We start from the raw sequence: 288,358 nt of genomic DNA on the forward strand, positions 1-288,358 counted from the left end.
ATATGAATAGTTTTAATAGTGATCTCATCAGCTTGGACTGGGAAAGTGTAAATAAGATGACAACCTTAGACGCAAGAGTTAACCGATTTAACGAACTAATTAACACTTTATTTGATGTTCATGCTCCAATGCGAAAGATATGTATCAATAGCAATAAGCCACATCCATGGATTACCGATAACATTAAGATCATGATGAGGTAGGCTTATTTCACATTTTACATTAATAATAATAAAAACAAACCCAAACAAATGTGGCATCATCTGAAACAAATATGTACTACAAATAATGTAGACCAGTCATTGATACCAGATCATCTTATGAACCCCGACGCTGTTAACAATTTTTTTCTTGATGTTCCCATTGATCCACAAAGTAACAGAGTGAATAACAAACCCATATCAAGGAAAATGGTGAGCAATGAATTTGATATCACATCGTGTGACGAGGAGAAAATAATTAAAATAATCAATGCAGTCGATACTAAAGCTTGCGGCCACGATGGAATAACTATAGAAATGCTGAGAATGACACTCAATGTTACCCTTCCTATTATTACAAAATTAATTAACGATTCAATCTCATCCAATTATTTTCCCCAAGAATGGTCAATTGCTAAAATTAAACCAATTCCAAAAGGATCAGAAGTTAATGATCTTAAAGATCTGCGGCCTATTAGTCTTCTCCCGATCCTGTCCAAAGTAATAGAAAGGGTGGTTTATGAGCAGCTCGCAGATTATCTTGAAAGCGAAAATCTGCTACCAAAATTGCAATCGGGATTCAGAAGTAATCATGGGACGGCATCTGCCCTCTCCAAAGTCACTGATGACATACTAAAGTCATCTGATGATGGAAAGGCAAGTATGCTGGTTCTTTTAGACTTCTCACGTGCCTTCGATTGTATAAATCACGAACTTCTTTTGATGAAAATGTCATATAATGGCGTGTCGTCTGCGGCATGTAGATGGTTTGCTTCGTTTTTGGAGCATCGACGCCAATACGTGGAGATGCGGACAGATCAGGGTGTTATAACTAAATCTCAAATAAAAGCTGTTAATAGAGGAACGCCGCAGGGCTCCATACTGAGCCCTTTATTATTTTTGATATATACATCTGATCTTCCTGCTAACATTAGAAATTGCCAGCTACATCTTTACGCGGATGATACCCAACTTTACTACTCTTTCGAACCTGAAAATTTAAGACAGGCGGAAATAAATATAAATAATGATTTGAATTCGCTTCTCAAATGGTGTCACTGTAATGCTCTTGTACTAAACCCTACGAAGTCCAAGTTTTTGGTATTGGGTAATAAAATGCAGTGTAAGAAAACTAAACGCCAATGTCCTCAGATTCTTGTCAATAACCAGCCAATAGAAAGAGTTGAAACTGTAAAAAATCTTGGACTTTTATTTGATGAGGAATTACGCTTCATAGAACATGTAAATACAAAGATAAGATTAGCATTTTATAAACTTAAAACACTTTATCATGTGAGGAAATATTTGAGCATACCAGTTCGTGTAACTCTAGTGGAGTCTCTAGTATTGTCCCTTTTCAACTATTGCGACACAGTATATGGCCCTAGATTGCTAGAGCGAACTCGAGGATCTATTCAGCGAGTACAAAATGCCTGCATACGTTTTTGCTATAACATCACTAAACGAGAACATATTACACCATATTACAACAAAAATGATATATTGAATATGGCTTCACGAAGAGAGCTTCATTTCTCTTGTTTTGTTCAGAAGATCGTTCATAGTGGACGGCCAGAATATTTGTACGAGAAACTGGACTGGGTTAGAAATAGACATCATAGAGGACTTCGAGAGTGCAGATTAAATATATTAAAAATTCCACCACACAGATCTGCAAATTATAGAGGAGGTTTTAAATTTACAGCCGCAAAAATTTGGAACGACCTGCCTCCACCCTTACACCAACCATTAACGCCATTACATTTTAAAAACCTAATGAAGAAAAGGATTTTACTTATGCGGAAGCAACCCTCGGATCGTGGAGCTGGCTCTCGTCATCGAATGTAGTGCATCGAAAATTGTATATCACTTTTAAGGATTTTTTTTTTTTTTTCTTGTCACTAATTTGGTATATTGGATTCTTGTTCTGTTATATTTTATTTTTTTTTTCCTTTTACTCATTGTTTTTATACTTGTTTATTTTAGTTTTTGTATTGTTTTCTTTTACTTTTTATGTAATATCTGCATCAATATATATATTTGATAATGAAACGGTGCCCCGTGTAGGTGCAAACTGAAAATCAGCGCTGAACGAACATCAGTCCAGCAAAAGCTGAGTTTGTACCTATTGCCAGGCGCATACGATTAATGGACAATATATTGATAAATTAATTATAATTTGTGAAGAATGGCAATAAATTTTATTATTATTAAAAAAAAAATATTATACAACTATATAAAACAAAAAACAATTTATAATGTTTAAATAATATTAAAAATTTATTTATTATTTAAAATTGTTTTGTACACTATTAAAATATTTTTATAGCATATCAGTGTAGAACTAACTTTTCAATATGAATAATTTGTACACAACTATTTGTTTGCAATTCTATCGATGCTCGCTCGTATAAACAAAAAAACTCCTATTCAATTGCAATACTTAGAGACAAACAGTCTTATATTGTTATACAGACAAATATTTGTGAAAATTCTATTCTATTTGAAGAGTTAAACACATTTTTATTATTTGTTCTATTATTACGTGGAAAATGAGAAATTCTCTCGTTGTTTTAGTTTCCTTGTGTATTGGACTTGCTTCCGGATTTATTGTCCCCTTGGGTCTCGCAAAGGTGAGTAGCAAAACGCGAGGTCATTACGATGTAATAAAGTCCCACTTTGTATGTTTATTAGTGTAAAATTTATTAACACGAGAACTGTAAATTTTGTAAATTATTGAAATAAGGATTAATTATTGATTTAAAATTGTATATTGGATATGCAGTAATAATTGTTATTGTCTAGCAAATGTATGTATTAAAATTTTAAATAGTAATTCTGGTATGATAAAACTAAGGAACACGATATATAAAACAGTTTTTTATATAAAGATGTTGTTTATATATTCTTTATGGATTTGTAGTAAATTTGAGGAGGATAGGAAACTCGCCAAAATTTCCTCTTTGATAGTCGAGTTAAATCTAATTATCTATACAGAGAATTCACTGGTAAATGACAGTGTAGTAAATAATTTTTTTGTATAGTCTAACTGCATTTTGTAGATAGAATATTCTTACATGTAATATTTTACTTTTTATAGAATGCTCAAAAAACTACTACAGACAGAAATATATCTAGAACAAAAGAACATAGCACTCCTCAAGGAATTGCGTCATCTTGCAGTATTAAAGTATATTCATTAAATCTAGAAAATATGAAAAATTCTTTAAATGAAAACGCTATATACGAACAAGCTACTGAAAAGCAAAATAATATAAGAGAAAAATCGTTCATATACAATAAACAAAAATTTAGAACTCCTATTCAAGTACATTATAATACTCAAGATTTAAAAAATAAAAAGCTTAAATCTGATACAGATATAGATTTTAATAAAGTATTTCAAAGATTTTTTGTTTATAGTGACCAGTTAACTAAAAAAGCTCGTTTCAATTCAAATATGAAAGGGAAATCACGTTTCCTTCCATTACCTCAATATTCCAAGTATGACAGAAAAGCGAAAAACTTAAATGAAGTTATAAATAAATATAACAATAAAACAAAAATACTTTTAAATAAGCACAGAGAAGAATATTTGGAACTTCTCAAAGTACCTATTGTTCGACCTAATACCAAAAGCAATATTGAAATGACGTCTCGTGTATTACCTGGAAAATTATTCCCACAATATTTCAGTATTAGTAGTAATATACCATTGCAGAAAGATTCATCAATTTATAATGAAAAATTTGATGTCGAAAATAATTATAGTATACTGGAGAAACATAGAAATTATCAAGCTGTGACTTATAAAGGATACGGACTAAATGATAAGATCGACAATGAAGTCATAACAGAGAGTAATATAAAGTATTCTAATTATTTCGAATAAGACGATCTATTATATACATATCTCAAAGAAACAAAATAATAATATTTTATTCATAAAAAATATAGATTCTAAAATATTTCTGTGTTATGAATTATAATACAAATCCGAAGGGTAATATGTGAAAAAAATGTGGTGAAACTTTATTCATACAGTACAGATATTTGAAGAGGTATAGATAATATTGAGTGATTCGGAATTTGTTAAATTAATTAAATAATTTAAATTTGGGTCAGACGAATTCCTATGAAAGTAAACAATGCTGTTATTTTATATGTTCTTATTCCCTTTTTCAGCTTTTGTTAGATCACAAGCGATATGTGCTAATATAAAATGTATAATACTAACATAAAAGTATGAATATGCCGATAAATTGTTTTGATAGATGTTTATTCTTAGATGTTTATATAAAAATGTTACATGTTTATGATCTGAATAGAAAGTTGAGCTAAAATGTTTATTTTTATTTTGAATGCTGTTTTCATGTTGAAATTTTTAATAAGTGCCTATCTTTTAGGGGGACGAAATTACGGGTTATACTCAACGATTATAATAAATTCTGTTACTGGTATATAATGACTGGTATATACAATGAGGGATGATAAGTTAGAATGACACTAAGTTAGTTAACTTATCAATCACCAAGAATTAATCACGAAGGTTTCCAGGTGAGTGAATATGAAGGTTGATCTGACAAGACACGTTGCTAGCAATGGAGATGCTAACTTCCAACTCGGACCCTTCTCTGTAATAACATGTTAATAATCATATTATGAAAATGAAATATAAGTAGGTAGCCTGCATGTGAGTAGACAGCTCTGTGCACGCGGTGTGGGTAGATCATGAATTCATGATAACAACCGCTCAAAGTTATCACGATTAAGATCGCTGCGCGCGCACTCGCCTCTCACTACAGCGTTTGTTGCTTCGAGAAATGAAAAGCAAACACTGCAGAACGCCAACAGATGTCCAGATAGCCAATACCATCATCGAAGAATTAGTTCGCATGGAAATGTCTATATACCAGACAACCGAAGGATATTTTGGACTTACGTTTTAATAAACTTAAAACTGTTAAACAACACATATTGAAGAAAGCTTATTTTACACACTAAACGATTGAATGACAAAGGTACATGGTGTTAGTTGAACATGCACGAGCTATATATATAGTTGATGAATAGATGATTTGAATTGAATTTGAACTTTGGTGTTTTATTATTAACTAACTTTTATTTTGCCCTACATGCATACTGAAAATCTTAGATAAGTATTTGTAACATAAGAACCAATGTGTTGTATGTATTCCGCTCAAGTAATGGATTGAATTGACAAATATGATTGAATTACTATTTTTTTAATTTTATTCACTTGATCGAGGTTTGGGGCTTAGTTCTGGATAACAATATAATTTTTTTGTATTAATTAAAGTTTTTTACTACGAGTAATATAGCGGTAATATAGTATATATAAGTAGTTGGACAACGTTTAATTGCAGTAATAGTCTAGTGCAAGTAAAGATGGCTAATAAAATAAATTTCTTTGAATTTTTTTTATCTAAACCATTCGAAGTCATTTAAAAATAAGAGAGAAAGAATATTGCATGTTATACTATAAAAATACGTAATAATTTTATTTTTATTGCATGTGTTTTTTTTTAAGTGTCAATAATCATACCAGTAGGAGGAACCAGGTAAATAATATTTGTGGGCCAAACAAATAATACATATACTCGTATTTGATCACTTTATGTACAAATTATTATAATAAAAAAAGTTGTGCTAAAGTTGTTAACTTAGTATACTTCACAGTATTCTTACAGTGACACTGCGTTTACTTTTATTCTCAAGTAATATAAAATACCTATGTCACATTTAGATTCTTTATATCTTACACAAGTTTTGCTGTATTTGTTGAGGGAGATGACTTCGCTCGGACCACTGACTGTTCAAAAATATTTGTGCTTCTGAGTTGACGATTTGACACACTCGAACACAGTGAATGTTTGTGTACATATGGGCATTTGTTGAAATAACAAAAAATGACATTTGTCGTAGTAGGTTTGTAAGTAGGTACGGTTACGTAGAATAATAAATAAACATTTTACAACCGTGTCCCAGATGATATTACCGATTTTTTATGTCAGCTTATAAAAACACATCACATATTATTCATTTATTAATCGATTAATATTTGACAATTTTACATTTATAATTACAAAATGTTGTCCAGTCTAGTTTTAAAGCAGATCAGACAAATATTTTTTCTTTTATATTGAATTAAAAGACAATGTATCTTTATATTATATGTTTATAATTTTATAATGTGTCTGCATTTTTTTAGGAATATAATGTCCTATTATATATATTTATTATATTATTATATATTAAAAATCCTTTTTGTGGAGTAGTGGTAAGCACATGGATTTGTATACTCAAATAAGGTAGGATTTATTCTCGGTCGGGGTATTCTGATTCAAATCTTTTAATAAATTTAATAACCCTTGTACATTCTACAGTTTTCTTTCAGCTTCTTAAAGGTTGAAAGAGATCCCTTTATGGGATAAGTCCGCTTTTGTATATTAAATCATTTATCAGTGTTCAATCTGAATTATGTACAATAAAGATTTTACAATACAACACAATAATGAGACATTAAAACCGAACTGAATGTTTTTTAAATTTTCATTTTTTTCCAATGACAAGGTAATTTGGATAGCTAAACGAGTAACAAGTATAAAAATATTTTCCTTTTATTTGTTACATAATTCTTTTTATAAATTGAGTCTGATTCCCAGAGCAGACGTTCTTAGGAGAATACTAAAATCGAAACGCTGCATAGTTCAGTTCCACTTAGATACGTATGTAACGTTAAAGAAGATACGTCATAGTATACGTTGTGTATAAGTAAATATATATAATCTGTGAGTACGGTAATGTGATTAAAATTAAATGTGCAATGCACACAAACTAATACGACTAAGTTTTAATACACCCGTTTTGGATGCAAGCGAAACGAAGATAAGAAGTTGTCAGCACTTCTAATTTTGCTCACTTAAATTTCCATGTAGTTTCAAGTCTTCAACAGGTCTCAAGTTTGAAACTCTCTTGGAATCGAGAAGCGTTATAGCTGAGAGATCTAGAGATGTGCATATTTTATTTTCCATTTTACGCCTCGCTCCGTATTTCTTGAGGTACCAGATTTGGACCTTCTCACGGTTTTAGGGTTGTGTTTTAAAAGTTTTAATTAATAAAATAAAATAAATGATTAAAAAGGTAGTCTATAATCAGATTATAGTAGTTAAAAATCAATTATTTAAATACCTCAATCATAACGTTAAAATTATAAAGAATATGTCTACTTTATTAATTTATAGACAATTAACTGTGCCCGTGATATTTTCGCATAAACGAGATAAAAAATACTTCACATCTTACTCCATAGGTAAATAAAACATTTACATGATTTAGATGCTAGGTCTAGTTTATCTATTGCTTCCATGTACAACTATACTTGCTAATAGGTCCGGCTAAAATTAGAAGCTTACCAACCCTATTTCGGGTATCCTATTTAATTATGTAGATGCGGATGATCGTTGCCATTTTCTTGCTTTATGAGGGTAGAAATGACCCTCTTGAGTTCATTAATCAATGTTATCTTATTTGTTAAGGCTAGGTAAGTTTTTATGTGTTTTCACATACATAATCTACAGAATCTTATATGTATATGTAGGTATATCTTTTGATGACACATGATATAGAAATTGTTTGTAGCCTTTTAAGGGATTGTTTTATTAGTGAAATTGAATATTTTTGTCAAACAAGTATGGATTGTAAATTGACAAAAAAATATAGCAGCACATTTAACTGTCAAGTTAAAAGAGACTTAAGTGGAGTATTAGGTTTTTAACACCAGTTTTGAAATGACCAATGTATGATATTCTAATTATGAAATAAGTTTACTGTCGAACTTATTCCTAAAGATTGTCCTTTCTTAGTAAAATTGCGAAAATGTCTCTTCGGTTTCTACATTTCTAGTGTCTTAATCAGTTATGCACTTGGCAGATTGGTTGTAGGTTTTATAAGAATAATACTGGATCATCAATGTAGTTTTTCTTGGAAATTGAGGTCTTATTTCCGTATTTTGGCGAAACGAAAATATGGACTGCTCTATGATCGTTCTAATGAGATTGTGAATGTAGTGTTTAGATGGACGATCATCAACGGTTATTTATAGAAGTTTCATTATCAAGTACAAAAATATAGATGGGAATTTGTCATATAAAAACATCTGTTTCTTTTTTTATAAATTTGTTTTATGATAAGGGACCTTAGAAAAAGGTGGCATTTACAGATGTGGGTTGCGATGACCTACGAATGGTATCGCGGATCATACCCGGGCTTGCGGCGACTTGAATATATATATATATATATATATATATAAATTCTTTATATAGATTCCTTAGTAACGTAGATAGGTAGATAGTAGTATTAGTTATTAAAATATAATACTATATATCGTTAGGTAGATTTTGTGAAACTTCGTCAAGTTTTCTCGATTACAAAGTCTAAAAACATAAGTCTATTAGCAGAGCGTCTTAACTGTAATGACAAATGGTTACGGAACGTAGAAACTAATGATACGACCAGTTCACCAATTTAAAGTCGCTCAGTGAGCGACGGACAGGACTATGTTAGGAATTTTTCTGAGGAATTAAATTCGAAACATAGTACCTACCTACAAACAAAGCACTAAAAAAGTTGTAGTAGATTTGTTCTGAAGTGGAAACCGCGAATTGGCAAGCTTTTTGTAGAACGATCATTGTCTAGGTCAATAGTTATAACTGAAAGATATATGATGCCTCTTATTGTATATGCTTTTTCTAGTTGTTCTTCGTTGTGTATACCAATATTTCCACTAATAGCATAAGCACTGGTTTCAACGTGATTGTTTGATACATTCATACAAATTGGCATTATCAAATATTTTCTTAGGTACGAGTATATTACTTAGCCCACATTTAGTTTATCATTAAATCCTAAAATAGCAAGGGGCGATTCCTTCAATGGGATCGATTCTGAGATGCAATATCTCTAAATTTAATGTTTCGATTTGACATAACAGCAAAATTTTTATTCTAAGGACCAATAAGAATTAAGTTTTTAATAGATTTAAGTCAAAATTAGTATAAACTTAAATTGGGATAATTTCGCGAAATTCACAAACATTATTTATGCTGATATATATTTAATAGATGTCGATGTTGTAATAAATACAAATTAAAATAATAGAATAAGAGATAGTTTAGAGACATTGCGTTTCAGAATTGGGCACAAAAAGTTTATTTGCGGATTATTGAAATTTCATGTCTTAGTCAAAATAACAATGATCACAATGTATGTAAGTTGTATCCTTTCACGACTGATTATAATTTCACGAGATGGAAAGTCATCATGAGGTTGATGGCGACGCTAGTGTCATGGTTTCATTGATAATATGAATTGTAATGTTATTGTATGTATAATTGTAGTATTAATAAAAAATGAATAAAATTAGGCGTCCTGAAGGATACATAAGTACGTATTTTATCGCCTCTGTTTAGCGCGAGATTCGTGTACAGGGTAGATACGTAGGGAGGCAGTAAATCAGTAGCAGTCGTGACGTATCAGCACGGCATCGCACGCTGTCACCTGTTCGACTTGCGTCGTCTTGTCTCATTTGCGGATAAGGAATTATAAAAGACGACAATATTCTTTAAAATATATCGCAATTATTCATAATTGTATAGTTCTTCTTCATTTGGTTTTTTGGTAGTTGTTGTGGTTGACGGTGAGCTATTCATATTGATATTCGCTATGTCAACATATTATTGAGGATATTTGAATCCAATGTAGCAAATAAGAGGCTATTGCCGTCTTTCAGATAAATACGAAGATTTTATTAAAAAAATCTGCCGATTTTAAAGTCGTAATGTTGTTGATGGCGTTCATTGAAAATCAACCGTTGGTATGAGGTGAGAGGTGTGTTGTTGGCATCACGATTCTTCAGATGGAAAAAAAAAGTCAATTGATAGGATAGGTAATTTTGTAATATTTCTAAATTCAAAAATATCGAGATCATAGATCGATGCATAAATTTAAACCATTCGGTGACCTTGAAAGAGCTGGGGCATTTCTTATGTAACATATCAGCTTAGGTAATATAGTAATGTAGGTAAGGTAGTAATGTCGACTGTATTTTAGGATTACAACAAAATGAACTTAATTTACTAGATTTATTTTCAATTGACTTCGGAAATGGGACAGGTTCTCAATTCGGTCGTATTTCCATTTTTATGTTTGTTACCTCATCATTCACTTATAAATCGATTTATATTTTTTTAACTGAAGGTACCTTCAGATTGGCGCCATAGAAATTTTATCAAAATCGGTTCTGTAGTTTAGTTTTTAAACAAAAATATCTGATTTCGTCACAATTGTGATGACACATGATTTATGTGCTTAATTATTATAATAACTAATTGGTATCATATGGCATGCTAATAAATATAAATAAAATAAATTGAGGTGGTTTTTTTTTTGTGGAATATAATTTTAAATTTTTTACTTAATTTAAAGCACCTGTTTGTATAAATACCTGGTATTTATCAACGGCTTCGTTGCGTGACTGGGATATATTGATTAACCGGGATACAAACGATGATATTAAGCCGTTAAAGCGACAAGAAGTAACGAATAAACAAACTCTCATTCACATTATACTTATTATAATATGAAAGAGAGTTTGTTTAGGGTTACAAAAATAAATATTTATTAGGAGTTTTAAAACAATTATACCAACTTTTAAACAAAACGCGCACATTCGCGCACAACACAAGCTGATTCAGTCTAATCTTACGATCCGCAGTTCAAACCACGCCCGTTTACATTTAGTTGGTTAACTAGAAATTAGCAGAACGTTAACTCCAGCCACGTCGTCTACGGTGCTCGTACTTCGCCAGTTGAATGCCAAGCGTTCATCGACTTGATAAATGTTGATCTATACTAGTATTCGGGGTTGTACACTCGATATAGGTTTTTGTATGGATACTATCCTACTACGGATGTGAATCCTAATCCATCCTATCCTGTTACCATCTTTACTTATATTATAAATGTGCAAGAGAGTTTGATTATTACTATACAGCGCCTTAACTGTTCAACGAATGCCAATGAAATTTTGTATACATATATGAAAGGGAAAAGGATATGGATTACCCAGTAAATCAATAATTTCAGTTACGAGGACCAAGTCACGGGTAAAAGATAGTTAGGTATAAATGCGAAAGTTTGTGAGAATGTACTGGTATAGAAAGACGTACTAAAAGTACTGATCAGATTTGAATGATATTTGGTAGCTATACCGTAATTTTTTATATACGATATTTTATATATTGATTGCCGCGGGCAAAGGTTGCAAGAAAGAGCTAGTTTACAATAAAATACGTTTATACAATCAGAAATAAAGGTTAAATATACGTAAAGGATAAATATACATAGATTTACAGATTCTTTAAACATCATTTGCATACAAAAGCCGCTGAACCGAGATCCAAGTCATTCTGATAGATAGATAGATAGATAGATACTCTTTATTGTTTCCTCCAAAAGATTACTAGTACCCTTGGGCGTGCGCCACGATACTTCGGTAATAGTCGACTCTTTGTCGCTCCCCTCTCACGGGCTTGGAGTATCATCTGCTTTCGCCCCTGCATGCGTTCAGTGAAGCTGTAAAGGCCATCTGCTGTCAAGAGCATTATCAGTTCGAAAAAAGGAGATTAGGATCAAAATTTATTAGACATAGAACAATATCAAAATCAGTTGAATATACAATATGTATGTAACGTATTATGTATGGCCATTCCATACATAATACGTGTTAGGATTTTGAAAATTTTAATAAGTTCATCGGCTTTTATTGTTGGCCGATGATACATAATTAGCTATATATAGTTATATTATACCAGAGGGAGACTTTGTACAAAAGTCGATTGCTTGGGTACCTCTGTCCCATTCGTGTTTTAACCGTGAAGCAGTTGTGTTTGCATGGCTGTGTTTCGATTTGAAGGGTGGGATATGGCGTGAATTTACTGGGTACAGATCAATAACACCTGAGTCCTCAGGAATGGCAACGCATGGGGGGTATAATGGGCGAAACAGTATACTCTGTTATGTCCATGATACTGCTCATGTCTATAGGCGACGGTTACCACTTTCCATCAGGTGGGCCTTCAGCTTGTTTGCCATTCTAAGTTGTATAAAAAAAAATTATTAAAAGAGGAATCATTTTATTTTTTGTATGTATGTTTGTTTGTATTGGATTAAATACTACATATTATTATTAAATATGAAGTACATTACATACGTATGTAGTTACTGTTTATTGCATTATACGTTTAATTTTAACTAAGTATTATTGAGTTTATTTTTAGCTGTACGGTTTTTACCCTTGAACATTCTATAGTTTTCTTTCATCTTTTCAAAGGTCGACTGTAAGAGATCCTTTTATGGGATAGATCCGCCATTGTATATTAAATTTTTGAATGTGTCTATCTAATGTAAATAATGTAGAATAAAGATTTTACAATAATAGCATTAACTACCCCAAAATCGAGTTTAAAAATTATTTTACATATAAAATTTATATTACATTATCTGCGTATAATATTATACGCAGATAATGTAATATAAATATTATATATATATTATTATATTAATATTATCGAAATAATATATAACCTATATAGGTTATATATTATTTCGACTAAAATTGGATAATTCTACGAAAATTACAATAACGCTGTATCAAGTAAAATATTAAAAATTTGATAATTAAAGCTAATATAAAATACCAACTTATCTTTCTATCTATCTATCCGTGCGAAACCGGGGTGGATCGCTAGTCGTATAATATATAAATAGGCCTATACAAACTACTCAGTGGCATTTAGTCTTAAATGAATCCCGGCATAGAATAGGCTACCCCTTTCTTTCCCGTGAGTGTCGACTAAAGGAACTTAAAGATACAGGGATGGGCAGCAGCGTCCCTCTCAACTGCGGTTGCTAACCCGCTTGCCAAGAGTGGCATCTATTGGCAAAACTCCCCTTATGGGAAGACTTATTTTCAGCAGTGTACAGTTAACGGCAGAAATGATGAAACAAAATTTATGTTTGTGTGAGAAGGCACGCGTGTTTAACAATGTAATGTTATTGTTAATTTTAAATTGAATTTGAAATAAATAAATTAATAATGATGATTAGTAGTAGTAGACTTAGTCTGCGTGACCAGGATTTGTTCACTAACTGTGAGAAAAAGTAGCTTATAATCTACTCTACTCCTATAGTAGGCATGTGCATATCAAATTTCATAGTGATTGGTAACAAACAAACTCATTTTTTAAACTTTTATATCTTATTTTACTAATATAATAATATTATAACTAGACCATGGATATTTGATAGGAGATTATGGATATATATATATATATATATATATATATATATATATATATATATATATATATATATATATATACACACATACTTTCAAATTTTACGCACATGAAATCACAGGAAAAATATAGATTATAATATTACTAAGGATAAGTATTTCATAAGGTGTTAATGTATCGTTCAATAATCAGGCATACATATTTCTCAGAAAAAAATTCGGTAAGGCACATTTATGGCGAATATTCGTAATCGCTAAAAATATCGTATGAGTATAACGTATTTGACAGTTCAAAAGCAATATTATGTAGTGGCGCTAATATTGATTGGTAGGTAACAAAATATATAAATAGCTCTCAAGTATTGACTTCGTATTTCTATCTTCAGAACGGTCAGTGCACATTCAATTGCTGCTAAATATACTAGAAGACCTTTATTAATAAATTGACTTCACACACAGTGTCTTGTTCGTATTCATTTTTTTTTTAATTCTCGATTCATCTTATTTTTACAGAAAGGTCCGCAAAAGAAATGTAAAATTTTTAGTTATTTAGTTCGTGTGTATAGGTCTTCTTTTCACCATAATTTCTAAAGCAATAACATTTGGATGTATGAGGTATCGTTAGAATTCTTACCTCATCTTGAATGGCCCTGTCAATAATTTTTTTAATTACATACCCTTTTTTGAAAGTATTTTGCAATTGTCAGAATTTACACTCGCGTTGGTCTCGTTTAATTTTAAATTCAATATTAAATAAATTGTCTTTTAAATTGATGATCAAAGAAATTAATGCGGCCGATTTACGGAGTAAAAAGAGCAAAAGAACTGGGAGTTAACCAAAAGGAAATTCCTAATTTTCGGACTCAATTTCATGTTTTTGTTCATACCGAAATCGACCCGTTAAATGGAGCTTAATATTTCGTTCGTCATAAATCCTACCATAAAAGTCTAAAAGGACGATATTTTAGTATTTTTAATATTTTTAAACGATATGTATTATGTAATTTTAACATCAAATTTATGTTTTGTTCGGATCTAAAATTTCGGAAAACATTTCGTGGTAAGCCCTCTGCTTGTCCTGAAGAAAAATTTACTTGTACTTACACGATTCCGCATTCTAAGTTCAAACATATTCAGTCAAATTCAAATGTGTTTACGAACTATCTTGTCGTGCATCCGCGTGTATGTGTTTACGATTAAAGTAGGTTTTTTAAACATAAAAAAAGAGATTTTCAATTCGGCCCTAATTTTTTTTATATTGTACACTTCAGAATTTCGCCATTTTTAATCGATTTAGAAAATATTTTTTTTTTGTCCAAAAAAATTTAGATTCATTTCATAGAAATTTTATCAAAATCATTTAGTTTTTAAATGAAATAACTTAGTTTTCCACGAGTAAGGTCGGTATTTTGTTTTCGTGGAATACAATTTAATAATCCTCTTATTCATAAATACTAAAAGCCTCTTCAAAGCTATTTTAACTCTTAGAAAGTTTTGTCACTGTGTGAAAAAGGCAAAACACTTCAAAAACTAAAATAGTTTTATAAGATGTTTAACATTTTTAAGAATACAGGGGTTAATATGAAAATATTTGTTTATTACTTCTTAGCATCTTAACGGCTGAATTACTTACTATGAAATTTGGTATAAACGATGGGCATGGTGAAGGATATAGGCTACTTTTTGTCCCGGTCAATGAACATAATAATATCTCAACCATACGGAGTCCACATTGGGTACGTAGTCGCGGGTAAAAGCTAGTACTTATATGTGAAGTACATACAATGGAATAGCATATGTTGTCTAAGTACGGGTGCGTCGTTAAACTCTTTATCGCTTAAATACCACGAGGTAATCAAATGGACACTGGTTCGTAGTCACTACTTGCTTCTACGTCCGCCATAAAATGTTTTTATGAGGCGTGACATGTGTACCATTAGGCTATTCACGTTACGCCCTAATCCCTGTTTAGTCAAGAAACTTTAGTATACCTATTTTTTTTTAGAAAACCGTTTCTCTTTTGTCGCATTGCGTAATACGAGTATGACATATTCGCGTCTAGATTAAAATTTATGTTGCAGATTACAATTATATTAATAACTGGCTCTAATACTAGATTTTGTTAGAAATGAATGACCAATCTGAACAGTTTTCTGTAAAGAATATAGATCGAAATATAAATTAATCTTTACAGCGCTCATGTTCAGAAAATGACTGTACTTACTTTCATTTCCAAAACAAGAGTTGTTTTTAAAATGTAGAAGGCACTTCATACGTAAATTACTTAAAATGTTTTTATTTTGGAAAATTTCGTAATTCCTATTAAAAAGCGCAATTTATTCTAAGTGTACTAATAGTCAATCTGTAAATATAATATTTATTTCACCATAATATAAATATAAAGCCTTTTATTAAGTCATCAAGCGAGCCGTATCTTCAATCGCGGGATTGAATCTGTACTCGTGAGACATGAGACGGAATTAGGCGGTCGTATTTGCCTAATGCAATTTCTCAGTGCGCGTTCTCGTTGCACCGAAATAAATAGCCGTAAAATAAAGTGCAACCGAGATATACAGAATAGGCGAGAGCAGTAGGGCAACTTCATGAAACATTCAAACATAGATCGCATCTTGAATTTGTTACTTATTGATACTTCTAGAATATAACTTGGGTATTGTATGCATATGTATCTTAGCACTTATTACCCTAAAAATTTTGTTCTACAAAACACGGCTGTTTCAACTGTGATAAAATGAATGTGGGTCAACATGGGAAAAATTATCAAAATTGATTTAGAATTTGTGAACATATCGTGTAACATGCGTATTAGTGCAGGTGTATTAGGTAATTTAATTTAACGTAATATAATTTTAAGTACTTATTTATTGTAGTATTTATTACCTGTAATGTTTACACATGATAAATTTCAACACATTAAAGATAGATATAGTTTACACATTTCTAAACAATTTCACGATTTCTAAAATATAACACAATTGTTTTGAACTTAAATGGTTCTAGTTCTGTCTTTATCGTTTCGAAAACGACTAACTAGGTTTTTCTTTTAAAATTTTTCTATTTGTATTTACTGATAATTATCATTTATTTATTTTTTGATTATTATTATCTCTTACACCGACAAAAGGAAATTCTTAAATAAAAAAAAAAAAAACTACAGATAGAGAAATAAGTTATTTACTTGCATGTATAGGACACATATAAATTAAAAAAATGCAATATTTAGCTACTGGTTGTTAAGTATCCTGTGGCGGTGATGCGCTCTGCTCTTGTTACTCTGCCACTGTGCTAACTAGATTTGCATCCGTATCCGAACACTGATTTATGCAGACATGAAATGGTAAATTGTTATTATCTTCCATATACTAATCTATAATTAATATTTAGATATTTTTAAATTTATTATCACGCTTCACAATTTTGCCATTAAATTGCTTTCTTTTTTGTTTATATATATATTCTTTTTTACACTTGTAAATTACATTGTTAATACATTTATAAATTGTATTTTATGCGACTTTAAAAGAAGAAATTTCTCAGTATCTTTAGAAGCGTATGTTATATATACGTCTATTGTTTTTTATCCGCCTTTTTGATCAGATTTTTTTAAGTTACCCTTGTCTTAGTTTCATTTTTATTTTTTAATGATTGCATTCTCTGTTTTTTTAAAGAAATAACATTTTATAAAATTTATTTTTGGAATATTGGGAACTTAAAAATTATCACATATTTTGTTAAGGATATAATTATGTGACACGAATATTTGAAATTAGTGTAGTCTAAGCTACATGTAATATATCTTCGGAGATTTTGATTCCTGTCACTTGTTAGTACAATATGATGGCATGTACTCAAGTTTATTTGCAATTGATAAAGATATTGATGACTGAACTGAAGTTGTAATAAAGAACTAAAGTCTTCAGCCATAATAATGAAGTCTTAAGAAAAATTTCTAGGGTAAATAAAAATTGGCCATTCTATAATTATCTGCGAACTTGCAACCTAAATATTGCGGTATTTTAATTTATATTTGGAACCTATTGTATTTTAGGGAAAGTATTTTATATAGATTATTATTTAGGAAATTTGAATGGCTAAATACAAGTAAATAATTAGTAAACGTTCCTTTTTCCACAATTGCAAAATGTAAAGCCGCATGCAGCTTCTAACGTATCACAGTTTTGTTTAATCTCTAGAATTATAGTTTATGTCCCACGAGCGTTTGTCATGTGGATTAACCGGCTCGATTTCTCTCCTGCCTTTCCTGCTATTGGTAGTTTTATTAGAAAAGTTTATATTATAAAAGTACAATACGAGGACATCGTATTCGAAATGTGCATTTTATTGTTTCACGTGACTGTGAGCCGACACACTGAGAATATAACCCGACACATTTACTTGGAATGAAATACGTGTTTTCAAAGTTTACCTCGGTATAAACGAAGTGACTATGTTGTTTGGTATACTGTTCTACTAGTAAATTTTTTTTTCTAAAGAAATATGGGTTAGAAAAAGAAAGAATTTTGTGCCATCCATTCTCCTTATGAGATTTTAAAAATTTTTCAACCGACTTCAAAAATAAGGAGGTTCTCAGTTGTATTGTTTTAACAAACAGTTACATCGTAACTCTGTCAACTGCAAACCGATTACGAAAATTCTATTTTTATCTAAACGGATATATTTACAGATTGGTCGTATAGAAATTTAATGAAAATTAGTTTAGTACTTTTGTACAAGTGATGTAAGTTTTTTTATGGAGCACAATTTAATTATTTGTTTCTTTTTCAATGCATGTTTGTTTGTTCAATTTCTAAATAATTGGCTTTCGCTAGTGTAGCAAAGTCCAATTACTAATCTAAGGTTGAACCTTTTTACTTATGGAACTATTCTTTAAGAGGATATACTCGTAAATGATTTCGATTTTCGTACAGATTTTATTCTTTAGTCACTATGGATTGTAACAAAATTGTGTACAGTACCGTTTTTTAAATCTGTTATGTGTAATGAATTTAGACGGTCCATCATTTTCTCGCACTGTATAACTAAATGTTAAATGCTGTGAATACCTATAATAGGCATGTGCATTAATATTGCATATAGGTATAACAAACATTATATTTAATGTTTGTTATACCTATATATATATATATATATATATATATATATATATATATATATACACATACATATATATATAAATTTTTTTTTGATGGGTGCAAATGGTATGGTAACTCCGCCTGCGCTAACGGTATACGCTGGCGGAGCACCAGTGAAGAGTGATAGATGAGAATGAAAACAGGGCAGTTAGTCCATCATGATGAATTCATTAGGAATTAAGCATGATAGTTTCCAGGGAGAACCGCGAGGAGGACGACCTGGTTGGGTATATTGCTAGCAATGGGATTTTCAGTCTCCATTAGTAACAATCCCTTTCCTCCCATATACCTATATGTTATAATGCAATATGCTGTTGGTGTTCCTTAAATAAATAAATAAATAAAGTTGTAATCGACATCTATAAGTAAGATCCAGTTGGGCTTCATGTAAAAGACTCAGTGGAACCCATAGGACATTTTTCTTACGTTGCTATTCTACTAAGGCCTAAGGTGTTATGCTTCCATATTTAAATTTTTGATTTGTCAGAAACACAACTATAGCTAGCTAGATAGCTTACACATGAAAGATGCATACAAGTGAATTTGGTATAGTCTTTCTCTGGTAAACAGCTAATTTTTTTTTATCCATAAGTAACTCTTATTGTAAATCGAATAAAAGATCTTACGTTTTTACTTACCAACTTATAGCAACAGTTTTAAAATAGTTACATTAGAAAAGTTACAAACTAAAATCATAATATCCAGTTTCTAACCTAAATGTTAAAATGCTGACTAAAATAAGTGTTGTAAACTTTTAATATACAAGAGTACCTTTAATACAGAAAAACTATGAGAGCCATTATAGATTATTATAAATTTAAAGTATCTGTACTAAAGGTAAATTGAAAACTCTGTATTTCTTAAAATTTACCTAGAGACCAACATTTTATTTTGTCGAAACAATGGTTATATTTATATAGTTATTTGTTAGATTTACTACATTTTTAAAAGTTTGCTTGCGTTGGTTTATTACGTATATTTTGTTGTTCAAGAACATTTCTTTGTTTGTCCATTACAACAATGTAAATTTAATTTATATTTCAATTAATACATCAAGAATAATTTTGTAAGGCTCACGGTTCGTTTAGTTTTCTTAATTAGCTACCCTTTTATAATATAATATGGGGAATTTAAAAAAAAAGATACTTAGAAACATTTAAAAGACTGGCAACGCACAAGCAATTCCTCTCGTGTTGTAGGTGTTCATGGGTGACGGTAGCCGCTTTCCATTAGGTGAACCGTCCGCTGATTTGCTTCCTAAATAAAAACAGATTAACAATAAAATAATAATAAAAATAAAGTTTTCTATTTTTTGCTTGTTTTTTTGTAGACTTGAGGTTAGTCTTGTTGGATTATAATTCTATTTTAGTTCTGGTATATCAAGTGTTAATTGCACCACAAGGATGTTCTAATAAAGGTAACTTTATATGTTTCTTATATTTCTATAAATGTTTCAGACTACATCATCATGGATTATAGTCGTGAGCATATTTTTTATTTATAAATCTTTTTTACACATCAATCGGTACAACATTCCACTGCGCGTTTTCGCAATATCGTAGTCGCATATGAAAATAGTTGAACCTCTCGACTGAAACATTGTATGATTGAGTAATATTGCTGTCGGATAAGTAAAGCATCCGAAGCGCATTTCAAATGTCTTTTGAACTCGACTCTCGCTGTAATCCGAGTATTCTCCTTGAAACAGGAAGCATTCGTACATTAACCCTTGTTACTTTGACACCGACCCTTCTCAGACGGCGCGCGATCTGAAACGGTCCCGATGCAAATACAATTTACCAATACCTCGGAGACTTTTTGTACCGCACCTATTCGTTCAGAAAATATATTCCTAGGATTTAAGAATGTTGTATTTTGTAATATTTAAGTTAGCGTTACGCTGTCGTTATATGTTTTTGTCAAAAAGAGAATTCTTCTTAGAACATCTGGACCTGAACTTTTTTACCTCGATACTAGTATGCCTATAATAATTTGGGTCTATCGGAATATACTTGAAAGCAGACCGTATAGTCTCAATAACTTGATGGGTTTTGACAACATTTTATGTTATTCTAGTTAGGGTTGTTTTCATTGCAATTTTAATTTTAAATTATGATCGTAGTTTAAAATAAGTAAAACGGAATAACTCTCAAATATTTTTTTCCGACCGTCAGGTTCAAGTACAGAACATTAATTCCATTTTCTAAAACTGAGTTCCTGTTCTAACATTTACTAAATGTAATTGTTGAACAGTCTAACAGCGTACTAACAAAAGTTTCGAGCTTGAGCTAGTTGAGTTTCACAGCAGTATATAATAGTGAGGGCGCGACTTTATCTCAGTTTCCGCCCGAGCTGCGTCGCTGGCGATAGTCTGAAAATAGTGGCACAATAAAACAGGGCACACACTATCGGACCAGAGGCCGAGAGCCCAGTCCTTATCGGAAAGCAGTTACCGTGATTCATTGCCGAACTCTATTTACTTACCGCGTTCTCGCGATGCAATGTGCACCTGAATCGATTTTGGTATTTAAAAGATGGGAATTATTGTACCTCATCAAAGAAAAACTTTTGCAAAAGTTGTTTGCTTGCGTATCTCGATCTCACTCATGTGTCGTGAAGTTAACCAAAAAATAGCTTATTTATTAATTATGTGGTCAAAATTGCCAGCACAGCAAATACTTAGGCACAAACTTTTAGTTCATAAGTACATCAGATTATAAGGATTTATATATAATTAGGCAACGAGTATTTAAAGGACTTACTATATCGTCATTTTCGATTACAGTTTCGACTTCATTCGGGGATCTTCTTCACAGTGAATATGGGCTTTTTTAATGGGTGATGATGGAATTGCATCCCGAACTACGCTATCAGTATACGCTGGTGGATCACCACTGATATGAAAGCAGGTTAGTTAGCCATTGATGACGAATTCAACAATTAATCACGATGGTTTCCAAGGGGAGGATCTGCGTGGAGGTCGACCTGGTAGGAAATATTGCTAGCAATGGGTTTGTTAGTCTTCGTTCATTAACAATCTTCTTTACTTCAGTGAATATGGGTCAGAGTAATTATTTACACTGCAGCATTTTGCCTCGTACTGTGGGCCGCAGCTTGAAAGACAAATGTAGGCAGTAAAGATGTTAAAATAATTTACATGTCTGGCTATTTGCTATTAGAAAAGTTATATTTTTTACATGACAATCAGGTAGACAGTTCGCTTAGTGGCCTATATACCTATCTGTAATACTTTATGCTAATGTTGGCGATTGTGAAGTTGCTTAAAGCTCTTTTTAAAGAATCCTGTAGTCTTTTTTCAATATCTCAATATAAGTAGAGAGCTGATTACGTAACGAAATATAATTTGTTTACATCATTTATTACTACTGTAAACAAGGGCCATATGATGAATCGGTGGTACGGATGGAGTTTTACAGTGATATTGTATATTATTATCAAATTAATTAACAAAGTATATAGACTTTGGACATAATGAATACATTACCGGTACTGACCTTTTACCGGCAAAGTCCATATATATATGTACCTATGAAAATATTGCCCCAAAATGATTAATAAATATTATCATACTGCATTAGGATTCATACTTGGTTCGTATTTTATGTTTTTGCAATGACTGTGGAAATGATCATACCTAATATTTTTATTTACATATACAAATATTTATTTATTTATTTAATTCTTTATTACACCTATAACATGCAATATATTACAGAATTAATATAACATAAGTAATATATAATAAGTTTGCCCTAATAAAATTTTGATAAAAGTCATCATCATATCATATGTATATATATATATAATACTATAATACTTTTATCAAATTCGGCCGTGTGGTCCCGGTATAGAATGGGCTACCCCTTTCTTTCCAGTAGGTGTCGTAAGAACCGATTAAGGAGGGCGAGGAATGGGCAGCTGCATTCCTCTTAAAACATCTCTAAAAGCCTAACTGCGGTTGTCAAGCCGCCTGCGAAGTGTAGCCACTACTGGCAAAATAGTTACCGGCTGAGATAATAATAGCGTAGAAAAATATTTATTTATTAATTTATTAAACTTTAATATGCCTAGAATGTGTAAATGGTGGACTTAACACCATTACGACGTTATTTATCAGTCGACCGTAGACAGGAATAGCAGAAAATGTAGTTGACGCTACCACATATCGTAAATTATCTGTATAAAATCAATTTAGTATTTTATCCTGGTATTTTTCCGGGAAAATTATATGTCGTTACAAGACTATACGTCATTCAGTAATTCAATAATTTAATAAGTACCTTTAGTTAGTTATCAAAGTTTGACTTATTGCTGTGTTTGGACGTAAAAGTAAGATAAATAAATATACTTTTGCATTTATCTCCAGTAAACTGAACTATGTCGTAGTTAACAGTAAATCTGTACATAATTGACTGAAAATATTTCGTATAAAGTATGTTTCACTGAAAATTGCACCACAGAGTATAATGCAGTCCTGAAATTATGGCTTACAACTTTTAAGTTATTAATAATAAGTGCACATAAAAACAAGCTTCCACATGGTTATTTTATTATTTATATATATTATTTTAATTGGATTTTAAAGCATTGCCATTTATTTTAGTTAAAGAATTAAGAGATTGAGTTTTTTTTATAAAATTTACATATATCAGATTATATTATATTATATGATTTTGACTAATAATCATTTTTGAGAAACAATTGGTTTTACAAGCAGATTTTTGCTCCGCAAATATAAATAGAACCTTCTATAATTATAAAGCTTATATATAACAAATATTGAAATAAATAATATGTATATAGTAATATATATTATTACAAGTACTTAGACATACTTATTGCGCCTTATAACTACCCCCTTTTCTTCCGCTACCGCTTTTTTCTCCTCTACCCAAATGTTGCCTGGAAGGGATTAACAATAAGAGAATATATATAGATATATGTTTGTATTATTCTTTTATGTAATAAATCTGTTATGTAATAAAGAGGAAATAAATAAATAAATAAACTTAATCGATTGTTAAAAAATATTTAAATTGTGAAACTTAAAATTTTTGAAGTCGTCTGAATAAGATAAAAGTATATTTGGCGGACTTAATATTACTTAGCATTTTCCATTAATATTGAGAATAGTAACTACCTACCTTCTTAGCTGATTTATTAATAAAGTCACTATCACTTAGTGATATTAAATATTAGATATAACGTCCTTGTCAGACTAGTTACTAAAATAATTTAATATGCTTGAGTCGAGTCATGAAAGTGGATGAAGTAAGAGAATATAGGTATGTAAGGATAAAGCCTTTGGCCTTTGGTATTATATTATTATTACAAATACCTACGCGAAAATAATGGCTCCAATATATAAAGCAGACATTTTGAATTTCAATTGTATTATGTACTTTTAAGAATTTTTTGCTTACTACAGTTGATCAGATTGTCTACCACTTTTGACAACATACTCATATATAAAAATATTATAATGTAAAACTTTAAGTAATATAAAGGCAAATAAATTTAAGTTATTTGATACTCGATAGAAATAATACCTTACTTTATCAATAATTAAAAGCAAGTAACTGTAATCGTGGCTAAATTTTGAGATGAGATTGGAGTAAATCCCGTCTAATGGAAAAAAAAATCTAAGTTGGTAATTACATATATGACATTTTTAAATGTTTTTAATTTTTATATGCATAGTCAGGAATTAGTTTTGGCGTTTATATAAATGAAATTTCAAAACATGCTAATAAATTGGCTGGGAATGACTAAAAGCCTAATGTATTGGAATTGGAGTCAATATCGAAATTGCAAATTGATCTCTGTATTGGATGTTATGAACTCGAATGTGGTCCAATAAATGATGACAATTTCCAAATATCGAATCCACAACAAACAATAATAAAACTTGAAAATAACACCGTTAATGAAATTGAGTCGGTTTACTGGTGCGTATTTCAAAAAGAATAAGCAACACGGCGCCGAAAAGGCAATAATGTCTACAGTTTTATTATTAGTACAAAATTATTGTACCTTTAATAATGTAATTTAAAAAATGAGCTCAATTTAGTTGGACGTAAATCAAGTGCGTCCCGGGGGCGCCCCAACAATTGTAGCCGGTTATTGAGCGCGAACGCATTCAAGCGCGCTCATCTCGTTTGGTGGACTAGAACTAAATGAACTCGCTATGAAATATTCAATTTTATGTCCCCAGACGACGGAGTACGTCTTTTGCCTACATTTTACTTATTTAATCTCTTACTTTTCAGATTCGATATTATAAAGTTTTTATACAAGTATTTTATTTATTGATTTAAAACTATTGGTACCTATCTAATTTAGATTTACAGCAACTGCATACACGTATATATTTATTCTTTTCTTATATTACATAAAAGTAAGTTTATTTATTTATCATCTCTTGATTTAACCAAGAAATTTACATAGAGAAGGACTTGGGCTATGTTTTAGTCTGATCCATTGGATTATTCTAGTCGTGTAGACGAAGTGAGTAAATTATAAATTGACTATAATTTTCCAATGTTTTACAATGCTTAAATTAAGCATATTAAATTAGCATATAAGCATTGCGTGATTTCTCAATTATAATTCGTTTTACACACAATTTTAACATAAAAATATTGAGCTGATTTGCATTGTAGGTATATAAATGTATCTATCATAATCCTTATTATATATAATGTAAAAGTATGTTTGTTTATTTACTGCCTTGTAGCGCCTTAACGGCTTTTTACTCCGGTCAGTAAATATACTCTGGACACACGGACGATGTTGGAGGTAAAAGCTAGTAAACAACTACTGAAATGATTTAAATTCCCAATTGCAACGTATTAGCAGAAGTAGAGACGGTAACACGGCTGGTGAACCGCAACCGCAGACTGTTTGCTGATCGTTTTCCATTGTTACAATCAAATTTAATGATTGAACAGTACTCTAAATACATATCCATTGTATAATTTAGACTTGCTTAGAATGAAAATGCTGCAGAAAAATAAAAATAAAAACTGTTTTAAGATATTTAACTTTTGTATATAATGAAGGCAGCTTCGAAGTTCTTAATATCTGTGGATGATACTCTAGTACGAGTAGTAATTATAATTATATGAATAAATAGCCTAGTTTTTATTTGTATGATATTAAATTAGTTATTAGTGTTAATCCATCGTTGTTTTTATAAATTTAAGTAGGTAATTCATTATAATATTATACTTTCGAACACATATATATATATATATATATATATATATATATATATATATATATATATATATATATATATATATATATATATATATATATATATATAACAATAACATTTATATAGATATCATAAATATTGGATCTCTTTTATTATCACAGAACGTCCAGCTGGCAAGTTTGTATAGGAGTCTCAAATTTTTTGTAGTTTTTTGACCCGTGAAAGGGTAGCTAACGGTTTCTATACCACTCTATATATTGTACTTACAAATTCGCGTTTTGTGAAATTTCACGTTTCATATCAACAAAGGGAAAGTATTCAGCGACCTGGAAGCTCATGTCAATTTGAAGCGTGCTCACGAGCCAGGCAGACACTATTGTGTTAAAAATATTACATGTTTGATATCCTTTCTAAAAATCTGAAAATGTATTGTAATCCTATTAATACGATTGATATATGAAAGCTTGTTAGGAAATTTGGATATTTATTATTTAACTACGTTTAAAGCCTTTCAATGAATTGTATTAAAATTTGGTACAATGATAGATAATATCTTAGATTAAAATGTAGGTCTATTCGGTTTTTTAAAAGGAAGACTAAAGAAATAATTTTCCGCAGCTTTGCTCGTCTGAGAAAACCTATTATAAAAAGTAGCCTATTTGTTATTTCAGGATTATGGTTGTGGTTCAAGCGATTACGCTTGACTCCATTTATTACTTATTGACTTTAGTAGCAAACATCCAAAAATCTTTACATATACTCATATTTATAATATAAGAAAAATTTATAATTAACATATTTTGTGTATAAATATCTACTACTTGTAATTAGGTTATAACTTACCTTAAACTAACTATAACTTACCTACCTACATTATTTAATCGTTCTGGAAACAAAGTAAGGGAACATTACAAAAATCTCATATGCTGTGAGTTAATGTAAAAAAATTAAAGTGAACACTTCAAAAAGTCGTATTGGATGGATAATAAAAAGGACGTTACGTTTTGATGCTGCAACACAAAGTTTGTCGTGTCACGTATGAAGAAAAATAAAAGCACATAAAAAAACTCATTCGCACTTGCGAATTACTAAAAATCTGAGTACATTGTTGTGTAAGGTTGCTGTTGGAATTCCGTGGAGCCTTTGTTACGTCGCGTAATAAAATATTTCATTACGTGTGAAACATCCAGCCCGCCGGCGGCGCTGGGTTGAGAATTTTCTTTTTTCGTGTGACATGCTTGCATTCCTGTACTGAATATCAGAATATCGGTAGGTAATGGGCAGCTGGACAATGAATAAGTGTTAAATTGAAAATTTAAAAATCCTCCGGTCTAATTAACAGATTTTGATTAAATATATCTGAGCTTTATCCTGATTATCTCAGCCGTCAAATGAAGCAATTTGTACTGAAATTGGTTCAACCGTTTGGGAGCTTTTATAATTTACCGCAGCATGCATGATATCGTTTGATTTTATGGTCGCGATAATTACAGGTATATCGAGATTATAAAATCTGTTAAAAGGAGCAAATTATGGGGTGACGTTTTTCTACAATTTCGTTCTGGACTTAGATAGTGTGACAATATTGTGTGTATGAGATTACAAGAGCGTCCAAAGGAATCGAAGCCAACAATCTATTGCCAAGAGAATATTCAATAAATTCCATACTAATGCGTAACATCTGATTTTCAAATTTATATCATCTTCATATCGTCCGTTAACTGTCTGTAAAGGCCTTCCCTGTGGGGGTTTTGCCTTTAGTTGCTACGCTTAGTAGGCGGATTGGCGACCGTAGTTAGGCTTCGGTGATGTTTTAAGAGGGACGCTGTTGTCCATCTCTTGATCATTAAGTTCCCTTAGTCGCCTCTTACGACCCCCACGGGAAAGGAATGACTCATTTTCCGTCGGAGCTACACGGCGAAATTAATATAGTAAGCTCAAATTTCTTTGTAGATTTTCAGTTTATGTTTATCTTTGTGGAAAATGTTCCGTTTAAACGATGGAATGCTCCCAATCTCCAATTATGCTGTTTTTGCAAGTAGTATTTCAGTTACACGGATAAAGTCGTGATCGCATCCTGTTAATATAATAATAGCAACTACCTAATACGCAGACAGTACCACAGCGTTCACACAGTCAGATTGCGTATGACATCTACATTTAATCGAGATAATTCCCTTTGTACGGGCAAGTTGTAAACGGCCAGCTATGAATAGGGTCTGACATGTTACCGTTCCGTTATGTAGTATTTAAGGGTTTCCTCAATTAATCGTAACTTTGGGTGCCGTCAGACTGAAGCTAGTACAGAGCGTGGCGATGATAATAGAAGTCGGTTCATATGATATTGGGCGTTGGCTTTTTGTTACCTACCTACTATATTGATAAAAAAAAATCGTTACAATGTTAAGTAAATGTATTAAAATATATGTTAAAATAAAATAATAAGTAAAAATATGAATTAATATTAATATTAATTTATATTTGTTAAATTTACAGACTACAGAGGAATAACACCTGAGTCCTTAGGAATAGCAACGCATGGGGGGTATCATGGGGTACAGTATTTTCTGTTATGACCATGGTATTGCTTATGTCTATAGGCAACGGTTACTACTTTCCATCAGGCGGGCCGTCAGCTTGCTTGCCATTCTACATTATATAAAAAAATCTTTGGTGGATTTACGCAAGATTTTTTATGTTACTTACCTGATGGAAAGTGGTAACCGTTGCGTATATACATGAACAGTACCATGGCTATTACAGAATACATTATCATGCTCATGGTATCTTATATTATTATATCAGACGTTACCTGTCCACTGCTGAACATAGGTCTCTCCCTATTGAGGGATTTTGTTTGTAGTTGCCACGCTTGGCAGACGGGTTGGCAACTGTAGTTAGGGCTTTGGAGATGTTTTAAGAGAGACGCTGTCCATCCTTCGACCATTAAGTTCTCTTAGTTACCTTCTACGACACCCACGGAAAAGGAAGGGGTGGCCCATTCTGTGCCGGGCTCACACGGTAAAAGCAGAAAATATCACGTTATTTTGGTATCAGTTAAATTATATTACAAATCAGCTACTATTATTATTATACTGTATATATTGTAATATGCAGTATACATAGAGAGTCGTTTAAAAAATGCATTACTGCGACCGTATTCGAGCAAATGGATATGCAAACATGCATGCGGGGTGGTATGCTCTTATTCGTCGGGCTGTGCATCTAAGATGAAACGATCTGAGCGGACGCTTTGTCATGGAATCGCGTTGGATATCTCCCATTTTATAAGTACTGCAGCTAAAGTGCAAAGGGTGTATGACTGTGTATACAGATTGTGAAGCTTAGGTGACCATTTGCATGAAATGCTGGTACAGAAAGTTATTTGCATAATATATTAAAAGACGGAGGAAGTTAAAGATTTTGCATAATACTTTCACAAATAATTCGAATATCCTCGATATTTAACCAGTTACAAAAAGCGAGAAATTCTTAATTCACATTACTTTCAATATTTTTAACGTGTAAATGTGAGTGTGTATTTGGGAATTTTAAATTAAGTTAAAAAAATGGTTTCCGATCGTTTCTGCTAGAAAGCAATTGGAAATATACTTGGTTGGTTGAAAATGGAATAGTTAAAAATGGAATAATAAGTCCATCTGCGTTATATAAAAAGCGAGTAATTCTTAATTCACATTTTTTAAATATTTTTAACGTGTAACGTAGTATTTGGGAATTTTAAATTATTATACGTTGCGAAATAGTTGCCGATAGTTTCTGCTAGATAACAATTAGAAGCATACTTGGTTGGTTGAAAATGGAATAGTTGAAAATGGAATAGTTGAAAATAGAATAATAAGTCCATCTGCGTTATATAAAAAGCGAGTAATTCTTAATTCACATTTTTTAAATATTTTTAACGTGTAACGTAGTATTTGGGAATTTTAAATTATTATACGTTGCAAAATAGTTGCCGATAGTTTCTGCTAGATAGCAAGTAGAAGCATACTGGGTTGGTTGAAAATGGAATGAAAACACCATCTGTGTTGTCGGTATATGCTGACGGGATTCTATACATATTACATACTATAGAACACTGCATAGAACAAAGAAAAAAGTTATAGCTTAACTAAACAAATGTCACTTAAAGCCACTGTTTGTATAAGCAGATAAAAGACTCATTCTGTACATTTATAGATATTTTTGATAAAACTATTTGGACTGTCATAATTAATATCCACTTGGTTACTGCAGCTGTATACAATTTTACAAAACCTTGCAACTGGATAGTTACTATGCAGGATAGTTATTCTGAATGTAGGTATTATTGGAGTAAATTTTATTGCAATAATTATTTAAACTAACACATCTATCGTTTAAAAGTATGATGCACGACTTTAAAATACTAAATTTGACGGGAAGAAGACTTGATAGCAACCCTTCCGGGTCTCTGGACAGATAACAAATGATACTGTATCCAAGCCCGTTGATCCTACGACACGCATCAAAAGTAGGCAGCATGACCGGCATCACATTGTCTTTCCCACGAGCTTTCTTGATTGCCGAAATAAAGAAAAAATTTAACCGGCTTTAAAAAGGAATAAATCTTTCTATTCGACTATTAAACTGTGAATGAATTTTGAAGATTATTTTCTTAATCGAAACGATTTTTTAAGTCGGTTAATGTTATTTGGTAATTTTTTATTTTATAATTTTTTACTAATTTATAAATATTGCAATCTTGACAAAAAGACGTTTGGAAGCAACACGAAAGCAACTTTATCGATAAAAAAATCTATTAATCAGTTCACATTTAGCAAATCATATACATCGCGTGACGTAATATACATAGAAAAATAACATTATCTTAAATATGATACGAGAACTATTCTCTACTATCTATATACTCTCTCTAGGTCTATTAAAAAAATCTGAAATAATTTACATTATAGCCAATTGATTGCGGTGAAAATCTTCTAAATTCAACTTCATTTATTCCGCAGAACATTAATGTTGATCGTCAAGCGACCTAGAAATACAGAGGGGGTTAAATTAAATGGTAACGAGCGGTGACCGACAAATTAACCGTCGCGAGGGAACGGTGCTTAATGCAATTTCGGATCCGCCAGACCGGACCCCAGAGGCGGCACTCAATTTTTTGCTCGTCAGTCTTTTTTGCAAGTGGAATATTTTTTACAATTTTTGGCATAATGTGTAAGGGATTTTATTTAGTGTATTTCACATTTATATAATATTACTTTATTAAATTTTACCCGTGACATCCTCCACGTGACAGATATATGTTCATTGACATGAAAAGTAGCCTATTTTCTTTGCTTCCATATTGTATATGTATACAAAATTTCATAATGATGAGTTACGCTATTAACAAACAAGTTATTATTTTTAGTAGGGAATATGCACACCTGTAGGACTCAATGTAAGACGACTTCCTATTTAAGCCTTGGGAGACGATGGACATTTTGTTCGCAGACATAATAATCCCTTTGTGTAAGCCGCTAGAGTCGCTAGACTATTTCTTTTGTTAGTTTTATAGAGTAGCCTTATGTTTAGCAGTATACAGTTGATATTTAATATGTTGATGAGAGATTTGTATAACCCAATAAATATTTTAACATTATATATATAGAAAATATACATACAATATTATTATTTATATTTTTTGCGGTGTAGCCCCAGTATAGAAAAGGTCACCCCTTCCTTTGCTGTGGGTGTTCTAAGAGTGACTAAGGAGGGCGAGGTATAGACAGTAGCGTTCCTCTTAAAACAACTCCAAAGCTTGTGGTTGTCAATCCGCTTGCCAACTACTGGCAAAACCCCCAATTTTATTATTATTTACTGTTTTAATTCTTATAATTCTACATTTTGTATAAGTACTGTTTTTCTATTAACTCCAGATGTTTCTGTTTAGCATATTGCACTGTACATTTAAGATTTTAGAAGTACCCACTTAAATCTGATTGTTTTTATTTTATTAATAAGTCTGAAGGTAGGGGGGAAAGGGATTGTTAGTAATGGAGACTAAGAATCTCATCGCTAGCAATATATCCAACCAGGTCGACTTCCTCGCGGTCCCCCTGGAAACTATCATGGTGGATTCATCATGATGGGCTAACTGACCTGTTTTCATTCTCATCTATCACCCTTCACTGGTGCTCTGCCAGCGTATCCCGATAGCGCAGGTGGGGTTATCATTCCATTTTCATCCAACAAAAAAAAAAGTCTGAAGATGAAGTTACGAAAGCGGTCGCGTGTAAAAATAATAAAAACATTCTAATAAAGACTCTGGGACAAAGCATAAACAAATGGTATAATATTATAGGCCTATATGGTCTAAATAATGAAGGTCCATAAAAGAGTCACAACACTAATATATATATTTATTTTATAAATTATCTGTGTATGTATACGTTTATTTTTAATCTAATTTTTATAATATTTTTTACTTTATAAAACATATGCGAAGATAATATAAGGAGGTAAGCTTTAAAAAATTTCAAGAAATATATTTTTTAAATATATTTTTATTTAAATTCCAATGAATTTTGTTGCTTTTACAGTACAGTTTAAAATCTTGCCCGTTGTCTAATTATCCGATACAGTAATATGGAATCTTTATATAATTTTTATGTTCTTGCGTCTTTATTACTGGTACATTAACCTAATGATAATGATCTTAAAAGTTTTAAAGTATAAAGTCGTAGAGATATTTTTATTAAGCTTTCTAATATCAGGAACATGTTAGGACCATTATGCTGGATTAGTATATAAAGTACATTTTTATTCCAATTCTCGTGAACAAAATCATGGCATATAACTACTATGAAGTAAATGTTTGTTATTAGATAGATTAGATTAAAGCGTAACATAAAGTAACATCAGGGGTGTTCTTCTCTAGAAATCTGTCCGATTCTAGAATAAGGGCATACGGGTATGCGACCATGGCCTCCCAAGCCGCTGCAGTGTCCCAGTCCTTTCCGCAACTGCAGTGTCCCTCCCCTTGCCTTTCCCACATAAGTCCCTTATTCCTCTCATTCACCAATTTCCTTTACCCATTTCTAACGTTCCCTTCCTTTTTTTCTTAATCCTTTCCTCCATACCGTAGGTGGCGGAAACCACCAACAAATGCATTCCCAAAGAGGGTTAAGGTCAGGCAGGTGGCCGATCGTAAAACTAAAAACCAAATCTTTTTGTAATATGGATAAAATCATATTACATCGACCCCAAATGATTGGGATAAGGGTAGGAAGATGATGATGATAAAGTAACATCATCATTTACATATCAGCATCTAACTATCCACTGCTGAACATAAGTTTCCACGGGAGGTTATACCAATAGTTACCACGCTTTGCAAGTGGATTGGCAACCGCAGTTTGGCTTTGGAGATGTTTTAAGAGGGACGCTGCTGCCCATCTCTCACCATCTCTTAATCGCCTCTTACGACACCCACGGGAAAGGAAGGAGTGGTCTATTGTATGCCGGGACCATAGAATAGGCCTAGATTAATATATTACTGGTTATTATTATCCTAATGCTTGTATATAAATTCGTGTAAGACATAGCTATGTCATTATGAGTTTGTTTTTATATGAATTTACGGTATAGGAAGTAGGTATAGAACCGTCCTTCGCAGTTGCATTTGTCCGTCTTTCTTTGTCTTAGCTCTTATTTGTTTTACGAGTTAATTAATTTTTTTTGTTGCTTTCCATTGTAAAATTTTTATTTTATTTTTGTAATAATTTTTTCAACGTGCTTATTAAAGTGAAATCAAAAAGATGTTTATTTAAGACAGTATATAGAATAAGAAATGTTTATTTTATAGCTGTGTCGTTTGTTGTGTAAAATCAAATAATGTTTTTATGTTAAAAGTATTTAGTTTATATGTAATTTTCACAAAACTTTAATATATTTAATATATTTTGTATAGATAAAAAGCATAACATTATTTTGTAAGGCATTTAAAATTGGCACTGTCCTTGGAAGAACATTTTGGATGCTGTTAGCAAAACATCTATACAAATCGATCAATGAATGATCAGTATGTCTTTGTACCTACTATACACATATGTTTGCAAATAAATCTACTTTTATGTAGATATTACTGTTTAATTTTTGCATTTTTTTTATTTTAAACAATAATTTTGTTTATTAAGTAGGTTCAAAATGAATTAAGGCTCAGTGGTAGACAGTATTCACAGTATTTATCGTTAAATTAGTTTAATTTTATGTTATATGGAACTAAAACTAAAAAAAAACTAAATTACTAAAACTAATGTAACTAGATAAGCTAGTACATAAATCAGACAAATTGTGAATGTGATCAAAGCAAGAGATGCTTAGTGGTAAATAACGTTGGTATTTAGTTATATTTACCTACCTTACAGGAAATTTGGCGTGAAAGTAAATAATTACAAGTAATATATTTAATAAGATAAAAAATTTCATTATAAACCGTGCATAAAACATAAAACATGAAACGTGCCTATAAGCATTTAAAATACCGGAAACACAAGTTCTCTTGTGTTGTAGGTGTTTATGGGCGACGTTAGCTGTTTTTCATGAGATAGACCGCCTACGCATTTGTCTTCTTAACAGTAAAAAAAAAAATATCATATAAGTAAAAAAAATAACCTCTCGTCGTCTAAATTCGAATCTTATGGGACCCAACTGACGAGAGGTTATCTCGTCAGTTGGGTCCCATAAGATTCGAATTTGTATCTCTAATTATATATATTTGATGACAGAGACTTCATCGAATCGAGTTAGAAGGTTTATTTTTTAAACCCAATATATATACTGGGTTGAAATATATTCTCCAATGCAGGGTTACCCTTGAAAATTATATATGTATATAAAGATCTCGTAATTCGTAAAATATGTCAAATATTATAAAAGAATGTGAATTTTATCCAATATAATATGCATGAGTTTAACCGGAGAGCATGGTAAAAGCGGGATACCGCTTTGTTGCAGGGCTGCAGTGGTTGATGCAGTCACTTGAGCAAATTTGCTCAGTATGATCTACTATATTTACAGGGGTTTACGGGACGCAGCATAAATGCAAACAAATTTTTAGAAAACGGTATGTGATGTGAAGTTAAATTTTATGAAAAATAATATAGTATTATGGTGCAGATATTACTACTATCAGAACAACAAATTAGGTGTACCTGAAATGATGACGATTTATCAAAAATATGTAACAACTGTTAATTTTGTGTATTTTTACAGTGTGTTTTATGATATCCATGATACTGTTTATGTTTATAGACGACGGTTAACACTTTCTATTAGGTGGGCTATCAGCTTGTTTGCTACTGCTATATTACTGTAACATTTATTTTGGAATAAATTTATTATTAATATAGTATATAACTTGTATTATTATAGTGTTCTATCATTATTATCATCATCATATTAGTCATTAACTCTCCACTACTGAACATCGACCTCCTCCTTGAGGGGTTCTGCTAGTAGTCGCCATGCTTATCAGACGGGTTGGCAACTATAGTTAGGCTTTGGTGATGTTTTAAAAGGGATGGTACTGTTCATGTCTCGACCATTAAGTTCCCTTAGTCCCTTAAGACATCTATGAGAAAGGAACGGGTGGCTCATTCTATGCCGGGACAAACAGTACTTCTATGTTGCATAAAAAACAAAAGTTTGTTATAAAATTATAGTATGAATGAACTTTTAATTAGCCATAAAAATATTTTTTAAATCTTTAAAAAAAAAACCATTGAGGTATATGTACAATTTGTGTAAGTCATATTACGCGAGGACAGTTACTCTGCTTTTTTTTTTTAATATAACCTATTAATGCAAGTAGTTGGGCAGTTATATCTCACTTCGTAACCGGTACTGTAGTATGAGGATGTAAGCCGAGTTCCAATCGCCTTGACCGGCTTTATAAGCCTTTCCATCTGGTTGGAAGGCTCACTGAACTCGTTCCTTGGAATATGCTCGGTAAAACGGCAAAGGTAGCGATGTAAAGATGCCGCTTGTTACTGTTGGCTCCTATTTATAAACGTAAAGACAGGAAGGAAATAATATAGCTTAAGGGAATTAAGCTTTAATAAGATAAAGGAAATGCTGCAGTATTGTATAGAGCTTAGGCCCTATCAATGTTGTTGTATGAGACGTGTAATTGATTTGCTTTAATGCAGATTCAAACTAATTAAAATTATCAGCGTTATCATTATGTCGTTAACTGTCTGCTACTGTTTATAGGTCTTCCCTCCTTCATAAGGTGGGGTTTTGTCACTGGTTGCCACGCTTGACTGTCGGGTTAGCAACCGCAGTTAGGCTTTTAAATTTTTTTTTACAACACAGGTGGCAAACGAGCATGCGGTTCACCTGATGGAAAGTGACTACCGCCGTCCATGATCACCCACAACACCAGCGGCATTGCAGGTGTACTGCCGGCCTTTTAAAAAGGAATATACTCTTTTCTTGAAGGTTATGTTGTCGTATCGGTTCGGAAAACTGCTGCTGGAAGTTGATTCCAAAGAATGGTTGTGCGTGGAGGAAAGTGCCTTGAAAAACGGACGGTGGAAGAACGCCATTCGTCCAGATGATTGGGATGAAATTTTAGTTTGTGGCGGGTTGTACCGGTGGTGAAAATCAGCAGCAGGTATCAATCCGAACAATTCCTCAGAACGTGTTTAATAGGGACGCTGGTGTCTGTCCTTGGTCCATTAATTCTCTTAGTTGCCTCTTACGACACCCACGAGAAAGGAAGAGGTGCCCATTCTATGCCGGGACCATACGGCACAAATTATCATACGAAAGTATATTTTTTTATATCAAAAAATAATGTAAATGTATCAAAATAGACGAACGTTGATTGATTGTATTGATATGCAATTATGTGCAAATATAATTAATTATAATAGAATGTTAGTTAATGTCAAAAAAAAAAAATATATTAAACATGTTTTCTATACAGTTTTAAATAAGACATTATGACGGTGCAGTGGCCATATACTTACAGGGGAAGAATTCAATGTAGAATACAAACTCTTGGTACGTACTGTGGAGCGCTAAGTAGATACATGTATCTACTAAGGCTCTTACCACTGGCTTTACCCACCTTTAAATTTCCATTCACTAACATAATCAGATTTGCTCGGTCTATTTTGAAAGTATCTCTGGAAAACGAGACAATTTTGTGGACCGTAACTCGTTTAGATGCTTACTTTTTTTATAGAATGTTTTCTTTTTATCAATGTATCCACTACAGGAGTAGGAAGTTGGAGTTTTATATAGGCAGGTACTTTATTTTCTTTTACACGTAAAAATGGTAAATTAATTCAATATATGTTTATTATATATTTTGCTTTTTATAATTAGCCTTGTTATTTATTATTAATATATTAATATTATACATACGAAGGTGAGTTTGTTTGTTTATTACCTTTTGATGCATTAACGGCTTAACCAATCACTATAAAATATACAGTACATTTATTATATGGAATAGGGAATTAGATAACCTACTATTTGTCTTGATCATTCCACGTATCCTAATCATACGGATGAAGTTGCGGGTAAAAGTTAGTCTTAAAATATAATTTATGCAAATTTAAAGAAGTATTGTCTTTTATTCTATTGTTTGATATATTTAATGACAAAATAGATATATTTTTAAAATGTTGTTCAAAATTTTTAAGTTTTTAAAATAAACCTATGGCACGTTTTGAGATACTAGTGTGGTGGGTAATTTATAAATAAATAAATATCTCAATATAGCTTTAAGACGTCTATTAACGTTAAGACGTATTCTTCATATTTATGGGATATACCATGTATGCAACTGAGAAAGAGATTAAATAATCTTTAAAATGGTTTTAAAATCGATTCTCTTCAAGATCAACAGATTAAAAAATTTCGACTAACTTCTAATATATTATCATTAGAGAATCAGTCAAGACAATAATATAAATAACAACTTCTTTACTTTGGATTACTTAATGTTTATTGGTTCATACGAGTATACCATATAATATAGTATGTATATAATTTATTAGTACATTGTTCAGCTGCACTAGACAGTGCATAATGTTTCGGTTTTATTTTATTCTATGTCTATATAAAAATGGAAAATTAATGAACTCACTGTATTTTTGTCGTTTCCGACAATGGTTTCAACTTCATCCTGAAGCCTTCTTCAGGGGGTGTTTAGTGACAAAAACGAAAAGAGTGCATTAATTTCTCCTATATATATAGACATCGATTTGATAGTCTGGTTTCTCTGCATTTATCTTCAAGATGTTTTAAATACTGTTGCGGATTCTACGCTATGAGTATGCAGTTCTTTTTCACATTATAGTTTGAAAACCATCCGTAAATATTTTTGAATACATCCTTGAAGCACTACAGAACAATGAAACATTTTAAATGATAAACACAATTGTACGTTCTCTAAGCAAATCTAATCAGTTTGAGAAATAGCAATAGACCCGCCCTTGCCTCGTTGGGTGCAAGTGGGCAAGTCAAGTGTTGTCACAGTTGCCACAGTCAACAGACGTGAATTAAATAGATTTCGAATTTGTGTGACAATTTTTGGCCATACACTTTGCGCGTTGTAGCATTGTGTAGACGACAGGTTAAAAAACCATAGAAAAATAAATACTAAAAAGTAATTTACAGTTTCAACAAACCATTTGATCGTGAAGAATGTCAATTACAATTATTAGATTGACTTCGACTCAAAAAATCTCATTCAATACGGTTCCTTTATGGTAAAAACTGTTAAAATGTCAGCTGTCACTCACATCATGCTACAACGCGCAAATTGTAAGTAAACACAAAAGAGCCCAATTGGATTCCAGTTAAATTTCGATTCGGAATTCCTATTATGTAATTTATATTGAAAAATTGTAAAGGATAAAAACAGCTTTCAGATGATATTTTCGAAATAAATATGTCTTTGTCAAATTCCTACAACTAGTTTAAAAAGCAAGCTCAAATTTCTTATAGATTAAAGCACTTACGTCATCTTTCAACATCTATGTCTCTGGTTACAAACCGAACATATTACTTACTATTATTACTATTTACCGTCTTTTTATGATTATATTGTGAATCGCGAAAGTTAAACCACAAAATAAAAAATCTAGATTTGCAGCAGTGTCAACAGATTTATTCTCATAGTACTATATAACTGTATGGAATATATTTGTAATGATTGCGTGACTCGCCTTCTCAAACTGCCTCAGATATTTTGTATTTCAGACATATTGGTATTCGGTACTAGATTTGACGCGTCTGAGATTTGAGAAGTGCACGCGCGTTCTTAATATACACAACAACCTGGAAACAAATATTCACTTTATACCTTTAGTCATAAGATACATTTTATGTTTTTATCTGTTTCGATGACAGAAAATGGGAGTTTGTCGCTGCAAGATAAGTGAGCAATAAAGACGTCAATCCTTAACGACGGTTGCAGCTATTATCCAGTAGATGCACTGAGTGCTTTACGGTGTAAACTTGACTAGAATGAAGATGTATATAAAACCTAACCTGTACAAATGGATCTTTGAAAAGAGATGCTTTAAAAGAAAAAGTGACATTTATTTTTTTCATACCATCTAATTTTGAGTCGAATTCAAAAAGAGAAAACTTTCAGTTGAAATGTGTGTTTTATGTATAGGTACATATAAGTACTATGCGGTAATGCTCGGTTATATATTCTCAGTGGACTGGATAGTAGGGTTAAAAAAATTGACGTACATAAGCGATAAAAAATATACAATGTGAATGATTTTTTCGAAAGCAATCATTAAGAGAAATTAATTATTTTGATTTTTATTGATTTCAATAATTCCTTTACGTAACGGTATTCTTTCTTTTCTTGTAATGGCGGGAAATAATTGATTCATACACTAATTTATTAACACTAATGTTACAAAACATAATAATGGATATAAGAATCACAGCAGATCAAAGGACAGGTATAAAATATAAATGTACTAGTGGCTTCGCATAACATTTGTATGCTCGTAGAACCATAAATAGAAACACTTCAAAACAAGTATATTAGGCAACATGTGAAGATGTTTTCTTTGTTGACAGTTGATTGTGAAACTACGCAACTTAATTGCCAAAGTGTCAGGAGTGTAATAATAATATATGATTTTAAATACTTGTTATCCATCTTTCAATTTTGCGCTATTCCCCATCTCTGGTTTTCGTTGAAATCGCTATAGTAGTTTAGACCTAAGAAATAGATTTCTTTGCAATAAAATAGTGATTTTAATGTGACAAAATGAATGTAATAAATAAATATATGGAATATATCCCTGCTTTTGAAGTAAATTAAGAATATTATATAACTAAGTATTCGATATAATTATGCCTCTTTATCCAAGTTCTATTGGTTATACAATGGGGAATATTCCAAGGAATTATATGACCTGATATCTTCGTCACCCTTTTACCATCGTACCTCTGGCCATAGAGCTGAAGTTTATCTTAATTTCTCGGGTGCGTGGCATACTACTATTGTCCGCGCATCTCGTTCATTTCTACCATACATCTAGGTCGTGGAATGAGCTCCCCTTTTGCAGTTTTCCCCTTACAATATAATATGTGGCATTTCAAAAAACGTACCTATAAACATTTAAAAGCCCGGCAACGCGCAAGCACCTCCTCTCCTGTTGCGGGTGTTTATGGATGACGGTAGCCGCTTTCCATCAGGTGAACTGTCTGCTCGTTTGACACCCTAACAAAATAAAACATAAGTAGAATCTAAAAACCTTGACTTTGAGAACAAACAAATTAGTTCATGAGGATTTTCTTGTACTTGTTTATAGTCTTGTAACGAATAATAAAATCAAAAGGTTTACATTGAGGTTTCCATCTCTGAAACAAAACAGTTTAAGTGTAACCGCTGTTAATTCGTTTAGTTCAACAAAACAAAGCCAAGGTTGACTTAGCACCGCTTCGCCCATTTGTGGATCCCCTCACATCCTGTTTGCAAATGTATTTACTAACATTCCTAGCTCGCGGAATCCTTACAACTTGTGTGATGTGCAACATAATATACTCGTAGTGCAACATTTCACTTTAAAACTGTTTGTAGACATCTTTTGTTTTGTTTATGGGTATAGTGTTTATTGTTGAGGATCAGTTTATATTAAGACTAACAAGATTAAGACTGATGTAGGTTATTTAATTATATTATGAGGATTCATCCTATAACGTAGTATATATATATATATATATATATATATATATATATATATATATATATATAATATTTTTTATACAACTTAGAATGGCAAACAAGCTGACGGCCCACCTGATGGAAAGTGGTAACCGTCGCCTATAGACATGAGCAGTAGCATGGACATAACAGAGTATACTGTTTCACCCATGATACCCCCCCATGCGTTGCCATTCCTGAGGACTCAGGTGTTATTCCTCTGTACCCAGTAAATTCACGCCATATCCCACCCTTCAAACCGAAACACAGCCATGCAAACACAGCTGCTTCACGGTTGAAACACGAATGGGACAGAGGTACCCAAGCAAACGACTTTTGTACAAAGTCTCCCTCTGGTAATATATATATATATATATATATATATATATATATATATATATATATATATATATATATATATATATATATATATATATATTCAATTTTTCTACTCAATTTTGTCTCCAAATCTAGTGACATCGTGTTCAAAGAAGTGCTGCTTCAACCTTTCATTCGGAATTATTTAATTAATTAATTAATTATGTTAGAAAATTGTTGATTCTTTATTACAATAAATGTTTCATATTGTATATTTAAGAAAAAAGTTTATTCAAATTAAATGAGCGATTTTTATCATAATGTATAAGCAGCTAATACCTATATACCTAAATTACTAAATATTTTACACCTAAATATATATTAAAGCAAAATTTAAATATTGCTAAAAAGGCTACCTCCGTGGTGCTATGGTGAGCACTTTGTTTTGCATAAATTAGGTTCCGAGTTCGATTCCAAATCGGGAAAATTTAAGAAACGTATAAACTTACCTCTTACCTTGCGGTCCCGACATAGAGTAGGCTACCACTTCCTTTCTAGTGGGTGTTGTAAGAGGCCACTAAGGGAACTCCTCGGTTGAGGGCAGCGTCCCTCTTAAAATATCACCAAAGGCTAACTGCTGTTGCCAACCGTGGCAACTTCTGGCAAAACCCCCCTTATGAGAGAGGCCTATATTCAGCAGTGGACAGTTAATGGCTGACATAATGAAGAAGATGTAGTATTTATTCATAAGTGAATAAATTATTTACAGCTAATATATAGAGCCGAGCATATATAGAGTACATTGTCAGAGTCAAGTATGCGGGGGTCAAGACAACGTGCTGCGAATTAACGTTCCTCTCGAAAATGCCCCATTATAGAGCGGCACGGACGGCCGTAAAAGAAAGCCATTACGTTAGTACTAACATGACTTTAACGTTAAATATAGCTGACACACCCTTTACTTCCTTTTATTTAATTGTTTAAATGAAAATGGTTAATGTAATGGGTTATATATTGAATATATCATACATTCTTACATTCATTAAAAATATACAAAAATAGAATACAATTTAAACTACTTATTGGTTATTCAGCTTCATTATTCGAAATTACAGATACATTTGCGCTCTTTGGCTGAAATTTAACAACATATTGTCAAAGTAATTTAAGTTATTCGAGTCACACAAAATTTTATTATCATCAAGTTATTTTAATTATTATTTTAAAATTAATTTAAGGCTAAGGTTAATTAAAGGCAGAGCAGTAGAAGAATTTTAGACTTTACACAGTTTATGCGATCACTAGCTGTATCTTGCGGCTTTGCCTCCGTGCATTAGTATATAAAATATCCTATGTGCTAAATTAAAATATAGTCTACCCGTTTACTAAATTTCGTTTAAATTTGTTTAGTACTTTTTGTGTGAAAAAGTAACAAATATTCATTCATCCTTATAAACTTTCACATGTATTATATTAAAAGAATTATTTATCGTTATTCTGGATATTATTAAATTTAACATTAATGTATAATTAAACTTTATGTATTAATTAGTCATAAGTCTTCATCTTATATAAATAATAAATGGCTTATAATACAAATAAGCGAAAGCGAATTTAGCAAAATTATATTTTAACTGAACGTGCTGATGCTACGACGTCTGTATACGTTAATTGAAACTAGATACATAGGTAGTTGTATTAGTACAGAGGTGCTGTTTGCAGGCAGTTCTGATTAAACCAAATGACTGACTCAAAGTGAATTTGCCTGTTATGGATCGTAATGAAAATTGCAGAGAAGTGAAATAAATTAGACACGATTGTACTACTATGTACTACTGCATTAGGTAGACAGTGTATAACGTACAAAGAGTAAGTGAATATAATATAAGCATGTTACTGACATCCTTACCAGTTTGCTACTTGATAGATTATAGATTGTAATTTATCGCTTTACAGGTTCTAAGTTGGCGCCATGCTAGTTCTACGAAGGTGCTACGCTAGTTCTACGTTGGCGTTACGCTAGCTCTATTTTGGCGCTACACTGGTTCTATGTTGGCGCTACACTGGTTCTACGTTGGCTCCGCCTTGGCGCTATGTCTACGTTGGCGCTGCGTTGATTCTAACTTATTCTGCGTTGGTACTGCGCTGCTTCTACGTTGGCTCTACACTAGTTTCGCCCCGGCGCTATGTCTACGTCGATGCTCTGTTGGTTTTATATTGGCTCTGTGATAGTTTCGCGTTAACGGTACGCTATCTCTATGTTGGTACTACGCTGGTTTAATGTTGGTTCCATGCTAGCTTTGCGTAGGTGCCTCACTATCTCTATTTTGGCGCTACGTAGGATTTACGTTAGTTCTACGCGGGCTTAAGAATATTACTACGCGTAGTTGAATAAATCGCTATACGCGTTTTTGACTAGTTATATAAAATAATTTGTACAAATACATACAACGAGATAAATCCAAATACAAATGGAACATATCAGTATTACGGATGGTTGGTTACGGTTTATCAGCCCATTGTGAACATCGTCGAAATCTTGCCCGTAACATGGGTATATGCCAAATTGTTTATAAGGCGAAAATGCTTCTGAACATTGTTATATACTCAAGATGAGATTAAGGTAAAACTCCGTATTTATCTGCAATAATTTATATAAAAAAATATATTATTAAGTATTTTAAAAACAGTGAACTAATGATATGTACATATTTATGGTTTAACTACAAAAAATATTTAAAACTCTGTTTGTCTAAAGAATGTTTAAGAGAACTCTATATAAGCGTTAAAATATTGTTTAGTTAGTAAAACCTTTACTCGTGATTTTATATGCCAAAGTCTATAATAATAATATTTCTTTCCTTATTATTATTATATTAAACAATTTATATTTTTAATAAAGTAGACTTTCTTTTATTTAGATTAAACCTTTTGTAGGAAAACGTCGAAACTTGATTGTTGATCGCAAGTTTAAATTCTTCTGGTAAGACGGATAAATATGTCGAGTGGAGAGAATTGCTATATAAACAAAATGAATAGCGTTTATGTTCAAATAAATTAAGTATCGAATAGTCGTAAAAGATAACCGAGTAGTTGTTAAAACAGAAATATAATTTTGCATCCACTCGACAATCGAAATAACATTCATTAATTGGCAGCCACGCGGTTCCGTCTCATAAAATTCGATTACCATTTTAAAATCAACGGACCGCATTATTGATTCGATCAATCAAGACGACGGACGGCGAGTTGATCCGTTCCTTAATCCTTGGCTTTCGGGCGTAAAACCGACGTCAACAACTTATTATTAATAAGAAGCAAGTTCATTACGGCCCGCTGTCTCCGCCTACTATGATTTATTGGGCATTTAACTTTTATGGTGGTGTTAAGTGGCCGGCGAGTTTCATAAGGCAACTAAGGAACCTCATCTTGGGTAATGTTGGCTGAAAAGTTAAATAAATTGTCCTTCATTATCTTTGTGTGCTGGCGAATTCCCCATATGCTGTGAGTTAACTGTAGTTGTTATAATCTAATCCCAACAATAATGGTTTAATTTATATAATAAATGTAATTTTTCTGTTTGCTTTTAATTAAATCATTATTTTTATCATATCAGTCGTTTATTGTTCACTGCTGAACATAGGCCTTTCCATAAGTATATGTTTTAAGAAGGACGCTACTGCCCATCTCTCAACTCTCACGGGAAAAGAATGAGTGGCTCATTCTATTCCGGAACCACACGGATATGCCGGAACCACTTGGTAATTAAATCACTAGTAATTATTTATAATTATTGATTATGTTAGTTAAAATCGTGAGTGTATTGATTTACTGTTTGTTTTAATTTTTTGTTAAATAATAATTTATAATAAGTATATATGTAGTATATAAGCCGAAACGTAAAATATTATAAAGTTAAATATTTTTATTAGTACAAAGTTGATAAGTAATTTAATATTTATTATTATTAATAAATAATAATACTTATTCAATTGATGAAGGTTGTTTTTAATTTGCGATATATATTAATACTAAATTTAGTATCAAAATTATGCTGTTGACTTTTTTGCCAATCTTATTAAATATTTTTTTATCACTTCACAATTTTTAGTATAATTAACATATTAGAACTTGTAGATGATAAAAACGTTATGCAGTTATATTTAAAATTTTAATTATAGTAATAAACTATTTTTTTTATACTACTGAGGTGCTAAACAAGCATACGGCCCACATGATGGTAAGCGGTTACCGTAGCCTATGAACGCCTGCAATACTAGAGGTAGGTATAGCGCGCGCGTTGCCGATCCTGAAGAAACCTCTAAACCCCCCTGAAACGAAGAATTAAATGCAATTATCAAAGAAAATTCATTTCTAATTTCTCTGTTCAATTAATCGATATTGACACCTTTTAAATTATGAAACGATATGTCGTGAATGTTCTACGAGTGGGGATTAAAAAATAAACTACGATAGAATATATGCATTAATTATTATGCAAACATAATTATATAATTACAAAATTAAATCAACGCTGAAATAATACTAACAACTTGTGCAATACACGATGCAGTAGCAAAAACATGTTTTAATTAGTAAATATCTCGTCGCGAGCGGTAATTCAATCAACTGCTCACGGCGCAGAGCTTAAAATAAGCTCTCCCAGGCTCACGTACATGAAATATTATAGTGAAACTAGTTGATATATCAAGAAATTATTACTAAAAAAATGTAGGGAAAACATAAATTTTACGATTAATAATTTGAATTTACGATAATGTAAAATATTTTAAATTTAATTCTATACACAAAGTGTAATACATAATACATGGCGGCCGAAGGATATGATTTTATATTATGTATCATCACCATATCAGCCGTTATTTGTCCACTGCAAAACAAGGGTGGGATATGGCGTGAATTTACAGGGTACAGAGGAATAACACCTGAGTCTTCAGGAATGGCAACGCATGGGGGGTATCATGGACGAAACAGTATACTCTGTTATGCTCATGGTACTTCTCATATCTATAGGCGACGGTTGCCACTTTCTATTAGGTGGGCCATCAGCTTGTTTGCCATTCTAAGTTGCATAAAAAAAAACATAGGCCTTTCCATAGTTAAGGAACGAGGCCGTTCCTTATGGCAGTTTACATTGAGGCATTTTGTCAGTAGTTGCCACTCTTGGTAGGCGAGTTGGCAACCGCAGTTTGGCTTTTGGTGATGTTTTAAGAGATATGCTCTTGGTCATCTCTAAATTATTCGATTAGTCGCCTCTTATTTATTAATCGTAAATAATTACATGATGATTAAATTATATTGCAATTATGTTATATCTATTTGATTATGTTATATGGAAAAATCGACTTTAATATTTGCAAAACTTGTTATTACGATTGCAAAACTAAGTATTGAACTGATTTCAATAAACTTTCTCTGGGAGAAATCTGTAAGCATATTTTTTCAGTTAAAAAGAATTTTCTTAACAAGTTTATTAATTGACCGAGTTATGAGATAAAAAACATAAAAATATACAACAGAATTGAGAACCTCCTATTTGAAGTCGGTTGAAAATTTATTTGGATTAAACGAAAGCAAATTTTGGTTAGGTTAGATTATTACATAATACAAATCGAAATTAAGTTAAATTCAGTAAAAGCTATTTACAGAATTAAAAATATTACATGAAAAAAGTATCGCGTAAATTAGTAGTTTTAAAAATATGTAATTAATCAAATACTTGGGAATACAATTTAAGAGCGCTCATAAAATTTGCTTATTGAAGTGTGCCAATACAGCAATTGACTGTTAATATTAAAAAAAAAAAATAACAATTTTATGTTTTTAATGGATTGGATGTAACTCATATTTTGCTTTTGAATTTTTCAAATACACTTTTGCCATCAAAATCCAAATTTTCGTTGATAGCTTAATAACAATATAATTGCATTATTAATGTTTTAGTAGCTAGCTGTTTTATATATTTTAAATAATCAATTTGAAATATTGAAAAATGTTTTTGAAAATTAGCAGATAATAGCGATAATACTTGGTTATGAATGCTTTTAAATTGTAACATATTCTGTGGGTGGAAAATATCGATACTCAATTATACAGTATTATGTTATTTATGGACTCATAATTAGAGTATTTTTAATAATTTCAGATTTAAGAACTTTAATTGTGACGAAATTAGCATTCTCAACGCAATAAGAAAGTAATCCCTGTAGATTTCAAGAAGAATCATCTAAATCGGAGCATATTGGTGAATACACAAAATATCGTCGATTTGAGAAGTAAGAGGTAAATTGATTTATTTACTTGTTACTCCATTATTTATTTATCTATTAGTTATAGTGAATGATATAGTCAGAAGGATATGCAAGTTGAAGTGGCAATGGGCTAGTTATATAGCTCGAAGAACCGACACCCGATAGGGAAGAAAAGGTTTTGAGGCTACCTCTTACTGGAAAACTCAGTATAGCATCCCCCTACTAGAAGGCGACCTCAAATGTATTGCCATTGGAAGCCAGTGGATGCATGTGGCTTAGGACCGCTCCTTATGGCAGTTTATGAAGGACGTCTATGTCCACCAGTGAATAGATAATGGCCACGATAATGGCTAGCTGTTCCCGTTACATTCTTTGCATTACTGGGAAATAAGTAGTCAATGTTTCATCACGATTACTTAAGCAATTAAATCACCAAGATTATAATAAACGAACTCACTTTTATATTTATGATATTTTTATATTAATACAAGAACAATACTTATAAATATACATACTCCTATAAACAATTCAAAATATACAATATAAATATATAAAAAAGAGAGAATGTAACTTTAATAAAATAAAACAATGTGATTATTTTATTTCGGATTTCTGAATCATTTATATATTATAATATAAATAAGGCCCTTCAAATTATATTAATGATTATTATGTTCCGCTTGTAAAAATAAAGGATTTTTTTTAAATAGAAAAAAATAAATTAATGAGGGAAGGGCGTAGCGGACGCTCATTGTTTTAGTCTCTCCCATGTTGACGATGTTGAAATATAAACCATTATATTTTTGTACTTAATGGAGCAAAATTACCTCAATTAAAGCAGCTTTTAAAGGATATTATTTTACTTATTTTACCTTGGTTCTGCTGTTGGAATAAAAGAGTATTGTAATTTAATAAAATACAGTTATATGACTCTCGTGATTTTGTTCAAATGGGTTAATGATGAATTAATTGATTGTTGTACAATTATAAAGCATAGCATTAAAAATACTATACATAGTAAGTAAGAACATTTACATCTGATATTTTTAATAATTTCCTATATTAGCTATAGCTTTTGTTGTCTTTTGTTTTGGTTATATAAACTTTTAATGAAGTAACTAGAATGAAGATGAGAAAGTAGCGTGCAAACATTGAAGTCCTGTGCTTAGTTATAAACTTTCATCTCGAAGTTTTTAACACTTCAGATATTTATATGAGATGGAATAATAGTTTATTTCAATTTAAATACTACAATTATTAGATTGACAACATAATTAGGTATAGTGAAAATTTTCTATCGGTTTTAAGAGTTATGATTCAGAAGCAAAAAATTTTATTAAATAATTTTTCGACGTTAGTAGAAAAAAAAGTTTATTTTATTCAGTTATTATAACGATGTTCAATATACGTTATTATAAAATACTGCGACAGCATAGCATCTATATTTCGATTTGTCTACGTATTTATTTATGTCTATAAATGACGATTAAGTACATATATCCATTACATTATAGAAGTGTAACATATTTATTTCAAACTAAATTATTATTTTTTTATGGAGATGCTATCAAACAATAGTTTCACTCTTTTACGAATAAAATCTTAGAATGTGTTAATATTAATAGTTTCATGTAGTAAAACTCATGTCTAAATGTATTTAAAAAAAAAATGTCGCTCGTAAAGCGCAAGGTGTTATCTTAATCTGGCTTCAAGTTACTCGTTCCGTGTCTATTGTATGGAGTCTTCCACTTCGCTGACGTATGCAGGAACAATCATAGAATGGTGATATTTCTGCCCCTTTGAGCGAACCTCTCGTCTAAGTGGGGGCCTACGTTCCATCTCTATGCCCCTTACGCTTCGTTGACCCGCTCTGATGTCGACTGATTGTTGGTGCTTCAATTAGAAGTAGTGTATTTCACAGAAATACCTACAATTGTAGCGTTTGTTAACTATCACGTAATTAGTGTAGTGTTCTCTCTCCAAATTGCGATGCCACGGTAAAGCAATTTAGGTTCCCTTTTAGCGGTTACTGTGACTGATAATTTGTAAATAGGAGACGATATTGACATTATTTTAGTTTGTCATCATGGTCGCTTTTGTTGTTTAATTTGTTAATGGTCTATAAGTTAACGAACAAGGTTTTTTCCGAGTTTAATTTATATCATGTTATATTATTAAATATATACCTACTAGTTTTTATTCGTGACTTCGTTTTTGTGATTGGGATATGTTTATTAAACAAGATAAAGAGTAGCCGATGTACTTCTCTATCTTAAATAGTAAGAACATAATATACTAATACATAATAACTAAATATCATAAAGATTGGTTAAGTCGTTAAGAGATAACAAACAAATTCACTTTTACATTTATAATATTAGTAAGATTGCAAAGAGTTTCTAGTTTTTTAAGAAGACAATAGATGTAATGTAATGTAATTATATATCTATGTAATTATATCTAAATATATCTATTCTATCTATGTAATTATAGCGAAAGAGGTTTGTTTGAATCGAAGCATTTGGCGTTCCATTGTTTCTGCCTACCCTAATGGGAGACAGGCGTGATAGATATGTATGTATGTATGTAATTATATCTTTAGTAATCGTATTTAAAAGTTTTACTTGATAGATGGCCAGAGAGAGGCCGTTTTGTATTTATTGTAATAAACAAACGTGCATGACACTGAATCATTCATCTTTCAATAAATACATAATATTACCAACTCGTTTATACAATATTTTAAGTATTTTATTAATTTTTCTTCTTTTTTTAATAAAAAATAAACTACTAATAATAATAAAAACTATTACCAATAAGAATTACAATTAAAAAGTGAATGTATGAAAATATATTTGGTCTACTAAAATACACTAGGTCATCATCATCATCATCATATCATCCATTAACTGCCCCCTGCTGAACATAAGCCTTTCCCCATAAGAGGATTTTTCCCAGTTTTTTTCTAATAGGTGATAATGGAATGGTAACCCCACCAGCGCCATCGGTATACACCGGCGGGGCACCAGTGAAGGATGATAGGTGAGGATGAAGCAGGTCAGTTAGCTCATCGGGACGAATTCAACAAGAATTGTTCCCTATGGTTTCCAGAGGGAAACACGTGGAGGTCGATCTAATCAGGCATATTGCTAGCAATGGGGCTGTCAAACTCCATTGCTAACAATCCCTTCCCCCCGATTTTTCCTAGTAGTTGTCACGCTTGGCAGACGGGTTGAAAATACACTAGATACTTTAGTTTAATATTCTTTAGACATATGAAACGTAGATTGGATTAAGCATTTCAAATTAGAAGTACTAATAATGATATTGCTCATCGTATAAATTCAGAACACTGATATTTGTTAAACAAAAGTGAAGTATAAAGTAAACAGTGCTGTCTGTAGTGTAGTTCGCAAACTAGTACTGCACCCGTCGGGACCCGAGTTGAAAAGGTAAATGAGATGCAGCGGGCCGAGCTAGGACATTGTTTCAAGTCAAACCTATTCTGTTGTTCGTTGTAACTTCACTTTTAATTTTGGCGCGAGTGTTTAGTGGCAGTTCACATGACGTTTAATAATTGTACGTTAAATAGATTCGTTTTGACTAATTATTCAATGCAAAATCATGAAGAGATGTTTAGACATTTGTAAGATGATCACGCTACAGATTTGAATGACATTTGATATACAGAAGGGCTATTATTATAACAGTCCACTGCTGAACATAAGCTTTCCCTTTGGGGGGATTTGCTAGTAGTTGCCACGCTTGACAGGCGGATTAGCAATCACAATCAGGCTTTAGAGATGTTTTAAAAGGGGCACTGCTGCCTATCGCTCGCTGTTCCATAGTCGTCTTTCAGAATACCCACTGGAAAATAAGGGTGGCCTATTCTATGCTGGGACCACACGGCCAAGAAGGAAGGAAGACCATGTTTTGGATTAATAAATAGCATAATTTTATTCTACTCCATATACTCGTGTAAAATAGGACATCGATTAACTGGCTATATGTTAACTTACAGAATTTAGAATTTTGTATTTTTTTGATAGGTTTTTTTATATAGCGTAAGTGATAAGAATATAATAAAGAAATATAATATAACATAACAAGAAAGAAATATTGGAAAGTCAACTCCTAAGGTGTAAAACAGGGAGTGAAAGTTTGCATGGAATTTTGTCAAATTCAAGCTCTTGGCTCAAAACAAAAATTAATACTACTGATTATTTGATTAGAATTATTTTGTTAAATATCGCTACTATATGTGTTACAAATATGTTTGCAACCAGTACCATAAGCAATTACAATGGCGGTTAATTTTCGAGTGTTAGTAGTCGCACACATATTAATGGTAGCGGAAATTAACAAATTATTTTAATCATATAGCCAGTGGTATGGAATTTAGCAAAACAACACTTAGTTGAGCGAAATAAAGAGATAATGTGTTTATTGGCTTTTCATAAAATCTCTCTTAAAGGGGTGAAACAGGGGATGAAATTTAAGAGCAAGTAAAGCCGCGGGCAAAAACTTGAGTCTAAATAAGAATATCCTGGGACACGACTATGATAGAGTATTATAAATATGAAGGTGAGATTGTTCTTGGTGCTCTTCACTAATCAGTTTAAATCATCATTAATAAGTTATCATGAAATTTAGGTATACTTATACATTGTATAATGGCCTAGTGTTGGTATAGTGGCCTAATGGCCTAATGGTGTAGTGGTATGGTTTCTACACCATAAACCTACTAGTTATCTAGACTGAAATGACAAATTTTGAGTTTTTAAATACACAACCGGGATTTAACGCGATGAATAAGCCATTACAGGTAAATAATAACGGAAAGAAGCAGGTATGTAGGTACTATTTATTAATTACCCGATTGTGTATTTAAAATATGTGTAAACAACGCAAAAGTTTAAAAGTTAATTATTTTTGAGTAATTAAGTCAGGAAACTTAACAAAATTTAAAATGTTGTGACTTTGAATCTAGGTGACGCCAATGTTCTCAATAATGGTAAATATTGACAAATGCGTCTGTTACTTCTCACGTCGTATCATTGTGAGTATTGTTTTATATTAGTAATAGTTTATTTTGACCTTTTCATGTTGACATAAAATAAAATTACCATAAAAGGAAATATTGTTGTCGACATGTAAACTGTTGTTCATTTGCAAACTATGACACCTATCTAGGAAATGACCCAGCAGTTGTTTTGAATGCGAATGCATTGTCCACTCACTCACAGACTTACACCTTCACAGATATTTTGTACTCGCAGCTCATTTTATTACGAAAGCTTGTTCGTTACTTTGATACTTTTGAATACCGTTGTATGTTGATTAATCTTTTATATTTTAATTAAAATAAATTCAATAAAAGAACAAAAAGATCACTGTGGATGAACCTCAGTGGATTATTACTACATACATTATGGATTTTATATCGAAATTTAAAATAATGTAATTGTATTTTTTTAAATTTATTAATAAATTGAAATGGAAATGTGCAGGGCAATTGACAGTCGATGGACCTAGAAGACCATTAACGGGTGTCCAAAATATATAAAACGAATAGTAGGACGTCCGAGAACACATTGGCGAGATGAACTGGAAAAATCTGAAACAGGATTACCAATACACGAGAATGGAATAAAATAGCGGAAATTGGGATTCTTTATAATAAGAATCTATTAAAGGAAAATATTCGTGTTTATCTATATATAAATTTAATGTATCATTTGGTTATAAATTGTATTATTTAACCACAAATTTCAAAATTTTATGCAAAATTTAATATTATTATTTGTTGTTGTAGCCGTTAATTGCCCACTGTTGAACATAGGAATCACCCATAAAAGGAGGTTTGCCAGTAGTTGCCACGTTTGGCAGGCAGGTTGGTAACTGTAGTTAGGCTTGTGAAGTTTTAAGAAGGACGCTGCTGCTTATCTCTCGGCTATTAAGTAAGCATATTTACTTTTATAAAATGAAGGATACGATTCTTGTTAACATTCGTATTATAGAGAGATTGAACTTGAATCTAGAACTTATTTATAAATAAATATAACAATGATAACAATCTTGAATTTAATAAGAAATGTAAACAATCCAAAAACAAAACAATTCATAATAAAATAATGGCAATTAGTATAAATATATTTATTTACCTGTTTTTCGTTAATAATTTCAGTAAAAATCTACATAGTGCTCTAGTAAGCTGTTTAAAAATGATGCTATAAAATTTTTAGATCCAGAAGTTTTGCATATGGTAAGAGTTTATGTATGTAAATAGAGATATATTATTATACTGCACGCTGTTCGTACTAGGAAATTAGCATAAAGAGTATCATCTAAATAAATCCAGACTATTTTGATTCATTTACATTCATTACCTAACACTATTATTCGATTAATAACGATTATCTTTACAAACCTTCACATTTATAATATTAAATAAGTAGTTTAACCGAGTAGCATTCCGATATATTGTGATATTAGTATCCATATTCTAAAATTTAATTTATTTTAGAATAATGTAGTAAAAAAATTCGAAATTTAAAAATTTACAGTATGATATTTATTTTAGCTACCGCAAATGGAAAAGTTACTATTCTTAATCGAATTATTAATATATGTTAGCTACAAACAGGCTAGGGTTCTAACGGATTTTGTACAAATTAAAGTCTTTACCAACGTAGATTAACAACAAAACATTTTAATTTGTTACAGTAATTTCTTTTGGTGTCATAAAATTTTGCACTGCCGAGGCCAACAAAAGAATGAGTAATGACTTTATAAAACAAAGTTGGAATTTTCCTGAAACTTCCGTGGCGCACTACAAGGGAGCCCGTTATCTCGTGATTTGTGATTTCGCTTCCTGGTTCCTGCTACTTTGTATCGAGTGATATTATTATTATATTCTTTTGATAAATACAATAAAGCATTTTTTAATAAAACTTGCAATGACTCTTTGACCTTTGACCTTTAATAAGCTTCTTGTAAAAAAGGTAGGCCTGGAATGTGAATATGAAAGCGGTAAAACATTTTTTATTTATTATATTATCAAAAGAATATAATAATGATAAAGTAACTTGGAATGGCAAACAAACTGACAACTTGCCTTGGTAACCACCGCCTATAGAAATGAACAGCACTTGGGAGTTTACTATATGTTATGATTTCCATGGTAACTCTCATGCATTAACATTCCTGAAAACTAAGTAAAAATTAAGTCTGTAATTTTATTGCTAAACCAAAACACTACGATCAGATGGAAACTAAATAATAGTCATAGAATAATTAATACACAAAGTGTTGTAAAAACTCGATGGAAAGAGAAAACTTCATACGCTATTTTTCCCTAAATATTTTAAATATTTGGTTTCTTCAATCTGAACCTAAATAATAAATTTTTGTACATCTTTGTAAATTATTGATGCCCATTAATTCCCCGCTCCGAGAATAGGCAAAGTATTGTAGATAAAATCTTATCTGAGAAAACAGTTTAGGATACAATAGGGCTGATATATCTAAAGAAGGTAAAAGCCCTTAAAAATTTTAAAAACTATTAAACCTTTTAAAGAACTAATACACCGTGACTACAATGGTATCCCTCATGTGTTGCTATTCCTGAGGACTTAGATGTTATATTTCTGTTTTTAGTAATTTTACCCTTTAAATTGAAAATTCAAGCATATCTGCTTGACGGCAGAAGAGCGAGTAGGACAAAAGTAGCTATGCAGTTGACTTTATAAATTCTTTCTATGGTAAATATTGTGATAAAATATTATTTTGATATATAATAAACTGTATCTGTGACGGTTTCATTCGCCATTTTTCAAGTGTTATATGGTGATCTTCCTCAAAATGAATCAGTTACTAAATGCAAAAAGATTTTTTTTTATGAAACGCCTGACTTTGTTCAAAAGTCGTTTGTTTGGGCACCTCTGTCCCGTTCGTGTTTCTACCGTGAAGCAGTTATGTCTGCATGGCTATATTTCGGTTTGAAGTTTGAATTATGGCAGTGAATTTATAGGGTATAGAGAAATAACCTGAGTCCTCAGGAATGGCAACGCATGGGGGTATCATGGGTGAAACAGTATACACTTATGCTCATGGTGCCGCTTATGTCTAAGTCTAGCATATTAGGCAACGGCTAATTTTCCATCAGGTGGGCCGTCAGCTTGTTTGGTATTCTAAGTAGCATAAAATATAGGCAATTTCTGTGATTAGCATGTTCAAACAAACAAACTGGTTTGTTTTATTATATTAGTGTAGATTGTGTAAAATCTACAAATCTGTTACGAGTGTAAGACCTGTCGTCCTGTATAGATCTGAATGTTGGCTCATAAAGATAATGGATGAAAGACGAAGGCACGTGGCAGAGGCGTAAATGTTGAGATGGATGTATGGGGTGACAACGAATGACAGAATAAGAAATGAGTATATACGGGAAATTCTAAAAGTTGCACCAGTAATGGAGAAGTTGCGAAGCAACAGAATGTCTTAGTATGGTCATGAAAATGTTTTAAAAAAAGTATTAAGTATGCCACTGGATGGATGTAAAGGAAGAGGACAGCCAAAGAAAAGGCGAATGGACGGTGTGAAAGATGATACGCATAAAAGAGGAGAGAGCCTGGATATGACAGTTGATAGGGATTTGTGGCAAAAGAAGACTATCGTTGACTGTGTTGTGTTGTGTGACCCCAAACAGATGAGAAAAGGCAAGGCAATGTAATATGTGACAATTTTTTTATACAACTTAGAATGACAACTTGCTGATCGCCTACCTGATGGAAAATGGTAACCGGTATTAATATTTTTCATATCTTTAGAGATACCAATATAGAACAGAGTATAGTGTGTTTATGTGTGAGTTTGTTTGTTACCAATTAGCCCTTTAATGTTTCAACCAATCATTATAAAATTAGACATATAGTCTATATGAAATAGAGAAGTGTACAAGGTTACATTTTTATCGAATAATCAACAGTTACGTAAACGAAGTTGAGAGTAAAAGCTAGTGAAAATTATAATTTTGCTCTTGTCAAGCTTTTTACACTTACACTTTGACTTGAATGTAAGGTTGAATTAAGGTACCGAAATAAAAATAAGCAATTAAATTTGTAATTACATATTAAATTGCTTCGTTGAAGGAAGGTGTAATGATAAAATAATAATTTCTTGAAACATTTCAAAGTTGGGAATACGTCGTGAGCGGCGGAGAAAATTGAAAGATCCATAAAAATAACACTTTCAGTGCCATTGCTTGATAGATGGTAAAATTGATGTTCGAAAATATATTAGAACATGTTTTAATTGAGTGTCTTATTACAGCAGGGCTGACTCAAAAAGTTTGTAATACAATAAAAGGAATCCGTAGGAGGTGAAGAGTTATCAGGGGATTATTAACCTCGCCTACGGCGTTGGTATACGCTAGCGGGATACCAGTGAGAGATGAAGTCAAGTCAGCTAACCCATTGCTCGAATTAGACACGATATTTTCCAGGGGGGACAGTGAGGAGGTCGATTTGATAGGGTCTACTATTAGCAATTGACATTTTAGTTCGATTAACTAATAATTTTTTCTCCCCTAGAGACTTGGTTTCTTGTGGTAGTTCATAGCAAAGGCCTAGTACAGTACTATATAGCAGATAATATATAATAAGCTGAAATAAAGTTATAATCATGGCATAACTCATGCAGTCTTTGAGGTGCTACATTACTATTCAGGAATGGCAAGGTATTTTAGATGTGTTGTTACAACAAGGTAAAAACTCATTTGTCAATTCAATCAATTATTCGTTTCTTTAAATTTTCATTATGTTCTGTCAAAACAAACTATACAATGCACAGATATATATTATACGTATATAACTATAAAGCAGGTATAACATCCTCATTGTCTGTGAGTTTGCAGTGCTCTCAACACTCGCCCCCTGCCTGTGATTGGTGAAGCTATAAAGTCTATCTGCGGTCAATTATGTACTCGTAACTTTAAAAAAATGGCGAGATGTTAATGTAATGCTAAATTTATTTATAAAATTGTAGTATTATGTGCCTCTTAACGTACTTAATGATATTTATCTTATTTTCTGTAGTACCTACGAGCATATAGAGTAAATGCTATTAACGAGTTAGACCTAAAGAAAATAAATTGTTGCAATATATCAGTCAACCACGTTTTCTTCTACATTATTTCAACAAAATTCAAGTTTAAATTATTTAAAAATAAGATTAATTATTGTTTTGTTTAATGGATAATAATGGAATGGTAACCCCGCCTATATTATCGTTTTACACTGGCGAGATGACAGGTGAAGATGAAGCAGGCCAATTACCCCATCTTGGCAAATTCACCAATGAATCAATCACGATGGTTTCCAAGGGGAACCGCGATGAGGTTAAGGTTAACCTACTAGCAATATACCTGATCAGGTGATCAGGTATATTGCTAGTAATAGGGTTGCTAATCCCCATTACTAATAATCCTTTTTTCCCCCTCAATTATTGGTTTCAAAGGGTATTGACAACTGTTGACTTATTAGCCACGTTGGAGGCTTTTGGGAATAATGAGATTGGTCTTGAAACGCTTGGCGCTAGAGGTCGCCATCATTATAAGAGTGATAGTAATAATATAATCAGAGGAATAACAGTTCCATCTATTTGAATTAAAACAGTAATGTACCTAGACAGGTGTACTACGGCCATTATTCTTTTTGAAACAATGACCCACAGATATAAAGGCATGACTAATGAAGGCAGATTAACAGAGGGGTCTCTTTCAAGAGGCTTTATCATACTTTCTGGGGATTCCGAACAACGGGATTTCCAGTGGACACTCCATCCATTAAACACCGTTTTTTTGTACGAACACTGAGAATTTTTACGTTGATGCTATATGTATTTTGATAGCGTTTTGGTCAATTTGTGATATTTTTGGAAGAGTTTTTATATTTTTAAGTGATTTCAAAATGAAAGTAGTTCAACGATATTTTTTCCATATGTTGCGGTATATTTTCTCTACTAGTAAAAGTAGATATTGATATAATTATTCTAGCAGTATTATGTGATTTTGTTTCAGTGAATTCTATCAAGATTGGTCTGTTTTTGTTCATGAGTGCGTGCGTGCGTGCTTGCGTGGATGCGCGCGTGCATTGAACCACTAAGAAGTAACAAACTCATGTTTACATTTATAATATTATTAAGAAGGCTTAAGGAATACCTGCTGGGGGCCTCTGAGGGTCAATTATGACTTGCAAGGGACAAGAAAGATAAAACATTGAGAGTGTACGGCATGTATGTTTTATATTTATACATTTCACAAAATTACATTTTAGATAGATTATGTGTTTTTGAAACTTCTTAAATAGCATATTAAATGAACCGAATTTAATATTTATAATTTTATTTAGAAATACAATAATTACCATAATTATCGGCTAAATTTAAAATTTTATTCGATTCCCACATAATACAAATGCTTATATTTATGAGTAGATATACCTTTGTCTCAGTTGTCTGTGTATAATTATATCTTTTTGAATTTATAAACTAAATCCATACTATGTACCTATTGTGGAACTAATTCTACTCAGTTTGAAACTAGATGGCGGTATGTAATATGTTCAGTTGTATTTATCTTTACCAAGTACTGACAAAGAAAAATCTAGCTAGAACAAAGTTGATAATTAGATTGTGGTCGCAGAGGATCTACTTAGCTTGTCTCTGTGTGGCAAAGAAGTTTAGGAACCTGATTTAGAGAATTGTTCAGTTAAGAGAGTAAATAATAATGCTGACTTCATTCTCCTCTATAATCATTGACCTTGCCAATATATACTGATAGCGCAAACGGGGCTATCTGTTTAAGTCTAAACAAAACTAATTAAATTGTCATTGAAAAAAAAGGTGTTTAAAGCATTAAATTTCATTATAATAATCTGTAGATCATGACAAAATATTACAAATGAACATTACTACACTGATTAAACAATGTTTAATCGCTTAGACAGAGTTTTATTAAACACTGTTTACATAAGCAGTGTTTAAAATATTTTTTGTAATAAGTTTACATAGATTATGGATAATACTGCTGTTTTAATATAAACTTTATACGTAAGGTAAATACTTGTAGGAAATCTTACAGCTTAGCTATACCTATTTATAACGAGTTTTAAACTCCTGAAAAGTTAAATAGTCTGAGTCAAGTTTATTTAATACTTACTTAATATCATTACAATAGAAATTGGATTCGAGTAGCAGACGAGTGTCAATGCAAAAGTTAAGGGGGCGAAATTTAATTTTACCAGCAGGTACTACGGTTCGTAAACAAAAGGGAACTCTTCCCTTTGCCGTTTTTTATTACGTTAGATTACAACGCTGCTTAATTTATTCTGGAAATTTGTCTCATCGTGAAAAATTTGCAGTCGCGATCGCCAACAAAAGAATGAGTAATGGCTCCAAGAAACAAAGTTACGGACGTTGGATAAGTTTAAAAGCTTTCAAGGGTGTGAATTATTATCTAGGAGTTTCCTTTTTTTCTCGTGATTAGGCTAGTAGATCATTTTTATAGTATTACCTATTTGTTATTTTTATAAATTGAAAATTCTCAGTAAAGAAAAATTAGTTGCTAAAAGTTGAGAAAGCGGCTAAATATTTTTAAAATAATTAAAAAAGGTGTTCTTTTTTATCAGTTATTCGGTTATATCAGGCGAAGTTGGTGTGTAGGCTAATTTGTTTTTCATACAATAAAGTATTACATTTAACAAACAGACAGAGTAGGTACGCATACGGTAAAATTTAGTAAAACGATGGCCGTTATTAAGTTATCAAGATTTTATAATTTTTATTTCACAAATAACCAAATAACATTGTTTCATTTATTACTTATATTAAATAAACAATTATGTCTATATATATGTATAACGGGAATTTTATGAACTTACTATGTTTGTTTTTTCCAACAATTGTTTAAACTTCAAACGGCGTTCAACGTTTTGCAGCACATCGTTTCGTCGCGTACAAATGTCGGAAACGGCAAACATAGTAATTATATTGGCTGTGATAGTAAGTTATAAAATTCCCGTTATACATACATATAGATATCGTCAAAAAATGTAATTAATTAAAAAAATTACACTTATGTAATGGTAATTTCGAAATATAGAAAACCGAGCTTGGTGTACCCGCTACTTTACCACTAGCATATAGTGGCAAATAATGGCAGCGCACTAGTGGAATACCCAGCGCAGCAAATACATAGTTTATAAGAGAGATTTCGTAAGTACGCGCTTTTTAGATGTTGATATTGGATGCTAATCCGAATTATAAAACCTTTTTTCTCAACCTACTTTCATTAGTTCTACCAGACATTATTTTATTTATATTTTAACATTACCTTCGTGTATTTAATATTAATTGCAAATGTTTTTATTAAGTACCTAACTAATTTCATAATAAAATACTATCTACTTATTTTTATGATGTATTTAAACGTTTTAGAATTCTTGGGTCTTCAAACAAATATCCTTATTAAAAAAGTTTTTTTTAATCGTAAAAAGAATAGTGTTTTTATTTGGTTTTTAGAATTCTTAAGTCTCGAATTCTCGGAAATGGTAAAATATATTATGGTTTTTTCAGGGTCGGCAATGCGCACGTGACTACCCTCGTTTTGCAGGCATCTATAGACTACAGTGTCTGTTTAACAGACGGCCTGTATGTTTGTTTAGAATATATATACATATGTAGGTAATTATAAAGACGATTTCTTGCAAATTGGTGCTATTATAAAATAATTTTGATATTTTTTTTTTAAATATGCATAGAAATACAACTCTTGTAACATTAAGCATTTATTGCTTACTTAATATAAATACAGACACATACATAGTTTACAAATATTCGAATATATTGTGGGTGAAAGTAGCAAGTCACTATTTAGAGAAATGTGAACAAATTGTGAATCTAACTTAGGGGATAAGCCTATGTCAATTACGTATTGAGAAGGGTCTCCCTCGGTTGCGACAAATTGAATGGCCTAAGAAGCTTCAGAGCAACTGACTGGCAATTTTTACCACTACGAGACACGGATTACTAGCTTATGTGACGGTATATTTTGTTATTCGTCTAAGCGAAGTAAATATATTATATGCTATTGTATTATATAACGGTATTTTAAAAAAAAATTGTTTGTTTCAATTGAATTTAAGTAAGTAGTAACCAATTTTTGTAAACATATCATAGAAAGAGATGTTGATGGAAATGTATTTAAATTAATTTATTATTATAAAAAGTATTTGTAGATTATTTTAATTAAACTTATGAAATAACAAGAAACCAAGGTGAAATTATTCATCACATCATTTCAGCCTGTATCTATCCATTGCAGGATATAGGCCGTCCTTCTTCTGCCGTCCTGCCTTCCACTATGTATGATCCTCCACTTTTCACAACCATCCATTTCCAGACTTCTTAGTAATATTGGCTCACCTAAAAGGAGGGCGCTCCACATTCCTTCGTTCTGTATACGACCTTCATTCCAAGACTTTTCTTTCCCATGAAATTAATTACAAATCGGGACATTTAATCGATTAATGGATTCTTTATCTATACTATTATTGGATATCAGCAGGCTGGTCTTATGTTCCGGCCAATTATTGTCTTGTTTATATTTTCATTTAATTCCATTGAAACTAACTATAAACGGTTTACGAGTGGTGTTTAAAATGAAATGAATTTATTTCTATTTAAATAACGAGATAGACTACTATATATAACCATGTGGACTTATTTTTGGCAACTCTTTAATTGCCTTACAGTAAAGTGGGTGTGCAAATAGGAATTAAAAAAAATAATAAACCTGAGTTAGTTTTATATAATAGTTTTCAACAATTTATTAGGATTTTATCTGAAAGTCTTTTTCAGGGTGAGCGAGTACGGTGCATATGTCACAACATAGTTATTGTCAGAAGTAACAAATTCATTAAATTCTTGTTAAGTTACTTTATGTACTTAAATTTAACTGTGATGAAATTAAATTTATTATTACATAATTGTAATTTTAACGAATTTACAATAATACGAAAATGAAGTGGAGGAAAAGGATGGGTAGCTGAATGAGAGGCTTTTAGGGGGGTTTCTGATAATAGGAAGAGACAAAGTAAATACACGGTGAAAAATATAATGTAATCTCAAAAAATTATTACCAAAAAAAAAAAAGTAAAAGAATTTAGCAAGGAGTTCGCAAAATTTTATTATTATAAATTTTATTTTACGAATTAGGCTCTTAAATATTAAAAATACATATTTTAATGTATGCAAAGAATAAATAAATAATAAATTATATATTCTCTTACTATCTTGGTATCGTGACGATTGTATTAGTTTCTAATATCACATTTCATAAAGCCACAACAATTAAATGTTGTTACAATACATGTTTATGTACTGTTCAACATCACATAGATGTAAATTGGACTCTTATTCCGCACTAAGACTCTCATTTGGGCCGTTGTACGTGTGATACTGTTCAACTCATATTTATATATCTTGTGGCACTGGCGAGAAATTGAGAACTGAGCAGGTGGGTGCGTATAAGGGCAGTAATTAAATTACGAAAGTCGACAGCTACCTTTCCCTTATTAGCGACGAAGGATTTACAAATAGAAAGCGGACATCTTAATACTGTTTATTGATACTTGGCATATTTACTAAACAATCTTGGCATTTTTAACGGAATAAGGATGCATTAAATATTCGATTGATAATAAAATAAAAAGTTTTTACACTAAGTGATTATACGTTAAATAATTATGATCAATTAGGTAACAAAAATATATGTTAACGCATGTGATCAGTCATTATAGTTGAGTTGTTTGAAAGCATTGCTTTTAGCGATAAGGATATTTTAAAATTGCACATTCTGCATTAATCCTAATATTATAAATGTGACAGAATTAAGAAAATTATAAGAACTTTGGAAATCATAAAAAAACACTTACTATATAGGATGGAGAAGGATATAGAGATACTTTTTAATTTGATCACACAGAAGAAGTCCCGGGTGAAAGCTAGTATCTTAATAATTTTGTCATAACTAAAGTGGTAGTTTTTTTTAATTTTTTGTGAAATGTAATTTGATTTCGACGCACACAAAAAGTGTTCATTAAAGCCTCTGCTATGAAACCCTGTTGTTATAAATCGATAAATTCTTTAAAGCATTTTAAACACTGGTTTTGAATTTTCCCACCTGTAAAAAGTTATTCGATGTCCGAAAAAATTAAAACACTGAGTAGAATCTGGCGAGTATAATGGACGATAGACTCTCCATTCTATCTCCTATAATTTATGAATTTCATATTTGAAAAATATCCATATTTTTTATAATTTTTATAAATAGTAGATATTCTATCTAATATTGTAGATTAGCTTTTGTTTGTGACTCCGTACGCATAAATTTTTGAAGACAAACTAGTAAAGTAGACCAGACCAGATGGTGAACACGGTGAGCGAACTGTCAAATGAGCGAACTAAAAATAGTTATTCAGTGTTCTGAAATTTTCCAATTTTCTGAGAAATTTTCTTAATTTTTCTCTTCGCCAGAACCTTTTAAAAAAATGATGAATAGAATTGGTTGTTATTCTCAAGCCATGGCAAGACCAAGGGTAATGACAATTTATTTTTATATATATATATAGATCATTCTTAAGGTATCTCATAATTGCTCTCTCTCACTCTCTATGTATTCCTCTTAGATTATATAGATAGAGCAACGAGCCTCAAAAACGGGTCAACTTTTTGTTAGCTAATTATGAAATCAGCTGACTCCTTTTTATCAGTGTTCTATATACTTAGCCATACAATGTATCTTGACGTATTATTTAATAAAAAAAATGAGTGTTTACGCATTATAAAGATGAAAAAATTATAAGACAAAATAAATATAGAAGTCGTAAAGGAATTACTAATAACTATTTAACACACAAAATTGTATAAAAAAGATGATCCGTTTGTCTGAAAGCATTTCTATGGAGACACTATCTATATAATCTAAACATGGTTTGTTTGTCATCATAAAGATCACAATACATAAGGCAATGAATGTTTTGTGTAACTTATAAACAAAACTCGATGACGATAAATTTGCACTAAAAAATTGACGATAAATTTTTTGAACAATTTTTTTATATATAACTAATAAAGATTTGTGTTTTATGAAATATCGTTCGAAATTCAATTTTTATTGTTGTGGCCAGCCAGAAGTGCAAAACTTTTAACAATGTGCCTCATGTAAATCCTAAAATTTAATATTATTGAACTATTTTCCAGTTTCCATATAAGAAATTTTTATAAGGTTGCTCAACTCATTCATCTGTGTGTGATTAACCGCGCAACGTTGGTAGCAACTTTATCTTATTTCCAACCGAGTGGGGCCTTGTCGACCCGACGTGGTTTCGATTAGCTCTCACTATGAACCCACCTCCGGCACTTAAGAGCTAAATGTGACTAAACATGACCCTCCTTACATATCTATATACAAGTTTGATCGCTTGCAGCGTTAAGTAATACAAGTAATCTGTCAGCATTATTTTTTATCTCAATATTTTCGTAAATGAAAACAAAGGGCATTAGTATAAACAAAATAAATACCACTGCGTATATTATTATACACCAGTATTTATTAAAAAAATAATACGAATTTGTATAACGAATATTAGACAGATAGTAGTTTCAGAAATACTTTTTTTTTTAAACGTATCTTAGATTATATAGATAGAGCATAGAGTCTCAAAAATGGGTCAACTTTTGGTCAGATAATAGTCAAATTAGCTGATTCGTTTTTTTAATCAGTGTTCTATAATCTATTTTGACGTATCTAATTATTTAATAAATAAAAAGAGTTTTACACATTAAAAAGATGCAAAAATTATAAAACAAATTAAAAATAAAAGTTATAAAAGAAACACTAATAACTATCACGCAAAATTGTATGAAAAAGTTGACCTGCTTTTTTATAAACATTTGTATGAAGACACTCTATCTATATAATCTAAGACATATACCTGTTGCCTAGAAGAGATCTCTCTTAGCGATAAGATCGCCCATTGTTTTCTCATTGTGATTATATCTTGTAATTATTTATATTTATAATAAGTTTACTATTGTAATCTTTTGGAGGAAACAATAAAGAGTATCTATCTATTTATATACATATTATGTGTTGAAAAGATTCAGATTAATACAAACATATCTATGTATACAAATTTTTGTTTTTGTATATTGTGCAAAGATTGAAGTCGTAACCATTTGAAAGTGAGACAGTGTGTCAAATATGAGAGGAAATATTTAAAATCCAATACCAACCCGTCTGGACAGTATGATAATAGTAGGATATTATCTTTCTCTTACGGGGAGAGTCTCGTGTTCTGTAACAAAACGTAACGTGTTGTTATGGTATGGTATGGTAATTGGCACGTGGCGTGTCTAGAGTTAATTAACACGTGGCATCATATAATCCAGATAGTCGCTGCATTATCCGGGACTTCATTTTCTAAGATACATAAGTATCTTTACTATATCTATAATATTTTTTTACATTTATCTATTTTCTTTTAAAAGAAAGGTAAAGAGAAAGAAATATTATTATTTTTAAGGATAGGAATATCATTTTCGGTAAATTTATTTCCAGTTGCGCGGTGCATTAATTTCACTAATAAGTAGGTATATATTTTTTTATGATTTAAGTTTTTATTCCGCCTGCTCGTATTTAGTTGGATTCTTTGCGGTTTTTAGTCTGCTTTTGTTATAGTTAAGAAAACCACATTACCTTAATAAACTTTTATACATATTTGGTGTTAAGGGGGCACGGCGGTAGTCATTTACCATCAGGTGAGCCGCATGCTCGTTTGCCCCTGTGTTGTATAAAAAAAACTTTGCCTTTAAATATCTTTATAATTATAACATAGTTCAACTTTTTTTAAATTAACTTCAAAAAAGGAGGAGACTCTCGATTCGTCAGAATCTTTATTTTTATTTGTATGCTCCCCAATTATCCAAAGGTGCCTGGACCTTTGAATACTTTCATATTGGTTTCATAGAAATTTTATCAAAATCGATTTAGTACATTAGTTTTTAAATCAAAATAACTGGATTTTGTTAAATAAAATTATTTCTAATTTGTCACGATTGAAGTAGTTCTTTTTTATGGAAAACAATCTTAAATAATTTGTCTTTTAATGTTATCAGAATGCGTGCAAAAAAATTGTATTTATTTAATGCAGTGGACATTATACTACGTTTTTAGCTGAAGCTATGTTTTTCAATATCTCGTTAATATTTAAAACATAGTAGTTGGAGATGTGAAGTAGATTATAAATTAGAATGTTCAAATAATTTGCCGAGTTTGTAATTTCCAGTCTGGCCGCAGATATTCAGGCATTCTGATTCCTTGTAACACAGAATAGATATTCTAGTTTGAGTTCCAGGTGAATGATGTGATTATCCGGAACCAATTAATAACAATACAAACCAACATAGAACTTATTATCCATTTCAGTTGTTTGATTTAATAACAGGAGAGTAGAAGGGTGGAATATATTATATTACAAGTTGTAACTAACTAATTTGCTTTCATGAATTAGGACAAGATATGACTATGTGTTTAATACACTAGGTATCACGTTCTATAGGGAGGTCGAAGATATGACTCGGAATAGAGCTAGATGGAAGAGAATGTATGAATTAGAGTGAAGTGATAGATAGATACTCTTTATTGTCTCCTCCATAAGATTACAATTGTAAACTTATTATAAATACAAACAATTACAAGAAAATATTACACTAAGAAATTATAGACGGCCTTATCGCTAAAAATGATGTCTTTCAGGCAACCTTTGGATGAAGAACAGTAATTATAGTTATTAATTACGAATTAGTTGCACCAACAAGAGGAAACTCTTAAATGAAATAAAAATTATGTTCATATACTATTTTTTTTTAATTACTGTATTTTTTTTGTGTGAATAAGCATAAGCATCGATATATTTAAATGATAAAGGTGTTTATAGTCTATTTTTAAAAAGTTCCAAGTGTTGTCAAAATTATAATAGAAACGCTTTATTTCTAATTGAATTTAAAAATTCAATTAGTAATAAATTGAAACATCAACCAATTAATCGATTGTTAATTTTAAACTTTCGCATTATTTACACATATTTTAAATTCACAATCGGGACGTAACGCGACGCGGATACAGGTAAATAGTACTTACATACCCGATTACATACATATGTATTGTATGCATACATTACGTCGAATTAAGTTCCGATTGTGAATAAAAAAATAATCGATTATTGATTTCTATAGCATGCCTACTATTTTAAAATCGGATCAACTATTCGTTTGTAATACATATTTATGGTATACGATTAAGATTACTAGAGTGTATATTTATATAGGAAACTCTCTGATCGAAAGTGGGTGTTAAAAGTATTTAAAAAGCAATTCATCATCATCAATATCAACATCATGTGGATGATGAATTCATCATCATATCAGTCGGTAATTACTGCTGAATGTAAGCTTCCCCCATAAGGGGGGTTTTCCCAGTAGTTATCACGCTTGACAAATGGATCGGCAACCACAATTAGGCTTTTGTGATGCTTTCATAGGGACGCTGCTACTCATCCCTCGATCATAAGTTCCCTTAATCACCTCTTATGACACCCACAGGAAACGAGTGGCTTTTTCTATGCCGGGACCACATAGCATTTAAGTTTTAAAAAGCAACTGCAGAGATTAATTGTCTGCTGCGGAGGCAATAGAACGCCGCACTATTATGAGATAAATGCAACTGAAAATGGATGCAAGTATTTAATTTAAAGTAATATTGTCTATTAGTCTATAAATTAGGATTTTTATACAAATTAACAATGGACTGCATTGGGTTAATGCAATGCACAATGTAAACAAAAATTAATGCTTTGATCGTATTAATAAGACAACTTAAAATTGGTTGCTCTAAATTTAGCGCATTCACCCCAAGGTTGGAACCAGAAATAAGCCTTCTACATTATGACTATTACACGAGGCGGTTTAACTCGATCGAACTGCTGCATCGAGCTCTAGATAAAGCTTATTGTATGTAGGTATGGGGAATAGTACCTAGTACCTACTTATCTAGTAATTACGTCATATAATTCTTAAATTGTAGGTTTTATACTTAATAGGGCAGATAATTGACGACCTTGGTCGTTTAGTGACATAAAACGTGTACATCGCTGTGTCTTGCGATGGTCTCGAGTTCGATTCCCGCATAATACAAATATTTGTATTTATGAGTATGTTTGTTATTGTATGTTTGTATAAGTGTTATCTATGTATTATATGTTCTATTGTTACATACTAATTCTCAATAAAAAGTATGTATATATATCTTTCAGTTGTCTAGTAGGTAGCCAAAGTTCAAGTTTTTTTTTTATACAACTTAGAATGGCAAACAAGATGGGAAGTGGTAACTGTCGCCTATAGACATGAGCAGTACCATGGACATAACAGAGTATACTGTTTCGCCCATGATACCCCCCATGCGTTGCCATTCCTGAGGACTCAGGTGTTATTCCTCTGTACCCCGTAAATTCACGCCATATCCCACCCTTCAAACCGAAACACAGCCATGCAAACACAATTTGTAATTGTATGTGTAATTTGGGATTAGAAGACGCTACGTATTATAATAATAATAATATTTATTTAATTAGACTACATAAGGCCCATTTTGTTAGTTACAAATTGAATTAACCTATGTTAGTAAATGAGCGGTCATAACGCTCTTACATTGATAACCTGTCCCACCCAATATTTTAGGATGGAACAGTCCATTTTATCAGCAATTGTCTTCAGGACACTGTTTCAGCTAACACGCACCCTACTCAATAGCGAAACAATTCGTTTGCGTCGTATTGCGTAAAAATCATCTGTACGCTCCCGTGCAAACATGTGTGAGGCACTACAGTGACTAGGTAGCCCCAACAGTGCCCTGAAGGCATTATTATATTGGACTCGAAGAGCATTGTAAGTTTTTTGACTATAGTTGACCCACAAGCTACTTGTGTAGAACACCTGACAAAAAGCTTTAAACAGGGTTATTTTTACTTGTTTTGTACATCTAGTAAACCTGTAGGCCAACATGTTATGCCTAATGGCATTTATTTACAAGTATGTATAACAAAATTTTTGCTTACTACTTCGTACGCGTAGATTTCAGAAACAGGGAAACGAATGAATGGACTACTTTCAGATGACCTATCACGATAAAACATACACTAGATTTTAAATTAGACCTTTAGGGACACAACTGTGAAAACTGCATCCAATTTCGTGCAGTAGTTTTTACGTGATTTCGGAACAAACGTATATAAAGAGAGATTGACAGACAGACTAGCAAATTTACTAAAAGTTGTGGTTTTGGCTTCTATTGGCTTTGTATTAATTTTTATCAAATATCTCCCACGTACTTATGTTTTAGTTACAATTTTATTATATTAGTAAGATTTCTTTTATTTAGAGAAGATTCTATAATTACGTAAATTCATTGATAATGTTGACAATGTCAACATGATCACGGATATATTGTTAGTGTTATATCTGTAACTTGAATTTATCTGTACAATTATCTAAAATTATCTCTATATATTTCAACAAGATTGAGAAATACTTGGAAACTAATCCTAAGTGCACATACGGCTAACAAAAGTTCAACATCATCCGTTTAGTTAGAAACGGAACGTCCCTATATTCTAAAATGATGCCGTAATGGTCTTTATTTTGGGAACGGGTACATCCGGTACAATAATTTAAAATATGTAGTGAAAATATTTAATAACTTTCTTGCAGAATATAAGTAACCAGAGGGAGACTTTGTATAAAAGTCGATTGCTTGGGTACCTCTGTCCCATTCGTGTTTCAACCGTGAAGCAGTTGTGTTTGCATGGCTGTATTTCGGTTTGAAGGGTGGGATATAGCGTGAATTTACTGGGTACAGAGGAATAACACCTGAGTCCTCAGGAATGGCAACGCATGGGGGGTATCATGGGCGAAACAGTATACTCTGTTATATCCATGGTACTGCTCATGTCTATAGGCGACGGTTACCACTTTCCATCAGAAGGGCCGTCAGCTTGTTTGCCATTCTAAGTTGTATAAAAAAAAATGTAGAAATTAAAAATATTTTCAAAATCTTTTAATCGGTTTCTATTTTTGAATTATCTAATGATTTTGGTTACATAAACCTTCATTGTACGTTTAGGAAGCCGAAAGTACTCTAAACTTATAGAAAATATCATAGTAATAATGTCAGCTGTAATTTACGAGTATATAGTTCATAAAGATGTGTAGAACTTTTTTGTATATATGTATATGTAATTAAAAACTAGGATTACATATAATTTGAGAGTTTTAATTATCCTAAACTTATGGTTATATTTTTAGCAGGCGTAAATAGAGATGGAATAGACCAACACAATCTTTTTGCAATGTAACCTTGCATTTGTAAATTGTAGACGAAAATAAAAAATTAGACATGGGTAAAACTGATACTGTCGCGATATTGGTATATTAAGTTTTTTTAGATATTGATAACGGAAAAGATGGTCATCACCTATTTCGATATCGTCTATACCAGTTGGACATCTATATTAATTTCATTTGGGTTCTTTATTCCGATATTATATATATCGGATAACTAATATTCAATATATCTTTTATTGAACTAATATATAGATATTGTAACTATAAGTTTTGTAAATAGTATTGCTGAATTTAGAACCGTCATACTTTTTTGTTAAGCGATGTATAATTAGATGTGTCCACTTAACGACGTGCTTAATGAGCTTACTACAGAAATAGGTTTTCAACAAAAGCCTCATTAGTTCACTTTTTAGAGAGCAATCGTAGAAGCGATAAAAAGAAGCTATTAAACTCGCTATCCATGCAGTTACTATCGATTGTATCAGCTTACCCTCACTTGACCTCCCTGAATCATAAGTATTTAGTTAGTACTTATATCGTCTATCGATAAAATTTATAATCTAAGAATAGATGGATAGTCATGACTAACGCTATTACACTACCTGCCTAAATATAAGCAATAATTGTATATAATTAATTATTTCTTATTTCTATATATTTTGGATTTCGACCATAGACATAAGAATAGAAGCTCCCATACCTTATTGATCTTAAACATCCAACTATTGGGTATAAAAGAAGAATTATTGTAGTAACTTTTCTTGGTATCTATTTTTTTGTGTGAATTTTTCTCTTGCACTCTTACAGCTTTATGCTATTAATTGCCTCTTGTATATCATTGTATATAATATTATAGAGGTAGGAATATCTAGGATCCTAAGAGGTTTATATGACGAGTAGTATTTATTTTATACAATGAAGAAATACAATGATATATAATCTTATTGTAGTTTACTTAGATAGTGCATATATATATATATATATATATATATATATATATATATATATATATATATATATATATATATATATATATATATACGGGAAATTACGGTTTCCGCGTGGACAAACCCGCCGCTTCCCTCTAGTTGTCTGAAATGCGGACTAAAAGGCTGATTCTATTTTCAAACAATAAAAATAAAAGATCTTTGTTTAAAAATGAAACATAAACATGTTTGTACACTTTATTTCAATTCCCTCGTCCAAAGTTATAGCTAAAAGTGAAAAATTTTTAATGTCAAGTTTTCATTAGCAACAATTCAGATATGCGTAAACTTTAAGGAAGTAATACAATTTATCGCTCAGCTTGAGTCCAAACATCGTAAACACCAGTTTTAATACAGCTAACTTCCAGATTCTCTGGAGAATACGTTGGCGAGGTTAGCCACACATATAACAGTAAACTATAATTCTACATTACACACCGGTGATACTATCCCATACAAGCAATTCTCCCTTTACTCGACTGGAAAGACCGATAAACTTTAGACTATAGGACCCCATTTTGGGTTGTAGGTAAGTAGAATGAAGCGTACACTTACTTAACTTTTGGTTTACTATTTATGGTGTCATGGTTTTAGACTATACGGAAAGTTTGTTTTGTTGGTTACTGGTAGTTGAATATGATGCTGTAGGGAATTCTTCAGGATCTATATATTTTGTAGTGGCTTTATTTTGTGATTTTATATAGACAAAACAGTGTATGTTATGTAGAAAATTTGTGTACGAAATTTTATTAAAATCTGTTAAGGATATTAAACGTGATTGAGTAACGAATGTTCAAACATTTAAACATTCAAAGACAAAAATATTTATACGATTTTAAGTTTTTACGCAAAATCTTATAATATTTATTTTAAGTATTATATCAGCCATTTACGATGTGTTCAGATGTTAATTGTGCATGAAAAGTTCTTGTTATTATTCGACTTATATTTTAAAAAAAAATGATTAGTTTTTGGTTAAATAGTTTCATAAGAATGCTAATGATTTTGGTTCTAACAAGTATATTTTTCAATTTCTTACCTGTTCTATTTTTCTGGAAAAGAGCAATATAAAAAAAAAGCTCTATAGTGTGTAATTAGTAACTATTTATAATAAAGCGACGATTAAAAAATAAAAATGCTTCAATTATTCTCGACTTCCTTCGGATTAGCCAATTACCGTTGTTGGTGCACCCGCCGCTAAATTTACTTAATAATTTTATGTTTAAGAGCTTCAACGCCGCGGACTCAGCCAGATTAATCCTTAAAGACTCGAGCAATATTAAAATGATCGTTAATATTCTTATATTAATGTGCTCATGAAATTTCCTAATTTTTCCTCGGCTCATTTTCGTTCCTTTTTTTATCTACAATTACTCTTGTAATCTTTTAATAAATTGTCACGGTAATTTGTGGAAATAAATTCTACAACTATTAAATATCTTCAAGTGTTTTATCTGTACATGAAAAATACTACATTTTTATCTTTTTTTGCGTCAATATTTAGTTTCTATATGTATGGTTTCGTCTATTTTATTTTATTATTTGATTTTCTTATCTATCTCTGGAGATTTGTGTAGTCATCTTTTTTTGAGATACGAGTATTTCTATAACTACTTTCTGTAACAACATTGTGCTTCTTGTCTAAAGCGTTCTAAGGTTTCAGTTAATATAATAATATTAATTACTACTAATCGACGTACAGTTACAAATGAAATTATAGTTTAGATTGTGATATATTTGTAATTAAATTTGTCACGTGACGTATCCACATGTTGGTGCGATGTCGTGAATCTGAACAATATCTACACTAATTGGTTTGTGCCTAAGCAGTAAATTATATTGCATGTAGATACAATCAGATAATAAAATTTTGTGTAAATGCACAGTCGTAGAATTTTTTACTCACGTGACACGCCTGGTATTGCAGTTGTTTGTACACTATATTAATTGTTTACTATTACACGCGTTGATTGTCACTTCGTGGTATTTAAAAAAATAGATTTTTCACAATGGTTAAAATTATCCTCGTAGTTTATTTATACAAAGTATGTTGTATTTTAGCTTCAGATCTATCTGTGTACTAAATTTGATTAAAATTTATAAATCTGTTAAGACATGATTGAGTAACGAACATACAAACAAATTATTACATTTATAATATTAATAGGAAGTAGGATTTCGTAATACTCATTGAAGCTTAGAGGCATCTCACGATTATAGCGTACCTAATATTAAAGCACTAATAGAGTTTCATCGGCGGGTCTAGTACTTATAGTATTTGTGGTATTATTATGTTCTGCCTGGGTAAAATGAATTTTATTACTATTCATGTATAGTTGCTTTTTAACCACTTGTATGCTGAATACATTAATTAAACGTAATACATTAAGTAAGTACCTAGTTTTGTAATGAAGCTGAGTAAAATAGATGGAAAGGTAACCTTATCTTACTGTTAGGCTCATTAGTATTGTACTTAAAGTAATTTTGAATGACTCTATAGCGTATGTTTATTATTGTATTTATGATACAAAAATAAACATATATTCTGAACCGTTTTTATAATTCTATTTGCAATCGATAAAAACATCCTATCCCCCGTTTGTTACATAATGATTTCGTGACGATTGAATAATTGTCGCGGCCTTTTTTCATTACTGGCCGTTTTTAATTTAGTAGAAATTAGGACAACTTAATAAATGGACGCTCTTATAATTTGCTGTAACGTGGCACAATGTGGGAATTTTTCATTAATTTTACTTTCATATTATATCGTATCGATAAAATCATACCGTGCTGTGCCATGCTGTGATAAATAGAAAATAGAAGGTCAGTTTGTAAAGGTTCAATTGAGCGTTATAACATAGAAAGTTTCACGGATACAAAATTAAACCGACTGAGTGATTTTAGTATCGTTCTAGTTCTATGTAATTTATAATATACGTTAATACTACAGGAATGTATATTTTCACATTAGAATATTTTTGATATACCTCTTTATATAATAAAGACTTCTTGCTAAGAAATTGAAACGTATCTGAGAATGAATTTGTCATACATAAAACCATAGCTTGAGTGTTGCTTGATAATCGATTATCAATTAATCGTCTATGTTTACCATATAAATTTATAGAACTGTCGATTTAAGAATAAGAATATTTTTTATGAATTAAATTTAATTATAAGCATTATGAAGTAAATGAAACATTTTGTATGCTTATTTTCTCATGTTTTTACCAACAAGCAAGAAATTCAACTGTTGTTTACTTCCAAACAAAAGATTAATCGATTATGTAATTCTAGTACTTTTTAATGATACTATTAATTATATAATTTAATAGATAGTATCTTAGTTAATTATTCATTATTTATACATTATTATTAATTGATTGTACCGTATTACCGATCACATAAAAGATTATTCAAAGCCTTAGTCTCGATTAATAGTTGTTCCATTCGATTAGGTAACACCATGATAGTTAAATAAAGGCCGGCATTACCAATGCTACGGTAAAGGACTGACTATGAAATTGAATTATAAATGATTTGAAGAGGACAATGACTGGCTTCAATAAACATGCTATTAAAAATAAATCGATTCACGTTTATTTTCATTTTTTATTTCTACATCTAGATTTTAATTTGTGTGGATATCTTTACAATGTAATTTATACGATAAAATCAATAAAAAATACAGTCATTAAATTAGAAATTATTTTTATGTGATTTTTTTAAGAAATTGTTATTAATATGGATAAGACACAATGCACTCTGAAATCCACAGTAATATCCTCATTAACCAGAAACACAGGCATTCGATTAAGTGGAATATCTATCAGTAGATATATACATTTATAATTATATAAGAAACCCTATTTTGCGATAAAAAAGAATTACCTACCGACGGAACAATATTGGATATTATGATAAGTTTATTATTTCCTAGAGGATTGTTATAGCTCTTAATATGGGAGAATGTAACGTCTTTTAGTGATTATGTTCTAAGGATATGTAGGGAGTAATATGACTAAGCCAAATGAGTGTTTTTCCGCCTTGTTGACGCAGAAAGTCTCATTTGGAAGCATTTATTGTATTGTAATCAGCTATTACTTTGTTCTTATAAATGAGTATATACAATATTTAGTATTATCTATATTGGTATCAATATATAATCAATAATATGTAGGTACGTAATACATGTGCCTACTGCCATATGTGATACATGAAAAAGAATGAACGACAATATTTAGATGTTTTTACTTCGTTCGTTGAAGCATTGTGTAAGTGACATTTGATGCTTTGATAGTTTTATTGTAAAAGAAATGTACAAGTTGCGTGTATTTGTAGCATTATAAGTCAATTTTATAATCCTAACTAATACGTTTTCTTATTAAAGTATTTAAGTTTATTAGGTAATGATCCTCATATTTTCGTGTGGTCTTTGCATAGAAAAGATCACTCATTCCTTTTCCGTGGGTGTTGTAAGAAGCGACTAAGGAAATTTATTGGTTGAAGGATGGGCAGCAGCATCTCTCTTAAAATACCTTCAAGGTCTAACTGTGGTTACCAACTTGCATGCCAAACGTGACCATTACAAACAAAACCGCCCAAGGGAAAGGCCTTGCTTTCCATAGTACTGTTCATGTCTATAGGCGACGATTACCACTTACAATCAGGTGGGCCGTCAGCTTATTTACCATTCCAAGTTAAATAAAAAAAAACCTCGATAGAGAGAGAGATCGATATTTAGCAGTTCTTTTTTAATGGGTGATAATGGTATGGTAACCCTATCTGTGCTATTGGTATACACTGGCGGGGTACCAGTGAGGGATGACAGATGAAGATGAAAGTAGGTCAGTTAACCCATCCTGATGAATTCAACTAGAATTAGTCACGATGGTTTCCAGGTCCACGTGGAGGTCGACCTGACAAGGTATATTGCTAGTAATGGGGCTATTTAACCCCATTACTAACAATCCCTTTCCCCCCGATATTTAGCAGTGGACAATTAATGGCTAATATATATATCCTCATATTTATTATTGTATTATAGCTTATACCATTTTCTAAATAATACTATATTAAAATTAGACTGTATATTATACAAAAGATCTTATATACCCGAAAAATATTAACATCTTTATTTGGTAGATAAACAAACAAAAAAAAATACTACAGCATTATTCGTGCAGTTTCCTTGCAGAATACAACATAGATTATTACAAATGAAACACAATTTATAACTTAATACACCAATTGGAAGGTAAAAGCTGATTGGCTAAAGCGGGTATTAGTAGGATCTCAATTACAGCAGTAGGTACGTTCGTATCGATGTTTCAGACATTTTCATACAAATCCCCGGTCCCGCATGAAATTTAGTTTATCGATAACGGAAATGAAGGAGATTAGCTTCGGCACGAATTCCTCATAAACGTTTTAGGGGAGCAGCAAAAGTCTATTCACATAATAAAATTATGCGACTATTGGGCCTACTTACAAGTTACGATACTTTTTGCCGGAATGTTGTTTGAAAGAAGTGGACTATAACGTTACCTGAACAAATGTCAACTTGGGAAGTAAATATTGCGTCGGTTTTGAGTTTTGTCAGATGTTTATAATAATAATATGCAATATGAAAAAATACGGAGAGAGACAGAAAGAGAATAACTAAAGCTGTCGGTTCTGTATATTTTAATAATAAAATGAAATTATAAAAGCTTTAAATCAAATAAAAAATATTGCTTTTATTAATGAAATTTACCGATAATTTGTTTAATTAATCAGAGGGAGACTTTGTACAAAAGTCGTTTGCTTAGGTATCTATGTGCCATCCGTGTTTTTACCGTAAACAATTGTGTTTGCATGGCTGTGTTTCAGTTTCATGGGTGGGATATGGCAGTGAATTTACAGGGTACAGAGGAATAACACCTGACTCCTTAGGAATGGCAACGCATGGGAGATACAGTATATGTATAAAGAAATGAGAAACAGTATACTCTGTTATGTCCATGGTACTACTCACGTCTATAGGCGACGACTACCACTTTACATCAGGTGGGCCGTCAGCTTGTTTGCCATTCTAAGTTGTATAAAAGAATGTTTTAATTTCTTTATTATTTAATTATTCTACCATGAGAGGTTTGTATAAAATTCATCTGCTTGAACGTAAGCTGTGTTTATATTATTATGTTTCAGTTCAAAGGGAGGAATATAGCAATAAAATCCCACGTTCGTCTTCAGTAATGATAGCCTACACGACGTCGTATAAGGGGTTCTATGGTGGTCTAATGTTTATGGTTGTAAATGTATTATCCTGTGACGTCCACGTTGCCATTTATATCAGATTTTTTGTATGATTTTTATGCGTATTTTTTCTACAAACTGTGGCACCAGCTTACATCACGTTCTAAGTCACATAAAAAATACAGAAGATTTTCGTTTTGATATATTATTATTAAATGTCAGCTTTCTCTTATTCTGTAAATTTAAAATCCGTACTCAATCTTTTTTAAAGTTGGAGGCTTGTAACAGACAGAAAAATATCGTCGGCGCAACAATGGGGTTCATTTTGCATTCTATTTGGAATTTAAATAATGCTAAAAGAAATTAAGTAAGAGAAAACATTTATTAAGAACAAGAAGTACTCTTTATAAGTTATTCGATTTTTACGACGAAGCTGTATTTAATATAATTATAGTGGATAGTCGGTAGCTATCCGTGTAAATAATACTACTCATGTGAAGGTATTTAGATTCTTTTTTTATATTTTATGGCTTGGTTGTACATATATTTAAAATTTCTAGGCAATTTTTGTTGTACACAAGTGGAATACGATCTAGCGGTAAACACGTTTTCGTTACCGCTCAACATGAGGAAATACGACGATTCAATGAACGACGAAATATTTATTAGACATATTGGACTTATTTGAATTTAGAACGCAGAAATAATGTTAACAAGTAGATTTGGATTCCGATTTAACAGAATTGGCTCTGTGTAGAAAAATGGTTCATACTTACAGTCAATTATTATAAGATTGTAATTAACCAATAGGAAAGGAAGGAGTCTTATTAAATTCGAAATTATATGTTAAAATCGTTTGTTTGTTTCAAATATGAATGTACATCTTTAAAACAAATAGTAGGTAAAAAATGACAATGTATACAGGCAGACTTATTCCTTGAAGGGATTTCTTCCAGTCAACGTTATACTCGTTTTAGAATTTGCGAAGAGAGTGCTTCTTCTTTTAGTCGCTTAATAATCCCGTTTACCTACTTGCGTACATTTTTCAAGAATGTCAATAACAGTAATCCAACAAAAGGAATCTACGATGTGACATCGCGACATAATCCTTTAACTTGTAATATATTCCACATTGAAGTGGCATTAAGAATTTTAAAATTCGCTTAGACACACACATAAGAAGCCGACAACATAATGAACGAAGTTTCCAGCCTGACATCGAAACTGCTACAATGGATCGTCACATCCACATCACGAACTTTCCCTTTGATGTATATTGAGTCTTGATAAGTTTCAACCCTTTAGGTACACGTTTAAACAATATTTGTTTATAATTATTTTCTATTTTAATTATATGTCTACATAGTACTTAAATATAGCATATAGTTTTTTTTACCGATTTTAAAAAATAAAGAGGTTTAACTTCTGGAGTTACATTCTATATTTGTTTTATATATGCTCAGCGATATCTACGTAACAAATAAGTATAGAACAAAATTACTTCTTATTAATGTTATAAATGCGAAAGTTGGTAATGACAGATAGAGGTTTGTTATTCTTTCACGCAAAACATACTATTATATGGTTTTGACTGTAATTTGGTATATAATTAGGTTATATACCAACTTAGAATACAGGATATTTTACATACTGATTCAAGCGGGTGAAGTCTTAGTACACAGTTGTTAAATTGTTCAATCAAAATTAGGGAAGATCTTAAAAAAGTTATGCAATTATGTTGTACCAAAATAAATCCGCAAGTAAGTTTTTTTTTTATATTAAATAAACAATTCTATGTCAATGGATTTCTATTCAATTCATATTTCTTAGAATCACCAATATAGCGATTCGAATAGCCTTTTAAAATATTATTAAAGGTCTTGGAATTATTAAATGTTCATTGTATTGATGTCAGAATTGAGATTAGAGTCTGAAGTATTTTCTTTTCAGTTACATATTTTTTTTATTTAGAAAAGGTTAATGTAACTTAAGTAGGTATATACCAGAGGGAGATTTTGTACAAAGGTCGTCGGCTTGCACAACTTTGTTCCATTCGAGTTACAGTTGCAAGGTAAGTGTGATTGGCTGCGGCTCGGTTTGATGAGTAGGATATGACTGTGAAATTACAGGATATAGAGATACAATATATTAGTTCTCGGGATGGCAATCCATAATACCATAGTCTTCATAGCGCATTGAGATGAGATTAGATGAAAAAAGTTAATGCTTTGTATGAAAATATTCCCAAAATATGAAGTTATATGTATTGTAATAATTATTATTAATAATAATTGTTGATAAAAAAATTCAAATAATAATATGTTACCTATATAACAGTTGTATACATATATAGCATTCATGTATATAATAAGCTACACCCAGTAAGTGATATTTTTTTTTCGAGAATACTCCTTCAAAAATGAGTTATTGTGTATTGCATTTGACAATTTCACTTGAATTTACTCTTTTCTAAATGTATAAAGATTCCTTAGTAACGGTTGAGCCAATTTATATAAAATATTTCGGTGAAGGAGAGCTTCATGGCAAAATATAAGTTTTATTGACATTCGTGACAAGGGTTTTCAATACTTTCTCGCTCATACATAGATTGTTACAATATTTCGAAAAAAATATGTAGGTAATAATATTCTACCTGGCATTTTTTGATCGTTCACTATTAAGAATAATATTTTTTTGTTTTTTAAGTAACTTCCATGTGGAGGAATTTCCCAGTTCGTCTATAATTTTGGTATCTATGTTTAGCGATTACGTCGTATATTCCGAACCGATTTTAATAATTGTTCTTTAGCAATCTTCAAGGTATCCGGTATTAGTCTCATATTAATTTTGCGATTATAGTAGACGCTGTTTTTCTTTGTATTGCAAAAAGAGCTGATTGTTGTGAAGTATAATTTATTTGTATAAACATAATTCCATGCTCAAAATTATAGTTATTCTAAAAATAATAAGTCTACAGAACATGTAGTAGATGAGTTTTATTTATTTAAAGTAGTGGAGACATCCCTAATTTATATTATAAATTGTACACTGGTATTATATAATAAAATAAATAACATTGTAATATGTCATCCATATACATAAAATATTACGTCACAATTCTTGGTACAGGTCTCTATTTTTTTTTATAAATAGGAGACAAATGAGCATGCGGTTCGCTTGATGGTAAATGGTTACCACCATTCATGAGCATTCGCGATACGGAAGGAATTGTAAGCATTTTACTGGTCTTTTAAAAAGGAATACGCTTCTTTCTTGAAGGGAAGAAGAAAATTAGCGTACTACAGTTACATTGGCTAGCCGGTTTGGTATAGGGTTTAACAAAGTAATCTAATAATATTAATTAACGCTACCAGGAAAACGAATCAAAGCGAAATAACATCCCTTACAAAAAGTGAGAAATTACATTTTATTTTAGAAAGCGTTTTGACAAGGTTGAACGGGAACTTCGGTTCGGTCAATGCGCTAATTTGGTTCCCAGTAATTAATATGTACCTACGAGTGAGGCAGTTGAAATATTGACATAAAGTAGTAAGAAAGAGATGTGACGTTTTAAAATATATTTACACGTCAAGTATTTTATTGTTTCTGCTATTGATTGTTCACTGCTGACATTGACTTTCTCATGAGCTTCTATAAGGAATGATCATGAATTACCTGTAGCCACTCCTTGCAATATGTTGCGATAACCTAAGGTCATCGCTCTGTCTAGTGGGGAGTCGTTCAATATGGTTTGCGTGGCCTGTGCTTTTTTCTTATTGGTTATCAATTCTTTAATCTATATGGCCGGCCTGTTGTCACTTCGGAATGCTTATATTCGTGTTACGAGTATATTAGTCACTTTGGTTCTTCTATGGATATTTTCATTTTATATATTCAGATTTTATTATGTAGCGAAATTAAGAGCATAGCCCTTACCAAGCTCGCTGAGCGAATCGGAGTACTTAGAATAATTTTTTATTTATTTTTAACACGATAGTTCTACTACCTAGGTACTTTTCTCCAATCCTTCCACTTTTCTCTATTTTAATAGTTGACTATACTTAAGTTAATGATTCCGAACCTCTGCATTGGATTTTAGTCAGAAACATAACTATGCATCTATTGTTATTTCACGGGAAAATTTGTTGAGGGAGGTACCCGAAACTCACATATAAATCTATCACTAGTGACAGTACGTTTAAATACATACTTTCTAAGTGGAGGTCTGAGTTTTTAATCTTATATTTTACTTAACTACATAGGTGTTTCCTTGCGGAAGTTGATATCACTGATTTTACTTAAATCGCTGATCGGAGCCTAGTGTTAACCGTTCCTTCGTTATGCGCAGTTAGGTTCCTAAACCTAAAAACTTGCCTGAAAATGCCTCTTTTAGAAGCGTGTTGCAAAACGTGCGCGAACAAAATAGCAGTCGGAGATTGATGGCTAATATGGAAGGTTGTGGAACTTCTGATTGTAATAGTAGTTAACAATCTTCGAGTGTTAGCAGTCACATACATACTAATGGTAGCAGAAATAAAAAAATAATTCTAATCAAATAACCAGTTTTTAATATATTTTTTTTGATAAATTTATGACTTATATTTATGACCTTCGAAGTCTTTAATAATAGGTATTTACTTTTCTAAATTGACTCAGCTAATTGGTCTCGAAAAGTCAGGACAGTTTAGAAAAGTTGGTTTCTTAAATTGGGTTGACTTTTCGACACTTTCGGAGTTTGTCTTATTAAATTTCGGTCGTTGAGGTTTGAAGGTGGTCTTTTATCAATTAAAAACATTATAAAGTAATATGCGACGACCATTGTTCTAACAAATTTGATTTAGATTTCATCTAATCTGGAGTGGAAATAACCTGTTTAACACAGACACATACTCAATATATTACTATTTATAACTACTGTTAGAAATACTATATACCTACTATCAAGAATCAAAACTATTAATTACATGTTTGTTTTTAAATTATTTCCTAAACAGCATTTTTTTTTATAAGATATTTCATGTATATTTTTGGAGTTATGTTAAGCAACGTCATCATGGCATACGTCTTCGATTTTGAACTGGTTTTAATTATTCTTTTAGCAATCAATAGGTTTACTCGCATGTGATCTCGTATTGGTTTTGTGACCGCTGCAACTGCCGTTTTTCTTTTCCTTCTAAAGAACTATGTAGCAAAGTAAAAACTCATGTTTACAACAGGATTCCGTATTCAAGTTAAAATATTTTCAGTCTTCAGTGTTTACAAAACATCTTGTCGTTTCATTCATCAGTTTAATTTGTCAAGACTAAAGTCATTGACTTTTGGAAGTACTCGTAAAATATAATTTTTATTCATGTTTTTCTGTGATGGAGAATGAAAGTTCAATTTATGTAGAGCTTCTGACAAAAACAATAAAGATTTATTTATTCACACCTAATATGTAATTGCGGACTATTCACAATTACAACGTTTCCAAAATTGATATAAATAAATTTTATGACTAGGTATGCATTTGGAAAAAATATCGTGTCAAAATTAGCTTTAAGTATGGGTTTACTCAACACGCACGTACAGTCAGTAACAAAAATGAATACTTACAAATTAGGATTTTGAATTAGTTTGTGTATAAAACATTAAATAAAGTTACATTTTACCTCACTACCGACCAAAGGTGGTTTATTAAATTTTCAAATATTTCTTTGAAGCAATTTCTAGTAACTTATTTATTTATGGTTTTACTTAGTACCTGCTGGTAGAATGTTTGATGTTGATTTCAGATTGTAATACGTTACTTCAGTGTGTATACATAATGTATGTACTTCGAAAATATTTTTACGGTAGATAAATTTGCATGGTTAAATATGTAGTCTACAGTACTAAAGCCATATTGTTAGAAGTTTCTTAAAGTTAAATTAAAATACCTAAGTTAATATGGTTAGTTTTTCAGTTACAATAGAATTAAAGTTGTTCATTAAATCTAGTTTCTAATATTATTCTTTCTATCTATTAATTATACGATTACGGGGTTCCAATAATCTATTCTTAAGTGAGAATTTTAACCTCACGTTCAATATAGCAGTGCATGAATACTAATTTGATAGGTGAAAGGTCAAACACATTATAAGTATTACTGAGAACTTCCATTATGAATTACTTATTTTCTCATTAATTACCATTCTGGAAGATCAATTGCTTGTTTATTATATGGCTTCCTTTAATTCGCTGAAGTATTTCAAAATAGACACTCAATTTTTGCTATATAATTATAAAGTGTTATATGTAATAATTTGTTAAAATACACCAAAGTATCTATTTGTCTATTTCGAATCGATTTCAGTGTTTTTAATAGAGGTATGTAGTTTTATATAAAATAAGTATATTAATATGTCGGCTTCAAGGTGGTTTCAATTCATTCTCTTCTAATTATGTTTCACAATAACAGTTAACAAATGTTTATTACGACATAGTTGTGATGTTGAGGTTATGATATTATACTTTATCATCATAATGGAAGGCGTTTCGAAAGGGGAGAGTGTTTAAATCTGTGGTTAAACGTTTAAACTTAGTCGGCGGAATATTTTATAATGAGAAAAAAAATCAGCTACTTTGTTATTACAGTTATCATTGAAAGTTATGATTTTAAATAGAACACTAAAGCTATACTGTAGATCAGTGTTTTTCAACCTTTTTAATGACTCGATCCTCGTAGTTTGAAAAAAATATTTCGTGACACCCGACCCTTTTTTGTTATGTCTTTTATAATATTACAAAGATGTTGTAGGGACTGAATACTTCAATCCATACAACATCTCTATGCATTTGTATAATTAGATTTCGGATAAATACAGAATTAAATGCATATTTTTACATCAAATACGTCGCTAAATTGATAACGTGATTTATGCGCCATTTAAGACAAATCTGATGCCGATAAAAGACAAAAAATATTGATCCAAGAAAATAATTTTGAAGTTTCTTTATGCAAAAACAATGAAATTCTTCAAAATTACTCTCTTAGGTCAAGTGAATTTTTTTATCTGTGCATGGACGATGTTTTTTTTTTGTTAATATGTATTAACATACAAATGTTTTAATTATTCTTGATAATATTTATAACTGTATTTTTTACTGAGGTATTTTTGTGATCTGCCTATAGAGGTTTCGCGACCCCCCAGGGGGCGCGACCCACATATTGAAAAACATTGCTGTAGATTATAAAAATGAAAATAAACAAAAAATTTAACCTACTAGCTACTCGTCCTGGTTTTGGTACGGGTGCAAATTTTACATACAAACGTTCTGTTAAATATATCTTAATAACAATGAAAACTGATTCAAAATCTGTTGTGACACCGCACAAATGAAATGAAATAAGTAGAGAAACAAACAGATTTGTTTTACTTTGTTTTACTCTATTCAAAGATGGATACATAACTAAAATAAAATACAGTTCTTAATAAAAACTCAAAAGCTCTAATACATAAAAAAAAAACCTATTTTTAGTGTCTTAGTATTTCCTTTAAATCTGAATCATAGAACAAAGTGTACAACATCCAAAATAAGTTATGACGTTTGACATTTTTATGAATAAGGGGTTTAATCTTTTGATATCGACTGTAGTAGGTAAATAAAAATAACACGCAATACAAAACTACGCATACCTACGCTTACGACACGATCGCGTGAATTTCCCAGTACCTAACTAATGCGTGTGAAGAGCGTTTGACAGATGAATGAAAATTCTTTGGCTTTCCTTTGTGTTGTGTTTTAAGGCAACATGAATATTTAATGTGTATCCTTTTCATAGACACTTTCCTTCAAAGTGGCTATTACGCTATCATGTTGTTATATAAGCAAGCAAATATATCATCATGTTACACCACACACTACGAACACGTATCACTTTTCGTGGTCGCCTCCTGCTATACTTTCTTAAATCAATTATTAATTTATTATAAATCAATAAGATATTGTAATTATATTTACTAATTACATTTGTCGTTATAAAATTGACGTGAAATTTTTATTATAATTTAATTTGTTATTTTTCAATTATTAAGAAATTGTAAAAGTTTCAATAATAAAAATGCATTATAAGTTTAATAAATTTATTGTTGTTGGTAAAAGATATTCTTAGGTAATAAATAATATAATAATTCAGAAGGTAAAATCTGTATGTATCTAAAAGTTTTATTAAGTAGCTACCTGGGCTATATTAGAAGAAAAATCAATACTCCATGCAATAATAAAATGTATATCTATAATATAGCTTATTTAAACAAATACATGAATTCTTTTTTATAATACCATTTTGTATTTTTTAAAACAATAACTATAATATCATCATTGTGATCTAAATTAAAACATTCACTAATTTTAAAGTCTTCAATTTTAGATATAATTTTAATTGATAGATTTACATAGAAAAACATGATTAAAGGCTAGACTTTATTTTCTATCTCAGAGCTTAGGCAATGACCTACGAAATTTATTGCGAACTTAACCAATCAACGATTAATAAATCGACCTTGGTCGTTAACTTTTATACTTAAATTTAGCAGAGTTCATAAAATGTTATATTTTGTTTCGCTAGATAATTGTATATATATATATATATATATATATATATATATATATATATATATATATATATATACATACATATAACCTACATAACAAACAAACTTCTTCCCACATTTATAATATTAGTAAGTATTGTTTCCAGTCTTGTAACAGGTCTATTTTACAAACAAAGTGTAGCAAAAATATATAGATATGTGCTTTGAATACTGTAGAATGTGACCTGATATCTCTAGTTCACGTGAATAGCATAGTGACAGGAAAAATATATATTTTTATCCCGCGATAGTCATGAAAGTTTTGAGGTTACATTATTGGAGTACTATTTCATGTTATAAACATACAACTATAGGTGAAAGTTAGAATGTAATCATATATCTATATACATATAATCATTATAATTATACGATGTTTGTACATTGGAGATACTGAAGAAAATGTTATCAGACAATTTTATAAGAGCAATAGAAGCTAAGAAACAATAATATTTAGAATTATTATTTGGCTGTATATTAGTTTCGGTTTTACATAAATTGCTGTAAAAAATTGGGTGCAGTATATATAGTTGTGTTTTAATAGGACTCACTTAAAATTTTGTGAATCACCATCTAAAATCTATTTTATTGTTGTCTATGTCATTGGGTTAGAAATCCAATTCTAAACTTTACGCACATAGAGTTGCATAAGTTAGTTTAGAAGATTTTATTAATACAGTACTTTAGCGTTTATTATCACGGATATAACAATAAAAATCATTTGGTAACTGATTAAATAAAAATATTGTTTATTATAGTGAAAAATTTAATACAAGCAAGTTAATCTAATTACCTCGCTTCTTGCCATTTTCGTACAATACTACAAGAAAATGAACCCGGAAAACGCTGTATAAAGTTAATTAAAAGAAAAATAAGAGAAAAGCTGGCATAATGCAATAACGGCGTATCCAACATTTTCGTAATTCAAGTTTACAAACTCACCTGACGGAACAAGTCGAGGGCCGCCGAACCACTCCGAGCGCCAACAGAAAGGTGTACCTAACGGCGTCGACGCGAACGAACACAAATTCATGAAACCCAGTACTTCGCGCGACCTACGCTCGGTTACACGAGTGTGAACGCTCAACGAAAACACGTGTTCACAGGAAACGTCAAACTTTAAAATTTACACTTACAAAGTTTTGCATGATGCTTGTGTACGGATCGAGTGTCGGACTGTAGTGGTGAGCTGATTATCGTTAGAAAAGGGCTACGTATGAATATTAGTAAGTTTTTATGGTCATTTCTAATACATATATAAATAACAGTAAGAATAAAAAAAATAATGAGTTTTATTTTTAAATAACGAAATTAGTTTTAATTACCTAATAATAAAGAATTCAATTATCTAATATTTATCTAATAAACAATAATGTAATAATTATATATTGTTAGTTTAATAATTAATAATTCAATTACTCAATTACTACAATTAATTTGGAACATACATAGGTATAATATTAATATCACAATTATTCTTGAGAAACATTTTATAGAAAATTTGCATTCAATCTGATAGAAACATTCGAGTCGATAAAACAAGAATAATTCATAAAAATAAACTCATAATTGGATACTTACTTTAAATTCTATACACAAAATAAAATAAAGCCCATTTTTATTCCATGGAGACAACAGTGAAATCCCTTACAATTTGACTGTTTACATATTCAAAGTTGACTGGATTTTGTGCCTAAAACAGGATTAATGGCGGCGTAGCAAAAAGTTCTACGATATGTCATAAAAATAGGCCTGTATCAAAGTGATTCATAACAAACGGAGTTGCGTCTATTATATTTATTTGTAGTATATTTTGTTTCTAATTTTATTGTTTCACGACACAGTTATTAGAATATTACTGAGATACCTAGAATATAATAATAAAAATATAAAGTAGACTTGTAATTTTTTTTTGTTATTTATACATTACATCTTCGCTAATTAGCGAAGATGTAATGTATAAATAACAAAAACGAAATAGTTTTAATAATTATTTTTGTAATTGATAGGGTTTACTCATTTGTTGGTCTTATATTAATAATTATCTAATTTTGCTGTTTTATGTAATTTTTATTAAAAATTTAATATTTTATTCCACAAATAAAAACTATTTTTTTTATTGAAGTAGAATTATTTTGTTACTCAAAATGAAGATTTTAATAATAAGTTTTACTAATACTTTTTACTAATTATTTGTTTTATATGTTTTATAAGGATATTTTTTTTATCTTCTTCTATATAATTGTATATTTTTGTTTTCGGGTTCAATTGCCAGTCTAAACAATATATTTATTATATAGTTGATAATTGTACTTATTGTTTTGAGTCGTATTCTGAGACTTATTTGGATTTTGAAGTTGATATGATTGTAAATTATTTATATTTATACTATGTTTATTCGATACTCAATTGTATTTTTATATTTATATTGTATTTATAAATAAATAAGGATTAAACTAAAAACATTGTCATTCATCTAATAATTTGAATACCTAAATAAATTGCGTAATTAACTTTGCTGTTGTGCCCTTAGGTGTTCGCTGCGGTATTTCTTATTGTCCAAAGTGCTCAAGTTTTATAAGCAGAAAATTGGTGGAATTATGCCATTTAATTTTATTACATTATAATTTTTTTTAATGGCATAATTTTTTCTTTTATCAATCGACTTAAAAAAAAAGGAGGTTCTCAGTTCGGTTGTATTTTTTTTTGTTTGTTATTTCATGATTCCGTCAGTTATAAACTGTTGTAGATAATTTTTTTATCTGAAACGATATACTTTCACATTGGTTTTCATACAAATTTAGTTAAAATCAATTCAGTAGCTTTTAAAGTAAAACAATTGGATTTGGCACAATTAAAGTCAGTTTTTGTAAAATACAATCTTAATTATTATAAGTTACATCGAGGAAACATTGTTTAGTATTACTAATATTAAGAGTGAGTAGAACAATCTTATAACATTCATTAAGTAACTTAATACCTATTGTAGTACTTCGTTAACATTTATAACAATAAGAAGGAAAATAATAATCTTCTGATATCTATGTTATAACCCCATAATAACTATAATACAATATACAATACCTGTTACTAATACTTAATACTTTTATGATACTGATACCATAATTGTCTGTTACAATAGGTATATGGTCATTTATAATGATGAGAGAAAGAAGAGTAACACCACAGTTCTTAAGTATGGCAATGCATGATGGATATCATGGGCGTCATATTTGCTTTGTGATCTCTATGGTACTGTTTACGTCTGTACGCAACAATTACCATTTTCCATTAGGAAGGCCGTCAGCTTGTTTACCAAATAAGAAAAAAAAGAAGAACACTTTTATCATGTTGATTTAATAACTCAATACCCATTATATTGTAGCATGTATTTGCCGAGTGGTCCATAGTACTACATGTACCACAGTATTATAGTAAGTACTTGGTATTGTTACTACTTGGTTATAATTTGTAATGCAGTATTACCAGATTGGGTATTTTTTTCGCAAGATTGGGTAAAAATTATTCCATATCTGAATTTTCAGAGTAATGACATTCTTAGAGAAATTTGAGTAAATTTTTAGGCAGTTTTGAAAATAGAAGATAGGAAAAGACAAGGAAGCCAAAAGTAGAAACACATAGAAGCGGTTATTTTTTTTTCTTATCCTTTTTGATTAATGGGAAAACGTATTCAAAATTGACACAAATTTGAAATTGGGTGAAACTATAGGAAATCGTATCGATGCGGAAAAAACATACTCAATATTTGGGTAATAATTAAAAACTGCATTTGGAAACCCTATTGTAATGTTAAGAATGAAAAAAAATTAAGAAATATTGATTTATAAGCACCAAACTTATATATTTGTGCAAATTTTCCCACTTGATTAATTTATTAACTTAAGTACAAGCATTTAAGAAAGAGTACAGAGGATTAGTTAAAAAGTTTCCAGCACTTTAAATTGCACTTAAAACAATATAACAATCCAAACCAACTTGAGGTGTTTAAGTATCCCTTAAAGTTTGTAACGAAGTGCACGCCGTGCCCGGCGGCTTACAACTGTGCCCTCTACCACTTTTTCTAGTCAGTGAAACTGTTGAATCGAATTTCATGAGTCTTTCTCTGCTAATGTATGCATTTCTGGGGGATGATTGATGATTTATACAAATATGTCGTCTAAGTTACCTCTATTTTTATTGTTAAATAGCTTTACTTGTTTATGAAGGGTAAAATAGTATAGAATTATGGATAAAATACCCTTAATCTTCTGGTCAAAATAGATGTGATTGATCTTGATGTTTAATGTACCATTTCGGTAATGTCAATGGTATTTGATATTCATGTCTGTATCTGCGGTCCAATTATAGTAAATTGCGCTTTTGTTATTGTTTTTGTTGTATCATGATGGTTCATATATTTCTTATTCCGTTTAAGATCTTAATTAAGATGATTTTAAAAGCTTTTAATTTTTCCCTTGAGGGAAATGTACGTTTTGTTATTCAAATTATTGATTGTCACTGTTTCTTTTTACAACATAATAACAAATTGTATATTTTAGTTAAATGGAAAAAATGCAACTTGCTATATTCTAGTCAGGTGTTTTAATCAACAAAAAAACATCTCTAAATTAACAATTCACCCCAAAGCTTGACTGGTAGAGAATGCCACTAGCATTAAGCCTGACTTTTGTACCTTATTTTATTTTGATCAATAATGTTATTTAAAAAAATAAATATCTATTAATCGATTAACTATTATAAGAAATTATATTATGCATTATATTATTCACAAAGCAGATAACATGTAATATCTTATTGAATGATTTTCCATTTTACGGAAGTCCATATCGTCGGCGTAGTTGGGAAGCTAATTAATTCAATTTTTGTTGTTTCGTTAAGTTGTGATATCATTTTCTCCTTATGTTTTTATGATAATTAATAAATATGGGATAATTTTATTATAAAAATGTACTGTATGTCCAGAGAAATCGAAATAAAAATGCAAGGTTACAGTTACTAGTTTACTGGCCGGTTACAGACCAGATGACATTTTTTATTTAGTTACCTTCAATAGTGTAACTTGATATCCTCAAATACTACAAAAATATTTATAGTAATTTACACTAAACACTATCTTGATATGAATAAAAGAAATTCTATGACGATATTACTTTCATTCATTCAGATTTGAATGAATATAGGCCTCTTGCAAAAGGAGAGTTTTGCCAGTAATTGCGATGTTTAGCAGACGAATTAGCAATCATAGTTAAGCTTTGACGCTGCTGCCCACCCTTTGAGCATTAAGTTTCCTTAGTCGGATCTTACGATACCCACGGGATAAGAAGGGGTAGCCCATTCTATGCCGGGATTACACAGCAATGATGGTAATGTCATCATCTATTACAAGTAGCTAATATTATTTTGTAATAAAATAAAAAAAAAATATATATAAAAAAATATATAGAATCTTGTTACTTAATGGAAACACGCATAAAACTTAGAATTTATTACAGTAGGTATCAATGTATAAAACAGAAATGGGCCTTTATAGAAATGAAGTGTCATAGCATTCGTCTACATCGTGAGAGATATGTTGGATATGTGAAGTGACAACATGACAAATAATGTGTCGAGCAATGGATGCCCTTTTTTTTTTTAATTTACTTAAATATATGATAGTACAGGCTCTAAATCGTGACTTTGCAATCAAAAATTTCCATATTTATAATATTATAAGGATCAGGATAAAATATTATTAGACGAAATTACTACTTCAAAATAGGTGCCACGATCTTATAATTTTTCTATCTATTTTTATTTTTATTGTTGTAGTTTTCTAACACTTAAGTCCAATTTTCAAACCGAATTTTTATGTACTTTAATTTTTTATACTCTAAAATACTTATTGTATTTTATTGATCAGATTATAATTTTATACGAATAGATCGTAACTGCTCGTTGTTTTTCCAAAGGGAATTATTTGATAGTGTAATACTTGTAGCGCTAAGAAGGGATTTCCCAAAATCTCAACGGAACGAGAGATAACGGATTCGATTAAGCCAAGCTATGGGAAATAGCTTGTATAAACTTATGTCTATGTTTATACATAAGGCATCAAGTATTACTTTGTATCGTTGAGTTAAAGCTTAATTTAATGTCCCGCTTTCATGCCCTTTGGCTACGGAACCCTAACTAAGACAGTATGATACGAATTCCTAAACCTTCGCTACCATATTATACATATTCTCCCAAAATACTTTCAAAGAAAATATTTTACGATGATAGGATCCGCTTCGTGCTTTTTTCATTTTTCCTCTCTGTATAGACTTCTCATTGTAAAGCCGTTTTATTTCTTAAGTGAACGTTCATATGGCTAAAATATAAACAAGGCTTTTAGGGCAAATTTCTTAGAAGAGATCAAACAATTTTCCTTTATAAAGTAGAAATACAAAGCTCGAAAATGGAAAAAAAAGTTGTATCGCCAAAAGCGAAATCAATGAAATATTATTAGAGTACGTACACCTTATGTTTTATTTTGAATATGATATTCATGAAAGTTCCGTAGGTATATAGGTACATTTTATTTAAATTCATAATACAGACCGTTTCATGTGACTTTATTGCTGGCTAGTCAATAAAAGCAGTACTAATTGCCTAATATAATTTTTGTTATTTGTCGTTAGATAAGTAGTTGGTTTGTTTGTTATTTTTAATAGTAGGTATAAAAATTTATTTAAACATTTTTTATTTTTTTTTTCAAATAACCACAGATATATCTGTTTCCTATGGCTTTTTCTGCGTGTATTAGTATATAATGTATTAAATATATGTTAAATTATAACATAGCAGAATAAAATCCATTTATGTACCAAATTTCATTACAATCTATTGATCATGACTGACTGACAAACCCCTTCTAACATTTCAACCATTCAAACTTTCACATATATAATATTATATTATTGTAGCAGGATATATAAATTCTTTCGAATTTTTTATAGGTCATGAAGTTCTAGAAGTGATCGACTCAATCCTTACACTAATATTTATTCACGTCTTTAAATCAATATTATTTTAAAACCACATTTCACGTGAATTGTACATGACATGGATTATTACATATGCACATGTATTTTATAAAACACTTCATGCCATCGCATTTCATAGGTGGCGTTCCTCTAAAAGCTAGGAAATAGAGGCACGTTGTCTCAAACTATATTAGCGCTGAGCACTCGCTTCGGGTCGTTGAATCGCCTTTGATGAAGGATTTGCTCCTTGAAAGCTTTTGTTATATTTTTCTTAAAGCATCCCCTTTTTAAAATAGAAAAGTGTCTTAAGTACAGTGAATTGCAGCGAGATATTGCGGTTGGCTCGTTAGTACGTCTGTGAGGTAGAAGTTTTTGTATTTATATAAAAGTTTTTAACAAAAAAATACAAAAAGAATATTTTGTATGTACTTTTATGCTCTCGAATGTATCTTTATATGGATTAGTTTAAGAAATTATTATTTTAAATATAGAAAAATGCAGATATTTTTAATACGTATTTCTTTTTTAAATTCAAAATTCCGTTTATACCATCATATCTATGTTCTATGCCTCAAGTACGTCGTTGTATTTTCGTCTGTTATTAGCTAATGAAATTTTAGGTTTACCTGACATAACAGCTTAGTCTGTTGTCGACCATAGCTAAAGTGGCTATGGTTGACAACAAATAATAAGTCCAGTACGTGTTCTAATTTACTTGGGCTAACAAAATTGCAGGAACTTACTAGTCTGTTATATGTTGTACATGCAAGAGCTTCGTTATTATATTGTCGTGCAAAATGATATTAAGTATGCAAAATGTTGTCGAAACTGGGCACCTCGATGTATTTTGACGTGTAAAGGACAGTATAGTATCAAATATAATCCCTTCAACACTCGGGACTATACCGTAATTCATGCGGCGAGACTGATTATAAATTCCCCACCAATTTGTTCAACGACTTGTCTAAATATAGGTACTTGTGTTTGGACATTAATGAGGGAGTATGTACTTTGTTCCAGGTGGCTGTCCCGTCGCCAGGGCCGTACCGACGCGACGCTAAACACTCCTGAATTATTCATTGCGATATTTAACCGTGTCCAAAAAGCCAGCAGTATAGGATAGCGTATAAGACTCCCGATGTAATGTGAAAAAGAAATACTAAGATTATTCTATTTTAACTGCGAAATAACTAGATAAAAGACTAACAATAAAGGACAAGAATTAGATGGAAAACATGTTCTGACTACTAATAAACTTATGTCTAAATATAGAAATTTGTAGCTTCATTTATTAACAGTAAAAAAGTAAAATAATCAATTCAGTTACATTAATCGCGCAGTGACAAATCCAAAAGCATATGAAAGAATTCATCGAATCAAATTAAATGTCGACAATCGACAGTAGATACTGAAGGTAGCACAAGGGCGAACGAAATGGAACTTGTTTTGTTCAAAGTTGTGTTTTGTGACCTTAATTGAAATTAAAATGCTCGTAAAATCTTTCGGGACATTGGGGAACTTTAGTTAATTGTAGAACTTGTAATCGAACGAAATGTTGCCAAAGTAGAAAGAAGAAGAAAAAGTACTATAAGTAAGTGTGTAAATGTTAGAATGATGAGGTGTTTGCTGAAACAATGGCTCCTGACTACAATGTCAGCTGTGCTGGTGATGGGAACCGGTGAATGGACGGAGGACGCAGAAGATTTAGGTAAGTTTAATACTTGTATCTTTTACAGTTATTGTATTATTTATACCAACATTGTGGTTCCAGCATGGAATAATCCACCAATTCTTTTTCCATGTTGATCACAGGATGGGTAGCAGCGTTCCTTTTAAAATATCACTAAATGTAACTACTGTTGCAATCCAGCCAATCAAGCTTGGCAAATACTGGCAAACCCCCCCAAGGGGCAGGTCTATATTTAGTGGACAGTTAACGGCTGATGTCATTAACATTATTTAATTATAAATTATATTAATAAAGAGTATAAAAATGTAAAATGTACCAATAGCATATTATAAAATTAAACAGTTTTTCACATATTTATACATACTATTTGTATCTCGCGGTTGTGTCTGTCTTAATATCTTAATGAATATATAAAATACAACTCCTATGTTCTAAGTTAGGATATAACGTACACGTTTACCAATTTTCATTTAAATACGTTCTGTTGTTTTTGTGTGAAAGAGTAATTTCCATCATGGATGTGTTTGCATGGCTGTGTTTCGGTTTGAAGGGTGGGATATGGCAGCGAATTTACAGGGTACAGAGAAATAACACCTGAGTTTTCAGGAATGGCAACGCATGAAAGATATTATGGGCGAAACAGTATACTGTTACATAACAGAGTATACTCTGTTATGTCCATGGTCTTGCTCATGTCTACAGGTGACAGCTTGTTTGCTATTCCAAGTTGCTTAAAAAAAACCAAGAATATTTAATAATAATTGCATAAAAATAAGAATGGATGGACATACATCCATGATGAATATCCATCCATTCTTACAAACTTTCGCTTTTATATAAGGATTTATAATAGTATATAAAATACGTTTTATAGGATTTTGTTGTAGTAGGATATATAATACGTTTGTGAACAAAAAAATTATAATGATGTTTAATAACCTATAAACCGTGGTCGACACAATATTATGAAAAATATTTCGTTTAATGTGGTTTTTAAGAATTGTTTTATTTTATGAATAATAGGTTTCGGTATGCTTTCTTTACCCTTTTCCTTTTTAAGTATATAATTATAAATCATTTTATAATTACCTTATTATAAACCGAGTAGTCACGTGGTCTATTTAGTATTATGAGAGGTTGTTTCGATTCATGTCCCTGAGAGAAAGTTATTCAATTCCATGAATACTCGATTTGGGAATGTTTCTGTTACCCTTTTTGTTTCACCGCATATAGTAAAATTTATATATGTTTTAAAATTTATAAATACTATATGTTATCATTTGTAACATATCAAATAAATAACTTCATCCTAATGTAATTTTAACAATTATTGTTGTTATTTGCAGAGAATTAATTGTAGCTACAATACGGATAAACTCGGATAAAAATGTATTTAAATGTACAAAAGATTAAAATATTCTTATTTATTTATTCATTAGTACACATATGTGTACATGGCGGACTTAATGTTAAAAGCATTCTCTCCCAGTCAACCATAGGGAAGTGTCAGAATACTGATTATTATATATATATATATATATATAATTATTATAATTATTGATATACATACACACTAAAATTACATATATAAAAGAATAAATATATATGAATAACAAATATACTTACACATATACTACATTATACACGAAATTGAGAATAATATAAAGCACTTACTGCTCGGATAAAGTAAAAGAGTGAGCGTGAACGTTTTTTTTGAAAGACGGTTTAGTCAGTAGTCTCTTAATGGCATCAGAAAGCGCGTTCCAGAGTCGTGAAGAATGTAAGAGAAAAGAGTTTGAAGCGTAACCAGTACGGTGAGAGGGGAAAGATAGTTGGAGAGTATTATTGGAACGAAGATTACGATCGTGAGTTTCAAAAAGATACTGGAATTTACTGCTTAAGTTCTTCTTATTAATTTTAAAATAAAAAAAAATATAATCAGATTTTAGTACTATTTAATACTATTTATAATAGATTTTTATTTACTATAGGTATAGATGATTATTATCAGGTATATAAAACATGTTATGAAAAACAAATTAATAGTAAATACACATATTTTTATTATGCGGGGATCGAACTTACGGTTAATGAAAGATTCATGATTCCGTCAAACATACACGACCCATGTTGTAAAGGTAAATTAAATAGTATATTATATTAATTTCAACATAATTTGGTTTAAACTTGACAAATGTTCCCGTATTTATAAAGACGAGCCTACGTACTCTGAGATAAGAATGAAAATATTTTCTGTGGAAATAATCCTGCTACGACTGACCTACTTAGCGCTCGTGTAAGAGGCTTTAAATAAGCTTAATGATTCTTAAGATTACATTCAACAGACGGTTTGGAAATTATTGTGACATGAAAGAGTACAATGGAATGTGATTTTTATAAAATAAACCTAAAACTCATATTGATAAATCAGTCTCAAGAGTAAATTTATGTGAGCGTTAAAATGCTGTTTCGACTTATAAATTAAACTTGCATCAATGTTAGCGGTTCTGCCTTTCTGAGTAAAATACAAACGAATCTATTGATAGAATCGTTACTACTAGCGAGTCCATGAGATAGACCAGAGGGAGACTTTGTACAAAAGTCGATTGCTTGGCTACCTCTGTCCCATTTATGTTTCAACCGTGAAGCAACTGTGTTTGCATGGCTGTGTTTCGGTTTGAAGGGTGGGATATGGCGTGAATTTACTGGGTACAAAAGAATAACACCTGAGTCCTCAGGAATGGCAACGCATGGGGGATATCATGTGCGAAACAGTATACTCTGTTATGTCCATGGTACTGCTCATGTCTATAGGCGACGGTTGCCACTTTCCATCAGGTGGGCCCTCAGCTTGTTTGCCATTCTGTTTTATAAAAAAAAATAGAATGAGATGGCAACATACACTGTCTCGTTTTTCACATGGGAGCGATGACCGAAGCGATTCTAGCCATAGACTCGTTTGTATCGTGTCTAGGGGGGATGGTATCACTTGAGACGGTTCCTATAAGAAGTAGAATGTTGAATCTGGTCGTTCAATCATTCACTCAAAAGCGACTTCATTTGATTGAAGTTTGTAATCAAGTGTAATATGAATTGGTTTGCTCTTAACATTCATCTATTAATTAGTGATAAACTCGAAATGTCGATTACGAGGTACCATAAGTGCAACTCAGCTAATAAGCTCTCGAGGTAGATCTTGAACATTAATTATCACGTTATATTTAAAACATTCTTGCTTGCAAAAAAATTACGACTTCATTTCATGTAAAGTTGCTTGTCTAAACCACATATAATTTATAATACTGTCTAAAATAATATTATAAAGTGGATAGATTTTTTGTTTGTCAAAAAATACAGAATATTACATTATAAGCGTGTAACATGTATTTCGTTTATAATTAAACTATGCGAAGCCAGAAAAAAATTGTTAGTTACCGATATATGATTATTTCCTAATTTAAAGAACATAACGCCATTTTTTTAAGATTCTTCCTTTAGAAAACGTGATGTGAAGAAATCTATATTCACATTTTGTGGTAAAACTACAGCCGCTCGTCTTCTATATTTTAATAGAATCTTTTTTCAAATTTTATTTAAGATAGGTACAATATAATTTATTTATTGATTAATAATTATTTATTGAGTAATTAATTAATTTTATTTATTAGTTTCATGAATGTTTGATGAATACTACTTACAAAGATTTGCATGCTATTGAAAATGGCTAACATACGAAACATTAAACAATAAATTTTAACATCCTATTATGTAAGTAGGTTTTTGACAAATAAATTATTATTACTATTATCATAATAAATAAACGTATAATATTTTTTGCACCTGTTTAAATTATTATAATAAATTTGTTAAATGATCGAAATCTATATTAAATATGTTTTTAAGATTATTGATTTGTATATTTTTTTTTTGAGAAAAGCAATTATTCTTGGTTTTAGATGTCATAACTAAAATCAAATATTTTCATTTTCATTTCAATCTAACAGTAAAAACAAAATATTCTTGTGATGAGATGTGTATACTTATCTGTTTGCCACAGCATCTTATCTTTTGCAGTTTATGAAACATTACAGGAAGATTTAGGATAATAATCTCGATAGTTACAAAGAAATTATACAAAATAATATAGGAAATTTGTTTTGTTGAACCTTCTCTGTGCAGCAAATTTTTTGTTTCAATTTAACAAATAAAGTTTGTTTTTATAAAAATATTTAATAAGATAATATCGTATTAAATACAGTGGCAATTTATGCCAAAACATACAAAATCTACTAAATACAAACTGAATAAATCAAAAGTGAAAGAACTTAAAAAGAAAACCAATACGGTTTCATTCTTCAATGTTATAAGGAACAAATGTTTGTTTTGTCGTTTTAAAACACAACAATTTTTGATAGGTCTTGCCTACTATTTTCATAGAAAACATACAGGCCTAGTTTGTGCTAATATAACGCTAAAGTCCATGGTTTGTTACTGCAATACTTATGCTTCCGATACGTTCTTTGATTTGCTTTCATTGCATTAAACTGTTAGCAGATTATGACTTCTTAAAATAAAAGTATCGTTTTTTTAATTCTGATTTTGAAAAAAAATATTTAGGATACAACTTGAAACGTCAAACAAACATAGGCGTATATAAATCAGAGCTAGGAGGGTTGTGCTTAAAATTAAAATTAAGCCTTAAAATTATCTGGTGCCCACTACCGTATGCGAGGGGAGTTTTTAACTAGGCACAAAGACAAGTCTGAGAGGACATAATATGCTCTCTATAAGGGGTTAGCCTTGCCTGTAATAAATTGCCAATGCAAATAAATTGACGATTTACCACATGTATAATGATAAAGGCAAATAAGACCATAAATGATGTTTAAAACGTATACGACGTTCTCTTGTTGCTACTTTTGTTGCTTAAGATGTTACGACTCCGTATGCAGTAGTTTCACTGACATATCCTATAGTTCAAACCGCAATATCCATGAAAGTACAGCTTCTTAGTAGCAGAAATACGAGAAATAGAGGTAGAACCCATACCAACAACTTTTGTACAAAATTTCCCTCGGGCAATGTGCTCCAATGCCTTAGTTCTCAGGAGTTCTAAAGCTTGAAGGCCACCATGGGAGTCGTAATATAAAATGAGGTCTATAGTATTGTTCAGGTCTATCAAGAGTTATTATGATACGGGTACACCGGGTTTCATTGCTAGCTATTTTTAGAAGTATAATAAACATATTTGTAAGTTGAAGTTCAAATCAAAATAGTAAGATCAAAAATGAAATAAGATTTAAAGAAGATTACAATACCTCTGTCCCATTCGATTAACTGTTGGACGACGGTGAGCATTTCAACTATAAGGGTGTAATATGGTAGTGATGTTAAAGAGTATGAAGGCGTATATTTTAGTTCTCACGGCATGAGCAAGCAAGGCATGAGAGGTTCTAGGCTTTTTATGACTCTATACAACAGATATCACTTTTCATCAGGTTTGCCATTCTAAGTTGAATAGGGTCAATGATTTTTAAGGGATGATTGTATTGCAAATATTTTGGCAAAGAAAATTCCAGCGATATTCGGTGCCGCCAAGTTCTGTGTGTCAGGTACTAGAACCACGGCATTATTGGCGTGTCGCCAAACAATTTCTTTTGTCTTTGTCAAGTCGTTTCAAGTATCATCGATGTAGATATTTCCATTACAGTAAGAAGTTAAGACATTCTTCGTGTTTATTGTCTTGTTAGAATAGTGATAAAAACTAGGTGATTTATTTTCAAATAGTTATTATACCGTCTTCAGTTATATGATCGCGATACATCAATTGCTTTTAATAAAATATAGCCTTGTTCTAAGTATTCGTATCCGTGTTTTAAATTAAAATATTTCCAATGTAATTTCATCATCATCATCATGTCAGTCATTAACGGTCCACTACTGAATATAGGCTTCCCCTAAGAGGGGGGTTTTACCAGTAGATGCCACGCATGGCCCGCGGGTTGGCATGTTTTAATGGGAAGTTTTAAGAAGGTTGCAACTACCCACCCTTTGTCTATTAAGTTCCCTTAGTTGCTTCATATGACACTTACAGGCAAGGAAGGGATGACCCCAGGCCGGGACCGCAAAGCAATATGTATAGAATAAACTTGTTTATTGATGTAGCTTTATGTGTACAATTACGATTGCAGTCTTTTTTTTAAACGATTACTTTTTCATAATATAAACTATGTTTAGGCTATTTTTATGTCCGTTTGGATATAGGTACAACTTATTCTCCGATCCTTCGAGTCATACCAAGTAGCGCTCACAAATGGTTGGGCTTTCTGGATGTGACGTGAGGCCTTGTTGATTAGTGGTACGTCACGCCTACAACCTTGCAGAACAAAGGAATCACCCGCTATTAATATATAGAAATTAAAAACATAGAAACAAAGCTGTGGAATATAGCGTTATAACTCTGAAAGTTTGTAAAGTTGTTTGAATGCTTCTTATTAATTTGGTACCTTATGTATCCATCCAATTTATAAATACAATAGAGAATACCTATATTACTTTTTTTATTTTGGCGTTCTGAACTAGCCATTGGCGAATTTTAGATTATTTTTCACGAGGATTGGGCCCTTATGAAAGGAACATGTGTACTCTCCGTCATGTCTTTGTGAAGCCTAGTTTGGATCTTGGGGTGGGATAAGATAGTAAGAAAGAAAAAGGCATGACCTCGACCTTAAATACGTCTATTGAGTTAGCCTTAATTAACCTGGTACAGGATAAAATCAAAATTGTAATTTATGCAATAAATTTTTCTGAGTTGCCTCGGGCTATGTGTTCTAGTATTGTTAGGTTGTGTTCCCCTCGCCTCTCACCTGTTTCCGATAAAAGTTTTCTGGTTTCTCATAACTCAGGGTAGTATTAAGTTTATAGTAATATAGGTGGTATATTATCACTTTCCATTAAGTTAATAAGTTAAATCTTACACTGCAATATTTTGATTATTATATTTAACATTAACAAATTACTGATAACATCTATAAGTTAACGTTAGTAAGTAGAGACGTAGGGGTGAAACCAGTTCTGTACTTAATATTAACCTTGTTTGACTTTTGTAGTGATTAGAGGGGACGATAAAAATATCCACTTTTTTCAGTAACAGTCTATAAATAGCTGGATAATATCGAACTACGATTGTTCATGTAAATATGTATTTGAAAGGAACTATAAGTACTTATAATTACGTAATTCAAGGCATCTTTTGTATGCCATATGTATGTATAACTCCTATTATTTTTTAAGCTTTTTGACAATTGAAATCAGTTTTTTTTGTAGGACACAATCTTTAATTTTGTAGTCTCGTGTTGGTCTTACAAAAATTTGTCGGAGTCATTTTTTTTGCGGAGCAAGGAAATGCTTATTGAGAAGCAAAATCTACAAACAGAAACTTGTTTTCGAGTTCTATATTTAGATATTTACTATATAATGTGTACGAAATATCTGGTCACTTACCAATACCTAAAATACCTTTTTTAATTAACAAAATGTTTTTGATATCTCGGTCAATTAATAGACTTATGACCTTGGACAAAGTTATAGTTAAAGTTATATATAAAGTATATAGTATACTATATATAGTATATAGTACACGTCTAACGGGAATCTATACCACAAGCAACTTCATATTCACCCTTCATATACCGGAATCAAAGATTTTTAGTTCGAACTTAAAAGACATTTTAGGCCCATCAGTCGAAGAAACGTTCTTGACGGCCCAAAGTAATTGTTTGGCGAAGTGCCAACCGCCAACACTAGCAAGCGGTGTACCCGCACTGTGGACCCACCGTTATATGCGCCTGCCCGTGACAGCTTGAAACTCTTCCGCTCGTCTTTCGCTGGCTGGGGAATTTCATACAGTTTATATACCTACATACGTAGAGTTATTGATATCTATACAAATTCATGTTCAGGACTTAAGATGAAGCAGTTACAGGTAAATAGTAATAGTATATACATATATTACATAGTAATTGTATTTTCTACTAGCTAGGATTCCTTATTAAGTTATAATAAAAGTAACATAAGTGTCTGGCCGTGTAGTCCCGGTATAAAATAGGCCACCCTTTCCTTTCTTGTAGGTGTCGTAAGAGGCGACTAGGTAGGGCGAGGGATGGGCAGCAGTGTCCTTCTTAAAACATATCCAAAGCCTAACTGCAGTTTTGGCATATATATTTAAGCAAGTAACATGTTTGTAATAGGACCAATGAATTCACATTATGAACGAACTGAAAAAGAATACTTAAATAGATACAATTTTAAAAAGAATATTACTCATAAATAAAGAGAGTAAAATAAGAAACTTTTTTTTATAATGGAAGCATTCATGTACTTATAAGCTTTACTTGGGAGTTATTTCTTATGTACATACCTACTAATATAATACAATATTTCATTTCTCAATATTTTTATCATTTTTTTCATCACATTATTTTTCATTTTTACTTCAAAATCAGGCAGAACATTGTCGGCGGGTGAGGTATTAAGGAGATACTATGGATATTATATATATATATATATATATATATACGTTGAAAAATGATAATATTTGAGAGCATAGATTAGATGAAAAATATATATTTTGTAGAAGAAGGTGGGGGCGGTGAACATCGTTTTGAAATATTGTCTTGTCACGTTAATACGATGTCATAATTAAATGATGGAGCATGCATATTCCCAAAGCTAATCACTCACGATCTCCCTACCTAGAGTCTACTCTCTGGAGAGTAAAAACCAACAATGCGCGCATAGGGTACACGGAGTGATGCGTAGTTGTTCTCAGTAATGTCTTTTATATTTTTAAGTACTTAATATATTCTCTGTTATACTCAGAAATACAGTAGGTAATAATTTCAATTATTACAAATAATGTGAGCAAAGGTAAACTTATCTCTAAAAGAGATCTCTTTCAGTTAAAGGGACTACTCCCGTGTAGGATCAATATTAATTTTGTGGTGACAGAAATAATTTTTTTAATCGAAAATATTATCTTCTATAATAATATAAATAATATCTATAATATTAATCGACTTTAAAAGGAAGAAGAAGATTCTTTTTGTTTAAAAGAATATCATAGAAATTTTATCAAAATCGGTTCTATAGTTTAATTTTTAGACCAAAATAACTTGTTTTTTCATAATTGAAGTCGGTTTTTTTTTGTGGAACACAATATTTAATTGTTATATTAAATAATATTTTTTGAGGTAATAAATACCTATAATCCTTATTAATATTATGAATGCGAAAGTGAGTTTATTTGTTTGTTACCTTACAACACCTTTACAACTTAATCATTACTTTGAAATTTGGTATAGGCGTAACATATGGAATAGAGAACAAAATAGGTTACTTCTTATCTCGGTAAGTAAACATATCCCCGTATCGCGGATGATGTCGCGGGTATAAGCTAGTATTTTATATTTACTCACGATTGTTGTAAATTGTTAATAATTGTTATTTTTAAAAAAAGATTTCTGTTTTTATAGAAATTATTACTTGTATATTATCTTTTGGTAATGTTTGTACCTCTCTCACAAAGTCATAAGAATTTTTGAATTGGCTTGTTATACATACTTAACATAAAGCATTAGTCCTCAGGATAGGTATCTTGGGCGAATCTCTGTTATGTCAATGGTAATGTTTATGTATAATCTTGTTTTTATTTGTAAAAACTTGTAATTGACTTCTTACCTTTACTTTGATTTTATAATGAAATTTTTGTTGTTTTTTTTTGATAAAAAAATAAACTATTTATGTAGTAATTTTAGAAGGGGCAAGAAAAAATAACTTTATTACAAGGTGGTTAAGGATGAAAGAATTATTTGAAATATTATTGGAAGTTTATTAATTTCCCGTTAAATAATTATATTTAAATTAAAAAATAATAACCATAAATAAATATAAATTATATAAACAATTTTAAATAATATCTTGTAATATAATGGACTTTCATCATTAAGTCACAATACAAACTGTAATAAAAAAATAATATTGGTTAAGGAAGTCTACAAAAGAGGAGATAAAATACATTGTATTTCACTTATTCAAAGATTAGGTTAGTTTATATAAGAGCACCATGCCGGTCAATCAGTTGAGTCAATCTGTAACCTTTTGACGGAAAACTCGATAGAACCCTTTTCCGTACATTTAATAGACCTTTAGGAAACTTAAGTGCCCAACCTTTCGGACGCGCACTCTGGAAGGGTCAACACTTTTACATATTATGGCGTTTAAAAAAGTATTCCAAATACATCGGTCAGTAACGAAAACTAAATCCCTCTTTTAATACGATTTAAGTTTGTATTGTTACTTGTCCCACTTCTGTTTCTGCCGTTAAGTACAAACACAGGTATGAATAGCTGTTTTTTTCTGTTCCAAGTGTAGGATATCAGTGAAATTACCTAGGATTATCTGTATTCAGTAGGGGCATAGCATCTTAATCCTCAGGAATACAACGCATGAGGGCTTTCAATGAAATACATGACGTTTATATTCTTTCTGTTTATAGACGATGATTACGACCGATCTTCCATCAGATGGATTGTGAGTTCATTTGTTACATTACAAATGTTTCCGATATATACGAAGATTTGAATATATTACTTTATTATATATATGTGTTTTGTAACTGTAATTACATTAGTTAAATTACAAATTTAGGTTAAATATTTAAATATTGCTTGGATACCTCCAAATTTTTTTTCCCAAATATTGTCTTCAATGTTAAGTTATAAAATATTATTCTTGATAACCTTTTAAACTTTTAAAAGCTATATTATCTAACCCAGCAGCCATGACTAAGCTAGATTAGGCCCAGTACAAAGTTGCTTGCCACTAAATTTAAATTATCAGACATTTATTACGGACCCTAATTAATAACACCTCGGCTTTTTGTTGTGTTGATAAGTAAACTTGTAATGATCGACCGCGAAAAGTTGGGAATAAAGTTTTCGGATTGGAACGGTCTGTCGCCACGTATTTGTTGAAATGTAAGTTTAAAATGGTCGAATTAATTATATTGTTTACCTCGTTGTAATTATGTACTCTGTACAATTAGTGTGACCCAGTTTTTCGTAAATATCAAATAAAAATACTTCTTTCAATATTCACATTGAATTGATTGCCTCGCGTCTACGTAAATAAATATTGATAAATAAATAATTCACTATTGATAGTAGTTTTGTTTATTTTAATAAATCTTCTTTTATTGCTTTCTTCTTTAAAATTCCTATTGTGTTGTTTTGTTGTTTCTTTGTTGTGTTGCATTTTAGTTGTGAGTTCATTTGTAAATAGTGAAATTTAGAATAGATTTTATAAAAAAAATATTTTTTATTACCCACTTGGTCTATTATCATGTTAGTCATATATCCAATTTGTGATGATTAATATTGTGAATATTACTTGCGATTTTGCGTTTTAATTTCAAACAGTCGCTATACTTTTTTTTGCTAACTAAAACTTTTTTGGTCTCAAGTTATAATACTGTTCTATGGTCATAGTTTCAATTCAAATTCGTCTCTAGTTTACCATTGTACTCTTTATAACGTTTATTGCAACAAAATGCATAAAACATGCCAATATCATTAATCACATTCCAATTAGCATCAGTGTAGTTAAAAACCAACTAAGTTTAAAGCGTAATTTGCAAGTCGGTCGGGGAAAAGCCATCTCGTAAAACGCTCTTACTCTGTACTCTGTTGTAGCTACTATGTGATACTTTTAAAATATTCATTGTGTTAAGAATTTTGTTTCATGCTGTATAAATATAGTAATAATGTTCAGGGTCTGATGGTAAACAGTCATAAATGTGAATTAAATAAGTCTATCTGCAATATCACAAGGGTGACAATCTGTCCATTGCTCGCATAAAAATAAATAACAATTAGTTTTAAAATATATAAATGAAGCACTTTCATATGATACCCCATTTGGACTACAAAATTCATTTTGAACTTTTAAGTACTCTTTTTAGGACACCTAGAAATGACAATAAATATATTTTTTCTATTGTTTCGACTTCAAAATGTGTTAGCCAAAATTTCAAGCTGATAACATCAGTAGTTGACAGTAGCAGACGGACGGACAAAGTCGCACAATAAAGGATCCTTTGTATGTTTTTGGAACGGAACCTTAAAGTCAGGTTAATAACAGATTGTCATACTTGTGCCTCATTAAAACGTCACCAAAGCTTAACTGTGATTGCCAACCCGTCTGGCAAGCAAGGCAACTAATGGCAAAACCCCCCTTTATGGGGGAGGCAGTGACAGCTGATATGATGATGATGATACAAGTATCATCTGCTACAGTAAATGTTGTGTAAGTAAATGTTGGCAGTGTTGCTCAAGAGCAACACTGCCATTTACTGTAGCAGTTTTTATATAGATATATATACCTTTTCTTTTGTATTTTGGAATTTTTTTCATGGTTTTTTTTTAATTGAGAATAGCAAACACATTAACAGATCTCTTAAAGAAAAGTGGTATTCGTCTATAAACATTTACAGCAACATGACATTATAGAATAAAATATTACGTCCATGATACCCCACTTTTTATTTCTCAGAAATGGCAATACTTCATTATATTAATTGGCATTTATTGTTATAAATCTAACGCAGGTATTAGGTATTATGCCACTATGTTGCGTAGTTTTATATTTTTTTTTTCATCTCATTAAATATGATATGTGAAATATATATTTGCAGTCACAAAATATTATAGTTATATAATATTTTTTATGTATAATATACATTATTTGATCATCGAACCGTATCGCCAGTGGTCGGTCGAGAGTGAAGCGTGAAACAGGTCAAAAGTCATTATTTTTGTCGAATTTCCCACTACATTGTATACCTTTCCATACTTATTGTTGGGGTTACTAGTTAAAATGTTACCTTTGTTTGCTTTCACTTCAATATAACATTTGTTGTTTAGTTCAAACACTACCATAAATAATTGAACAATGCACGATAGCTATTGAACTGTACCAATAATAATAATTAATCAATCTTTGTGAGTGTGAAACACAGACACACATACAAACAACTTCCTGGTATAAATACATCCATACAACTAATATTTTTAGTCATTCGTATTACCTTTGACGAAAAATAATAAATATTAATTGTTTTCATTTTATATGTTGTTTAATATAACAACAAACTATAAATCTACTAAATTTAGCGCTGTCTTTGTTTCATCTACTACAATTAATTTGTATTTACTTAGTGAAAACCTGTTTATCTGTTAATCTTAAGCACTAAATTGTACGGTGTTAGTTTTACAGTAAAAGAGTAATGTATAAGTATATACAACAGTATAGTACAAATATGAGTATATACATTTTATATCACTACTTATATTTGTAATATCTGTACTGCTTCGATATCAGGTTCCTCTGGACTCTGATGGCAAAAGAGGTCATCACCTGTTTCAATATCATTCATACCAATCGGATATCTATATTCAAATGGATGTTATACATTGGATAATTGATATTTAACTTGTCCATTTTTGGATCAATATATAGATATTGTAATAACAATATACTCGTATGTATAGATTTTGCCATATACTACCCATCTTTAACATAGTCTCTTACTTCAATTTGTAAGCTCAGTTACATATATTCTGTGACTGCTTAAAATGCCATCTAAATATTTTTATATATATGTAATATAAAATTTAGAGGGGTTAAGCTTTGAAAATAAATATATCTTCCCTTTTAGGATAAATAAATAAATAACAATTCCATTGCTAACTCGTTATAGAAATAAACGAAAACAGAAAAGGGACAAACATCGTCTCACCCGAGTTACTCGAACGGGGTAAACGAACTCGTTTGACGTATGCAAATATTTGTCCCACCGAATACGCTGATCTAAAAATGTTAGGGCGATTGTACAGGCGATCTATCGCGTGAGCGTCTTGGCTTGCTCCTTTTATATTGGCAGTGGCACAGTATACGGGTAGCCATCGCGTGAGAGTAGACTCATAACGTTTTTACGGTTAAATAATAGACTTAAATTAAAAAAAAAATCGGATATTACCTCTCTGTAGTATGATCGGCAGATTGTAATTTTATTTATTTATTTTTTATTCCACCGATGTGGCAAACAAGCATACGGCCTACCTAATGGTAAGCAATTACCGTAATCTATAAACGCCTGCAATACCAGGGACATTAAGCGCGCGTTGCCGTCCCTGAAGAAACCTGTTTATCCCTTTTTAGAAGCACCCCATACTGTAATGTCTTAAAAAAACTTCGACAGGGACCTCGATTAATTTATTTATTCATCAACTTAATTTTAAATTCGCCTCTAAACTCGGTATAATAAAGTAACTAGATTTAAAGGCAATGTGTCGCTACAAATTGTAAAAAAAATGAATTTAGGTGTATTTTTATTACTGAACCTATTAGAAAAGATTAAGTTAAATTTTAGATTTTTTAATAAATATCAATTTCTTGAAAACGGATTACCTTGTTAAAAGTTGTATTATAAGGAAAACATTGTAAGTATTGATGTCGTTTTTCCCACTCTTTATTTTTTGTTATTTAAAATTTATTTTACCTTCATTATCTACATACATTATACGGTTTCTTAATTACTTTATGACAGAACAGAGTAATAATTATTATATAATATGAACAGAGTAATAAATTATGATTATAATCTATTTAACAGATAGCGTGACTGTCTCAGTTAAATATTCACCGTGTATGTGGCCGCCCTTGGAGTTAGGGGCATGTTGCACTATCAAATTTGATTGAAGGGATTTTAGAGGCCTGTAAATATAGATAGGTCCATATCTAGCTAGCATTACCAGTTTTCTCTAGTTTATTAAATTAGTTTAAATATATTTTGTACTTGTCATGACGATGATTGACTTACCTTATTACCAATATTAAATAAAATGATCCAAATATTATATATTAAAAAGGATTTAAGAAAGTTATGTTTCTATTATTGAATTATTCAAAATAATAATAATAATATATACTTATCAAATGTATAGATAAGTTCATCAATGTATAAAGTAATTAACCTACATTTAGTATTTGAGAAAAATTGTAAATGATCGTGTCTAATTATACTGTGCGTTCAGTGGACAGAAGCGCGCAGTCAGGCTCGTGTTTGTTCACAGTGGCTTATGACTAAAGACCACGAATTGATTGCAAAACTAGTCGAGACTTTCGATCTAATTAAACATAAGTTAAACCGGTAATTATTACATAATAATATGTCTAATTCTGCAATAATCCTATGATATTAATTTTCATTTCATCTTTCTATAGTATAAGTTAAAGATACATAGGTATTTTTACATACGATAGTGTAAAATACCCCTTAGTACTTCTTTTTGATGTCAAGTTTCTTAAAGCAAAAACATGTTTGCTGTTCGGCGCCGACATTGTGTGCCATCCGGGGACGCGGACGCCGCGACGGAAGTCAGGTTTTTTACATCGTCTCGTCACGTGTCACAATTCTTCCAAGAGAAAAAAATCATGAGGATGGTCACCTAGCTATGAAGAAATTTATTAAGAATATTATTTACCCGTATTTTAATATTTGTGCTAGTTTTTAATCGTGACTTCCACTTTATTAGGATAAAAAGTTGTGATGTGATCTTCTTCATCTCATATACCATATCATATCAGCCGTTTACTATCCACTGCTGAATATAGACCACCCCTTATTGGAGAGTTTTGCCAGTAGTCCTCACGCTTGGCAGGTGAGTTGGCAACCAAAGTAAGGCTTTGGTGGTGTTTTAAGAGTGACGCTGCTGCTGATTCCTTAATCAATAAATTTCCTTGGTCGCCTTAGTAGGAAAGGAAACCAGTTCTATGCCGGGACCACATATAGTACTTTGTTTTTTCATTTAAGAGTTTCTTCTTGTCGGTGCAATAATTCATGCATCTTCTTCCAGTCAGCTGTATCCCAGGCCATATCCTTGATCTCCCTATACGACATGACACCTAGTGTTTCTTTTATCTGTCCCATGTAGTTATTCCTTGGTCACATATAGTACTAGAGCATTAAATTTCATAAATATTGGTTAAGCTAATAAGTCCTAATAATAACAAATATAAATATATATAACAAACAAGCTTGTGTCATGACAAAATATTTTTCATGAACCACCAATATGTAGATTTCAATCTAGAATTCGTTGGGTATGAGTAGTACTATTTACTGGAAATTCTATGTTATTATCATTTATTATGTGGTATGAGACTAATATTACAAATATGGGACAAAAACACGTTACAAATATACAATTTTCAAAGTTATCAAGAATTAATGTAACACGTATGTTACACCCAATAACTGAAGATTGTGTTCCAAAAAAAAAACTGACTTCAATTGTGGCAAATTCAGTTACTCCAGTTTCAATAAAATTTGGGACTAATCTGTAAGTTTTTAGATAAAAAAAAACTTGCTCCTTTTAGATAAAAAAAAAGAATTGAAAAAAAGGTTTAGCACTGACGAAATTATGAGATAAAAAACATAAAAAAAACTACAAAGGAATTGAGAACCTTCTTCTTTTTGAAGTCGCTTGAAAAAATACTTTTGAATTTGGCATTTAATCGTTTTTTTTTTATACAACTTAGAATGGTAAACAAGCTCAAGGCCCACCTGATGGAAAGTGATAACCGTCGCCTATAGACATAAACAGTACCATGGACATAACAGAGTATACTGTTTCGCTCATGATACCCCGCCCGCGTTGCCATTCCTGAGGACTCAGATATTATTCCTCTGTACCCTGTAAACTCACGCCATATCTCACCCTTCAAACCGAAACACAGCCATGCAAACACAACTACTTCACGGTAGACACACGAATGGGACAGAGGTACCCAAGCAATCGACTTTTGTACAAAGTCTCTGTAAATACATAATAAATACATAATATTGAAATTGTATATAACTACAATAAATGCTTGACGGGATTTACAGAGAGGAGGTGACATAAGAAAAACGTTGCGGTCGCACGGAAGGTGACCGTGCTTTGTTACATGTAACCACTTGAACCCTTTCCCAATATTTTATTCTTTGAAAACAGGAATCTATCAATAAAATACAAAAAAAAAATCGTAATTAAAAGATATTTGTACTTAGAATGTATTTAACATAAATTGATATGAGGTGTCTTGACAAGAACATCAAAAGCCAAGATCATATTTTTAGAATTTTGTTTGTATTATGTTTATTCCAAAATTAATGCACCAAATTAAGTTGAAGTTAGATTCTAATGTATGTTAAGTTTTGATACGCAGTCTAGAAACAGGTTACTTCTATATGGCTCGCTATTGGTTTTCCTACTCTTAAAATCCTCGAATATGAAGTCGCGGGAAAAGCTAGTATATTTATGAATATTTGTTATCAATTTTATTGTGTTAATTATTTATATCGTCAACATATGATCAAATTGGTTTAATCTAATTAGGTATTTTCCCTTCGATAAATTTTCTAAATGAACACTTCAAAGTCGTGTAGGTGTTGTTATACCTTTAAAAGGTATTATGCTTTTAAATAGATAATTTGCCTTCTTTATTCATCATTTCTTGCTTTTTCTCATTTATTAGGGGTCAGTGCAGTATGTCTTCTTTTTTCACAAATTCCGTAAATTTGTCATTTCCGGGCTCACTCCTCTTTTATGCATATCATCTTTCACACAGTCAATTCCCCTTTTCTTTGGTCGTCCTCTTCCTTCACATCCGTTCACTTTTATACTTAACACTTACTTTAAAATGTGACTTACTTTTAATTTGCCTTCTTTATATATTTAATATAGATATGATAATATAATACAATATAAGTATTTATGGCCACAATTGCTTTGTAACTCAATTACGTTAATCTTTCGCCACAAGTGCTACCTGGTAGCAGAATCCTGTAACTTTTATTTCTCTTCCCTAGAGGAGTAGCAAAATACTTCGTCATCTGACTGTGAAGCAAAACAAGTTTCTACATATCGCTGCTCAGTTATTTAAAACTAATGCACGTTACGAGGATTAAACACTATTTGAGTAAACTCAAGTGAGATAACCTACTGGAAACCGATCTACACAACTGCACCTTTAAATATACATTTTTAGTATAATAGTTGCTTTCCCTGTCTGTCAATTATTTCGCTTACTTTTAAACCATACAACGAATTTTGATGAAGGTTTTATTGATATTTTGGATGTATTTATATGGAAGATTTATATGTCCTAATCAAACTTTATATAGACTACTCGAGTATTAGTATGACTCTGATATTTATTATTTAACAAATATATAATTATTTCATTATATTTTTATATAAATTTTATGAAATTTAGGGAATTTAGAAGGCATAAGCATTGACATAGGTAGGTCACAGCTAAATCAGTATAGAGCTATATCGGGTCATCTTTTGACCCCTTTCAGGGCCGGACGTACTTATTACAAGAGCGTACCACCCCAGTGTTGTATTTGTGTCTATTATGGATGTAGCTTATCTTCATTTCACTGGGTCGTTATAGACAAAGCTTTACTGTAGATCTATGTTGCGACGGAAACCTGTCTATCATACATCTTTAGCTAATGTGTAGAAAAAATTACTAGTGAAAAATGTAAAAAAAAAAACTAGGTGTACAATTAACGCCAGCCTGATAATGGCCCAGTTTAGTAGACCACGGATGCTTGTAACATTTTGGTATTTTCACGCATATGTGACAGTTCTGAGTGCAAGAACAAGCAGTTATTGATTCTGAAAGTATCTTTTCTATACCATGATTTACTAATATTTATGAGAAAATCTTGGCAGCATGCTCTTTTTCATACGATTTGAAGTAAACAAATTGATGGTCTACCTAATGTTAAGTGGTAATCAACATCATCACACCAGCCTTTAACTGTCCACTGCTGAACATAAGCCTCCCCTTTGCCAATAGTTACCACGCTTACAGATTGGCAACCGTAGTTAGGCTTTACATGATTTAAGTCTTAGTCGCTTCTTACGACACCCACAGGAAACGACAGGGTGGTATATTTTATGCCGGAACCACACGGCCTAGGTGGTAATCATCACTGTAGTACAATGGATATTGTACCTTTAATGTGTTGCCATTTACGAGGACTAGAGTGTTATGTCTTCATAACCATTAATTTTACTGCTATATCCTAAAAGTAAATGCCAACCATGCTAAGCGGGAGAAACAAGCGATGCTGAGGCACCTATGTAGAGGTATCACCAAAAAAATTTTGATAAAAATACTAATTAAATTCCCTTTTTCTTTCTCTTTATACTACTTACTAGTCTATAAAAGTAAGTTTGCCAGAAACCGTAGTGCTACTCGTCCTTGCAAATAAAAGTTAATTATATTCCGTGAAAAACCCTTCAACTACTAGAAACCAGTTATTTTGATTACAAACTAAACTACTTGAACGATTTTGATAAAATTTCTATGGAATCAATCTGTAAATATAAATCCTTTCAGATAAATAAAGAGTTATCCAAATCGATGTATAACTGACGAAGTTTTGCGGTAACAAATATAAAAAATGTATAACCGAATTTAGAACCTCTTTCTTTCAAAGTCGGTTGAAAATAACAATTCTTTTCAAACAATACACCTAAATTCTGTAAGCATTGTATTATATAAATGTACAATTTATGAGCCGTTTCCAAGATATTCCACATATGTTGAGAAGTGATATAGTGCAATACCTACGTTTAACATAAAATCGTTTCGGGTCGGTGCCACGAGGGGTCAGCGCAGTTACACGTAACCTCTTCGATACAACTCAGAAAATACTCGTAACTACGTTTATACAGAGTGAATTAGAAATATTTAGCTTCACGAAAAACCAAGAATGTACTCATGCTATAGAATATATCAATTTCATAATAGTAAGAATTTGTTCGTGCTTTACTTTAATTGCCTACTGGTGAATATAAGCCTGCCCCTTGGGGGTTTTTTCCAGTAGTTGCCATGCTTGGTAAGCGGATTACCAATCGCAGTTACGCTTTAGTGATGTTTAAAGAGAGACGTTGCTGCTCATCTTTGGTCCTCTCTTAGTCGCTTCTTAAACACCCACAAGAAGGGGTGAGTTTCCCACAGGAAAGGAAGAGATAGCTTTTCTTATGCCGGGACCACACGGCCAATTTTAATTTGAAAATTAATAATTTCGTGAATAAAAGATGTAAAGAAATTCAAAAAATCTCTTCTATACTAACCTAATAGCTGAACGTGCCGTGTAAGTATAAGTAAGGAGGCTTGGTTGGTTAGGTAAAAATGTTTTTTCTTTTAATAATTTGAGATTGTGTTTCACAATACAACAACTTTAATTATTGCACAACTATTTGTTTTGATGTAATATATAATATTACTAAAACGATTTTGATAAAATTTCATTGGGACCAATCGGAAAGTATGTCATCATCATCAACATCATCATCCTATTAGCTGTTAAGGAAGGGTCCTCATAAGGGAGGATTTTCTAATAGTTGCCACGTTTGGCAAACGCGTTGGTAACCGCAGTTAAGTTTTAATGATGTTTTAAGAGGAATTGATACTCTGTTATGTCCATGGTATTGCTCATGTCTATAGGTGACGGTTACCACTTTCCATTAGGTGGGCCGTCAGCTTGTTTGCCATTCTAAGTTGTATAAAAAAAATATTCTTTTAGACAAAAAAATAATAAGTAACAAACATAAAAAATACAACCGAATTAAGAATTTCCTACTTTTCTGAAATCGGTTGTAAAAATGCTAAGGATTTCTATTTCAACCTATATTATACTTAGCTTTTATACATAAAACATATTTACATATATTACTTAAGCTTTGTATGAACCAGATAATATGTATCTAAGCTTAAGTCTTTACTTTTAGGTTTCTCTATAAATGCGTTTTCTCATAGAACAAAAGGAATAGTAGATGTCTTTATGAGATACATATGTTTACCCTTATATTATTGTAATGTATCTGTTATTTCTATGTAGGTACTATCTACTGAATATATTATACTGGGAATGAATATAGTAATCATATAATAAGGCCACAACACGTTAATGTATATAGTCATATCGTGTAGTTATTCAACAAACTTTTATATTTATAATACTTTAAAAAAACTTACACACAGCTCGATTACATAGGTTTAAAATTGCGTTTACTATCAATTTAAAGCTTAGGTATGCTTTGTTAACTTACCATATTAACCATTAATTGTCCACTGCTGAACAGAGCCCTCCCTCATAAGGAGAGTTTTGCTAGTAGTTGCCACGCTTGGCAGGCATATTGACAATCGTAGTTATGCTTTGAAGATGTTTTAAGAAAGACGCTGCTGCCCATCCCTCGACCATAAACTGAGGTAGGCTATATTTGTAAGTCATTGTATTTTTTTTGCGAGTAAAAATACTAATTTGTTTTAAATACTTTTTGAAAGTTATCAAGCACGTATAACTAAAAATATGTGATCTATAATTAATCAGTTACATATTTTATTTTATTTTAATGCTATTTCTCTTAAGAGATAGACAGAAAGAAATTAATACGAACAATTTTGATTTTATAATGTAACAAGCTATATGCTTCGAAATAGAAAACATTTTATTTTCCAGTTGCTACCTCAAAACATATTTGTTAATAATAAAATCACTCGTAAGTTACCAGCCGTTACATATTTCGACGTATCTGTCAGTTTGCCATAATATAATTTTGGTAGCGTTCGTGAGTGAAAACTAATATTTCTATGTGGCACGCATTTGTTTAACCTAAAAATAAGAGCTAAAATTTTTGTTTAGCATAGACATTTTAATGTTTAAGTTAATGTTAGGATATCGTTAGAATAATATTCATCTATGTGTATTTATACATGATAACTAATTAATTTTGGTACTCTGTTTTTTAAGGATAGCGTAAGTACATATATTAAAAAATAATAATTTATAACATAAAAATTGCCGTGTGTTTCTGGCTTAGAATGGGCCACCCCTTTCTTACCCGGCAGTATCGTAAGAGGCGACCAACGCTATTTAATAGTCGAGGGATGGGCAACAGCGTCCCTGTGGTTATCAACTGTGATAGCCAACCCACCTGCTAAGCGTGACAACCACTAAGTACAAAACCTCCCAATAAGGAGAGGCCTATGACGAGTAGTGGAAAATTAACGTATGATATAGTATGGTATAATATAAAAAATATATTCATATTCAAATATCTGATGGAAAGTGGTAACCGTCGTCTACAGACATGAGCAGTACCATGGACATAACAGAGAATACTGTTTCGCCCATGATACCACCCATGCGTTGCCATTCCTGAGGACTCAGGTGTTATTCCTCCGTACCCAGTAAATTTACGCCATATCCCACCCTTCAAACCGAAACACAGCTATGCAATCATAACTGCTTTACGGTTGAAACACGAATGGGACAAAGGTACCCAAGCATCCGACTTTTGTACAAAGTCTCCTTCCCTATTTATATATCATCATCTAATGATGATAATGATCATCATCATCATATTATATTTATGTAATAATTGGTTGAAATCCTGCACATAAAATTTTTACATAAATACCTACATTTTTATACTATGAAAATAGCAAACAAGTATATAGTCCGTTTAATGGTAAACGTTCATTATAGCCTATAGACGTTTACAACACCAGAAATGTCACGTGTGCGTTGTTGACCTGAAGAAATCATAATACATTCTTTTTGAAGAACATACACATACATTTATATATACACGGTGAAATTTTCGTAGTAGTGGTGAAGCATCATTTTAAAGGAATGATCTACCACTAAAACTAAACCATTTCCTTGATGAACAGGGGTCGAAAAATGTCAAAAAATCTGAAACCTTCTATACCAATAAAGCACGTTTAAACTTACAAAGTTAACATGGGATTCTCTAATTTTATAATTAATTTAGGTTTTTTTTATCATATACTCATTTTTACATTGTATTTTTAAAAATTTTACTAAAGTAAATTACATTTATCCAGTATACTAAACAAAAGGATTAAGAATTTTGCAAAGGGGTATATCCGCATTGCGTATTTTAACCGCCCGGATTTTTTCCTCATACTTAATAATATAAATCTCACCTCGGAAGGAAAAGTCGAGACACTTCTATAAAGACATAAAATAGGATTATTAAAAGTTTAAAGTTGTCGCATCTGTCATGGTTGCTATTAAATTGCGAGTAATTAAAAAAAAAATTAATAACATTATAATGCATTTAAAACGCGACAATTTAAAACACGAATAATAATATAAAGGAACGGCAATACAAAATGATTTTAAAGGTAGGTGACTGTAACGTTTTATGTCCACGGGAGCACGGATGGACAGTCGGCATGCGGCCCAAGAGAAATGGACCATTCACCGTAATTATCCATTCGCGAGTACATTCCAGTCGGGTTGTGTACACAAAATTATACACTGCACACAGAGTGCCGCTCTCATGTACTTACGCGGTTATAAATTTTATCAGTACCATTGTGTACGCGCCTTTGGGGGTAAATTTTATTTAATCGCTCTTTTTATTTTGAACGACACGATTTAAAATCTGTGATATTTGGTGGAAATTGGAAAACAGTTTTATTAGTGCGTTCATAGCTTTTAACGAAATTTCAAAAGAAAAAGGTATTTGGTATACAATTATTCAGGCTTAACCTCCATACATTTCTTGGTTTTTGTGGAACCAAAATTAATATATATTGAATTAGCTGTTCGAAACCGATCTGGCCATTTTCCATTAAAAAAATTTGCACAACTGATGGGAAAGTCTTGGTCACCCCATTGTCAAATTTATGATACCATCGATGATGTGCAACATATATTGTTAGAGTGTTGTAAAAACAGGATGAAAAGACTTGCGACACTTTAATCTAAATAAATTAGATATTGGTCTTTTTCAATCTATATTAGCTGAACCGAAGTCAGAATTTTTTTAATATCTCTGTAAAATATTGATATCCATTAATTCCATTCTTTCTGTGAGTAGGCAATGAAGATAAAACTTAAATGAGAAGTCAGTTCAGGGTACGATAGGACCTAGGTACAATACCTGAAGAAGGTAAAAATCCTTAAAATAAAAAAACAAAAACTTTTTCTCCATGGCCTTACTACTACCATGTGTAAGTCAAATTGGATGAAAATTGTTGGGCCTTTTAAAGTGGCAAGAAGTGACAAACCAACTTTCAGCTTAATAATATTAATAAGAAAATAAGGATAAGGACTAACAAGGATTTATATGTTATATAAACAATATGAAAATGTTTCTTTATTATTATTTAAAAATAAATGTACTAATTAACAAGTAATTTTTTCACAAATATTATATAGATAATTTACTGTTGACTATACACGAGCATATTAGTATCAAATTTTTATTTTTTCGATCAATGTTTCTTTGACCTGAAGTTCTGGTTATTAGTCAATTATTAAATAGTAGGAAAGCTTTAGATTTCATTTTTTACATAAAAAAAAAAAATAGTAGAATTAAGAATTTTAATTTTTGAAGTTGGTTAAAAGTGTTTAAAATCAGTGTGAGATCATGTCCTCCGCAGCATCGGCCGGCAATGATCGATCGCACCTCTACCACTGGAATTAACTCGAATTAACGTCACGCCGTGATTAATGTGAATTAATGAACGTTCGTGTTACAACCAACTTAAACGTTGATGAAATTAAATTATAGAGGTACGGAATTATGGTCGCGCGTCACGGTATTTTTGTGCGACACTTTTTTGCTATAGTAGAAATTATTTCATCTAATATCAAATAGTATCAAATCAAATCATATTTATTCTCTTGTTACATGGTACAATAAGAAGTTACATATACAGGTATATAACATGCAGCACCCCGCAGAAATATGTAAATGTTAAACTGTATTTAGTCTACATTATATTACAATTATAAAGTCCAAACATTTTCCATATTACAATATTCTTTATGTCAAATTATCATATAAAATTATGGTTTATATTTTAAGTAATTTTTAATACATTACATCTTTTATTACATTTTTAATATATTACATCTTTTATCTATTACTTATAATATTCCAAGGGTTAGGTGTCAGCCGTTTCACAGACGCTTTATGAACATAAACGGTAATCAACAAATATTTTTTTAACGTAAAACTCATGCCCAATAGTAAGATCATTGGGCATGAGGTTCTTCCAGTAAGAGCAAAATCATTAGTCTGCTACTACCTCAAAAATGGTAAAAAAAATGAAATTTTATTTTTACTTCATCACCAAACTTAAAGATTATGTAATTGGATAGGGTCTGAGTAGGAACGTCGGGTCAGAAAGTTCCATTGAACTACTTAAAAAAAGCCCAAGAAAGTAAAAAAATATGACATACTCAGCTTCGTTGATGAGAAAAGTTAACTCTAGAAAGGGAGAGGGAGTAGAAGATACAAGTTAGAGTTGTAATAACAAAGTAACCTGGTGTCAATTATTAGCACTCGTTGGTATACTGAACATCTATAGTGTTATTATGTTTAGACTGGTTAATAGACATCTCATCATCATCTCATCGAGACAAATAGTGTCTCGATGAGTAATTAGTTATATGATTATGGAATATCACACGATGATGATTTTGTCAAAATTAGCTTGAGATTGGTTTGTTCTGTAACTTAGCAATTATGACTGAATGGACATACTTAACTTTATAACTTAAGGTTATTCTTTTACTATCTATATAAGTATTATATTTCTTTCAAATATTTCTTCATCAGTATCTCTTAGATGTTTTGCTATTTGTTCAACGAAAGTTTTGCTGGACAAATCTATATTAAATCGGTTGGAAAAGCTTTCGTTCACCTGAAGCCTAAAGATTGACAGTGTTTGTTTTTGTTTACGACAGCTTTGAGAAATGGGTTGATGTATCCGCAGAGTTTGTTTGTTTAGGTTTTAATATATCACATTTATTAAAAGTATATTAACAATTCCATATTAATATTATGATAAACAATTTATTATAAATCACTGCATGTCACGAAGGTAGTGAGAGGGTGGATAGGTGTGTAGTCGGTCGAGTTCTTAAACCTAAATAATCCATATGCCCTAGATACCTATAATACCTAGAAAACATATAATATTCTACAGTGTTACAAGTTGTGTCATTGATACTTCTCGTATGTAAATGATTATTTTTATTATTTTTTATTATTATTATTTCATCCGTTAACTGCCCACTACTGAATATGAGCCTTTCCCATGAGGGGAGGTTTGCCAGTAGTTGCCACGCTTGGCAGGCGGGTTGGCAACCGCAGTTACGCTCTTAGAGATATTTTAAGAGGGACACTGCTGGGGGATGGGCCCTCGACCATAAGTCTTTAGTCTCCTCTTACGACACCCACGGGAAAGGAAGGTCTATTCTTTGCCGGGACACACTCGGTAGTTAATTATAATTAATGAACATTAGGAATATAACTAACGATAAGCGTAACGATTATTATTATCCAACGATATCTTCGTATAGGTTCATTATTAAGTAGACAAAGAGAATAGAGTGATAAAAGAAACTTGTTTTATATTACATGTTTATATTATCACTCCGTTAACATGTTTTATTCATTTTCTTGTCATAAATCTTAAATGTAAAATAATTGGAACGTAATATATTGAAATAATTTAAAATTTTGTTCTCCAAAAAAGGTTACTAAACGTAACATGTTTAATTAACATATGGCCAATGTGAAAGTAAAAATATATATTGATTATAAGAATTATTAAAATCGGTACACAATTGATGAAGATTCACAACAACAAAAATTAGATACTAATTAAAGACTTTATTATGTATTTCGTTTAAAAAACTGCGTGGTAATAGCAAGCAAGGTACCGAAGACTGTTGAACAATCTCCACATCTTGTGCTTAAGTATGAATTATACAATTTTGATTCAGAATATTATTTTATAGATTACGTAATGTCAATTCAGAATACTATATTTTGAATTGACATCGCATGCCTATAAAGAAAGTGTATTTGAAGCTGATGGATATGAACTTGTGATGTTTTAATTTTCGGCCACTTCCGTTCTTAACACTATTAAAAGCTTTATTTATTCATCGCGTGTACAGAATAATAAAATGTTGAAAATATAGGTAACATATATGACTAGTTGTAGTCCATGACTATTCCCGTGTAACTGAGGATTAAAACTATATATATTAATCTAGTAATATGGTGAAAATAGTTGAATTCGTTCAACCACTTAAGCTTAATAAAGAGTAACAAACATCGAAATATCTATAATATTGACAAACGATTGCATTTTATAATATTGATATATACATTTATATTAATTGCATGTTATATAGCACGGAACAGTTATTCAATTATAAAAAAAAAGAAAAAGGTAAGACATAATAACATGATATCTCATGAGGGCACTGCAATTTCCATTAGAGAGAGTATAATTAAAAAAAATTAACGAATTGAATTTGATCGTTTATTCCTTTTTTTATTGATTTTATTTTCATTTCTGAAAACTGTATTGCTTTGTATTGTTTAGTTAAATTTAGTTTAAACGAGGATTACAATATGAATTTGTTTATATTTATTAAGATAACGATAATATTAGTATAATAATTTTATTTTGTTTAAAATCTACAAAGGTATACTATATATATATATATATATATATATAGATATATATATATATATATATATATATCTATATATATATATATATATATATATATATATACAAGCATATATGTATATATTTAATAAATAAAGGTAGTCTATGGACGCCTGCAAACTTAATGGATGCCACATAAATGTTGCAGTACCTGAAGAAATGTTAATATGCCCTTTTTTCCCCCATACTATAGGAAAAACATCTACGAGTAGCTCATTCCACGACCTTAGTAGGTACTCGACGGAGGAAGCATCAATAAAACTGTATTGTTGTACCAAACCGTTTGTTATAAGGTGTGAGGATGACAGATATAACAGAACTATTATAGTAACTTGTTTAACAACAGAACCCTAAAAAGAATGAATAGTAATTATAAAGAATCGTAGTACATAATTATTAGTATTCATAATAATACAACTGTATTCAATTATAGGCATGTCGATAGTAATTAAAAGTTACTAATAAAATAATAATACCTATTGCTTCTGAAGTCACAAACCTCTTTTCAATTATAAACTTCTATTGAGAAAGTTCTAATAGTTGGTTTGCGGTTTGAAAAAATAAGTCGGCGGTTAGCAGCTACGAGTAGCTGATATAATTTACCTTTAATAAAATATTTATTTTATAAAAATATAATAGGTATGCTTTTGTTTTTCTTACTACTGCCACTAATAAATTCAAAAGTAATACCTAAAAGTTATAACTAATATAATAAAATTGTTATTAGACGATTTCTGTATATAGAAGATTAATTTGATTTTATTTTCTGAAATTTTAAAATAGGACAGATTTTCAATCTGTTCTTATGAAATTGTCATACTCATAGTATTTAGAGATACAGAAAGTCATAGATTACTTTTTATCTCGGTTAAAGTCGCGCGTAAACCTTGTTCGAAGATTTTCTATTACCTTTTTCACAGATGTAGATTTAAATATGAGAATATACAGTAACTGTATGTATTTCACTTGCATTTTTGGTCTTAAACTATAATTAGCAAATTCTAATTGACTCCAGATATATTTTCAAAAAGTTTTGGTAATTGGCATTTGTTATGCTGTTTTTGAAATGCTTTTAGTACGAAAGAGAGTTTGCTAACAATAATAAGCAGTGTAACATGTGCGAAAGTAACTACATTAGGTATTTGAACGTTTAAATATTCGAAAGAAGCGTATAATTGTAATACGAGTATACTAGATTACATTCGGGTTTATATACAATTCGTTTGCTTATGTAACTCTTTCTCATTTGCATTTCTGTCGCTAAGTAGCCAAGTTTCAGTTTGAAAGATGGAATACAACAGTGAAATTATAGTGTAAAAAGGTACTTAATTTTCAGGAATGTCAACACATGAGTGGACATGGACATCACTATATTTACTTAATGGTGTTTCATTCGTATCTATAGATGTTCTATCAAGTGAAACGTCAGCTTGTTTGTAATTTTGTTTTATTTATCGTTAGAGAGACAAACGAGCAGTCGGTCCACCTGATGGAAAGTTGCCACCGTCGCCCATGAACACTTGCAACACGAGAGGAATGAAATCTAAATCTGTGTTGTATAAAAAATATTGTGAAAAATTGTGTACATTTTTAAATTAAATTTAATTCGGAACAGCGATGTTCGTCGTCGACCAGTCGACTCAGCTCATTAACTTCTTGAAACGCTAATTAAGTACACTCTGAAATATTCAGGAGGCGATTTCATCGCCAGCCTGTCTGCATCTCAATTATGCAATACAATTTCATTCTAATATGAAAGTTTATAACCAATTTTATCTTAAATTGGTATCAAAATGAATATTAATATCTATATTAATCATAGGTACTATACACGAAATTATGATTTTTTCTTGTTTTTATAATATATAGCTTATTCTCTTTTAATCGAGTTAAGGAAGTTAAATTTCAACTATTTTAATTTGATTTTGACTATCTCGTGCGATATTTGATTTTGATAAATATTTTTAAATCAAAGGGATTGCTCATATTTTGCTTGGATAATATATTTCTTCCCCTTTCTCATAGCTATTGACCCAGTTTAGTTGGGGTCTGTTCTTCTAGTAGTCCTTCAGCATACTGTACGATTATGGGTTGTCGTTTGTATTTACACGTTGCATGGCATATTTCAATCGACTTTAAAAAGAAAGGAATTTCCCAATTCGGTTGTATTTTTGTATGTTTGTTACCTCATAACTTCATCAATTGTAAACCAATTTTATTGTTTGTGACCAGGTCAGCCATATAATATATATCTACTTTTAATTAACAACTCAAATCCATATCATCGAAAAGTGTTTCGAAAAACATTTTTTAATTAATGCAGTTTTTGGCAAAGGTAAATTAGAATAGTATCCCATGTGCTTATTAGTATATTTATTTCATAAGTAAAAGTAAGGTAATAAGTAATGAAATGATAGTAAATGTATGTAAACAGAAATATTAAAATTAGGTCTATGTATATAAAAAAAATTATATTAATTTCAAATTTATAAGAACAACTTTCATTTATGTTTAGATTATTTTCCTAAATTTTTTTCTTTCATATTTGATCTAAACTTCAATTTACATAAGCTCAAGTAAAGGTCCCTATTTGTAATAATGAATTAACATTAAACTCATTTCGATAGATCTGAAAGAATGTTTATTGAATAGAACAAATGGCACAGTGAGTATATATTACCTAGACGTATATTTAGAAAATATTTAGAAACAGACAAATTACTTGTTAAATTTTCTACTACTTTAACAATATTTTAAATATTAGAGTTTTTGAAGATGTTTTTGTTTGGTAACCTAGAACGACGGAACATATTTAAAAGAAATGTAGTAACTGTAAAGGTAGGTCATGTATATAATTATCTATATAAGACATGTCTGTTCACTCGCTGAATATAGCGAGGAGGATGCCAATAAATAATTGAAAAAAAAAATATCAGCAAAATTATTATTAAAATTTGCAAATTAAATTTATGTTTATGATACTCATATTAAATTCTCTGTCTTCAACAGAGAAATTTAGATAGATTTTAATATCTTTGATAATATTCCTTTGAAGTGTTTAGTTGTGGCAAGACCGCGATATTGAGGTGAAGCAGTAATTAGAGCAGTATACAAATTTAATAATGCTCTAGGGTGATTAAAATCATTAAATTTATAAATATAAATGAATATAATTAATAAATACCAAGTACCAGTCAGAATTCTAAATATGTGTTTAATCAATCATTATTAGTTATTCTGGTTTATTTATATACTATTATTATAGAAAACTACGCCACATTTTCTTATCTAAAATACCTTAGAGTTGATGAATATCTTTAACTAGTGTGTATTGCCAATAATAACCTATGGAATCGAAATATGGTCCTACACAGTTGGCCATATTTTTTTTTTATGCAACAGAGGATGGCAAACAAGCTGACGGTCCACCTGATGGAAAGTGATAACCGTCGTCTATAGAAATGAGCAGTACCATGGACATAACAGAGTATACTGTTTCGCCCATGATAATCCCCATGCGTTGCCATTCCTGAGGACTCAGGTGTTATTCCTCTGTACCTTGTAATATCACGCCATATCCCACCCTTCAAACCGAAACACAGTCATGCAAACACAACTGCTTCACGGTTGAAACACGAATGGGACAGAGGTACCCAAGCAATCGACTTTTGTACAAAGTCTCCCTCTAGTATAAGCTTCAAATGGTTCAATGACCTATAAAGAAAGCTATGCTCGGAGTTTTTTTGCATCATAGATACCCGCAGAAGAACTAAAATGACCGACATAGCTCGAAGGATAAGCAAGTTGAAGTGGCAATGGGTTGGTCACATAGGTTGAAGAACCAACAAGCGATGGAGAAGCAATACTCTTGAGTGGCAACCCCGTACAGAAAAATGCAATGTAGGCAACTCATTACCCTCACTAGATGGAGCGACGACCTCAAATGCGTTGCAGGGAGTCAATGAATGCAGGTGGCTCGAGACTGTTCCTTATGGCAATCTATGTGGGAAATTTATATTCAGCAGAGGACAGTTGACAGGTGATAGATAAGATATAGATGATATAATAATAATGATTATGGAAAAATCAAAGCGGACAGTGACAAGGGACGTAGTGCTATAGATGATTTTGAAAGGTCTTTTTATGGTTTTAGTACAAATTACATATAGTAATAGATTAATATAATGTTATTGGTGATAAAGAAATGATTTGTAAAAATTATGCAAAATAAAAAAAAAAGTTTGGAATTTTTTAACCTTATATTTAGAATTTCTCAATTATTTATCTTAAAATTGGTAGGTGCTTTGGTTCACTATTATTAAAAGATCGAGTAACATACTATACAATATTTGTTGCTTATTTAATACTAAAATTATTTCATCAATAATATTTTATCAGAACACATTCGCATAATGAATCTCCTTATTTTCAACAATTTTTCATATATCAATACACGTTTATAGTTTTCTTAAAATCAACTTAGAATGATTGCATGTAAAAGGATGCGTCTTCATAGTTTAAGTAGAGCGGTTGTCTTTTTTATATTTATTGAACAATCCAAATGAAAGGGAATTGCCAAATACGATTCTTTAATATTGGATTTTTACTATAATTAGGGAGATACTGCATCGATATAACAATACAAAACTTAAATCTATTGTCACTTAGAGTCAGACCCGAAAGTTTTAGTATAACTTATAGTCTGTACTTGTATGGTGAGATACGGGCTACGGTTAGACAAGTTTCGTTTTGAGCTCACCAAGTGAACTTGCGAGAAAGCCAGATATCCAGTGAGACGTGCTTGATAAACTGCCTTTTGTGTCCTTTTGTGACTCTTGCCGATAATCCACAATGGCGTCCAATGTGAAACTGAAATACGGGCCGCTTCTTTCTCTAACCAAATTTATAGTGAGTGTATCAACACTTGTAAGGGCAAGAAAGAGTATTTTTTGAAACTGTATGTAAATTGTGTACATAATATATTAAGAAGATTCTAACATGTAACAAGTAATAATTTTAGCTGACTGTATATTTTTAAATTTTTTATTCCTGTTTATTAGCTTTACCAAGGAGAGTACTATATAACATCGATGTTCAAATAATTAGGGTAAGAGCCAGAAGAAGAAAACTGGATGTAACTGTAGAAGATTCATATGAGGTTTAGGCTACGATTTATCTTTATACCAAATTACATTATGGTTCGTCTATTTATTTAGTTATCACTTTTTATATTTTAAAATTTTTCTACATTAAGGTTGTTAGCATAAAATACAGTTTATAATCAATTTAATAACGTTCCAGAGCAATCCAATGATAAATAGAATTATTAAAGAATTCGTCAAAAATAATGACTTGACTATTGTTTAAAAAGATAGCAAAAACCTTTCAAAGAAACAACTACCAGGGAAGTTCTCACTTCAGAAAGAAGTCATTAGCAAAGTTACGGCCAACTTTCTTGCCTCCGGGGAAAATAAATATTTCCCGGAGTTGCTGGATAACAATTGCGCTTTTGTTTAGTCTTTTAGACAATATTTAAGTTATAGGCGCTATGGCATTAACGTTGGATTCTTTTATTAGGTGGATTTTGTTCAAAGGCCTTCTATTACATCGGCCTCTTTTTACTTTTGTTATTCTTTTTTTAGTATCTGGCTACTTGTCTAGTTAACAATTGTTGTATCTATGTGGATTATATTTAGTTCTTTATATAGTACTGAAGCTTAACAAATATGTTAATATTTGAGACATACAATTTGTAGTGGCGATACGAAAGCAAAAAAAAAAAAAAATACTAACTACAAGCAGTGGAGAAAGAATGGAGAAAAAAGGAAAGCCCATCCACCTTGCGGTCTACTTACGTCTATCTAAATTAGCGCCGACTGTTTTTAGGTGAGGGTTCCCCGCTTTCACTATAAAACAGGACATATGACGATGCGGTTTAAAACTCTAAGTTTCCACCGATTATAAATGGAATATGAGATCAACATGTGCATTTGTACTTGGCGAGTAGATACCCAGCGAGTACATCTACTCATGTATACTAAATAAAATTAAAAAAAATGCAAATACACGAATCTATCCTATGCAATAAAATTCTATTCTATTCTATTCTATGAAGAAACTGTCGATAATGATTAATATTGTAGAAACTAAATCCAGGACAGAGGCGACGGATGTAACAAGCTCAAATGTCAAAGTCATTTCATTTCATTTCATATTATGTGTATTCATACTTTCATATACCTTATGCTTAAGTTATATCAGCGAGTTTTTATACAATATGCAAATTAGCCCTGTATTATATTGTACACTTCAATATTCATGATGCCAATAATTATCGCTTAAGAAAGGTGATAATTACCATTGTCCATTAAGCGGTACGTCCATTTGTTTGCCATTCAAGAATATATAAAAAGTAGGTCTCACAAAATTTACAAATACACCGAATTTTTACTTTCCTATATCATTATTTTCCTATTCATTGACCGTGAATAGATATAGATTTGTTACGTAAATACATACTTATATAAAATATTTTTTGCTCTTTTTTTTATAACAAAATCTATAAGCATACTTACATATAAAATTCACTCAGTTTTCGACACCCGGCATGAATTTTACGCGCCATAATTCCACTGTACTAAATGCTCAATAAAAAAAGGCCGTTTCTTGCGGCCCGGGAACTGTAACAGTGAGGAAGGAAGACATTGGAGTGACGTTAGTTTGATGTATGAGCGGCGTCTTTTGTGCGTTCGTCGTTAATACAAGAATACAATGCGCCTCCGACAGCTCTTGAAGTTGCGACCGACTTAAGAATAAGATGTTTTTATCATATAGTGAATGTATTATATAGTTGTAATCAAATTTTCCACATTTCTCTTATTAAATTAACACATGCCTGGATAGGTGTTGTAGATGTTGGTTTATAGTATTTTTATATTCCTTCTTAGTAGATTTATTTATCTTTTCCTATCGTGAATTTTTTATTATATATTATCCTAGAGTAGAAATTAAAATATGTCTATATATAAATATAACTATCTAAAATTATAATAAATAAATAATGAATATTATTATTAAGACAGCTAACTGTTATAACCACTTTTTACTTATTAAGTGTATTTATTGTTATTTATTTATTTAAGGAACACTAACAGCATATTGCATTATAACATATAGGTATAACAAACATTAAATATAATACAATATTAATGCACATACCTATTATAGGTATTCACAGCATTCACTTTAACATAATTATACAGTGCGAGAAAATGGAGTAAATAATAAAAACTATCATGTAACCTAAGTTGTGAGCAATATCAGAAAATACATAAGTAGTATATATACTATATGTATAAATATTTTTATAACACAGGGGCACACGAGCATCATCGCAATACTAGAGGCATTACAGGTGTGCTGCCAAATATATATATATATATATATATGTATATATATATATATATATATACACATTTAAAAAAACTACTTTTATTTTATACAAATATTATTACCGTCACTACATAGTATAAAATAAAGTTGCTGTCGCTGTCTGTCCGTTCCTATGTACGCTTAAATCTTTAAAACTACGCAACGGATTTTGAAGCGGTAATTTTTTAATAAATTCAAGAGGAAGGTTTATATGTACAATATATGCATAATATTGTAGAAACACTGATAAATTTAGAGGTTTTAGAGGTTTCTAATGTGATGTCGTAAATAAACACATTTTTTTTGCGCTTATATTGCAAACGCTGGCTGAACCCCATGAGATAAATAAAAAAATGTACTACAGTATTATACACCTTAAAAAGGCCAACAAAAAAGTCCGTGATGGTATATGTCTATCTCTTAAGGATAATCCGCAATAACCATTTTTTATTCTTTACATTTTACGAAAAAAAAAACGGCTTATTTATAAAGTGATTTTAAGCAATACAGCATTATGATCCTTTACAGCATATAATTTAAATGAATATTTCCGAGGATATTACAGATTTAAAATGCAGGGACATAGCGGTGCAGCGGTATCGGCCCAACCGGCGGCGCGTGCCTAGCGCGTCGAAGGCCGCACTTTGCCTTATAGCACTTTATCATGTTTGTATTGTCTAATGACAAAAAAAAAAAGCTGTAAACGTTATTTATAAGAACATTCTGTAGTAGGTAGGTATATTTAGTATCAGCATTGCACCCGTGCGAAGTCGGGGCGGGTCGCTAGTTAATACATACATAAAAAACAAGGAAAACTTGGATTATTAATATTTTCACGTATCGATAGAAATAATTTCTTAAAATTAAATGCAGTTAAAATAAAAATAAAAAAAAGAGAAATACTCGTAGAAATGAATATTTTAATATTAATTATAATAGCAAAAAATAAAATTATTATTTTTTATTATTTAACTTATAAATTATTGTTTGATTTACCACCTCAAGGGCAATAAAAGAGACTTTTGAAATCATATGGTGTTACATTTGTTCAAAGAGCGAACCTGTAAATAATAACTACATTCTAAATAAATACAATAAAATGTAAACAAAAAAAAAAGAAAATATTTTTCATTTTTTGTTACCGTTTTTGTTATTGTTACCTATGTGTATTTTTAGCCTCTCACTCTGGAAGGGCGGACGCGAATGTATAGCGCTATGAACAAACGCTTAGGAAATAATTGTATGCACATAATTATTTGTGCAACGGTGCTTTGTACGGCGCGGACACCCCAGAAGAAGAGAAGGGGATGGGCGAGAGCTCACTTTATTACAGATTCTGAATGACTGGATAGGACAGTGTATATAATATTTTGTAAACAAAAGACATCAACTATCGAAAAATTATAATTGGAGTGAATCTTATTGATTGTTAAATCTATACTAAGAGTTTGGATGTTCGGGATAATCTCCGGCATTACTGATCCTATTTTCAATTTAAAGATTCTTTCAGTGTTAGCAAGATATATTATCACTGAGTGTAACTATTTATAATTTTGGTAAATATATATTTTCAATAATTAATAACAATAAATATAATTGAAGTGGGCAAAATTTCTATAATATGGTGTGCGCTGCCTTAGTTTGAAATAAGGAAATAAAATTTATAGTAAAAATATTCATTATTTTTAACTTTATAGAAAATCTGCGACACCATATCTAAGTTTAATATCTCATCCAAAAAAAAAAATGGTTTACAAGTTAAAAGTAAAAATAAATTTTACAAGCTGTTCATTTTAAAATCTTAATATATTAATGCAATATTTTCTCACACGCCAATATACCAGCCTTACTAAAATGTGTTAAATAAGTAGTTTAAAAGTTACATTAACAAATATTGTACCAGTGCGAAACCGAGGCGAGTTAATAGTTAATTTTGAAATTATAAAAATCAATTGGTCAATTATTTATTAGAAAAAAATAATTAATAGAAAAATTATCGCTTACGCATGCATGAGGTAAAATAGAATAGCAATGTTCAGTGTCTTCGATATATTTGTTTGCTACGTATCTAGAAAGTATTCGATCGAAATGTTAAAATTAGTGATAACAAAAATAGTCGTGTATGAGTAACTAATAAATCGATTTCAATTAAAACTGAAACACTAGTGTTTATATAAATAGAGTTTTAAAACGTTCCTTACATTTAGTTTTAGTTTTATGACTTCGTGACACTAATGGTTATTTAAAAATACATAGTTTTCGATACTAAAATAGTTGTTTGTTTTGGAGTAGGCATTAATTAAGATTAGTATTATTAATCTATACTTTAAAAAAAATGTGTTTTTAAAAAAAACAGCGGCTTTAATAGCGACGAAATTGATATTAGATCAACATGAAAGAAAGTTCTATAGGTTGCAAAAAGAATTACTTTTAAAATCAGTTCCCAATTCGAGGAATCGTCATTAGCCTACATATTTATACGATATATAAACAACTCAATAATATTAATTAAATTTTAATACCTAAATTCCAATAAAATACTGTAGTTATGTAGTATGATTAGGGGGTAATCTTGAAATCCCACATTTGATTGCTAGGGTTAAGGTATTAAGCATCATTCAGAATTATTAACCGATCTTTATTAAATAATATATTATACTCAAGGATATATTATGTCACATATCCAAAATTACATTACTATATACTAATGTATTTGTAGTCGGTTATAATATTAATTACCTTACTCATTTGCTTACTTGTATATCAAACTCTACTATTTATTTATTTTAAAATATAAATAGTGAAATTACTATTGATATTACTAATCAATAGAAGTTAAAATAATTTTATTACGATTGGAGGTCGATTTTTTAAATCTACTTATTCGTATCCCGTATAATTGTTTCATTGAATAAATAATAATGATATAAAATTTACTTTGTAGAATTAGTACCGAGTTGACTAAAGATATTATTATAAGGACCAGTCCCCTTAGGAAAGTGGTAAACGAATCTATCTACAGATTCGTTTCGGATGAAAAAGAACAAGACACCGGACGTTGTCATCTCATTTTATCTTAAAGAACTGTTTGCAATAACGATTGTGTTATTGGATTTCTTTGCCACATGTTTAGAGAAACAGGTTATCTTAATTGAGGGTTGTTATCAAACTGTGATATGCGAAAAATCTTAGCGATGATTTTTATCCGTTAGAGGCTCATCTCTGCACAGTACAATGGAAAAAGTAGTTATTTTAAGAAATTGTACAGCGTCTTGTATTCAGTTTTATTTCGTTACCACTTCCCATGTAAAAATAACTTTCCCTACATTGTACCCTTGTACACTAGAGTGCTCCAAAATAGGTTTAAAACAAGAGACGAATGTGGGAGTACCGTTTTTAAACAGCTCACACCACACTCATAATTAGTAAATGGATGTGCAAAGGTTTATTAAGATTAAAATCACTGCCTACTTTTCGGGCTCTGAATCTTGAATAGACAATTAACTGTATCCTGAGGCCTTACACGTGTAAATTAGGATTAAAAGTATCAAGTCTGCTTAAGAACAATTGAATAAGAAACCTTTTACGATCTAATTTTCTTAACGAATTTTCACATATAAAACATTTTGAGGATAATATAATTATCATGTGAGATGATATTTTAATAGAAATATTTAAGTAATTATTAAAATATTAGGATAATGCATTCATTGTTTTAAATAAGTAACAAAAAAATATGCTAGTTATAATATTACATCACCCTATTGAACTCTCAATTTTCCCTGTTTACCCCAATAGTATGTTCTAAAAGATTAAAAATATCAAATATAAAAAAAAGTACAGGTATATTTTATATTGACAGCAATTTCATTTTATTTAAAATCGACTAACGAGGTAGAATAAAATCTAATTTCTTTTTAGTTTTTACTATAGTTTATTTATTCTTTTATGCAACGTGATTTTAAATGTTAATACAGGCCTGATATTTCTGCATATTCGAGTATATTATACATATATATACATACTTATCATATTACTATAACTTATATTGCGGTATGATATAAAAAGATGTCACTTCTAGCTAAATATATATCTGTGTATAAAGACACGACGACAACCGCAGGTGTTTCATTATTCTGTTTTAATGGCGTCAGCGCCATCGGGTTACGCGTCAGACCATTCCCGTACAAATAACCCACTGTGAATTGAAGATAGAATTCATTTACAACATATGTGTTGAGAATTATCAACACCCTCTATATTGTGCCAATACATTATTTAGACTTAAAAGGCAGCAATGAATTGACAGTTTGTTATTAGTCTTCGCAAAAGATAATGTGATTAAATCTAAGGTTTTTAATTATGATGTCTCGTGTACTATATACTTCCATTAAAATTTTGTATATAATGTTTCTACGCTTTTATTTATATTTGACGCCATCTGTTGTCGATTAGTTAATATAACAATAGAGGGCTTTGAAAAAATAGTGACACCTTGGGATGTAATTTTTTAACTTATTATACTTATTGTAAAAAAATTTTTCTAAACAACCGGCCATTTTTACTTGAAATAGTGTGTTAATAAGCATTAATACGAGAAACATACTAATAAAAAAAAATCTTTATTTCGGTTCAGTATATATAGAAACATTAAAAAAAAATTAACGGTTTTAGATTTATTATGATTTTATTACATGTTAGATGTATAGATGCCATCGCTTAGATTCAAATAGGGCATGTAACCAGGGTTATATATTAAAAAATAAGTTATTTTTACTTTCCTAAGATGATAGTACATTTATGAAAATAGATTAGGTGTAACTACACAGTTGTATGATTAATAAATATATATATTTATTTTCTTTTATCAATAAGTAGAAAGTGCTATATAGTATCCCAAGATGACGATAAAGTCATTCAAATACCGATAGTCGTAGTGATGGCAAATAGTTTTGCGCCCAATATCATAACTGGATAATACGATATTATGTAAATTGTTTACGGTGGGGCAGGGTGGCGCCTCGTCAGGCTGTTTTCTAGTCATCGTCAATGCGAATCAATAAATTCAACCCTTTTTATGATTCAGTCATTCGTTTTATTGCCCTTGTACGTGCCTATGAACGTGCATCATTCAGAGACGATAAAAAATTTTGTACGACTCTTTATATTGGATACGAAAGGAAAAAATAAAAAGTTGACTTTATTTTTTGTCGTGCGTTGCGTATTTGGCGTGGTTAACTGCACAAATAAGTTACAGGGCATGTTATTTCATCGTTTCTCCCCATGATTTTGCGCGGCAGCAGTAGGGAATGTACGTTTTATTCCTATCCGTGAACGATTGATTCTGTATTGTCGGTTTTGTTGAGTCAGTTCGTACCTATTACTTTGTTTCCGTGAAACCTACCGAATTGCACTGACTACAAACTATATTACTCTTTTACATTGATAGTACATTCCATAAAAGTCGAGTTTTTGTTTTAATAATCCATCTACACATTCTATTCTATTTTGCAATTCTGTTTATACATAAATACTCCTACTAGATCCTCTTATTACTTTTGTTAGTGTTAAACTTCGCTGTAATCCGCAGCTTATCTTACGAGAAATCTATATTTTAATCTACCCATTGGATAATTTTAATTTACTTTACTCGTTGGCCTGGAAAGTTCGACGATTTCCCTTCAGCTTAGCACGCGCGAAGCCGTTCTTGTAAGAATTTCCGTAATAAAAAAACATTACTCAGGGATAGAGTAGTTTTCTATTAGCGAAAGAATGTTACAAAACCGCGTAGTGGTTTCAGAGATTACCTTTTACGTATTATAATAATATATTTTTTTCCGAGAAACCACTCCTTAAAGCGAAGACAATTAAATTGAAGTTGAGGCAAAAACTGACGGAGAAAACGTGAAAGGCTCTGAAGAAAGTTCCATTAAACCCGCGTTACAAATGAGAGCAGAGCGTTTTGCGTTATCCCGGTTATCTTCCTGGGAACGCGACCTGGCGTTACATGAACGGGAATTTTTCGACATACCAGATAGCAGTATTTCGATATCCGGTGACAGGAACAGTGATAAAGTATCAGTGGATTCATTAGCAAACTTTTTCTTAAGTACGTGACAAAAATAATTATGTGTCTTGTATTGTACTGGTATTTTTTTTTATTAATGGTAATCTATATTTATACTAATATTATATGAGACAAGATCTTTGTTTGTTAGTAATGAATAAAGTCAAAAACTACGCAACCAAATTTATAAATTCACCTCCAGTAAGCTACATTATCAGCAAATAGCATAGGCTATATGATATTTAAAAATAAAACAGAGATCTTTATGAAAATTACAAAATATAATCCAAAATATCTAAAAATTATCTGTTAGTTAATCTAAATTCCTAATTTTTTTTATTTGTATACCCATGGGAAATTACCTGTGACATGCGAATTGATATTAAATTTTACAAGAGCATAATCAAGTTTGCTGTTTTGTACGGGTCAGTGACGACCAGTAAAGGTTAAGGATGAAAGACGACTATATCTAGCTGAAATACGAATGCTGAGATGGATGTGTGGTGTGACAAGAATGGACAAAATTAAGAATGAGTATATCAAAGGAAGTATGAAAGTAGCGCCAGTGATAGAAAGATTAAGAAGTAAGTGTTGGTATGGACGCAAGATGCAGAGGGATGAGGAGTAAGTTTTAAGAAAAGTATCAACTATGAATATAGACAGCTATAACGGCAGAAGATCTACAAAGAGATGGATACTCTGTGTAAAAGGTAATATGGCCAAAGTGGAAGTGATTGTGGAAATAACTGCGAATAGAGGTAAATGGAAGAGAACAACGTATTACGCAGATCAAACATATATAAATAATTGGGATAAAGGTATGAAAATGATGATGATGATACCCATGAGAAGAGGGGTCAGATCGCTACTATTTCATAAATTTACCTGAGGAGGTAAATTATTACTAATGTCAAAAAGTAGTAATCTTTTGTCGTGTATTAGTATAAAAATAAGATCAGTATATTACGATCATATTATCAAGACCATGGATAGTTCTATGGTTTTATGTTAATCGATTACAAGATGGTTGGAGTTCCAGGTCCTACTATCTATTTCTGAGTGCTCTGATTTGTTCCCTCAGATATTTGTTGACTAATTCCTAATAAGACAAGGTGACTTTGCTGGCTTGAGGAGGAGGCGATTGATGTAATCGTGTGGTATTTATTATTATTATTTCGTTGTTGGCTTTAAATTTATTTTTGGACTAAAATTTACACTGTAACTAATCCAGTTTTCATTAACAATATAAAGGTAGTTTTTAATTAGCTTACTGTTGTCATATGTATTTAATTATTAAGTTATTATATCTGTAAGATTTTCTCAAAAAAATAAAATAAATATTCGTTCATAATCTTAATTTTCATACATTAAAAATAGAAATACTTTGTGATTTTCAAAGATTGATTAGTGATTCGGATAGCTCCGCAGTTTCAATGTTCTTTAGGTCTTTAATATTTATTAGGGTTCTGTACCCAAAGGTACAAAGGAATCCTTATGGTGCAACTTTGCTGTTCCGCTCGTCCGTCCTGTCACAGCTTTATATCCCAGTAACTACTAATGCTATCAATTTGAAATTTAGAATTGTTTTATATATAATTTATGTAATTAAAATTTTGAATAATTTTATATTATTTGAATACATACATATGCGCTATATATAGCAATAGAAATAATTTAATAAAATATTTTTATTTTCTATGGCAGAGTTCAAAATTTACAAATTAACCTACTAGGCCAAACTGACTATTTATTTTTATGATGTGTAGTTTTTTATTTAAAAGCGAAATATCTGAAGTAATTATACTTTCTAAAACTATATGTGAATATTATATAAAAAATAAAATGATATTTCTAACTTGCATCGGTTTTTAGATATTATAAAAAAAAAAACCTCCAATAACCAACTTAGTTATGCGGTTCAGTTTTTAACTACAATTATAGTCTAAAATAAGAATTTATGAAATATAGTATCAGTAATTATAACTATTAGGTCTCTATTTCGTATGAGTAATGCAATGAAGGTAATTTTATCTCATATTTATATACGGAACACTCGAAGTATGATTTTTTTTAATGGAATGGTTACCCCGCCTACGCTATCGGTATATACCGGCGGGGCACCAGTGAGGGATGATAAGTGAAGATGAAGCAGGTCAGTTAGCCCATCATAACAAATTCACTAATGAATCAATCACGATTGTTTCTAGAGAGAACCGCGAGGATGTCGATCTGATAGAGTATATTACTAGTAATAGGATTATTAATCCCCATTACTAACAATCCCTTTTCCCCCACCCTCTACGTATGAGATCTACGTGCACCTATTCGGTTTTTACTAACTTTTACATGTGATTTCGTCTGCGTGACCGGGATATGTTTACCGATCGGAATAAAAAGTAGTCTATATTCTTTTACATTTTTTTTATACCACTGAGGTGGCCAACACGCATACGGCCAACCTAATGGTAAGTGGTTACTTAGCCTATGAACACCTGCAATACCAGAGGTATTACGCGTGCATATTATTTTACATCCAATTTGTTAATGCATTATAAGATAACAAACAAACAAACTCACTTTTACATTAATAATATTACAATAGTAAAGATAGTACGGATAACTTCACCTTTCACCCTTCACATTTCACCTAAAAATTAGTATGTACCTCCCGCTTCTTGTTCATGAGTATGATGTTCTCAATCGACATGACGAATTGACTAACGTTTCGTTACACCACTCATTTCATATGGTATACAAACTCAAGACATTGATGATTGATTCATCTCTTCGATCAATGTGGTAAGTAATATTTTTGAAAACATCTACCGTTTACCGTGGTTGTTATGATATAAACATTTTGTGGGTATTGTAATTGTAAAGAATTATATTAATTATGAAATATTGGAAAGCTATAATTTTTTTTTATACAACTTAGACTGGCAAACTAGCCCACCCGATGGAAAGTGATAACCGTCGCCTATAGATATGAGCAATACCATGGACATAACAGAGTATAGTGTTTCGCCCATGACACCCCCCATACGTTGCCATTACAGAGGATTCGGGTGTTATTCCTCTGTACCCTGTAAATTCACGCCATATCCCACTCTTCTAACCGAAACACAGCCATGCAAACAACTGCTTTACGGTTGAAACACGAATGGGACAGAGGTACCCAAGCAAACGACTTTTGTACAACTATACTAAAAAATAAATAAATATATTAAAGTATGTATATAAGCAGTAAAGTAACATTAAAAACTACGATATAACATTAATTATTATATAAATTACACAATATTAGGAACACGTAAAAGCTCCATAACAAAGAAATAAACGCGATTTAAAAACTGCTAATTTAGAAATGCAAAAGCAAGCGTTTGTTAAATTGTGAATGATATTGAAAAGAAAAAATCCTATTGTGAAACGTATCAGAATTCTAGAACGTTATTCAAGTGATAGAAGGCAGAATTCAAAATACGAGTATCTAAGCTCGTCGGCGGTGTAATAACTTATTCTTTGTATTCCAAGTTTGCGGCGTCCGACTGAAATCCATGAATAATCAAGATACGATTATTGAGGCAATATAAAATAATGTAGAATATCTTACTTAGAGCTATGTTCACGAAAATTCGACTTATTACAAGGTTGCGACCTATATAACCTCCAAATAATAACAGTACACAGTAATTTATGTAGTAATAATATAGTATAACATGTAGTAATGGTGTTAGTATTACAAGTAAATAATACTTAATGATTATTATAAGTCTATAAGCTATAAATGTGTACCAATATTAGTATTTAACTTGACAATGCCTGTAGTTTCGTACATTAACATCATGGAATATTTGATGATGTCATTTACCTCTACACTACAATTTTATTCAATTTGGTCCAATGTATTCAACATAACATTGAATAATGAGTTTCCACGTCTTTTGTCCTGTTTTCTTCAATGTCATTCGTGTATATGTAGATATTTATAATGTTGGATTTCATCCACGACTTTATTTTTGCGTGATTCCGGAACAAATATACATTTTGAAAAAAATTGTAAAAAATATTTGTTATTTTTATATTTTATGTTTACCTTTCATATCAATTTTTGGTTAAATATCCTTTACGTACAGCCATCGTCCGTATACAATAAGGTTGTCATGAAAAGATTGCTTTCAGCAATAATACCGCCTTGCTGTACTTATACAACTGTATCGTTACATTTATTGTCTTGTTTATTCTCTGTATTGTATAATGCAAATAAAGTATACTCATACATTCATATAATTTTATTATAAATATTTTATGAAAATACTTATCAATCATTTTAGGGACAATCGTAAGTTTTAGATTCATTAAAATTGCGTGGCTAATATTTGTTTTTATATGAAATACGTATCATAAGTTAATCTATTTATGTTTTTATGATGTTCGCTGCCTTTTTTGTTCATAGCACGTAGTTTTTTATTATAGAGACTTTGATTTAGGATTTAAAAAGAAGTAGAGTGAATAAAAACGAAAAAGCTAATAAACTGACATTACTTTAGTATTTTCATATCACTACCGATTTTGTACGATCAATATTCAAAGCATTATTTAATACTTTTGTATTTAATTTATCAATAAATATTTATATTTGCTCTTTTGATTCCTTTTTCAATATCTTTCTTGTCGAATCATGTAAACTGCTCATAAAAGGATATTTTGACATGTAAAAAGCTATTATTTTACAGTATACCAATATTGCTTACCTTTTCCAATACGTAATTTATAAGATTTAGATTTAATAATATTGGAATACTCAAAATAAAATTTCCTGGTATTTTCTTATCACATTTTTACATCCAATAATTTTTTTGCCTTACACGATAGGTAAATACAGTAGACGAAATGAAATTCTCACCAAAAGGTTATTTTTTAAAGTGTATTTAAGCGAACAAGGAAATAACACGGCAGAACACTCCCGATTATGTTCAGAGATAATGCGAGCTCGCTTATTTACGGGCACTGATAACGGAGCGATGATTTAAGAAACCACGATAATGTTGCCGATTTACAACCATAAAGCACCTTGTTACCATTAAATTATATACAAGCGAGGATGTGTTAATGTTTGTTTCTAAAATTTTAGTAGTGTTCGCTGTTCATTTCGTTAATGTATTTACACAAAAAAATACATCGTTCTTATTGTAAATTTTGTTTAAAATTTACAATGAGAACGATGTTTTATTTATTTTGATAATCATATATTTTTATGAAGCCATATCTTTGTAATTATTAATTGGAGGATAATTGTTATCGATTGTAAGCACAATTCATCAGTCATATTCATGAATGTATTAATTATTTTAAACAATGCACTGTATAATTTTTCGTTATTTTACATAAAGAGATGAACAATATATTGATAAGTATTAATTAAACTACTATTTTTATTAATTTACTAATAAATGAATCATTATCTAGCTTGTTTCTCGCAGTTTGGCCCGTGTGAATATAAAGACTCCTATGTATTAGGTCAGGACATAATCGTTTATACCATATCGTAATTGAGTGACAGACATAAGCTCCCTTATAATCTTTCGTATTTATAATATTATTTCCAACTAATATTATTATCTAGTAATAGTTAAAAAATCGCAATACTATATAAAAGATGCATTAAAAATAACACAGTACATATGACATGTATGAAACAAAATGTATGATCACAGAAGTGACCATCAAAGTGACTATTATATTTTATGTATGTATCCTATCAATAATTTAATAAGGTTGTTGAAAAGTAGCCTAAACACTTCTCCATCCTATATTGTATGCACAAATTTCAAAGTGATTGGTTAAGCTGTTAAGGCGCAATAAGGTAACAAAGAAACTTATTTTCATATTTATAATATTATTAAGGAATTACTTAAATCTATAGGACTGTACACCTTGGCTATATAGCCAAGCGTGGTAATAACTGGCAACACCTCTTAATAGAGGGAGGCCTCTTTTCAGCAGTGGATAGTTAATGGCTGAGATGATGATAATGGTAGGGCATTAATCGCAATGTAAATTTTTACACGATATTTTCCAGGCAGTTATTTTTACCCATATATCAATAGATACATTTAATTATAGTATAAGAAAGATTAGCTTCGCGTTATAAAAGTATACCAATAATATGTCACCTACTGTCGAATTACATATTCTATTCTTTTTAACTCTGTTACTCCCAATTACCTTAAAGAACGATTTGTATTTCTCGGTGATGTGCAGAATCACGATTTACACAGTACTGAAATTTTCCGCCTTAAAAATCCTTCTTACAGTTCTTCGTTTTACTCTAAATCCTTCTCCGTACAAGCCGTACGACTATGGAATGCACTACCATCCTCAATACGCAGCGTCCAGTCATTAGCCATCTTCCAGAACCGAACTAAATCCCACTGCCTGTCGTTATATATTTTTTTCTTTTTGCTCTTTTTTATTCTTTCATACCTATTGTCTCGTTATTGTGTGTAAAATAAATGTATGGAGGTTTTTCTGCGAAACATAATTTCCACATCTTTAATATCATAAAAAAATTCCAAGAAATAGTAGGTACACGGTAAAAGTCTAGGCAAACTAACTTACAGGCACAAATTCTAGCCTTTTTGTAATCAGACTACATTTATAACATATAATTCTGTAGATATATCAACGTGAAAACCTCGAATTCGACATTTATCTCGTTGCGTGCTCAGCGACAACCCTGAAAAAGTTAGAAGAGAATACGTACGAAATGAAGTGAGCCAGTATGGGTTTGATAAACGAGTTGTCGCCCGCCTATCTTTTGTCCAAGTCGTTTTCTTGATGAGTACAACTGTGTTTCCTTGCTACGGCGCTTTGAATATATCGCTCAGTTTAATCTAACTGCGAGTTTACAGATGTTAGTTAAAGTACGCGGCGGGTTTATTAAAATTTCACAGGTGGATTTCAATTAAATTGCAAGTTTACAAAACTTGAATAGCGTACGTATGTTAAACATTTTGTACTTGCTTGTAGATAACAAAATAAGGCTGCATAGAAAACATTAATTGGTTAGAGCCAACCACAGACTTGTAGGGTTACCTTTTTTGGTATTGTAACATTAGGCGAGTCTGTTGTTTATTTAGGCATACTCGTATGTGAGGGTTTATGCAAAATGAAACATAATATTTGCACAAGACTTGTTAAAAATCCTATTTTTTTTTGCACCTAAAATAATTTTTACCTCATTTGCGTGGAAATTGTTTTATCTATTTGTAAATAGAAAATAAAAAAATTTATTCAAATAGACTTGTGTACAAGCTCTTTTAAAACGTCAATTTTATATGATTGTCTAGCTGGGTTCAGGATGTTGTTATCTGCTGTGAAGAACCCGCAAGAAAATCAACCGTTACTCTTTTCAAATTATTATGTACAAGGTAATTTAATAGTACCCATGCAAATGGGTACTGTAACTATAATTAAAATTGAGTTCAATTTATACGTATTATTAAAAGGAAAATTAACAAGCAAACCAGTCTCCACTAGCGACACCTGTTCACGAGAATGAGTGATGAGCCAGCTATCATTGTACTTAACCATATTTTAGGGAACTCAATGACCCATCACTTGCCATCAGTCAGGACCTTACAGCTTTTAATAATAATAATAATAATCAGTTGCCAAATGTATGTAAGTGCATTTATATTAATCATATTTATTGTATTTATATTAATCAGGTTTGTATGAAAGATTATGTTTGAAAAATGAAAAATTCGAAATCCCCTGCGAAGTAAGGACGAGCAGTTAGCTTTTAATGAAAACAATATTTCAATTGCCTTTTTTTTGGTTCTTGCGGAAATAAACCGAATATATACGCTAGCTACTCCTAATACATCAGGAATGGAAAAAGAAGGCCAGTTTCATTTTTACATTTCCAACACGACAAATTTCGAATAATAAATATAGACATTTTTTTTTATATTATTAGTCGTAGTACCCACGAATTTTGAACGAACATGTACAAATTATCTTATCGGACAAATAAATAAATTTTAGTTCCAATTTTAAAAACATTTTATTCTATCGACTCTGGTAGGCACAGTAAATCCGTCAAATTATCGAGACGCCATCGAGCCTATTTGTCTGCGTGCCCAATTAGGACTGTCAAATAGCAAGTAACGATAGCAGACATTTTGATGAACGTAATATTGTGACAGTTTCGCAATTGACAAGATCAGTTTGATTATTTACGAAAAAATAAGGGTCTGAATTCTGATGCGTGCAGTGATTGCGACTCTCGAAATGTCAATTTACATGACATTTGACATGAAATTTAATTTAATAAAATTCTGTTATAATTCTATAATTGCATATATGTAGGTACATTATATTTTATATCATTTCAGGTGTTAAATCCCCAATAAGGGGAGTTTCACCAGAAGTTACCACGCTTGGCAGGCGGGTTGGCAAGCGCAGTTAGGCTTAGTGATGTTTTAAGAGAGACGCTGCTACCCATCACTCGATCATTAACTTTCCTTAATCACCTCTTCGATTTAAAATCACGATGCCTGGAAAGAAAGGGGTGGCGTATTCTATGCTGAGACAACACGTAACGGTTTTTATAATTAATAAGCTTTCAAACCGAGGTACGACAATAAGGTAAAAGTGATTTTTATTGTACTAAATTAATATTTTAAAACCAAGTCGCATATGAGTATAATGCTGTCTAAAATCGCAGTCAATTTCATACTTAGTTTGGAAGTGTAAAATACGTTTATAAAAAAGAAAAAAAATTTGAGACTCATTTTTTCAGAATAATGAATCTGCATCATATTTTTGCATTTAAAAATTTCTATACCTTTTTTCTTTTATCGACATATCAGATAAAAAGTAATAGTATAGTATTAATACAATACAGAAATAATAAATAATAGGTAATGTTTATTCAACTATGTGATAAAATTTAAATTGAAGCGTTTCAAACATGCCACTTACTGCATGTATATTTGGTATAATAATTATTGGTTAAAAACATTACACAATTGTGATCGTACAATTTCAGTACATTGAACCTGGATGTAATGTAAAACAAAGTGTAGTGAAATTAAAGCTCTTAAATCAAGGCACGCAGTTCTGTCCACATGCCACACGCGTCAGACACGTAAATGCGTGCATGCTGGATCGTAAAACATTTTGGGGACGCCGTAGTGTCACCATGTTTGTTCTAGGAAATTTCAGGACATGAAATACAGTTTGTCAAGAGACTCATAGCATGCTACAACCTTATATTCAAATAAAAATATAATTAAAAATTATCATGGAATGCAACGTGATTAATGTAGAAAAAAAACGTTCATTTATACAATAGGGCTGATTTTGAAGTGCCATTTCTCTAAACTTAATCTAATACTCTTATTCGATAATTTTCTGAACTGTTTTGTGGCCCACTGTAAATAAAATTAAGAAAAAATGATTCAAATCTATTAGAACATTAGTTCATATTACAATAAAGATTTTGCTGTAATATCAAATTAAAATTCTAATTTTAGAAATAAGTTTAGACAAATAGCCCCTTATTTATTTTTATTATGCTGACAGTAGATTTTTTTATACAAGGATTGTAATAATTAGATAATCTTCCTGATCCTGCAAAATAAAAGATGTTGCAGTCGATTAAAAAGGAAAATGAATTTCAGGAAACCATTATTAATTGATTGAATTAGAACCGAATGCAGTGTATTTTTTTATTTTCCCATTTCTAGAGAACTTTTATTAAAAAAAATCTTAATAGATTTTTTTCAACCTTTTTTCTATTGAAGGGAAGGGGGAAGGAAGGGTTGATCATGATCTCATCTGATAGAAAGCTATGATGTGGTAAGATGGAGCTTACGGCCCCATGATTAGCCTATTAATATTTGCATCTTGTGACTAAAAACTCTGGCCACTTCATGACAGTTTCAAACATTAGTGTCAACGTATTAAACAGTATACTTTTAATGCAATTACGGTTGATAGACAGCGTTGTTGTGAATAAAAATAAAAGCAATACCGACGCTATAGAAAAGACGGATAAAAGTCTAATTTTAATATAAAATATTTTAAAATAAAATTAATTAAAACCGTTTTATAAGCTACGTTGAGATAAATAATAATTGGGACAGTCCATTCATATTCTTAGAGTTGGCAACGCTAACCATCCCTCTGCGCAACGCGGGACCAATTCGTCGAAAATTCCGAAATATTGGTTTGTAACTCACATGTCTATAACTCGATTGTTTTTGAATTATTTAACACTTCTATTTTCCAATAGTTGAGTTCATGATTATTCATGTTTTATCTGAATATTAATGTTAAAAATGTTTCAATATTGAATTATGATTGATATAATCGTTTATTACTTTTTAAATGATTTCCAAGAAATTTTTATAGGTTTTATTATATTGTTTGAAATATATTTTCATTTCGTCATGTTAGGTTTAATGTATAATAGGCTTGTAATAAAATTTTATGAAGTCATTAATTAATAACAGTAATGTCATATGTTTACTGTGTTTAGGTAGTTGTGTTTTTATTTGTAAATTATTTAGTAAAGTTGTAAAAGTGCAATAATGTAATAAATGAGTTAAACGTATCGGTTGTTTTTAAAAGTGATGACACGTTACAATATAATTTGTTCAAAACAGCTGTTGAAGTATTTATTGCCTATTATTGGTTTTGATAGCAATTTTTGATACCGTTAATTTTTTTTTGGGTTTTCTATTAAATAGATCTTCATGGGCATTTGAAGGTCAAGGGAAATAGAGATTAGGGTTGTCATTTGTGATTAACCACATTGTTAGAGTTTTCAAAGAGCACCTCAGTTGGCTTATCGGTTTAATCTGAACTGAACTGTTAAGTACGGAAACAATAACTTACAAAGCGATCAATGATCGTAGTGTTGAGTATACTACGATCATTGGCCGCTTTGTAATTTCAGCGCTTATCATTCAAAATTTTAAGTTCAGTTTTTAAAGAATTTACAAGAAAATGTGGAAATCACCTACACCTCACCTACTAGGTCAAACACGCAATATTTTTTTAGTGTCACAAGCATAGTATATATAGGTTGAAATCGAAATTATTAGTATTTTTTTAAGTGTTCTATTGATTAATTAGTAAATTAAGCCTCATATTAACTTAATAAATCTGTGATAACGTGTTTAAAAAAAATCAATCTTGATAAAATATCTGTGAAACTGGAATCTGAAAGTATATTTTTTTCAAATAAAAAAGGAATTTTCCAAATCAGTTCATTAATGACGGAGTTCTGAGGTAACAAATACAAAAATATATAATTGGATTGAGAACTTTCTCCTTTCTTGAAGTTGGTTGAGAAATAACATGGTAGACCCATGTTATTTCTCATATATGAAATTAAAGGTAATCTCTATCATTTGTAAGAACAACTTTCAATATTATTTAATAATTCTCAACATAATCACGTAATATAGCTTAATATATAAAAATTGAAACCAAAAAAATATAAAACTGAATTAAATTGGGCGTTGTTTAAAAGTAAATCTGATTTACTGATCAGCGCATAGTTAAAATTGCCGGGTGTAGAGATATGAAATTTTGTAAAGGAATTTCTTATATAACGTAAAAGAGCATTAAGTAGAGATTTTCTGAAATTCCCATGGGAACGGAAGATAACGGGATTCAAGCGGACGAAGCTGCTTAATAATTTCATAATTATTAAATTTTCCTAAAGGACAATTATAAAGTTACTAGCTTCTGAGTGAGATTTCTGATATGTTTATTGATTGAGATAGAGAGGAGTCTATATCTTTCTCTAATTTATATATTCTTGCTAATAGTTGCCACCCTTGGTATATGAGTTGCCAACTGCAGTTAGGTTTTGGTAATATTTTAAGAGGGATGTTGCTGGCCATCCGTCAAACAATAAGTTCCCTTAGTCACATTTAACGATACCCATGGGAAATGAAGAGAGGATGAAGAGGACGGAAGAAGAAAAAAATCTTAGTATAGTAAAAATATGTCATTTTTAATTGCAAATATCATGTGCATATCAAATCGCATGATGATTGTGAGATTGTGCCATTAAGGCATCGTGTGCTAACAAAAAATAAGTTTTCTATATTAATAAGGTCTTTTATTTCATTTTTTATTTAATTATTATCGCATCGAAGCAATGGTATTATTGCATTCAGATAATGAGTTTAACTGAAAATTTTCTTTTAATAAGGAAATTCTTATCTGCATTAAATAAAAGTTACTTTATGGTTTCCGAGTATAATATTTCAGCTCTGATAATTTTATCGTGCCTCCTGTGTTTAAGTAAATTTCATTAACGCCCTTGTGATGACTAGTATAAAGTTCTGAGCTAAATTTTCATTATAATATTTGTAAAGTTTGCAAATAATAAACGAGAGATTTAGTTCGTGTCATGTTTAATAAGCGAGCGGCGTTAGGTAGTTTCCGGTAGTAAGGTAATGCACTTTGTAAATTTTTAAACCTGCTCCGACCGTTTTGCTGTGTTTGTTTCATCCGATTTAAAATAAGTGTGGGAAGGGGGGGGGGGTATAGGGGCTCTCAATTTGCCTCGATTTTGGGTTAAATATTATACAATATTGTCGCCAATTATAGTGATGATTTTTACATTAAGATTTTGGCTTGGAAGCATGACTTTTAGCTACTATATATTTAAAATATTATTCACTCTCATTCTGGTTACAGTTCATTTTTACTCTTAAGAATTTATCGCCTTTTGTTTAAAAAAAGCAACAACTGCTTCTCAGCTGAAATTGCATTCCGAATTAGAAGGAGGATTCATAAAAAATGACTATCCAAAAATGCACTTGAATACTGAATCATATTTGAATTTAATCATACATGAATAAAAAATATTTTTATTTTATAATTTATGTTGATTTCTTATTAATTTTGTCAATATTATTGTCACTTTTTTATGCAATAAAATATTAATCAGGAACCGTAAATAGGGATTATTCTTTATGAACATATTAATTTATATTCAATTAGCTGTTGCCCGTGGTTTTGCATGTCTGGTATCGTAAGTTGAATTTTGCAGAAATCTTTTCTTAATTGTTGCTTTCTTTATAAAATAAAACAGTGTTCGAAAATTTAGGTTACCTACTATATTTAATAGTTTTGACTTTGCGTTGATACTTGTAGTTAGTCAGAACAAAACGATTTTGTAAGTGTAGATTAACATAAATAATGTAATTGTATGCATTCTTTTTTTCATTTTGCAGGGAGTATTCAACTAGTGAAAGTGAATCCTCATCATCATCATCTTCCTGCCCTTATTCCAATTACTTGGGGTCGGCATAATACGTTTTTATCCATATTGCCAAAGTTTTTGGCTTTTAGTTTTACGACCGGCCGCCTCCCTAACGTCAAATCTCTTTGGGAGTGCGTTTGAAGTGAAAATGAACGTTCCTTCCAAATAAAGTTTTTCAAAAGAAATGCGTCAAAAAACGACAAAAATTTTTTTAACCTTCCATAACATTATTAAATGAAGTAATTTTTCAAATGAAAGATATTGTTAGTTCAAAGTATTTATAATTTTATTCTTCGTTACTTTATGAGCAACAGTTTCAAAACAAAGAACATTAACATATTCTTATTCAAATTTGTAAAACAAAATACAAATTGTTATTGTAATTTAAAGTTTTAGTTGAAAATCACAATAAAATAAAATTGATTCACCTCAATTTTTTTCACTTGATTTTTTTTTATACTTGTTATTCAAAACAATCTAGTATAAATATGCATTGAGAGACACTTGTTTATTTTTTCAACCCTTTACAATTAAATATAAAGATGCAAAAATATAAATAAACTTAATTGATACAACGAAAGATTTTTCTTTAAAGAAAACTTCTTTTAAAAAGCTTAATAAAAATAATGAAAAATTTGTAGTAATTTCTGTACTAACGTTATGATAATGTGTTTATATTATTATAATCATGTTGTTTAACTTAAATTTTATTTTAATTGAGAAGTTTAGGTTGGTTATAGGTTTTATTATATTTTTTTGTTTGTATATAATTTCTTTATTTGCTAGTTTTGACCGGGATTAATATTAGTCATTTCCTTTTCCATCTCATATAGTTGTTGTATATTAAATCTTGTAACGACTATCTGTCAGTCATATGTCGTTTGTGACGTTAATTTGTCGATTCTCTTATGTCAATTATCTATTAGCACTTTAATCATTTGAACAACTTTCAAGCAATTTGACATAGGTACTTGATACTTGTATTTGGAATGGAGAAAGCTATAGCTTACTTTTATCCTAGTTAATAAAAATATTTAATCCACGCGAATGAAGTTGCGGGTAAAAACTAGTGCATAGTAATTATAGGTTGTATTGTACTATGTAATATTCGTTGCGCCAGACGGATAGGAGGCCACTTCCGATCCTCATGGGGCGAATAGGTTGTCAAGGTACTCGTGTATCCTCTTGCTTCCCCGTTTAATAAAGGTTTCACAAGAAACCCTAGACGAGTTAATGAGCTCTCTTATATCTATAATAAGTTTCCTCAGCTTTATACATTGTACATGTTATTTATTTATATATTATTAAATTAATTTATTAATTCATATATACAATAAGTTAAAACGATTTTGACTTTTAGACTACTTTTAGTCTATAACTTATTACATTTAGATTTTAAAATTAGGTTATACTCTAGATTTTAAATTAGATCTTCAGAATGACGACAGTCAGATAAAAATTCTAGAAACTATTGTTTTGGTTTCTATTTCTGTTATTAAGACTCATTTTATACATTTCTCTTAAAAATGTTCTATGTAGCGATATCGTCTAGTTAGAATTTCATTGCTATTGTATATAGATGTCTCCTTAAACTGGAACTTCTACTAGTAATGGTGGTTAGTTTTTAGGTATTGGCTCAGGTAGTAATGGATTGCCGATTTAAAATAATTCTAATTAAATAGCCAGTGATATGGACTTCTGCAAGATAACACCTAGTCAAGTAAAAAAAAAAATAAACATTGAATTCAGCTTTGTTATACAAAGATTCGCAAAGGTTGGCCTCACAATGCAATAAAAATGTGATTATTGTTATTATAACATAATTATTTATTAATTTGAAGAGAAAAACAAAAAACCTTGACATTATATGATTAAAAAAAATCAAATCGGGCATAAGTTTGAATTTGCACATTCTACATTTGTAACTTATTATTAAAAAAAGCGTTGTGACTTGGTACTTAGTAGAGTGCGTAATGCTAGTTAATACTTAGTGAGTTGACGCCCAATTACATAAGTGAGTGAGTTAGTAACCTATCAAAGTACAATATGCTATATTAGGCTAATCTTCGGTCATGTATCCTCTACAAAAGAATGCCAATGAATGAAATTGGATAAAATTTGCTACTTTCGATTATACTGCACGAAAGATCAGACATGTGATGGTTATTACAGCTAGTAAGTTAGTTGTAGGTACCTAATAAAGTCATCTGATGGTAAGTCTCGTTGCATGCAATGGAAATTCCAAACGATAGAGGACACCAAACTCGATGGATTACATTGTACAAATAATTGAATAATAAAAATGAGTCTTTCCTATCAATTTGATAACTGGACATGTTGTATTATTGAAAATGACAGACTCAATTTGTAGTTTTTTTGTAGTTTTTCAAATAATATTAATGATTTCGATTTCATTCTACATTTTGCGATTTCACCTGAGTAATAAAGTGACAATATATCACTAGCAATGCCCTCTATTGGATATAAAAAGACCAACTAAAGTGTCATAGATCGTGGACCACCGCAGTCCTGGGTACCGCCCACTAATACGTTTTTACAATCGTCCAATGGTAATAAAACAAGGATGGGACCCGGATTAAGCTCGTTTATCATTCGTTTTGATGGCCCTTTTTGCTATAATCATTCATTTTTCTTCCGTCGTTTTCTGCTTCCTTTGCGTTTTAATGCCTTTTGTTACCCTGGCGATACTCTTTTATCATATTAACTTATCTCGTGTCTAGTTTTTAGATGCTTTTTATTGAATAAGAAACTTTGTCCTTCCATCCTTCTCTCTTTGTATCACTCATGTGTTTTACTTATGTAACAAATGTGAAAGGTCGGGAAGATGAGGATGATTTGGATATTTCTTAGAGAGAACGAAAAATTATTAATTAAAAAATGCTCAATGAATTCAAATGAAAATTAAGCACACAAAATATGCAACTTTGATTTGAATTTATATCTGAAAAACGGCGGTTTACAACTAATACTTAACTAAGTCATTCCAAAAGTTATACTAGTATTTAATACGTTTTGTGAAATGGATAAAAAAAAGTTTTATCGAAAATCTCTAAAAATAAATATTTGTACAGTTCATTCTAAGGATTATAAAAACAAAACTGGTCGAATGCAAGTATCGAATTCGCCTTTCGAGGGTTTCGTGTTTGAAAGTTAAATTTGAGAAAATCCTTTTAAAATTAATAAAGTTTTTGCTTGCATAACTTATGTAGATTTTACACGGATTAAATCGGTTTTATATTTATATTGCTAGGCATTTCTGTACAAATTGTGCATTCGAGAGATGACTAGTTAATAACATTACAAAAATACAAATATGAATGTTTATGTATTCTGAAGTCCATCAAAGAGTCTATTAGACTTTCACACAAAAGGATTGAGATATATTTAGTTTTGAAAAAATAACATTATTTTCTGTGTTATTATTAACATAAACGATACATAATAAATAATAATGGAACACGATAATATTAATATTTTTTACTAACATTGTGGTTTTCAATTTAGTTCAAATAAATCCAGTGAATGCTTTTATAGTTTACCGTAGCATAGCATGATATTATACGATTTTATTGGTACGGTAAAATAGAAAAGGAAAATGTGTTTAATTGTAGAGATAAATTTTTTAATTTGTGTGCACGTCCATAATATTATCACCAAAAATTAAAACATTCTCCATACAATTGCGTACGTTCTACTTTGTTATTATATCGTGATGGTAAAATCGTGTCGGATAACGGTAAATTGAAGGTAATTATCCAAAAATTTGCCATGTCAAAAAGCTAATGAAGGAGCATAAGAGTTAGATAAGAGATTTTGTTTAATTCTGCTACCATAATGTACATGTTTAACTAGTAACAGTTTAATACACATGGCAGCAAAAGTAAATAACATAATTCTTATCAAATAACCAGTGATATGGATTTCCGCAAGATAACACCAAGCTCAGTAAAATATCTTACAATATTTTATAAAAGCATCTTTTCTATTTTCCTTAGGTATTTCTATCGCCGTTTGATCACAGAGCACAAAAAGAGGCCACAAAAAGAAAAAGCGAAATAGAAAGTTGAAGGTGTTACAATTGATTTGTTTGTGTCAACATTTTTTTGTGAGTTAATGACGGAAATCGCGTGTTAAGCGGACCTTAAGTTCTTCATGTCGTATTATTAAATCAATTATTAGAGACCTTAAAAGCTTTAATAAAATCACCGGCTACGAAAACTCTTAACTACCGACGGTGGTTTCTCAACCAATTATGATAGGCTAAATGTCACTTCAATTCTTTCTTTATCTAATTTTTTAGAATTAAATTTACTTTTTATTTCATTGTAATTTTGATTAGTCTTGACTCGACTTAATTAACTTGGTTAAAAAATTAATTAATTTTTTAACCAATTTAATTTTGCAATGTAATATTTATAGTAAATATAGTATTTTATTTATTCGACTTGTATATAAATGACTAATGAGTTAACAATAAATTTATATGCCGAAAATGGCAGGTTATGTTTTGGATGTTTATTAAGATAATTTTGCACCTATGTTTAGATAAGTAAATAAATTAAATTGAACACATTTTAAAAAATAATGTTTTTTTCGTCTTATCTTACTAATATTGAACAACTAGATGTGAAAGTACATAAAGATATTTATGTGTATCTAAAATACGGCCCATCTGATGGTAAGTGACATGTATGAGTATCACGTATTAAACATGTAATAATTATATATAATAAAAATATATTTGTTATTTATTTCACAATTAATGGATCCTGTTTTCCATCTGTGGCGCCGTAATTAATTTTCTTTTCTCAGCAGAATAAATCAATAAACAAAATGTTATGTCGATTTATTGTACTAGTCAATAAAGCTTTTTATTTTTTCAGTTATTTAGTATAATGAGATTATTAGTAGTGTCTGTCATTGCTTATGCATTAGTTTAAAAAAATACGAATTCATTCGTCTAACGTCTTGTTGCTGAATTTAAATTACCATTACAAATGCAATAATAGCCTAGATTTCTTGCTACTACTACTTAATTCTGCTTATGGACTTGAATAGGCAGGTAATACTGAAATAACTTGGTATTTCAGAAATTGCATGTTTCATTTTGCATCTTTATTACAGTCAACATTTTTACTACTTTTAGAAAATTCTATGCTATTTGTTACATTGCAGGTAAATTCGCTTATACAGTGATACATTTTTGTTAGTGATTCAATTATGTTGGGTATGTCAGTAACATAATATATCTATGGTTTCGACTAATAGAGAGTTTCAGTAAGTAATACAATATATTATAGGGATTCTTATTACGTAGTGGTATAAATACTGTATATTTATGTAAGTATATAAAATTATTTACAAGTAATATATTAATTGAAGTGTTATGAACTTAGAAAAATATCTATGATATTAGAAAATGATTCATCAAATATCACGACTCGATGCAGATTGTTTCATACCATTATACGATTATTTTGTCACCATTATATATGTACGACTGAAAAAAAAGGTGACTAATTCTGTGTGTATATTGAAAGGTATATGTGTGCATCCATCAGCAGTCGACCATGTGCATTTGAATAAGAAAGTAAAGGATAAACGATCGTGAAGTGATTTCATTTTACAGAATGAGCGCGTATCACACGTGTATTGATAGCAATTTGTTCAGTGCCCATGATATGAAGAATTATTTGTATGTTTTTTATTTGAAAAACAAACATTACAATAATTTTCTTTATATTCTTGTCAATACCTAAAATCGAAAACTTAATTACCATTAAGCATAGTGTTTGCGTTTGATAATATTACTTAAAGATAAATTCTGAAATTAATATTCTAGTGTTAGACAAGATTTTCAAAGAGAAATGTTCCCGTTTAAAGTACATGAAGTAAACAAAGACTAGCTAGCTGTCATGCTGGGTTCTCTAAATCAATTAGAGTCAAGAAGACGGCGCGTCCCCGACGGTTTAATAAGGAGTTACTGTGGTGCTACGTTCAGCCATAAAATGCTGACCACCGGACCCAACAATGGGCTCCATATAATGGGAAATTGTCTAAAGGGATTTTTTTATTATAACCTCAGTGTATCCACTCCAAGTTGTGACGAGAATTTGTGGTGATTTTTTCTTATTGCCCCTCAGAGTGGACAGTCTCGCTGGTAAATAAAATAAGCGTTACTCTGTACTATAAATTACGTCTTGGCTTATCGCGAGGGTTATGGCTACTACAACATTACATAACAATAGCTTTTTTTAATATAACGGAACATTTTGTTATAATTTTTAAACTGCATTTTTTTATAACTTAGATTCGATCTGTATAAATTATTTATTATTTAACAACCTCAAAAAGAGGACATATATTTATAATTGGACTGTATTTAATACAAAATACTAAAAATAATGTATTCGGAAATTCTAAATCGATTTTGATAATTATTTTACAATTAATAGAGTTTATATCCATATATATAACAACTTAAATTTTAATTAAAAATCAAACCTGCATGTTGTTGATGTATACCTTTATTATATTGTTGTATATTTAGGATGTTTGGTTTGTAAACGTTACAATTTTTTTCTACAAATACAATACTGAGCTATAAATATAACCTGAGATAACGAGAAGAATGAGTTATCTAGTACTGTGACCTACAAGACAATAGAGACTTAAGGCGATATTAAAAGTCATATATACCAATCAATGCAAAAGTTGGCTGTAAACCCTCCTCTTAGTAACATTAGGTTACTTGTAGATTCAATTTTTTTCGCCATCGTGTCATCGAGTGCAATGTTTTACATAATTGAAACAATCTACCCCGTCTGAGATTACATTAGATACAATTGTCGTTTTATTTATTTAATTAAATCTATTTTATATAATAGAAAAGAAGAGAATCAAAAATAGTCAATATATGTAATCTGTTTTATTCGCAAGATAAGTCTCATGAAACTTATCTAGCGAAGTAAAACAGACGTAAAACAGAAGCATCTAATGCTTGAATAAACAGAAAATTGAATAATATAAATGTTGCCCTGAATAACTGAAAAAAGCCTAATTGTGGCTATCTGAAGTGTAGCAACTATTAGCAAATCCCTCCTTATAGGGGAGGCGTATGTTCAGCAGTGGACCATTAACGGATGATGATGATGATGTTCTGAAGTAATTAAGTTGATTTTTTTTAAATAAGTATCACATAATGTCACTAATAGCCTGATTATTTATTATTAAGTCTCTATACTAGTACAACCTGGTAGTATAAAACTAGGCAATGAACATATGGGGAAGCCTATAAAGAAAAGATCGTTTCTGAATTTGACCTGATTGAATAGAATGTCGTAGTATAAAAAAAAAAAAACTGATGAAACCTTTTATTTTATATAAATGTAGTTCGCAATGTTTTTGCCCCGGAGCGTTCGTTAAGAGAAGTTTATTTTATCGAGTCTGTAAAATTTACTCAGAGCGAAGACTTTTTCGTGGAATTCCCTTTTTTCTAGTTCGCACATAAGTTTTCTCTTTTGCGTAAAACGTGGAAATGGCCGTTGAGTAGTTTACTAATAAATTTACTTATATATGTGTATCTAGAATTGGTATTATACGTATTAGTAATTTACTTATATATATGTATCTAGAATAAGGCTGTCCATATTGTATCAATAACACTAAATATTATATGACACATTGTTTTAGGTTTCCATACAAAATGGAGCAAAAAATCTTACGGTGCAACTTTGCCTATCTATTCATTTGTCAAAGCGCTGTACCTCTGCAACTATATCGATATCAATTTTTTTTTATAACTATAGCTTCATGTCATTTATCTGAAACATAGACATCTAAATAGAGCAGATGGCTATATTGAACGTTTTGTATGGAAACCGGTTGTCGCTGCTCATCTATCATATGACAATATCAACCGGACACAATCCTTCAATATACAGATTAGATAGCGTTGACATTAATTTACAACTAGATATTGATGCACATTGGGTACCATCGTTCGCGCATCATTGTACTATTAATTACCTACAAAACGTTTATTTTTAGGATTCTTATTTATATTTTCAAAACGAATTCATATTTGGGTAGTTTCTGAGCCTAAGATTAGACAGTTTTTAATATAAACACAAATTGATTCAAACTTATTTTTCTTACCTTATTTAACTTATCGATAAATTTCTCGAACGTTACTACGTCTATCACTAAGTTCGGTACTAGAAGAATTTTGCCATTTAAATATGAAATATTTTGAAAATTAAATTAAAATGAGAACCTAGAGAATGATTTCATATTTATTAGTGGTATGGGATTAATTGTATTTTACAAGTTCCGTATAGAAACAAGTTTAAGCACGCTTTTTAGACGAATGAAAGACAATTTGAAAATGTTGCAAACTATATGATATGAGGTCATGTTAATTGGTTAAATTGATAACATTCCCGTTGTACTTTTGGAGAAGTAACGACACATTCTCTTACAATAATTAAATTGCAGATACTATTTGTGTAACTATACCTTTGTCCTTATACCTTGAAAGATATTAGGGTGGTTCGATTAAAATATCGATACCACTTATGCAACTCTGCCCTAGGAATGAAAAGTAAATTTATATCAGCGAAGTTTATGAGACATCAATAAAACTACTCAAAGCTATCGCTGGAAAGTAATGAAAAATATTTGTTTACTGTATTGGCAATCTCGGCATTGCAGTTAACTAGTAGTTTACATTGACGGTAGCGGCAATATTTCTCTTTAGTTTAATAACTTTATTATTTAAGTTCTGTTAATCTTATTTTATTTTTCATTATTTCTTATCCAAGTAATAGAGAATACAAAGAAATTTAAAATAATACATCAGAAATATTAAAATTTGAACGGCATCCAATTTAATTTCTGACATTCATAAATATATAAATGACAAATAGCCCATTGATATATAATTTAGTTAAGTGTGATTAAAGATATCATTTACAATATAGTCTATACACTTTAAGAAACAAATTTAAATTTTAAATAAATTACTTAAGGCTGATATAAGACAAATTTATAATGGACTTAAAACTAAGTATTATTTAGTATATCAGTTATTATCTAACACAGAGAATTTTCTTGTCTATCATACTTAGGGTTTTGAGATAGTTGGCATTAAACTAATATAACCAATCTAGATATTAAATTTTAAATGAAGATGGATAAAGATTATTCCTCATAAATATTATAAATTTGAAAGTGAATTTGTTTGTATATTATTAATATGTAGAATAGAGATGTATATAACCTATAAGGCATTCTTATTCCGGTCAGTGAACACATATAATTACATGGACGAAGTTTCGGATAAAAGCGGAAAGTTATTTAATAATTTAAGAAACGATTTGTGATTTTGTAAGCACAATTTTTTGTATAAGGCAGGATTTTTATTCACGAAGATATAATAGCTACATTTATATTTCTATAATGTTATTATTATTATTATATTACAATAATTATGTTAAATACATATTTTTCATCACCCTTCTTGTTGTTACACATTTCTGCTCTTCATACGTTTTCTGTTTTTACCTAATAGTTAGCTGGTATAAGGATGCCACATGAAGTTAAGCTCACCACTTGTACAACGTTTTATTGTACATTAAAGTATAAATAATAATAATTACGAGAAATTTTTTTATCGTGATATTGAATAGCTTATAACCTTCCTCGAGGAACGAGCTGTGAATGCAAAATTAATTTCTCAAATCCAAATAGACAAATCTAACGAACACTCTTCTGCTTTATTATACCAGTATAGACTTATAGATAAAATAAGATATTACTATATTAATTAATTACATATATTTACAATGCATACAACCATTAACATATGGTAATGTTTTTTGTTGAGAGAAAAAAAATTAAGCATAGTTTTTGTCAGTATTAGTTTATTTCAAATCAAATAGACGTACATTATGTAAAAAGTAAAGGAATTTTACATTTATAAATAATAACATATTTTATTTACTCTTGAATAAAAAAACCACACCCAATAGTTTAGTGCTTAATCTCTAAAAGTGGAACTAAGTTAGTAAAGACCTAGAGTAACTTATCCGTTTCCTGGAAACCTCTCAAGTCACGTGCTTACAGGCAAGACTCTATAATGCAGTTGTTAAGCTTGTTACATGTAACATGCTGAGATGTTAAGAACTTGTGTGTATAATAACATTATTTTGTTAAAAATTTAATGTAACTATCTCTTAAAAATAAAACTCAAAAATATAACATACTAGCTTTTGCCCCTACTTTGTACGTGTGGATTTCAGAAGCAGGAAAACCAATAAACACAATTTCTCGATGACGTATCAAGACGAACTATACACAAAATTTTAAATTAGACCTTCAGGGATACGACTGTGAAAGTTATATAATTCAGTGTAGTAGTTTTTCTGTGATGTTGGAACAAACAAACAGATATACAGACAGATGCACAGATGGGCAAAAGTTATAAAAAATATTGTTTTGGCATCTATTGGTTTCAATAATACCCCATATATTTTTTTTTTATATATCTGTTAGGACAACGTTTGAGTGGTATAATAGAGTGTTCTGTAATGTGTAAGGTACTCTTCATGTCTGTTGGAGACGATTACCATTTTCCATCAGGTGGGTCGTCAGCTTGTTTGCTATCTAATAATCATAAAAAAAATATTCAGATATCGTCTAATAACAAATTTATTTTATTAGTAAGATAAAATAATAATTATTTTTATTGATACTCTGTGGTTGCCTAAATACGAATAGTGTTGGAGTCAATACGAGCCCTTATATATTCTGCGATAATAGCATCCCCCGGGGGTTTACTTCATTTAATTAGTATAAAATATCACACTGTTTACTGTTTTTTTTATGTACAATACAAAATTTACAAAAATATATAAATTAAATATAATACAAATATAAAAATGAAAAAATAATATTTACGTATTTACAAAAATATAACTAATAAAATTATGTATGTAAGTATATTTATTAGATATATATGATTATATATGTATGATTATGTAGGCACTTTTAAATATGCAGTAGATAATACAAGTTTTACTTAGTGTGAGATTAGATGGCGCTGTCTAATATATATTTTATTTAACTATTTATCCTATCTTATGTGTTAATTTAGGATATGTACTCATATACTTAATTTCATTCAGACCTGTTCAGCGGTAATATATTGCACAATAAACATTCATACACGTGAATAGCCGGGTATCTTTACAAACATTTAGATTTAATATTATAATTAATATTATAATACTAATGTAAAATAACTCTAGTCTGCTGCATTTTTATAATAAAAGTATGTTTTATATTAATTTTAATTGTAAATTTGTTATATAAATATAAACTAGACACTTATTTTCATCAGTGTTCATGCAAAACACTACAATTTCATTAAAATAATTATGTATATTTTTATACCTTTATACAGCATCTCCAAGGTTAAGCAGATTGGTATACGAGGGTTTATTTCGAGATGTCATTCTCTTGCAATGGTGTACTTATTATGCTCTGTTCCCTTGGTCCCCTCTTATCACGTCCTAATGGCCATGAAAAGGTCTTATGACGCACCGTGTCCTTACTTCGTCACTAAAGTACCGAAGGTATTTTTAGCGAGTGCTCACTAAAAATATTATTTTATACCTGTTCCCTTTTGAATAAGCTTTTTAATAGAAATAAACAACCTATTACGGTGATGAATTGCGTTAATATTTAGTAAAGTTATTTACTTTCCAGGTTAATTTTAATTATGATGGCGTAATTATTTATTCAAAATTAATGAACGTCAATTAATCTTAATAATCATTCATTCATAATATAACTTCATTTATAATTATGTAACTTATTGTAATAATTATTTAAAAGTTTTCCGATACTGTACAAGAACATAAAATTATATTCGAAAAGATAATGTGAAGGAAAAACTCATACGATGAGTCTGGCATCGGCCGTAACATTTTTTTATTTCTATCATAATATTATAATACATAATCCGTCAGGTATTGCTAGGGCTGTCAAATATATGAAAAAAGAGCAGGTTATTATTAGAAACTAGGTATGTTGAATATGAGATTCTTGAGACCATATTCTACACAAAAATAGATATTAAATAGAAATGTAAATGTATTTTGAAGCTACATAATATAAAAAAGGCTCACGTAAGGAGAAGTGTATTCCTTAAAATAAGCTTACCTTATCAGTTTTTATGGTATCTAATTTTAAATTGCTTTTATTACCAGAGGGAGACTTTGTACAAAAGTCGATTGCTTGGGTACCTCTGTCCCATTCGTGTTTCTACCGTGAAGCGGTTGTGTTTGCATGGCTGTGTTTCGGTTTGAAGGGTATGGCGTGAATTTACAGGGTACAGAGGAATAACACCCGAGTCCGCAGGAATGGCAACGCATGGGGGGTATCATGGGCGAAACAGTATACTCTGTTATGTCCATGGTACTGCTCATGTCTATAGGCGACGGTTACCACTTTCCATCAGGTGGGTCGTCAGCTTGTTTGCCATTCTAAGTTGTATAAATAAAAATTGTAATACTTTCAAGTTAATTCATGTATTGGGTATTGTTTTAAATTCTATATTCTGTTACTGGAAGGGTAGGTGATGACTACTGTGACCAATAGTTTGCAGTATACCACCTAATTATATAATTATTTTGTAGCTGGGAGCATATTAATGGCGGTAAATAACAATAATATTCAGTTATGTAAATATCTGTATACATAAATGTACTGGTATTGAGTAATAAGTACAGATATGTATTCCGATAATAATAATAAAGGATTATATATATATAAATTATACATTATATTCTTTATATAAAAAAAAGAAATTCCAACTAATTTAAAGAAAATCTGAGCAATAGCAACCCTTATTCCTCAGTGTATTGAAGTAGTCAGCCGTCGACGTGTCTCACTTTTTATAAGGGCTAGCGACCTAAGCCTCGCTGACACATGCCTGGCTCTTAACAGTCGCACTGTAAGTTCGTTATTGCTTACTATAATTAGATGATATTATGTGCAAAAGAATCATTATCACTTGGTAGTCTGCCATCACTTTGGTGTTCTTAGGTAATTAATTTCCTTGAAGTACAGACTTAGAAGCAGCTAATGACATGAAACGGAAACTTATTGCTGCTTTAATTATTACTATACTACATTATAATGCAGTTGGTAGTAACAATATTATACTCGTTGTTGTACTCATGTCAAATGAACAAACTGTGTTAGTAATAGACAAGGATAATATATATAGCGATATCTATATATCTTAAATTACAACATATATATATATTAGCTCTATAAAGTTGTTAAGAAAAATAGTGTTAGAAGCCAACTTGCCTGTACCCAGATTATGTAGGATTCTGAATGCTCACAGCGATCAAATTGACATCAATTTTGGATCCATCAACAGCAGATATAACTTATTGGGGAAAATCTTAGACATAAGTTCTTAATCTATTTATTATTCAGATATTGTTATTGTCATTGTTAACAACTATTAAATATTATAATAGTGCATGTGGTATTCGCCTGTAAAAGACTTTTACATTAAGCAAAATTATTTTTTGTGTTATTGATTAAGTAGCATGTAAAATGTAAAAGTTGTAGGTGAACCTTATTAAATAAATAAATAAAGGATGTGTTAAATGTTGGTTATCCAATATACGAGTATAATATCGAAATGAAGGACCCAATCGAATTAATATCACCCATACTAATTAATATTTAATAAGTATGAAAGTAGTGGGAAATGTAAAGTGAAAATTGCTTTCCATCAGTGGGATACAAGTAAAAATTATTTCAGAGCCTAAAACTATAAATAATTTGCTGTAATTTAATTTAATTGAACAATTTACAATACTCATAAGTATTAAGAATTGTAAATTAGGTTTATCATCTTTATGGATATGTGAATTTATCAATAAAATTAATAAATGTTTTGGGATTTTTTTAGAATACCCGTTAAGATTTTTTTTGATGCCGATACTAAATAGTTGTGCGCGTTTAATTTACTATTTGTGCATGTTAAGTTAGGCTGATTTAATGTACTTTATTATAACAATTATTATCTTATTAACCATGTATGGTACATAGGCAATAAAATAATAATGGCATCACATGACATCTATTTGGGGTCGACGTTTATGTTTTTCTCTTCTTTCTTTGCATGTACGAACATTTTTATTCACAGTATTTATTATTTCTTTTTTCATTATTATAATGTTATATAGTATTTAACTTCTACATTTATATCTGTTCATAAACCTATTACACACTGACGCACGCATATACAAAATAAAAAAATATAATTTTATGAATAATTAAGTAATTGAATTATAATTCACTACAAACTTTAACACGACCCTAGATTAGGCCATAAGATTACAATAAAAGTTATTAAATACGCTTCATTTAAGCCTTAATCTAATTAACACTGACCACGTATATTTTAGCTTTATTTTGATTAGATCGTATTTCGTTATTAGGTAAGCGAGAAAATAATAAAAATTTTGTTGCTTTAAAATAAATGAATACTACATTCATACTTGTATATGAAGTCATATATTTACTTGAACTCGTATGTATGCTGTGACACAAAGCGCCGGCCGTACGCCTCCTATAAAAGACATTCGGATGAAGTTGAATCAATTGTCGGAAACAACAAACACAATAAGTTCATAAAATTCCCGTTATACTTATATTTATTTATTTATTTTTAGAAAAAAATATACAGTCTCATTCAATCAATACATAGTCAAATTACATCTATGTCGAACCATAAATAATTATGTAGAAATAATAATAAAAATAATAATCACAATGTTATAAATTTTGTTAAGACAATTTTTTGCTTAATTTGTAATAAAATAAAAACAATATAAAACATAACAGTATTATTAAAATAGAAAATTTAGTACAGCAGGCTGAGACCCAAAGAATGACCTTGCCATTTGCAACTTAATTGCATGCGGTTTTGTGTGGAACAGATCAATATCAAAGTCAGTCAATCACTTGTTAAACTTAACTGGAACCCTAGAAATATGAATTTCACCTGAAGTTGGTTTTATACCGCGGTACATATACGCGGTATATGGCGGTTTCCTACAAACTCTAGAAGGAACAAAAATAATTTTGAACCAGTTCAGGACAATCAATGTCACTTCTTGCGATACTGATTAGTAAAGTTACATCTGCTATACCCTTTCTAGTTGCAAGAAGTGAAAAATGAAAATGGTTACATTTGGATTCGTAGTCCGGGTCAATAGATCGCGTCTTGTATTGCAAGTACTTTATGAATCTCCTTTGAATGGATTCTATCCTATTGATATATACGTTATAGCACAGATTCTATACCTGAGTAGCATACTCGAGTTAAAAACGCATATAAGAACAGTACAGGACTTCGATGAGTTTCACATTATTGAAATTGGCGGAGGACCTAATAACAAAACAGAGCATTCTTGATGTCTTATTTACAATAACGTCAATAAGTATCGAATAGGAGTTTAGCATCGTGCGTGATCCCTAGATCCCTGACACGTTTAACCAGCTGCAAACCTTTCAAGGTAAAATTAAATTTAAAGGAACTGGTTTGCGAGTATAAAAAATTACGTGATACTTGCTTATGTTCAAATTTAATTTGTTTGTTGTCCAATATTTGTCAAAATATTTTAGGTCCATTTATTAATTTAATAGTTAATATTTTTAAGTCGTCAACAAATAATAAAATAGTAGAATAATGAAATTAAGACTCTATGTCGTTTATAAAGATAATGAACAATAGAGGACCCAGGATCGATTCCTGCGGAACACCGGAGGGTATCCGATAGCAGAATGAGATATATCCTTTATGGGTCACAGCTTTAGTTCTGTTATTAATGTATGATGGAAACCATCGATAAAGGTTGCCATGAATACCGGCCAGTTAGAGTTTTTGAAGAAGTATCAGATGGCCATCAATCAATCTATCAAAGTATTTACTGCTATCTGTAAATATGGCATCCACCTGCGTAAATAGCGGAATAAGTCATTACTAAAAAGTAAATTGGTTACTGTATATCGACCTTTGACAAATTCATGTTGATCTATGACAAGAGATTTGTTTATTGTATAATAATGTTGCCTGTGGACGATTTTTTCCTAGGTTTCAGCAAAGTGACATAACTTAGAAATAGGCCTAAGATTCTGAATTTGCAATACCTTCTCTTAGCGATCTTTAAAAGAGAATAGAAAGTGGTAAACATAAACTCTAAGCACAGCGAGTGATCAGCACCGGGGATACATCATCAGGGCACCATTATGTACATTATCATTCAATGGTTTTAGGAGTTCATTGCCATCTAATATGACATATCGTCATCAATGCCAGGGAAATCTGAAAATAATTTACTTACTAATGTACGATGTACGATGTCTGAAAATGGAAAATATTTCAGAAAAATTGATATATGTAAGGGGTTAATAAGATCAATAAAAGCCAAAACAATAAGTTTTAGAAATTTTGTATGTTGCAAAAATTATTACTTTGGATGTAGTTGTATTGCTGAAGGCCTGACTCAAAAATTGATATGTTTTAAATATCATCAATAAATGTCCTATATAATTGGTTTTCCCATTTCTGAAAATCACGCGAACTGGTGGGAATAAAACTAGTAATTTATATAAATATAGTAATATTATTTGTCTATTTCCAAAATACTTATGTTTTAGATAAGAGATAATTTTAAAAGAGGTATGGATACTAAAATTAACCAATTACTAGAGATTTGTTGCAAAATGACATTTTTGGAACTGGACATTTTTGGGCAAAATGACAAATGGAAAGTGGTAACCGTATATTGTGTCGCCTATAATATCCCTCATGCGTTGCCATTTCTGAGAATTAAAATGTTATCCCTTGTACCCTGTCATCTTCTGGTCTTATAGCAAAAACACGCACTACCCATAAATATCCTACAACTAGGCACGTTCATGCAGACCAAGTGGCTTGGTATAGGGTTTTATTTAGTGTTAATTTCTCTCGATCTGCTACTTTCTTTCTTACAGCAGTAATGTGTTTTGTTCTTTTAGTTACTTCTTATTTTCTTGAAGGTAACAGTGTATAGTATTCTCATTCTGTCACCATACAGATAAATTGAAAAAAAAAATTTGTTCGCTCACAAGGAAAAAGGCAAAAATACCCAGTAAACTAACTAAGTAACTAAATCCCTTATGTTTCCAGAAGTTTGTGCGTCATCAACTAAACTGCGATTAAAATGTAGGCCGTTCTTTAACCGACAGTTTTCCTCGAAACCTTTTCCTGTTTACATAAAACAAACAGAAAACGTATTTTTGGGCAATTAACAAAAAATATCTATTGCTTTGACAGGAATATAATGCAAGTACTTTAGCAATATATGTGGGTAGTCGTGGGCCCTATCCCGAGTAGCTATTTTATTTTATCATTATTATTATCTTAAGACAGAATAAAGAGTATCAAAAACGTACTAAAGTTTATTTATTTAAACTTTAATACACAGTAAAATTCTGTATACATTTTGCGGACTTAACACTGGACGGTGTTCTCTATTAATCAACCATTGGGCAAACCGAGAAATAAGTATTATTGAATACAGGAAAAATAAAGCAATACTTGATATATTCATATAATATAAACATACACATAATATATTAAATAATTAAATACATACATATAATAAATACATACATAAACTATTACTATATAAACCATTAACTGTAATAGAAGAGCGAATAGCAATCTATGACTCAAACAGAGTAAGTTTATTTATATTTATTTACACTTTATTGCATCAATCAAAAATAATAAATACAGTAAATTTTAATGAGAAGTGAAACAAAGGGCGGCTTTGTCATTAAACAATCTCTTTCAGACAACCTTTGGTAGAGGACATTAAGAAAAAAGACAAAAGGTAGGTGGCATACGATTATATAGAAACTAATGTAAACAAATATGAGTATATGCATATAAACATATTTAATAGTACACACACAACAGGAGAGATTGAAGGAGGAAGATAAAGAAAGAATGCAGGAAAATAGTACTAAAGGGAGAGATAGTAAGGATTATATATAATTACGTCAGGTACAAATAACTTTTCGCTGAAATATATATTTTTTTTAAATAAAACAAAGCGCATATATGATTGTAATATTCATATAATATAAATATTACATTCATATTGTATACATATATATTAATTTAAATGACAGTTTTTTTAATGATTGTGACATATTTTCAAATATTAATAAAAATTCGGTAAAGTATCATTATGCTCTGTCTACTCCATTGTTTCAAATTTTGTATTATTTTCTATATTTAAATTTAAAATTTAATATTCTTTCTTTCACTTACTGAGTTCAGTATCAGAATGCACAGCTTGTACATTCTGATACATGTATTCACGTACACATAACAAAAATGTTGGACTGTTTGGCAAAGCACTATCGTGGCACTAGGTAGAGGTATATGATCTAAGATATTTAATTTCTTCATCTATTGTTTATTATTATCAACAGCCAGTTTTAAATCCTTATCAAAGTCAGCTAAGTATCTTATATTCAAATTTAATTATTCATGAAATCAATTACACTCCGATAATATCTTTGATGGAAGTTCTATAATTTTATTGTATAATAATTTACACAATAAATATTGCGACGAGCTGTAATATATTTATAACTTTATAAACAATTAGATAAAACATAATTTATATAAGTTTATAGCTGTTTATTTTATATGCAATTTATAACTCAAGAGTTTTTACGTTTTAGTTCTCAGAAGTGGCAACGCTTGAGGGGTGTCATGACTGACGTAATATCTTCTTTGATTTTTTCATTCGTTCATGTCTAATAGGCAATATCTAATTGTAATCAGATATTTCTTACCCTTGTTTGTCATTTCTGGCATAACATAGAAAAAGTAAGGAAATATGATATAATAAATAAATATAATAAAATAATATAAGAAAATATGTCGATATTTCACCACTAAAATAGGGTAAATATTAAAGACATTCTCAGTTTACCTTCGTCAGTGCAATGATTTCAGACGTTCCGAACAGCAGCAATGAGTCGCATTGTACGTGATCGTATGCGAAGCTAGAACACAGTCCCTTGAACTCGCGTGTTTGTTTTTTCGCGGAAAATATTTTTATCTATCCCAGGGGAGATAAGTTAACGTGGAGTTTTATTAACGACAGTTCGGTGCGGCCGCCAAGATTAGACCTTCTATCATGTTCGAGTTCGCCCACTTATGTCACTTACTCTGGGTGTTTACGTTTTTTCATACAGTTTGGTGAAGACGTTGTTTGCTGTATACGAGAAGTGTTTATATAGTATCTATTGCGATAACATCGCTCACTCTATCATGAATTTTTTGTTGTACAAAATAAAAAAAAAGATGTAGTGACATATCATAGTATCGAAGATGATTAATATTGAACATTTATAAACTATTTTTCGATAGAAGAACTATTTTACGAAGTAAAAATATTCTTAAAATCATAATTAAAAAATATATTTCAAAAACATTTATATTGCTAGTAATATATATATATATATATATATATATATATATATATATATATATATATATATATATATATATATATATATATATTACTAGCAATATAAATGTATATATATAACTATTGCTAGTATTCATTAATATATACCATATAATACCAATTTTTTTTACAAGAAAATGAATTTATATTACCCAAAATTAAAACTAAATATTAAAATCGCGAAAAAATACGAACAACTTATATCTGTCTGTACTAATGGTACTACACGGTACAAAGTATGTATATACCTCTTATTATGTAGTACTTTTAGTATAAATATAGGTTTATTCTTTTTTCATAAATTTTTTATTCATTTTTGGTAATATATATTTTTTTGAAGAAAAAAAAAATGAAGCTTTAATAATGAATACTGATATTAGTTTTAAAGAATGAATTTCGTTGATTTTCATACCATATATTAATAATTTATTGTGTTTGCTCTAAGGATGCGGGTCTAAACACTATTCGATACGGATAAGAAAACTTTTTCAATCACACCATAATTATTGGAATATTATTTTCATGTTTTAATTATAATGCGTTAAATTTTGTATCATTAAAATTTTGTCTATCTTTGTACTTAATATTATAAAGAGAAAAAATATTGTTTGTTTGTAATGGATAAACTCAAAAATTACACAACTGATTTTAAAAATTCTTTCATCTATTAAAAACTATATTATTAGAGAGTAATAAAGGCTTTAAATTCATTTCGAAAATTCTTACTCGTATGAAAACGTCTCAGATCGCTAATTGTACAAAAATGAATATATATATATATATATATATATATATATATATATATATATATATATAACAAATCTACAACACATATTACATTTATTTTATTTAGATAACACTAAACCTCACACGATGATACAATCGCTCGTGCGATTAGATCAAATCAAATTCATTTCTTATTACATTTCTTTCGTGTTTACATCACATCTCATTTCCCATTTTGTCTCCGAAACGTCTATGCACCCTCGTAGCTCCATAATCACCATGAAACAGCATTACCCTAGCTCGTTTGTCACAAGCCTAATAGAGGTTTTTACCTAATACCACCATTCTTTCCGCGTCACTTTTTGTACGCTCCTCACTTATTTGTCTCACTGGGCGAAATTCCGTTGATTCTAGCTAGCCTTTAATTACACTGTGACGTGTCACTATGTTGTGTTCGCAAGAATGTTAATTAGACATTTAATTTTTTTTACAAATTTACCTGTTAGTAGATTCTCCTAATGTTATAAATGTGAATGTTTGTAAAGATATTTGTATGTTTCTTACTCGATAATGCATAAACTGCCGAACAGATTTGAATTAAATTTTGTATACGGATAGGTTATTTTTTTATACCACTGAGGTGGTAAATAAACATACGGCTCACCTGATGGTAAGCGGTTATAGGTTGGTAGCCTATAAATGTCTGCAATACCAGAGGCAGTACTCTGAAGAAACCTTTTTATGCCTTTTTTGAAGAATCCAATGCTGTACTTCTCTTGGAAAAACTTTGACAGGACAGGGCATAATCATATGCTGTTGTATTAAACAAAACCGTGTGAAACGTCTACTTGTGAATAGATGTAGATAAAGCAATAGACATATCTAAGAGAAATGGCATTTTGTACGGTGAAAAGGCGTCAATTTATATGAATGAACACGATTCTTGAAAATCGAATACGGCTTCCTTAATAAGCGTGTACTTTTTATTTATTTTGGCACAAATACCCAGTAAAGTTATTTATATCTTATGTTATATAAAAATAGATAACGAGTGCCAGAAACGTATTATTAATAATATTTTTCTTTTGTTTTGTATTTAACTTTGTAGATTCTGATATTCCTTTTGCAATTAATAACATTTACTACCGTATTAGTCCTATTACAGTTTCGTAATGATTAATTATTTTTTGTTTCAATTGATTTTGTATTTTTTTTTTGTTGTACCTTATAAATTCATCAATCTGTTTATTTATGGGACACAACCTCTAATTATATTTTATTTGCTAGTTATATTTTAAAAGAATTAAGTATCGAAATATTTAAGAAGAAATATAACTGGTCATTATTAAAATGGTTTCAATGTATCAAGCTAGGAAAGTATATTGGGACCAATTTTCTAGGGCTCAGGTGAAAGATCGGATTCCCTTCACCTAAAACCCTGTTCACGGTAATAAAGCCTAGTTTTACGTTAAAACGGCGCACTTACTCTTATGTTAAAAGGGGTAATATTTAATAGTTTTGTACTTTAATTATTAACGTAGATAAGTAGTTAGGTACCGATGCTAAGCTATTGTTTATAGTATCAAACTTTTACATACATGAAAGGTATTCTATATGTCAGTTCTAATACTCAACTTTAATTTTTAGGGTAACTTGCAACACGCTCAATTTTTTGAAAATAAAATATTACCTATGTTATTAGCTGATAATGTGTATTTTTTATAGTAAATCTTTTTCCTTTTTATAATGATATTTAATAATAGATATTTTGGATAAAGAAAAATACTTTTTGATATTTTTATACAAATAATTTCAACTATTTATCATGTAGATACTATAACTTAATATGATTGCAAGTAGCTTGAACTGCCCTTACATTGGTGACTGTTGAGGAATCTCAAATGGGATGCTTTAGCGGTGACTAAGTTTATTTATTGTTTCTTTTATTTATTTATTTTATTACTAATACTACTTTTTAAGTGAAATGTACTAATATTAGGCTAAGATTATGTAACTAACAAATTGGGTCATTGTAACCTGTAATAATTAAGATTTTTTTTTATTTGTTATATCCCTATTTAAGAGGTAGTTTTAGACACGAACCGAAGCCAAGTGTTTTTGGAGTATCAGTCCAATGATATAAAATTACGAACTAGGCGACATGCATTTAAAACTACTGCTTTTCGGAGAAGTATATATATGGTTGGTTGTATATCAAGTGTATTGAGACTTACGTGTAAGGTTTTTGGGATCACACCAGTTGTAGATAAAAGTATTGATATTGTTTTATTATTGTTATTATTTATTTAAGGCAAACAAACAGCTAAAATAATACATAATTATATACTTAAATAGTAATTTGGTAGCCATTAGAATTTGCACAAAATAAAATACAAGTAAACGAAACACAAAATTAGACAAAACTAAAATTAAACAAATACAAACAAAATTAAACAAACAAATACTATTGAAAACCACAGTAACATTGTCAATAATAATGCTCAGAAGTTAATAAAATATTTTTTTAGAAAAGCACATTATATGAAAATAATACCTGTATAATCATTAAAAAAAATTGATAAAAATTTAGAATAAAAAAAACTCATTATCTCTTGTAGTAATGATACATTTTATATTCAATATTCTTATAATATTAAGAATTTAATTATTAAATACACTAATAAAAAAATAAGCGATATTTGTTTCGACGTAACGATTTCAATTAGTGGTTTGCAATCAAACCGAGTTAGATGATGTTTATATTTTGCAAGACCGACTATTGTTCAATTACTGGAAATCAATTTGATGGTTAACAAAGGACAAGCATGTACTTAAGGGAGTTCTATTATAACGGTACGACAATGGAAACTTAAGATACAACGAAATTGTGCCACAATGGCGGTGGGAGCGATTAGTGTTGAAGGAATTTTAAGGGACACCAGAATAACATACAAATTATTAGTTATTGACAGCTACGGCAGTAAATTATATAGTTGGCAATATTATGCTATATTAATGGAAACACCAGAGAGATGCTTTGTGCTAAATTTTCTACATGAGTGCTTCTGTTCCACTTATGTTTCTGTCGCTGATTAGCTGTGCTTGCATGGTTGTGTTTCGGTTTGAAGGGTGGGTTAAGACAATAAAATTACCAGGTTCGAAGGCCTGTTAGTCCTCAGTAAAGGCTTGATGGGTACTATCAAGATGGAAGGGTATGGTGCTATTAAAGTTTATAGATATTCCGCCATCTTGCTTGCCATTCTAAATTACCTAAAAAAAGTTTGTAAATTCTATTTATATAAAACTATACTATATATACTTTTACGTAAAAATTATTGAATGGATTTGAATAAAATTTGGTAGGTACAAAGTTAGGCCCAACTTAGCACATAGAATACTTCATGTATTGATTTACGCGGATAAAGCCACGGTATATAGCTAGTATTAATATGTTATTATAAAAATGGAAGGAATGTTCTTGAGTGGCGACCGCGTACGAGCAAACGCAGTGTAAGACGACCCCCACTAGACGGAGTAACGACCTCAAATACATTGCAGGGAGTCAGTGGATGCAGGTGGCTCAGGACCGTTCCTTGTGTCAGTTTATGGGGGAGGCCTATGTCCAACAGAGAATGGATAATGGCTGAAATAATGATGATGGTGATGAACACATATATATATATATATATATATATATATATATATATATATATACGAATTTACTGGGTACAGTGGAATAACACCTGAGTCCTCAGGAATGGTAAAGCATGGGGGGTATCTACTCATGTCTATAGGCGACGGTTACCACTTTCCATCAGTTGGGCCGTCAGCTTGTTTGCCATTCTAAGTTGTATAAAAAATATATATTTACAACTGCCATAACTTATTTATTAAGCATAAATACGTAAAGTTATTTTACCTATATTTTATAGAGTTTGTTTTTATTGATTTTTTAATATTAGATAATAAAATATGTAAGAGCCTTTAATATTACCATAATTACTAATTACAACTACCGAGTTCTATCTAGAAATTGTCAGTATTATTGGAAAATATTTATTGGTTAGAATATTGATATGTAAAAATATGTGATTAATATATAAAAAGTGCCACATGTACCTAAGCCAAAATTTGTAATGATTTTATTTGGGAGTTAATACTAATGAAGACAAACTTCTACATTTACAAAATTAGTGAGAAGTAACAAAATTTTTCCTTTTTGGCTTCCCAGAATTGTCAATAAGAAAATCAATATTGTAATGCTACGAAAAACCGTAGCTGCGTAGATAGATATGACGTCACAACGCTACGAGATGATCTTATTTTATTAATACTTTATAAAAAAATATACTACACAAAAATTATATTGTTATAATTTATTTTGAATAAAGATGTACAGCAAAGCTTAACATTGTAAGAGTTCTCTTCCAACAAACCCCAAGTGGAAAGGAGAATTAATTACCAGCGGGCAGTGTGCATACAAAAAATAAGAAGAGGAAACAGTATGGTCGTTTATGATCTTCTAATATATTAGATAGATGTATTAAAAAGAATTCTCGTATTTACTTTTATGAAATATTTAATAAATGCATTTTATTATATATTGATCATTAATTGTTATTATCATTATCAGTCTGCTGTAGTTCACTGCTGAACGTAGTCTTCCTCATGGCCACTAAGTGTGATATATTATAATTATATATATAAAGTTATATAATACTTGTACTTAACTTACTGCTTTTTTCAAAATGATTTTTATTTACAAGTTTCTACCGTTGACTATGTTCGCGTGACCGGAATATATTGATTGCTCTGAGTAAAAATAGCTTATCTCTTTCTCAATCCAAAATAATACAAATATACGTATATATCTCCAATTAACATAAAATTTGTCAGACACGTGTACGTGCGGAGAGGCATTATTAGTTATGGAGACTAGCAGCCCCATTACTAGTAATAGGGTATATTTCTAGTCTGATCGATCTCCGGGCGGTCCTCCTTGGAAACTATTGTAGTCAATTTCTAGTAAATTTGTCACGATAAGCCTACTTAGCTAATTTTATCCTCACCTAAAGTTACTCATTACTTCTCCGCCAATGTACAATATATCGCAGGCGGGGTAACCATTTCATAATAAGTCATTAAATAAATTTCATGTCGATTGGTTCAGTCATAAAGACGTTAAAAGGCAATAGACAAATTTATTTTTACATTTACATTGAACATAGGCCTTACCCATGAGGGAAGTTCTGCCAGTAGTAGTTGGCTACCGTACCTTGGTTTTTGGTGATTAATGGGATACAAGCGGGCATTTCCAATCTAATATTATTCTCAATCATGCATAAAATAATGTAGTTATTCCTATAAATCATAACATATGAAGTACGCTACGTGAAACTAAGTACCTAACATTGTACGATTAGGTACGCTGTATTTTCAATTCTGACTCACTCTGATATTACAATAATGTTCGACGAATTATGAGATATTTCAGTTTATGTATATTTTATTTTACCCAACGAACCCCGCCGCGGGTTAAGTGGAAAGTAAACATTCGATGGAATTCCGGAATTTACTATTTTATTTCTCGCTACGGTGAATTTATTAATAGACTAATTCTTACTTTCAATTTTCAATTTCAGTCCAGACGAAAGTTATATTATTTAATTAATTTATTATAACCAATCTATCGTTTACTATTGAACATAGGTCTGTCCAATGTTTCGTTACAAAATATGATCATTGATAATCACCGGCTTCATGTAACACTTTTGAGATTGCTTGTCCATCTTGCGAAGGGCAACCTTATACTTTTTTATAGGGCATTGGTTGTTCAAACATTGAATAAATTGAATGAGTGCCCTTTTTGTTTCTTTCAAGGAAATATGTATACACAAGAAACCATATAATTACAAGGAGTCAAGTAGAGGCTACAAAGGGAGGCCTTAGCGCTTAAAAGCGATCTCTTTCAGCCAAGCAACCTTAGGATGGAAAGAAATACTCGTAATTAAACTATATTTCTAGATTCTTCAAACTATATTAGTATAAAAAAGGCAGAAAATAATCCGATTCAGAATTTGTTAAGTTTGGGTACCAAATAAAAATAAAGAGGAATCGAGAACCTCCTCAATAACACAGTTATTACACCATTAGACCTATTATAATTATTATTACCTTACAAATACCATGAATTAATTACATTAGCCTCGTTGGTTGTGATTTACCTACTAGTCAGTGAATCGCCCATACTGGACCACCGCATATGCATGACCTCTTTCCCTAAAGTAATATATGGATTATATTTACCTATAATATTATATATACAATGTACGAATGTTAACCTAATTGTAACTAACGTATTATTGCGAAATGGTACGATCTAGGAATTTGTTGCGATCCACAGAACATTCCAACTATATCCCCAAGGCGAACAAACTTGCGGACAAAGCGGCCCTTGTACTTTCTAAGGCTAGCGCCACATTAAGCCATATTCGGTACAATAATTTGCATTAGGCAAAATAATATTCCCTAAAACTACTATTATTATAATTTATTTTATATTCATTATATTGCATCTGTGGCTTGATCCGTATAAGATAAAAAATTCTTCAAGATTACTATTAAGGACTGTTCTTTCTGTGTTACAAATTTTATTCAAACCCGTCTACTGATTTAAACATGTTTTAGTAACAAATATCGACATTTTCAAATATCGAATGCTAGGATAAGATGATATATATAGGCTATTAGTTGTGATGTGGAACTAGAAATATGAGATATATATACCTGTCATAATTAGATTATATAATATCATTTTAATAGTGTGCATGAAACTAACCTAGTGATTACCGCCGCCCATAGGCACCTGCAATATCAAAGAAATTGCAGGTATGTTGCCGGCTTTTTATAAAAGGAATGTGTTTTTTTCTTAAAAATTTCAACATGGTATCTGTTCAGAAAAATTGCTGCTGGGAATTCGTTTTACACCTTAGACAGACGTAGATGGGTATTAAGGATAGAGGTTATTTGCGTTTGATTTTTTTTAGATCTTTTATATGTTATCTAGCTAGTAATAGGATGTTCCATAACGATAACAGGTATTGCTTAATTTCTCTTTCTTTTCACACTATTGATTCGGATACCTACAAAATATTTAATATAGGTAAAATGTTATTATTATTTTATTTTACATTTAGCTTTAAAATATGAATACCTATTTGCAAACAAAATTAATCACTGTAAAATTAGATTACCAAGTTTTGTATATACAACCTTTATGATTTAAGACTAAATTAAAACTTTGAAACTAGTTTGAGAACTTAAATTGTGTGGTTGGGAACGAGTGTTTGTTTGAAATATAAGTTATTTTTTTTATACTTTGATTTATTTAGGCACGTATATACTTTCTCTAGGCCTTCTCAGTTTAGGCTTCATTGCCTATTATTTTAAGAATATCAAAAGTTAAATTTCTCTGCTAACTTGTTGAGCTACGACGTTACACAGTAACTTCATTCGTGAAGCGAACTTGTGAAATTTATATTTAAGGCGCTACAAAGTTAAACCTGGCTCAAACTCCGCTGTTCTAGCTACAACGGTATGGTAAACGGCGTCAGAACGGAGACACTTTAGAATTTTAGAAATTTTCCAACAAACTTTGTTATTTTCGGGAGTATTTTGGACGCAACATAACATAAATCATTGTGCTTCCTTTGTTTGCAACGCGAATTTCATCAACAATATTAACAAGCGTTTGACTATAATTACTTTGGTGAACAGATATAATTTAAAACCCTTAGTAATTATACTGTCAACACTGATTGTAGTAAATGAAACTTAATAATTTTAAATAAAATCTTTATAATATAACAGGGGTATAGAACTATATTATTAGGCTATTCTTATGCTCTTTTCTTAAAGAACTGATTCAAAAATATCCACCTACATCATTGAAATACAAAATACTATAATATACGATATCTATAACATTTCTCTCAAAAAGCGATGACAAACAAACTGACAGCCCAGTTGATGTAAAGCAGTACCCTTTTCTTTAGACAGGCCAACAGATTGTTAGCTGTTCCAAAAATAAAACAAGTATATTCTCATATAGATTGAGATTAGTGTGTTTTTCATAAGATAGATTCAATTTTTGTATTTTAATACTAATTAATATTTAAAGGTTTATTTGTTTTAATTGACTTTCTTTTCATAATCCTGAAATTAATTAACAAGAATAATTATGTTTACGAGTATGATTATGATGCAGTTCTAGCTAGGTATATGTTTTAATAGTATTATGGTAGTTTACACAAAGTTCAACGAGCCCATACTTATCATTTTATAAAATCTTTATTTATTTCTTTATTTTGATTATATATTTTCACCAATGAGACTAGACTCAATAATTAATTAGAAAAGTGGTATTTTATGTAGCACTATGCATTATATTTAACACAATATGAGACATAATTTCAAGGCTCAGGTGTATGGTGCTACCGTAGTATTTTACACAGAGAGTGCTCTCATAAACTATGGGATTTAGAGCCAAGCTCGGGCCTAAAACTTTTGTTGGATTGTCACAAAAACTATACAACATTTATAACCTAACTTTAAATAGTGTTTACTGAAGTGTATTTAAGTTTTGGTTGGTATTATTACCTATCCTAAGAAACTTTAGTAAGATTAGTAATAAAAACCGTCGAATCGGATATATCTTATTACATCAAGATAAGGTCCAGTATTACTCAGGTACTCTCGTGTCTACGTGTAATACACGTCTGCTTCTTTTACGAGCTTTGTTCTTATTCGTAAAATGAGATATATCTAGACCTCTATCCATAATGATCTCTTGACCTTTTCACAGGTAGTCATGTTTGTACCAAGAATCTTTCAGTATTAAACCAATGAGATAAGAGATTGCAATATTTCGAAATACAGAATTTATTCATTATTACAGAAATCGACTGCTACTAAGACATTGAAGATAATGATATTTCTGTGTTATATAAGCGATCATATCTAATCTATAATATAGTATAGTGTTATACATGTATATATCTAGGTAAGTACCTAGGTATATATATGTATAATAGGTACAATAAAGACGTCGTTATTGTTAGTTTTCATGTCTTATAATAATCACACTCATTATAGTTGTTATCTTCATAATTCGCCTTATTGAACACAATTAATGAAAGACAGATGAAGATGTAAATAAATAGATTTGGATAGTTTACTAAGTACTACCTATAAATAAAAGAGAACCATGTCTATTCCAGAATACATTGTGACATCTTTAGTATTCTTTATGAGTTACTTTTATCGAAGACAAATGTTGTGCCTCCTTACCTAATTATTATTAATTTACTACTAGATATAAATCACTTTTTAAATAGCAGAAATATAAGTGGGCTATACTTTGATATTTCTATAAAGCCTCTCTCTGGTAAAGGTAAATTAATGTTGGTATATATTTATAGAGTATATAGCAGAGTGTGACATATGCACCATACAAAGGATTATAAAGTATTTATATCCTTCTTTATATTCCGGATAAAATATTACCTAACCGTCAAATATAATTTTTAAGGCCACATGTACTGTCTCATATTTAATCCCATTAAAATGATGAGATTACACCTACCCTGATTTTTTAAAAGCGGGAAATGAGTATAAAGCGCACGAGTGAGACAACATTATTATGTCCATCCCATTCACTCGCACATAAATTTATGTCGCGTGCAATGTTCCCTATATTGTGACATTGTATTATTTTAGCCAAGTTTTATTTTGTCTTTTATTGCCATCGCGTAGTCTACGTATTCATTTGTATTGTTTACCATAGCGAATATAGTACTTAAAATTTTTATTTATATCTACTCTATAAACACGAATGAAAAGATAAAATATTTTTTATTATAAAATATAATTAAACTAATGAAACATTTAAATATTTACATTATTACATTGATAACAATGATAAGGATAACCTTATTATTCATTATGAGTGGTAATTATTTTTTTGTTATATTAAAAATATACATTGTGAATTGCAAATCGTTTTATTACAAATATTTGAAAATATTACATAAATTGATTTTTATATTTTTCTAATATGCCAGTGAATAATATTTTATTAGTATGTCTGAAGTAAATTGAATTAAATTTTAAACAATTTGATATTTTGTATGATTTAATGGATTAATTTAGTTATATAAAATTATGAAAAAAGTAGTATTGTATGCTTAAACCTCTTTTCCGTTAGATTACGTGGGGATTAAAAGTTTTCTATCATACATTAATAAATACACAGTTAACAAATGAATTTTAAACTTGGTTTCCTAGAAAGAAGAGATCCAATTTATTTAATTTTAGTTTTATTAATTTCGTGACGTGGTTATAATACAGTTACATAGTTACAATGCTTATCTTGCTAAGCTCCATTAATTAACAGCTGATAAAAATAATATATTAGCTAATTAAAAATAATAATGAATAATGTATGAAGTGAGGTTAATTACTAAATAGAAAGGAAAATATAAATAGTATCATATTCGTGTAGTTATTTAAATTGACATCAAGTATGTCCTTCCTATCTATTATAATTTGCCATTCCGAATACTCTAAAACAAAATCCTCAAGAAACTTATGGTGGCGATACATATATGATTTTTTTTATACAACTTGGAATAGTAAAAAAATGTATAGTGTACCCGATGAAAAGTAGTAATCGTTACCTGTATACATGAACAATATTATGGGCATTACAAAATATACTGTGATGCACTCAACTCAAGCGAAACATAGCTATTCAAGTAATACAGTTTGATGCCAAAAATACGAGTAGGGTAGAGGCGCCAAATCATATTAATTCTGCAGTTTCCTAGCTATTAATTAGTATTTAAAAATACTGAAGTATATTTTGAAAACAATTATATTTTTATAGTATCGTATGTAAATGTATGTAAATTAAGATAAATTTCTCGACTTATCATTAACTAAACTTCATCATACTGTTTAAATTGTACATCGCCTGTTTATTGCACATTAAGCATGATGGGAAAACAAACATGCAAAAATCTAATCATCCATTTATGTTTAGGTAGGTACAAACATTCACATGATATATAGAAGCAAGATGTTATTGAAAGATTTATTCAACACTAGCTGTTTCCCTAGGCTTTGTCCGTTTCAGTATATAATCAATATCAATCAATACATACGAGTATAATAAAATCGTAACTGGTCGCTGTCTGTACATGGAAGATATATAAGAGAAACTATTATATTATAGAGGGGTTTTATAAACGCAATAGAACCCAAAACAATTATTTTTAGAATTTTTGTCTATTTGTCTGTACGTTTGTGCACGCTAATCTCAGAAACCGCTTAACCGATTTGAATGAGGTTTTCACTATTGTGCCGCAAGTTGTACCACTTAATATTTAGTGTTTGTTTTATTTCAATTGGTATATAAATAACAAAGTTATATCATAGAAAAATAAACGCAGCCACACCGCCGCGCGGTAGTCGTTGTTGCCCCACATAGCGCAGCGAGTAACGTGGCGAGGAAGTGATCACAAGAGAACTATGGGAGATATGGACAGATGGGTGATGTGACAGAGGTACACACTTATGAATAGCACAGAAATAGGTGGTCATTTAAAAAAAAAACTACTTATGTATATCCTGCGTAAAGATACATTTACTCAATGTCTATTCCCAAATTAAAAAAAAATATCCACTCGTGCAAAGCCGGGCCGCTAGTATGTACTATATGTTAAGTTAGGATATACCCTACCCTTATACTAAATGTCATTTAAATCCGTTCAACTGTTAAAGCGTGATTAAGTAAAGTAACAAACATCCAAAAACCTTAAACATCTTTACATACTTTTATATTTATAATATTAGTGGGAAAGGAGTATCTCATATATTTATTTGTATTCTAGTTTAAAAAATATAGGTATATGAATAATTAAGTATGAATTTTCTTGACTAAAAGTTCTGAGGCCTGTAATTTTATTAACAGAAACGTGTTGTACCTATAAACTGAGGGAGGTAATAGGGAAAATTCATAGATTTCCGGGTGATTGCAGGTCGTGCGTGACTGAACGACCCGGTGCACTAGTGTTACCAAATATCACGAGTTTCACAGGACGTCCGTTGAAGCGTAAATATAGATCGTGTGGTCAGTAAGCTAAGCGAGGCTCATAAATAATGCAAGTGTGTTTTATTGTAATAATTTTTATGATGGAAAATACTTACATAATTTAATACAATCAAAACAGCGAAAAGTTATTATCTATAAAAAACTGTCTAGATTTGCTACACATTCATGTTTATTTAGAAGTAATATTTTATTATTATCAAAACTTATGTTAATTTTTTAACGATATATAACAGGAACTTTATTAACTTACTATGTTTATCATTTCCAATAATTATTTCTACTTCATTCGGAAGTATTTACCAGAGGCAGACTTTGTCCAAAAGTCGTTTACTTGGGTACCTCTGTCCCATTCGTGTTTCTACCGTGAACCACTTGTGTTTGTATAGCTGTGTTTCGATTTGAAGGGTGGGATATGGCAGTAAAATTACATGGTATAAAGGAATAACATCTTAGTCCTTAAGAATGGCAACACATAGGGGATATCATGGGCGTAACTGTATATTCTGTTATGTCCATGGTATTGTTCATATCTATAGGCGACGGTTACCACTTTCCATCGGATGGGTTGTCTGCTTGTTTGCCATTCTAAGTTGCGTAAAAAAGTCTTCTTCAGGGTTGGTGTGGTGCTTTACGTTGTAGTGTCATGTCTCGCACTGTGGATTGCAGCACTCATGAAGTGACTTTCGTACGAAGGCAAAACAATTGTTGCAGACATTAAACACAGTAAGTTCATTAAATTTCCGTTAAACATGTATATAGCTAGGTATTATAGTAGAGTATTGGATTGGAAGGCAAAACTATGGAGACAAATAGGCACGTATAGAATATATTAATATAAAATATACATTGCAAAACTAGATCATTCTAAGCTAACAGACCTAAGAAACCTATAATAAAATACGAAGAGTTCAGTTACAGTTGTGGTAAAACAAGTTAAAACAATTGAAAACTATATTACTGTACTAATTTTGATAACATTTTATAGTTATAAACTAAATAAGTTATGAGTTAACAAACATAAAAAATACAAGCAAATTGGAAACCTATTTCTTTTCTGAAGTCTATTAAAAATAGCCAAATAAAAAATAAAGGTTTTTAGTGGTCAATCGGCAACAAATACGAGTATTAATAATTTTCATAAAATGAAATAAGTAGTACATTATAAAAATAACTATATGGGTGCATTTTTAAAATGCACTTCCGCCTTATATAATAATTTATTCGCAATAAAATACTGAAGCGTGACTGATCAACGGATTTGGATTCATAGAATGAAATCCCTTCTTGAAATCCCCTCTTCTTCTTCTTCTCCCTAACATAACCTAAAGTCACATTTTCAGATAGTCTAGTTTGTACAGGATTTTTTCTTTCCCACGTATAATAGCTCACCTGTGAGGCAAGGCGCATAAATTTCTAGTCAAATAAAGGAACAATCTAAGTTCTGCTGAGATAGTGCATTTTGAATATGTCAATGTGAACGATACTCCCAGATTCTGTTTGTCCCACATTTTCCTATTTAAGTCTGGTAACCACTATATTGGAGTCGCCAGTGGCATACAAATATAGCAAAATCCATTGCGTTCGTACAGATTTATCATACACGCAATAATTATCTTTACGACGAGGTAATAAAGTCTTAATATTTGCCGTGTCACTTATGTTTAGGCTTACATAATTTCGTAACTCTATATTATATACGATTAAAGAAATGTTGTGTTGATATGTTGGGATGATGATAAATTGGTTCCATTTTATGTATAGGGATAATAATTTAGTTATTTCATTGTACTTAAAAGTACCAATATACAGAGGTAAAGCTTATCGATTAGAAAAAGAATCATTACAATCGGTTTGGAGCAATTTCAACCTTTTGGACCTTTTTCTGTGAATGTAAAGATACTGCATAATATATAAAAAAAGATAATTATTTATAATGGGGACCTCCAATGTTAACATTCATCCATCATACTTGTGAACGGGTGTTTCTAGTAGGGACTGGTCGGTTCAAGAATACTGTGATTGTAGTTTTTTTTTATCAGTATGAAGCTTGTACCGATCATTTTATCCATTCACATTTATTTTCTGTTGTAAATTTAATTTAGCAAAAAGCAATAGCTAAGTTTCATGCCTGTTACTCTCAGCTAAAATGTAATTCCGAACTGGGTGGTCAATTCACGACAAAGTGACTATTCAAAAATTCTTTTAATTAAGTTTGCTCAATTAAAAAAAAAATTATTAATTTATTTGTTTTTGCACCCTTAAACCTCTACGCAATCTCTCCTGGAAACCATCGTGGTAAATTCATGATAAATTTGTTACGATAAACTAAATAATCCGACGACATTTCACACTATCATCTCTCACTGGTACCTCCCCCCAGCGTCTACCGATGACCTAGGCCGGGTTAGTATTATTATCATCCATAAAAAACCTATTACAATGATCATTCTATAATAAATTTATGACTATAGATTAATATAAAAAGTAAAAAATGTAAAAAAAGTAAAGAGGCACACCTTGGTCCTTAGAAATGGCAACGCATGAAGGGTATTATGGGCGATACAGTATGTATGTATGTACACTGTGTTATATTCATGGAACTGTTTGTATCTATAGGCGACGGTTACCACTTCCCATCAGGTGTGTCGTCAGCTTGTTTGCCATTATAGGTCGCATAAATAAAGTAGAGTGGAGGACAAAATTTTTGAAGATACGAGTATAAAAACGTTTGTTTCAACTACTGATAAATTTTTTAATGAAATTTGACAGGCAGCTGTATCTTATTTCAAAAATAACATAGACAAAGCCACTAGTGTTAGTAAATAATAAGAAGAAATTTCTTATTTATATACTAATATTGTCTGTGTGAAGTTGTAAAACATTGTATTTGAGTATTCAAACATCGTGGCTAACATTTGGTATTCTTAATATCTAGTCTCTGTTGCATGTTTTATAGATGTAACGTGATTGCTACGGTGTTTACAACTGAAACAGAGCTCAAGTTTAGAAGTAGTAAGTAAATACCTACTACTTACTCTCTGTTATTATTGTATATTACTTTTTTTTTTAAATGACTAGCTTTTACCCTGACGTTGCCTACGCAATTATAATGTCTTGCGTTTCTCTGGGAATTACAAGAAAATATAAAAGTATTCGCTCGCTTGGTATAAATTGAACATGATATAAACTTATATGTATACCCTCATATGTAATATTTTCTAATAAGACATTTAAATATGTCAGGCTTTGCTTGAAAATTTTGATTTGGATTAATATTGTTTGGACTAAATTCTAAAAAAAGATATGATTTCGACTGTAATCATTCTTAGGGTAGTTAGAGGTATTCGATATGTTTACATTTTATTGAGTAAATCTAATATAGTATCCTACCATATTCCCATGAGCTGACTGCCGTCACTTAGATTAATTTGGTTTGATAATGTATTTCCTAGCTTTTGGTTCGGGCAGATTCGAACACACGACCTCAAAGATTTATTAGACGGAGTAGTGTACCAATAACATTTACGTTATAATATATCTTTAACTAGCACACTACACTCGTTTGTTGAAATCTACTAAAGAGACAGTTTGTAAAGATATTTGGATGTTTGTTACTCAATCGTGTGTAATAGTTAAACGGACTAGAAATAAATTTAATATCTAGATTGTAACCTAAGTTAATACAGAAGACCTTTTATTCTAATTTACACAAGCAAAGCAGAGCCATATAGCTAATAAACGATAAAAGATAAAATTAGATGTATAAAATAATGCAATTACTTTTTAATCCAACGATTATGAACTTGAATCTGTTTAAAAGAATATGAAAACAACATAAATTAAAAGCACCCTAAACAGCTTACAGCATTTTATCCTGAAACGGCACCTTGGATGTTTCATTGGGGTACAATATAATAAAGTGATCTTAAGTTAAATCTCATTTTCAGCTGCCTAGTGAATGTAAAATTATATTGCAGTCAATTTTGTTTAATACCAACCGGACCCTCTACGGGTTAATTGGTTTGAGGGTGGGAAGTTCGCAAGCCATATGTGGTTGGTACTCGGGTAGCTATCTACGAATTCGTAAGCAGGTATATTGGGCAGCAATGGTCCAATTTCCTGTGAAATTACAGGTACAGTCAATTTGAAGGTTACATATTTTTATGACAAATTTAAGGCGGTGTCATGGTTTGGCCATTGAAAAATAATTACGTTTTTTTAATTTTTTTTTATGCGCCTTGGAATAACAAGCTGTCGGTTTACCTGCTTGAAAGTGGTAGCCTTTGCTTATAGATTTGGATTCATAGATAGAGAAAAATAGCACAAAGTACATAAGGTTTTGTTCATATATACATGTATTTAATTATTAATAACACCATCATTTTAATCGTTAAATTATTCAACTCATATTTTGATTGAAATTCTGATAAAATTCAGGATAATTACATGAATTTTATTAATACAGATTTTGATACGTAAGAGTTTTTTTTACGAAATATGTATATTACTCAAGAAAAGTTAAAAATAACATAAATTCACTTTAAATTGCATTTTTAAAGAATCCTCAACGGTACTTCAATTTTTAATAGGATCTGAAGATTGAGATGTCTTAAAAATAAATTCTTTACGTATTTATATAAAAATTAATACATATTTTTTAACTGTAATTCGTGGTTTTGTAAATAAAATTTTGTGTACTAACTAGCATCATAGTATTAAATTTTAAATTCGGTACTTCATAGATTCGTATGAAATCAATTATAAATAAATTAAATATAAATTAAATATATACTATATTAAATATTACGAACACCTTCGTGGTACCTTACAGAAGATTATATTTTTTTATAAATCAAATCGGTTCAAATTTTGCAATTTTATTTATAATATTCTTACTCAAAGCGAGCCCCAAAGCCGTTTAATAATACGTAAGTAGGTTTTAATTAAGCAGTAGAGTTTGTGCTAGAGAAACGTACTAGCTACGGTCACAATTTAATTAAGAGGTATGTAATAAGTTGTTCCGTAACTTCAAACTATACGTGATGTTTTGATTACAATTAAACAGAGGCTTGTAAGCACGAAGGCGGATTAATTAGTTCGCGCCAGGGAACTTTGCTTTCACCGACGCTACGGTATTCAATTTTGAATAAAAAACCCACCATAAGTGGGCGGTTATTATGATCTCAATAATGATGTATTCCCCTTCATAACATAACAGCAATTTCAGCCGTAAAAGTACCAAGGTTTGCTAGAAGAGAACTCTTACAGATTTATGCTCACCTAGTGTCCATCTTCATTTTAGCATTTGGCGTTCCATTGTTTCTGTCTACCCTAATAGGAAACAGGCGTGACAGATATGTATGTATGTAACAATGTAATTTATACAATAAAGTATAAATAAATAAAGGAATAAATATTTTATACATACATTGGATTGAAAATGTTTGAATTTAGAACGCATAACTATAAATGTTTAATAAGGAATTTTTTGTTCGTAAAACCAGCTATTTTAATAACAGGAAATTATTATATCAATTCGGAATATAGATCAATTCGGAAACCCTTTCAACTGCGTAATATATAATAATAGATAATATGGACGAATGAAGAAACTCCTCCTTTTTGAAGTCACTTAAAAGTGATTCCAGATTAGAGAATATATTATTATTATTTATCCAGAATATATTATTATTATTTATAATATTATTTAGAAAAAAAATGGAACTGAGAGTTCCTCCCTTCTGAGGTTGGTTGAAAATATCATTAAAGTCACATTGTAATTAATTTAAACTTCCTGATAAGATTTTCTCCGAAATTTTTCTCTGCAGATTAAATTATGATTTAATCTTTTTTATAATTGTCCGTCGGCGCATTAAATTGATACTCTTATCTAGTCTCTATAATGCTTATGGTGCTCGTCTTAGCAATATAGATTCTCTCTTTAAAAGACTTTAAAAATAACGCAGTATTTTTCAATTAGACCGTATTTTTATATTATTTTTTATATATTTTATGCAAAATATTCGTTAGATTTATAAAAGAAGTCATTTGCATTGGTATCTATTTCTAACCTAATTGTGTTTCTGTTTCAAACTATGCGTCGCTGTTTCGGTTTCAAAAATGGAATATGGCAATGAATTTACAGGGTTACCAGATATAATACCTTTGCCTTCACGAATGACAATGGATGGGCCTTATAATGTTATATTTGATATCCAATCTGCTGTTAATGTCTAAGTACGACGGTTACTACTCGTATTTTTTATCAAATGGGCCATCAGCTTGTTTAAAATGAATTAATTTGTATTCTAAGTTGTATAAAAAATACTTTTAATTTTTTATTCGAACGAGTTTACTTCTTTGTTCGTACCAAACAAATTATATCATGATTAAAATAAGTTTTTTTTTGTGACACAAACCTTAATTTATTTGAATAATATATTTTTTTCTGTTATTTTTTGTCGTTAAAGCCGCTTTTAAAGATTTCTCGTATTCAATTTCTTATAGTCGTGACTTTGTGTCATTAGTGGCCAAGCTCGCCAATAATAATAAGACTTACGTTCTTATAAATGTTTTCCATGGTAAATTCTCTATAATTTAACTCGAAAATTCTGAGTAATATTGATTTAATTTTCTTTAACTTGCAGGAAAAGTAGACGTGTTTCATTCGTTCGAAAGTATGATAGGAAATTTTTTTAATGTAATCAATAGAATTAAAAACACGATTTACATAGATATATAAAATTTTGAACACATAGTATATTATTTGATCAAACTTATTTTACATAATGCTTTACAAATAAAATATTTTTAAAATTTGTAAACAATATTAACACATGCAAGAGAAGGAAAATTCAAAATAAAACTATACTAAGCTGACTGGCTAACGTGGTGATAATAGCTTCTATCAAAGACAAAGACAAGAAACTAGTATACAACAGTTCTATGTCAATGGTTTATGTCAATAGAGGTGGATGTAAAAATAGATTAAATATTATTTAATTATTTTAATTAATTTCTGTTTCCTTTGATATCGCCATCATAATTACTTATTTTTATAGTAAAACTGCAACGTATAAGTTGTTTGTCATGTAAAGGAGTCAAGTACGTATATTTTGCTGCTTATAAGCCAGATATGAAGCTACTGCATCTTTGTCTTACAAGCGGTAAAGTATGCGTGCTTGATCAAACTTGACGGTTTGAGCTCGTAGAGCTGACAGGATAAATATAACACTTTAGTATCCAAGAATGTATATAGCCCTTTAAGATACATAAATTGTACTATTCTAAGCGTTTATATCTACAGGCGACTATTGGTAAATTTCGCTAGATGGGTCATTTTAGACATATGTATTTAAGTTCTGGGAATGTCTGTAAAATCATTACAAATGTTATAAATGTGAAAATGTGTTTTTATGCTATTTCTCAGTAATAAACTCAACCAAACATTATTAAATATTAATAATGTTATATAATTAGATAGATACATACTCTTTACTGTTTATTCCAAAAGATTGCAATAGTAAATTTATTATAGATACAAACAATTATAAGAAATACTCACACCTCATTCTGCATGTTCTAATGCTTGTACAATGAATTGTGCTTAGAGGAATTGTTCAATATGATGCCCACGGCAACTTTCGACGAATATCATTGTACGGTTCGCCATCGACAGGGAGTTCACTCTTATACCCTACAGTCTAAATAATTGCATCCAACGCAGTTTCATAGATGTTTTCCTCCGCGGACACGCAGGTTATGGAATGAACTCCCTACCGAGGGTTTCCCAAGAGACTACAGCATGGAGTTCTTTAAAAGGAGGGCAAAGAGGTTTCTTTAGGGTCGGCAACGAGCGTGTAATATCTTAGGCGTAATTGCAGGCGTTCTTAGACTACTTCTATGGTATAAAAAAAAAAACACCGAGAAAACAATGGACGGCTAATCGCTAAAAGCGATCTGTTTCAGGCAACCTTCATATGGAGAGAAGTAGTTATAAACAGTTAGAGTTATGTAATATTTAGGAAGGAGAAGAGCACGCGTTATTTTATTCTAGTTACGTGAACGAAGTGAATAAAAACAAGTTTTTGATATATATATAAGTACGAATGTAACATATTATAATATTTCGCACGTGACGTGACATCTTAAATCGAAATGTTCACAAAACAGATTGTTGTTGTTAGTTTTACTAACTTACTCAAGTCAGTACTTATGTTTAAATGAAAATGCTTTTCATTTTCACACTCGTAGCTTGGAACCGTTCCACTTATACGAACAACTACAGTTCGCCAACTCACACAAAGCTTTTGAATAAAGACTTTTGCATTTATGTTCTTTTTACCTTTTAACGTCTATTTAAGAAAACAGGTCTACGAGTAGACACACATAGTTATATACATACTACTAGTTTTAGCTGGTGGTTTTCTTTGCATAACCCGGATAAAAAGTAGACTAAGTTCTTCTCTGTTATAAGTACTACATACATCTACTAGATATCATGGTAACTGGTTGAACAGTGAAGGCGCCAAATGGTTACAAGCAAATAAATAAACACACTTTTATTTATATATTACTAAAGTTTAGTCGCGATTTTGTCCGCGTGAAAAGTATATGTTTACTGACCAGGATAAAAAGTAACCTATATTTTTCTCTATCCCATATATATCTTTCTCAATCTCTACGTGTATACCACATTTCATAATAATTGATTAAGCAGTTGCGATAACGAATATATTCGCGTTCACATATATAATATAAGTAAAGATTATATTAAAATCCATTGACAGATTTGTACGTTGAATTTTTGATGCGATTCGGTATTTTTTAACACAATTTGACAGGTTTTGTAAGGTCTGTAATGACTGAATTATTTGCAAAAACCAATGCAATTCATTTTAATAGTATAGTTCATAGTAATTAGTTCCTAAATGTTGTTTTCTTTTTTATAAATTAAAGCTATGTTCGACTTTTATACGAATGAATTTGCAAGTACGACTCGTTATAGTAGATATAATTTTATTTTATTTGTCATTTCATTTACTCAATAAGAAATAAACTCAATAATATAGAAATACTTAAACAAAATCACTGAAACCAACAGAAAAGATTGCTATTTACATTAAAAGTCGTACAATTTCGACCTTCACAAGTGACATGATTGTCACTCGACTTTTTCGTTCGAGTATGACGCAGTACCGAGTTTCCGACATCGTTGGAAATTTGAGGGTTAATCGAGTAATTCGTCTGTTAAACACGCATGAAGGGATTAACTCCCAATTTGTTTAAGGACAGACGACAGGGCATGTTCTACGTGGCAAGTACGTGTGACAGGGGACTTCAACATGTAACTAAATAATACTGTGGTCACGCATATTTCTGTGGACCGTTTTGCGAACCTGTTATTATTCACGCTCGATCCGTATTTTATGAGCATTTTTACAACTCGTTACGAATTTTAAATTGAGTTTGTTCCGATGCGGTTTTTGGCAAAGTTTCCGAACGTACTTTTTTAAATTTGGAATTTAGAAAATAGTAAGGCATGTTATAAAATATTTAAAATACAATCACAATAATAGAAAATATGTATTTTAAAACATAATAAATTAATACTAAAACTTTACGTCAACGCTGTAGAAATCCATGTTCAAAATTTTATGTTCTTTGACTAAGGTTTCGGCTATGCGTTGATTAGATATGTGTGGTTTTTCCATTCATATATTTAATTAAATATTAATTATAATCGTGACTTCGTCTATATAAAATAATCTATGTCTTTCTGGCGTTAAATATTGTGCATGCTGTCTTACAGTAAGCTTGTTACTACTTCGTACTTAGAATCTACGTCTATAATAATTTTATATAAAAGGTATCATAAGTCAAAGTATAAGTGGAATCGAAAACTTATCGTAAACATGAAAGTCCTTAACAAGACGCTATACAACATTTGTATAAAATGGTAAACTTTTCGGTATGTTTGACTCCAAACGTTATCGGTTTGAAATGAGGACATTATTTGGTAGAGTGCGCTCAAAACACATGAAAACAGGTGTTTTAATTGTGCATCTTGATTTTACTTTGTATATGTGTATATATATATACAAAATATCCCTAATTGAATATCTCTTTTTTTATATGAAGATTTATAGTATGTTTAATGAGCGCTGAACTACTAAAACTTGACAAGTAACTAATTAGTTTATTAAGCTGCTTTTAAAGAAAACGTTCGTACCTCATTACCTTACATACGTTTTATTCAACGGAAGTTATTTGAATGTTAATCGTCGGTTATTAGAGGTGGCAGAATGAAATAGCAAACAATATATTTAAGCTAACGTGCAAAGCTCAGAGGAAATAATTTCGGTTTGACATTATAATAACACGATTTCACGATTTTCCTTGAATGAATGTTTTTAATTTTTTGTTGTAGAAGTAACCCTTTCAAGCTAATTTCAAAGGAGGTTCTCAATTGTTTTTGAAATATATAAGTTTAACTAATAAGTTTAACTAAAAAACAAATTATAAAAAAAGACGATAAATAGAAAAAATAAAGAAACAAATGTATTGTATTATAAAGGCAGACTTTACAGCATGTTTTTTTGCGAGGTAAGCAGAGGGAACCGAATACCAAAGGCCTCTTTTTTCTCTTCGTCTTTACATATATCTGTTTTAAGATTATTATAAATTATTATAAATAAATTAACAAACTCTATAATGTAAAATAAGTATAACGCATATACAACAATAAGATATTTTAATATTATTACTACTTACATAGTAGTTCATGGAAGTCGAGTATCTATGAGTATCAGTATTGTATTCCAAATGCGATTACCTGACACCTACATAAATATAATATACTGTTTCAATTCCCTAAGGTAGAAATGGCGGCTTAAATGTTAAAATGAAAGCGGAAAATAACACAAAAAATAATATACCTGGTAGTCAGTAAACTATTTGTACGAACTAGTTTTGTGTTCGATTGCGTAAAAACAAACGAGTAGCAGTTATAAAAAAAATATAATAAATATTATAGATTATTTTTTGTGATTGCGTAAAAAAAATTATATTACTACGAGTAGTAGTTGCCCAGCTGAGCAGGCGGATTGGCAACCGCAGTTAGGCTTTGGAGATGTTTTAAGAGGAACGCTGCTGCCCATCCCTCGTCCATCCTTAGTCGCCTCTTACGACCTCACGGGAAAGGAAGGTGTAGCCTTTTCTATTCCCAGACCACTAGCAAAGAGCCTTTAAATTTTTTCTTAGCATTTCTTGTAATTTGGTACATTGATTTCTAGGTTTAGTCTTGATCTTTATTTAATTTTAAACAGCAGTATTAATCGTAATCTAAGCAAATATCTAAAAGTTAGGTGAGTAATTGCAATTTTATTTTATGAGTGTGATTAAATTTCTATATGTTTTATTCTTGGGTTTGGTTTAAAATGGTGTATATTATTTACCATTAAAATCAAAGAAATAGATAAATATATACCAGATGATGACTCGATGTCACTAATGTAGATTATTTGGTAGTTGTAAAAGAGCTTTGTTACTTCGATAAGACTAAAAGGTAAAGATATTTAGAAGTATAACCATTTATTTTTGAAGTTGTCTAAGCCTTCGAGGTACATGCCTTTCATACCTACATAATCTAAGTTAATTAGCAGCATAGCACAGCATAAAATACAAAAATTGTTATTCAGCCTTATGTGTATTTAACGGATTTTAACGATCTATTAAATAAACATAAAAACAAGTAAACCTTATAACAATCTTCGCAAATTACATAATTAGCTAAAATATTTTCTTATAATACTAAGTGAATTTGTTCATAGTAAAAAAAAATGGGCATCGTTACGTAGAATTTTAATATTCGTAACCAATTCACAGATATGACAAAAATCCAATAAATTACATACCCATTTCAAAAGTTAACCTTAATCCGGGTATTAACCCCACCAAAAAGAAGATTAATTTCATTATGCATATTACATAATTATCTTTCTACATTATTAATTTGAATCATTAGTACAATTAGGACAAAAGCTGTGGTGTTGCAAGTTTAATGATATAAAATGGAGTCACGCGAAACATTGGTGGGTTTGGCTTCCATATTATTTAACTTGTTTTGCATATTACGGATTTTGGCTACGGGAATTAATATTTGTGCCGCGTTGAAAATTATTTAGTGGCCGGGTCAATGCGTTTACAACCTACGTAGATACTTATCGAGTGCTTATATTTACTCACCCATATTGAAACTTTTTTTTATGTTTTATGTGTTTCACAAAGAAGGCATTCTCAATTTGAGTGTATTTTTTGTTACGTGATTTTTTATGATGCTTAGAATGACAAACAAATTGACAGCCCACTTGATGGACACCTGTAACCATCACCTAAATAGTACTATTGACATCACAGAAAGTACTGTACGCACGCATTACCTAAGGTACTGTTTGTGCGTTATTATCCCTAAGGATCCTATAATTTCGTTACCATATCTCATCCTTTTTGCAGTATGGTCCCGGTATAGATTAGGCTAATCCTATCTTTTCTGTGGGTGTCGTAAGAGGCGACTAAGGAAACTCGATGGTCGAGAGATGAGCAGTAGCGCCCCTTTTAAAACATCACCAAAGACTAACTAGGGTCGTCAATCTGCTTGCTCTGTAGCAACTACGGGTAAACCCCCCATTTGGGGAAGGCGTCTATCTTCAGCAATAGATAGTAAACAGCTGAGATGATAATGATGATCACATACTTCAAACAAAAACAGTCATGTAAAGTATATGCAAACACGACTTTTGCACAAAAAAATGTTTACAATATTATCAAATTGGAAACTCCATTTGATAATATTGTAAACCAATTTTGATAATTCATTTTCCTTGAAAAAGCTGGCGTATTTGTTCTTTAATAATTTGGTCAATATTCAGCATGAGTTTAACTACTTTTTTTTTTTTATTAGTAAAATGAATAAAATTTCCTGTTGTGTAACTGGAAATCGAATGGACTACAAGCTGATACATGTACATACTAGTACATTTGTGTACTTGTCGCTTATTCCTTAGAGACTTAGATGCTATCTCTACATGTCAAAATATTGGTTGGATAATTTTTCTATCAATAAGTAAAACATACATTGTTTTATGTTGATTAAAAATTGGAATAATAATCTTATTAAATCAGTTATTTTATAATCTATGTTTTGTCTTGATTTGCCATCTAGGAGTGGTCTAATTCGTTATTTTTTTTTTTATGGGTGATATTGGAATGGTATCCCGTCTGCGCTATCGATACAGGCTGGCGAGGCACCAGTGATAGATGGTATGTGACGATAAAAGCAGGTCAGTTAGCCCATCGTAATGAATTTCACTATGATTAACCACGAATTACAAAGGGATCCGTGTGGAGGTTGACCTGACAGGGTGTATTGCTAGCAATAGGTCAGTTAGATTCCATTACTAACAATCCTTTCCCTCATTTCATTAGTTTTCCTACTACTAAAATCCACACGTACGAAGTAGCGGGCAAAACGCTAGTTTTAATATACCTTAGTACAAGTAAATAACATATGACAGCAGTACTTAGTATGTAAATGAATCATACACAGTACCTACTGCAAATATCGCATTTAATACAATTGGTTGTCCTTGTTTTAGAAAATAAATAAATAAATATATAGAAAACATTTTTGATGTACCATAAGCAACATCTGTTTACAAGTACCACAATCTCTTCAAACTACAAAAGAGACTGTTTCAGCTTATTGCAAGAATGTAATATATGGTCCGGAATGAAAGTGGAAAATCGGGGAGATGAAAATTAAAAATAAGTGAACATCTGCGCAAACCCCTTCCGCGGTTGGATTTTCTCGGGAACGTAAGAATTGTGGGGAAGAACAAAGGTATAGATTGGGCATGAAGTCAGATCACGTGCTGTCGTGCCGCGGGGAACTGCGCTGCGTTCCCCAACGGACCCGCTGACCGATTTCGAATGCTAACGTGAGATGGATGCCAATTGAATAATCGATTTACCAACGCGACAGACCAGTTATTGTGAATTAGTTTCTAGGGAACTAGGTACCAAACCCTACTATTATGTATTAAATCGTTGCTGAGCCTGTGACGTCATTCGTGTGGTGATATTTTGTATTTTCTTTTGGAAATGAGATATCTTGCCACAGTAAATAATCTGTACTAATTTATTGTTATATTTATTACCACAATAAATAAGATAGGTTTATGTGTAGTGGATAAACTCATAAACTATTTAACCTTATTTTAAAAACTTAAGTTCATTTTTTGAAACGATATTATAACGGGAAATTAATGAACTCACCGTGTTTGCCGTTTCCGACATTTATTACGACTTCATTCGGAAATCTTCTTCTGGGCGCGTACGGCGCTTTGCGTCACAGAGGCGAGACGCTGTGTATATTATAAGTATAGGCAAATACTATGATATTCAACCTTTTAAAAAAAATCACCTGTAAAAAGCTATATTATCAATGAGTAATATAGGCTTTATATTATTTTCAAAAATTCTGTCTACAAGTGTGAAGTCAGATTGAACCGCTAGTTCTAAAAGAACGTTCGCAATTCGTTTGTTTTTTTGTGGCTATATTACGTTATGTCGATAATTTTTAACTATTTCTATTTTTTATCGTAATTGATGATCCCATCAAGTTAGTACTTTTGAGAATGCCTTTTTCGTCATAGAGTATAAAACGCTTGTTGCTAAGTAAAATCTATATATATATATATATATATATATATATATATATATATATATATATATATATATATATATATATATATATATATATATATATATATATATATATATATATATATATATATATAAAAGTATAAATACATAATTAATAAATGACATAAATAATTACCGTTTACACTTATGCAATTATAGTACAAAATCTATCTCTAAGAGAAATTTTATTAATCTTATATGCCACACAGATATACCACAATCTTGTTATATACCTTGGTTTCTACGTGATTTTTACTTCAATTGATGCAAGGAAAACTGCAGAGAAGAGTTTAATAATATAGGTTAGTGTGTTTCAATGATTAATTTTGTTGATTTATATCAATTTGATGTTATGATATATTTGATTTAATATGATTATATACGCAAGATCTAATTTTAGGCGACTTCAGTAGAATCAAAGTCAAACATTAAATTTCTTGGAAAGTGATAGAAGTAAATTCATAATACAACTTCTGCCGAATGTCATTCATACCAATTTAATTAAACTATTTCAAAACTCGAAGTAATGTTTGTAAGATCGATTCATAATTAAAGCTCTATTAGTTCGATCAAAGTGTTGCATATAAATGATGTCTTCTCTGTAATATTGATTAATTGTTATTCATTAGTCAACAGTTTGCCAAATTATTGCCCTTACTCAGGAAATGTTCATAGTATTGTGAATTAATGTATGAAACAAATATCATCATCATTATCATCGTCTCAGCCATTATCTGTTCACTGCTGAACATAGGCCTCCTCTATAGACTGCCATAAGGTACGGTCCTGAGCCACTTGCATCCACAGATGTCTTGCAATGCATTTGAGGTCGTCACTCTATCTAGTAGGGGGACGTTCGATACTGCGTTTTCCTGTACAGGGTCGCCAGTCAAGAACCTTTTTTCTCCATCGGTAAATGTACGTATGTATAATTATTTATAATTGAATGCCAAAAATATGTACTTTCTTTTTTAATGTTTTACAGGTACCTAATTAATAAATCAATTTTTCCAAATTAGCTTCAAAATTATAAATATAAAATTTCTTATTAAGCAACCGAATTAACGTATTCAGCTTAGAAAAGCAATTTGTTACGACAGCTAAAATTACACGCTCGAGCTTGTCTATTTCATTTAGGAGTTACATCTGCGAACGAAATGTAAAGTAAATTCATCGTTTACATTCCGAGAAGTCTCGGCTCTTGTAAAAGAGAATCAAGTAAGCGTAAAGGTACATTTGTAATGAAAGTTGCTTTGAATGTTACAATCATTCGATCATGCGGCTAGCGAGCGATCCTTAAGCGTTTTTGGACGTGAATCAAAATGTTTGCGTGATCCAAGTAGTTGCCAGACCCATTTTGTGTAGCAATCTTTGGCTATAGCCATCAAGTAATAAGCACCTTCTGAGTTGGTAGTTCAAAGAACCGACACTAGGTTATTTTTGATAACCGGAATCATAGATGATAGTAACAAATAACAAATTTAGTAGAAGTAATATAACAATAAAAAATAATAAACTAATAGGTACAATTGTTTACAAGAAATCACAATACAAAGTTATTATTCTTTCTTGATAGATCGTCAAAAAAGTATACAAAAAAAACTTTTCATTTTTATTATTTCTTTTAACTACTCGTTTTTGTTGTTTTAAAACAAGCATATATTGATTATAAATTTTCGTCAGCACTAGATCCTTTGGATAATCAGATTTTTTTTTAATTTACTAATATTTTATAACATAAAAATGCCACAGAGAGTTTAAAAAAGGGAAAAAGAAACTCGGTATCAAAATATAATTGGAGTTAATTAAGATTTAATTCACCTTAAGTTAAAAAGTTAACACGTTATGTATTTGTAGTTACTTTATCTATTTAAATCTATTTATATACAGTTATTATTGTTAGTTGCCAACCCGTCTGCCAAGCGTGGCAACTACTAGCAAAAGCCGTGTTTTGGAGGAGGCCCATCTTCAACGGTAGACAATGACTGATATAATGATGATGTTGATGTACAATTATTATATATAATTATAACTATGTACTTACAGAACAGTTTCACAATATTAATAAAACAAAAATTTTAAATTAAGCAATGTAGTATAGTAGATGTAGTCACATATAATATACCACATTGCTTAATTTAAAATTTAGCAGTATTACGCGTACAGGCAGAAAACTAGTTTTCTGCCTGTACTCAACTTTACAACACTGTAGTACTAAAGGCTAGATAGAGTTTATCGGAACTAGTTTGAGAGTGCAAGTGCTGTACTTAGCACATATGTATATAAAAATTATGAGTATATGGCACATATATAAATGATAAATAAAACGAGTTATGTAATAATAAAACAAAAATTAAGGTGAAGAATAATGAATTAAAGAAGAATTAAGAAGGTGTTGTGGGTGATCATGAGCGGCAGTGGTCACTTACCATCAGGTGAGCCGCATGCTTGTTTGCACCCTGTGTTGTAAAAAAAAAGAATTATAACTATACTATTCACAACTACAACTATAACAGAGGAAATAGATTGTAGATACCTTTTTATACGACTCAATTGTAAATGATTATAATCCCCACCTGATATCATAATGTATTCATGTCTATAGGAGACAGTTATCGCTTTCTATCACGTGAACCGGCAGCTGATTTAGAATTCTATGTATAATAAAAAAAATATAAAATTTCGTAGTTCATCTTGAATATAATAATGCGATGACTTGACTTAATCCTCATTGTTTTTTCCTCCAGTAGTTCCTTGCCATTGTATACCAGTACTATAAACACAAAAAAGTTAACTAAGTATTAAATTTTAGGTATTCCTTTGCAGTCGGATTAAAAATGTATATTAATGGCATTAAATAATGAATTGATAATAATAAGTGAAGTGCTTTGAATACATAAATAAGTACATTGTACCTATTAAAAATATAACAATTTGCTAAATTGCTCCTGAATACTTTTAGATATCTTTATTTCGCTCAATCACAACAAATCACATGCATAGTCGACACAGTAACGTCATTACATCGAAAACACGAATCGTCGATACAGCTTTATTATAAAAAAAAAAATGTATTCTGGCGCGATCACGTGCCGCTCAACATTTCACAGGCCTGCCTCTTCCGACGGATACGATGGAAATTATCATAATGCATGCCTCGTCTCGAGGTTTCAACGTTTCACCCAATAACAAAAAAGCCTTACGCGATTTGGAAGTAAGACACATTGACTGACGACGGCTATATTTTTGTATTCTTTGTCGATTCCTCTTTTAATAGGGCCTTAATCTTTGCGATTATTTTTTTCTAACTTATAAGAGATATAAGTTTCGATGAATAAATTAAATATACAATATTCGGTAGCATAATTGGTATTACTACTTGTGTAAGAACTAGGTATTGTTATAATACATTTTAAACTAAAGACGTTTGTCTGCAATAGCTGGTATAAATAATTAAGGTAACACAATAATTTATTATACATCTAAAATGCTTATAATTCTTTCAGTGATCACTGTATGTTATACGTTTTGAAACTCTGGTTACCTTTTGTTAGAAAATATTAAATAATTATTATAGTTTTTTTATTGATGAAAATAGCATGGTAATCTCGATTACGCTATCGGTATACACTGGCGGGGTATCAGTAATAAATGATATGTAAGTAAGGATGAAAACAGATCCAATAGGTCCGTCATGACGAATTCAACTAGATTTAACCACGATGGTTTCCAGGAAGAATCGTATGGAGGTCGACCGGACAGGGTACATTGCTAGCAATTGGGCTATTAAACCCCGTTATTAATAATCCTTTTCCCCAATAGTATTACGTTAGATGGTACAAGAAAAGTTCTGTTTAAATCCATCAATTAACCTCAAGATTGTATAATGAAAGAAAATAGAAAAATCCAAAGACGTTGTTAAATAAATTGAGCTGAAAGTTAAATGTCTGAAAACAGATGTTGGAAATCAGAGATAAATCTTGGAACATTTTTGTGTTTTCTCTGTTATAAGCTTAAGTTGATTAGTTAAAAAATGTATTTCAGTTAGTAGATTATGATTATAAATGGTTAGTATTATAATAGGTGTCTTCTGTGCTTATATAGAATAACGTGATATTATATATATATATATATATATATATAATGTATATATATGTATGTATAAATAAATATAATTAAGATTGTGTTCCACAAAAAAACCGACTCTTTTATTTAAAAACTAAAATACTCAACCGATATTGATGAAATTTCCAATGGGAAGTGAGGCAACCTGTAAATATATACTTATAGAAAAAAAATTACAATTGGTTTACAATTGAGGGAATTAACAAATTGCTATAAGCAACAGCCCCGAGCCACCTGCATCCAATGACTAGGGAGTAATAGGATGCAGGTGCCTTGCAGAGGTAATGCATTTGAGATCGTAGCTCCATCTAGTAAGGGATTGTCCTTTACTGCCTTTGCCTGTATGAGGTTACTACTCAAGCTCAAAGAGGTTACGACCAGCTCATTGGCACTTCAGCATGCTTATCTTTCTAATGCTTAAATGCTTTGAAATTAAATGTGTTTTTTGTTTTTTTGTGCTTACAATTAAATTGTCAATAAAATATTTCCATATTTATTTTTCTTCTACTTAAATTAAACAAATTTATTTCTTACATTTTTGATATAATACGAGTACCTATGAGGTGCTATATTTGAAGTTGCAATCAACAATTTCTGTATAAAATACCAAGCCCTTCCCAACGTTTATAGCGTAGTATTGCCATTTGTATCTCAGTATCAATATTTTTTTTCAGAAGATAGCTTTTTCCTGCTGCTTCGTAAGCGTAGATTTCAGAAATAGATATTTTAATTAAATAAAATACTTGTAGATAATGCATTAAGATGAAACAAACATCAAATTTTAAGTTAGTAATTAAAGGTATAAAAAGAAATCAATAAGATGGCTAGTGTTTGTCTATAGCGCGAAACTGTATGTAAATGTATTAATCACTAATAGAGGTGCTAATTAGAGTTTCGTCTATGTTTCATTCTCAGGGCTGTCTTTTATTGTGTTTTTATTATATCATTACTCAACATGCGTACCTTTTATTTTTCTGTTAAACATAATACATGCTATATTTTTTATAAAACATGAAATCCTACTGACCTGATGGGTAGTAATTTTACTTCAAGTTGAAAAATAATAATGCATAAATTTATTATTAATAGGTAAGATAAAAGTGCTTCAGACGGCTAAAAAAACTCAACGAATTGAATGTAATTTAAATCGGTCAAGAGCATCGACGCACGTACATTGATCAAATTGGAGATAATTCGAAGGAGGATAAAATAAGGGCAGGTACCAGGAATTGTAGAACAAAAAGAGATCTCCGAATATAAAGGGAGCAATGGAAATATGTCAAGATAGGATCAAGTGTCATTCTTTAGTAGATATATTATATCCCAGAGGTAAAAGGCCGTGACTGTTAGAAATAAAATAAAACCGGTCAAATATGAGTCGAACACACACGTTCTGTACTTAAATAAAATAATTTGGAAATAGATTTTTGTTTTTTTTTTTTTGTTTCAAAGATATATATATATGAAAATATGTAATAAAATGATCTTATGTACAAGTGTATTTACTGTCTGTTATGTGAAATACGCACCTAATATTAATTATATTGTAGAATAGTAGACTACGATTTCCTATTTTATTCTACTACATAATCTTACAATAATTACAATTAACTATTGTTCCTAAATAGTAAATAAAATAAAAAAAAGATACACCACTTGACTTATTAGACTTATTTTGAAATTAAGAGTACTTCTATTGAACTCACATAAAGAAAAAATTATTTTACATTTATTTTAAAAATATTTTCCTAAATTTCAAGTTTTCTTCAAGTAATTAATAAGAGCTCTGTAATACGCGGACGGATGATCAAAGTTGCACAATAAGTGTTTCTTTGTACCATTTTAGTTTGAAATCCCATAAATTGTATGTAGGTATGTGAATTACATACATATATACACGAGTGTAGTAACTTACATCACTTATCTACCTTTATACAGCTCAATGTTTACCTAAACACAATTTAGTCAACAAGAATGTAATATTGTTTCGTCTATCACCGAGAGGTGCGATCAATACATTCGTAAGTTAAGATTGTTCTTCAAATAATATGTAAGTTACATTTTCGAAGCAAACACGCCGCCTCTCGTATCTATTTGGTGCCAAGAAATCAAGATGAATACTTCACAATAGTATTTCTACTGAATGGTGATGTTCAGGACGCCTCTTTGTTGTTCCGAATCGAGTTTTGACTTGTTTTATTCGATTTGCAGCACAACACGCACGTTGGCACATAACTAAATTGGGAGAAGAAATTCGCACATCTAACCATTACAGAGACGTGTATAAATGTATAAAGGAAGAACAACACAGAGCCTCAATTAACTTTGCCGAGATAAATGTTGGCCTTAAACTGAGGCAGTTGAGCCAGAAGAGTCGCTTCATTCACCGTCACGGTTATTTTTTTGGTGATCCGCATGGAAAATTAAGAAACCGAGTATTTATACTGCGACAGATGATAAGATAATAAATAAAGCTTTAGATACATAAATAAAACGTTTTTATCAAACTATATTTATAAAACTATAGGTATTTTAAGACGAACGAAGAAAATTTATTTCAATTTTTTTTGTATTATATGTACGAATTTCAATTAATTTATCAATATTAACAATCACATCTAGAAAATAAATAATGAATATAAACTCTTTATTGTTTTCCGGTAAAAAAATATATAATTACATAAACAATAGATATTGAAAAAATATGAGTTTCAGAGTAAAAATTCAATAATTCAAGTATGTATATTGATAAATTAATTTATGCGCTTAACATAAAGTGGTGCCGCGTTCCGTTTCACAGTAAACCAACAATTCATGGTATCGATAATGATGATGCGATTGGACGACTGACTACTAAGATGGGCTGACATTACCATGTGCAAAGACACGGTGGTTTACATACAAAAAGAATAGTACAAACAAATGAATCGCTCTATAGCTGACCACAGCAATATGCGGTGCAGTACCGCATTGTGTGATAACAGCCTTAATGCCGATTTATTGACAATTAAATTCACAGTTCATTTATTACTCAAAATACAAAATTTAAGAATTATGTTTTGTTTATAATATTTTACGTAGGCAAAATTCCAAAGATCTTATTGTATCAACTGTATAATTTCCAACAAAGTATAGTAGATTTATAAATTTATTAGAGAAGAAAATTAAATACTGATTTCTAGATTTCACTATAAAATAAAATAGAAAATATTTATGACTGTGAATTAAGCTAAACTGTTTCCATATTTGCCAATTGTTATATTCTAAAACAGAACTAATTCACAGATCTAGCTTTATCTTCTATTCCTTTTAAATTTGAAAATAGGAACAAAAATGTAGTCTTGGATGAAATTCTGTTTAAAACGTTAATTTAAATTGATTTATTATTGCAAGTTTCTATAAAAATTGTCACATGTAACTTCATATACTGAAAATTAATAATGATATCATATTAGACCCATTTTTAATATTTTATGATTAAACACAGCTTGGTAAGTAATAATCATGAGTAATATTTCTAATTTTAATGTGATTAAAATAATAAATAATATTTACAAATGCCAATTAATAAATTATTTAATCCTATATAAGCCCAAAATGATAAAATTATGCAAAACATCAACGTCACCGTCATCATTATATGAGTCGTTGAGTATTGCTGAACATAAGCTTCAGTCTATTGAGAGGTTTTGCCAGTAGTTTCCAGGTTTGTCAGGTGGGTTGGCAACCGCACTTAGGCTTTGGTGATGTGTTTTTTTATTTATTTTTTATTTAATTAGCATGCATAAATACATTAAAAAAAACTGGATTTTTAGTACCACTTAAACCTCTTTAAAAGGAGCATTGCTGTCCGTTCCTCAACCATTAAGTTTTCTTAGTCACCTCTTATGATACTCACAGGGAAGGAAAGGATGGTCTATTCTATGCCGGGATATGCATGAACGGGCATAGGTATAGGCTGCATACCTAATTTCTCTCTCTTCGCTCTTCATTACTGAAGGTCGTGTCCTTGAAAGATGTTTGTTGCCTCTCTTATGATGTTATTCCATTTTGCACAGTCTTCAGCTTCTCGCAGGGCAGCTGCAATTGACAGTCCCGTAACAGCGATTACTTGGTCCGACCATCGATTAGGCGATCGTCCGCGTGGTCTTTTTCCCTCTATTTTGCCTACAACCATTAGTTTGTCCAGACAGTCGGACTGTCGTCGAGCAACATGACCGAAATATCCAAGAATCCTCCGATAGCAGACTATCGAGAGCCTATCTTTTATGCGGAGTTGCGTCAGGATAGATATATTCGTGCACTTTGCTGTCCAGGGAACTCTTAGCATCCTTCGCCAGCACTACATCTCGAGAGCAGCGATCTTTTTTCGCTCCTTTGCTTTTATTGTCCATGGCTCGACTCCATACAAAAATATCGAGAAAATCAGAGTACGGACTAATTTTGTCTTGGTGACATTTGAGATCTTTCTGTTCTGCCAAATGCATACCTAATAATCATAGTTAAATTATAGTAGTGTAGATAAAATAGTTTCAGCATATATAAAACTATGACATTTATCTATATAAAAATATACGGAACAGTAACAGTCAAGCGGTAACAGGGTTTTCACGGGCTTTTTCATTAAATTACTTTCGTAATGAATAAATGTATTACACGGGGGATTCCTTTCTTCACTTTTTTCTTCCTTATTTTATTATAAACCGTAGAAAAGTGTCTTATGCTGGAAGTTATTTTTTTATCTAGGGTGTAATAAATTTTATTTTAACGTTCCTTTTTGGATTAATTCTAAATGTAAATGGGCTGACCTCGAGAATGTCATCCATCTAGGAATCGTATAACGAACCGGATAAAAATCGCATTGAAATACTATTCAAATATGAGTTCATGATTTATTGTGAGGTATGAATAAGTAAATTCATTGTTCTAAATAAAATTAGCTGAATTAATCTGTATTTCATTAGTATATTTCCTTCCGAGTTGAAATAAGAATGTAAACACATTATGATTAAAATATTTTCTGAACAAAATATTGTTTCTAAGATATTTTTCATATTTTTACGATTTAATATTTTTTATATATATTTTTTTATTAATGGTAGCGGAATTAAACAAAATAATTCTAATTAAATAGGTAACCAGTATTGTTAATATGTTCGAGTTTTAGTAAAAGTAATATTATGTAGTTGACATTTCTAAGTATTGTTTATCCATACATGTATATTAAAAATTAATGTCTTTTGTTGCAGTATCGACAGTGGACGTGGACGCCGTACTGGGCCGGACGGCGTCATTGCCGTGTGACGTCACACCGGATACCAACGAAGACCGTGTCTACATGGTGCTATGGTTTAGAAAAAGTGGAGGGAAACCCATATACAGGTAATATTTTAAAGGGGGTGGGGGAGGATTGTTAGTAATAGAGAAGAGTGGTATAAGTGCTAGTAAATATATATATATATATATATATATATATATATATATATATATATATATATATATATATATATACCAGTAGGAGACTTTGTACAAAAGTCAATTGCTTGGGTACCTCATCACCAGGGTACAGAGAAATAACATCTGAGTCCTCAGGAATGGCAATGCATGGGGGATATCATGGGCGAAACAGTATACTCTGTTACGTCCATGGTACTGCTCATGTCTATAGGCGACGGTTACCACTTTCTATTATATACCGTTACCTATTATTCCTCGCTGATGCTTCATCAGCACCTACCAAAAATAAATACTAGCTTTCACTTTATTTTTTGCCTAATAAATGTAGGATATATTATACATATATAGGGTATACCCCATAAAAATAGTTCAAAAGAGTAACACAATGCATTACGCATGTAATAAATCAGTGCTCAATGCTTTCATTGTTTTATTATTATTATTCGTATTTATAATTATATTAGTATATACTTTTGTCCTTATTATTCATCTTTATAAATGGTAAAATGCGTTTATTTATTCATTATCTCTTAATTCTTTAACAGCCAATTTAATCATCATTAACATTAGGAAACATGGAAAAGGACATAGGCTATTTATTCAATCTGGGTCATGTAGGCGAAGTAATGGGTCATTTATAATAAGATTCTATTAAAAAAATTAATATCGATAGATATCATAAAAAAATATTGTGTAAACTTTCCAAATTCTTTAAACTGGATACATAGATTATGTACTAACTTTGATTTTTGAAGTGACATTCGAAATTCGATCAAGTTAATTCAAATTTGGAATTAGACTTTTTTATTACTCGAATATTAATTTTGCCGCGCATTTTTCTATTGATTTGGAATATTCGGTTGTACAGACTGTGATTCATACAGAAATGTATAATAAAAAAATATATATATATATATAATATTACCGGCTATTCGTTGGATATGTCGTGGTTAATTATGTTTATGAATTTTTTTGAGAGTATACAAGCGATGGGACAATGCGTAATTATTTGTTATAATTGTGGTGTGCTTCGAATATTCCTAATGGAAAAAGAAATACATTTTCTAGTTACGAGCCTCTTATACATAACGCTGGCAGAAGTAATCATAAAATGGCGACCGATTTCCATTGAGAGAAAGAAAGACTGAAAAAGAAGAAGACTATCCATTGTTTTGAAGATATTTTTCTGCTCTTTTTTGTTGTATATAATATTTTTAAAATGATCTAAACTTCTTCGTTGAAGAAAATCTGTAAGTACTCATTTGTCTAGTGATCACAGCATAGAATAGGTCATCCCTTCCTTTCTTGTGGGTGTCGTAAGAGGTGACTAAGGGAACTTAATAGTCGAGATATAGGCTGCAACGTCCCTATTAAAAGATCACTAAAATCTAATTGTGGTTGCCAACCCGTCTGCCAAGCGTGGCAACTATTCCTAAAACCCGCCAATGGGGATGCCTATATTGAGCAGTGGACAGGGCTGATATCATCGTCATTATCATCAAGTACTTATTATAAGTAACATTCAAAGAATAATACAATGTTTCTTTTCGTAAACAGTGATACAATAAGTATGTATACTGTACTATTTTTTACATATATTCTTCTATATCTATATTTATGTGGTACATATATTTAGTATACTATGATGTCACTCATTACATATATTTAGAAATAAAGTTATGAATGCGTATTTAATTAACAGTATTAAGTCGGACCTAATGAACCGTCAGGCGGCACCTTAAACGGATGAACGGAAGCCGGGCCAATCCAATTAGCTAAGACTTACCTACAACGAAACACACTTAAGACGTCACGGGGTGCTCGTTAACGAAATCACACTTGATGATTCGGGGTCCGAAAAGGTTTTGTCAATGTCTACGTATTGGTTAATCAAAGGGATGTCTAAGCCACTCGATTGACAATTGAAAACATAACATTAAATAATATAATTGAATGACTATAACTATGATTTTTTCATTATTGATTGTCTATGTGTGCACTAAATTTCATTCAAATTCGTTCAGCTCTTTGGGTACCATTAAGTACTAAATTTCAAAACACGTTTCATACTCAACCATATAGATGTCTGATATTCGGTAATCAGATATTTAAAATGTATTCTGAATTAATATGTAGAATACTATTTATAGCGATATATGCGGGAAAATAAAAAGATATTATAGTTAGTATTATGATCTTATTGAAAATATTGATATTACAGCAATTGTTTTTATGTTTTTAGATAATTTTTATTTTAAAACAGAAAACAATTTAAAAATAAAAAGTTATTACTGTTTCACCTTTAAATTTATTTTATCCTCCTGGTGTTGTAAAGCTTTTATCGCTAAATACAATTTGTTTATATTTTTTATTAACTGTCAGAAGCAAGATGCATAAACAGATCAAAGCCATCAATAAATTATAATAACAAGAATAATATCTTCTTAATAGCGTATACCTAAATAAAGCATGTTATAAAATAATAATAATTTATTTAACTTACCTACGTTCATTGTTTTTTATTGTAAGTTTACTTTTAGCGGTGCTCATGACTAGTGCTATATGTACTTTATATAATTAGTGTTAATATAAAACAATTTCTAAAACTTCTCTTAAAAATTAAGATTCTTCGAAGGACAAACAATTTTTTTTTACAAATTACTTTTAATGAGGTCATTGATATTATGTTGTTATGCTGTACTTATTCTAAATATCTTCCCTTCTTAATAAGTTAAAGTTGTTTCTACTACATTATCTATTATAAATGTTCGAATGTTTGTTACTTAATCATGCTTAAACGGCTGGATGGGGTTGAATTTTGTTATCCAGATAAAGAGTATGTTTAGTCAATACGCGCAATTCATCATTTCAACTGTTGACTGTCCACTGCTGAACATAAATCTTTCCCATAGAGGAGTTTTGCCAGTAGTTGATACGCTTGGCTAGCGAGTTAGGAACCGCTATTAAGTTTTTAGAGATATTTTAAGAGGGACACTGACGGCCATCTCTCTACCATTAAGCCCCATTCATTACAATATCGACAGGAAAAGAAGGGGTAGCCGGTTTTATGTGGAAACCACATGGTCTATGTATATATATATATATATATATATATATATATATATATATATATATATATATATATATATATATATATATATATATATATATATATATATATATAATGGGTTGACTGGAAGAGATCTCTGTCAGAGATAAGTCCACCCTTGCTTACAATATTTATAAATGCATTAACAATGTAATTTACAAGTGCAATAAAGAATATATATATATATATATATATATATATATAACTTATATTCCTTCCTTGGTGTAACTAACAGGAGATCACATTTTTCATATAATACATAAATGTTTTAAAATATTTTTTACGTGAATAAAATTGTTGGCTATATCTAGTTTTAAATAGACAGCAGATATTAAGGTAATGATTACCTAAAATTGCGATTATAAACATGTTTATGGCAATAAGAAGGAGGAACAAGCGCTCTGCAAAGATAACGCCGTCATAAAAAGCGTGTCTAAATTGTTTTTACCTGGGAACAGCAGGGTGTACAATCAAAATCATCTCTCAAAGCTTCTTGCTGTATAAATTAGGATGGAGGTCGGTAAATTGAGAAAATGTACCGTGTCCGGAAATTGAAAAACTTCACAGGGCCACCCTCGTTCTTTTATTCTAAGTTTGACAGTTTTTTTTTTAAAGTAAACTGAATTAAGCTTCTAGTGTGGCAATTTATTGGATTTTTATAATTGTAATAGATGTACTTATAATATTATATACTTTATTTATAACATTGCATTTTCGTTGCTTTAAAATTACTATATTATTGTAGTACGTGTACATATATTATATTTGCACATAAGGTAGTGTTCTTTTTAATGAATGTATTTATTTATTTATATCGAGGAATGCTTACAGCTATAGTATCCTGATATTGAAATGTATATCCTGTATTGAAATGAAAATTGTTATTAGATATAGTCTAGAATATCTTATATATAAAATTCTCGTGTCACGGTGTTTGTTACCAAACTCCTCCGAAACGGCTTTACCGATTTTTATGAAAATTTGGGTGCATATTAGGTAGGACTAAGAATCGGCCAACATCTATTTTTCATACCTCTCAATGACAAGGGTGACCCATCCCCAAATTTTTTTTTTATTTTTTTGACAATTTTTTTTATATTTATTTTGTTTTGATTTAGCATTGAAAAATACATACAAATTAAAATTTTCACGGTTTTACGATCAACCCCTGTTTTTTAATCGCGATTTTTATATGCAGCAATAGGCTTGCAAGATGGCAATCTACTACAACTAGTATATGTATAATACTTAGTAACAATAATTCAATTAATTTAGTGTATTTTAGTCGAAAATGCTCGAGTATTGTCGGGACCATTCGGGTCTCTTAATCATAAGCGACTGTGGCGCGACCGCGAGCCAGACAATATAAAAATAAGTCACTCCAGTTATTTTTACAAAATTTTAACATTTATTATTTTTTTTTTATTAAACAGCTTCGACGTTCGCGGGCGGTCCTTCAATAAAGCCTTGCAGTGGTCAGATCCCGGTGCTTTCGGTCCCCGCGCATATTTTGCGACAGTTGCAAGACCAGCTGCTTTGACGCTTAGTTCCGTGCAACTGGATGACGAAGGAGTATACAGATGTCGGGTCGACTTCAAGAACTCACCGACTAGAAACTTCCAGATTCGATTAACAGTTATAGGTAAATATTATAACTAGTAAATTCATAAAAAAAAACTCCCTGAGACAAAGCTTGAATACTGTTGAACTAAAATTTATTTTATAACATAGGAAACAAATGAGAATACGTCTTACCTGATGGCAAGTGACTACCGCTACCTATAGGTAACCACAATATCAAAGAACTTGTAGGTGCATTGACAACCTTTTCAGAATGAATATGCTCTTTTCCGGAAGGTTTCAATGTATGTATTTGTTCGGAAACACTGCACTGGAAATAAGTCATTAAAATTGGTCCTAATTACTTGAAGCAGATTTTAAGCAGAACATTTTTCGTATTAAGGGTTACGTTAATTAAGGTAAATACACATACACAAATATTTTAAAGATTGTATATGTGCACCAATTTAGATAGATACTTATATTGTGTAGCCTAACGAACCACAGATTTATAAATATTCAAAACTATTTTAGTAGTCAGTCAGTCGTACCTATGTACGAAAAATAGCAAGTATAAGATATTGTCATAATTTTCCATGTAATAACACTTTTTATATTAAAGAGTAAAATTGCAATCGTTTGTAAGTATATTTTTAGGAAATATTCTAGCAATAAAATTAAACATTTTATCTAAAAGAGTAACTGTTAAAAACTACAAAAAAAATACATAACTAATTAGCTGAATTCTCCATTACGTGTATAGTATGTATTTCATTGTTTTAAATTTCAAAAAGATGTATAAATCATTGCCCATATGGAGATAAACATAAAAATACAGTCATAAAGCAATGTATTCGTACTTACCTTTTTAGCTTTATCCAAATGAAAATTTTATGAGGCGGCGACAAGGAATCAATTTAACCATTACGGATGAATCGCGAGAGCATCGCGGTCGGGGCTAATGACATCCCGTAGACATTTTAATTATGAACTGTCGACTGGTATACTGAGGTTGCTTTCACAGTAGCTGATAAAAACGATGCTCCGACGGTGACACAGATAAAATCTGCAGGAGACAGGTTAAATTTAAAAGGAAATTAGTTTTGAATAGATCAAATTGTCCTTTGTTCTGACGTTATCAGGTCGGCAATAACTTTGTTCGCTTCATTGTTAGAATTCACAATGATATAATTACATTTTTCAGGGATTAGACAGATTTTTTTACTTAAACTGTATTTATCACTAATCAAATTGCTTTGAGTAATTTAATCCTATTATAAAATACCTATTCGTTAAATTTATATGTAATTTATTCATAGTTTTGTTCCGTTTCGCGTGACTTCAATAAATAAGTCGTTCTAATAAGCTTATTTTCAGTGCAGTAGCATTCTAAAATGATTTAAATGCAAAGGATAAAAAATAAATAGGATCTGTAAATGTCGAGTAAATTACCGCGGAGTTTTTCAAATTGCCCTATTCAACGCGCGAAAGACGCAAAGGATATGGGGGAGGAAAATTTCTTTTGCGCAGAACAAAGCAGTTAAGAGTAAGCCTATATTGCATATATGCAACTCCATTGAAATCCATTAGACTTCGTGCAGGGCGGTAATTTGCTAGCTGTCTTTGTTAGGCAAAGGGTCTTTTCTTACTATAGAGCTATATAGGCATGAACAATAAGCCGTATGTATACTTATATAGTATAGAAAATTGGCCTATTTGAAAATTTACATCAAAAAGGTCAGAAGATGGACAAAAGTAGCACTATAATTGTATTTTAGAACAGGTTGCATTAGTGAAACCAAGGAATTTACTACGAAAAACAACTGTAACATTATAGCAATAGTAACTCGTTATTTTAATAGAGGCACGCTCAGGTTTATTATATTGAGCTTTATATCTGTCTATGTCTGTGATAAGAACTCACTTATAATTATAATCAGGCTTATTCATAACATCATAAAATATCCAATTACCATTGGGAGCGGAGGGCTTCTATTAATGGTGTCAATTAATAATCAAATAAAGCCGCCCGTGTAATATCGCATGTTGGGTTAATATGAATGTTCATTCGCTTAATTTCAACCTTCAAATACGAGTGTCCTCGTCGCATTCATGAAAGTCAATAAGATGAAAATTAGAGCTCAAGAGTTCTAGAGATTTAAATGTTATATATTTTAAAATTGTAATAGGTAAAGAACGAAACTTTGTATAAATTATTAAAAAAGAAATATAGGACAGTGTACAAATATTTACAATTTCTATTATAATTAATTACTGTATTAGGTACTAACTTATACAATATAGGTATAATCAATAAACAACATAATTATGAATTAATGAATGAATGAGTATACTTTATTTGCATAATACAATATAGGAAATAAGCAAGGCAATTTACAAACACAACGATACAATTGTATAAGTACAGTAAGGTGGTCTTATTGCTGAGAGCAATCTTTTGAAAATTGTAATGGACTAATTGTTGTATAAGTAGGTATGATAGTACTGTATAATTAAAAATATTATTGTATAGTCTTAAACTGTACAAGTAATATACACAAGTACATTTTTCAAAGAAAAACTATACATAAAACGTATTTCAATAAATTTTGTTTCACTTGTATTTTTACCGCAGTACTGTTGTATTAGCATGACTATATTTAAGTTTTAATTTACATGAATGAATTATAATAATATTATATTATAAGAAAGTACGGGGTATGGAGACAATATTATAGTTGCCCGAAATAGCAACCATAAGTGTTATTATCTTATGATGCCTATTGTGCAATTCGTGTCTATTGGCGACGGTAACCACTTTCTATTAAACTATCTTTCGACTTGTTTACTAAATCCAAGTTGTTTAATAAATATGTTAATTTTTTTCTAAATCATTATGAATGAGAAAGAAATTTTATAGATTGTCATAAAGAACGCTCCTAAGTCACCGGCAATCAATGCACTTGAGGTCGTTACTCCATCTAGTGAGGGGTCGTCCTACACTGCGTTTTAAGTTTAGAAAATAAACCTAATACCAACCTCTTTCAAAATAAATTCGCTTGCAACTATTATAACACATTTATAAGAGATGTAGATGTTACAGATGTAATAATTAGTACCTTTTAAAAGAAAGCAAAGTGAACGAACTCGTTTACTAAGACCAATATCAAAGTCTCGTTAATGTTCGTCATTAAAGTTGCATTCCGTTACAGTACCTCCTCATCAAATGCTGCTCTACGACAAGTCTGGAGCTGATGTGTCTGGTGTAGTCGGCCCTCTAGAAGAAGGAACCGCTTTAGTGTTAGTTTGCGAAGTACGAGGCGGTAAGTTTATGTCTTTGAAATATTTTTAATTTTGATAAGTAACATAATATAAAAATCTCTTGTTTTTTATTATATTTAAGCAAATATAGTCAATAAATGGATTGAAAATTGTAGTTGTGGTATGAACAATGTATGTAATTGCATGTACTCGTAAGTAAATCTTTTAATAGACAAAATGTAATAAATTTAAAATAAAATAAAATAAATATCAAAATATAAAAATCATAGAATAGTCATAGGTAATCTATGATTATACAAAACAAGTGATAAATGAAAGCTCTCAATTACACAAACGGAATAATAATGATCTTATCAAATAGTAGTTACATTATTGCATATTAACTATATAACAGATAGAAACCAGTAACCTAGTCTCTTGTATTAGGATAACTTATATAATATATATCCTGGAGAACCGGTTCAAACTAATACTATCTGACTTGTTATAATCTCTAAGAAATTTAATTTATTTTGTAAAGTTTTTACTTCAAAAAATAATTTTTACCATTACTAACAATATTATTTAATATTTTTAAATAGTAAAAAATAAAATTATAAACCTTATCCGAATTAATAAGTTTGAATTTTAAATTATTTAAATGTGTATTACTCGTATTTTCGTTAAACTTGCTCCATCACTTTATTTATTACTTTCATATAATTTTAAAATGTAAAACCATGTATATTTTAATATTTTGTTAAGAAATTTGAATATAGTTAGTTACAATTAATTATCATACTTTTAGAAACACGGAACAAACATAAAGGTCACTGAGCATTATGCGAAACAAAGATAACATAGAATTAAAGCGGCACACTGTAAACACGTTGACGTGTTAAATGTAGCTAAAAAGTAAATTTAAACGAACAATTCAGTTCAATTTTTCTATTGCCCGATTTCTTTTATGGAAACATTGGAAGAGATATTCCATTCGGTTGGGTTCATTGAAAGTCCGCAGTATGGGGGGTTGGCCGAGCGCCAGTATTTGCCGCGGATTATCTTTGCCTGTGTGCTCAACAATTGTGATGATGCAGCAGAGTGGACACCGCGGTAACTCGACCTTTGGGCCTTATCTGCTCCATATTTAATTATATGGTTTCCATAGAGTGTCAAGACAAAGTTTATTAAACCAAAATTTGTGTACAGTATCCATTATAGCATTAATATTTGATAATACTTTACCTGGAATTTCTTTGTTATTGACAAACTCGTTTATGTTTGAAACAATTCATATTACGTGTTAAATTATGTATGTCGAGACCGTATTATTTTATGTTAAATACAATGTACTTTATAGATAATATCACAAAATTACACAAATATATAATTTTATATTCAAACCTCTGTAATTGATTCTCTTTGTAACCATGAAGTTTTCATAAAATACAATATTTTACATAATAACAACGGAGAGTTCATTTAATGAGAATAAAGTGTAATGTAATGAGAATGTGTAGTATATTAGTTGAAACAGAATTCATTAGCACCTTTTTAAAGGAGTACTCTATCAGTGAAACAGAATATTTTTTCTAAAGAAATATTGGTCAAGAAACGAAGAAATATTGTGAACCTAGCTTTTATACGCGACTTCGTCCGCGTAACCGGGACATGTTGACTGATCGGGACAAAAACTGATCTTTATTATTCTCTATCTCATATAGTATATGTATACGAAATTTCATATTGATTAGTTAAGGCGCTATAAGGCAATAAACAAACTCACTTTCACATCACTACATAGTATAAAACAAAGTCGCTTCCCGTCTGTCTGTCTCTATATATGCTTAGATCTTTAAAAAATACGCAACGGATTTCGATGCGGTTTTTATAATAGATAGAGTGATTCAAGAGAAAGATTTATAAAAGATATTTATAAGAGAAAGATAATAAATGCATAATATAGTATAGGAACACTGATAATTTTAGAGGGTTTTAATGTGATGTGATGTAGTGTGCACCCGTGTGAAGCCGGAGCGGGTCGCTAGTATATAATATTAGTAAGAATAACTGGTAGAATACTCACATTGACTGGAAGAAATCTCTTTTAAGATAAGTTCGCCTTTGCTAACATCGTTATTAACTTATTGTTGTTAATGTTTTAGTGCAATAATGTATATATATATATATATATATATATATATAAAACTATAGTATGTTTTAAATTTTACACTGTATATATTAGTAATACGAGTATTGCTTGTATACAGAAGTGAAGTTAGAGTTTTGGCTTCTAAACCACCAGTTATGGAAAGTTGCCAATATATCTTTATGTAATCTCGTAGCCCAACAGCTTTCTGCCGGTTTCGTTGACACTTCTGGTGGAATTTGAGAGATAAGCCTATCATATTTCGTTGAAAAATAAAACTCACAGATGGTTGTTAGACTGTTAGACAAATGTAATTTAGATTCTTTAATAAAATAATTATATTGTAGTTAAACTAAGAACGACAATTATCACAAGAAGTATTTATTGTTTATTAAATTTGATATTAAAAAAAAAAGAATTTATTTACATTAAAAAGGAGAACCTCGTTAATTAATTCGGTTGTATTCTTTTAAATTTGCTACGTCATAACTCTGTCAGTTGTAAACCGATTTGATAAAACTCTTTTTTATCTGATAGGATATATTTACAGATTGGACTCATAGAAATTTTATCAAAATTGGTTAAGTAGATAGATACATACTCTTTATTGTTTCCTCCAAACTTATTATTTAAATCAAAATAAGTGATTTTTCCACAATTGAAGTCGGTTTATGTGGAACAAAATCTTAACTATCAGTTCTTACAAACTCTACGATGATGGAAAACAGCGTTAAGATATTTTTTAAATCCCAGTGGCGGCGGATAGTTTGCTCTTTGTTATGATGAATTCAAATATACACGGCGAAATGCGGAGATGTCGAGCGTTATGATCACCAAATTAGCAACAGTCGAAAATGATTTTATTAGCCTATCAGGTAGTATAGCCTAGATCATTTTGATTTATTTCATTTATTTATTATCAGGCCGTCCAGAACCAGTGGTCACATGGTTGATTGATGGCTCACCAGCTCCCCAGTACATCGGCGTTAAGACTGATACACATGTGGTGGTGAATAGATTAGAACTCCAACATTTGAAGAGGGAGGACCTCAATACTACATTTAAATGCAGAGCAGCGAATACACATCTAGTTCAACCACAAGAGAAGTCTGTCAGATTGGAAATGAATTGTAAGTTATTATCATTTTCATTTATTTATTTTATATTTACATTTTCGCGAATATTATATATCGGTTCTTAATCTTAGTTTTAGATTTCTCGCGACTTTAAGAAAATACAAATAGTTACTTAAGATTTTGTTTTGTACTAAGAACCCAAATTGAAAATTTAATGTGTCTAATATCTATTCAATACATACAGTAAGAGTGATGAAATGAATATGTAAAAAAAATATGAAATATAAAAAGGTAACCAAGTGGCCAGCAACACACATTACTTTTGTTAATACTTTGAACATATTTCAGTTTTTTTTACATTACATAAATTTAAGTACGGTTACAACTACAAATTGGCACATACAAAGTCTATTTAACATCAGAAAATATGTCAACGTCAGTAGCACGCACGCTTACGCGCACGTTGCAAAATGTAATCACTATACAAAAACTTGTGACAGCTATTTAAAGCTAAAAAAATATCGTCATTATTGTTCTTTTTTTGAAGCCAAATATCTTTATTACTTAATATATGTTCTAATATCGTCAAATATGGTGGTTTAGATAGGGTATTCTGAAGGTAATCACGATACCCTGCCTTTAAAAAATTTAGAAGAGACCTACGAGTATATCTTAGGTTTCTTAGAACTCTAAGTTTAGTTTTCTTACTAAAACAGGTATAAAAAAGTGCCTAATATTCGTTAGAACACTAAGAGGTTAACGTAAAAAATTTTTAGACTATCTAGTGAACAAATAAATCTTAATAATAAATTTTAATAAGGTGAATTGAATTTAATTATTTTTATTACTTTTTTAGGAATTTGCCGCTATAGATCGCTTAAATATTGAAAGAAATATACTTTATGTTTTTGTCTTCAAACAGCTGAATACTCATAAATTCAATACCAATACAAGAAGACAGCGCAGTATTTTATATTTATGATACTTGAAATAAAAATATGTAATATAAAAGAGTGTAAAGTAAAACACCATAATAATGTAATAACTGGCGATGGAAAAAACAAAACAAAGATATAGCCGTGCCTTTATATCAAATGACCCAAATAGACTAAGTATTTAGGTCTTAATTAGAAACCAAACCTCTCTAATTAAGTCAGATGTAATCTAATTTGTCTAGGCTTTCCTGATCAAAAATACAAGCCAACCAAATTGAAGTAGACAATATTCTTTCTTTTTTTTTAAAAACTGTTTTATACCAGTACAATAAATTAAATATAATAAATTTTTAATAACAATTTATAAATATCACTACATAGTATAAAACAATGTCGCTTCCCGTCTGTCCATCCCTATGTATGCTTAGATCTTTAAAACTACGCAACAGATTTTAATGCGCTTTAGTTTAATAGATAGAGTGATTCAAGAGAAAGGTTTATATGTGTAATACATACATAATATAGTAGAGGAACACTGATAATTTTAGAGGTATATAATGTAATGTGCACCCGTGCGAAGCCGGGACGGGTCACTAGTATTTAATAATTTAATATGAAACCACTCACGCCCATAAATGTTAGAGGATGAAATCATAGATATATTAAGAAAGAATTTCTTGTAAACAAGCATTTAAGATGCATACACTTACCAGAGAGAAACTATGTACAAAAGTCGTTTGCATGTGTACCTTTGTCCTATTCATATTTCTATAAATTTGTAAAATTTTAGAGTATGGAGGCATAACACTATAGTCCTCAGGATAGGCAACGTATGTGGGATATCATGTCATGGGTATATTTTGTGATATCCATGAGGCTGCTCATATCTATAGACGACAGTTACGACTTACCCACCCATTATTAGGTAGGTCGACAGCTTATTTACCATTCTAAGTGCCATAAAAAAACTGGACCTTTTGCAAACTTTTTATAAATAAGTCCAGTACTTACGTGTATTTCTTTGAAACTTAAAATATTGTTTTCTTACAATATCTCAAATGGTATAAAGTATTATTTAAAACAAAATAGATTATTTTTTTTTAATTATCTCTCATACACGATACATAGAATTTTTGTACGGGTAATTAATAGTTATACCCTATTATTATTCACCAGAATAAAAAATGTGTAGTATAGTTATTTTTTAAACGAATTTATTTAATAAATATGTACTATTTTTTAAACTTTGTAAACTTGAGCCTGAATTATAATTGTAACAAGGAGTAATATATTTTAGTAGTTTACTAATAGTATAAAGAGGAAAGATTTGTCTGTTTATTTGTAATGAATAAACTCAACAATTACTTATCAGATTTTCAAAATTCTTTCATTAATTGAAATCTACATTATCAGGGTGTAACTTAGACTATATATTATTTTCGAAAAAATTATCTACCACCTATGCTAAGCCGGATCGCCAGTATATCATATATTTAATAAGTTAGATTAAAAATGTATTACATAACAACAATTCAACCCTAAAACCTAAGAAACAAAATAAAAAATGGGTTCGCCCGCATAAAATTCCTAGGCTTTACTGAATATGATATATTACGCTATTTACCAACTAATATTTTGTCCTTTCTGATATTAAACAAACTTTAGGTTACTTATTAGATTTTTATTAAAACAAAAATGTATATAAAGCATTTTAGTCTTAAATGAGAACTAAACTTATAATATTTATTATACAAAATGATACTTTAATTAACGAAATGTTAATTCACAATTTCTAATACTATTTTAATATGTAATTATTCTGTGCTGCGTTGTATCAAATATTAATATTATTCAGCGAATGATATTGCAATTAAAAGTTGGAACTATAAAAATAAAAACCCATTTCCACTTTGGTTACTCACTGGATTTTCGTTGGAAGTCGTAGAAATTCATTACGTTGGCGAGTTCCCTGTGAAACTGAAACGAGTAATTAATTATAGTCCCCCGTGATTGCTGGTGTGTACTCCACCTTCCCTCAACTAGGCCACGCACTCATTGGATTGCGTTGGAGTTGTGAAACTTCTATACATTTTTAATTACAGCTTAATAAGGATTAAATTGTTATTATTACCAATGGATAGGTACTTTTTCTCTCTCTCTCTCTCTCTCTCTATATATATATATATATATACACTATAGTAAGTTTTCTTTCTTGATCTGATTATCAAATGATATTAAAAAAGCCTGTAGGCGACAGTCACCAATATCTATCAGGCGGGTTGTCAACTTCTTTACTATTTTAAGTATCATATAAAAGGGTATGCAATTTTTTTTTAGTATTGACAATGTACATTGGTATTGTAGGGATCCATAGGCTATGGTGACTGTTTACCATTAGAGTACATATTTGTTTGCCGCTAATTAGGTTTTAAAAAATCCTAATATCGGCACGTTTAAATAAATAAATAATATTAATTAATTTAATTTATTTCACAAATTTTATGTTTATGAAACATTAATAAATTAATAAATGCATCGTATGATTATCTTTAAATATAAGTACAGTAATCCTAATCCGGTAATGTATTGTAATGAAATGATTCGCTGTATTTTATGTTTGTAATTCTATAAATAAATAATTAAATAAAACTCATTAATTATAAATACTAATTACAAAATTATAAACATGTATTATTTATTATTACGAGTATTTTTAATTTATTATTGTGTATTATTCACTAGTGGCCCCAATCTCCGTGTCGTTACTGAACCGGCCACAACAATTGATAGCAGGCTCATCAGCTTCTCTGCGTTGCATGGCCGAAGGCAGCAGACCATCTGCACAGATTGCCTGGTATAAGGATAACAGGAGTTTTGAAAAGGAAAAGGTAAATATATAAGTAGAGACTTTAATTTTGATTACTGTTGTAGAAAGAGACGCAAGACGAATTAAAACTACCTGTAACTGGCGAGCGTGTATGAAAAGATTGATGAATGTGGAAGAAACCAAAGAAGTTTGTTTGAATCGAAGCATTTAGCGTTCCATTGTTTCTGCCTACCCTAATGGGAGACTGGCGTAATAGATATGTATGTATATGTATGTAAGGGATGCAACCTTAATTAATCCTCTCTATCCTAAGGTTGCCTGGAAGAGATTGCTGTTTAGCGATAAGGCCGCCCATTTTTGCCTTTTCAACTTACTTCTTCTAATTACGATTTTTTGTGTGTAATATGTTCATAAAAAATCTAAGTTAATCTTTGAGGGAAATACATAGAGTTTGTATTAATTTCAATCATTCCAAGGATTATCTTATTAACATTCAATTGCTATTCTTTTTAAATAGATGATAATGAAATTGTAATCTTGCCTTATCCTTGCTTTCGTTGCCCTAACAGCGTAAACTGTTTACCTTGGCATGGCAACAGTAAGTATAGGTTAAGCTGAATTGACCCTCAGTTACCCCATCATGATGAATTCATCAAGAATAGACTATGACAGTTTCCATAAAGAACCACATGCTAGTTAATCTGATAGGGTATATTACTAGCAATAGGGCTACTGATTCCTGTTACTGACAATCCATGCTCCTCTTGAGGATTGCTTATTTTTATCATGCTGATTAGATAAAGAATTTTATATGGAGTGTTTGTTAAAAATAATATTTATACTAAGCGTAAAAAAATGAAAAAACTCTCTAGATAATTCAAATTCAATATTTACTTTCTAGAAATCCAAATATATTTCTATTCTATTATTGTGTCTTATGAAAATATACAAGTTAATAAAATATACAATTTCATGTATTAATTTCAGATAGGTATTATTATAGATTTTGATGTTTATAAATTGTAGAGTACTTAAGTTATGTATGAATTAATTCTCTTTGTTAGTCAATACGTTTTGCCAACAAGAGGGCACTAGAGAATAAAAAAATAGGGTTACTAAATTAAATCATATTATTCAAATTTATATTGATTTGTTAATATATTTAAATATCTATTTTAATAATAATCTAAAGTACCCCATTGTGAATATCTGTAACATATAAATCACATTATGTTTTACGCTTTAGTTTTTTTAATATTATATAACATTGTAAGAACTCCAATTTTCTAGTTTTGTTTCAACAAGCAAATAATTTGGCAATGTTGCAAGACTGTACTTTTTAAAAAGAGCACGTTGAAGCTAATGAGTTATTTTCTTTTCTTGCTGAATAAGGTAACGACACACTCAAACGAAACATGGTCAATTAGCACACTGACATACACGCCCACTCCAGCAGACAATGGCGCTGTTGTCAAGTGTGTGGCTGCCAACCCTACGCTTCCTATTAAAGCAATCGACGACCACTTCCAGTTAAACGTCGTATGTTAGTATTGTTATAATATAATAAAGTTCATTCTAATTAGTATCTTAATAGTAAAGGCAAAGTTACTCAGCACAACGTACGCGCTATTGATCTTTTTGATTACAAAAATGTATCACTTATCATATTTTTCAATTACCAGTGAAGGGCTTTTTATAAAGTTTACAGTCAAGCATTTTTACTCATATTTTATTATCAAGTAACTTGCTTGCATGCAGTGTTTTAATTTTAAAGGTGAAATACATTAGTGGAACGCACGAATGTACTGTAAGCTTCAAACTACGGTGCAACTACACATTGATCTGATGATAAACAATTGAAGGAAGTCAATTAAATTGATTTGCTTCAATGAGTATAAGAACATATTTTTATTTGATTATAAAAGTGTTCGTAATTTTTGTACAAAATGAAATATTAAAAGTGATCTTTTTTCCAGACAGCCCACTAGTGACGTTATCGCTAGGCAGTACACTCAATCCACATGACATTAAAGAAGGTGATGATGTTTACTTCGAGTGTAACGTAAAAGCAAACCCCCGGGAGCATCGAATATCCTGGTACCATAATGTAAGTTTTAGTCAATAGGTATGTATTAATTAAAACTAAATGGATTAGGGTCCACTATCAAGAAATAAGATTTTACTAATTGTTTCTTATCAAAAGGAAGTTTCGTGGTATACTTTACTAAGTGTATATTGCGCGATTATTTTGCCAATCCCAAACTGATTTTCAATATTCCAATTGCAATAAATTGTTTTTTTTTATTTAATTTGATTGTGAAATATCAAATTATCCTACATATACCGACATTCCGACATACCGACTTCAAATAGAAGACATTTTTCAATTCGGTTGTATCTTTTTTTTATATTTCTTAGCTCCAAAAGTTATAAACCGATTTGAAAAGGTTTTTTTTTTTTTTCTAAAAGGATATGCTTGCATATTGATCTCATAGAAATTTTATAAAAATCAGTTCAATCGTTCATTCGTTAAATCAAAATAACTAGTTTTATCACACTTGAAGCCGGTTTTTGTGGGGCACAATCTTTAACTATTTAACGACGTTTATTAAATTGATTCAATACAAAAATACATTTTTGATAAATATATTGTTCCGACATTTAAGAAAATTCCACCTATGTTGAAATGTATTAAAGATTTCCTGCAGAAATCTACCTTGTTAGTAAGTAAAGTCTAGTATCTATTCTAGGACAGGCCGGTGACGCAGAACATGTCATCCGGGATCATCCTTAGCACACGGTCGCTCGTGTTGCAAAAGGTGACGAGGCGAGAAGCCGGAAGTTATTCATGTAGAGCGGCAAATATCAGGGGAGAGACGTCCAGTGACATCGTGCGATTAAGAGTGCAATGTACGTATGCCTCTAATGAAATAAACTTGTAAGTCGTTTAACGTAAAATACCGCTTATCTAGTGGCATCGTGTGATTGGGAGTATAATTACACGTATCTATAATATATGTACACTTGTATAACTCATATGTAATAATATGTAAGAAATTTTAAATTACATGCTAAAAATAAAAAAGGCTTAAGTTCACAATATAATATATTACAGTAAATTGATTTAAATACTTGTTTTCGTCATGGTTATGAATAACTTAAGAAATAATGTTACTTGAACATCAATATTTATAAAACTTTTATAGTTTTTTAAAGTTATATAATCAAAATTAATGATATTATTCAATCAATAAACAAACTCGTGTACTTGACGTTGAACTGAAGAACATTTTAAGTTTGTTCAATAAAAAGAAGAAAAAAAAACATGATTTATTTCCTGCAAAAAAATGAGTACAAGCTAAGCTCAGAATGTTATTTTAAATTAAATTTTGTAATCAATCTGACAATAATAACTTAATGTGATCAAAATTATAATTGAATTAGTTTACTCGGGTAAATTCTATGATTAGTACTACTGTTGTACCTATTTCTGGCTTTAATTTTCAATATTCAGTTAAGGAAAAGATCTAACTCGATGAAAATAGGAAAGTTTATGTTCAAACATCAAAACGATTACCCAGTTAATAGTAGCCCCCGGTAAAAACGAAATTTCGCATTTATCAAGGGGAGCACGACGAAACGCGAACTGTAAACATGAAACAGCGTAATCTATTAGACGTATCATTTACATAGCCTACTATAAACATCGGATACAATGACGTGTAGGTCCGCCGTAAAATGTCGCTATAGATAGTATGAATTACAACGCCGTAAATACAGACATGTCTGCGAATAGGTATTCAAATGATTGCGGTCGGGATCGACGTACCGACTTCCTTCCGTGGCCGAACGGCCGCATAGTAATTGCCAGAGAAGGCGGCGCTGGCAGTAAATCATCAAAATTATTGCCTAATATTACTGCGATCCAAGTACCTTAGCAATCTGTTGTTCCGTGGCTTCACTTTAATTCATAGAGCTTTGTTCTAGTGAACATATACAGGAATAAATTCTGTTTCCGGGTAGTGGAAACGTTTGTGCTTCGCCCGGATTATTTTGTCAGACTGTGTTATTTATTTTACCTTATTATTTGAGATTGCATGAAATATATTTCTACAAATGAAAATAATATGAGTTACAACGTTATAAACACCAACATTTTGGAAATTGCACCTTATCTGAGGCGCAGAATACTTACGCACCTATATACGCAGGTACAATTGAATCCTATCTACACGTTCATTATACAGCAGGCCTACGTAAATCAACAACGATGTCCGGTGCAAGATTTATTATCAGCATTCTATATTGGCGCATCGCAGGCTTCCTTCCCCTGTCCGAGTCTTAATTGCAGACTAGGGGAAGACGAAATAATTCGCCGCTGCCGAAATAATTGCCCTTTGATTTATATTTATCGCTTTATGACAGCAAAACTGGTTGGATAGGTATTTTAAATTTATGGACGCGGTTTTTTATGTATTTTTCGACGAGACTTTACTGTTTTGTAATAACATATTTTAGTATTTTGCGTGTGTGTAATGTGTGTGTTTTATTTTTTCTGTGTTTTACATTTACAGATTTTTTTTTTTATAGTAGCGATATAACTGTGATGGTAGATAAAGTGGTTGCAAAAGAAAGTTTGATGTAAATTGATGGATAGTATCAATTTATGAGTTGGGTAAACATTTTCAAGTGTCTATTAACAATTCTGTAGTTGTAAGTTATACGAAATTATTAACGGTGCGTAAAACTAAAATCTACCCATATTGTAAAATGCATTAGAACAGAAAATTCCAAAATAAAAATTAATAATGACAAAAAATATTAAAGGTTCTACTCAATAGCTGTACGTGCCGTATTTTTTTTTGTAGTGGTTTGGCCCTTGTTTCTTTGATAAAAATATTTTGTCCCATAAAAATATTTAGTCCGGTAGAATATTTATTTATTTTATACTCTATTGACCGATAAAATGTGGTACAAAAAGCGGACTAAATGCTATAGGCATTCTCTACCAATCGACCTTTGGAATTTGCAATGGCGGTTTAATATAATTAAATATATGAATATTCCTTTAATGATTGCTAACGATTTAGAATTCATCCGATATAGAAAACATAAAAAGGGAGATTGTCCTATATTTTGAAGTCGGAAAAATTACCAACTTTGGGTTAGGTACGATGACAAATTTTATCCACAGTAGGTACTTAAATAGACATAGCCTTCTTTATATCAAATCGATTATTTGTGGGAATTTGTTGATTTATAGGGAAAAAAAAATATTTTATTTCTTGAGAAATGTAATCCATTTTATGAATACTATCACTGGATATCGGGGTGATGATCCTATCCATTATAAGTAGAATATTATGACAAATCGACAGATATAATAAAATATACTACGTATACTTTATAATGTAAGGACAACCCAGAATAGGTAAGTCTGGGGCATTACGTCAAGAAGACCAAATCCTAACTAAACGGGAAGAGGCAAAGAGAAAGTAGAAGGTACTTTTCCTGTATACAATGGTGAGAGGAGGATCATTTATCAGGTCGACCTCTATGGGTTCTCTTCCAAACTATAATAATTGATTCATAGCCATTACGATAGGCCAATTGACCTGACTTCATCCTCATCTATTATCACTCACTAGAATACCAATAGAGTAAATGGAATTACCATTCCATTTACATCTTATTACAAAACCCTCTATAAAAAAATACATAACAGAAAAAAAATGCAAACTAAACTGAACATTCCCACACAGATGCTCCAGTTTGCGGTGAATTATCGCCACAAGTAGTTGGCGCCGCACTGGACGAAGCGTTGCGCGTCCGCTGTTCAGTACACGCTGACCCTGCTGAAGTTATTTTCTTGTGGCAGTTCAACAACAGTGGTGAAAGTTTCAACGTATCTCCAGCTCGATATGGCTAGTACTATTATAAATAACATACGCTTTTTTTACTTACATTTTTACTTTTTAGATTTGGGTACGTACCTATGTATTTACAGATTTTTGATAATATTATTCGGTTTAGGTTTGAAGGGTGGTATTTACAGGGTCCAGAGGAATAACAATAATAACAGGAATTAAATCTAATTCCTCAGGAATGGCAACGTATGAGAGGTATCATGGGCGAAACAGTATACCCTGTTATGCCCTCGGTACTGCTCATGTCTATAGGCGACAGTAACCACTTTCTATCAGATGGACCGCTAGCTTGTTTGTTGCATAAAAAATTGCATTCTAAGTTGTATAAAAAAATTACGACCACTTTTTATATATAACTTCATTCGCCTGATTGGATTGATTGGCCTGATTTTTTTTGGAAACTAAGTATATCCATATTATTGCTAATATTTTGTATATCTACTCGAATTGTGAAATTTCAAGTACCACTAAGGTAATTTTAATTGCATTTTCCATGCTTGACAGTTTTTATTAACTGATTTCAAATAGAAACGAATTTGAATTCGGTTTAATTTTGTTATTATGTTTGTTTTCTCATAACTCCGTCAGTTCTAAACAGATTTGGGTTTTTTCGTCTGAAAGGATATATTTGCAAATTTTAATAAAATTTCTGTGGGACTACCACAGAAATTTTATTAAATTCGGTTTAATAATTTAATTTTTAGATCAAGATAACTGGTTTTGTCACAATTGAAATGTTTTCTTTTGTGGATCCTTAATTATTTTAAATAATTATAATCCAATTATAAATATTATACCAATATAATAAACGTGACAGGTTTTGATAAAATTTGAAACATAAATAAACAATGTCCGAGATTAACATATACGCTACCTTTTAACTATTATCTTATTCCAAATGAACAAAGCCGTGGAATATAGTTATTATTCAAGTACAAAATGTATACTTATATATTTAAAATACATATTGTGAACGAAAGTTTATTCTCATACAATATTTACATTTTCATTTATAAAACTCGCGTAATATCAATAATTATTTATATTATAAAACCATAATCAGCGTTGTAACACGAATAAATAATATGATCCAAAGTTACAATTTATAAAAATATTCAGAGCTAGCTTATGTCATCATTTGTCATGTTCATAATGGATTAATGGAATAATGATGTTTATTTATCAAACACGAGTAATATATTTGAATTATAATTTACGTATTACGAGTATTAAAAGAAAAATGGAATCATCAATACCAATAATATACAATACTTACATTTCTATAAAAATATTATGACATAGTAAATTAATATAGTATTTCACTGAAAAAAAAATTTACTTCAGTTGTGGCAACAGTTATTTAGATCAAGTTTAAGTCTATTTTTTGCAACATCTATTGCGGATTAACCGTATCTGTGCTGACAAGATATACTCGTAATAATATGTCTACCCTTTTTATGTGTAATTTCTTACTGATTGTCGTTTCGGATACTATTTCAGGAGGTTATGTATTGCACTATGAAAGACGTAAATATAATAATAACGAGTCACAAACATTGCTTCTAGTTATTTACAATTAGGTGACCGAACTATGCAAAAGCTATAAAAACTCTAAGAAACAAAACGACAGCAACACATCTATATTTTTTTTTTATATTGCGGGTATAGGCATAGAAATGGGCGGCAGTAATCATTTACCATTAAGTGAGCCACATGCTCGTTTTCCCCTGTGTTAAAAAAGAAGAAAGAAATATACAAACTAATATAGTTGATATCTACTATCGACCTGAGTAAGGTTGCCAGTAAATACACGACAACTGCTGTTTTATACTTCAAATATAAATAATTTTAGAGGTACATAGCAGTTGAGTTGCCGTTGCAGAATTGCCGTGTCTTTTTGTAATATTTCATGAAAAGCCGTAAAAATATTATTATGTATCACTTGAATGTTTGATAAGAGTAAAGGCATTGTTAGTAATAAGATCTAACCGACACATTGTTATAAATATTAGGTCGACTTCGAAACTATCATAGTTAATTTTTGTTCAATTTGTCACGATAAGCCAATCAATTAATAATAATTTCATCCTTATCTCTTTTCCTAGTACACCGTAAAAAATATTCTGTACTCTCCACTCGTACTATAATTGACTGCAGTGTCGACCACATAGTAAATAAATGTATAAATTTATGACAGTTGGTTCAATCTTATCCAAAAGCGTTATTTAATTTGAAAATGCAATTTTAAATAGGTACAATAAACGGAAGCGTCAGCGAACTTCGATACACGCCAGCCAGTGAGAGAGACTATGGCGCGTTAACGTGCCGGGGAACAAACTCTGTCGGTCGTCAGGAGCAACCGTGTGTCTTCCAAATAGTTCCAGCAGGTAAAAGGATGACTAATTTACTCGTATTATCTTTTATATTCAACGCTGCGTATTAGGGCATTTTAAGTAAATATACAATTAAAATTAGTGTTAAAGTTATAATTAAATTAATGAATTCTAGTTAGTGTAAGGCATATTATATAATTTATATAAACCGAGACCAATGTGTTTCGTTAAAACAATTCTCAGTACTTTTTGACATTATTAAAATAGTTATAGAAAAATATCTCTAACTAATCTATGACCATTCCTAAATTATACGGACAAATGATTTTTACATTAATATATTAAGAATTTATATTAACACTAATTACTTTTTGGTTTCATTGTTCTGTGTTTTTATAAACAAGTTATTAATTTATTGATTAGAATAAATTAAGAATTTGCATGCTTTCTATATCTCTTGTAAACTTCTGATCGTATTAGGTAGGAGATAGATATTCGTAGTTTACCGACGTTACGTCAAATTCATTATCCTAATTCATCTATCTTATTTTTTTCACAACACTAGAAGACCAGTATTTTAAATTTAACCTTTCTGAAGAAAATACTAGTAGGTCAGATAGATGGACAAGCGGACTATAAAGTAAGCTCACAAGGATTCCCTATTACTCTCTAAAATTCCTTAAATATGTATTTTATTATTAGCTCGTCCATCTCCTCCGAGGAACTGTACCGTATCTACCGGAAATAGCTCCAACTGGATTGAGGATTCTGGTCATGAAGACTTGGGAGGTGCCCTCGTTATACGTTGTGTTGCTGGATACGACGGAGGTCTACCCCAACTTGTCGTGCTAGAAGCTTTGGATTCTAATAGTGGCAAAGTAAAATTCAACGTTACTAGTAATGAAACTGGTAAGTAAATAGAATGATAAACGTATACCTACTCACCTCGTAAGACGAGCAAGTTAATGAAATGAAAAGAAAAATGCTTTTTAATTTATACAACGTGTTATTTTCCTTATTCTCCTGTCTTCTTTATATCTGTTGTTGGATCAAATTGCGGGCTTCTTAGAATTTATAAGAGCTATTCACTGCTGCTGTTTGTTAGCTCTAATAATGATCAATAATTCGATTCGCAAGGTGTTCTTATAATTTCAATTAATTCTTGTTACTTTTTCAAAGCTCTATTTACCTTTTAATCAGAACGAATAAATAGAATTAAGACACTGAGTTCAAATTGTAATAAATTGCTCAATTGTTAATGTGAGATAAATAATAACCATAATTGAAATAATAGTTAGTTATTTTTTCAACAGATGGCGTAGCATTGTTTCTTGTACCACCAACAGTTCTTTGGTCAGGTGGTAATACTCTTCGACTAACAGTGCATTCTCGAAATGACAAAGGGGCTTCAGAACGAGTTATGGTACATGCTTTAGCCTACCAAGATCCTGAAAGAAGAACAGGTAATTTACGACTCATAAATTATAATTTAAAGTCGTTAGAATATTTGTTATTTTAGTTACGTATTGCTGTTTGGTCCCGGTATATATTGGACCATGGAAAAGAAAGAGGCTTCCCTGTGGATGTCGTAAAAACAAAGAGAACTTAATAGTCAAAGGATAGGCAGCAGCGTCTCTCTTAAAACATCACCAAAGGCCTAACTACGGTTGCCAATACGTCTGTTGAGCGTAGCAACTACTGGTAAAACCTCCCTTATTGGGAAGACCTATGTTTAGCAGTATTTATTTATTTATTCATTAGGACAAATACGTATACATGGCGGACTTAATGCTAAAAGGATTCTCTCCCAGTCAATTATAATGAAGCGTCAGAATACTCGAATATGGTACTAGTAATTATTGATATACATTCATACTAAAATTACATATAAATTATATATAAACGAATAAATATATATAATTAACAAATATATTTGCACATATATGACATATATTATATTATCCACAAAATTGAGAATGATATAAAGTACTTATTGCTCAGATAAAGTAAAAAAGTAAGCAGTAGATAGTTAACGGCTGATATAATGGTGATAATGACGATGTGTATACATCAAATAATTTTTGAAAACGAACTAAGCAAGATAATTATATAAACATATCTTTGACTCCCATCCGATTACATCGCAAGAAACTTAGAATAAAGATTTAGTTTTTAATTATAATCCATGCCAATTAATCTGCAACGGATTACAATTAATTAACTAATAATAAATTGTCGATTGAATGATCACAACATATGCGTATTGATCGCTATTATACAAGTAGGAATGAATAACGAAAACTAGTCTAAATTAAATTATTTTTCGTTTAAACTTTAACTGCGAACCTTAATAGGTTGTATTTGATTGCCGAGAACAGAAATATCTGCAAAAAATAACTTTATGAACACGAATAAACATAATGTTTGAATCGAGATCGACGGCTTTATTTCAAACTAGGGATCCACTCCGATTTCGTTCAGTTTTTATTGTAAATAAAATATAGCCTGTTATTAGCTAATAATGTAACTTTCTGTAGGATAAAGAATTATTAAAACATACAAATAGTCAAATCTATCTCTTCATAATGTAAGTCCAGACAAGTGAAGTTCCATTGGTGATGACAATAATGACCAATATTGGTTGCAGTGAATATTTGAATATTTATATTTTTGTATTTAAAATCAAAAATAGGAAAACGTTACGAGTACTTCTTAAAACTAATTGTTATTCGAGGCTCGCCTATCTTAGCTGCTGAGATTCAAATAGACTTGTTTACAAGATCTTTTAAATCGTCAAGTTTTATGATTCTACTATTGGGTTCGGAATATTGTTATCTGCTGAAAAGAACCTGCAAGAAACTCCATAGTTACTCTTTTCAAATTATTATGTACAAGATAATTTTATATTTGTATGGATTCTATTACCCATTTAGGCAACCGCATTTAGGCTTTGCCGATGTTTTAAGAAGGATATTGACCATACCTCGACTATTAAGTTGCCTCCTCTTACAACATCCACAAGAAAAGAAAGGATCGCCCATTCTATGACGGAATCACGTGGCGAATAATAACAATAATAACAGCAAGTACAAGTGTGAAAACATCTAAAGATGTTTGTCTATTTGTTATTCAATCACGCCTAAATAGCTGAACGGATTTGGCACTTTGATAGGTTATATTCTAACTTAATATTTAGGTGACCTTATATACTCAGGAACGCGGACAAAGACAAGTGAAACGGCTATTATGTAATATTACATTCTTTCTTCTTAAAAAAAGTAATGGTTATCTACAGAGTATTGTTTGTTCCCCCCGATTCATTTGTAAATGTTAATTATGTTTTTTTTCCTTAATGAAGATGGAAGCAACAATTTAGTGGCTGGTGTTTCGCGAGGTGCTTTTTGGGCGATCATCCTTACAGCAGTAGTTTTTACTTGCGCCGCTGTTGTAACTGGATATTTTCTCCGCAGAAAAAGGTACACAAATGATAAAACTAGGTTGTACGTCTACACACATATATATATATATATATATATATTGAAGAAAAGCATATTGGACGTCACGTATTTTATATGAAGTCATGAAGTTCTTGTAAATAGGCGAAGTACTATTTAATGGGATATTATCTTAATTGCAGAAAGAATATAATAATAAGCTTGTACAACACACAAAATACAATGAAATTCTCACAGTTCAAGTTACAAATATTCCTGAAGACTATTAATTTTCAAACAAAATAAGATATACTTATTATCGATACCTTCAACTTATTTCTGGTGAATTAACTTAAAATCAGCATTAAGTTCAGTAATTGTGAGTTGCTGATGTAATAGTCATATTATCATATATAAATATTGGAATTTACTATACGGATAGATGATCCCGACTGAGTACATACATACATATACATATATATACATACATATCTGTCACGCCTGTCTCCCATTAGGGTAGGCAGAAACAATGGAACGCCAAATGCTATATCCCGACTGAGTACACAGGATAATTTATGTTTTGATTCACATAGGCGGAATCACAGGATACAATTAATACAAATATGGAATAAGTTAAGAGATGCAGGAAAGAAAATAACATAAAATCAAATGTTTGTGTATGTCAATAATAATACACAAATACAATTATGAGTATAATAATAGTCTAATTAAAATAAATTATAAAATTTGTAATTATAATTGGTTTTAATGATTCCCAGAAATAGGCCACCTACAAAGCAACAGTCATCGGAACTACAATTAAATGCAGGGGATAGCCAATATGTGGTGGCATACACGCTCAAACCCCCGAAACAAGCGCAGCCAGATATATTAAATCCACCACCTGGTAAGCAAGTTACAAGCAAATTTATTTATTATTTTATAGCACGTAGAGTTGTTTTTAATAGCTTGTTCAATTTATTTTGGATTATTGATTTCGTTCATTCATTAGACATTTATCATTAACGGTTTGTTAATAGTAACTACTTATATTTGTAAAAAGATGACTACAATTTTTACACAACAGTTTTACTTATATAAGTGACTACGATTTATACTGACAAGTTAGTTTTTTTTTTTAATTTGCGTGTGTATAATAATTAAAGATTGTGTCCCAAAAAATGTGACCAATTGGTAACTACATATTTTCAGATAAAAAAAGAATTTTTCAAATTGGTTTTCAAACTGACGGAGTTATGAAAAAAAACAAAAAAATATTTAACCGAATAGAGAACTTTTGTAGAAGTCGGTTGAAAATAATTGTATGTTTGTTTATAAACTTTATTTATTGTAGCAATATGGAAATGCAGTTATAGAATGATTTAATACATACATATTACTTAAAAGCGGTCTTAGACTTTTTTGTCATAGTTTCATAATCAGCATGAGTTTTTATAATATATATATTTTTTTTATTTCGACTGTAAATTCTGTTTGCTCTACTCGTTTTGGATTGGATAGAGAACAGGAGCTCTTTCTCGATTTCTTTTTAATAATGTTACGTTGGAATAATTATGATAATAATACCTTTCATTTCAAATAATTAAACCAAACCTATGTAGCATAGCTGCTGTTCTAGTATCACGAATCATGTTCCTTCCAATTATGAAAAATATTTCATTAACGATACAACTTTTAATTACATTGTTGCGAGAGTTTAAAATATGTTTTTAAATAATCGAAAATATTTTTAAACTTGTAATAAAATTCAAAATAAATTCAAAATTCCTAACCTGCTATGTTTGAAAAACTTTACCTTCCGACAGTTTAATCCAACGGTTATCTATCCCATATCTCTCAGCTATCCGGCTTGATTGTATTCTTCGTTAGGTCACAGAAGGAATACTGACAATTAGCAAATGGCATATTTTTAACCACATTTTCAAACGTCAGCTTTCGTGACATAATAGGAAACATAGTCGGTTTGAACTATGGGAACTATTAAGAGAAATATAAGTTCGAATACCATCAGATCAAGCTGTCAGAAGGTAAAAGTTTTTACTCTGCTAAAGTTTTTTGCTATTGAAGTGGTAAAAAATTGATGGCCTGTCTAGTGTAAAATAGTCACCATATCAGCCATTAACTATCCACTGCTGGACTGCTTATGCTATTGGGGAAGGGAGGAGGGTGGGGAGAGTATTGCTAGTATTTGCTACGCTTGGCAAGCGGGTTAGCAACTGCAGTTAGGCTTTAGTGATGTTTTAAGAGGGATACTGCCTACCCTTCGACCATTAAATTCCCTTAGTCCAGTTAGTTAAGGCCCATTCTATGTTTAGCCCACACGGCCAGTGGAAAGTAGTGACTGCCAGTAAATAGACCAAAATATCACTAATATAAGTACTGTATCATCTTTAGGTTATTATGTATTACTACTTCTAGGTACTAAGATGCGTTTTATTTTTTAAACAGATACCTGTTACGTGATTTATAGTTATAGTCATAACTCATGTTGGTACGTTTCTTTTGTTTGCTGCTCTTTTGTTCCTATTATTTTTGACGAGTCTTTAGCGAAATTTGCCGTTAATTACCATGCTTAATGAGTGGCTTGGAACGTTGCTACCTTCTCGGATCTTATTCCCGGACTAGTCTTTTACAACTCACAAAATGAGATGAATATTAATTACAATATAGACATACAAAATATTTTTAAATAAAAATTAATTAATTTATGATTGTTTAAAAAACGCTTTAAAATATTTAGAATATTTTTTCAGGATATTTAGAAATATATAGATACTCGTATAAAAGGTTTCGAGAAATTTCTCGAGGTTTTGTCAACAAAATTCTTAGTGACTATATAATTTTGAAAATGAATTAAAGTTGAAGGAACAAAGAGTACAGAGCTACAATTAGAATCTTACATAAATAAGTAATCTTGATTTGTGTTTCTTTTCTTTGTTTTTTTTTCAAACAATTGAAGTAGGATTAAATTAAAAGAATAACGTAAGAAGAACAAGTCGAATCCAAGAATCAAATCCAAGAAGTCCAAGAAATACTACTAAATATAAGTACTCTGAGAAGACGTTTAGAATACTTAGAGGCTTTTTGCATTAACCAAAAAATACAGAAGGGAACAATAAATATTCTCTAGCTTAATCTAACTCCACCTTTAGACAACATCAAAATAATATAGCCATAGAAATGAGTGAAACAGTAAACCAGAAGAACAATCTTGAAGACAGTTATTTCTAATTGCGCAATTTTATTCAAATTAATAGAAAGTAATTGTATATTTCCTCAAATATCACCAACTAGTGGGTAATATAGCGCTGTTAAACTTAGGAATCTTACAATTACTGTAATAAAATCACGTAGCAGGAATACGAGCCGCTAATTAGCTACGAAACTGGAAAGGCGCAATAAGATTCTACGACATCTTCCTTTGTGATAAAACATTTGAAAATTGGATATAATACGTCGTAATATACTTACTAGATGTCGTGTATTCTCGGCTTAGAATAGGCCACCTTTCCATTCCCCTGAGTATCGTAAATGGCGATTAAAGAAACTTGAAGGTCGAGGAATGGGCAGCAGCGTTCCTCTTAAAACCTCACCAAAGATCTAGCTGCGATTGCCAACCCACCTGCCAATCATGACAACTACTGGTAACCCACCTCCTTCTCCCCCATTATGGGGAAGTCCCATAATGGTTCCCATATTGGCCTTCATCCGAAATTATTTTTTCTATAGAACCACTACTGTTTTACAATTACCACTATCCATTAGATGTTCTCAGCTTGTTAACTATTCTATATTTCTTAAAAAAATGTTATAAGTGAAATGAGCACATAATTATTATTTTAGACTTAATTTTAGATTCTCGAGTCGTCTAGTTATTTCTTAAATTTACTAAAATGTTGATAATTCTTTTATTAATATAATTTTTGCTTTTTATATATATGATTTTTCGCTCTATATGTTTGTGATATAACGTTAGAATAACATGTTGAAAAAATCTTAAATACATATACTTTTTGTTGTAACTACACGTAGGTACATATCGTTACTATTTTGTATAATGAATTATAAGCGAACATTAAAAGTAAGAGACAATCCAACGTATAAACATTCTAAATTGAAAATTTTGAACTTCAGTTTATTATTTTTAGATGGCGGCCCTCCAAACGTGAAGTGTGGTATAGAGGTGGCTGTCAAAAATGGGTCCCTCACTGGGAGTGAAGAGTGGACGAGTGGGCTCGGCTCGCTGCACACTGCGGGAGAACGAAATGTCAGTACTTTTATACATTCCTATTAATATTATAAATGTGAAAGTTTTTAAAGATGTTTGATGTTTGTTACTCAATCATACTTAAACGGCTGAATGGGTTTAAATGAAATTTGGTATACAGGTTCAAAATATATTCCCTACTTTGTATATATTAGCTGTGTACTGTGGCTTCGCCCATGATCGTATCATTATATTAAATAATACGCATAATATATTTATATATTATGGAATTTTAACTTTAGATTTAAAATACCAATTGAATACATCTTACCATTTAAAATAAAACTCAAATATAGCCAGTGTCTAATTATACTCTTCTTCAAAAGAGAACGTTCTAAAACCAAAGATTCCAATGTAAATTAAACCCTAATTATAAATTATAAAATACGATTTTCTTTGCATCCTACATATCTCTAATTTGTATCTTTGTATTGTATAAAATATATCAGTGACGGTCGGCAAACTGTTGAATGTTTTATGTCAAACGAAGTGGGAATGTGGTATAATTGTATTTGTTTTGTCCGCAGTTATTATCTCCACCAAGATCTTCATCAAGTAAACAGCCAATATCTGGAAACATGACGTTAAGTAGAAGAGAGCATCTTATAGCCGAAGAAATACCAGGACCAGAAAGTTGTGTATAGAAATATTTGACGAATAATAAGAAAAAAAATAGCAAAAAATAATTATTGTAATTTTTGTAAATAGTAATCGTATGTATTGACTGTGAAAATGTGATAAATACATTGTAAATAAATGTAAAACGAATTAAGAAATTAAAATCTGTTAAATACTGTCTTTTTCTTTAATTTTAATATTTATTGAACGTAAAGAAATATCAGCAGCATAAGAATCTATCTATTCGGAATGTCTAAAACCATAATCGTTACTTTCAACGTAAATAGCACCATGGATGTCATAGAGTACAATGGGACGCCTGTTGTCCTGAATGTCATTTCTGAGGATTGGGTTGTTATAACTACGTACCCAGCAATTTCACTGCTACTTGTATATCTTATTAGTCTTAAACACAAATAGGACCGCTTGACTATCCTTAATAAATGTGAAAGTGTCTTTGTTATCTAATAGCGCCATAACGGCTTAACCAATCTCTATGAAATTTGTTATACACTTACTACATATGTATTGGGGGGGAAGGGATTGTTAGTAATGGGGACTAAGAAGCCCATTTCTAGTAATATACCCAACCAGGTCGACCTCCACGCGGTTCCCCCTGGAAATTATCATGGTTGATTCCTGATGAATTCATCATGATGGGCTAACTGACCTATTTTCATTCTCATTGATCACCCTTCATTGGTGCTCCGTCAGAGTAACCCGTTAGCGCAGGCGGAGTTTACCATTCCATTTTCACCCATGATAAAAAAAACACTACATATGTATATAGGATGCAGAAGGATATAGGTTAATTTTATCCCAGTCAATAAACATATCCCGGTCACGTGGACGAAGTTGTAGATAAAAATTAGTAAAATATAAATACATAAAACATTAACATTATGCATAATACAGAAACCATGTTTTTTTGGTATTGCATAGATCCAGTTCGTTGAAGTATAATAATAAAAAAATGCCATTAGTAGTTCCTGAGCTATAGCACTATGATAAATGGATAAATAATAGTCTATAATAGTCTACTATAAGAGTTATATTATTATCTTTTTTAGTATTCTATTACGAAACCGATAAAACAACTGATTTTGATGTAATATGAAGTATTAAAAGCAAATAAAGTCAAGATTTAGCGTGTAATACATAATTAATGAAATAAATTTAATTGAATTAGATAATTAGACACATATATATTGCAGCAATAAATAAATATATCTTTACAGAAATAACTGACAATATATGTTATAAGCATATGAATTGCCTACACAAAATGCATCTCATTAGTATGATAAACAAATTTACGTGGCCGGGCTGTGAGAATAGTAACATACATTGAAAGCATTTCTAATTAAATACGAAATACCTAACAATATTCTGTTATTATAACAAAATCGTAACAGTGAAAGTTTTGTTATTGTGTTTTTTTAGTAAAATTACTTGTAAATTTTACTAATATAATGAATGTAATAGTAGGTTTATTTGCTACTTTTTGGCGTTTTAATAGTTTAATCAATCACTATAGAAATAATATGATTAATATTAATTATTTAATTTACTGTGGAATGAAAAAGAGCATATATATACATATATATAGAGAGAGAGTATTTAATACATTTATAAATTAATGTCATAAATGTTTTTATAACTACTTTAATTAGTTTCCCTATCCAATTCCCCTTATTATTTTTAGTGCAAAACAAACTAACATATAGAGACATGTTATACTCATAGTTTTAGAGATTAAATCTTTATAGCGTTTTAAAGACATTCATAAATTAATTTTATTAATGTATATAAAATTTCCTTAATTAGCTCCACTAGTCAGTTTTAGTGCAAAAAAGTAATCTATCTATTTTAAGCAGGTATGTAAACTTTAGACTTTTATATAGTTCATAAATTTATATTACGAATAAAACTTCTTTAATATGTCTGACTGCAAACAAATAGATATTGGCACTTTTTTAAATTAAATTCGTACTGGCATCTCAATTACGTTAAGTGTAGCAAAGTATATGGGTAATGCAGCCGGACCGTCTGATCGCAGCACGAGAATTATGCAAACGACTCTAAAAGCAATCCCAAATGCACATTATGGCGAAATCTAGTGTAGCACTGATCGAGTCGATTTGTATCGAATGCCGAACTAAAATTACAAAAACTATATTTTATATAAACAGTAATTTTATGTAAGAAAACATTTCTCATTCAACAACAAAACAAAGGATTCCTTAATGTGGTTTCGTGGCTTAGAAATGGACCTAAGCTACATGAATTCATCGACTTCTCCCAATATCTTTGAAGCCGTCATTCGTATAGAGATTGTTCCAGCAACGCTTTTGCATATTACGGAGTCGCCATTCAAAAAGGTAACTCCTTTGTTTGTCAATTAGACTGTGATTTTTAATAAATTAAAATATTACCCTAGTCATCAAGATTTATTTTTTGAAAATTAATATAGGGTGTACTCAATAGGCTGCCATTAATATATATATTAAATATATATATTTAAACAGAGTACATAGTGTGAGTTTAATATAAATTTACGTTAGTACTGTTAGCGTTTACGTCGATAACTTGTATTGAAAACGTAGCTGTGCTCCTAAAACTGAGATTTCTATACAAAGTTATCGAGGTGAACGTGAACGCAGTTGAAACGAAAATCTTTATACGACTCACTAGCTATTCAGGTGAAGTTTGTAAATCTGCTAATATGTTTGTATATATACCCAGTACGGATCATTTTTCCATTTTTTTTTTCAAACGGTAAACTGGGTAAACGGTAAAATACATATAAACCAATTTAAATTACAAACAGAGGTGAAATGAATCCGAAAAATACAAGTATAGCTACATGAAACTATTGTACATTAAATTGAAAAAAAAAAAGAAAAATCTTCCGACAACAACATACTCGTATTACCTTTGACGCTGACTATTTTATGTTTTATAAGAGTCGAGAATTAATGCGATCAAATGATGCATAGATTTAAGACACGGTCAATGTTGTATGAGAGAGGTATTTTATTACAATTAGTCGACAACGAAAGAGTAGAGAAAAATACTTTTGCCTTGGAAGCGGAGACATGACAGCTCCACACCCGTCTACTCGTAACCGCTGCTGTTATAACCTGGTCGACTATGAGATATGTCAGGTAAATTATAATAGTTTATTTATTTATTTAACTCTTTATTGCACCATAAACAAAAATATACAATGACAAGTGAATAATTCGAGTGAAATACAGTAACATAAATATAGATTGAAATATACACATAAAGGTACAAAAGGCGGTCTTTTCGCTAGGGCAATCTCTTACAGACAACCTTTGGTTAAAGGAGAACAGAATTGGGTAGGTAGTTAATTCCGGTGTCTTATAAAACATAAAATGTACTCATATAATTAAATATAATAATAGAATTATACAATTGAAATACAAATTATGAACATAGTTTAAAGAAGTATTCTATATATACAGATTAATCAAAAAAATAAAATAAATAAAAAGTATATACAGAATATTTTTAGAATTTCTTAACGAAACATATGTCTAAAAGATAAAAAAAATTAACTTTCTATACTAACTACTACTATCAGCTATTAAGTATGCTAAGTATGTTACATTACTATAACGCTTGAAATCTATAAAATCAGCATCTTTTAGAAAAGTATTCTACCTGGTACAGAGAATTATTTCCAATAAAATATGATAATTTTTTTAACTTACTAACTACTGTTAAAAGCTATCAAGTCAATATGGGATACTCAAAATTTTCTTCAAATCATCTTTTGGTAAGAACATTCAATTTTACCGGTGAAAATAATAAAAGGATAAAATACATAAAGGAAAAAAATGTGAACCTTTTTAGAAATTATTATTATTTATTTTAATAAAAAATCAATATATACCTGGACCTACTTACTCACACTAAATACCCAATTCACCTGACTAATACGAAGCGCTAATCGTGCCACGTGAATTATGCAGCTGGCCTCTAGGGGAGACCCACAGCGCAATAATGAACATCCAACGTAATCCGCCATCTGCCTAGTTAACCAATTAGGAACAATCCGCAACTTTGTTTAACTATGTACCATTTCAAATTTACTAGGTACCTGTAGTATTATTACTTTACAAAAAAATATGTTATATTTTTTATGACACTTAAAATGGCAAAAATGTACAAAACAATGATTTTGATGACAACCAGGATTGTCAGATGCGAATTTTGATTTTTATCCAAACGTAAAATATATATTTTTCTCAAATCGATATAATTTTTAGGACTTTTAATCAACCACAAATTAGCATCGTTTTTTTAGCCATATATCAAATGTAGTAAATAAAATGAACGAACAAAAAAGTTATTTTGTTCATTTTGTCGAAAGTGCAATTTGACGGTGCACTATTATCGGTTGGTCAATGGCAGAACAGACAAACTTTCTAAGTCTCAGCCGTTGTTCTTTGTACGCACCCGAACGCTACATAAACAAATAAATAAGTAAATAAATAAATTCCTTCTGTTTTTACTCTTCCCTCTTCTCTTGTAATTATGTACTTTACATATGAAATTTATATACTTTATGTGAAAAGTTTACAAATACTAACACTACTACCCAAAATTTCAAAAAAATACCCAAATATTGCCAAGCCCGTTTCACTTTTCTCCAAGAATTTAATTTCATTTTATATTTGCAAATATAATTTTTTTTTACCGCAACAGTGAAGCTGACCTATCTGATCGAAAGTGGGTGACAGTTACACCTATAGATATGAACAGCACTATAGACATACATAGTGATATTGATTTCAGGAGCTACAGTGTATAGTATAGTAGTATATCCCCATAAAAATATAGAAATTACAAATAGATATTATTATCCCCGGTCTAGATAGCGAACGAACGGGGAACTTATTTTTACGAAAGTACCTAATATTTCTTCGGAATAGTTGTAAATGTCAGTTAAGCACACTAAAATATAAAGTATCGCGGACGTGCATTCCAAATGTATCTTGTGAGATTTAGCAGACTGGTGGCTTGAAGTTATTTTCAAGTTGATCGCACAGCACTGAACGAACAGTATAATATAGGGAACATGTCATTTGTAATTCATGATCAGAAACAGACTGAGAGTCCATTCCCTCTAAAAGAATGTGAACTTGTGTAACTGACTACCAAAGAAAATTATCACATAAATTAAGAAAAACATGGAAAAAATACGGATTACAATCGTTACAAAAAAGCTAAAGTGAGTGGAGAATCTCTTCTGGAAGTAGCTAAAATAGTTATTGAATTTCGATTCCATATAGAAAGAGAGAGCGAATATCAAAATTACAGTAGGAAGTCAATAAACGCGCATGCTTTTTCTTATGTCTTTTTCGCTCCGACTATTTCATGAAGGAGGCATTTATTTAGTCATCATCATCATCATGTCAGCCTTTAACTTCCCACTGCTGAAAATAAGCTTCCGTCTTAGAGGGTTTGCCTGTAGTTGACACACTTGGCAGAAGGGTTGGCAACCGCAGTTTGGCTTTAGAGATGTTTTAAGAAAGACGCTGCTGCCCATCCCTGGCCCTTCCTTAGTCGATTCTTACAACACTCATGGGAAAAGAAGAGGTGACCTGTTCTATGCCGTGACATAACACACACGGTAATATTTAGTAATAGATAATAATAGGCTAAAAAAGAAAACGACTATAATGCAACTGCATAAGTTATGTAATCTGTGAAATATCTTTATAACCTGCTCTAATATGAAAGTCCAACTTAATGGTTTCGACACAAACGTAAATTATTATGAAATAAATGAAACGAAATGTTGTCAAAAACGAAAAAGTCATCTTTCTCGCTTTTTTTCATTTACTGTTCATATCTATAGGCGACGGATACCATTTTCCATCAGGTGAGCAGTCAGCTTGTTAACCACTCTGTGCATTATAAAAAAAATTGCAATATACGTAAAATAAATATGAAACAAATCAAAGTGTATTTACCTTTTTTTTTTAATATAAGGCCTTTTGAAAAAACAATCTCAATATTATATAATAGACAATATTCTTATGTAGTTATTTATTTATAAGAAAGGTACAAGCAGTATGGCGGAGATAGATACAAGTGCGTGGATAACAGGAATACATTATTTTATTATATTAGAATTATTTTTAGATGTACAACCTATGAGATTTCATGTTTTCAACCGACTTCGAAAGGAGGAGGTACTGTATAATGTTTTATGTATGCCCACTTTCAAAATTATTTTTTATTCGAAAGAGTATATTTCTAAGGGATATATAACCTACTATCCTAAGGGGTAATGGGACTACCATTGTCACAAAGTAAATAAATCGAGGGGAACCTTCACGTATAATATATTCCATATTTTTTTTATTTTTTCTAATGTTTATTTTATTTTTAATATTTTTAATTCTTATTATTAACTTATGTTATTTTTTCCTATATACATTCTATTAATATTTTAAATGTGGATGTTTATAAGGATGAATGGATAGACGGATGTTTTTAATTCTTACAAGCAAAACTATTGTTTGAATTTCTATGAAATTTGGTACACTGATAGGTGTACTAAATTTCATCCTATCAGGTCCTAATCAGGTCGTAACTTAGCACATAGGTAACTTTATATTCTGATTCACACGAGCAAATTCGCGGGATACAGCTACTGTATTTATAAATATAATATAGTTAACTTGATAAACTAGCGATCTGACCCGATTCCATATGAGTAGACAGAATTTTCGAAAATTAATACATATAATAAAAAAAAATTCAACCAATTAAAGTGATCGATTATTTTATAGTATTTTATATGTGATTCTATAGATTGATATAACTTTTTTAATTATGAACCGATTGAAAACAAAGACACTAAATGTTAAGTAAAGCAAACCACAACGCATTAGTGAAACTCGCATTCAAATCGGTTAAGCCGTTTCTGAGATTAGCGTGCACAAACGTACTGACAAACAGACAAAATTCTAAATATAATTGTTTTAAGTTCTATTGCGTTCATAAAGCTTCCCCTATAATAGTTTTTCTTATATATCTTTCATCTATAAACAGCGAACAGTTACGATTTTATTATATGTATTGATTAATATTTATTTGTTACTTCTTGGCGCTTTAACAACTCAATTAATCATCATTAAATTTAGTATATATACAGTACTCGAATGAAAAAAAGGGCAAAAGCTACTTTAGGAATAACTCATGTATGTTATCTTTTTATTTTGGTAAATCAAAAGATCTGCTAACGCGTCCCAAGTCGCAGGTAAAAACTAGTATTTACATTTATATAAGCAAAGCGTGATAAATCAATTATAAATGTATTTCGAAAATAGTAAAAGCGCTCCTTAGTAGCTGTCTATATTGAAACAAAAACGTCGTGGGAGGCCATTTGACATCATAGAGCGAAAGGACGAAAGCCTTCTAACTGTCCCTAGTTTCTGTTGTTCATTTTTCTTCCCTTTTCCGGGGCCAAACGGTAAAGAGAAACTTAATTGAAGGCTTTCCCGCCGACTCTCAGGCTCAATGAAAAATTACGAGGTAAACGAGGACACGTTTGGGAATTCTCGCTTACTCTCAACGAAAGAAATGTTCTGGCGTCTTTACGCAAGGCCTCTTTAAACTTAGATAAATGTAAGCTGACGAACGTAATTTCAATGAAATATACTGCTCATTAGAAGAGTTAATTTAATTCAGCTCTTTTAGTGAAATGTTTGAGGATGTGACACGCTCCAACGTGAATACACTTTCATGGGGTTGCGTTGAATGTGGAGTTTTTAACTTTCCCTTTTGATAAAATATGGATGAATGGTAAGGTCTATTAACATTAAATTACACCTTTTATTTTTCATAATATATCTAATTATATATAAAATATATTATGTAAATGTTTTTGTAGATAATCAAAAGAAACCTTATGTTACACCATTAACTGCATTATAAAAGCTTTATTACCTTCTTGTAGCTTATAAGAGACAAATAAAATAGATAATTTATTCTTCTAGAAATGCACTTATATAAACTAATTGAAAAATTTCAAATATTGCAAAATCACAAAAAAATACACAGTATTACTTATTATATTATAAACAATTCTGACTTACTTCAATTGAATAAAAATTTAAGGCTTAGATGGTCATAATATCCAAGTTATGATGCCACCGTAAATAATAAACTCTTAGTAAAATCTTGGTCTAAGGTGTAAATGAAACATTATTTTATTGGCGTTTGGACAATAAATCCACTCACCTACAAAACTCGTAAAATTGTGTAGCTTGATTGAGTCAGTATTTTTATTGTTTCGGGCCGTGAATCAATGGCGAATGTTTGAGTAATAAAAGTCAGTTTACGATTGTTTTCACGGGGAAATTTGTGGCGCGTGAAATACTCTTCCGCTGTCATTTTCTTACTGAATGCACCATTCCGGCGCACTTGACATTCTTTGTTCGGCCTCCCCGTCATTACCTGTGACCCTGTAAATGTTGGAACCGGATCGCGCCGATAACTGCTACCGATTTTATTAGCGACTTTGTTTCGATGTTTTTCTTACAAATTCTTGTGTTTATTATCAGTAAGTTTTTTTCGGGAGAAATAGAAAGAACCGAGGACAGTCGACTCAAGTTCTGTCATGTTATTTATTCATTCAACAAATATTTAGTTCTTTAGAATTTTTTGCTTTAAAAATATATCTTAAATCATCAACTTTTTTAGGATTCAGGAGTAATGTGACTTTGTTCGTCCATCGATCCGTTTATTACAGCGCTGTATCCCAAACTTATTTGTGCGGTCCAGTTTTTAACCACAATTATGGTCTAAATTATGGAATTACGATTTATAATATCAATAATAATAACTCTTAGGTGTTTCCATCGTATGAAAAATGCAATGAAGATTATTTTATCTCATACTTATATATTTTTGGACAGAACCCTGGGCGTATGATTTTAAGTCAAACCTGACTAGTTTTTTATGCATGATAGCGTAACCTTCGTGAGTCTACAAATTCTGTAGCATTTTTTAAACTAATTTTAACAGAATATTTTTTTTACTCAAAAATATTGTCTTTAACCCCGTATCTATGACAAAGAAATCTATCTCTACGAACACGGGATCATATTAAGAGCGAGATATTTTTTCACATGATTTGTCATTTGTCTTCTGAACCATTACGTAACTAGTGCGATAGACATCAATCAAACCTGCCAGGGTCACTTCGACTGGCAAACTTCAGAAACAACCTAGGGTAGGGTAGCAGAACTTCCATTGTGTGCGGACTGGCCTTGAAACTTTCGCTTTGTTACTGGTAATGTAGGTTGTACTATTTGTTTTACTAATTTATTTCAGATAATTATATGACATACTTTTATATGCAACTTAGAATGATGGCTCACCTGACGGAAAGAGTAATCGCCGTCTATAAACATGAACAGTACCATCATCATCATCATATTAGCCCTTAACCGTCCACTGATGAACATATGCTGCTCCTTGGGGGGTTTTGCCAGTAGTTACCATGCTTGACAGGCGGATTTAGAGAGTTTTTAAGAGGAATGCTGCTGCCCATCCCTCGCTGTGCGTTAGTCGTCTCTTACGACAAATACGGGAAAGGAAGATGTGGCCTATTCTATGCCGGGACTATACAGTCAACAGTAGTACCATGGACGTCATGACATCATGTAATTAAGATGCGTACATGTATTGATGTAGTTACATATATATATATATATATATATATATATATATATATATATATATATATATATATATATATATATATATATATATATATATAAGCGATAAGGCCGTTCATTGTTTTCTTAGTGTGAACATTTCTTGTAATTATTTGTATCTATAATAAATTTACTATTGCAATTTTTTTACGGAAACGATAAAGTGGAAGTATCTAGCTATAATCGACCTATGTTTATAAATCGTTAATTATGAGTGATTGTCAACGCACAGCCAAAACTCAAAAGTTTTGAAAGTTGAAATTTGATACTATAAGAAATAATCATATTTCCCCTTAAAGTAGAAATTTTCAAATTTTTTTCTTAACTGATAAGAAAAAAATTTAAAAATTTCTACTTTAAGGGGAAATATGATACAACGCGTGTTAAGCCGCGGGCAACGGCTAGTGTTATATTACCTTACCAGAACTTTTAAACGATATGCGCAAATACGTCCCATATTTGTAAACACGTAAATATGTATAATACGGGAAACATTTCTAATAAACGAAACGAAATTCAACATTTAGTTTCTGAGAAATATTGAGTTTCACCTTTATGAATTTACTATTATATAAATAATTTAACCCAATTCAGATTTATGATTCAGGTCATAAATAAACCAACTCCTGTCAAATGCAAAAATGTCACAATGGATACAGGACTTGAGAAAATAGAGTGTAACAAGAAAATATCATCTAATCATAAGAATTATCCTTTGGGGGAAAGGGATTGTTAGTAATGGGGTTACCCCATTACTAACAATATACCCTCCCAGGTTGACCTCCACGTGGTTCCCCCTGGAAACCATCATGTTTAATTCTTGTCGAATTCATCATGGTGGGCTAACTAACCTGCATTCATTCTCACCTATCACCTTCCACTGGTGCCTCGCGAGCAGGGTTACCAATCCATTTTCACCCATTAAAAAAAAATCATAAGAATTGTAAACTACCTCCACATATAAATAGAATATAATTAACAACTAGCTACAATTAACAATTACAAAGGACCTACTAGAGAAAGTTTTAAGTAAAAAACTTAGTAATAAACTACACAAACACTCATTTTTACAACAAACTATGGAATCAACTCCCAGCAGCAGAAAAAGAACATGTTCCTTCCTAAAAGTCCGCCAACACAATTACAATTACTTTGGTTTCGCGGGTATATAATTGTAACGATAATAACTTACTTTTTTTTTGATAGGTGTAAATGAAATGGTAACGCCGCCTGCGCTATCGATATATGCTGGCGGGTGTTACCAGTGAGGGATGATAGGTGAGAATAAAAGCAGGTCAGTTAGCCTATCTAGGCGAATTCCACAAGAATTTACCACAAAGGAATAACTTACCATTTGGTGAGCCACATACTCCTTTATTCTTACGTTATAACAAACAAAAACTTGCTTAATTTAACATATAAGCAAGTGTTTAAAAATGTGAAATTAAGATTATACTTAATTTGTCAATATTTATAATAGTATACTAGAGGGAGACTTTGTACAAAAATCGATTGCTTGGGTACCTCTGTCCCATTCGTGTTTCTACCGTGAAGCAGTTGTGTTTGCATGGCTGTGTTTCGGTTTGAAGGGTGGGATATGGCGTGAATTTACAGGGTACAGAGGAATAACATCTGAGTTCTCAGGAATGGCAACGCATGGGGGTATCATGGGCGAAACAGTATACTCTGCTATGCCCATGGTACTGCTCATGTCTATAGGCGAAGGTTACCACTTTCCATCAGGTGGGCCGTCAGCTTGTTTGCCATTCTTAGTTGTATATAAAAAAATCTTTTTATATACAACTAAGAATGTTTCTACAAGTACATACACTTATCAAAGTAATAAAAAATACTTTATTGAAATAATCCTATCTAACAATCGACTTTATTTTCATCTCTATTTGTAGAATAACATTTAAACTTTTTGAGGACAAAAATAAAATATAAAAATATATTCGCAGGTGGGCAGCTCGCCATGCTTGTCAATAAAGTCATTGTTATAAATATACCTATATATAACTTGTTACCGTTATAAGTACATCTGTATTACGAGTATGAATTGAAATATTTATAAAAAAATATAATATAAGGCAATTATTATTATTAAAATGAGTCCAAATCTTTCCTTTTTTCTTACATACAAACCTTGTCAATTACAAACACAACAGAACTTGTTAAATAAGTGCGGCCGTTCTGAATATATGTATTTGGCAATTGATTTTTAGATACATTTTCGATTTACTAGCAATGCATTACGTTAATTATGGATAGGTAAAAATAAATATGCTCGCTATTAATCCTGATAGGGTAGTCAGAGGCACTTGTGGACTATTACCTTAACACTCTTGGAAATATATCTTGACACAAAATTGTGTGTAGAGCTAGTTAGATTCGACTTTAGAGTATTCGTACAAGCGTTTAATGCAAACTATTAGACCACGATACTCTCCTGTTGAATATTGTTGGTTATGCAATTAATATTCATAATGGTACCCTATTAAACCTTTCCAGTTTATCGTTTCTAAGTCGCTATTCCGAGAAACGAATCGATTATGTTCACTGGCATCGACTCATTACTTCCTGATTCCGATATCCATACAAACCTTAGCTACTGACAGAAAACGGGTATAGGTGACCGTAGCGGAAATCCGAACGCACATACCGGCCATAACACCAGAAACGGGTTAACTAATTGGGAGGGGCGGGTCGGATGTGCGAACAAGGCAAATGAAGATTTATCATCTCCCCAGGTCCTTTGGGCCCGGTCGGCGGGTAACCGGTTATCAAGGGTTACTGATATTTTTGAATTTACACCATCCCATGAGTCCCAATAATACCGTTGTTTGTTTTGTGTATTTGTTACACGTTCATGTTATAGTACATATAAGTTTGGTTTATGATACACTAGCTATATCCCGTGGCTATGTCTTCGTTAATTAGTATACATATAAAACATTCTACCTATTCCCGTCTGCACACCCAATTCATTAATGTTGTAAGGGCGTAGTCGTTCAGGGTGAGTAAATAAGTTGAATAACTAGCTTTATCTATTTACATATGTTATATCCAAAAGGGAATTTACAAAGGAAATTTTGAGCAAATAAATTAAAAAACAGAAATTAGGAGTGCAAGAGGCGATCGATTGAGATAGAGAATGACAGAAAAAATGAATGTAAGGAGAAAACATCGCTGTCATGTCTGTGCGGCCAGTCCGAAAGAAAGAGGTAAAATATCTATGCACAAATTAATTAACCTACTTAATGGAAAAGGCAGTGATGATGTTGACAAGTGGCTATCAGATGAATATGTATAATATTTATTTATATACGTCACAAGGGTAAAAAATAATATGTACTCGTATAGTGTACTTTCTTTAGACCAATTTAATTAATCAGATTTATAAAAATATTATCTATATTAATATAATTTATACTTGACACTTCGATCAAATATTCGTTTTAGTTGAGAATGAAATAAATATTTTTCCTTTATGTTCATTCATAATTACTATTATATGCTTAGTTTTACTCATAAATCAATGAAGAACATTATTTTTTATAAATTAACTTTCATCCCTCATTTAAAACAATTAATGGATAAATTTTACAAAATACTCCAGTATTTAAAACTGGACTAATTTCATGTAAATAGGTTAAAAAATATACTTTCTTATACAAACTTCCTATCCTATTTTTACACCCTTAAGAGTCAAATTTAGAAAAAATCTATCTTATTACTTCTGTAGGTCATAAAAGAAGTCTACTGTCTAATTTTGGAATTCGTAGTTTTAGTAATTTTGGCTGAACGTTAATGAGTCAATCAGTCAAAACTTTCCTGTGTACCTCATCAATTTTTAATATATACATTGAATATTGAATAACGTTAAATTAAATTTTATTATTTTTATTCAAGAGTATTTATGGTAATTTTCAATTATCTATCGATTAAAAAAAATTAAAATAAATACAAACTTTGGCCCTTATATTTCTACTTTTAGGAGCAGAATTTCGAAATATCATTTCTTATTACTTATGTAGGTCATAAAAGGAACCAACTGTCAAAATTTGATAAAACTAAGTTTGAGAAATTTCGACTGTATGTAGATCTGTCAGTCAATTAAGATTTTTCATATTATATTATAAGTATTAGTAGCTTACTCAAGTTTGACATATGAATTGTTATTTTTTCGACTTGACGAAATATTTATTTTATTTAGATTATTTCTTTTCACTCCTGAAACACAGGTTTTTTCATACCTACCTCGGGAGTTAGGGACTTCAAACTATATTGTAACAAAGAGTGAAATAAAGACTATTATTATTATTATTATTTTCAATTGCATTTAGTTTCTCCCATGTTGATTTTATGCTTATAAAGTTTAAAATTAGATTTGCTACCTATGGTATAATGCTACCATTTAGTATATATTTCTGCGCATTATTAAATAAAAGTAATTAATGATTTAAATTAATTATTTTGTACCAAGTTTTATGCAAACTAATAAATTTATTATTTATGCGTGATTGTGTACTAAACATCCAAATATTTGTGTATATCTTTAAATATTATAAAATAAAGTGTGATTGTTTCTTCGTTTATTTATTTTCAGCCACTAATAATAGGGTTTTTACTGATATTCAGATATTTTGTTACAGAAAATTTGTAAATATAAATTGCATGCATGCGAATCTGCATTGGGTTACTAGTTTATTATTAAATTATATGTGTTATCCAATGGGCATCAGTAGGATTTATATAATTATAAAAAGTTAAAATTGTTCATGATAAATTACTATAATTTGTAGTGAAAAGTAAAATAAAATTCAAACAAAGCACCTACTTAGTTTCAAAGTCGTAGGGAAATACGTAAACAATTGAGGTAATCATCTAAGGCAATATCAATGTAAGATGAAATGAGAAATGCAAATATATATGGAAACTTATTAAATTTCCAAACCATTGTTTATTTATTTTTAAGCAGGTAATTATATACTTCTAGATACTCTAGAATAATAATATAGAACGAGTCTCTATACAAATGCTTTGTTGAAAACAGCTCAGCTTTTTATTTTTATAAACAAGAATATGGATTCCAGAATGTATAGTTATTTTTCAGTGAATTAGAAACTGTATATATAGGACTGTACTTTGTAAGGTTATAATAATACGAGCATGTTTGTGGATCAATGACAATATTTAAAAAGCCCTTTAATATTAGTTGACTATAAACTTTCGACATGAACCGTATTAATTTTATTAATATTAAATATAATATCACAAGAGGATTATTATTTATAGCACCTTAATATATACATAATAAAAGTTTAAACAATTAAATATCTTTTGAAAAGGCATACATTTGAATAAACTATAAAAAGTTTAGAGTCTGCAAGTCTTTCTTTGGCTTTAAAACGAAAAACATATTTTCTTTAGACATTGTTTTCAAAGGAGATTATTTTTTTTTTATTTTGTATTACCCTTGTATTTCTTTATTAAATTTACTAATTAGTCATAAAAATATATTCTTTAAGTAGCTACAGTGAGGTTAAGTACATGCCTGTTTATATTTTTCTTTAGTATATACTCATAGAATTGTTTCACAAGAATCCTATTTTTACAATTAAAAATAATAAGAAAAGCGTAAAAAAAATAAAGTATCTTGTAGTACTTATTTTTATGATTATAGATTCGAATAGGTATACTTACCAAATATAAAATACTAAAAGAAAAAATAGACTCTAACAAGAAATGTGTTGTCTATAAGCTTACATGTGATAGCAGCGATAACATATATACACACACATATATAAATATTTATATAAATATAAATATATATATATATATATATATATATTAAGTAATACATAATCAGTGATATGGAATTCCGCAAAATAATGCTTAGTTCAGTAAAAGTAAAAATCAAAAGAAAATCCCTCGGCCTTATTTATATACGAAATACCATCTATTTTGTATCTAAACAACCAAATTTTTTATTTGATATATAATTATGTTTAATTTATTATTGCATTTAGAAAATTACTGGAAGCAAAGAAATGGAATAAATATAATTAATAGTTGTTTGTTGAGTATGAAATAAGACGATTTCCGATATTTCTAATAGTATCAGAAAATTTTAAGCCTCTTATAAAACACCTACAGACGAAATAATAACTGGCTAAGTTTAGCCTTATCAAGAGTAGAATTCTCTACTATTTTCAACCAATTACAGAAAAGGAGGAGGTCCTCAATTCGATTGTATTTTTTTTGTTTGTTACCTTATAACTCCATCAGTTATAAACCCATTTAATTTTTTTTTTATCTGAAATGATATTAGATAAAAGACGTTCAAATTTTAAATCCAAATTTAAATTTATTGACGTTCAAAATTCTATGGGACCACCTATAGAAATTTTATAAAAGTCAGTTCAATAGTTTAGTTGTTAAATCAAATAATTGGTTTTGCCACAATTGAAGTCAATTTCCTTTTTGTGTAATACAATCTCAAATGATTGAAAAGAGGCATTATTGTCATTATCATCATCGTCTATAGACTTCCATAACTAACATTCCTGAGTCACTAGCTTCCATTGATTATTTGCAACATATTCGACTTGATAACTGATCGATATATGACCGATTCATTACTATTTAAATTTACGTGTCTTACTAATTTGCTCAAAAAATATCGATTTGTAAATTATACTAACTAAGTGTACTATATACTAAGTGTACTATAACTAAGTGTTCTATTTGGTTGCTCTTAGTTCTGAAATTTTTAAATTAAAATTAAATGTATTTAATTTGTGAAAGTCGCACAAGTTCATGAAAGGCGTGACAAGTACGTATGTATAAGATCAAGAATTTAAATTGTGCAATTTCTTTTGCTCGAAAACTGCATATTTCATATTCAATGACAAACAAAATAATATATTGACGAATTTGTTTCATTGTTCGCAAGAAATTTTTGTTTAAAATATTGGAATTACGAGTATGTCTCATGGTAGACATATTGTAATAATAAATCATAATATATAGGGAAAAATTGTACAGTTTTTCAAACAAAATGCGATATGATTTATTGAATTGAAAGAGACAAGTGCATGTGAAACAAATTAAAAATATATATAAAAGCTTTTTGTTTGTTAAACACACTAAATATATTCATAAAGATATATAATACTTATATCAATACTCGCAATATTCTTAAAAAAATATCGAGAGACAATGGGAAGTCTGGAGTACGACGTGGGTTGTACTTTTAATATATTCATATTAATATATTTCTATGTTGAATAAGAGCTCATTATTGACTTGAGTAAAAATCAAATCTGGGACCTAATTATTTGAAAATGAATGACGCTAGTCGGGCTTTGAAATTTAGTTAAAATAAGTTTCAAAATTAGCAAAAACCTGCATGAAAAAACATATAATAGGTAGTTACAGTAAATTATTTACCAGAAGGAAACTTAGTACAAAAGTTGTTTGCTTGGGCACCTCTGTCCCATCGTGTTTCTATCATGAAGCAGTTGTGTTTGCATGGCTTTGTTTTGGTTAGAAGGGTGGGATATGGCAGTGAATTTACTGGGTATAACGAGCAATAATACCCGAGTCCTCAGAAATGGCAACATCATATAATGGTATCATGGGCGAAACAGTATACTCTGTTATGTCCATGGTACTGCTTACGTCTATAGGCGACGGTTACCACTTTCAATCAGGTGGGCCGTCAGCTTGTTTGCCATTCGGGGTAGCATAAAAAAGCCATAAAAATATGTACAAAAATTGAGACGTAGCGTAACATCTCAAATTTTGTATAATTCTCATACAATTAAATCTATATACTATCTGAATATACATATACTTAAAAATTTAATGCTATTTTTGAACGTAAATTAAACATAAAAATAATAAAAAATATATATGCTCATAAGTTTATTCATAATGGGATATTCCTGGACATTTGTCGACTGTTACCATTGTGGTAAATACATTTTATAAATTAAATTGTAATTTAAAAATACTTTTTACGTAATTTAGGTAATAAAAAAGCTCATTAGAAGCATTTGTTGGGAGGATAGTTGAGAAGCGGATTAACAATTTTATAGCCCTGTTGCCAAATTATAGACCATCAACGCATAATTTATTTTCAATTATCGAACGACAAACCCATTAACAGTTTCTCTTTAAAATCTACTCCATATCTATGGAAATTAAACTTAAATTAGAAATTTTTAAACATGTATATAATTTACTGACTCATACAATCTTCTCTTTTTCGTAGATAGACTAAGCCTGTTAATATTTTAAAGTTAATTTAAATCTCTAGTTCAAATACGATAGGGTTGATATACCAAAACAAATTAAATAAAAGATCTTAATAAATAAAATTAAAAATAAATGATGTAACTAGATATACATTTGATACCTTTTTTAATTTATAAATTTATGTTACAGCAAGGTTTACCTTCACGGAAAGACTATATTCTTTCTAAAAGGCCAGCAACACACCTGCAATTTATTTGATGTTGTGGGTTCCTATAGGCGGCACTGGTAATCACTTACTATCAGGTGAGTTGCATGCTTGTTTGCTCGCTGTGTGTTTAAAAATAAAATTTAATGTGCTTGTAAGAGAAGATTTGCTGTCAATGAAATTACAATATTATTAAATCTAGATAAAATATTTCCTATATTGTGACAATACACAAACAGGTAAAGTTGATCCCTATAGTACATAGGTACTGCTTACATAGATAATGTAATACTATCATCATCATCATATCAGCATTTCACTATCCACTGCTGAACATGAGTCCCCCTTTTGGGGGGTTTTGCCAGTAATTGCCACTCTTGGCAGGCAGATTGGCCAACGCAGTTTTTGGAAATATTTTAAGAGGGACGTTGCTACCCACATCTCGCCCTTTTATGTTTGCCTTTTATGACATCCACGGAAAAGGAAGTGGTAGCCTATTCTATGACGGGATCACATAGTAACCCCATACTATATTTTACTATATAGGTAGTTGTCATAATATTTACCTATATTCTGTTGAAATTGTACAATTAGTCACTTTTACTTTAAATTAAAACAGTTTACTTTCATAATTTGTTAAAATATAAGTATTATTTTCTAAAAATATATTACAATAATATTACATCTCTTTTGAAAGAAAATAAACATAATGTTATTAATGAAAGCAAGTTTCTGGAAGCTTTAATGTTTTTATAAATGGATAATAAAAAAATTATACAAAGAAGTATTTTTATGAAACAACCGCGTATAAAAATACATATAGTGTCGTCAAAGGATCGCAATAAAATATTTTATTTTGCAAAACATTATTAATACTCGTAGGTATATATTAAAAAATATTTCTTAGAAACACACATGTGAAATAGATTTTTTTTTTAATTTCTCATTCGAATCCTCAAAATATGAAAGATCATTTTCAACAGTCGTTGCCTCCGTCTCTTTTGTATACATTAATCTGTACTTTCCTAAGCGTCTGCTTTGAAACGTAATAAAAATCGGCTTAGCAAGACACGTATGGGCGTTGAATGCGAAAAATACCGAGGGACCATTATTTTTTTGTTGCTCCGACGACGATGTAATTTACGATTTTCGACCCTTTGTCATATAATTTAAAGAACATTTAACTGTAAACTTATGTTTGTTAGGTCATATTCAGGGCCGTCGACGAGTAAACACGTTTTGAACATGGTAGCAGTTTTATTTCACATCAGGGTAAACACCTTCAAAGATGAATTTTTCGTTTGACAAACAAAATGAAATACTTTAATATTTTTCCACATGCTGGTTGGTAGCTGTCTGAATCATAGGTGAAATTTCAAATAGATGTCGCAATTGCGCGAAAGGTATCATGGGCATCATCATGTATTGTTTTTATACTCATAATGCTGTTCATGTAGAAATATATTATAACTAATAAGAACATTATTATAAATTAAAATTTTTCTAAGGAACTTCAAATGGCCATGACATTGAAGGTTTACTCATAACAATATAACTATTATACGAGTATATATACAAGTACATACAGCACTGCAATATAGGGAGGGAGACTTTGTACAAAAGTTAATTGCTTGGGTACCTCTGTTCCATTCTTGTTTCTACCGTGAAGCAGTTGTTGGCATGGCTATGTTTCAGTTTAAAGGGTGGGATATGGCGTGAATTTACAGGGTACAGAGGAATAACATCCGAGTCCTCAGGAATGGCAACGTATAGGGATATCATGGGCGAAACAGTATACTCTATTATGTCCATGGTACTGCTCATGTCTATAAGCGACGGTTACCACTTTCCATCGGGTGGACCGTCAGCGTACGTAAAAAATATATATACGGTACTATTTTTTAAAGTATAATACAAATTTTTGAAACGCTTTAATGAGTCATCTATCTTTATCTAAATCACTGGTCTGAATTTTAATATTTAGAAGAAAATTATTTATTGGGCCGATAGAAATTATCTAGTACTCTAATATTTACTATACTGGTATACTAGATAATTTGTATATAATAGTGTATCGGTGATACAAACATTTTTAATATAAAATTAAATACATTTTAAAAATAATTAAATAAAATATTGTTATCTGTGTAAAAAATTAACTTAATTAATTAAGTATTTGTTATAATGATAATTTTACGGTATTATCGTATATATAAGTATTTAATATAATGTAATACTAATCTTTACCAGCGACTTAATTCGCGTGACCACGATATGTATTAGCCTATAATTATGGCCTTCTCGATCCCATATAGTAGTTATATTTCAAATTTCGGGACGATTTGTTGAACCGTTGAAGTTACTAGAAGTGACAATAAAATTCCTTTTTAAATGTTGATACTAATAATACTGGCTTTGACTCGTGACTTTACGTGACTAGGACAAATAATAGTGTATATTTTTTTTCATTTCATAGTACATATATTTGGTATATATATATATATATATATATATTGCTTCTCAATTTATATATTCAAATATTCTATATGTTCATAAAAATCTTGACTTATTTCCAAAAAACAGCAATATTCATAATATTAATACTAGATTTAAAGACAAACTTGCTGTCCCCAAGTATCGTTTAGAAAAAGTTAATAGGTCTTTTATGGGAATAGGTATAAAAATTTACAATAAGATACCAAAGGATATGTTGGAATTACCCTTAAATAAATTCAAAACATCTGTTAAATCATATTTACTGAGCAAAGCCTATTACTCACTAAACGATTACTTGAATGACGAGTGTGCATGGCAATAGTTGTTCATGCACTGAATTTTCATTTAATGTTAGACATAGACACCTATATAAATATACATTGTAAATAAACTGGCTTTAAAAAAAAAAAGTAATTCAATTGAGTTTCTTGCCAGTTCTTCTCAATTGGATCTATATACCGAACTGGACGGTAGGGTAAATATAAAATTATAATGTAAAAATTTGACGTTCATAAGCGGCTAAAATGTCCTACATGAATAAATGATTTTTGAATTTTGAATTATTAAATATATATATATATATATATATATATATATATATATATATATATATATATATATATATATATATATATATATATATATATATATATATATATATATATATATATATTAGGTTTCATAGTAATCGATTACGCCGTTAAAATGCAAAGAGGTGAAAAACCACTTGAGCAGTAGCGTAAAAATATTGTAAAAGATTAAAATGTACACTAAAAACAACTTTAAACCTGTGCCAAAAGATTAGTTCGTACATTCATCACGGTGTCGGTTAACACATCACAAGACATACGAGCTAAGGACGTGCTGACGTCCGACCATCGCTCAAGACACTGTAGCTTCCGACCGGATATTACTCGCTGACCGATTTACTTACATAAGTGTCATAGTCCAGCCCAGGATGTAGATGTAAATGAACTCAAGGAAGCACCGCTAATGCCTACAAATTAGGTCAACACTTTTTTCTTTGAAACGGCTATTTAAAAAGTTATTGCTTTTAAAGCACACTCGACACCATTTATACAGCCAATACGTTTAAAAGTGCTATTTAATTAGATCTGTGAGTACTTTTGTTTTTATTGTTTTTATAATGATATTATTAAAGTTGTGTATGATAAATGTCCGAGTGGTCCCAGCGTAGAATATGCTACCCCTTTCTTTTCCGTGGATGTTGTAAGAGGTGACAAAGGAGGGTGATTAATAGACAGTAGCGTCCCTCTTAAAACACCTCCAAAATCTAACTACAGTTTTCAATTCTCCTGCCAAATGTAGTAACTACTGGCAAAGTCCCCCAAGGGGAAGGCTTATGTCCAGCAGTAGATAATTTAAAGCTGTTATGATGAAGGTAAGTGTTATCTTATACAAATTTTGATATTACCCGTACGTATACGAGCCACGAAAATGCGTTCATTTTAAATATTTATAACGAACGACCGTAACTGGTAGGTCAAGTAATATAATTTTATTTCATTGAAACTTCCTATGAAACCTAAATAAGCACTAAGTAGGAATTTACCACAATTCTCATGCAAATAGATGGTAATGGGTTCGGTAAAAAAAACTAAAGGAATGAAAATTAAAAATAAATTAAAAATTTGATTAAGTATTATTATAATAAAAATAAAATTAACACATAATGCTTATATGCGTAAAGATTGACTTATATACTATATTTCATCTATACTAATAAAGAGGAAAGAATTGTTTGTAATGGATAAATTCAAAATGGCTCAATTAAAAAGTGATTTCATTTATGGAAAGCTACATTATCAGCGAGTAACATAAGCTACATATTATTTTTGAAAATTCTATGTACTTATCTGCGCAAAGTCAGTCCGGATCGCATGTTTTATTAAAAATAATTTAATCTTTATATACTGTAGTTTTAATACACTTAAATACAGTAAAAAGCAAACTTAACATCATATGATAAATAATAATAATAGGTAATCGTAAACATTTTGTCATTTGTCCATAAACTATTCATTTTACTGTTTCGCAGAACCATTTATGACAAGATTAATAGTATTAAAACGGCAACAGTATGACAAGACATAATGACCTGCTCATATCTCGACACTGCACTATTATCATGCATAATAATAGTTATAAAATACAGTGTATTTACTAATTAAGACTACAATGTATCACTATTATATTTCTTCTCCCAAGATATTGTCAGTTATAGTATAATAAATTTACATTCAGGGAAACTAATCCCTATATCAAGCCATTTGACTAGCGTAGTTATAAAAAGTACTAAATATTTTATTCTCGAATATATGTGTGTATGTATAACCAAATTTTTAATATATAAAAACACACACACTTCAGTTATGGCAAAACCAAACGTTCTTATTTAAAAACAAACTATTGAACCAATTTTGAAGTTTCTAGGGAAGCAATCTAAAAGAATAATTCTTGCATATAAAAAAACTGAAATCAGTTCTTAAATGACAACATCCTAATATAACAAATATGAAAAAATAATACAACCGAATTGAGAAACTTCTTTTTTTTAAATCGGTTAAAAATGTAGCTTAAATACTAAAATTTATCTCTCTATTTGGAGATTAGTTAGCTACTTATATATCATAGAACTCATACAAGCTATATGACACCTATTGTAGTAACCCATGAAAAGTCAATATTTGTTAAAATATCTTAACTTTGAACTATTTTTAACTTTAAAATATAATAATAAAATTTTCAATACAAGTTCAAAACGTTCAGTTTTTTTTATATAGTTTAGAATGGCGAAATAGTTACTGGTCTAATTGATGAAAAATGTCACTTGTATCGTTCTAAGTACATTGCAGAACTATAATTTATTGTATACTCGTAACCATAAAGTTACGAGTATGGCAATTTTATACATGAAATAATTGTATTGCACGCCCAAATGTAGGCTGCGTAAATCTCTTTTAAGATATGAAGATTTTACAAATTATTACAATGATTAGCTATCAATAAACATCTTCCTTATTCTACGCCCACGCTACCATTTATGTGTTACTCTTCCTAAAAACTAAGATTTCATACCTCTTTACTATATATATAAATATAACCATCCATATGAATAAATATTCACCGTATGGTCCCCACATAATACGTGCCAACCCTTCCTTTCCCGTGAGCATCGTAAGTGGTGACTAAGGGATCTAAATAGTCAAGAGATGGGCAGCAGCGTCTCTCTTAAAACATCACCATATCCTAACAGCGGTTGCCAACTCTCCTGCCAAGCGTGGCAACTACTGGAAAAACTTCTCTTATGGAGAAGGACTATATTCAGCAGTGGACAACGGCTGATGTAATAATAAAATAAATGTAAACAAAGTCTATATAATATCTATATATATTTAGTACAATTTATAACGTAACAAAGAACAAGTCATTAAACTTTAACTCGAATAGTTTGTTTACTTTCTCACGCTTTAACCATTGATCAAAAATAACAGGAGGCTGATAGTTTGTTGCTGTAAAATTTAGTTTAACGTTATAAAGTTCGTCATCCCTCGAGCATTTCATCCCACCATCCCTATTTATATATATTTAAAACGTAGCTGCAAATCTTACTATCGTAGATACTCATACTTGTAGATCAAAGAATGATTTTTATTATGATATTAAAATATTTACAATATATATGTATATGTATTAATGCTTTTGGATGTCAACATTAATTAGAAAATTAATAATAAATAATTAAATATATTACATATAGCCAACTAGTCTTAAACTAAGTAGAGCTTGTACTATGGGTCTGTCCCAAATAAACCTTTTTACATACATACCTTGATATATGCAATTTTTTTATAAAAAATAAAATTGATAAACTAATGAATTTAGAACAAAATTTAAATTACATCAAGTCGACAGGCAGCGTTTTTACTTACAATTAAATATAATTAATAAATAATAATATATACGACAAGAACCAGCACATTTTTATAAACAGGGTCCTAGATAAATAACAGAAGTACTTACAATAATAATAACCTACATTAAATATATAATAACCTACAAATTATTTTTGAAAATTATATCTATCCGTACCAAGCCAAGATATACTCAAAAATTCAAATATTTTCATTACGTGGGAAATAAACCCGCGACTATTGAAGAATTGCTACACCATAAAAGTGATAAAAATTTTCCGGGTGATAAAACGCAGATATCTAATAAGAGTATAATCAATACAATATATTATACAAAAACTTGAAAGATTTATAGATAGATAGATTAAACATTACAACGGCGAGATGCTATGCACAGTAGAGTGATGGATGAATAAAGTAGCACGATAAGGGTTCCTATACCCCTTTGGTACGGAACCCTAAGAAGGTAATAACTATAAACCTAGAAGCATCCTCAATATGGTACGGAGCATGATGATACAGCCTTCATATCCGTTTCTGTAGCCGGAGCAGATGATGGAGCATTTCTCGCGTCCGGCGAGCAACTTGCATAAAGACGAAAATGATTCATGATTTCCCCTTGTCTTGTCAACACGTCTTGGGACGTACCTGTTTTCTTATTTTCTTATAAAGAATTTTTTCTCAGTTTCTGAATTTTTCTTTCCTTTATATCTTTAGTATAATAGTATTTGCAAATTTATTGATGATTGCAATATTTATTGCATATTAATTTTATTTAACTAAATGTATTGTTTTCTTTATGCATCATAGGGTATGTATTAGTATTTTATATATGTATTTAGGTATATCCACATGATACCATTATCAAGATTTCATATAAAGTTCCAAAATGTAACTCCCATATTCCCAACCACTCTATAATAGCGCATGCCTCCGCTTAATTATCGCATACTATTGGGCACGATAGCTAAACTGCTCTATTGAAAACTACCTTACGTATTGTGAATTGGCTCTTCGCCAGGGGATTATCCTTGGCTTCTGTGCAATACTTGTGTCTCAGTCTCACGTACTACCATTCAGGGGATCGAAAAACTTTTCTAATATTCCGGTTTAGGTAGGAAATACGAGGTAGATTTGTTTGTTGATCGATGTGTCTGTGCATATGCATTCGTTTTTATATTAAAGTTTATTTTTAACTGATTTCATTAGAAAGTTCTAAATTTGTTTTTTTTTTTTTGTGGATGCACTCTACGCAACAGTAATTTTTTTCCAAAGTACAAAGACATAACAACTTACAAATAGCAACGTATAAGAGGTACAAAGGACGTTACGTGTTCTCTTATGTTCATGATACTGCTCATATTATATAGAAATATTGACATCAATTTAAAAAAAATAAACCTATATAATAAAATGATTTCTTTCAGGATAAAAACAAATGTAATTTTATTATCCTACTGAAATCTTTACGATTTTAATCAATTTTCAAACGGAAGCCCCATTTCGTCTATATAATTTTGTAAACAAAATTTTATATTTTTGTTTAAATTTAAAATATTTAATATTTTTTATTTAAATTTAAAATTTAAATTAAAAATAAAATTTGTTGTATTGTGTTTATATAGACTTAAACATTTCTTTTAAATGCATTTCAACCGTAAAGCAGTTGTGTTTGCATGGTTGTGTTTCGGTTTGAAGGGTGAGATATGGCGTGAATTTACAGGGTACAGAGGAACAACACCTGAGTCCTCAGGAATGGCAACGCATGGGGGGTATCATGGGCGAAACAGTATGCTCTGTTATGTCCGTGGTATTATTACTCATGTCTATAGGTGACGGTTACCACTTTCCATCAGGTGGGCCGTCAGCTTGTTTGCCATTCTAAGTTGTATAAAAACATAGAAAAAAAGTATATAAATATTTGTTTTTAAAAATCATTATCATATTATAAAAGATACTATAAACATACAGGTTTATTATAATAATTAAAACATGTCATTGTACTCCCAATTGTCTTTGATATGAACAAAAAGCAATTTTGAGCCTAAGCATGATAACGAATATTAACCGGCATTAGGTAAGGACAATTTTATGGGTTTAATGGAGAACTAAGTACATTGATGCAACGTCTCAACTGCCACTTAGCGACAATAACGTGCACTCAGAGTTTGAGGTGGCTCCGAGAGCATTAAATTGTAATGCAATGGAATGAATATTAGCTTACTGTGCGAATAGAAATCTAACATTTTGTCTGCACATACATATTTGCTAGGTAAAATTATTCATAATATTTTAAGGAATATTTTTATAAAAGTGTTTACTAGAGGTAGACTTTGTGCAAAAGTTTAATTCTTTGGAATAGCAATGAAGCATTAAAGTTAACATGGGCGATACAGTACACTCTGTTATGTTCATTGTACTGTTTACAGGTTGGCCGTTAGCTTCTTTGCCATTCTGTTGCATGAAAAAATTTAAAAACAAGTTAATATGAAGCGATGCTAATGATTTCGATTTCGTCCTCTTACAGAGATGAATTCAAAATTTCACCTAATACCATGGGTGTCGTAAGAAGCAACTAAAGGGACTTAATTGTAGAGAAATGGGTAGCAACGTCCCTTTTAAAACATCACTAAAATCGCAACTTTGGTTGCCACCCTTTTGCCATGGCAACTACTGATAAAATTCCATTTGTAAGGAAGGCTTATATTTAGCAGTGGACAGTCAATGGCCAATATAGTGATGATTAGATGATAGTGAACTCTATTGAAAGTATACAGTATTGGTAAAAGCGATTAAAAATTAATTAAAATATTGCGTATAAAACAATAGAAGAACCACCTCTTTATTTTCAAACATGTCTGGTAAAAAAGGCGGACATAATGCTATATATATCATTCTCTCCTATTCAACCTTTGGCAAAATAGAAATGTAATTATGCGGTGAAAAATTGAAAATTGTTGTAGATAAACAATTACACATTCGTATCTATATTCTGGAAATACCATAAAAAGATTGTATGGGTGAATGATTAATCAATAAACAATCTAAATTGATTAGAAACTTGTAATTTGAATATGTTCCTTTTATGATGTTTGCATCCATCAAGTAGGAATTATTCCTATTTCAATAGGAGATACCTAATTAAATTTTTGTGATCGAAGAAGTAAACAGCTAGTATGCGGGAGGAGAAGAGATAGTTAACAATGGGGATTAGTAGGCCCATTGCTAGCAATACAGCCTATGAGGTCGCCAAATAAGCTACTTGCAGATGTAAAATATTATTATCAATACTACAATCGCTTCAAATGATTCAATACATCAATATTAGAGGTGAACGTCTTGCAGTTTGATCACGTACGGCCCCGGGCAGCGGACCGTCTTGGGTATTTCTATATACAACACGTGTTATATTGCTCTCTAACAATATTTTCTAATTTCATTTCCGAAACTAATATAGAATATGTAGTGCTGCAGTATTATTTATACACACCAATATTGTATGTTAATGTTTATAAAGATGTTTGTATATTTGTTACTCAATCGCACTCAAACTGCTGAACAGATTTGGATAAGGTTTGGTAGATATGTAGTTTATATCCCAACTTGATTATTACTTTATACTTCAGATACTTTATTTATATAAATTATATTAATATACATTATTTAAATTATAGGATATTTTATTTATATACTGATTCAGAGGGACAAAGCCACGGGTAACAATTAGTGAAAAATAATATAAGAGCAAAAGTTCAACGACGTGTAAATTTTAACTAGTAACTTAATGGATTTCTGAGAATCTTTTCTTTGTGCGGAAAGACTTTTCGAAATCCTTCCGAGTATTCATTTATACTAGAATTTTGGGTTAACGATAATAATAGAATTTCTAATTTAATTTTTACTACTTGATCCTGCAACTTTGCCTGCAAATCTATTCTATACTAATACGTAAAGCATAATAGTTTGTTTATTTGAAGGCATTAATCTCTAGAACTACTAGTCGGATTTAAAAAAAAAAACTTTTTGCATTTGATAGCTCATTTACTTTATTTTATTATTTTCATTTATTTATTTCATTTTTTTTATTTAGTTATCGAGGAAACCATATGCTATTTAATTTCACATTAAGATCACGAACAATACAGCTAATATCTAGTAAATAATCTATATTTTAGGTTATAACCTACCCGTGTACCAAATTTCATTCAAATCCGTTCAGCCGTTTTAGCGTAATTGAGTAACAAACATACAAGCCTCCATTTATATACTTTCACATTTGTAATATAAGATAGATTCTTGGTTCCTAATGCGAGTTGTATAAAGATATATATACGTAACAACTCCCATCTGTCACAGAATTAGCAAAGCTCTCAATGCAAATTTTTAACGTAAACGCTAACGTAGTGGTAACGTAAATATATGTTAAACTCACAGTAGATATTCTGGCGCGCCAGAATGGTAGCTATGAGTTCATAGTATAGTCAGTAAGGAGCTAAGAGTCTTTGGAATCGGCGTACATGCAAGAGACGAGTTACAAGAGTGGTTGAAAAATAGGTGTTTAAAAGGATAGAGATCTTTGGCATTCTGTTCTCTCTGCCTACCCCGCAAGGTTTTTTTTATACAACTTAGAATGGCAAACAAGCTGACGGCCCACCTGATGGAAAGTGGTAACCGTCACCTATAGACATAAGCAATACCATGGAATAACAGAGTATACTGTTTCGCCCATGAAACCCCTTATGCGTTGCCATTCCTCAGGACTCAGGTGTTATTCCTCCGTACCCAGTAAATAAACGCATTCGCAAGTGAATATAGGTTAAGATTATAATGAATAAAAATATAATAAATTAGGATATGATCTATGTTTACACCAAAACCCTCAATTGTGAATGAAAGTAAAAGGAGCATACTTGCAAATGCAAAAATCGTATATTTCAGTAGTACCTAACCTAAAAGTATCCAAGTTTTTGAAATTATCACTCAAAAACCTCTTTACATTAAATTTATAACAAATCGAAACAATCTAAAATCCAATTAATTGAATTTTTGTCTGCACTACTATTGAACATCAGCAGACTGCCTTTTAGTTGGGTCAATTAAATTGTTTATATTTTCAATAAGTTCTATTGAAACAGAACATGTTTACTTCTAAAATTAAGTAACAATAATATAATGTTATTTCAACATAGAATATAATTAAAAATATAATTGTAATGAAAAAGATACAACTTAACATTAATACATAACTACCTGAAAAAAAATTTACACCTACGAAGACCACCTATAAGAAACAAATGAAAGTTATACTTATATTATGTACATTTTTTTATAAATCTAAATATCTGATGAATAGAGTATATTATTAAATTAAGATATATATCTGCCAATCATTAAATTTGCTATAAAATAAAACTAAATGAAACGGTACGGTGCAATTAATTAATGAAATGTTGATCTTTGTAAAAAATGGTAGCATTATATAAACATAATTTATTTTTATTACCGTTTGATATTTATTTAAAAAAATTCCCCCTCGAGAATTTTCATTGTTCATTTTATAGCCCGTCGCTAAAAGCGCCCGTTGTGGGCGACGAAAAACTAAAAATGCCCAGTTGCATTTCAAATTAACCAGACCGACCTTTCGCATGGCAAATTCAAATTTTTCAGCGGACACAGTAAAAGCGTTCGTGAAACTGCTAACCTCTTTGCGGGACAGAATGTCCCGTTTATTGGGACAATGTTATTAGCATAGTAATGAAAAATATTGGCTGGCCTACGCCACAGCCGGAGCGTGCTTTTTATACGCGATAAACGAAAACGAATTAAGTACTTACGTTCTGTGATTAAAAATCGTATCAATCAACCAAAAAAAAAAATGTTTTTTTAAAGTGATTAAATTTAAATTTAGTTCTAGACTAATTTAGATATGATAATGAATAATAACATATTGTCATCCTATTTTAAGCAACTTCGAATGAGAAGACGTTTTCGATTTGCCTTTATTCTTTTTGGTTTGTATGGGCACTTTTCGCGAAATCTAATTATATGCAATTTTGTATTATTGATAGGCTTTGCTTATCAAAATAAAACAATAAAGTTTATTTTATATTTGTTTTTGCAATGCACAAAAACTTAAAATTAGTAAATTTTATAAAATAATTATATATTTATTTATTTAAACTTCAATGCACAATTATATAAGTAATTGTAGGTGGACTTAACATCTAATGGCGTTCTCTACCAGTCAACCATGAGGCAAGCAGAAAATTAAGAAGGCAGTGTACGTATACTTACATACACAAATACATATATATATGTATATAATATACAACTATAATTCTAATGATGATAAATTAGAACAGCAGATAAAAGAAAATAAGATATAATATAATATTATCTGTATTAAAAAGGATTTCAAAATAAATATTAATATATTCGAATAAGGAAGAGGATTCGTCGACTATTACATGAGTCTAGATAACGTGCTACAGGCGCTGGTCGTAGTCTGGAGTAGCCCTACGGCGACTGGAACATGATACAGTTTCGATTGTGAATGTACGAGTATATCTCTTGTATACTTGTGTATGTATACTTCTATTATCTCATATTATATTACAAGACATGTTTCGTTATGAACATGTACAAAAATATATTACTATATTATTCTAGTGTAATATATTTTTGTACATGACCAAAAACCTTTGCAGGTAAATACTACTTACATGATTCTTTATTGCCGACGTTTCGACGTGGATTACACCACGTCGTGACTAAAATTTTTTGTTTATCCCTTTAAGTCCCGATTGTGTAATAAAAATATATGTATACGACGCGAAAGTTAAAAATTAATTTACACACAAGTTTAAAAAAATAATAATAATTATATTAGATAATTTGTTATACCTTATCTCTAGGAAGCATATAATAAGTTTATTATTATTATATATCGTACTGATTTATTATATAAAATGATTTTGTTTGTAAGAAACGTCAACTCCATATTGTTACTATTGGACTAAGGAATACTCCAGGTTACAATAATTTCTTAAAACCAATGTATACACTACTTGCATAATTATATTACAGTTTTAATTAATTAATATTTTGTATAACATGAAATAACTAATGAAATGACGATCCACTTAATGGAAAGTGGAAAATAAACATCATTGTAGTGACGCCCATCCCACACTCATATCTTGTCATTTCTGAGGATTAAGCTGTTATGTTTCGATACTCCATAATTTATAGTTAAATTGTCAGATCAACATATCCCATTCTTCAAACTAAAAAATTGTCTTCAAATGCAAGCTTCACAAAAATCAGTGTCCACTATGTATATATATACTCGCGTGGGACAGATATTCTCATGCAAATAGGCTTTGCTAGATATTTATTTATTTATTTAACACTTTATTGCACCAACATAATATGATTTGTTAAACAATTTTCAATACGTATAGTGTAGTACAAAAGGCGGTCTTATTGCTAAGCAATCTCTTCCAGACAACCTTTGGGTAGAAGGAATTAAAGCCACCTAAGATATTATTTCATTAATATGATTAGCCGAATAAAAACTGACTACATTCTACCAAACTTTATTAGTATATAGTAATAATGATAATTTATTTGGAACAAAAACATTGGTTACAATATTATTGAAAAATGATGATATCCACAGAAGTATAAAACTGTCGCAAATATCAACGCTCTCCTTCTCATTCTCATCTCATATTAAAATAGTTTCAAGCTGTAACTAGTAATAAATATAAATTTCAGGTAAGGCTAATTAATTATAACATATAATTAAGGATACTTTATCCGCCCTTTTGTCATGAGGTAATAAGCAGACAGACAGATGTGATATTATTTCAAAACTAGTTTTTTCAATCTACTTGCCCAATTTCCGATAGATGTGCCTTTCTTTGTTCAATTAGTTCAGCATTTATTCATTTATTCATTAATACATGTATGTGTAGAAGGCGGACAGGACATAATGCTAAAAGCATTCTCTCCCAGTCAACGTTAGGGAAGTGTCAGAATACACGAATGCGGTATAAGTAATTGCAATTGTTTTTATTTATAATAAATTTACTATTGTAAGCGTTTTGGAGGAAACAATAAAGAGTATCTATCTATCTATCTATTCTTAATAATTGACATACATACATACTAAAATTTACATATATAAAAAAATTTATTCAATATGAATTATGTACAATAAAGATTTTACAATACAAATACAAAACAATATATATAAATAACAAATATACTTACATATATATAAGATATACTCGTACTATATCTCATACGAAGATGAGAATAGATACTTACTTACTGCTCGGATAAAGCATAAAAGTGCGCATAAACGTTTTTTTTAAAGACGGTTTAGTTGGAAGTCTCTCAATGGAATCAGGGAACATTCTAGCTCCTCTAGTCCATGGATATTTATCCACCTTTAAAGCTGAAATCTAATGCTGTAGATAGTCTACGAATTACACCTTTAATGTAAGTGCTTCATCTATAATGAAACAAATTTTATTACTTAGTTTCGAGACATCCTGAGCTATGTCTTTTAAAGATTTTACTTTCAAACGTTAAGTCATCGCAGTCAGCCACTCACCGAGATTGCCCGCCAAAAGCACAGGATTTTACTCTCTAGCTTACCATTAAGTGACATCAGGTGACATTGGAATTCTCGGTTTTCTACTTCATTGGAAAGAAAAGGTTCACCTAGTGACTATTAGAAAAATATGTTAGTATTTTAAATAGTTTTTCTCTACGACGAGTGCGATGTTAAATTCTTATTTTAAAACTCACTATTTCTATTTTTAAGTGTGGATTTCAAAACCAGTAAAACAGACCACCTTTAGGTTCTAGATGAGGATAAAATATATAGCAGATTTTAAGTTGCACTTTCTGAATGATATCTGAGAAAGCCGCATCTAATTTGGTGTAGTTTCTGTATGTATGTATCGAAACAAAGTTCCTATGTATATATATATCCAAGAGACAGACAAAATTTCCAAAAGTTGTTGTTTTGGCATCTCTTGCTATTATAAAGATCCTTAATATTTTTTTTTTCTTAAATATCTTCCATATACCAAGATCGTCTAATTACGAGTACAATTTTATTATACTATTATTAACACTAACGGACGAGGAGATACTACGTAGATACCTTTGATTGACTACACTTGAATTTACAACATAGAATCATGTATCTAACACGATTCCAAGTAAAATTTGCTACGCAAAAAAATAAGGAATTTCTTTCGTAAAGAAAAACGGCTGCTTCAAATGTCACAAACACAATATGGTATTGACACGGACATTAGAATATGGTAATGACACGGAAGTAAACCTTATCGATTACAAAGAAAGAATTCCCAAAAACAGTTTAAAATTATCCATGATATTACGTACTTAATATTGAAAATTGGAAATTGTGTATAAATAAGTAACAAGGTTTCAAAATGTACGTAATATATCTCGTTTAATCTGTTCGTAATTCAAATAAATTTTGAAGCAAAAGCAATAATACTACAGCTAAGGCAAATGTAAACAAGGTTAATAGACTGCTGATCTCAAAGATGTTCAATTTAGAGAACTATTCGCGAACTAGCATTTACTTGGTGCGTGTAATTCTACACGAGACACTTTGATTACAGTTGTAATTCTCTACTTCAATTTACCACTTGGCCGCTCCGATCCACGGCTTCCCTTTGAAAGGCAAAAGCAGACATATTTCCTTTCTACGTTTATAATTCCTTCACAGAAAACACTAGCTGCTAACGAAGTTAGTTCTAAGGTAAAGTTTTAATTGCTCTCTGGCAAATCTCAGTTTATCTTTTCGCGGTCTCTAGGAAACAGCTTTGTTCTATAAATTCAATTTGAGCCGAGGCGGAAAAGATTACGGACTTATAGAATGTCGAAAACATTACTGGCGATAGTTTAAAGTGGTATCATTTGCGTGTCGCACGCTATATCGGTTGTGAGACAAGTGTAATCTATGGAAAAACAGCGAATATTTTCTTTGTGCTGATCTCATGAAAGTCAAGAAACTCGAAATGGGGATTTCGTTTAATAATTTAAGGGCGCGACAGGCCCTAAACGTCGTCTTGCTGGTTTTATCACCTGGTAGTCACGTACACGGCCGTAACGTTAGCGCCGGCTAATGAATTCTTACCTTGTTTACAATAAACTGAATAGCTTTTATGAAACTCATTCATTAAACGAATCTCTGGATTATGCGTGATGTCGCGCCGGGTACGTGACTTTTCATCTTTTCACAAAATTGATTTTGTTTGCTATTGATTAGAAGTAGTTCATCTGTTTTACGTGTGTGGTTTCAAAGGTAAAGTTTGTTAAGTGCCAACATGTATTGATTAACTTTAAACTAAAATACATAATTATATATATTATATAGATATACTTTTTACTGTACCTATATAATATATTAATAAAAAGAGCTTAAACAAAAACATATATTAGACACATCACATCTATAACAAGGCGTCTAATTAGCTTTTTCCCGCTTATAAACAATAATAATATCTCTATATTACTGTTTTAATATTTTAATATTGCAGAAATATAGATGTGAAAATATTATACAAAGAATGCGGAGCAAATTAAATAAGTTAATATAGTTGAAAGCGTCATAACTTAGTTCTTTATCACAGTGACTCATAAAACTTTAATATTCGCCTTCACCATTCAAATTATAATTAAATAATATAAGATATTGCTTCTCAAAAAATAAAAACCTACTCAAACAAAATTTTATATATTTTAATGTTCGTTTGAACACTATTGAATTATCGGAATAAAAGTGGTAAAATCTCTAAACGCAATATACTTTTAAACTGCCGTGCAATCAAAGCTACCATTCACACAGTTCACCACAATAGCAACAGTCAATAAAATGACTATGTCTATTGCATATGGGTATTTACGTAATTTACAGTTAGTTTGAATATTATATTTATGATATGAAACATAAAATTCAAATTGTAAAATTCATATCCTGTTAAAGAATAAAAAAATAATGAAGAAAGTAATAAAGTTTTAATAATATTAACAGGATACAAATTTTACAATTTAAATTTTATGTTTAGATGGTGTGAAATAAAAATCATTTTTGTAAGCTCTAAATCGAAATAACTACCGCTCGATGGGACGTAAAGGTGTAAAACTATAAAAGGCAATTGCTTTGGTTTGTATGCAAAATTGTTTTCGAATCCGGAACTTTAAATAAAATCGTTTATTATCTATCTATGATAGATAGTATCATCTTTTTCAATATACATTTTCAAAATGAAAACATGTAATTAATAAAATAATATATATACCCTCAATTAAAAACTGAAAGACATAAATTCTGTCATATTTCAATAATGCGATAATTTGGTTGTATACATTATATCTGTAATCGTATTTGTATAATATTATTGAGTATTTTTAACTACCAAATTTCATTAAATAAAATAAATACTTTTAATCATTTTATCAATGGTTATAATTGTTAAAAAAACAATATTTTCAACATTATTATATATTTCAATATATTTTTAGATGAAATATTGAATGTATGTTCATCACAGCTATAACAGTCGATATAATTCCTACTCAATTTAGAATATACACGAATACAGTTATTATGGGTAATATAAATAATTGTAATAGAGTATTTAGGCTATCATCGTGTAGGCAATTAGCTTGTTATTATTAATATCATAAAAAATATCTTTTGTTTTAAAAATTATTTCTATATATTTCACATTTTTCCAATAAACGTAAAAATTATTAAAATTCCTATAATTAATCCTTTTATAAATAATAATTATGAATGAAAAGTTCAATGATAATTCTCACAAATCCCATTGACACTAAATACTCGAAACGTGATTACTAAGAAAGGATTTATTTTAATTTTACTTTGGAAAAGAAAATCAACGGTTTGAGGGCAATCTTTTTTCAAAGGCAAAGCTTTTATTCAGTTCTAAACATCTTTCACTAGAACTGATACCTTTAGGGATCGAGAAGAGCATTTTATCTCAAGGGTGTTAATCCCCAGTCTGTTAGCTTTGCCCTTATCTATTGGTTTCATATCGTAACGGTTTCACTCGAAGCTTTTGTATCTATAGAGATTTTAGGTACCGTAACAAAAATGTAATATTATTTAACATTTCTCACTGAAAACCCATAAATATAGCTATATTTAACTATCGCTAGCTCAAATAATACTAATTTGTGTCATTAACAAATGTTTTTGGTAGGAAATATTAAAAAATATTAGATTTTATGTATAAATATTCTTATTATAGGTATATTTATTGCTAGCTCAAGAAATGATAAATATAACTTTATTATTATTAATTGATCAAACAAATAAATAATAATAAAAATTATTATATCAATAGATATTTTTGTTATAATTTCACTAACACAAAGAAAACTTCCAAAGGCCAATTTTTGCATAAAAACTTTTGCATCATTTATTTTTTCAAAGATTTCAAAAAGAAATCTCTCAACTCGATTGTCTTTTTTATATTTATTACCTCATAACTTCATCAATTCTAAACCGATTTAAAAAGTTATTTTTTTATCTGAAAGGGATATATTTAAAACTTGATCCCATAGATATTTTATCAATATCGATACAGTAGTTTAGTTTGTAGATCAAAATAACACATACCGTAATAAAAAACGATTTCAGTTTTGACACAATTGAAGTTAGTTTTTTATAGGACACAATATTCAATTATTTAATTTCCTACCAAAATATTGGTACTTACAATATATAGGTGAAGACCTATTTTTATTATAAGTTCTGATAAACATTTATTCATATTCGAATTTATTATTATTTGAGTTAGAAACTAACAAATTCTTTTTGGATATACCTAGAGGTACTACGTGTTTCTTTCTATCATAACATCATGCCCTTTAGAGGTAGGTAATTAACATAACTATAATACGACTATTATCTCTTGTTATATTCATTGCCACTTATTTGAAACACATTTTAGTGGTTACTTTTTATTTTTTTGCTTTAATATTTAAGTCCTACAGGTACGAATGTTGTACGCATTTTTATTAGAATAAACTCACTAACTAGACAATTGTGTGATCATTTACGTAGAATACATTGAAAAAACAAAAGGCTACGCTTGCAAGGCACCTTTCCATTAGAGTTCTCTTAGAGCTAATTCAAAGAAATAAAACTGTTATTTATGTGGAGTTCCACTTAGAGCGTATTAAAAGAATAATAATAATAAAAAAGTTTAAAAAATATCTTTAACATTCCGTTTAGGTCTCATTGATAGACAGTAAGTAGTCTTTCTTTTTAGCGTAGGATGTTAGCTTACTTTTACGCACTTGGCCGAAAAGCTTGACATATTTTATATCTAATTTTTCATCTTTCATTCTGTTCACTACTAACCAGCAAATACAAATCACTAGTACTGTGCTTCTTGCATCCTTGATCATCTTTTATAACATCGCAAGAAAAAGGAATGGTTGCACATTTACTTATTATTTTTGAGGTACGCTTATAGCTACAATAATTTAATAATTAAGTACATATGAAAACAATTGGATAATCAAAAGCTACTACATATAGTTAATGAAAATTGAATTAGTTACAGTCTAGATAATTAATAAGTGTGTAAATACAAGCGTTAAAATCACTGAATGAATAATTTGCACTGGTTTTTCTTATATAACTGCTGCTACTACTAAATATATCCATTCCATTATCCCCACTACATACATAATTCAAAACAGAGGCAGTTCGTATTATAAAGCAATTGCTTCTGTACTGGGTGGGAGTCAATGGAATATTGAAAAGTCTAAAATGACGCGAGTTAATATTAGAAACTTTTAGGAAAAATTTCCCTTTTAATTCTTCAACAAGGATGAGCAATCAATCAGATCCCTTACTTAATTGATCATTAATATCGCATAGTCGATGCGATGACTGTTCTTTTGCAGAACAAAGGTGATAACTGCAAATGTTTATAACGGTTGGTGTACATAATTTTACTACAATTTACGTTACTAAGCTTATAATTTTATTATTTTACTATTCTTACTTTCGTTTATCATAGTGTAAATGCAAAAGTAAGTCCTTGTCGGCCTTGTTGGCTTAACACCTATATAATGAAAAGCATATACATAAAATATCTGGGATGGAGAAGTTTACGAACTACTTTTGATCCCAATTATTAAACATATCCAATATAGAAAGTGGCTTTGTTTGTTACTCATTGAGAGTTTCTATACTTTAAATAAGGTCATAAAACCTCACTCCAAATACTATGTGTACGTGTACATAAGTACACATAATTTTTAGAGTGGAGAAGGACATACATTTCTTTTTATTAGTATATCTTAATCACGTTGACGAAGTTACAGCTAAATATGATTTATATACAAAAAAATATGATGACGGTAAACTCCTAGTTACATTTCCGCTAATAATGGAACCACACCGCAACCTGGTGCTACTTCGGTCCAGCAATTATTGGCACGTGTTCCCCTCACGTCTCAATACCTTACTGGTTCACTACTTCATATTGACTTACAATGTGATTCGGATAAAGCCACGTACGTGGCACATGTACCTGTGAGAACATTTATTAGTTACATAACTGTATGTCATTTTTACCTTGGAATTGCTAAACTTTTCTTTCTAAAACTTTTATATCGAAAGACATGTTATAGCAATGAGATTAACCGGTTGAAATTATACGTACATGTACAATTATATATATATTATAATTAAACAATTATAAACGTAAACCTAATCACGGAAAATATTTTTTGTCGATAAAAAACGACCATGCGGCTCACCTGATGATAAGTGACTACCGCCGCCCATGATCACCCACAACACCAGCGGCATTGCAGGTGTGCAGCCGGCCTTTTAAAAAGGAATATACTCTTTTCTTGAAAGTTATGTTGTCGTATCGGTTCGGAAATACTGCTGCTGGAAGTTGATTCCAAAGAATGGTTGTGCGTGGAAGAAAGTGCTTTGAAAAACGCACGGTGGACGTCTAAACGGCTGACGAATTTATAATAAATGGGAATTGCTAGATTTGATTTTATTGCAGTTCTTTATATATGATATGATAATCCTTTACATTTCTAAAAAAATAATATACCTATATAATATATTATAATATAATAATATACATAACTACTCACGTCACCTTATCGCTGGGGAAGATTTTCTCCACGCTTGGTATTCTTGGTATAGTTTTATTTCTTGTTATTTTTTCTAACAATGGTATATGGTGCGTTAGTCGATTATTAGGATATCCTAAAAATGAGAAAGAGTGTTGATACAATATATATTGACTTATTACGATAGTGACTACCTAATAATAAATAAAAAAATAATATTGCAGAAATAAACTGTCAGAAACTTAGCAATCGATTTATTTTGTGACTTTGTCACGTGTACCTATTAAGTATTTGTTATAATTGTTTCTCGGACTTTCTACGAAATCAGTTTCTATTTAACAGTAAATAATACCAGCAAGGGACCTTTTGTCAATTGACATTTCATACAAATAAAGTCATTACCATTACTTTGATCCAAAATGACAAATTTAATCAATCAGTTGCTGTTACATTTATTAAATTTTGTTTGATCTCACGTGCTATTGACATAAATTAAATTGAAAAAAGCATGCATTTTTTTATGTACATTATTTAATATTATTATTTTAGCCATTAACTGTCCACTGCTGAACATAAGCCAATTTTGCCAATAGTTGCCACGGTCGGCAGGCGGGTTGGCAACCGCAGTTAGGCTTTTAGAGATATTTTAAGAGGGACCCTGCTGACTATTCCTCTCTCTCCCTTAGTCGCCTCTTACGACACCCACGGGAAAGAAAAGGGAGGCCTATTCTATGTCGGGTCACACATGGATATTATTGAAATAAAAGCTTTTTATAGAAATAATCTTAATCAATTAATCAAGATCATATATCATCATCAAGGTAATAATATTGTAGTATTCCTTAAATTGAAGGTAAAAATTAAATAATTGGATTATTTTTAAGGTAGTGTTCTATTAATGGTAGAGATTTCAATTAATGTACACAAATTAGTGCATTATGATAAGTTTTAGGATATTTTATGCCTATAGAAGTTATGAAACATTTTCGTGATAATAATTTACAACAGAAGTCTATAGTAATATTTTTTTCAGACAAAGGCATGTTGAAATAACATAAAGAATTAAAACCATTCACGAGTTAAAATGCTTCCCTTTTCTCTAAATTCCAGTTATTTTATATGGCAATTGTCATTTATATGTCATCTAATAAATATGAAATGAAACGAATGATATATAGATATATTTATATTATTTTACTATTAAGAATATTTTTATGTAAGTAAAAGAATAGTTAAACATCACTACAACTATATGGCTTTAGAATTTTTTTCATAAAATAGATTACTTCCTACGACACTGTAACTGAGTTCAAAACTAAAATAACTGACCAAAACCAACAATGTAACTGGAATAAAAACGCAAATATTTTTATATTTCCTGTGGAGCAATCGTTAAAAAACTTTCAACAAAAGCACTGAAAAGCGCAATGCGTCGGTACAAGACAGGTAAGAGAGCAAAGAGCAATTCCTAGCACGCGGTGGACTTGTCCGTACCTTATTAGTTAACTGAAACAGAGATACGGAATGAAAACTTATCTCTAGTGCATAAGATTTAAATTTGTATAAACATAGATTGACAGAAAGTATACTGCACCGAGTTACTACTGTGGTTTAACCAGAGAATCGTACAACCTTTGTACCCCAGGAAAGATGACGCTTCAATATGTAAATTCAACTTGGGACGTTGGTTCTGCGGAAAATGGATTGGTTTTGATAATTTTCCGAATAAAATTACCTTTGTTGAAATTTTAGATGAAATATTTCAATATCTAGTTTCAAAAAAATCTGTTCCTAATAATTTTATTACGAAAAAATGTAGATTTATTTTCAGAGTATTTATTAATTCTATGTTAATAAATGTAAAATAAACCTCACTAATGTAAATATTATGAAACGTATCAAATAACTTTGTGAATTTGATATAATTTTGTTAAATGGGTAAATGCCTATTTCATTTAGATATACAAAGATTTTACAATATTGTTATTAAACGAAACATAGTAGAATTATTTATAATCTCATAATATTGCTATGGTTCAGAAATCATAATTCATAATGCTTTAAACGTATTGACAAGTAAAAAATTAATATAATCAATACGAGAAGTCGCTCCATTCATATTCCATTAAAAATGGATGGGCTGAGATGGAATAGATGGATGGTACAACTGGGATATTTGTTTTTCCAATCAATCAAATTAAATTTATTTAATGGGATATGAACAAGGAAATAAAAATTGTAGTAGTGGCTGTTGTTTTATTTTCATAGCTGTTTGTTATGTTTTATAGCTGATTGCAGATTAAAAACATTAAAGTTTTACATAACCAGTATAGTTAAATTATAAGTATTGCCACTGATAATTCGTATATTGCAGTTCATATGTATAATTTTAGACAACATTGCCTTTTAGTAATACACAAAAAGATGACTGTTAAATTATTTTTTGAAAGTTTATGGCCTTCAAATTTATATTCGCATAATATTATTATGCCATCATATGATTGCTTATAGTGCTCTCACTAATAAAACGTATCATTATACGTATATACCGTTCATCAAAATTAGTTAGATTTATTACTTAATTGTCGAGCCTACATTTTTGTCAAAGATACACACATGTTTTTTTAATGGCCGGAAATGAAATAGTGACCCCACTTGCGCTATCGGTATTCACTAGCGAGGCATTAGTGAAGGACGATAAGAGAGGATAAAGCAGATCAGTTGATACATCGTGACGAATTCAATAAATATCAACCAAGAGGGTTTCTAGGGGGAGGTCATCCTGTCGTGACTAACAATGCAGTCGCACCCACACATACGTTTTATTTTTATACATATATACCTATTTACACACAAACATTTCTACTTATATCCGATAAACATTATCTTTGGAATCAACTGCCAGCAGTAGTATTTAGATACGACATCATAACCTTCAAGAAAAAAGTGTGTTACGGCTTTGTGTCGTGTATCTCGTTCACACATTCCAGCACGTTGTCTGTGACAGCTGCCACCTTTGACAGTTTTAATTGTCAGTACAACTACGATCGTCCCACTGTATACCCAGCCAGACAAAATTAAGTATCTTATTGCCCAAAATGTATTCATTTTTAAAAGGCCGGCAGCACTCCTGCGAAGCCTCTAGTGTTGCGGGTGATCATGGGCAACGATTGTCACATACCATCAGGTGAGCCGCATACTCGTTTGCTCGTTTGTGTTATAAAAAAAATCATTTTCTTTGATTGTCAGGTACGAGTATAATACCATTTATACAAAAAAACACCGCAATTGCGGGAGACCATGTTCAGTGATGAACAATCAACAACAGTTAACGGCTGACATTATAAAACAGTTTATTATTATGAAGTAGTGAAATAATTTTCAAACATACGTTATGACATTTATATATTACTGTATATATCATCTTATGATATGATATACAGAGCAATATTCTTCGCAAAGTATATGTGTGTACTGTGCTGTACTCGATTCGGATGCTGTAACGATAGCGATATCTTCACAATTTCCGGCATCATATATTTCTTTATGTTTCTCATATTTTACACTGTGTATAGTATTTTGTGAGAGTTAGACGTGACTAAAAGAACTAAATGGTCGAGGAAAGGCCAGCAATATTTCTCTTTAAACATCATCAAAGCCTAACAGCAGTTACCATTCCGCCTGCCAAACGTGGCACCTATTAGCAAACTTCCTTAGTACAATGCCGCACGATATTTTTTATTTAAAGTGTTAAAATGCTTTGAAAATACAAGTTCCTCAAAAGAATATAGTATAGTTATACCAATATTATGATGAATGACACCAATATTATATTTAATTTGGAATCTTCAAAAAGGACATTAAGAATTTCCCTGATTTATTGTTTGTGTGTTAGATTATGTTTCTAAAATTCTTATTATCCTTATTGATTCCATACAAATCTTATCTTTTTTTTTTTGTAGAGAGAAACAAAATTGAAATATATGTCCGTATATCCAAAGATTCAAGCAACACATTTTCACAATTCTATCCTTTCCAGCTATAGCCGAATATGTTAAAGAAAATTTAGGATTAAAAATCATCACAAAAGTGTACTTAAATTTATTTCACGCGACGAAATTGTCGCCACGGCAGTCGGCCTTCCTTCCTGTGACTTCTTAGATATAAATATCATGAATTTCCTGGCTGGGCGCTTATATTTCTATGAATTTCTGTTGCTTCACATTTCGCGACAAGTTACAGCCACACCCAGACTACTTGAAATTTTCTTTATATGAAACGTTACCTAAGTTGGATCCTTTTAACTTTTACTAAAAATTTCAATTTTATAGAAACTTTATAGTATTTTATTGAAAATTCTAAGTAAATATACTAACTTTACAATTAAGATTTTATATTTGTTTAATTTAGTAGTAGTAGATTTTAATGTAAACGAGTAAATTATTAGAAGTTTCTCTTATTAAAAAAAAAACTTTATTTAAAGGTTAGGTACACGAGGATTATAGAAGCAAGTAAAATTGAAAGTTTCTGAACGAAACCCGGTCGCGCAGGTAGTAATATAAAATTCAGAAATATGCAGTATTTAGTAGTTGCCATAAACTTACCACAAACTACTGTATAAGTTTGCTTAGTAAATATTTAAAGTAGGTAACATAATTTCGCTGCGAAAAAATATAAGTTTTGTTCAGTTCAGTTAATTTGAAATTGTAACATTAATGACTGATTCTGACTTTTCCGGACACGAAATATGCATTACAGTAATACGTAATAAGGTTTTATTTATGTCAATTGAATGCTCGGTGCATTAAAGTTTTAACAAATCCCTCGCTCTCTTTCCGCAACCGTAGCTTTCGCAAAGGTCAAAGGCTAAATCAATTTACAGTAGATCTAATTTGACCACGTACGGCTAAGTTTAGCAACTCCTACTATTGTAATATTAAAATGTAGAATGACCTCCCATCCTGTATTTTTCTTCCACATTACAATCTTGATATTTTTAAAAGATGCATGAAAAAGCAGCTACATAGTAAGTCGACATAGCGGGGTCAAGCGATAAGTTAGATTCACTTAGCTCACCAGTTGATCCTATTTATGGATTGTGCATCGAATTTTGCCTCTGCAGGCATTTGTTATATCTTCACATGTCTAGCTACAAAAGAAATTCATACGAAATATTGCAAATCCAGAAGCTGTATTTAAATAATAATATCTTTTACAGATAGTATTGAAGTGAGTATATCTGTTACCGACTTTTACGAATATGGAATGCGTATTATGATAATAATCAAATTCATTATTTATTTTTGTTTTTAAATTGTGTTAATAACTTACCCTATCTGTGTCTAATTGCAACTAGCTTTGCAATACTTTAATGCCATATTAAATAGTTAAGAATGCGTTAAAATCTTAGAATTTGAAACATATTGCTAAAGTTGAAATGACTCCCTGGAGTATATACGTATGTAACGAATTGTTAGTTGTAAAGTACTGTATTTTACATTACGCTACTTTTTTGTTATTATTTTATAAAGATATGTCCAATATATCGTCAACATATATTCATATTCATATTTATAATTATGTAAAAACAACTGAACTCGCTAAAATTTGAAGCCACAACGCCACGCTTCACGATGCATCATTTATCATAGTCACGTGATATTTTTTTCAACACTTCTCTATTTATCACAGGCGTTATCTACCGAGATCCGGTTCCGGGGAATGCAAACATCCGACTGCAAATTGTAACTGTCACAAGTAATGTCTGATGTGATGCTCACTACGTAATTATCTGCCTTCTTAGTATTCTCATTCCATTGTTGTATAGAAAGCATCTTTTATTTTATTCTTAATATCTATATTTTCTACGTCATTTGCGTGGCGCTATTACTTAACTACAGTTATAATAATTTTAATTCTATGCCTGAGTTTTACATTGTTTTTTTTTTTTTATAATCCATTTCATGTATATGAAATGATAAATAATTCAATAATACTGGTCGCTAAAAGGAATTTCATTTTCCACGAATTGATAAAAATCACAATTTTTCCAATGTCTGTGTGCGTTACGCTGTTTTTATTAAAGATAGAAAACAAAATATAAATACCCTTATTGCTTTTCATCTGTTTTCCAACAATTTTATACAATCATAATAAAACAATACAATAATATTTGTCCCTCTCCGAAAAAACATTATTTATGATCCTAATACAAATACGATATCATAAGTAATACGGGAGCCATTAAATCAATGAATCGTTACAAGGTAGCATTGGAAACATTCCATTAGTTACTATTTTTCCATAGAGACTCGAACAGACTGCAAAAATTGTACAATAAAGAATATAACAAAGTGAGTAATGTCGCGGGGCTCATAAATAAATAAAATGTAACCGAGCATCTGAATGCTTTGCGGAGAATGCATAACCGTTTTTCTTCGGGTCAGTTGTGATAAAGCAACAGTAACAAGAAAATAAATGCAATTTTAAGGAAATTTTCACTTCAACTTGCCAAGTTTTACGTTTATATACTCACAAAAGTACATTTTGAATAATATGTAGATTTTTACTATGTCAACTGAAGTATCCATTATTTAAAGAACATTACACAATCTATTTCAGACGTAAATCATATATTTATGTATCTTCTTTATTTATTGCCATTATAATAAATTAACTTAATTTATATTAAAAGTGAATACAAATACTCTTGTAATTTTCCACGAATTGTAATAATTGTTTTAATCGTGACCGGTTTCGCCCTTTTAAGGCGCTATCAAAAGTTTATTTACTTTTCTCTCAAATAATGAACTTGAGAGAAATGATTGATTCTACAATTGGTTGCTGCAAGGAGTATTACGATTATTAAAAAAAAAAAAAATTAAAACTTCCTCGTAGTAGCGACGATTATCAGTATTGACATAATCTAATTATCTTTCGAATTGCTACTTTAGTGACATTTTAATACAGTAGATTTAAATGGAAATTAATTTAGTTCTTATTGTTACGTACTTATTACACTAATACACCGGGCGTATCACGCGCGCGTTCTTTATTCTTAAGAAACCTTATTACGCCCTTTCTGAAGAATCACACGCTGTAATCTCTGTAGTAAATATATTTGTTCTCAATATATAAAATTATATATAATCTATTGTACTCTTAATATTTTAAAGACTGTCGTATTACTTTTATTGCGATTTTATCTTTTGTTTCTTTTATTTCATCTCACAGTTTTTTCCAGTATTATGAAAATCATAGTATGTGATTGAACCGAATCCATAGAAACAAAATTTTTTTATTTCTAAAAATAAAAAAATACTTAAAGCTATCCAGAGTAAAAATTTGAAAAAAATATATACCTAGATACTGCTACTCATAGTAGAACAGAGTAAAAAGTGGAGACGAATATTTACCTGTGAAACTTTGTGTCTAGACGATATATTTTTACATTAGAATAATTTTATTGCATTTATTACATTACATTAAATACCAGAATCCATATAATTATTATTTTATTACAATCTAAGTTCTGGTTGGGGTTTCCTAACGTGCAACACTTTGCGTATATAGTATACGCAACGTGTTGCACGCATATATATCGATAGTTAGGGTTTTTAACAAAATGTATTTAAATGTGCCGTTATTTCAGCAAATAGCTGAAATTTGGTCGAATAATGGCACACAAATGATAACAGGTTACGAATATCAATGATTTATGGGCAATCGCCGTAATTGTACTGTACCAGAGACGTGATATGCATTGATTATTGATGGGCAACATGTGTGTGCTGTCAAGTTTCGCTTAACTACCCATATCTCTCAAGTGTTTATTTATTTTTTAGCCGTGTGCCGTCGTTTTATCCACGTGAATTAAGATAAAAGTTATCTTATCGACGTTACCGTATGGTCTCGGAGTAAAATGGGCTACAACTTCCAATTCCGTGGGTGTTGTAAGAGATGACTAAAGGAACTTAACGGTGGGGGCATGGGCAGCAGCGTCCCTTTTAAAACATCACCAAAAACCTAACGGCGGTTACCAACCCGTTTGCCAAGCTTAGCAACTAATGACAAAACCTCCCTTATGGGGGAAGCCTATGTTCAGGAGTGGACAATTAACGGCTGATATCATAATGATGAAGTTCCGCCTTAGCATCAAATTTCATTCAAATCTATCTATATATAGTCATTTTAGTGTGATTTTGTAACAAACATCAAAATATCCAACTGTCTTTACAAACTATCATTTCATTCGTAACATTCATAACATTAGTAGAAAGTAGAAAAACTTAAACTTTTTTTGTAACTATCCTCTTTATGGAGGAAAATTACTTACCAAATGGTATTCATATCAATCTTTCTGACAATCTTATTGAATTATGTATATGTCTTTTCAAGCGACGTCTAAAAGGAGATCTCTATTCGTTTATATTTTTTTTATGTTTGTTACCACATAACTCAGTCAATTGTAAACCAATTTGGGAAATTCATATTCAATTGATTTTGACAAAATTTCTATAAGATCAGTTTGTAAACATATCTTTTTATATAAAAGAAATTTTTCAAATCTGTTTACGACTGATGAAGTAATGAATTAATTAACATAAAAAATACAACTAAATTAAGAACCTCCTTCTTTTTGAAGTTGGTTGAAAAAACTGACTTCAATTGTGATAAAAACCAGTTATTTTGATGTAAAAAATAAACTACTAAATCGATTTTGATAAAATTTCTATAAGAACAATCTATGAGTATATCTTTGTAGATAAAAAAAGATTTTTTTAATCTTTTTAAAAGTGACGGAGTTAGCATACATAAAAAAATGCAACCGAATTGAGACCTCTTTCTTTTTAAAGTTGGTTGACAATTTGTAAGTGTTATATATTTTAGTTTTACATTTTACTATTCCCAACTTAAAGCATTACGATTAAAATTTCATTTGAAACAACGAAATTACTAAAATTGGAAAAATTCATATTTAAATTTACCGTTAGCTAGCGTAACAAGAAATTCCAAGAATTAATTTGTTTATATATATATTCAGAGAAAAGCTATGTCTGTTCATATTCTGTCAGACCAATTGGAAAACTTTAGTACGTATATAATTATTTATAGTAATTACAGGTGATAGAAGAAAATAAATTCATTAATTAGATACATTCTTACTAAATATTTGAAATTTAATTTTATTATATATATATATATATATATATATATATATATATACACGCTATAAAAATTGTTTATAGAACATGTTTAATATCTGACAGCAATCTTGATGAAAATGTAAGTTTAAAATGCTGTGGAAAATGCTTTTAAAACATATCATGAAATATACATCACTCTTACAGTTTGATTGAAATTGCAAAAATGCAATTATTGGCGCCTAAGGGAATTGTTTTTCTTTTTTACTAACAATTTCGATTATACCCGTTACAGACATAAATAGTATGTATGTGGTAATAATATGTATGTATTAAAACAGTAGAAAGATTATAAAATACATACAATTTAAGATTCCTTCCTTTCTTTCTTTCCTGCTAAAGAAAGGAACGATCTTTCCTTTCTTTGGCAGCCAGATAAAAATGTAAACAAACTAAAGTTTAGCATAGGAAACTTTATAATGTTTTATATTTTACCGACTTTCCTAAGTTTATACGTTTATATAAATATTTATTGATTAAAATCCAATATCAATAA

General features: G+C 30.5%; 1 protein-coding gene across 1 annotated transcript; it reads left to right on the forward strand.

Annotated features, from left to right (window-relative positions):
• The first annotated feature begins 88,188 nt into the window (after positions 1 to 88,188).
• LOC113519691 (neural cell adhesion molecule 1-like) lies at positions 88,189 to 238,977 on the forward strand. Its single transcript, XM_026904861.3, has 18 exons — positions 88,189 to 88,401; positions 95,224 to 95,911; positions 207,075 to 207,207; positions 211,825 to 212,033; positions 215,164 to 215,274; positions 218,285 to 218,491; positions 222,115 to 222,260; positions 223,592 to 223,742; positions 224,176 to 224,306; positions 224,950 to 225,109; positions 227,962 to 228,123; positions 230,379 to 230,513; positions 231,162 to 231,368; positions 231,773 to 231,922; positions 233,818 to 233,935; positions 234,673 to 234,800; positions 238,063 to 238,181; positions 238,709 to 238,977. The coding sequence occupies exons 2-18, from the start codon at positions 95,815 to 95,817 to the stop codon at positions 238,823 to 238,825; spliced, it is 2,481 nt and encodes an 826-aa protein (XP_026760662.2). The 5' UTR covers positions 88,189 to 88,401; positions 95,224 to 95,814; the 3' UTR covers positions 238,826 to 238,977.
• Positions 238,978 to 288,358: the final 49,381 nt, after the last annotated feature.

Source organism: Galleria mellonella, unplaced genomic scaffold (assembly GCF_026898425.1).
Source record: "Galleria mellonella isolate WM207_F2 unplaced genomic scaffold, CSIRO_AGI_GalMel_v1 utg65, whole genome shotgun sequence".
In the NCBI taxonomy this organism is placed as follows: domain Eukaryota; kingdom Metazoa; phylum Arthropoda; class Insecta; order Lepidoptera; family Pyralidae; genus Galleria; species Galleria mellonella.

Coding starts and splice junctions, on each gene's coding strand:
- LOC113519691 (XM_026904861.3), top strand. CDS start 95,815: ATGATGAGGTGTTTGCTGAAACAATGGCTCCTGACTACAATGTCAGCT. Junction 218,492..222,114: donor TGTCAGATTGGAAATGAATT/GTAAGTTATTAT, acceptor ATTATTCACTAG/TGGCCCCAATCTCCGTGTCG. Junction 222,261..223,591: donor GGAGTTTTGAAAAGGAAAAG/GTAAATATATAA, acceptor TTGCTGAATAAG/GTAACGACACACTCAAACGA.